General features: G+C 41.2%; 12 protein-coding genes across 15 annotated transcripts; 5 read left to right on the forward strand and 7 right to left on the reverse strand.

Annotated features, from left to right (window-relative positions):
* Positions 1–57,046: 57,046 nt before the first annotated feature.
* LOC146662519 (uncharacterized) lies at positions 57,047–61,860 on the reverse strand. The gene is made up of 4 exons (XM_085417837.1): positions 61,605–61,860; positions 57,938–60,034; positions 57,764–57,862; positions 57,047–57,075 (listed from the first exon to the last, which is right to left on the reverse strand). The coding sequence occupies exons 1-4, from the start codon at positions 61,858–61,860 to the stop codon at positions 57,047–57,049; spliced, it is 2,481 nt and encodes an 826-aa protein (XP_085273963.1).
* Positions 61,861–64,685: 2,825 nt separating this feature from the next.
* On the reverse strand, positions 64,686–67,854 carry buc (bucky ball). Its single transcript, XM_085417838.1, has 7 exons — positions 67,642–67,854; positions 67,384–67,536; positions 65,835–67,289; positions 65,693–65,749; positions 65,288–65,374; positions 65,130–65,199; positions 64,686–64,967 (listed from the first exon to the last, which is right to left on the reverse strand). The coding sequence occupies exons 1-6, from the start codon at positions 67,646–67,648 to the stop codon at positions 65,168–65,170; spliced, it is 1,791 nt and encodes a 596-aa protein (XP_085273964.1). The 5' UTR covers positions 67,649–67,854; the 3' UTR covers positions 64,686–64,967; positions 65,130–65,167.
* An 820-nt stretch (positions 67,855–68,674) lies between these two features.
* kbtbd2 (kelch repeat and BTB (POZ) domain containing 2) lies at positions 68,675–79,285 on the forward strand. Of its 2 annotated transcripts, none has more exons than XM_085419207.1 (4): positions 68,675–68,851; positions 71,416–71,972; positions 75,670–75,835; positions 76,047–79,285. In XM_085419207.1, exons 2-4 carry the CDS (start codon positions 71,800–71,802, stop codon positions 77,604–77,606), a joined length of 1,899 nt encoding a protein of 632 aa, XP_085275333.1. In that variant the 5' UTR covers positions 68,675–68,851; positions 71,416–71,799; the 3' UTR covers positions 77,607–79,285. The 2 variants fall into 2 exon arrangements, with proteins under 2 accessions (XP_085275333.1, XP_085275334.1); XM_085419208.1 differs by having other exon boundaries at positions 68,675–68,844.
* A 3,909-nt stretch (positions 79,286–83,194) lies between these two features.
* Positions 83,195–108,454, reverse strand: avl9 (AVL9 homolog (S. cerevisiase)). Its single transcript, XM_085419209.1, has 16 exons — positions 108,231–108,454; positions 104,017–104,137; positions 99,796–99,881; positions 98,837–98,908; positions 98,091–98,180; positions 97,931–97,997; positions 97,795–97,835; positions 97,671–97,709; positions 96,496–96,565; positions 95,683–96,158; positions 95,233–95,367; positions 94,922–95,141; positions 94,413–94,530; positions 94,268–94,321; positions 86,778–86,866; positions 83,195–85,700 (listed from the first exon to the last, which is right to left on the reverse strand). The coding sequence occupies exons 1-16, from the start codon at positions 108,312–108,314 to the stop codon at positions 85,573–85,575; spliced, it is 1,890 nt and encodes a 629-aa protein (XP_085275335.1). The 5' UTR covers positions 108,315–108,454; the 3' UTR covers positions 83,195–85,572.
* A 1,109-nt stretch (positions 108,455–109,563) lies between these two features.
* Positions 109,564–111,564, forward strand: lsm5 (LSM5 homolog, U6 small nuclear RNA and mRNA degradation associated). The gene is made up of 5 exons (XM_085419211.1): positions 109,564–109,701; positions 110,212–110,307; positions 111,042–111,069; positions 111,155–111,227; positions 111,323–111,564. The coding sequence occupies exons 1-5, from the start codon at positions 109,665–109,667 to the stop codon at positions 111,353–111,355; spliced, it is 267 nt and encodes an 88-aa protein (XP_085275337.1). The 5' UTR covers positions 109,564–109,664; the 3' UTR covers positions 111,356–111,564.
* Positions 111,551–116,428, reverse strand: psme2 (proteasome activator subunit 2). The gene is made up of 11 exons (XM_085419210.1): positions 116,207–116,428; positions 115,888–115,920; positions 115,709–115,771; positions 115,523–115,609; positions 114,129–114,177; positions 113,930–114,027; positions 113,757–113,825; positions 113,556–113,623; positions 113,404–113,458; positions 112,073–112,159; positions 111,551–111,886 (listed from the first exon to the last, which is right to left on the reverse strand). Exons 1-11 carry the CDS (start codon positions 116,252–116,254, stop codon positions 111,806–111,808), a joined length of 738 nt encoding a protein of 245 aa, XP_085275336.1. The 5' UTR covers positions 116,255–116,428; the 3' UTR covers positions 111,551–111,805.
* A 1,705-nt stretch (positions 116,429–118,133) lies between these two features.
* On the forward strand, positions 118,134–139,721 carry LOC146662525 (E3 ubiquitin-protein ligase RNF31-like). 2 transcript variants are annotated; one of them, XM_085419212.1, is made up of 24 exons: positions 118,134–118,305; positions 120,075–120,280; positions 121,080–121,226; positions 121,334–121,489; positions 121,577–121,633; positions 121,792–121,921; positions 122,579–122,740; positions 122,835–122,985; positions 123,286–123,437; positions 124,310–124,446; positions 125,555–125,782; positions 125,907–126,248; positions 126,752–126,937; positions 127,025–127,231; positions 127,327–127,500; positions 128,603–128,701; positions 129,734–129,823; positions 129,991–130,105; positions 130,282–130,394; positions 130,753–130,863; positions 132,801–132,849; positions 134,161–134,257; positions 136,813–136,978; positions 138,129–139,721. In XM_085419212.1, the coding sequence occupies exons 2-24, from the start codon at positions 120,077–120,079 to the stop codon at positions 138,174–138,176; spliced, it is 3,321 nt and encodes a 1,106-aa protein (XP_085275338.1). In that variant the 5' UTR covers positions 118,134–118,305; positions 120,075–120,076; the 3' UTR covers positions 138,177–139,721. The 2 variants fall into 2 exon arrangements, with proteins under 2 accessions (XP_085275338.1, XP_085275339.1); XM_085419213.1 differs by having other exon boundaries at positions 125,558–125,782.
* Positions 139,722–142,144: 2,423 nt separating this feature from the next.
* irf9 (interferon regulatory factor 9) lies at positions 142,145–156,406 on the forward strand. 2 transcript variants are annotated; one of them, XM_085419214.1, is made up of 10 exons: positions 142,145–142,237; positions 142,689–142,764; positions 143,495–143,617; positions 143,707–143,887; positions 149,814–149,944; positions 150,252–150,318; positions 151,498–151,557; positions 151,693–152,082; positions 153,317–153,432; positions 154,135–156,406. In XM_085419214.1, the coding sequence occupies exons 2-10, from the start codon at positions 142,708–142,710 to the stop codon at positions 154,276–154,278; spliced, it is 1,269 nt and encodes a 422-aa protein (XP_085275340.1). In that variant the 5' UTR covers positions 142,145–142,237; positions 142,689–142,707; the 3' UTR covers positions 154,279–156,406. The 2 variants fall into 2 exon arrangements, with proteins under 2 accessions (XP_085275340.1, XP_085275341.1); XM_085419215.1 differs by having other exon boundaries at positions 154,038–154,272.
* emc9 (ER membrane protein complex subunit 9) lies at positions 156,207–158,884 on the reverse strand. The gene is made up of 6 exons (XM_085419217.1): positions 158,705–158,884; positions 158,261–158,463; positions 157,957–158,033; positions 157,438–157,507; positions 157,178–157,272; positions 156,207–157,026 (listed from the first exon to the last, which is right to left on the reverse strand). The coding sequence occupies exons 2-6, from the start codon at positions 158,453–158,455 to the stop codon at positions 156,846–156,848; spliced, it is 618 nt and encodes a 205-aa protein (XP_085275343.1). The 5' UTR covers positions 158,456–158,463; positions 158,705–158,884; the 3' UTR covers positions 156,207–156,845.
* A 3,178-nt stretch (positions 158,885–162,062) lies between these two features.
* On the reverse strand, positions 162,063–166,167 carry LOC146662528 (uncharacterized). Its single transcript, XM_085417840.1, has 5 exons — positions 166,151–166,167; positions 165,164–165,210; positions 163,690–165,080; positions 162,464–163,605; positions 162,063–162,319 (listed from the first exon to the last, which is right to left on the reverse strand). Exons 1-5 carry the CDS (start codon positions 166,165–166,167, stop codon positions 162,283–162,285), a joined length of 2,634 nt encoding a protein of 877 aa, XP_085273966.1. The 3' UTR covers positions 162,063–162,282.
* Positions 166,168–170,733: 4,566 nt separating this feature from the next.
* LOC146662529 (uncharacterized) lies at positions 170,734–172,246 on the reverse strand. Its single transcript, XM_085417841.1, has 3 exons — positions 172,230–172,246; positions 172,099–172,145; positions 170,734–172,027 (listed from the first exon to the last, which is right to left on the reverse strand). The coding sequence occupies exons 1-3, from the start codon at positions 172,244–172,246 to the stop codon at positions 171,129–171,131; spliced, it is 963 nt and encodes a 320-aa protein (XP_085273967.1). The 3' UTR covers positions 170,734–171,128.
* A 1,143-nt stretch (positions 172,247–173,389) lies between these two features.
* Positions 173,390–184,785, forward strand: LOC146662530 (neutral cholesterol ester hydrolase 1-like). The gene is made up of 5 exons (XM_085419218.1): positions 173,390–173,608; positions 176,028–176,250; positions 178,507–178,576; positions 179,635–179,806; positions 180,586–184,785. The coding sequence occupies exons 1-5, from the start codon at positions 173,474–173,476 to the stop codon at positions 181,204–181,206; spliced, it is 1,221 nt and encodes a 406-aa protein (XP_085275344.1). The 5' UTR covers positions 173,390–173,473; the 3' UTR covers positions 181,207–184,785.
* Positions 184,786–208,260: the final 23,475 nt, after the last annotated feature.

Below are 208,260 nucleotides of genomic sequence, written 5' to 3' on the forward strand. Positions count from 1 at the left end.
CCGCCTGAATCAAATTGTCTGTGTGATCAGTATTTCTCTTTTACTTTCTTCCTGCTTCACTTTGAAAGTTTAGTTTCTTTCCATGTCCTGCTTTAGTTAAAAACACCAGTTCCAAAAAAGGAACAGTTTGCAAATATCATATTTTATTCACAAAATACAACATAGAGAACTTATTAAATGTTTAAACTAAGACATTAAAATATTAGCTTGTTTTGAATTTCATGGCGGTATCAGAACTCATGAATGTTGTAGCAGGGGAAGCAAAGGGTTGGAAATGTAAGTGATACTAAAATAAACAGCTGGAGGAATATTTTGCAACTAATTAGGTTAAATGGGAAGTGGTCAGTTACAGACGGAGTCTAAAAAGAGCATCTTTGAGAGGCAGAGTTTCTCAGAAGTAAAGATGGGCAGAGGTTTACAAAATCAGCAAAACTCCATCTACAAATTGTTGAATCAAGACTTTGAATATCATCCAGAGAGAATATGAAGAAATCTCTGTGTGTAAGGGACAAGGTGGAAAATCAATATTGGATGCTAACAAACACTGCCGTGTTCTCTGCGCCAAAGCCCATTTACGTCTAGCAGCTGTTCAAAATGACCTTCTGTTTTTCAGAAAACTGTACAATTGATATGTACAATTTTTTGAAAATGTATTTTCAGAAAAATTAATCAAATGTGTTTATGAGATTTGCAAATCATCGTATTTGTTTTTAATTACATTTTGTTTTAGTGTCTCCTTGCTTTGAGATTTAACTTCTCTGTCTGAATTTTTTCAACTCCTCACTGCAGGCATGCCATGTGCCTGCCTGCTTCAAGTCCTCCACCATAATCCCTGTCCCCAAGAAACCTAGGATCACTGGACTAAATGACTACAGACCCGTGGCTCTGACATCTGTGGTCATGAAGTCATTTGAGCGCCTAGTTCTCTCCCATCTCAAGACCCTCACGGCCCCCCTCCTGGACCCCCTGCAGTTTGCATACAGAGCCAACAGGTCTGTAGATGACGCCATCAACATGGCCCTACACTTCATCCTGCAGCATCTGGACTCCCCAGGAACCTACGCCAGGATCCTGTTTGTGGACTTCAGCTCTGCCTTCAACACCATCCTTCCAGACCATCTCCGAGGCAAGCTTTCCCAGATGAATGTGCCTGATCCCATCTGCCGGTGGATCACTGACTTCCTGACGGACAGGAAGCAGCATGTGAGGCTGGGAAAGAATGTCTCGGACTCCCGGACCATCAGCACCGGCTCCCCTCAGGGCTGTGTTCTTTCTCCTCTGCTCTTCTCCCTGTACACCAACTGCTGCACCTCCACCCACCAGTCTGTCAAGCTAATCAAGTTTGCAGATGACACCACCGTTATCGGACTCATCTCGGACGGGGATGAGTCTGCCTACAGGAGGGAGGTTGAACGTCTGGTGTCCTGGTGCAGCCACAACAACCTGGTGCTGAATGCCCAGAAGACAGTGGAGATTATTGTGGACTTCAGGAAGCACACAGCTCCACTCCCCCCCATCATCCTGACTGACACCCCCATCACCTCTGTGGACTCGTTCCGCTTCCTGGGTACCACCATCACCCAGGACCTGAAGTGGGAGCCCACCATCACTTCCGTCATTAAGAAAGCCCAGCAGAGGATGTACTTCCTGAGGCAGCTGAAGAAATTCAACCTGCCAACACGGACGATGATGCAATTCTACACTGCAATCATCGAGTCCATCCTCACCTCCTCCATCACCGTGTGGTACGCTGGAGCCACTATCAGGGACAAACAGAGACTGCAGCGTGTTGTGCGCTCTGCTGAGAAGGTGATTGGCTGCAGACTCCCATCTCTGCAGGACCTGTACACCTCCAGGACACTGGGGCGTGCAGCTCGGATCTCAGCTGACCCTTCTCACCCTGGACACAGTCTGTTTGACCTGCTCCCCTCAGGCAGGAGGCTCCGGTCCATTCGCACCAGAACCTCTCGCCATAAGAACAGTTTCTTCCCCTCTGCTGTCGGACACATGAACAATAACCGTATGACTGTTCCCACCACTAACACATGACCCTACGCTGTGTTCACTGCATCATTCCATGTTTGGCACTGATCACCACCTGCACTCATGTATATATCATGTATATATCTATCCACTTAGCACTTTTAATTCTTATTCTTATTTTTATATTTTTATGACAGTATGTTTGCACTGAAGCACCGCAGCAATTTCCTAATGTTGTAAACCTGCTCAACATTTGGCAATAAAACCCTTTCTGATTCTGATTCTGATTCTGATTCTGAATATCTTCATCACTTTTACTTTTCATTCAGCTACTGCTTCCAATCTAACAATATAGATGTATTAATACAGTCCTGCCTCCATCTTTAGTGCATTGTCTGTTATTTTACCAGCCTGTGCTCCTTGTTTGTTTGTTTTTTGCCACTTCTTCTTCTTCTTTGTGGTTTTAATCAAGGATTGCTCTTTGTGTTTCCTTTTTGGAGTAGGTAGACGGTTCAACTTTATCGCATTCTGTAGATTGGGTCCTCTACACTCTACACCACCACATCATGGGATGTGCCAGCCTGGAAGCCCCACAACTCAAGGACCCAAAGGATTGGCTGCCCTGTCATATTATAGGCAGGATATGTTCACTGCCTGTCCTTCTGATGCCATGTCTACTGGAGCAAGCAAGCTGGAGGCAAGAGCCTGTAAGAAAGTTGGTCTCTGCGGGAGCATAAGGATTCCCAGATCGTGCTGAGGGAGATCGTTTTCTTTTCTAATTGGGAAAGATGAAACATTCTGCAGAAAGCCATGAAGAAACATTCAGAATTGCTTTGTTTCCTGTTGTGACACCTCCACACAAGGCTGCAGTGAGTCAAGCGTGCCTAAAATGCGAGCATTGAATGGTTATGGTTATGCACAAGCAATAACTAATAGATCTGTAATAATCATAGCTTTGGGTGGGTGCTTTTAATATTGTGGCTGATCAGTGTGTTGCAGTTTAAAAGAATAACAAAAGTCTCTTTTAAATAATTGGAGGGAAGGCTGTGGAATTTGGCTTTGAGTTTACTTTCAAGTGATGTCAATTTCATCATTAGACGGTGAGCACAAGGCTCGTGGGGATATCCATATGCCTGCTAGGCTTCTGTGACTGTGCAGATTTGTCCAATAACATTACAGTGCACCAGCTACACATGTATTCTAGGCAGCAGACTTTGTTGTGGACATGGACTGTAAATGATACGATGGCCTGTTCTACTTGTTTGTAATCCACTGAGAGTATAAGCAGAGGCTCAAGTCAGACTTTTTACCCAGAATGTTTGAGTCTCAGTCCAGGTTTATACTTAAGTTTTAGTTTTGCCTTCCCACTTTTATTTTCTGTCACTGTTTGCTTAATTTTATGCAGTAAAACTATGATTATGATTATGGTTTGGATAAGCTCAAATTTCATTGCTTTCTTTCTCCAATGATGATTTTACTGTACCTGTAATTACACCCCCATCTGCACGTCATTTTCTATAAAATCCTTTGTTATCCCCATTTAATACTGATGAGAATGCAAATGACCTATAAATAGGCAAAGGAGTGCATTTTAGTAGCCATACAAATGGAAATGAAAACAACTGGCTTCTTAGCAGGAGCCTGATAGATTAAGCAGTAGGTGGGGGCCCACTGGTCACCAAACACCTCTATTGTTGCTAAACGACCCTGAGGCTAACCTAAACAGCCTAACTGTTGCTGTTGTTTACATATATATATTTGCTGTTTGTTGTATATATATAATTTTGCAGCAGGCGGTTCTGCTCACTAAAGTTGCCTTATTTGAACCAATTGTTACTCAGTCAAATAAAAGCAAAGATGCAGTAAAAACTTTTTTAAATCACAACACAAGGCACTCTAAGAGAGTAAAAGAGGTTTCTATTTAATATAATAGATTGCAGAAGATGAGAATATTGCCATATTCCCTCATAGGAAATTCAAAAACTACCATAATTGTTAAAGTCTGATCCTCTGAGAGTATTATGGGGGTAATATAACCACTTTCTGCCAGTGAAGGAGCTCTGATTTGCTTCAAAAGTGATTTCACCAGCATCAGATTGAACATTAGGATTAAATGTGATGAGTAATTAAAAGTAATGGCAAATGCAGCTCATAAGCGGACAGCTGAGGTAGATGCAGGGAAGTCTCTCAGTTAAATTATTAAAAGGGGGCCTTGGGATGCATTGAAAAAGATCTTAGATATACTGCATGTGTGAATGTGTGTGCTTAAGTTTCTTTGAAGCCACCTGTGATGCAGACCTAAGCCTCGGTCCCTCTAGAGTTCAATGACTGTATTGCTGCAGCCTTTAACACATTTTCTTTAATTATGGAGGATAAGGAGTTTGAATCTGTGATGCATCAAGACTCTGAAATGGCAACCTCCCCCTGGAGTCCACAAATGTCTGACAGAGCTTCGGGCTCCTGGGAAGTTTGGGAACTCTCATGCAAGATTGAGTTAATGAAAACAGATAGGACATCTGAAATGCTAATGCTGACTTTTTGGTGCCTAAATCTGGCTGCAGCCCATGGGACTCACTGGTTCAAATACATGAGTGAGCCTGTGATAGAGACGTGCACTTGTCACGGGAGAGCAAAGCTAAGCATTAGCTTACCCTCACTTAAATGCTGTCCATTCTGCTTTGCACTTACAAACAAAATGCTTGGCAGAAACCAAAAAATTGTCCTCAGGAGACCAACTTATAGAAGAGCGTTCACTTTACTCTGTCAGAGAGCAGTGAAGCTTTACGCTGCCCCAATTTCTTATCCTTTGTTCTACAAAAAATATACGAAGCTTGCTCTCCATTGACATGCACATTCGCTCTGTCCGCCCACATGCAGTTAATTAAAGGAACCACATGCACGGCTCAGCCAGCTTGTCAGACCTGCCAGTCATCAGCGCAGCGTGACAATGATCTGACCATCACTGGCTTAATTGGCATTCGGTAGACACGCTCCCCTCCTTACTGTAGGCTAAATAAACACACAGACAGGCAGGATGAAACCTTCAGTCTTCATCTCTCTTGATCGATAGCCCTGTAGCAGCTCACCGGACACGCGAGCAACCGCTGCGGGAGGATTCCTTAACCGGTAAACTTGGCTTAGAGAAAAACTGCACATGAATAGTGCAAATAAAGCTGGAGAGGCCAACTGAAAAGTTTTGGGAGTTCTTGTCTATTCAGAAAAAGAAATCAAATCACTGGATCAGGTTTAAAAGTTGAGAGCCTCAGCCAGCGCAGGAGACACATGGACAGAAACACATTCAACAAGCAAAGAGAAAAAGCTCTTAAGGTTCCTGGACACTGTCCGTGAGGTTAAACTACCCAGTTTGACTGATAAGATAAGACTGACGTGACTTGACTTGACTAACAGATGACACATCAGATCCCAGTCACAAAGACCTAGAGGCTGGTCTATGATCAACACAAAGTATTAATGGTCGATGGAGGTTGTTGGTGTCGCTAGGTCACAAAGAGGACAGTGCAGGACCAAGAGCCTCCTTTCATTGTTTTGGTCATTTGCACACATTTGCATGGAAGACATCAAGTTGTTAGCGAACACTCGCCAACTATTCTACTCTACTGTGCAAAGTGCAACATAAACAGGAAATAGAGCATTTGGCTTCACAGTAAAACTGCATTTTGAAAGATGTTGGTTGCAGTTGTGAGGTACAGTTTTTACTTTGAAAGAGAACCTTTTCCATTTCTGTTGTGCTCTTTTCTCAACTTTTGCAGAAACATCAGCATCTTTGGTGCCAACTACGTGTGATCTGGTTCTTACATAGCACTTTTCTCCTCTGAGCACTCAGTGCTTTATACAACTTGCTTCATTCGTAAAAGCGCTTTTTCTGTGTATGTGCTCTCTAACATTCACACTAAATGGATTAGAAAGCAAATTGGGGTAAGTATCTTGCCCAAGACTATGTGCATGCAGACTGGATCAGCAAGGGATCAAACCACCAACCTTCCAATTAGTAGATGGCCTGCTCTACCTCTGGAGCTACATCCACCTTGTGACTGCTAGCAACCACTCGCCAACTAGTCAGGAAATATACATTTTTTTTCCCTGTAACAGGAGGTTGCAGGGGGGTCAGCCCATGTGGCTGAGGCTTATAATATCCATCATACAAGGCTCAGTCTTTCAAGACTTGATTATTAGGAATCAACAGTGATCAAAAACAAGTTTGTAAATGTACAACGGAAACAATGTTGGAATAGTCTAAAGAGAAAACTAGAAAGCATTGCACCAGTCAAACAACGTCTTGCCCTTTACTATCCTAGGTGGGGAAAGAGCACTTTAAGAAGTTTTCATCACAAAATTCTGACAAACTACTCTTGACATCCTAGATTTAGTAATGATTGTTATTGCCCTTGATCATATCTGGTTATGGTCAACACATGGATCCGTTTTTCTTCCTTTTCTTAACTTGTCCTGGCTCTAATATTTCATTGCAGATAAATCATTTTCCCAGTTTAGCTGACATATAATTCCTTCTGGATCACATTCAGAAGCAGCTTTGATTTAAAATAAATGAGGAGAAGCATTTACAAACTACATCAGTGTCAGAAGGAGGAGGTGGGGGTGGATAGTGGGCGTACAAAGCACTCGACTCTCACACCACAAACTCTAGTATGTGGCTTAAAAAAACAAACAAAAAGAACATTTTGGTCAAGAAAAAGAGGTCATTTTCAAACACTGATTTTTCTTTAATAAAAGCAGCTAATTGCCTTTTTCTAACTCGGTTCTACCAGAACCAAAAAGTGCTAGTGCTTGGACATGCAGAGAAGGAAGAGTGCATATATTGGACTGAGTGGTAAATATGGAGCTGCCAGGCAAGAAAATAAGAGGAAGACCACAGAACATTCATGGATGTAGTGAAGTGAAGCAAGATGCAGGGTAGGGGGTTGGTGTGCTAAGTGAGGATGGTAGGAACAGGATGAGATGTAGACAAATGATGTACTGTGGACCCGTAAAAGCAAACAACCAAAAGTGTAGTGTAGTGGATATTGCAATACAAGCTTGGATGCTCGTGTCTTCCCTGAACATATTGAATGACCATATTTGGAAAACATTAACAACATTTCTTAATTATGTTTGCATAAAACGTAATTTAAACCATTTATATCACTCCCGTAAGGCATTTTTTAAAAAGTTTAGTCTCTTATTGTTTTTGTTCAAGTTATTTTTGGCAATATTTTGCAATAGTTTTTCATTTCTGCCACTTTTACTTCAGTTTCAGACAGTTTTACTGCTCTTTGTTCAGTATCTGCACCACCTTCTTTGTGCAGTTGTCCACCTCCCACTTGCCAGATTATCTTTGCACTTTGTCAAGTTGACCGTTCCAGCTTTAAGTTTCCATTTTTTTCTGTTTATTATTATTAGTTTATTTTCTCATGCATTCCTGCACTATGAAGCAATTCACCTCACCCAAATTATCATTTCCTTATCCAATCAGAAATATTATTATGTCCATGGACAGCAGCAGAGCAGCTGATTCACATAAGAAACATAAAAATATGATATCAGAAAAATACGGTTGAAGCCATAATATAGGCTGAAAGCAGCACGTGTGTGTGTGCAAGTGTACGTGAGAGTGCACTGAACAAATGTCATACTGTAATTATTATTTCTATAATCTAATATTTAGATGGACACAGGGCTGGTTTAGCTCTTACTCTTTCAGCAGAGGTGTTTAATGGCCTGAAAGCAAGAATTAATCTAGAAATAGAATTCAAACATAGACGTAATCTAGCAATAATAATACTTTTATTTGTAGAGCACTTTTTAAAACATACAGTCACAAAGTGCTTCACAGTCTGATTAAAAACTTCACATTAAGTTTACAGGTTCAACATTCATTCCTGCATACACACTTCTATACACACATGAGCCAAAATAATGGGGGAACAATCAAGAGAAAATTAACCTCTAAAACCGAGTTTTCAACTGTTTTAAAACAAACCACTGAATCAGCCGGCAGTCTATCAGGTAGATCGATTAGACTACGTCAGGCTTCCTCGATCCGTCAGGCTGGTTAGCCTACCTGACGGACTGACGCTTCCAAAGTTTAGCAGCCACAACCTAAAAGCCTGGGATCACCTTTGGTTTTAAAATAGGAGCAGTTAAGAGGCCCTCAGCATGTTTGCTAAAGGCAGGAGCCTGACCATGTGGGACTACATGCAACTTTGATATGAGACAAGAAAACAGATTCTGAATCTAAGAATCATATTTGTTACTGATGCTCATTAGAGAAAGACAAAGACTTCAGACCCTCTTATTGTCAACACACTGATGTCTGAGCATCTTCCAAGACTCGTGATGCTATTTTCCAGAGTATTAATAGGCCAGTAGGCGGTAGGTTTGTCCTTGCACATTTCTTATCTCAAAAACAACCTGCTCTGAACCAGATCTGTAGCATAACTTACACCAGTAAGTGAACCATCATTGTAACAGTGAAAACCCAGAGTTCATCCTAAAAGTTAACCCAAAATTCTGCTTTACAGCGCAATCCTCTGGTTTCCAGTCATTCTGTATCTTTTATCTGCTCTTAAGCCTGGAATAAATATTTGGATTTTACTCTCCCTGCCTCTGGTATGGCTCCTCCTCTCTCTGAAAGCATTACATCAGTGTTAAACATCGTCTGGATTCTGCCACTTCTTTGTGAACGCTTTTCTCTGCATCCTCTCTTTTTTGCAGCTGGATTTCTTTTTAAGCCAGACCTAAGCCAGATCTTAGAAAACTGTCTTGTCCTACAGTATTGACTTTAGAAAAGCAGAGACAATCAAAATGTGGGGCATTGTCTTAATATGTGGGCCAGGAGGACAAGGGCTAAAAATATTGTGCAGTCCTACATAAGGAGGGACATCTGGTTACCCTACACAGCTCTGTTTTAGGGACCTCGCCACTATAAGATAAGAACAGCTGCACCTTGCATAGCTCGAAATATCTGACATTTCCTTCTTGGATGTGCAGAAAAAATCAGATGGCTGGGATTCCTGCTGAACCCTTCCAATATTGATGGAAAGAGCAATAATATTGCAATTGTGTGTTATCGAAGCTGCTGCTAAATTGTCCAGAACTAGCAATCTGGTGTGGTAATTAAGGTTGGATAGAGCAGGGCAGGATCAATTCGGTATTTATCTTAAGAATTATTATCTATTGTGAACATTTCTCCAACCATCAGGCCTTCTCTGAATATCCTTTCCAGTGCTGAAGTGCTGCAGCCTCATCAAGAGCCTCTCCTGAGGACTCATAATGCTACACAAATTATCAGCATCATCTGTGTCAGCAGGATTGTAACTGTCTTATTTATTGGGCTTCAAAAGCTTGAATTCTCAGCTTCTTCCTGTTTCCTCCATTCAAATGTGCATTTTGTGTCTCCCAGTGTTTCTTAGCCATCATCCATGAATACCAAAAACTTAAGGACGGGTCAAATAATTCTTTACAGTCTTTAAAGTCTAAGTCTATACATTTTGCAGAGTGCCTGGGCAGACTGTCAGTGTTCATTGTTGATGGGGAAGCTGCTGCACCTGGTGTAAAGGTGTAGCATCAGTGTAGGAGGAGAAAGAAAGCAGAACTATTCTGCTCTTCTGCTCAGACTCTATTTGTTCATGGTAAACACACCTATTGTTAGTATTTGCTTAGGTGCTACAGTAGTCAGATTTTTGTGCATAAGTATTCCACATTATGCTATGTTGGTTGGTTTTATCGCTGTCTGACTCACATCAACATCATCAACGGTGTTAGATCTGCTTTTTTGCCTTTAAGTCTTAAAACCAATTATAGCTGATAAATGTCAGCGACCACCTCTGTATTGCTTCTGTCTCTCGTTTCTCGTTGTGGTTTTACCGGCTGCTTTTGTTCTGTTCCCTCTTTTGTTATTGTCTGCGTTGTGTTCATTGCTGCTGCTGTCTCTAATTTCTGTTTGTGTACCTCTCGTTCTCCGAGCTTTTCCTGCTTCTTTTAGACTGCCATTCAGATGGATTCGTTTATTTCCAACAAATAAATGAAAAGATAAAAGTGGAAAACCAAGATACATCAGCGAGGTTGGTATAAAAAAAAACTAAATTACAAACTAAACTTTATACAGGCCATAGTTATAGATACACACACATAACAATAATAATGGACAACGGTAATATCTTAATTACCAGAGTGAGAACTCAATAAAGAGAAAAGCCAAACAACTTATTTGTATTGTTATATAGTGTATATATTTCTGTTATAAGAGCTATGAAAGGTTTGCTTTTTCTTTTTTAACTTCCCTCAGCGTTCTTCACATACAGCCACTCTACAGCACCACAGTATTCACAGCATCAATAGTCAAAATAACTGTTTGACCTGGTTAAAGTAATTGAAACTTTGAGGCAAGACAAAGATGATTTTCTTCTGGTGAATGGCAACAGGAATACACGATCCTTTCATATTTTCTTCCATGCATTTTTCCTGCTTAGCAGGGTTGTCTACAGCCACTTTAGAATAATCAATTAACGTAAAAAGCTGTGGGAGGAAGCCAAAGTACCTGAAGAGAACAGTGTAATCTTCCTCCTTCTGAGACACAGACTGACTTTGTTTTTGTTTGTTCTCTTTTTTTCTTTTTTAAACTTTGAAATTTTAAATATTACTGAATATTCTCTGTTTTATTCTTAGTTTAACTATTGGTCTTATAACGTTAGATTCTTAGTTGTAGTTATTGTTGCCTCAGGTTTTCCCTCCTGTCTCTGTTAGATGCTTCCCTGTTTAGTTACTTCCTGTTTTATTTTGATAGTCTTTGTTTCTTTTGTCCTATATTTAGTCTTGCTTTCCTGCTCTTGTTACCCCTTATTAGTTTCAGCTGTTTCTCCTCATTGTGTCTGGATATATAAAGCCACGCTTTCCCTTTTTCCTGTCTCAGAGTGTCTGTTTATCATCCCCATGTTTTTTCCCCTCCTGTGCTTCAAGGTTATATTTTTAACTCTGTGGGTTGTTCTCGCCCACTCTTAACACACCGGAAGAACATGCAAACTCCACACAAACGGCACCCAGCCAACCGGTGGATTCAAAATCACAATGATGCCCCTTCCTTAAGTCTAGATGCTTGAAGAATAACCAGGAGAAGAGTGTTTTTAAATTGATGGCGAAGCTAAAACAAATACTTGATTATGCATGATTGACTTATTTATGTGCAGTGAATGGCAGGTACAGAAAAGCTGCAGCTGAGATGAGGAGATGTGATATCCTGAGGCAAAGTTAGAAATCTGTGATTTTTAACAACAGCTTCTGTATAAATGATAGAATATTTAACCAGGTGTTCCTGTGAAGTCTAGATGTTTCTTTTTGGTGTTAATTTATGAGGTTTCGATGGTTTCGTGGTATTGGACGTGGCAGTGCACTCTGTAGATTGAGAAAGCTTTTGGACGATTTTAAGTAGCAAAGACAGAAATATCTGCCTGTATATGTGCTAAAGATATTACAATACAGCACACGTAACATTTTCAAATGAACTTATTTTTATATTTGGATGTGGAGAGTTTGTTTATAGATTTATTTATTTGTGTGTGAGTGTGTTTACTTCCTGTGCTGTTGTTCTATATTTTCTCTCTTTTACCCCAGGAGGGGTCCAACATAAATAACTTAAACTTAGCAACTGGAGGGATGGAGACCACTTATGACAGAGTAACAGTCTTGAATGTTTATTACACAGAATTTATGCTCATCTTCGTCAAACAGCAGCATGAAGCCAAAAGTGATGCACAACGGCTGGCATGTAAAAGAACTTTTTTACTGTGTTTCCAAAACATTTCCAGACTAAAGAGCTTTAAACACCGGATGTGTAGAATGCGCAAATATATTATGCATTAAAAGTATTCACTGTTCACACCGATCGCATAATTTTGCAGGAAAAATTTGTGGCATTTTGATCTTTCAAACCTAGCTTGATTTGTTTTGCGTTTTTCCTCTTCTTTGCATGCAATCGGACCAATCAGACGATTGGATCTGGCAACAAGCATGCTCGCAGATCAAAACACACATCAGTACTGAATGTACAATGATATGGAAATAGTGAAATAATACTATTTTATTTCAGACACACAGCTGGACGCTGCTTCGGATCAATCAGTTTCTCTGCGTCCTCAGATGTGGTCCCAACTCTGCAGACAAGAGCTCAAGCTGCCCCTCTGACATCCTGAAATATGCATGAAAGCGATTGTGATACAGCTTCAGCTCCTGGATGAAACCGTGAAATTCTCCCTGCTGCTGGCGTCTCGTGAGAACTGGATGAACCCAGAATCTCAGTTACTGTTTAGAAACACGGTGACCAGCTCATCATTGTGTGTTATTGTTGGGTCTGCGCTTCCACAGGCCTGCTAGTTCAGACTTATTCCCGTTAACAAAGCAAGACAGAACAGCTCAACCGGTTTTCACGTGCTAGCAAGGGAAGGATCTCAGAGCAGCCCTTCTGCCCTTGGTGTCAGACCACTTTGAAGAAGCATCACCCCACAGCAGCCTTTTACTTCTGTGACACACAGTTTACAGCAACACCCATTGTAAAAAAAACTCCTATGGTGCATCATAAACCCTAAGGCATTGAGTGTACAGTGGGGCAAAAAAGTATTTAGTCAGCCACCGATTGTGCAAGTTCCCCCACTTAAAATGATGACAGAGGTCAGTAATTTGCACCAGAGGTACACTTCAACTGTGAGAGACAGAATGTGGAAAAAAATCCATGAATCCACATGGTAGGATTTGTAAAGAATTTATTCGTAAATTAGGGTGGAAAATAAGTATTTGGTCACCTCAAACAAGGAAAATCTCTGGCTCTCACAGACCTGTAACGTCTTCTGTAAGAAGCTTTTCTGTCCCCCACTCGTTACCTGTATGAATGGCACCTGTTTGAACTCATCATCTGTATAAAAGACACCTGTCCACAGCCTCAAACAGTCAGACTCCAAACTCCGCCATGGCCAAGACCAAAGAGCTTTCGAAGGACACCAGGAAAAGTATTGTAGACCTGCACCAGACTGGGAAGAGTGAATCTACAATAGGCAAGCAGCTTGGTGTGAAAAAAATCAACTGTGGGAGCAATCATCAGAAAATGGAAGACATACAAGACCACTGATAATCTCCCTCGATCTGGGGCTCCACGCAAGATCTCATCCCGTGGGGTCAAAATGATCATGAGAACGGTGAGCAAAGATCCCAGAACCACACGGGGGGACCTGGTGAATGACCTGCAGAGAGCTGGGACCAAAGTAACAAAGGTCACCATCAGTAACACACTACAACGGCAGGGAATCAAATCCCGCAGTGCCAGACTTGTTCCGCTGCTGAAGCCAGTGCATGTCCAGGCCCGTCTGAAGTTTGCCAGAGAGCACATGGATGATACAGCAGAGGATTGGGAGAATGTCATGTGGTCAGATGAAACCAAAGTAGAACTTTTTGGTATAAACTCAACTCGTCGTGTTTGGAGGAAGAAGAATACTGAGTTGCATCCCAAGAACACCATACCTACTGTGAAGCATGGGGGTGGAAACATCATGCTATGGGGCTGTTTTTCTGCCAAGGGGACAGGACGACTGATCCGTGTTAAGGACAGAATGAATGGGGCCATGTATCGTGAGATTTTGAGCCAAAACCTCCTTCCATCAGTGAGAACTTTGAAGATGAAACGAGGCTGGGTCTTCCAACATGACAATGATCCAAAACACACCGCCCGGGCAACAAAGGAGTGGCTCCGTAAGAAGCATTTGAAAGTCCTGGAGTGGCCTAGCCAGTCTCCAGACCTCAACCCCATAGAAAATCTGTGGCGGGAGTTGAAAGTCCGTGCTGCTCGGCGACAGCCCCAAAACATCACTGCTCTCAAGAAGATCTGCATGGAGGAATGGGCCAAAATACCAGCTACTGTGTGTGCAAACCTGGTAAAGACCTATAGTAAACGTTTGACCTCTGTTATTGCCAACAAAGGTTATGTTACAAAGTATTGAGTTGTATTTTTGTTATTGACCAAATACTTATTTTCCACCCTGATTTACAAATAAATTCTTTACAAATCCTACCATGTGGATTCATGGATTTTTTTTTTTCACATTCTGTCTCTCACAGTTGAAGTGTACCTCTGGTGCAAATTACTGACCTGTGTCATCATTTTAGGTGGGGGAACTTGCACAATCGGTGGCTGACTAAATACTTTTTTGCCCCACTGTATATGTATCCATGTGTGTGTGTGCATTTAACAATTTGACTCTAACAGTTATCAATTACAAATTTTGAAATTCAGTTTTTTAACAACAAAGTTTTTAAAAAAACAGCACATTTTTGGTGTTTGTGGATGATACACGACAAGCTTGCATTTGAATTTCGTCTAATTTTGTCGCAAAAGCACTCAGTGTGAAAAGGCCTTAACTGTCTTTGTTACCATAAAGATGTCAAACTGTCTTCGACTAATTGTGGTTTGGTAACAATGCAAAGAGATAAATACTTCTAACTTCGGAGTAAAAGCTCAACTAGGTTTTGAAGAAACTGCAGATCGATCACATTCTGCACTACTCCATCTGGACTGTGGTGAAAGACGGAGTGTGCATTGGTGAAGTCACCAGCATCACTAAAAGCACAGAGCAATGCTGTTAATTTGGAGCACAAAGTTGCACAGTGCATTCGCAGTTAATGCAATGACAACTGACAAACTGACTAAGCTTTGAGAAATGCAAACAGTTCAGCATTAAGATAACAAACAGTAGAAATACCAGCCACTCTGGTTGTTCTTGATTGGCTGTTTTTGTGCATGTTTGGCCTGCTGTTCCCGCGCTGTGACACACATCAGTGTAGCAGCTCAGAGATCCCCAGACTCCACAGAGGGAGATGCAGGAAAAGTTTGAAGAAGAAAACTTTAACTTCTTCTGTTTCCAGCCCCAGTGCATGACTGCCATCTCATATTAATCTCATTTAATTTACATTTCAAAACTTTGTGCATCATGTTTCTGTTTGGCTGTTTAATATATGGTACGTCACTTATTTTATCTACGTCAATCTGGCTCTCTGGTCAGGCTTTCTTCAATAAAATAAATTACTTTCAGTTCTTCCAGAGGACTTGTGCTTGTTGAACTGACTGTTGCAGCTCTTTATGTTTGTACGCCTGCAAAATGAATATGGAAGCGGGTCAGACCTCTCAGTGCTGTTGCACGATGGATAAGGCGTTTCCCACAGCAAGGTACAAGTGTGACAACACAGATATGTCAGCGTGCATCCAGCCAATTGAAAGGGTATCGATGGGCTTAAAAACAAAGCATCCACATTCCTGGAAAATTAGGTCAGCTGCTGCCATCTCTAAACGGGACGGCGGCTGAGATGAAAGACGGAAAGCTTCGGCGGAGATTTTCACCGCTCCTGTCGACTTTTACACCACAAAGAATCAAACACCTGCTGCCACTCCAGGCTATAAATGGAGTAATTTAGGGAAGCATGCAGGCTGATGGTGTGTTTGTGAGAAATTTGCGATATCACAGCAGAGCGCGTGGCTGCTGTGTACTTCCCAAACACAAACCCTTCAAGCTCCCGATGTTTCCTACAAGTAAATTAAGGTGAATCTCCTCCTGGCGGGATCAAACTCTTCAAAGGATGCAACATCCAAACAACAACAACCACCCCCTCCTCTTCTACACCCAGTCCTTCCTCTATTTTCCCTTATTAGCTACATCATGTCTCCTCTGCTTCCATGGGAGCTTCTAATTGCCTATTGTGCTCGCAGCTCGGCTGTCTCTGTGATGTGCTGTGACAAGCCGCATCCTCAGAAAAGTAACTCCTGGTCCTTGTCTCCCACACACATCCCCCCCACCCCCCTCCCCGGCATGTGTCTCTTGTAATGTAATGTACATGTCAAGTGGAAGTGTAATGTATGTCGAGTGGAAAGTGAGCATGCACGCGGCGTTCCCAGGACAACCAGTTTGTCAGCTGCTCTCTTTGCCCGTCCAAAGAAGTTTGTTCAGAGTCACAAGCTGCGAGGCCTTCAGATGGAAAGTCTGGGAACGAAGGACGAGGAGACAGAAGCAGCCTTTTTGAATGCCAATGTACAATCATTTCCACTCTGATAGTTTAGCAGCCTAGAGATGATTTCCACGGCAAACCGAGTATAATACTTCACAGATCCCATTCTTTAAAAGTAAAGTAACATTTCTATATTTGGGAAATTGGCTTTCTGCTGGAAAGAACATCTGGATTTAATGGCAGATAAAAGATAAAAGGTGGATGTTGTTTTCTTGGCGCATCAGATATCTTGGATCATCTGCACAACACAGCAAGTCGTATTATTAGTCAAATAACCCAGTTAACTCAATTAACTCAATTCCAAAAACGTAGAAGTGGTAGAAAACATGACTGAGATATTTAGTGCAGCACATTGCCACTTGCATTGGCATCCACTTGTAACTCTGATTTTAAGACTTTGTAAGAAAAAATCTTTGTTGACAGATTTTGTAGTATTGCTTCGGTACATCACTGTTGGATTTTAAATCAAACAATCAACATGTGACTGAAGTGCAGACTTTCAGCTTTAATCCCAAAAAAGTGTTTAGGAATTTCAGCCACTTCTGCACACAGTCTCTCATTTTCAGAGGCTCAAATGTAATTTGAAAAGCTGGCATAATTTTAAATATAACGATTGTTTTTAATGAAAAAACAATCGTTGAAAAATATCTCATTTGTTTAATTTAAAAGACTTTTCAGCCATTATCCTTTGGTGACGTGAAGCACTGTAGGATCAGTTTTGCAGCTTTTCTATGAATCATATTCATCATATCAGGGGGCAACTGTGGCTCAGGGGGTTGGGAAGCGTATCTGTAACCGGAAGGTCGCCGGTTCGATTCCCAGGCTCTCTGTCCTGGTCGTTGTGTCCTTGGGCAAGACGCTTTACCCTGCCGCCTACTGGTGTGGGCCAGAGGGGCCGATGGCGCGATATGGCAGCCTCGCTTCTGTCAGTCTGCCCCAGGGCAGCTGTGGCTACAACCGTAGCTTGCCTCCACCAGTGTGTGAATGTGAGAGTGAATGAATAGTGGTATTGTAAAGCGCTTTGGGTGACTTGAAAAGCGCTATATAAATGCAATCCATTATTATATCATGAGCTGTTTCTCATTTTCTCCATGCTTTTCTTTTCCCATTGTTCTGGTTCAAGTTCATCATAGTTTCATCTGTTCAAATATTGTTATTTATTTATGTGCCAGCTCTTCTCGCTGTGTTCTGATGAAGTCTAATCTGACCTTTCTGTTGTTGAGTGTGTTTCTATTAATGAAACTAATTAAGGCATCTCTTCATGTAGACTTTCACAGTGGGACACCTACATCCTTGAAGCTGTTCTTGACTTTTTTAGATGCTGTGGAGGAGGTTTTCTTAACCTTCTTCTTAAGAATTTACCAGATTTTTGATTTGCCGACTCCTGTTTTTTGCTTTATCTCTCAAAGTTTTTTGATTTTACCTCATTTATAAAATGACAGTAAAACCTCTTAAGTTTAAGCTGGAAGTATGTGTTTCAATCACACCTTGATCGTTTGATTTAAACTGCAAAAATGATGTATTTTCCCAGCAGGTTATTGACACAACTGTATCGTCTCATCAGTGCACATTAACATTAATGACCTTCAATGCATTTGACTGTAATGAGTCTGTGCTGTTATTTGCAGTAGGGTGCTCCACTTAAATTATCCTTTTCAATTAAGAACTTCAAGCCATTACCCTCCCAAAATGATCTCACAGATGAAAACATCTTAAATTATTATTAATGTTGTTGGGTTCTTTATATTTTATGCTTGTTTTATTCAGTGTGCAGTTTTGGTGCTCAATTTTTATTGTTGCTTACATATTTTGGAAGCTTTTGTTGTGGTAATAGTTTTAACTTAATATCTTAGTTTTACACCTGCTCAGGTGACAGACCAATAAAAATCCAGCCATTATTTTAAAACATATTTTCCGTTGTACATAATTTATTTTTCATGATTTCATTCCTCATTACACTTTTTCTCACCCTTTCCCCATTACGTGTTTGTTCATAAATATTAAATGATGATATATTGGACATGTAGCAAGGTGTAATGGGTCTAATGGGCTCATTTAAAAGTAGATGCAGCATATTACCACACTGTTTAATGTAGATTACGTACTATATTTGTGGCTTTGTTTATATTAAAAGTGGACTTCTGGGCTGAAAATTGGCTCCACTTTGACCCTGATCAGATACATGTGTAGGTTTTTGGCCCTCAAAGATAAAAAATAATTAGTCCTGAGGTGTACATTTTTGAAGATTGTACCCATGAGGGCAGAAATAGATATCCTGCACCTGTGTCCATACACTCAGAGACTCTCATATTTCAAGTTCTGCTGGTAACATCAAAGAGCATGAAAGTCAGCAGCATGACAGAGGCAAAGCAAAAGAAAAAAGAAAAGAAAAGAAAGAAAAGAAAAGAAAAGAAAAGAAAGAAAAGAGGGCTTGTATGACATCCACAAATCCAGCAGACTGAAATGAAGCTCATACTGTTAAATTAGTGTAATCAGTGAACTTCTCTCATCAGAGGGATCTGCTCCGTCCCCATCTGCTCCCTGCCAACCACTGCAGGGCTTCCTCGGCTGATAGCACCCCACGAGCTTGGCACCAGGTTCAGCCACCGTGATGAGGACATTTACATATTAAGCATTTGGCTGCTGCTGGTATCAAGAGTGATTTACAGTTAGCAGGGCCCGTGGGCCGAGGCTGACCTTGTGTGAATCACTGGTGCTCCTTGTTTTATGATCTAAGCTGTGGCAGAGTGTGCACATTCATGTTGTTATCAGCCGTAGTTTTCTCATAACATCATCAGACTATTTCACAAAGGAGCTAAACAGCCTTGAAAACGGAGCACTTACTGACATGTGTGGCTGAGCTCTGACTAATGCACACCCCCGTTAGATGGGTGAGTTAATAATAACTCTATAATAAAAGCTTAACCTGTGCAGCACACAGTTCCAAAGAGGCGTACAGATCCAGATGCAGTGAAGCCAAAAACACTGGAAAACCAGCTGTGGTTTGTTTTAAACCATAGATTCAGTCAAACTGATGAGCCGAGGAAGTCTGCTCTAAAGCAAATTAAAAATCGTCTCTAGATTTAAAAGAAGAGCATGGAACAGTCAGAATACACCGATCAGATGATAATAAAATTAATAAAACAGATTTTAGAACTTAATTCAGTTCAATTTATGAAGCACCAAATCACAAAAGCAGCTGTTTTAAGGCTCAAAGACTTTAAAATAATCATTCAGAACAGCAGTGACATGCAGCACCAGCTTAGATGTGGGCAGGCTTGTATTTTTTTTCTCCTTCCCTGTCTTCTCTCTCATGCTTTCTTCCATCTTGTTACTTCCTGCTCTCAGGTGAAGATGTGGGCCACTGCTTCCTCGCAGGTCAGCCTGCAGGTGGAATGGTCTTTTCCTGTGTTTTTTCCTCCCACACCTGTAGTTCATTGACTAATCAGCTCATGATATTTAAAAACCAGCTGGTGCTGCTACACTCCACCATCACGGTGGTAAATAGGCCTCCTTTTTTTTTTTTTAAACTTTCCAGCTCTCATATGTTTCATCCAGTAATTCTCTGCTCTCATTTGTTCTCCAGTTGTCTGCCCGAAGCCTGTGTTACGCTTCCAAGTTCACTGACCTGCATAACTTCAAGAAGTTTAATGAGCACAGCCAGTTTAACTTGGCTGAGCCAAACAGCCACTGCAACTACAAAACCAAGGACTTACCTGCAGCTCACCTGCCTGCTCTCTATTGAATCTCTTATTTCCTCACTGGAATTCCCCCCGTCTGTCTGCCTGCTGCCCCTCTGAATCACCTATTCAAGAAAACAGCAAGTAAGGCATCAGAATTATATTAAACTTTGCAAGATGATACCAGTTGCCCACTGTTAACATCTACTCTCCTGTTCAGCAGAAACTCCAGCTCTGCTCCAGCTGTGAATACTCCCTCTAGAGTCAAATACTGGCTCTCTGATTACTCATTCCACCTTTACAAATAAACCTTTTCAAACAGTTATTAGTTGTATGTATGAGTGTAGTCTTTGGGTCCATATTGCAGTTAAATGTATGACAACTGTGTTCTGAACTAGCTGGAGCCAGTGAGGACTGAGACACTGATGTGAAAAGTGAGTTAGTAAAAAAGGTGTGTGCTAACAGTTCAAGTTACTGGCTGAAAATGAAAGTTTGCACTGTTTCAAAAGCTGACTTTTAAACATTGCTTAAGATGAAAGAAACAACATTGAATGACCTTTGAGAAATTCGAAATTCAAAACCGAAGAATTAAATTTAAAATATAAAATATATATACAAGTATCCCAAATGTTGTTACACAAAAGCAGCTCAGTTAAATATAATGATAATAAAATAATACAATGCTGGTCAAAAATAAGATTCTTATCACATAGTTTGATGTTACTGATGAGAGTCTTCGTGTAGCCGCTGACCTGCCCAGAGAAGCTGCTGGGACTCAAAATGGTCTGTGTTGGTGAGAGCGTTTAACCAGCTGTCACGGGGAGTGGTGGTAGCATTATGCTCTGAGGCTGTTTTCCACTCAGTGGTGCCGGCTGGTTGAAACTTGAACACAGTCGGGTATTCCAACAGAACAATGATCCGAAACACATATCAGAACTGGTTTTGGAATGGGAACGCCATGACAACGCCTCAGACAAGTTCAAGGAGGTGGTCAGGGAGTGGGAGGTCTGGGCTTCTCTGCTTAGGCTGCTGGCTGGCTGGATGGATGGATGAAGCTTGTTGATGGCTACCAGAATTGTCTGATGGAAGTGTGACTAACCCTGTGTTTATACATTTAACCCTCTGTGTACAGTTAAATGTATAAATAGAGAAAATCCAAGATAAATTCAAACTCATGCACCCAATTCTTGTTTTTTAAAGTCATTTAATACACTGAACAAAAATATAAATGCAACACTTTTGTTTTTGCTCCCATTCCCCATGGGATGGACGTAGAGACCTAAAATTCATTCCAGATACACAATATAACCATCCCTCCCAAACAGTGGTCACAAATCAGTCCAAATGTGTGGTAGTGGGCACATCTGCTATATTGAGATAATTCATCCCACCTCACAGGTGTGCCACATCAGGATGCTGATCTGACATCATGAGTAGTGCACAGGTGTACCTCAGACTGCCCACAACAAAAGGCCACCCTGGAATGTGCAGTTTTTTGCGCTATTGGGGGTCTGGGGACCCAGAACCGGTCAGTATCTGGTGTGACCACCATTTGCCTCATGCAGTGCAACATATCGTCGCATGGAGTCTATCAGATTGTCAATTGTGGCCTGTGGAATGTTGGTCCACTCCACTTCAATGGCTGTGCGAGGTTGTTGGATATTCGTGGGAACTGGTACACGCTGTCGTATACGCCGGTCAAGCACATCCCGAACATGCTCAATGGGTGACATGTCCGGTGAGTATGCTGGCCATGCAAGAACTGGGACATTCTCAGCTGCCATCTGCCCTGAACAATGTGAACCATGATTCATCCGTGAAGCGCACACCTCTCCAACGTGCCAGACGCCATCGAATGTGAGCATTTGCCCACACAAGTCTGTTACGGCGACGAGCTGGAGTCAGGTCAAGACCCCGATGAGGACGACGGGCATGCAGTTGAGCGTCCCTGAGACGGTTTCTGACAGTTTGTGCAGAAATTGTTTGGTTGTGCAAACCAATTGTTCCAGCAGCTGTCTGGGTGGCTGGTCTCAGACGATCTTGGAGGTGAACCTGCTGGATGTGGAGGTCCTGGGCTGGTGTGGTTACACGAGGTCTGCGGTTGTGAGGCCGGTTGGATGTGCTGCCATATTCTCTGAAACGCCTGTGGAGACGGCTTATGGTTGAGAAATGAACATTCAATGCACGGGCGACAGATCTGGTTGACATTCCTGCTGTCAGCATGCCAATTGCACGCTCCCTCATTGCTTGTGGCATCTGTGGCATTTTGCTGTGAGACAAAACTGCACATTCCAGGGTGGCCTTTTGTTGTGGGCAGTCTGAGGTACACCTGTGCACTACTCATGATGTCAGATCAGCATCCTGATGTGGCACACCTGTGAGGTGGGATGGATTATCTCAATATAGCAGATGTGCCCACTACCACACATTTGGACTGATTTGTGACCACTGTCTGGGAGGGATGGTTATATTGTGTATCTGGAATGAATTTTAGGTCTCTACGTCCATCCCATGGGGAATGGGAGCAGTAACAAAGGTGTTGCGTTTATATTTTTGTTCAGTGTATGTATGCTGTGAAATCGTTCCAGCCTGCAAAAAGAACAATTCAAAGAAATCATTAAAAACCCCAAATCCCCATGACATCCATGTAAACTTCAAACGTCCCAACTATACTGTCCACTGCATCATTCACCTGAAGCTGAAGATGAGAAATGGTTGAGGATAAAGAGCATCGTCATACTAAATCGTAACTTTAAAAACGCAACACTTTGATCCTTTATGAGACACTGCCACAGATCATCTTCTGACTGCAAGTGTTACACTTTTTATGCATTTAGTGCTTCGAATTAAAATTTGTTTATTATAAAAATAGAATGAAAATAATAAAATAACCCTTTTTTTTTTTAACTACTGGCACAACACGTTTGAAGCCATAACGTATTATCTTTATTCACACAAACCTTCCAGCAAGCAAACCCTCAACTGCACAAAACAGGCTGAAAAGCGATAAGACATCTGCTGACTCACCCCTCGACTGACCACCTGACTGCTCCATTTTGCTTCACACTCCAGCTGGCTTTACTCCCTTGGCCTTACCTTCCCCTAAGCATTTCCTTCTAAAAAAGATAGACGGGGTATGTTGATGATAATTTACCAATATACCCCACCGCCACCACCTTCTGCTTCGGCTGCTATCATCCAATCAAATCCCCCCTTTCAATCTCAACTCGATGAGGAAGAGATAGGAGTTAAGGTGACCTCGTTCTGAAAGAGACTGGCAAGGCTGTATAATTGGATACTCTGACATGAGATTGAGTTTATCCCAGGTAAAAAAGGCCCCCACTGACCTGCTTTCCCAGAGTGTTTGCGCAGGGATGGATGTTTGTGAATGAGAGTAATCACTTTACAGAGGATGAGATGGGGCCGCTGCTCCTTGAGCCTCTGAAACAACAATCAGTTTATGCTTGCTGAGAGGAAAAAATGCACCAGAGGTCAACTTTAGTTTGCTGCAAAGCATTTGGCCATTGGTACACTCTAAAAAATATTCGTTGTGTTTGTCGGTAGAACTTAACAAAAAAGCATTTTTCTGCTAAAAAAAAAAAAAAAAAAAAGTAAGTTGTCTACATGTACACTTTCAGTGAGTTGACTAATCAATGTTAAAAGTCAGTGCAACACAAAAATTAAAAAAAACAGCTCCTTAACTTAAATGTTTTAATATAAATAAAATACTTTTGTCATCAATCAACAACAGAAAACATTAAGTTTGTGTAACATGTAAAAATGAGTTTCAACATCCTTCCACAGTGGTATTTAAATAGTTTAAAAGAAACTTCTCTCACACGTTTGGATTTGACACCTTATTACAAGTTTAAACTGCAGTCTGTAGATGTAAATTTTAAAATTCGATTTTGTTCAGTCTTTGTGATTCATCTTTTCAGTGTTGCATTGTAGTGTTTTAGAAAGGTTTTAGCTTGTTAACTCAAAAGCTTCAATAATTCTTTGCATTACAAAAGGTTGCAGTAAATTTCAAAATGCATTGGACTTGCAAAATTTGCAAATTTGAAACATCAAGAAGGAATGAGCTCTGAAAGCATTACAGGCTTAGACATAGCCATGGTGGACTGTTTATGCCTTGCCTGTACTGGGATTGTTACTGCTCATTTAAATGTTCATGGAACGTGTTGAACATGTGCTTCTCATAGGAACCGAAAACACGCTCCTCACTCATTGGATGACTTCAAGCCTGAGCTGATACAGAGGTGTGTCAGTCGTTTGAATGCAGGAGATGATCCTCTTGAGGAACATAATGAAAATCCATCGTGTGAAGATGTAGCAAATGCAGAGGATGAAGAAATTGGTGAATTGCCTAATTTAATTGAGAAACATTTAGCCCACCTACTACTAAAACTGGAAAGTATATATAATGTACCTCGCAGGTGTATTGATGAATTCGTTGTTACAGTTACAATTCATTTCTTCCTCTGCTTCAGGTCCTATTCATCAAAAGCACAATTGTGCTGTTGATGAAATTTAGGTTACATTTACTTTTACTCACCTTATCCTACTGCTAGCAAAGTGGGCATTTAAAGCAGGCCAGTGTGTAACAGTTTAAATTGAAGTTACAAAGATTAAATCTTTAATTCTTTTAAAAATATATTTAAAATCAATATTTGGCACAACGCAAGTCACATAAATGTAACAGTTTTGACTTTTCACCTAATAAACTGTAAGTTTAAGTTTTGTTTTGCTTTTTTTTTTTATTCTCCAGAGTTCGGTGGAAATGAAGAGAGAGGTCGCAATCCGTCGCCTGAAGGTGTATCTGAAAGAGAAGGAAGAGGATCTCTTCAGAGAACAGCTGGTAGGTGAATCTCGCATTCTTTTGTTTTATTTTTAAATGGCACATTAAATGGAAACATGTCAGCATTTTAACTACCTACCTGGTAAAAATTCAAAAGTGTTGAAATCATGTGGTATATAGTCCTGTTTCCCCGCTTGCTAATTTCCTAGTTTGTTTGTTTGGTTTTTTACATATTTGTCACACTTAAATGTTTCAAATTGATCAAATTATTTGTAAGCTGTTACGACCTGTCTAGGGCCAGGCAATAACATGAGTGAGGCACTCGCTTCAATCAGCTTGTGCTTCCAATCTCTTCGATTAAGGGGAATTACAGATGAAAGTAACCAGTCTTTGCCTCGTTATTCTTAAGCATTTAAAATGAACCCTTTAATTGTGTCCTTGTAGATTCCACGCTGGCGTTGCCTCTCAGATACATGCTCTCTGATGCAGTTTAAATCAGCAGAATAGCCTGTAGCATTTCTGCCTTTGAAGCCAAGCTGAGATGAATTTCAGGGGTTATTGCAGTAAAGGTCTGATCAAACACCGCCCAAGTAAATCTGAGGTGCAAATTAGCACTGGAAAAGCTGGGAAATGTAGCTTCTTCCACATTAAGATAAAAGGTGAATAAAAGAGATTTAACGCATTTTCAGTTTGTAGTTTGTTTTTTTTTCTTCAAGTTTGATGCTTTGGAGTGCAGTGTCAACCCTCACACAGAAGTTTACTGGAATCCACCAAAATTGATGAAACAACACATTTTGGTTTGTGTGGGAAGCAAGAAAAAAGTATAGCAAAGCAAAATATATTTCAGATTCTTCAAAGCAGACTCCTGCTTTGATAACAGCTTTGCAAACTCTTCATTTTTCTCAAACAGCTTCTTGAAGTCATCACCTGAAGGAGTTTATGCAAACGCTCAGGACTTGATAGGTTGATTTTCTCCCTCTCCGTGCTCCAGTTCTTCCCAAACCAACATGTTTGTGGTGCAGCAGAAGATCTTCCAAGATCTTCTTCCAAGATTGTGACAGTTTGACGGTGTGTTTTTGGTTCATTTACCAATAGCGTGGCATGTCGGAATTCTTTCCTGACATTTAAGATGTTAAAGGTTTGGCAGGTTATCCTGTTTGTTTGTTAGAATTAAGGAAAACAATGCAATTTTCATCTCATGGCATCTAACAGGTGCTGTTGGTGCTTATAGGAGTGGTTGGTGGCATCCAAAAAATAAATAAATAAATAAATATATGTGTGTGTATATATATAGATATAGATAAATGAATTCAGGCTGTTGCAAGATGTCCACCTTAAGAGCTAGCTTATTTACATCAAAATTAACTACTGGATCGATTTCCCAAGTTTTAATGTCATTGTAACCAAATATAATGACATTAAAATGCAGCTTCATATGAACTGGAAGATACTGAACCCCCTGATTTATATATATATATTATATACATACCTGAAGATTTCTAAAGGTGCTATGGACATGAAATTCTCACAGGATTTTGAGAATAATTCATCCAATCAACACATGCAAAAAAATCAAAGCATAGATGTCCATAAATTAAGTTCTGTGTAATAATGAGAACAGGGAAAAAGTATTGACCAGGCTTACTGACATGTACTTAGTACACGTCAGATTCAGGACACGCCCTGTATGGAGAAACGAGTCCATGCACTGCTCAGGTGTGATTTTGATCCATTCTTCCACACACAGTCTTTAAATCCTGAAGGTTCTGTGGGCCTCTCCTATGAACTCTGAGCTTTACTTCTTGCCAAGGATTTTAAATTGGATTCTGGTCAGGTGATCGGCTCGGCCAATATAGCGGCTTTATTTTTCTTTCTCTGAATCCAATTGCAAGTTTCCTTTGCTGTATTTTTGGGATCACTGTCTTGCTGAAACATTCGCCCTCGTTTCATCTTCATCGTCCTGGTAAATGGCAGAAGATTTGTATGAAGAATGTCTCTGTACATTTTTCCATTCATCCTTCCTTCAATTACATGAAGTGTGCCAGGACTGTATACTGAAAAACAGCCCCACACTATGATGTTCCTACCGCCAAACTTCATTGTCGTTATGGTACTTATGCAGTGCCTTTTGACTTCCAAACATGGTTTATATTGTCTAAATGTTCTTTAAACACACTTCAGCATGCTTTTGTCTTCAGCAATGGAGTCTTGTGTGGTGAGTGTGCATGCAGGCCATGCTGAGTGTGTTACTTATTGTTTTCTTTGAAACAACTGTACCTGCTGATTCCAGGTCTTGCTGGAGCTCTCCACAAGTGCTCCTTGGCTCTTGGACTCTTCTGATAATTCTTTTTACTCCTCTGTCTGGAATCTTACAGGGAACAACTGGTCATGGCCGTTTTATGGTGAAATTCATTCTTTAATTCATTTTTTGCTCGCTGGAACCTTGAGTAGTTTATAACTCTTCTGCAACCAATACCATCCGTATGTCTTGCAATAAAAAGGTTAGCCAGGTCTTGAAAGAGCTCATTGGTTTTACTCCTCATGGGATGTTTCCTGTGTGACACCTTGGTAATGAGACACCTTTATATAGGCCAGCTGGGACTGAACCAGCTGATATTAATTTGCACTAAGTGGCAGGATTGCCTTCTAATTACTGACAGATTTCAGCTGCTATCATGACTTTCCATGCCTTTTTGCCCCTCCCTTTCTGCACGTGCTCAATACTTTTTCCTCGTGTCGTTTGTCATTATTGCACATAACTGTCAATTTATGGATGTTTCACTAGTTTGGTCCACGTCCTCATCTTAGGATTTGACAGCGTTTTAGTAGGTAAAGGTGAATGCTTGGACATGAACTGAGCTGCGGTTTGGGGAAGGCCTCGAAGGGACTGGCGACGGCTCCCGGGCAGATCCCGATGTACTAAATAGGAGTGAAGAAGTTAAAGACTTGAGAACAAGGAGGGTGGGGCACGTAAACAAGAATGAACAGCTTGCAGAACTGGGGGGAGCCTATATAGATGACAACCGGAAGGAGCGTGTTTGGAGGCGTGGCCCCGCTCCTGAATACATAATCTCCAACTATGGTTTGATTTCTTTGTATGTATGAATTGACTGAGTTGATACAAACATGTGGTGATAATTTTATGTTAATAGCACCTTCAGAAACACATTTACTTAGAAAACTGGTCATGTGTTCGATACTTATTTTTGCCTGCTCTGTTTCAGTTTGTTTGATTATAGATTATTGTTGAAACAGTCTTCCTATTTAATCCGGCTGGCACAGTTGTTGCCAGAGGTGGGACCAAGTCATTGTTTTGCAAGTCTCAAGTAAGTCTCAAGTCTTTATCCTCAAGTCTCAAGTCAAGTCTCAAGTAATGTCAGGCAAGTCAGAGTCGAGTCTCAAGTCACTGGTGTAAAAGTCCGAGTAAAGTCACAAGTCTGAAATTTTGAATTTCAAGTCCTTTCGAGTCTTTAAAAAAAAACGAAAAAATAATGTTGCAGTTATGCTAAATGTAAATATTAGACCATGTAATTTTTAAATCTGTGTTTTTCTCAACACATGACAAAATAGTGAACTTAGAAAATATACACAAATTGTGAAATTGCACCTCTTTAAAATGCAGCTCAATTAAACCTAGCTCCAAGAATAATATTCACCGACAGTTCTGAGATAAGCTGCATGTTATTCTTGGATGCGGTTGTAGGACCGGCTTTAAAATCGCATGACAAAAATATCATACACATTAAAAAAAACTGCATCACCAACGTAGCCTGGAAAACATTTGCTAGTTAGATGTAGTCAGCTATTTCATCGTAGCATATTTATATGCATATTTATAATCATACGGTTCTTGGAGTGAGTGCATACACTCATGAAGTTTAGTAACTTCAGGTCACTGCAACAAGCCCAGGTACAGTTTACTGACGGATGGGTGCAGGACCTTGAAATGCACCGTGTAGAACGAAAGACCATCGTACCTATCATAAGTTTACCAGTCTCACAAATCGTCTTCATAAATACACATTCGTTAACCGTTTATTAATAGGACCTTTGAGCTCAAGGGTAATTAATTAGTAGTGGAAATAATTTCTGGTTCGCATCACAGAAATGTAGCAGTGACAATAATACTGTAATCTGTAATCGTACTGGGCAATTGGTGATACAAAAAAAACTGCTTTACCCTGTGAATAAAAGTATATGTTTTTGTCAGTGTACCATAATAACAGAAGCGAAACGCAATATTGTGTCAGGACATTTCACTATTTATGCACAATAAATAAAGGAGCATAGCGCGACAATTTCTGTTCAGCACCAGACTTGCTTGTAACCTATATCACCAGTTATGTTATGAAAGTGACGTATTAACTACTAAAAAACACTGACCTTTGTGTAAATGCTTGGAGCAGACTAACCTGTGAGCTGGAGGGTTCTGGGACGTTATATTTGGTCTTTGAATGACTGCAATCCAGGCCATCCGTCGCCTCTTTGTTACTTCGGGAACAATTTCTCTTCAACAACGTAATCCGATAACAACTGATCTCTTTACCCGTCGGCTTCCTGTGGCTGTCATGCGACCGGCTATTGCAGTTAATAATACAACAGCTTCTTGACATTTTTGTGTTTCTTTTTATCGCTGTGTGACTGATTTCAATTGAAAGCCTGCGTGCGCTAGTACCTCTTGCCACGAGTTCCCAGAATCCTTTGCGGTTTTACCCCTGAATGACGTCACATTTTCAATCTCTATATAATATGCATGTTAAATTTTATATTTGGGGTGAAATATCAAGTCTTTTCAAGTAAACCGGTTCAAGTCCAATTCAAGTCCCAGGTCATTGGTGTAAAAGTCCAAGTCAAGTCACAAGTCTTAGAACATTTTTTCAAGTCAAGTCTAAAGTCATAAAATTAATGACTCGAGTCTGACTCGAGTCCAAGTCATGTGACTCGAGTCCACACCTCTGGTTGTTGCTGCGTTGGGACTTCTTAGTTGCAGTGCAGCATGTGACAATTAAAAGATAGATATTAGCAGTGACTCATGGTCGAAGTAGCTATTCAATTTGCTCGAATCCTTGAATTGCCCGTTTCTTAATTATATCCCTCCTTCTTAGTTATGTCCACACTAAACTTTGTTCTACAAGATGCACGACTGCACAGCAAAGGTAAAAGAGGGGCTGGGTGCATTAAGAGATTTGAATGGGTAGTCCAGTGAGTAAATGTATGGTCTGGCAGATTACCAATCCAGCCCCATGAATGCGTTTGTGATTGGCTAAATGAACCTTGTTTTAAAAAGTGCTTTGAGTGCTCAGTTAGACTAGAACACTATATAAATTCCCTCCATTTATCACATATTGTCAAAAAAGTTCTTCGAACTGTGGGTGAGAGTTCAGCAATCCATGAGCGGTGTCAGGATTTCATTTAAGAGACAGCCAAAGTAAAAGCTTATCAAGAGCGTATTGACATCCACTTCTGAAGACTGAATTGAATTGAATTCAGTTTTTTTATATAGCACCAAGTCATAACAACAGTCACCTCCAGGCGCGTTTTATTGTAAAGACTCCACAATAATACAATTATTGGAACATAGCTCTCTGCTGCACTGTTGGGTTTAGGATGGATCATTGTGAACATTAAGTGTTTTGGTTCTTTGTAATGATAAGATAATGGAAAGGCTTCCAAACCTGACAGGAAGTATGTAAAAACAGATGTAAGGTAAAAGTTTGTGAGTGTGAGAATATGCCAACTTCCTGAGGGCTGTTTATGCCAGAGTAAACTCAGTTTGAGCCACCAACAAAGACAAGTAGAAACTGCTTGTTTGTTCATTCATCGGCCAGCACAAGCATTGGTTTCCAAGTATCTGTTGGCGTCCATAAGACTGGCAGAAACATTTTCGACTTCCTGCCTATTTGCACAAAAAACTACATTTCAGAAAAGAAAAAAGCAAACAGAAAAAGAACATCTTCCCCCAGAAAGACTCGAGTTATTGGAGGAGTTGATTGAAAAACAGGATGTTATTTGAGCATGTTCTCATCCCAGCATGTCACGTAATGTTATTTTATCATTGCCTGCATCTCACCATCTCAGCATTACACACTATGTGTCCTTTGGCATCTGTGACGCACCAGTTGTAGCAATAACAATACCCATGAGAGCCATCCGCCTTGGTTTTATGGAACTTGAAGGTGCATATTAATAGAAAGTATCAGCCAGATACTGATTGTACATTTGCTTGCTGTAGAATTAGGGACTAAAAACCTCATTAGTAATCATTAGTCATTTTCTTAGGGCCACATTTGCCTTTAACTAAAAAAAATTGACTCTGGGCTGAGTTTGGTTGTCTCAGCTTGCACACTGGTCCTCTTTATATGAGCCAGATGTCAGATGTGTTGTGGGATTTAGGCCACATCTGGCCAAAATCAATGGTCTCAACCCATCTCAAGCCCAGCTCCTGACCACATCTGGTCCTCTCAGCATTTCCCAGTACTGAAACTGAGCTGAAAGTAGCAAAGATTAAGGTGGAATATATCTGTTCTCTTGGTATTAGGTTATGTTTAGGCACTAAAAGTCATAATGATCATGATCAGATTTTAAAAAAAGAGTGTTAAAATGATGCCGGTATGCATCACATACAGCTAGAAAATGGCATCTTGGTCATACACCAGCAGCTTGGACATTATATTCTGGGACTAAGTACAGGCGACTTATTTTATCAGAGTTATTATCAGTGAGGAGGTGAAAGCTATACATACTTAATTCACTGACCAGGGCTGTCATATTTAACAGGATGACTTAAATGAGGGAGGACGTTACTGGAGCAATTCATTTTACTGAGGTGGGGTTTTGGGAAAAGTTGTTTCCCTTTTCCTTCTGTAGGTATGATTCCAAAGATGGTTTCCAGACAGGCAGAAATACTGATGTCATGATGCCTGTAATTATGGATCCAAAAGCACAACACAAACTAGAAAAACTGTTTATTTACAGGACAGGACCTGGGACTTCTAAACAGGTGAGAGAAGATCAGGTCAGATTTTTTTAGCAGATTGTGAGGATGGAAGGAGGCAGGCCAGAGGAGTTCAAAGGTGAGGGGGGAGTGGGCAAACAGGTGAGTAATGGGTAGGTATTTCTTCCCCCAGCAGGATTAGACCAGCTTGTGAGAGCAGGTGAGTCAAGTTTGCAGAAGTTATCCAAAACCCTTCACTGAGGAACAAAATTCATAGAGGAGTTTCCAGCTGTTTATGGCAATAGCAGTTTTATTTATACAGTACAACACATTTCATTAAAGGTAAACTTAATGTGCTTAACACAGAAGATAAGAGCACCAGGAAATTCACCAGGGAAAAAAGAAAAAGCAAAGTCACAACTGAGGAGGCAACAATCTAGCAGAATGTGGAGGCTTGAGATGGTCTTTAAATACTGCAGGCTTGATGAGCTAATAACAACCAGGTGGGACGGCTGGAGGTACGAAAAGCTGGAGAAAAATCTGCAGAACCAGCCCACTGCTACGCCTGAGAGGCGATAAAGAGTGAGAGGGAGAAAGGAAGGAAAACAAACTCGGGCCTGCCGGGACGGTGACTGCTGGACCACAACAGAGCCCTAACGATTCGCGGAAAAGCCTATCCTTTCATGTGGAGGACGATGATGAGTGTATCAGACATACGTGTTGGAAAATAGGTCTGTGGAAGATCTCTGGTCCCAACAAAACTCACACATTTACACCAGAAACAAGAGTTAAGGATGGAGCGAGAGGAAGAAAAGAAGAACAATGACAAGGGCATGTAATCTAAAAACCACCCCACCTGTCTCAGAGGAATAAATCCCACACAGATCAGGATTAAGACACAATGCTGACAGTATCTGCAGCATGCTGTCCTTTACATGTCATGCAGATTGAGCTTTGTAAGACAGGATGCCCCGATTGTGATAGTGGGACAATCTTCAGATAATAGAGTGCCTGAGGAGCTACATGGAGAGACTCGAGGGGATGACTGTCTCAGCTTGATGGAAAACACCAAGAGTCTGGCTGTGGATGTCTTCAAAGAAAAAAAAGCTGTAAATCCACTCGGTTTGTGTTTTTCACTGCATCTCACTCTGCAGACACTGTTAATCTCACGGTGTCGCTCTACTTTCTCACCCAAATTTCCTCTTTCCTGTCCTCCTGCCTGTCTGTCTCACTTTCAGATCTCTGTGTCTAATTAATTTTCGCATATATCTCAGGCTGTGGGTGATCAATGACCTCTCACTAATTTACTTGGCAGCACATACAGTACAAGTCGAGCGCTATCTGGCAGAGCTGCTGGTGGGTACAGTACATGTCAGCAGGCGGCCGTGTGCAAAGTATAAAGTGAACTGGCCTCTGAATATATCGGAGGCTGTATTAACATCTCAGCCTGGAAATGAAGCAGAAATTGAATTTTGAGGCCCACTGCTTCTTATTTCAGAAAACTGACCTTCGGTTCTAATGCTAAGTGGAGATGGATGAATATATTATACACTGTGTACAGAGAACCAGCCCACCAAACAGCTCATATCGTGCAGAGGTTTTTATATGTCAAGGGACCTCAATATAAGAGACAGAAAATTTTAAACCAGACCAATGAGACTGAAAACAAACAAAAAGGTGTAAAACTGATAAAAGGCACAAAAAAATACTACAGAGCAACAACAGATACAAGATAGAGGAGCTTCAGTTTTAATGTTAATTGATGGGAAGTGAAAATTTATTATTAGCTTTAAACTTATTATACTGTAATTTTTTATATAACTAGAAAGAGATGCTATATTAGAGCAATATTATTACAGAGACACAAGAAAAACAAATACGCAAAGTAACCACAAAGATGCAAAATGACTAAAAAAGGACACAAAAGGATTCAACACAATAAGAGAGACACTAGGAAAACAAGAAAAACTACCAAAACTATCACAATAACTTTACACAAACACAAAAAAGACTGCAATGATATGCAAAATCACATTTTGAAGACATGCAAAATAACAGTAAAAACACAAAAAATGACATGCATGCTGCACAGAGGAGGAGGAGGACGCATCTATTATAACAGCATGGCTTCGTAGAACTCGCCTGCCTGCAGCTCAGACCTTTCACCAGCTGTAAACATTTGGAGGACCATGAAACAAAATATACAACAAAGAAGACCCAGCGCTGTTGAGCAACTAGAATCCTATCTCAGCCAAGAATGGGTCAACATTCCTCTCCCAGAAGTCCAGCAACTGGTGTCTTCATCTCCCTGATGTTTGTAGACTGTTGTTAAAAGAAGAGAGGCTAAATACATTTTAAAAAATTAATTCAAATACAGTATTTTTAAAAATTAAAAAATAACTTTAAAAAAGTAGAGAGGAGGCCACATGGTCAACATGGCCTTATCCCAGCTTTTTGGAAATTGTAGTCATCAAATTCAAAACCAGACAATGTTTTTTTCTTAAAATTGTGCAGTTTCTACGTCCTTTTTTATGAATAAAATACGGGTTTAGGGGTTTGAAATTCATTGCAATTGTAGAATAACAATAAAAAACAGCTATTAAAAAATGAAATCGCTAAACAGAGATGCAAAACAATCTCAGAGACTCAAAAACATACAGAATAACTAACAAGACATAAAAAAAATGATAGAAAGGCAAAAACACAGTATAAGAACTGCAAAATGACACACAGTCACTACAAATGATCATTACAAGCAGATGCAAAACAATGTGCACAAACAGAAGCAGAATGACCACAAAGACGTGCAAAGCGAGGTCCAAAATATTCATAAAGATTCTAAATAGTTACAAGGAGACAAATAACTACTCAACAGAGCTGCAAGGAGACTGAAAATCCCTACCAGGAGATGCTAAATGTTAGAGGCGTACTTGTGCAGTGTACTAAATGAACTGGCCTCTGAATATCTGGGAGGCTGTATTAACACCCCTGTCGCAGCCTTGAAATGAATCAGAAATTGAGTTTTGAGGACGACTGCTTCTTATTTCACAAAACTGACCTTCAGCTTTAATACCGGCAGAAATGGGTGAATACATTATGCACCGTGTATAGAAACAGCCCAGCAAACCGCATCCACCACTGCAGAGTTTTTCCCTCCCGCTGTGTCCAGGGGTCTAATGACCTCGTTATGGAACGATCACCAGGGAGGAAATTTCATGCATTTTGAGATGAACCAAACCATGACGGTAAATGTGTGCACTTTCACACCTGGACGGCGCCTCTGCCCATCGGCTGCATCTCCTCCCCACCTCTGATTCAAATTCAACTCCACTAATCCATGATAGACACGCAGCAGGGTCTCCAGAAATCAGTGACCGGGTCAGCTGTTTCCTATCCACGAGGGATTATATCAGCCTGCCTCAGGAAAGCAGGAGAAGAAAGGGGGGGAAAAACTCCATATCTTGTGTTAACAGGCTCCAACAAGCAGGCAGGGGATCAAATCTTTGCTCGCTCTCGAGCTTCATTCATCACACTTGCAAGATAAGCTAATTTTACAGGGAAAGTGTTAAATTTAGTGACGATACCATTCATTTTAGCTTCACATCAGAACATCAGCTGAGAGAAGCATCTGTGAGATAAATGAGTCAGGGTTTGAGCATCACAGATTTAATTAGGTTGTGAAAAGTGAGTGTGCGTTATTGCGGAAGCACCAGCACAGTGTGAATCGTTCAAAAACGGCAAAGGAGAGTACAGTAGAAGTTTCTTTTCTCTTAGCAGACAGCATGGTGGAGGCTTTCGCGCCATCTGTGCTTCAGTCTCATCATCTTTGGTGAAAATGTAGCGGCGCTTATCACAGGAGACGCACAAAGAGAGCTCAGCTGAAAGAGGACATTATGGTGTCTGACAGTATAAAGGCTGCAGATCTTAGTGTGTGAGGCTCCCACTGTTTTGTGAGTCTGAGCTGAAGTGTTGGAGAAAAGCGAGTGACAGGTTTGGTTCACGCAGCAGCTTATCTTTACAGTTACTGCCATATGTTTGTTTAGGGATGACGATATTAAATTACAGGACATTTATTAAAGGGGATCTATTCAGTTCATTTCCAAATTCTTATTTTTATATTTTTATATTTGGACTCTACTAGATACACTTAACAGCTTGTGATATTGCATCTTATTGAAATAGCAAAGTCTGCTGATAATTCTCAGTTCCTAATCGGCTCTGTCTTCCTGTGTTGTCACGATTTACCGGATATAAGAAGCAGGAACTGAGCAGGAAGAAACTACCAGTTACTCTGATGGTCAGGAAGGGTCTGTAGAAAGGGAGAGACAGGCAGTGGGGAGTTGGGAAAGAGAGTTAACTCCACCCGAGTTCTTCTGTCGAGAAGGTCATGGTGGCAATGGAGTATGTCAGAGGACATGCTGCGTTCCAGAGTTGGCTGAAATGAACAGTGGAGAGTCAGCACGCAGGTGCATTCCCTGAGAGAGCAGGACTTGTGGAGGAGCTCGAGGCTGTGGTGGTTTGAAGGGTTGTCCAAGAGGCAAGGCAGGAAAGTCTTTTAGGTGAGTTACAATTTTCCAGGAACAGAGTTATAGCAAGGAGCCTGTGACACTGTGAGCACAAGAGAAAAGGAAAGAGACTATTTGCCAACATAGTGAAAGTAACAATCTGGTGGAGATTTGCAGCCACAGCTGGTCCCAACATCCTACAGATGAACAATGGTTTGAAGTGCGAGAGTGTGATTGGAATGAGATGCAAAGCTGCCTCTAATTTTAAGCGGAAGGAGAGAATGGCGGAAAAAAATCCACCAAGCATGAATCAGAACCTGACACCAAACCAACACAAACAGAAAAATAACTGTAGAGATGCTGGAAACACTGATGTGTTTGTTGTGTGTTTGATGTCTTGCCTCTGCTCGCTCCTTTCCACTACAACACTGAGTGAACATCCCCCTAGTCAGGCCTCTGAGCCCCTCTGCCTCACAACCTGATGTAATGTTTTTGGGAGCGCTTCAGTTTCAAGCATTACCCTGATTCCTTGACAAAAATGGGATTTTCCATACAGTTTTTGCAATGAAACTTAGTCGTGTCACTACCATTCTGCAAGTAGTTGGCAAGCAACTGTTGCGGGCTGCATAAACATGACATATGTGTACATTTCATGGGAGGTGGACATCATGTTATGACATACCGTAGGGTTACAAAGGGGTTTGCAGTTACACATATAGGTATCAATCCCCTGTGACACCTCTTAACAATCGGGCTTCAAAATTCACCAGTGAGACATTTACATGTTTTATTTTGTAGGACAAAATGTGAAAATGTCTTTGGGTGATGTTTAGACATTTCTCTGAATTCATTAAAAGATAACTGAAAAAGCTATCATTCCTCCACCTTTCTATGGAGGGAAACTTCATGGCTTTTACATTGTTGATCAATGGTGCTTGCTTAATGGGGAACCAATCAGTGTTAAGCTCTGCCTAACAGTTTCTCAGAAATCTTTTTTTTCCTCTCTGTAAATGGCACTAAAAGCAAAGTCCTTCAGGTCCTTCATTTCCTGCCTGCCGCTTCCTGCAGGGAAAAACAAGCTCATGTAGGAGCGATGGGGGGCTTTTTACAAGTCTGTGTGCAGTGGCCTGTTGTCTAATATCCGCCACTAAAATGTTCGACCATGCCAAACATGGAAAAAATTTCAACCAGGCACATTGTCTTCACTGGTGCCATTATCCCTGCCTCTGAGGTTAAGAAATGTTGCAAATATTACATCTTGCTCTTTGGAGGGTTGTTTTCTTGTCATTTTACCTTAAATCAGGTGTTTGTTTGTTTTTCAACAGAAGAGCACCCAAAGTGCACCAGAATATACACATCAAAGAAAACAAGAGATAAAATAGGCTCCAGAAAATTCTGTTTTTCCTGACTCAAATCGTGCTGTGTCAGCTGCTAAACTTTCAGATGAAATGCTACAAGAGGCAGATGCAGCTTCACAGGTGTGTGTGTGTGTGTGTGTGTGTGTGTGTGTGTGTGTGTGTGTGTGTGTGTGTGTGTGTGTGTGTGTGTGTGTGTGTGTGTGTGTGTGTGTGTGTGTGTGTTGTTTCTCCGCAGTGCCCCACCTCACTTCCCCACCACATTACATAATCAGGATTATCTCATTCCTCCATCCTGCACGCTATTGTTTGCTATTCCTAACCTATTCTGTAATCCTTTTCTGCAAATGAACGCTCAGCTTCTGATAGCCACATCTGCTGCGTGTTACTGCAAATTAAGGAGGAAAACAACATTCCTCCGAGCTCTTCGAGGGCCCCAGTTACACGTGTTTGCAATCTCCGTCGTCATGAATTTGCTCGTCATTGGCAGTCCCGCTGTGTTTGTTTGGGTAAAATGCCCTGTGCCCAGGCCTGAAAAGCCCCAGATGCCAAGCTGATTACCTCCGGGTGGGGTAGCAGTGCTGCCAAGTGCTCAACTCAGGAAAACAAGTCCATGCTCAGGTATTTATAGTCTTTGAAGCTGAGCTCAAGTGTTCAATAAGTCATACTGTGATCTTAAAGTGGACCTGTTATGCACATTTCCAGCTCCACATTTCAACTACACTACAGTAGCTTTGCATGAGTCACAGCTTATAATAATCCTTATTTATCTTATGTTGGACTTTAGCGCGGCCCTTCTGTTCATCCTCTGTCTAAAAAGAAGCTGTTTAAGCTCCTCTCCCTGCAAGTCAGTTGTACTAAGAGTGGTTGGGCATGAACAGTCTGCATGTAGGGTATGGACATCCAAGAAATGATTAAGGAGCATGAAAGAAAATTTCTCCTAAGATTTTCATATCATATCTGGAGGATGCCCAGACTACCCTCATCGCAGCATCCCCCAGTTCATCTGGTGGGACGCCAAGACATTCCCAGGCCTTCCCACGGCAGCCCTGACTACCCTGTTCAGCAGGTGACTGTGTGCTTAGATGACAATATTTGGGACATCGCCACTCTCTGACATCATAAAGATTGAGTAGTAGAAAAAAAACTGAAACTGAGTGTTTAGAGCAGCATGAACCCTGATTTTTGCGTCACGAGGATTACTTGCACATACACTGACCTCATTATTTGAAAGCAGTGCATATATGTGACAGAAAATAGGCACAACAGGTCCACTTTAAGTCATGTATATCTTTAATCCAGGGCTGCTGAATGCCTGTCCAGCAGCTGATCATGTCTCTTTATTCACGAGCAGATAATTTATGTCTACTTAATATTCATTTCATGCCTTGAACTGAGTATAATCAGCACTACAGTATTTACTGCTGATAATTACTTCACAAGATGAATGTCCTTTTCTGTGTGTGTGTGTGTGTGTGTGTGTGTGTGTGTGTGTGTGTGTGTGTGTGTGTGTGTGTGTGTGTGTGTGTGTGTGTGTGTGTGTGTGTGTGTGTGTGTCCATTTCATCATCATTATTATCCTATAAATATGATTTCTTATCTCCAGCAATTGATGGTAATAGTTTTTCTTAATTACGAGGAAAAAATCATTTAATAAATAATCCTCTTTAGATTTTTACTCTAAAATCGTGTGATCTGATCATCATAAAGATCCCAGTTGTGTCTCCAGTAACATTTTTATGAATAAGTCCTTGTTTTGTTTATTTTGCCTCATAGTTCCAGCATCCGTATCTCAGTAAAGTCATTCCCCCAGCAGTATGTATCTCATCAAGCAGGCCACGAAGAGCTTGAAAACAGCAAAAAGTTTTTCTGCAAAACAAACCATAAAGCACTGTAGTAAAGTTTTAATTTGGAACAATGACAGATATGTGAATGGGTCATTAAAAGCAGATCCTAGTTGAGTTTTCAGAAATACATTATCAGAGTAAAAAGCATGATGAAGACGAATAATTAGGCTGGTTGCAAATAAGCCAAACTATGAAAGTGTGACACTTGGCAACACTGGTGCAATGGTTTCTGTTATTTCACTGATCTAGCAGCTCTGGCAACTCACAAAAAAAAGAATCCAGCAATGTGTCGTTTGCAAGATAGAAAACATGGAAGGAAACAGTGGAAGAGTTTAAATAAGAGTAAAAAGTACTTTTAAAAGTAACTTTGTTAATGATTTACGAGGAGGAATACTGATGGTGGAAACAAGAGTAGCCCCTGCACAGCGTGCATGAATTGAGACTCTGCATCCAGCTAACCCTCAATGACTAAGTGTATTTAAAATTGAGAGGTGGGCAACGACGTCAGGGGTGAGGTATACACCCTGATGGTGATTTGGACTCCGTGATTGTGCCCACCCCCAAGATCCTATATGTATGTGTAATGAGAGTGTGAATAATGTGAATGTCTAAGTTGTGGGATAAAATTGAGGCAGAGGCAGCCAGAAGGGGACGGGGGGGGTAGCCTCCTCTGCACCCTGGTGACATACCCCCACTCCAAGGCCCTGCATGTGTGGGTGGTTGTGGAGGAGCGGGAAGAGGGAGGCAGCTGGAGATGGGGAGGGAAGGAAGGGAGGGGCAGCGCTTACCTGCTGCTCCTTGGCAGGTAGCTCCATGCCCTCCTGGGTTTTAATTGCACCTTAGAACACATATGCATCAACACTACAATGAGCGGGTGGAGGGAGGTTTGGAGTCTTCTCCCACCCCCATTCTCTGCGGCCTGCTGGAGCGGGAGGGCTAGTAGGAGGAGTTGGCCGTCCGACTGCGGTCTGGGGTGTGGGGCCTCCCTGCTGCTGCGGAGTCGGGGTGGTCTGCCTCTCCCCACCGCAGGGAAAAGGGTAACACCACCTGGGTCTGGGTGCAATTCCCCCCTCCAGGGGCAAGGGTACCTAGACCCGGTTTGTAGAGTACGCTTGGGGAGTGTGATTGTGTGTACAGTGTCTCTTTATGTCTGTCTCCACGTTGGTTGAGTGTGGAGTAAGTGCATATGAGAGCATGAGGGTGGGAATGGATGTTTGTGTCTGTGTGTGCCTGTATGTCTGTGTCTATATGTCAGGTTGGGTATCAGACGCCACCTCTCTGGGGACACCTCAGGCCCTCCAAGGTTTGGAGGCCTATCTCCACCCACCACCACTTCCCCTGCCGGTGGCGGACTCCCTCAGGTGTCGGTGTGTTGGTGGTTCTTTGTGTCTGGGGGTGGGCGTCCGGGTGCACACCGGCTCACTCCTTGGCGGCCGCTTGTCGGGGCCTGGGGCCTGGGGCTCGCTCGGGCCCCTTTGGAGGTGGGGTGCCCCCGGCCTCTCGGCCTAGGGCTCGGTCACTCAGGCGCAGCTGGGGGCCGGCGGAGCTCACGGGCGCGTCACTGCAACTCCCCCTGACTTCTGCTCCGCGGCTGCTGGGCGAGCCCTCATCTGGGACTCTCCTCAGCTCTTACTGGGACAGTGGCGCGGCTGCCCCTCTGTTGGTCTTCCATGGTCTCTTGTGTTCTGGGGGCCTCTGGATGTCTGGAGTTTTGATCTCCTCCATACCCGCTTCACACCCTGGAGGACGGGGCTGTGGCCCCCCCACACTCCCTAGCAGATCATTACATGGAGAAACCTTTGGAATGCAAGCATGCTGATCCACACAGGTATGCACACATGGGTATTCACAGACGCGGACTAAAGCTTTCTTGGCTGCTGCCTCAAAGCACACTGTGCGCTGTCTATCTTGCGTGCTGCACAATATCGTTTATTACTTAGTAAATACTGATATCTATGACTAGCTAGTTTATTGTGATGGTGCTTTGTTTTCTCTATTATTATGTTGCTCTTTGTTGTTTGCTGTCTCCTCTGTTTGTTTTTGTTTGTTTTTTTTTTTTTGTTTTTTTTCTCCATACAGGTGACCCAGGAGTTCTTTTTTTTTTCTCTCTCTCTTCCCCCCCCTTCTCACCGTCTCTTCTCCCCTTTGGTTTTCTTTCTTTCTCTCCCCCTCTCTCTCTCATTCATTCCCCCTGTCCTATTTATTAAAAAAAAAAAAAAAATGACAAAGGATGAACTGAAGCTCTGCCATCACGTAATGTCGCATACTGCTGTTTCTGATGTCATTTAGAAGAAAAAAAAAAAAAAAAAAAAAAAAGAGACTCTGCATCCAGGTGATGTCCAGATAGGTTTGTGGTATTTTCTTGAGAACGTCATCATAATGCCTAAGAACTTTCTTGTTTAGATCTAATATCTCTTTTTGAAGATATGACACCTAACATTCATTTTTGGCCTATTTAGCAACATTAAAGCAATTCCTGTATCTGGATCTACTCCAACACTTCAAATCACTTCAAAGTTGGGCCAAGTCACACCTGTTCTCCTGCAAATCTGTCTGCAGTGTTTTAATTAATTTTAACAAACATAATCATCTCTTAAACTGGAGTAATTAAACGTTCTGGACTGCCATGAAGCAACTGTGTCAGTTAAAGAACGATCTGAAAATGGAGGCATCTGCTGCCCAGTACAACAAATCCCAGTATGATTTTCTTCATTAAAGTCTGAAGGTGTGAAACTGGATGTCAAATTATTTCCTCCAGCTAAATTCAGACAAAATTGAAAAGCTTGTCACTGGTTTTCAGCTCGTAGCTCATCTTAGAAATGTTTCAAAAATAAGATCCATTTAATATTTAGAGAAACAGAGACTATTTTACATGATTTTATTTTTTCATGTGAACTGAAAAAATGTCTGTCTGGAAAAGAAATCTTTATTGGTATGACAAGCTCGGTTAAGAAAATTTCACTTGTTAACATTTATCCAGTGTGTATCCTACTGGGTTGGAGAACCATTATTGTCACGCTGACCTAGTAGGTGTGGCTGTTATTCCTCTTTTCCTCCTCCTGCCCTCGACCTGTTCGGTGCTGCTGCTTACCCATGGCCGCTGATTAGACCTTGGGTGCAATCAACAACTAAGCACGGCCTGGTGTGCTCCGCCCTGCCAGGTGAGCCACATTAGAGCAATCAAGGGTGGGCGTGCTGAGTAAACCTTTAAATGCATGCAGCAGTCATTTGACCCGGGTGCAACATACTGAGAGGACGGCAAACAAAGCACTTTTCCACTGTGAGGAAGACTTTGAACAAGACAGGCTATCGGTAAGCTCTTGAGTTCACATTTTGCTTTTGCAGATGTATCTGGGACTATGGAAGCTCAGTTGTGCAAATGTTTTACGCTTAGGGAAATAGTTGCTGCATTTAAGTTTAATTATATTGACAAAAATGAATGTTTAAGTTTGAATAAATTGTTTGTGCAGTTAGTGTTCCCACATATTTATGTTAATTAATATTAAAAATAGTTACCCCAAATCCTTGGGTGGATCGTAAAACTAGTGAATAAATGTTTGGTTTTGATTTAAAGAAAATAATTCTTTGTAAAGAAAATCCTTAGTTAAAGTCTATTAAAATGTTTGTGAACTCTAAAATGTATACTTTAAAATACAATTGTTTATAAAGTGTTAAATGCAAAGAAGACACATTGTGTATATTTATTTAAGAACCACAGTTAAATTAACACAGTTAACCACATGGTAAATGGCTTTACTGAAGTGTATTTTGTTATTTCATCTGTCTTCTGTGTAATTTATCTGAATGGTTAATGAAATGTTCTTTATTTTTGTGTTGAAAGGTTTTTTTTACCTGCTGCTACCTACCAGCTATCAAACTAGTTGGTCTAAATAAAGTTGAGTGAAATTCAAAGTCTGGTCTTTTTCAAGTGTGGACACCTCACAGTCAGAGGAACACTTGACAATTATACACCCTAGTAAGTTAACATTTTGACTCCCAGATTATAGTTTAGCCAAAAGAGTTATTAGTTTTGTTTGTAACCCGTTTGACGCGCACCTCAAATTTGCCTCAAACCTCCTATTTTAATTTACTCACTGAGGATCACCCTAACACTCATTTTTAAGTTAATTTCTCAAAGGTTTTGAGATAAGACCCTGAAATTTTTACAGTCTTTTAAGTTATCGGGGCTTCTACACTTCTAACCAGAGTAAAGATGGGACCACAGCAGTCCTGCTTTAGTGGTTTAACTCTGGCTCCCAGTATGTTTTAGAATTGATTTTATTGACTACTTTTCATCTCCTTGCTGTCAGCTTACCACCCTGGCAGAGAATGATGACTCAGGCTGATCCTTAAGTAGTGGTGAGAGATGATGAGATAAGAAATAGATGCATTGGTAGAAGAAGGGAAACCAGGTGGCTCAAGAACCTGCCGACCATCAAAGAGGGAGAGGGGGCGGAACCTTGACCCTCCCTAAACCATGACAATAAATACATTAATGTTCAGTAAATTTTCACCTCTAACCACATACTTGTTTTCAAATAAATGATAAATGGACTGATTCTTATATAGCACTTTTCTACTATCCCAGAGTGCTCAAAGCGCTCTATACAGCTATACAGCATGCCACATTCACTGTCTTCTTTGCACTTACTAACTACCACTTACACTCCGATGGATGCATTGGAGAGCAACTTGGGGTTAATATCCTGCCCGAGGATATTTGGCATGCAGACTAGGGGGAGTCAGGGATCGAACCACCCACCTGCCGATCAGTAGATGACTTGCTCTACCTCCTGAGCTACAGCCACCAAATGAAAGCTTTGCACTTGAAGGCCTCAAGTATATACTGTGTATGTAGAAACTAGATATCCATCCCTTATTTATTCCAGCATCTTTGCACTCATAAATATGCAAGACGTGTTGTTTTGTGTCATGTTGTCAGTATTTTCTGTTGTCTACTCTGTTACGTGCACTGAGAGCGAAGAAATAGCTTAAGTCAAGATCCTTGTATGTGTACACATTTTTTTCTACAGATTCTCACATTTTGCAGCATATTTACGTCATAATTCTGATTCTAGTGCCAGAAAAAAGGGAACTCTTTAACCTACCGTTGTCACAAGGGCTCGAAGACCAGTACCAGAACTGAAACCAAGCGCAGTAACCCAGAGCAGAGGCAGCAAGAAAGTTTTACCAATGTTTATTGAAATATCACAAGGTAATACTTGGCGGTGGCTAAACAACTAGGCACAGAATGCACAGTGGCCTGGTGTGTGTGGCGTGATAACGTGGGCGTGGGAAAAATAGGGGAAACAGGACTAGGAGGAGCAACTGGACCGTGACTGGGATGTTAATGGTCCCACTGGGGAAACGGGATTAGAACAGAAGTCAAAGGTGAGCTTTGGAGAAGATGAGTATGGCTGTATTTCCATCTTACTTGCAGGAGGCGTGAAGGAAGCATCGAGGGGGAGGCGGCGTGAGTCCGGGTGAGTTAGGTGGTGTGAGATGGCTGACCTGAGTTCTGTTGGTTCCTAGGGAGTGTGATGGCAGGAGGGCAGACAGGTGAGGAACAGAGAGATTCCCAAAGAGAAGGTACGTTATCCAGGGGTATTAAGAGGTTCCAGAAGCCAATGGAGCAGCTGACGAACAGGCGGAGATGAAACGCCAGCGTAGGGCTTAAATCTCCCCAGCCTGATTGCTTCAGTTAGCTCCAGGTGAGTGAGGCTGTCGCAGACGTGGCAGCCCTGTCCAGGAGCGGACACCAAGGACACTCGGGAACCTGGCGGAAATTTCCAGCCAATCACCCAGATCATGACAACCATTGACGTCTCATCAGGTTTGCTGTAGCTTCAAACTCAGGACTGTGGATTTGCTTGAATTCGGTGTATTTTTGTGAGTTTAATATGTATTTAAATATGGATATAACTTCCAGGTCCAATTAAAGCAGCTGGGATTTCTCCCCTGAATTCACAGAAAACTGCAGCTGTATAGAGGTCAGAGCCACAGCTCTATGGAAAATTGTTTAAACCACTGAAAAATGTATTTGTTCACTTATTTTTTTTCCACTTATTTTTAACACTCTCCTGTTTCACCAATGCGATAGTAGTGCGATTGCTATGAGATCGGATACAAACAGCCAGCTACCACTGGGTAGTGTCATAGTGGCTACTTTCATCTTTTAAAGACAGTCTTTATTTTAAGGTTCAAAAACTCTTGCTCTACTACAGGAGGAATAAAACACACATTCATTAGACCTCAGGGGTGCACACAATAAATATGGATGAATGAAATGCTCCCCGTGCACCTTGCAGCAAGACTGTTTCATCAGCTACTTTTCCAAAGAGGCCGAGAATGAGCTTTCAGTCTTCTGAGCCTTTAATCTGACATGAGCGAGGAGTGCAAAGGAGCCGCAATGGCCACATTAATGGGAAATATGATCTTTTAAGTCCAGTCTGGACCCAGAAGGTGATGTAATCACACTTCCAGCAGTTTGCATTATCGCGTAACAAGCTTTAGAAACGGCAGAGGTAATCAGCTGCACTTTGACCCTCTCGCTTTGTCGTGACACCATCAATATCGCCCTGCTCCATTAAACGCTCCTCTCACTTCCTGTAAAACCTGGATCGTTGTGGGGGTTCACTGCCACTGGCTGCTCCACGAGGTGCACTTTGTAAACACGGGTCGTTCGTCAGTTGAAAGACATTAAGTGTAAAAGCCTGGGGTATTAAGACCGCCGAGCATTGGCTGATCTATCTGCCGTCATGTCGGTGGAGAAATGCTGAGCCTGCAGCGACGGGGCGCCTGGGCTCGCTCTCAGGACCTGTGCGGTTAACAAGTGGACATGCTGAACTTTGCAGCTTCTGCTTCCCTTTGGGCTCAGCCGATATTGTAAACCACACTCCTTATCGCAGAAGCCAATATCCGGCAAGGCCACACTTCATTGTCGTTTATGCTGCAGAGAAGTGGCAGGAGGGATTTTTCACTGCTGTTCTGATGCTCTCTGCTGCTCTGAGGGTCACAGCTCCTTAAGCTACGAGCAGCAATATCCCAAAGAGCAGGGGGTGCTAAAAACAGGAACTCTTGACATTTCCGAGAGCAGCCGAGCATCACCTGCTTTTCAATCTGACCTTCTCAACAAACACTGCATCGTCTAAAACAAGGAGTGGTTTTCTAATCCTCATTTCCCTGCAGTTTCACACTGTGAAGACACGAACTCCTCCAGAGAAAAAGGAATCTGATGCAATGATTGCAGTGTACAGTACGAGATTAACATAAAGGCTTTCTGTTGATGAAAGTGTGCCATTCATACGAGCCATGAAACTCACAGCTGCAAATGATGGTTAGCAAGCAGCTGAATTAAGGTCTGTATAGTTTGAACCAGGGGAGGACCATTCACCGGCATCTTCATGTGCCCCCACACCTGTTTGTTTACATGTGTGGTCCTGCAGAGTTTGCTGGAGCACAGACAAGGAGCTAAATTAAATGCCCACAACAGTACTGGAAATACATCAATTGGCAGCGTTTGTGTCGCTGAGGAGACGACGTTTCACCTGCCCAGCACTGAATGAACCAAACAAAAGGAGTTGTGATTGGACTCCAAATTTAATTAGGAAAATGAGCATTTCAATAAATAAAACGCATATTTGTTCCCTTTGCTTTACAATATGTTACCTTGGGGGGTCTAAAATTGCATTTTTGCACCAGCAAAGTGATTCCCAATGAGCTATTATCCAAAAACCTGGCATTTCTCGACATGCAGACATTCAGAGGGAGCTCGGAGGAGGTTTTTTCAAGTTAGCCCAACTGGGAGGAGGCTCCAGGAAGAGCTACATCTCATCTGGTACGGAAATGCCTTAATGAGTCTTGCTAAGGAAAGAAACATCTGGAATTTCTTAACCAACTGCCCCTGTCACCTGATTCTGGATAAGAAGAAGATGGGCGGATGGAAGTTTCTGCTCCAGTTTAGGTGAAATTCTAGTATTTTGCAGCTTGTTAACCACGATAAATATAATCTAAGATACCAAAATAACGTGGTTTTCTACTGATGTGGAAGAACTTGACTGGCTCACACAGAGCCAAATAAAGCTGATCTAATAGAATGTGGAAAGCCTGATCAAGAAGATTATAGAGCGTGAACGACCAGAACAATCTTTTAGGGTGGTAAGGTTATTTTCTGTAATATTTTATAGTATTAGAAAGAATTAAATAGTGAGATCAGCTTATGTGTAAGTCATTCCTGGGACGTGGGTATTTCTTTTATTGGGTCTGCATGATGTCACAGAAAGGGGATATCCCTTATAATGTCACGTCTGCCACATAGATTTGGCCGTGTGTATGGAAGCGCCACCCACCTGCTGGCCAAACCTTCTGTTTGTAAGGGGCAGCCAATCAGAAAAAAGAGATCAAAGCTGACTTAAAGGGGGGCGAGTTAATATGGGTTGTTTCAGACAGAGGGTGAACTGGTCTGTATGGTCCTGTATGAGATAAATAACTATTATTTTGAACTGTGACACATGCAAAGCTATTCTATTGCAGTCCAAGACTATAAAGTTTGTGCAAAGTAGTCACAGTAGAAAAGGTGGTGGCAGCAGTGCTGCTCTCAAGTGAAATTCATTCTGCTGAAAGTAAATAAACTGCCCCCCAAACTGGCTGCACAGACTTTGAGTGCAGGGCAGCAGAAATCAACTCCCCACCCATAAAAAAAAAGTTAATCAGGCATCACTTTTCGAGCTCCTGTGTGAATGCAGGCAGTGTTGTGTAAAAGCAATAACAGTCAAGGTCATGTTTCACTGTGGCTGCTGGCTGATCTACATTTCCTCCAGCTGCAGCTCACTGTTGCCAATAACACTATGCAGCGTGACCTTGACTGTGTTATTGCTTAATTGAGTGCATACACCTGAGTGTGGGATGCCCCGGAGGAAATCGCCCCCAACGCTGCCTATGGTAGTACCACCAAGAAACACGCGACCTGCAGAAAGTGACCACGAGAGAAATGCATTTATTTGCCGTCTTCCATTCCTCATCACAATACTGCAGAGTGGATGTGCTGTCTGCTAAAGTTTCACATTAGGGAGAGAACTACAGCATGTACAGAGCTGCTTTTGTTGCTATGTCAGGTGACCAATGCACTAAGCTGCCAAAAAAGTCGGTGTGGTCTGCTGAGTGACTGATGCTGCCCTCCTATACTCGGCCCAGAGTGGTCAGCCGTAGCCAGGCCCCTAAATGGGCGTCTGGATGACAGAAGGGATCCTTCAAATGGGCATCCATCATGTCCTTCAGGAGCTGCAGAGACCAGACGGCAGGACACCGGTCGAGTGTTTCTCTTCAACCGAGGAAGGAGTGATGACCTGATGATGTACAAGTTTTAAAGACAGAGATCTTCACAAGTGTATTGCCAGCATAGGTGAGACTTTCACAGAGACCTGCTTCAATTAAGCCTTGGCATGCAATATAAGGCAGGCAATGAGCATGTTGGAAGCAGATATCTATTTGTAAAGGGTTCTTGAAGGAGACCTATTATGCTTTATAGCTTACAGGTTACAAAATTAGCATGATCCAGATCTTTATTTATCTTGTACTCGCCTTTGACGGAGCCCATTGAGCCATTTTAGTCTTTTTAAGTCTCCACTCACTAAAAGTCACAGACACGATATCACGATGTTACACAATGAGAGAGCTGTGAAAAAGCAACATAAAATACAAGTCATCCTAAAAAATGTGAAAAAAAAATGAAAGCAATGATTTGGTCCTGATGTTTCTAAAAGGGAAAAAAAGGAAAACATGGAAATTCTGGGTTTGTCCAGTTCTAATGAGAAGGCAGCAGCAGGGAGCACTTCATGGTTTGATCCAGGAGTTGAAACTGCATCACGACACCTTTTATACATATTTGTGGATGTCAGTGGGGCAGTTTGAGCTCCTGTTGGCAGAGTTGAAACCACATCTGGGGAGGCAGAGAATTAATTTTAGAGAGCGGACTGAACAGAGAAGCGTTTAGTTATGTAGAGGTAATTTGTATATTATTCACCTGTGCACATTTTGATCTAAGGCTACGTTCACACTGCAGGTCTTAATGCTCAATTCCGATTTTTTGATCAAATCCGATTTTTTTGTCTCCTCGTTCACACTACAAATAAAATGCGACAGCAAACGCGCTCTAGTGTGAACGCTCAAAGCGGCCCGCATGCGCAAAAGAAGATGTCACACACAACGCGCTCTGTTTAGACCAAGAACAAACAGTATTGTTTGACTGATGGCCGTTAATATAAAGACTTCGGACTTTACGTTTCCCAATTTTTGCTTTAAGTTATTTTGTTATTTACATAATAATGTAAATAACCTAATAATGATCCTTATTGCTGTTTAAGAGAGGAGCGGTGCTTCAAAGGATAGCTGTAGATTTCTGTCAGAATCTGCAGATTATACAGTACAAATAAAATGTTTACGTTGTCTTCCCAACAGTTTCACTGACATCTACACTGGATGGCTAGGAAGCGTTCGCGATGTCTTCTCCGGCGCTGATAATTGGCTTCAGTCTTGTGTCGGTAACGTAAAAGACGGATTTAATGCAACTTGACCGTTCAAACAGCAGTCGCTTTCTAAAACATCGGATATGTATCGGATTCAGTACCACATACGAAAGTGACCCAGATCGGATTTGAAAATATCGGATTTGCGCCGTTCACACTGTCATAGCATGATCGGATATGGGTCGCATAGGGTCAAAAAAATCGGATTTGATGCGCTTTCGCCTGCAGTGTGAACGTAGCCTAAGACTGTGCCAAATGCACTGATCTGATTGGTCAGAAATGTTTATTCGGATCTGAAAAATTGAGCTTTGTTATAAAACACAAATGTCACAAATCATCTTGTGAAATTCTGCGGTTGGTGTGACATTAAAAAAAAATTTAAAACGCAAAATACACATGCTTTTGTGTAAAGCTCTTCAATATAAACATGACCACTGTGATGTCACCAAGCCGCTAGTAACGTAGCGTTACGAAGCCTCGTGATGGCCGCTTTCACCAATGGGCTCTTTGAAACTGGGTGTGAGATCTGACGTCACGTTCTTCAGCTAACATCTTGTGACTGACACCTCGTTAGCCAAGTGAAGTGAGAAGTATGGTTGTTTTCCTGAAGACTTTAATACCATCTTTTTTTACGATCAGAGGAGTCGCCCCCTGCTGGACATAAGAAAGAATGCAGGTTAATGGCTCTCACTTTAAGCTACATTCATCTTTTATTCGTGGTCATCCAGGTCTCTCGTGTTCAGTGTTGGTCAAGTTACTTGAAAAAAGTAATCAGTAACTAATTACTGATTACTTCCCAAAAAAAGTAATCCCGTTACTTTACTGATTACTTATTTTCAAAAGTAATTATTTACTTAGTTACTTAGTTACTTTTTAAAAACACGATTTACAACCTGAAGAGGTGATAAAGCGATAGATCTTTCAGCCCAATTCTACTTTTTCTGCATAATCCATCATACAAAATGTAATCAAATGGAAAAGTCTCTTTTTTTAACTTGTTTTATCAGTTTTAATCTTTTAACTTTATGCATCAAGCAAAAATGTAATTATATGCAACATTCTCTGACTTGAATAAATTAGTTTAACATTTAAACCTACTTTCTGCACATTCCAGCACATAAAATAAAATATTTTTTGTGTTTACACTCACTCTTTCAAATAGAAGCAAGTAAAACACAGCAGAAAATAAATAAAGTCAAAGACTCAGCAGTCGTTTTGCTCTATTTTCACCTGTAAAGCAGGACTGGGGTAGGCGGAGGTTTACCCTGGTGCAGGTGTGCTGCGGTCAGTTGAAGAATCTGCGCACTCGGTGCTTGTTTAGGGGGTTTTTTTCGCTGTAAAACGAAGTTTTCTTCCCACGCACGACGGACGCTAATGTTTTTGTCACTTTTTATGGAATCAGACTCAAAGTAAGGTCAGTACTTCCACGCTTTAAACGCTGCACGCTCATACTCTCTCCTACAATCGATATGTGATCCATTGTTGATCTGCACACAGCTGTTGTCACTAACGGCGCACTCGCTTACGTCACTGTCGTGAGACATTCTCGCAAAAAATTTACGGTTTTAGTAACGCAGTAACGCAGCGTTCCTACGGGAAAGTAACGGTAATCTAATAACCGTTTTTGCAATAGTAATCCCTTACTTTACTCGTTACTTGAAAAAAGTAATCAGATTACAGTAACGCGTTGCTTGTAACGCGTTACTGCCCATCTCTGCTCGTGTTACTGTCAAGAATAGTGCGATTAAACCGATATTATTGTAAAAAGGAAAAGAAGATTTAAATCACCTCTTTTTGATTCTCTTTTATTTGTCAGTTCAAAGTTCGTCTTTAATATTAATAACACTTCAGCTGTTTGATTCAATATTAATAATATTTAAGCTTTTTCATCTTTTAGCCTTAGAAATAAAGAATTGTTTTCAGGTGATAAATCCTGTCTGCTGCATTAAAAAAAACTGCCAGCACTGACAGTCTTCAGGCTGTGCTTCTATTTACCGATGTATAAATCGCTCACTGTAATTCACTGCAGGTCTAATTTTATATTTCTCTGTAAACGGAGCAGGGAGCACTTGAGGAAACTCTCCTCAAAGTAATCTCGTGCTCTGATACCACTTAGTCATCTCAGAGCCGTCGGCTGATGATGAACATTTCAAAACACTTGAACCGTGTGACACGTTCTCCGCCGTTCTCGGGGAAAAACCACCTCGACAGCTTGACAGAATCGCTCCAAACCGTTAAGGAGGCTGGATGGATGCTCTTAACCTCCTACAGCTTTTATAGGAATCTAAAGCGGCTACGCACACAGAGGCACTGACATTAAAGCAGGCTGCTTGAACACAGTCGGAGACAGTGTGGAGGGATGTATGCACACATGATAAAAGAACATGGTTCAATCACAGTTTAGATACAAGAATACTTATATTTTACCTTTTTTTTTGCAGCCTAAAACATTTGCATTGTGCCATACATGCATATACAAGAGCCAAAAACATAATACACCATCATATTCAATCCCCAATAGTCAAAAACCTTTAAATACTCTCTCATTCTTGGCTCTCGACTGATGATTTGGTGTTTAGCACATTAATGGAAGCAGTGTAGGGGTATTTTAGATAATATTTTGATATTTCAGTCAGTCAAAAATTATTATTCCTGGTCACACCCCTAATGCTGCTGTATGGCAATTACATAGAAAGCCTATGCAATTGTGAAAATCCATGAGCTGGGATTCTCCTGATACTGCCGACAGTCAAAAATCAAGGGCTAAGCTTAGTGATGCCGTTTGAGGGCAGCTGGAAGTGTATGATTCAACTTCACTCTTAGACAGAGACAGGGAAGGAAAAAGTAGTGGGCTAAGAGAACAGGGAGCCAAATTTCACTGTGGGTTTTACTGCAACTTCATTCAGGGCATCAGATGGATTTCCATTGTTGTTACCTGTTACTGGAGGGAAGAAAATTTAATGGTAACCAATGTGAGTACCACCGGGGAAAGCTTAACTTCACACTTCCTGCAAAAGTCCCTAAACACAGAGAAAATCCTCTGCCTTTTTCATGTCTTGTAAACCTAATTTAGACACTTCAAGGAACATGTATCCATCCAGTCAGGCCACAAGGGCAGCAGACTAAGGATCCTTCATGCCAGCCACATTTTCCGCTTCCTCCTGAGGGATTCCAAGGTGATCCCAGGGTGGATGAGATATACAAAATCTCTCAGCGAGTTCTGGGGTCTCCAACCAGTTAGAAGTGCTTGGAAAATCTCCAAAGTGAGGTGCCCAGGAAAAATCCTAAGCAGATGGCCAAACCTCCACAACTAGATCCTTTCGACATGCAGTTGAATTCAATTCAATTCAATTCAGTTTATACAGCACCAAATCACAAATACAATTGCCTCAAGGTGCAGACAGACGAGTGACTTCACTCCGAAACCCCTCAAGAAGGAGGGGTCTAAAGGAGCATTCAGACAATTAATTCTCAGTTCTATGCAGTAATGCAGAGACATGGTTAGACTAGCTTATTGTAAATGTTGCGAATTTTCCTGAATATGACTGGAAACTGACATTTTAAAGGAGAGTTGGGAGATGTGCCTGTTTCTCACTGCTGAAATAGTCCTTTAACTGAGCTTTCTTGCCTGGATATTAGACTTTAAAACTCTAACAGAAACCTAAGTTATCCCCAAGCTTTAACATGAGTTAGGAGCAGCTGTGGTTCAGAAGGTAGCACGCTCATCTACTGATCTGAAAGTCAGGGGTTCAGTCCCTGAATCTTTTGCCCTACTGAAACCCAAATTGGATGGATGCATCAGCAGATAAGGTGTAAAGGGTTCAATAAAGGTTTCTGAGACACCAAGTTTTGCATTAGTACAAAGCTGGCCTAAAGCTAAAGGCATGAAAACTGGAAGCCAGTAAGAGACATCTGAGAGAGAAGAACAGGAGTATAATTGTTATAATTTTTATAATTTTTGTGATAGGAGTCATGACAGTCTTTTAATAAACTGTTGAACTAATCCTTTAAGGGAGTCTATTCTTATTTTGCATTTCACATTTTACAAGCCTTCCTATCTGCCACCATCACACGCAGCAGCTTGTTTCTGATCATCACCTTACTTTTCCTCAATGATAAGAAAGTAATAAGCGACCTTGTAAAGCAAGATGTTAATTATAATAATACTTTGTTCACATGTACTTAGAAGATCAGAGTTGCAAACTGCAACACAGAGAAGTAAGAGAGAGTAAAACATGCAGAAATCCTTAAATTATGACTAGAAGCAATAAAAACGTGAACCAGTGTTAAAATAAGAAAAACTCAAAGCTGGATGGTTCAGGTAGGTTTTATGTGCCTTTGGTTTCTGTTGCTAAGTGAACACAATGGACCTAAATAGTTTTATGACCTACCCCACGACTCTGACAAAGGGTTTCTTTTAAAAATCAAACACCACCAGCTTTATTTTCAGGTTCTTAAGCTCATAAATGACTGTTTTGCTGCAAGTAGAGAAAGTGAAGAACTGCAAAATGCTCTCACATCAGAGGTTTTCTTCATCGTTCTGGGCATTTCAGTGCACTTTGTGTACTGGAATACATCAGCTCACACCCGGCCTGTGAAGGGAAATCATCCCTGCATGACGTTTTACCCGCAGAGACCCCAAACATTTACGTGCCTCCCCCGGCTTGATATCAGACACCCTGCCACCACCACCTCATCATGGAAGTACCTCTGGGAGACAGTTACGTCTAAGCCTTTTACATTTACCCATAAGGCAGGTGTCATGAAGATGGAACAATGGTACAAAGCAGGAGTCTCCAAGATATGAGCTCTGAGACCAGCCGGGCCGAGCTGTCCGTCCCCGCCCTGAAACTGACGAATCTGGGGGGAAATCACGAGTTGCGTTCCACTTACTGCATCTTTCCTCATCCCATCTGGCCTCCCTCACCACACTGTTAGCTTCAAAGAGCCCCTGCTCCCCGTTAGACAGAAATCACTTAAGAGGGTTGTTTTAAATTGCAAAAGCTTTCAACCGTCTCTGAAACAATGCACAAAAGCGGGCCTTTCTCTGCCTTTGAAGACGGCATTGTGTGGGCTTTCTGTGCGCATCTCTCCGCGGAGGACGAGCAGAAGAAAGGAAAGCAGTCACTGGCCTGTTGCAGGACCCTGAAAGTCACAAACACACGTGGACTCCCACAATTCCTTTATATAAAGTGGCTCACAAAAACATGCGCTCTGCTTTTCAGTGCTTACCTCCCCTCCAGCAAGGAAAGCTATTATTATGGCACATTACATGTCAGTAAGACTGGTTTCAAAGGCCCACTGAACACTGCATAAATGCTAATGTTCTGTTTCCAACATGATTCATTACTTATTCAGTCCGTTTGAGTACTATTCCTCTTGGGGAGTGACATTGTGTATTAATGGTCAAGAGTGGGCTTCACAGACATATTTTTGTCTCTTGACAGCAAATTCAGCAAAGCATGCAAGTGCTTTTCCCAGAAACAAACCTTTCTGCACCGCGTTTTCATGATTTCCCTGAAATAATCATCCACAGGATCAACAGTCAAGCTGGCTGCTCTTTGAGTTAAATGCATCTCCAGACTTTTGAAGACCTTTTCACAGTTATCTGCTACTTTCCTTCTCTCTAGTTCAGTTCTTCCTGTCATATTTCCTGCTAATGTGGCTACTGTGGCTCTGTGGTTAATGCTGGCTTTGCGCCACTCCACTGGGAATTCTGGGAAACGAGCAGTTGCATAAAACAGACCAAGATGGTCCTAACAAGGGTTAAAAGTCAAAGTGAGAATGAAAATAAACAGAAATTAGCCACCGCAGGCCTGAACAATGAAGCAGGATTTGGGGCTCATCAAGAAGCGTGGCGATGTACTCACTGAAGTATATCGCCATGGTAACTTGTGCTGAAGACTTATCCAGCTCCAGAGTCGGTTATGTTTGAGATTAGAGAGGAACAGATGTGTAACCACTATATGTAATATAATATATAGTACTTTTTATTTTTACTCTGTGAATAAAAGTTTTCATTTTCTTTTTGCATCTGAAGGTGTAGCTGCTCTGCATTTTTGTTGTATACTGTATAAAGACAATTAAAGGCTTCTTATTGTAATGATCATAAAACCGTTTGTACTTGCAGACCTCATATCAATATATGTATTCTGTTTTTAGAGTTTTCCTTTACCTGCTCTCAGGTAACCAGGTCTGCAGCTGAAAGAATAACCCTGTCTTACAGACTTCTAAATATTCATTAATTGGAATAATAATGACATCTGACATTTTTTCATGTTTAAATGACAGATGTGAGCTATTGCAAGTCCATTGGACACAGCTGGTATTATCAACAGCTTTTTTCCAGTCTTACTGAGCAAACACATTCAAACACCACTGATCTGCCTGCTGCTACTTTCAGCCTGCACTGGTTGTTTAGCATCTTCATAGTTTAGTTTCAACTTTGCTGCCTACCTACCAGTGTTTGTAACTACCGAGATGTGGCCAGCACCCAATTCTTTCATGTGAGCATGTTTATAGCTAGTCTAACAAACCCTGTGGGTTTAATTACCTTTATGTGTCCACTTGGCCTGATTCAAGTAAGTGAAGGCAGCTAGTACAGGCCATTCTACTCACTTCATTAAGAGTACTCCATATTCATCCTATAGCCCAAGCCAGTTACAGCAGCCACATAATAGCCAAAAACGTTATAAGTTCACCTTTTTGGTGCTAATAGCTCATTAGTACAAAGAACAAATGAGAGCCAGCTTCTTGCAGTTCAGCTCAAGGCCCTTCATTGACCAAGTCTATCAAAACAGGTCAGACCTTCATAAAAATTTGCTGTGCTGATCAGAGTCTAAGGTTTCTGTTTTGTAGGATTTTGAAATTCAGTTATTGAAAGCTAACAGTCTGGGCTGTAAATGCTGACTGCATACCTCTCAGCAAAAGTTGCAGGTTTTATTCCCCAATGACTGCTGAGACAACCAGTACTGATCTGAACATGATACATCAAGTCTCCACTTGATAGATGAAAAATTCAAATTACCTTAAATCTTTTAAGATGTTGAATAATTTAAATCTGATGAGCAGTTCTACTTCCCAAGAAATTTTAATCTGCTCTTTAGAAAAGTGGCATTTCTGATCGAGTGTAAGGGATTGTGTCGTTAGCATAGAAATGGGTCCATCTAGTGGACACATTCATAACTGCAGCTTGAAAACCACAAAAGCGCAGGACAAAAACTTAATTCTGTGTTTATTCAGCAGTAATAAATAGTGAATAATGTGATCACATACAGACAATTAAAGTGGGAAACATTTAAATTAAGTGTACATCAATTTCTAAAAAGTGCTTTTTCACTTTGTGAGATTTGTGCTAGTTGTGCAGATCAGCATCGTGTGTCTCTGGTAAGAGTTCCTGCAAAAAAAAAAAAGACAAAAAGTTTACACTTCATTTGTTCATATCTGACCATTTTTTCTAAATAAGTAATAAATGATACACTGTTTATATTTAAAGTTCTTATTTTGAGCACTTAAGACTCAATGTTTTTTTTAAACCAACCCAAATATTCAGAATTAAGGGCTAATCAACTGTCAGACATCCCATCAAAATAAATTACCGTTACATCATCCTTGTCGTTCGTCTGAGCTGCAAACCTCCAAGAGGACATATGGACGAGAGACCCTTCATCTCCTGTTTTCCTGCCTATAACCTTGAAATAATCTGTGCACCATGCTGAAAGATGCCTCAATTCCTACAAAGCATCAGGTGGACAAAGGCTACAAGAGCAGCTATAGTAAAGCATGCACTTCTGTGGAGTGTTTTACCTTCAGGTTAACAGGCTTCAAACACAGCCGGACTCTAAACTCTTCTTTTAAGTGTAAAAGTTACTTCAGTTATTTAAGATGATAGTTCTGCTCTTTACAGTTTGTTTTTAAAAAAAAAAAAACATTTTAAAAAAACGACCGACATCTTGTCACACTGCAGCCTGTTCCCTGTTTTGAATTTAGTTTAAAAATCAACCCTGAATATAAAGGTGTGTCAAACACTTCTTACATCTGAGACCATAAAATAAATCTGAAGCATGGTAAAACATGAGGCAAACCTTGTGATTGTGGTTGTGATTTCTTGTGTCTGTTCAAGTGTTGTGATCTGGTTTCATTCTTGGAGCCATCTGTGTCACTCTTAGGCATCCATGATTTCTCTGTTGGCAGAACAATGTTATTAGAAATGTGGACCAGCATGTAAGGAGAGAATTCTAGATAAACTGTGTGCTCACCAGTTTGCCACCTGTGCATCAGGTATCTCTGGTCCACATCCCTCCAGTTGTCCTGAAGAGGCACAGCACAGTTCTCATCCATTTCCCGGATGGCATTCCCGGTGGTGCAGTGGTGTAGCCTCTCCCAAGCAACAGGCTGATGCTGCAGCTCATTGCACACACAGTTCTTCTCCCTCAGCTTTGGATACATCGCTCCAGGACTCTTCTCCAGGTTCTGCTTACATGCTAGTGGCCTTTTAAGGTCTGCGAGCTTCCTGAGATTGTCACCCGGCCTCCACCTTTGACCTTTGCGACACGAGCTGTTTTCAGAGGATTCGCCCTCAGTGTCATGGCCCCGATGAGGACTGCAAAGATCAGGATTAGAATCTTTCCTCATCAGCCGCCTCTTGGTGTGAGATTTACATGCGTCACATGTCGGTAAGGGGGCGTCGTTCCACTGCTGGAAGGGAACCGCTTTTCTTTTTAAGTTGTGCCCGTCAAGTCCAGGGCTGGCAGGCATACAGGTTCTACGTTTTGTCAGACATCTGGAGCAGAGTCTTTCCCTCTTTGGCACACGAGTACTGAAAATGTTCTCATTGAAGCTTCTGCTGAGGCAGCATTCATGGTCGGAAAGGCTTCTTCGATCTGTTTTGCCTTTGGGTTTGTATTTCTCCTTTGGCTTGCGAATATTTAGTTCTTTGTATTCGAGGTCTAGTTTTCGCCTTCGAGCAGAAACATCTAAACCCTGAGGTCGGGTCTGCTTCTTGGGAGCTTGCGGCAACTTGTTGCTGTAGTAGACATTCTCAAAATCAGCTAGCCAGTTAGTTGAGGGGAGATAGGCAGGTAATGATTCGAAGGATGTGTCCTGAGAATCCTGGATACTGGTTTCTGTTCTGCTTTGGCTTCGATCTGCCCCAAGAGGAGAGCTCTCCAAATGCTGCACATTGGATACAGCCGCCATCTCCGTGCACATTAGATTTGGTTTAGAAGGTTCTTCCGAAACAGGTGATTCCATCATAGGGCAGATATCAGCTTCAACCACCATCTCATCCTGCACAGTGGAGACTACTCCCAGGTCATCCTCTTCCAACGGCGGCATGTCAGTCATAGCTGTGCCATCTTCCGGAGGAGCCTCCTCTTCCAGCATCATGTCTGCAGAAGTCACCTCATTAGTAGTCAGTGTTTCCTCAAGAGACTCTGCGGGACCATTTTGGATCAACGACTCTGAGGAAGGAACCAAGGTGTCGTCCCTGGACCAAACTGAAGACTCCATCTTCCTCAACTCATCCAGGTAGCTTGTATCAAACGACAGGTGAACGACTTCGAGTTGGGGATTCTTGGTCATACTCTGCTCTCTCTCACTCATCACCCCAGCTTCCCCACATGCTGCCTCTTGAGACTCCAAACTGCAAACGACAGGGACCATCTGGTTCCCAGATTCTTCTAGAGCAGGGATATGCTCACCTGTGCTGGGTGCTCCAACTAACAGGATATCAGGACAAACCTGGAGTGCCTGCTCCGACTGGTCTGGAGGGAGGCAGAGTCCCTCGTCCTGCAGGACGTGACCCTGGAGAATGGAGCTACACTGGACCATGTCCTGGGAAAAACTACGGGATACTTCTGCGGTCTCGTGAGAGTGCAGAAGCTGTAGTCCCACAGGTGTGGTGCAGCATTCAATCCTCACCTCTTCAGTTTGAATCACAAAGCTGCCATTTGATGGCGTCCTAATGGTGGACGAGGGCACCATGTCATTACTCTCTGGAGAACTCTCCACAGTCAAGGCTGACGAGAGCACCCGACTGTTGGAGACATTGGTGGTGGTGCTGCTGCTACAAATTGGGAAGACACTGGATGACTCCATGTCTCTGGAATTTGGGGTGCTGGTGTTCTGTGTCACTGAGAGTGGCTCAGTTTGCACCTCGGAGCTGGTCATTTCTCTGGTTGGGGAGTTGTGTTGGTAGCGCAACCTGCGGGCGTGATAGGCCATGGTCTGGTAATACTGGGGGTTTAGCATGCGCCTGTAGTCCATGAGATGAAGGTGGGTATGTGGGACGACAAAGCCAGGTGGCTCCATGTATGGATTAGGCTGATAGTGTGGCATCATTGGCATCCCAAAACCTGTAACAAGACAAGAGGATTAAGTGAATACCTCAGATTTTAATTTGTTAAAGGCTGCCACTACAATGGTTTACTACTGCTCGTGGGGAGCCAGTTAGTGCATAGCTACAACATTGAAACCACAGCTGCTGCAGATGTTAATAAAAATACAATACAAACATTAGAACTACAGCCATGTAGGGCTATTCATAATGCATACCCTCCTAGTTTGGCACTTAAATTTTAATGACAAGGCTTTGACTGTAGTAGTAAATACTGGGCTGATGAACAAATGAGATGGTCTAGTGTCAGCTTGTGTGGGACTGCACAGTATTTACCCTCATCTCCCCTTTCTACATAAAAATGACCAATATACAGGTGAAGACACACAAAGGAGAGTGCCAAAGACATACGATGATTAAATCTCACAGATGGCAAAACATTGTTGCTTTTTTTAAAGATATGATTCAAAAGAGACAAGTCTGATGCAGCCTTCCTGAAACCAAAGATTACCACCAGAAAAAAAAAAAAAACTACAGCTCAAAGAGCTACATTTAACCATCAGTGGGAAAGAAGGTCATTGCTGATTAAGACTGTTTCATCAATCAGACTCCTTTAGTGCATATCTACTGAGCAGTTTGACACTGAACACTTTCAGGTACAGCTGTTTAGCTGCTTGTTACTGCAAATACCTAATGAGCCAATAGCAAGCTTCTGTTTAAACACCACAGTCTACCTGAATATTGTTGCTGACCATGTAGAAAAAAAGAACACCTGCACACATCTTCTAATTGCTGTGTCCAAAAGGATAACACCACATCACAAAGCTCAAGTCAACTCAAATGAGCTTCTTGAACATGGCTCCGTGTACTTAAATGGCCTCCACATTCCCCAGATCCACATCCAATAGAGAACCTTTGGGATGTGATTGATCAGCAGATTCTTACCCTGGATGTGCAGCTGTATGATGCCATCATGTTAATGGGCTGAAATCTCTGAGGAGTGTTAAATGTGGAGCATTAGCGATTTAGGCAGCACTGAATTGGGATTTCTTTTTTTTCTTCTTTTTTTTTTTTAAAGTGACCAAGTACTAGCAAGGTGTACTTAATGAAATGAGTGGATTAGCGGGCAGGGGTTCTCTCATAGTTGACACAAAGGCTCATGTTGGCACTTCAGGGAAAGACAAAAGTTGCAGGATTTAGCATTTGAAGATATTGAAAAGCACATTGTGAGATAAAGTCTAGACAGCTTGCCAGATACAAATTTCTGAAATATAATTACACACCTTTTGTGAAATAAGTGTTATTTAATGAGGATTTTAAGCAGACAGCTACAGGATTAAGTAAGAAAAAGAATTAGATACAGGGGATTAGATTTCACTCCTCTCAATTATTCCCTAACATTTAATTCCTAATTAATTTCACCATATTCAGAAACAAGCAGAAAACCCATTTATTAAACAGGTTCTGAGAACTGACAGCATTTAGAGGTTTCACAGGCTTGAATAATGTTCAACATCTACACAAGGAACTTGAGTCCCAAAACTCTCATTAGTCACATTAAAAAGCACTAACAGTTGAGTTAAGCTTACCTAAACCTGGGTAACCATAGTATGGATTGTAGGACACAGGCATGGGCATCGGTACAGGCCACTGCAGACTCTGCATGGGCATGTATGGCTGCGAGGGCTGTATGTAGAAGAAAGGTTTGTGTTGCTGCTCCTCAGCACGTGGAGCCCCTGGAGCCGGTTGTTGGGGCCCCTGGGACGGCTGAGCTGCACTCAGTGGGTTTGGACCACGGGGGCCTAAACTGTGTGAATATTGCAAGGTAGACGTTGCTGCCTCCATATCTGAACAAAGAGAAGAATCAAAATAATTATTGATACCTTGTTACCGCAATACCCTTTGACAGACTAAAAGTGACTTGTACCTACTTGCATAAGGGTTATCCACTAAGCAGCTAACACACCTCCTCTGCGGGTTAAATAGGAAATCAAGGGTGTGCGATTAAGGCCAGGCTGGCATTTTAGTGCCAGGTGACAATTGTCCAGTTAAAGTTAAGCAATTTGCATTAAAAGCCAATGAGAAATGTTTGTTTCCAAAGATCCCCTCCCACTCTGCATCAGCTCACCTGTGAAAAAGGCAGATAATAGATCAGAGACGTGGAGAAAGTAAGACTGATGACTTCCACTGACCCAAAACAGGTGACAGGGGAGGTGAGAAGCTGAGTGGCTCTAATGGAACAGAGCTGCTGCTCATTGACGTGATCTACCTGATGAGAGTAGCATTGATAAAAGACGCAAAGCAGCTCATCTTGTCATTTTTAGCGTCTTCGTTAAGTTCCCCCTTACTTGGAGCTGAGCAGCAGTAAAATGCAAAGCATGCATCCACAAGCCCTGTGTGATATTCACGTTTGACCCCTGAAGAGCCAATTATGAGTTTAGATGGGAGCTCATTAAGTAGCCTTGAGCAGTGTTTAAAGATGGCATTATCCATGAAGAATAAACTAACAGACCGTTTTGTTGACTTTGCAGTGATTTTAAATCAGCACTGCTACTGGAAGAGGCGTTCTATGAAGGCATTAAAGAAAAAACGCACCCTTTTTCTCACGTACTTCTTTTTCTCACCCTGTTTCGCATGTGGAGACTGAAAAGCTAACTGATAATTCACAGAAACTTTCTTTTATTGTATTGAAAGGTTGTAAATGCAGACACCAACACTAGTGTTTTTACACAGTCTTCAAAGGACCAGCAAACCTGGGACAAATTCTAAATGCAATGGATCGCTAAATAGTTGTAGGTTTTCCTTGAAACTTTGAACATCTTGTATTACACAAGATGAATAAAAGCCCCAGCAGAGTCTGCTGATTTTTATTTAGATGTACAGTATTATTTCCAGTTCACACTCGTGGCCTGGAGAACCCAATACAGCCAGGACCATCACCAAAAAGCAGGGAGGCATTCTCGAGGTCACCAGGCTCCATGCACTCCAGCTCTCAGCTCACAGCTGGATTCAAATAATTGTTTTGGTTCTTTTAGGAAAGCTTCTGAGTGAAATATGTCTGTGCAGCCATAATGAGAATAAGTGAGTTCTTTAACAGCTAACGAGACGACCTCTTTTAATAGAGGATACACTAAAAGAAAGGAAAATGCGATAGCATCCAACAGTTCAAAGCAACAAACCATCAACATAAGGTTGTGCAGATTCTTTATCATACATCTGTTTTCTTAACTACTTCCTTCAGCTGCTCACTTTAGGGGTCACCACACCAGCTCATCTGTGTCCATCTCACCCCATCCTAAACATCCTGCTCTACCACACCAACCCTCTCTTTTGGAGAGAAAGGAGCCGACTCTGGGTACACCCTTTACAAGCCGCTAGTGCAAATCAGGAAACTGAACTAGATACTTTGAACTTTATGCTGGCCTAATCAAATCTGCTTTTGAACGTCCTGTGCTCTGTACTTCTGTTACACACCAGTTTTAAATAAATAAAACTGGGTTCGAACCGGCAACCTTCCGATTACAAGACGAACTGCCAACTCTTGAGCCACGTATTAGTTCTGTCCTTCGCTCTAATGGTTGAATTAATTTGACTTAAGTCACAGAAAGCCTCAATAAAGGCAGAAGTTACACCTTTGTCTCAGAATAATGAGGTGGTATTTTTATTTTTCATATGACTTGCATGTCTTGAAAGAACACATGAAGCAATGCGTCTACCATGAACTTTTTTAATCACATCTTCAGGTAATTATTTCCAAACCAACATCAACAACATCAACCAGAGTGCCAGGTAGATTTTGGGGGGCAAACTCAAGGACAGAGAGCAAAGGGAAACCATCACTTTCTTGTGTCCTTGACTCCTCTTCCCACCATAGGTGCAAGCAGAAGAGGTGAAAAAGGGATACAAGGAAAAGGAGTCAAAGCAACAGGTGCTTGGTATATAGTCTCATTTTAAAGTGATATAAATGAAATGACATTTCACACAGCTGTATTTTATGATCTCAGATGTAAAAGTGCTAATGTTGTAATTCAATTAATAAAATAATGCAACAAGGCAAGATGTACACGGAGAAACGAGGAAGAAAGGATTAAATAACAAACATGAGCAGATGAGCTGCTTAAACGGTCCTCCATCCACTAATGCTTGTATAGTCCAGCTGTGTACTGTCTCCTTTATCCAGTGAAGGTAAAAACACTTCCACAACTATAGATCCTCCTGATGGTTCTAAGGAATACAGAAATTAACTTCAGGCTCACAGGCAGGACAGGAAACAAGGAGGTACACACTAGTGAATGAGAGAAGCCCAGAGCACAATCAATGATGCTCAGCTAGAAAACATTGGACTACCCCACCGCCTCCCCCCGGTCAGGAGAGCATCCTTTGAGAGGTTAATCAAAACTGTTCTTCAGTGATTTCAAGGGTCTGCAAATACAATTTGGCATTCGATAATACCAGGTTGATATTAATAGTCTTCAGGACAATACCGAGAAAATCCAACAATCCCTTTTGAGAAACCTCAGAAACAGACTGAGGGGAGCAGAACATCAGCCTCGAACGGATCGGCTGATTGTAAAGTGAAAAGAGAATATTTTCCATGCCAACATAATACAGCCAGCTTTGTTTAAACTTTGTGTTTTGCATGGAGGAAACATTACTCCTGGGTAATTCGTTCCTACCTGTATTCAAAATGTTAAAAACAAAAGAGTCACCACAAAGATTAAATAATGACATTTTATTGGACTGGCCCCAAACAATGGCACACCCCCGGGTGTTACTACCTCTGTGAAATCTGTTAATCATGAATAGTGCAAGACAGTGTCACTGAGGTTTACTTCTTTTTTTTTTTTACTTTTTTCACCAAACATAAATAGGCCTCCTGTGCGGTGCATTTCACCTAGTGCTCCTAATATCTCCAAACACATCCTTGAACATTTATACCCTTTGGGGGGGACCTGAGGGGGAGAAAAAGAAAAACAAAATTAACACACTTTAATAAATTATATAATCAGTTGTCAGTCACTATAAATATATTAGACCCCCCACAGCAGCACAGAGCACTGCAACTGAGTGAAAAGTACCCCATCACATCAAGCATTTTCCTGAATTTCACCTACAGATCCACAAACTTTGTTCAAAAGTCGGTCAAGGGACATTAACATCTCGGTTCCCCTCTCACTGTAGAGCCTGAATAAACAACAGGGTAGATTCTGTTAAATATTCACACAGGAAATCTAAAACAGAAGAACTACCTACTAAAGAAAAACGCATTAACCTCTGTTCCAGTGTGGTGGCAGCTCGTCGTCGTCACGGGCCTCATCTCTGGGCCTGTGGTACATCACTTTCCACTGAGCACTTGTTTCTTTTCAACCCGTGCAAGCAGGAGACACAACAGTGAGTGAAAGTTTAGTAAAACAACATGCACACAGTAGAAATGTATGAAAACTGAAACTATGCCACAGTAAAAACACACCTTATTTAGTTAATTAGACTAAAGAGTTTATGGTTTATTTTGCATTTGCATTTTTTTTTAAATTGTATTATTTTAAAATATGACAAACACTGCTCACATCATAAGAAACAAACTATGAAAACCTAAACCACTCAGCTGATGCTGGTGAGCAGAATTTAAAACCAAGCAACAATAAAACTTGAAAGGACAACATTTCGAGTTGCACACCTTGTCTCCTCCTGGGAATCACATCGCCTTCAGTCAGATCTTCTCTGCAGAGCCTCTCTGTGAGAGACGGTTCAGAGTCACTACAATGAACAGAAAGGATCTGAAAATATCACAGAAGGAGGCGTCCTTGGCTCAGACTTACCTTGACATGTCCTACACTGCAGCTCGCCACTGTCCATCTCGCCTGCCTCACCTTCACCTGCCTCTTGCTTGCAACCATCTCTCTCTTCGTCCTGGTCCACTGCATCCATGGGCTCTTTGTACAGGCCTCTCTTATACGAAGACTTGGCTGGATGCCTTTGTGGTAAAGGGTGAGTCTTCCTCGGTGAAGAATGCTTCCTCACAACCACCCTGATGGGCTGCTCGCACCCTCGTCCATATCTGCCCTCATCCTCCGAATCTCCAGCATCGTCCATGTACATCTTTGAGCTGTGAACTTTGCTCCTGCCCGTCCCTTTAGCGAGGCTCTTCCCACAACACGCGCACACATACCTCTTCGTACCTGGCCGCCACACTTCCTCTACATCCTCAGCAGCACGGGGAGATCCACCAATCACCTCGGTGAGCCGCCTTCCTGCGTACATGTGGTGCTGGGGAAAGAGGTCCACGTCGTCCAGATCCGTGGAGAACATTTCATCTCTGGAGGAGAGTTCATCCAGAGATGGACTAAGGACGCTCATGCGTTCGTGTTTTGGCTGCATGGACAGGTAGTTGTAGTAGTAAGGAGCAGTCGGGGAGCAGAGGTGGCCAGGTCCGGCAGATCCAGGTGTTAAAACATCATCGAACGGCAGCTTGAGGATCTGGTAGCTCCGATCAGCTTTGGCTTCATCCAAAGACACTGCTGGATGTTCCACCGTTGAGACGTGGTCTCTGTGTTTAGACTCCTGTACTGATGGCTGAATGGAGGAAATGGCGAGTGAGGCTGGAGTGGAATTACGCGGCTCCTCGGCATCACATCTGGGAACACATTGATCAGTCACTGAGACATCTGACTGGATATCCATGACTTCTTCTTTCCCAAGATGGAGGAAACCATCTACTGCCGACCGCTTGCCCTCAGGACACTCCTCATGGACAGAGGAGCTATCGAGGGGCAATTCCTCTTCCAGTCTTCCTGCCCAACATCCCTGAGCGCTCAGGGTGCCTAAGATCATTTGGCTGGACTCATCGGCTGCAGTGGATCCGCCGAAGGTCACAGTAGTGGACTCTGAATGCAACATGCGAGCCTGCTCTTCATTCTTCTTTTCTTCTTCTGGAGAAAACATTCCTGAGGACTGGGACGCAATTCCGGAGTCGAGTTCTCGTTCGGCGCCCTGCAGTTCATTGGCTCGAATTTTATCCAGGCACTCTATGAGCTTGGTTATAGCGTCGCTGGGGTCAGTTTGGGCCTCCGAGCAGGCCGTTTCCCGACGGCCATGAGGCTGTGGATGGTAGTGATGCTGCTGCTGGCGAGGTACGTCGCCCCAGACAGGAGCGTGGAAGCGAGGCTCAAACATTCGCCTGTAATCCATCGGGTAAATAGGAGCATGTGGTAAAACAAAGCCAGGGTATTGCATGTACTGGTAAGGGTGCATGCAGGGGCGGCCAAAGTTAAAAGCTGGGAGGATGGTGAGAAGATAAAGGGAATGAATGGCAATGAAGCTGCATGCACCATCTGCAGGTTTAATGCAACAGTGGATGAGTGTACATACCTCCAGGCAGACCAAAGTGACTGTATGGGTTGTTGAGCTGCCACTGTGGATAGAGGTAGCAGGGCTGAGATGGTGGCTGGACATAGAAAAAAGGTCTGGGATGGTGATTTCTCTGTTGTCCACTCCCAAATGATTGTGGCTGTTTGCTTGCATCTACAAAAATGTGTTTTAAGATCATTAACAAGCAATAAGTAAATAATCCATTATTAAATTAAAGGTTTAATCAGCATGAGATGAGATACTTAAGGCTGCCTTTACCGTCCATTTTCTTTCTCCTTCTTGCTCAGCCTGTCAGAAATAAAACCTCCAGAGGGATTAAAACAGCCACATAAACATCCCCAAGCTTCTGGAAATTAAACTCGTTCGTTTGTTTGCTTTTTTTCTCCTTCTATAGTTAAAGTTCCTCTAAACAAACAACGGTAAAGAGGCTTCCCACTCAGGTCCACATGACGCGACCATAAACCAAAGCTGAAACATCTCCGTTAATCAGTCATATAGGAAACAGCTGCAACTCCTGCAGGGCTGCCTGATTCAAGTGCAAACGGAGAAATCAGCATCGCGACCTGTAAATAAATGAATAGTTAGGATTTATTCCAGGGGGTTACAACCTAAAACGGACACACAAAATACAGAGTCGGCATCAGTAAATAAGTCAATTAAATTATGTTACGCCGGACAGTTATGTCTGAACATGCCAAATTCAGACCAACACCCGACATCGACATGACAGTTATTTTATTTTATTGTATTTTATTTTATTAGCCGAAGGGAGACATAATTAAACAAAAATCGAACAAAGTCAGTTAAGGAAAATATCGATTTTAAAAAGGGCTCAGAATAGTACAAAGAGATCATGGCTAATGAATACTAAAACTCACGAATAAATATGGTTAATATGATATCCTTTAAAAACGTCTTTTTGTTTTTGATTCTGTGTATTTATTTGCTTATTTGATTGTTTCTTTGTAGAGCCAAATCTTTGATTAAAAGCTTAATTCTAATGTCACATATAATTATTTGCCTATATATTTAGATCCGTAAGATTAATGAAAATTATATTATCTATTATTGTAAATATCAATAAAATACTAGGGTTTTATTGTTAAGTGTTAATAAATAAATGTTTTTAATAAATAAGAATGCAGGGGACTTTGCTCTTGTCGGTGGTTCTAAAATAAATGTCCATAATTGTTTTTCTCAGGTGCAGTGTCTGTCTCAGTCCTGCAGGGGTCGCTGTTTGTCTCTTCATCAGAGGACGCAGCTCGCTTGATTCCGGCGCAGGCGCAGTATCCTCTGTTGGCCTCTTGTCTTGGAGGCGCTTATGATGCGTTAAAAGGTTGTCCGCTGCTCGGACCTTCCACACAGCTACTCAGCGTCTCAGCTCGGCACGGGGAGATCACTGCACGCCTTCTGTTGATGGGAAGAAATCCCGTGACGGTTTAGAGTGTGGATCCTGCTAAGGTTTACAGTAAGCTAAATTTTTGTTGTTTTTTAGGCGTTCTGCGCGAGAAGTGGCTCAGCTTATTTAGCTCTTTTAGCAGCTAGCCTAGCAGTTTGTGTGCGTGTTAGCAACATGACCACTCTCGTTAGCTACTGCTATAACGCCCTTTTTTCATAGCAGCTTCTTTGCTGAGTTGATGATATTATATCCGTGATTTTCTAACTATAACTGCCGGCTCATCCTTCTCGCTAGCTAACTGGTAAGGTACACCGGAACTACGAAGCTAATGGGGAAGCTATAGTTGCTAACTTGCCGCGGGTGACTACTTGAGCCAGTGATATAACGTTACATAGAGGCTAGATGTCTAGCTATCGTAATCAACAGATGGGGGACCACCTCTGTGGAGGTACACGTAAGAAACATAGCCCCGTGTTGTTTGCCAACTTCAACATCTGGCTAACGGCTCCATGTTTTAGACAGCACCGGGGTTTGTTTTGGACGTGGTGGAACGTGCTAACGAAGCTAGCAGTCCAGTTTCAGTGTGGTCCGAAAAATGTTTGGCCGGACTGAAAAAATATCTCAGTATTTATCTGCAGGATAACCTGTTAGCAGGCTGTGAGGCTGACTGCGTCCTCGGTGGCTGGCTGGCTGCGTAAAAAGCACGTTTTCCAAGGTGTTGCGTGCAGATTGGGCCCGCATTAAGTGGAAGAAACCCTGTAGACGCATAAATGTGGATGGAGTTGTATCAATCTTGACAGTTGACAGCTGTTAATATAGATAGATAGATGATCTTAGATTCTGCATCAGCAGAGTGTTTTTCCGCGGTGTGTGGAACGTGCTAGTAAATTGCACCGATGCATAACCCCGAATCCGTTAGCCTGCAGACTGATGTAACATATGTTAGGTAAAGATTATTAGCGGGGGGGTTTTTCTTTTCTTAATAACATCACCTTTGCGGCTTATACTCCAAGGTAGATTTTCATAGACCTGGGTGAGGTTGAGGTTCAAGACAGGTGACTAATTGGAGCTGGAAAACCCCTGCTTCAGTGTGGCTTAGTAAGGCTTTTTTAAATTTTTTCTGGCAAAATGTGGTGACCCATCTTCCTTGCTTCTTGGCACTGCTACTGGTGATGTAACTGCATATAGAACTTTTTTTCTTTTTTAAAAAACATTGTTATTTCCTGAGGATTTTCACTCATTTTTTGTTTAATTGACAGCTGTGAACAAAGGTGAAATGAGATCAGATCAGGCAAAATGGTTTGGTGATTGAGAGTGCTTTAAAATCCAGAAACTCTTTAAGGTATTAGGTAGAGTTAGGATCTGGTGACTGGTGAAGACTTTAACGCACTCACCTAACTATTCGGTGACCCCTGAGGTCTGTACCGTAAACCAGTTGATCTTATCCAGATAACATCAGAGTTAAACTTGGGTTTCCTGTGAAGGTGGTTTACTTTAGGATTGTGTTATGACAGGGCGTTTGGTGTAAAAACTGTGCTACATAAAAGTTAGGAGCCTGTGGTAACCCCTTGCACCAATGGAGAAGCCATGCTGTACACCAGCAAACAACAAAACATGTCTTTTGTGACTGCTACACCTGGAGTTACAAAGGGACTATTAAAAATGGACACATTGTAGCCTTTCAATAACTATTTTACAAAAAACTGTGAATCCATGTAATTCAAATGCTGTCTTGTTTCTTAGAAGGGTTTTGGGTAGTTTCTAGCCAGGCTGTTTTCTGGCTTTTTCCTACTCTTACCAGTTCCAGCGCGATACAGGTGCTTGGCTTTGGGCATTTGTCGATGTTGAGTAGCAATTCCATACCAGTGTTAAATTAAATTGAGTGACTGGGAATCTTTTTGTAAGCTAATATCAGACTCGGTTCAATTGCACTCTCTCTAGTTTTGTAATATAACATTTCTATCCAGCCCAATCTTTTGAGTCAGACCAATATTCAATACAAATATTAGATCCATGCATCTCTTGTTGTTTCATCGTCTAAGTCACTAAGCAGTGATTGCATATTTTTGTGAATTTTGGGGTGTAATTATTTACCATCTTCACCATCATCATGTCATGTCACCAAATCACTTCATACAACAGAATTTAGTGTGGGAAACAGTGCCTTTGCACAAAAAATAAAAAACCATTACAGATTTTGAAACGTATATGTTTCTCGGGTAGCGAATCGGGTGGGGATATTTTCCAGTGTTAACCTTTCCCACCCAGCAGGAAATGGTGTGCTTCAACTGATAATACTCTTTAGTGTGAGATCACACAGACTGCGCAGGTTAAAGACAAACTAATGTCAGCGTTATTTGCGCTCTCACTGAAGAGCTCCTCAGAATTCAAGGCTGCAGTGCATGTGGGAAAACGGCTGTACTCGCTGACCAGCTGCCAGTGCAGTTTCTGGACGAGAGGGTGAAGTGAGTGCTAAGACTCTGACAGGAAATGCAATTTTTCAGGGTGTTCAATGCTCAGACAACCTAAAGAAAATCAGAGGAATGTAAAGAGTTTGTAGATTTCTTATTTTTCCTCTACTGCCGGTTTCTCTGCATGTGAGACTCACGCTTCCTTTTTTCTTTTTTTTACAGACAAGCACTGATGTAGCAGCTCGCTCTCTCTCTACCTCCACTCCCCAGTGCCTCACTGCATGACCTCAGACAACAAATAGGAAGCCCACAAGGGGGAAACAGCCCGTTCCTCAACCCGGACCCCTTCCTCTGGATGCCTCGTGGTGATGCTCAGCTTTTGGCACATCTCTAGCAGAAGGAGCAACAGATATTTTTCGACATAGGTGTTGTACGCCTCCACTTGGGCTTGGGGAGTCATTAAAGAGTTGGCCCCTGCCCACTCCCCCTTCCCCATTTATCCTCTTGAATCTTTAAGATTGTAACTTTTTCTCCTGGTTGGCTGGAGTCCGGTTCTGCCGGCTGCGTTACTTTTCAAAACTGGGGCGGGATTCATGGGATGCGACCATGTCGGATCTCAGTGAGCGAAGGCCGGTCAACACGGACTACGCTGTCTCCCTGCTGGAGCAGCTCAAGTTCTTCTATGAACAGAAGTTACTGACTGACGTTGTGCTGCTGGTGGAGGACACGGAGTTCCCGTGTCACAAGATGGTCCTGGCCACGTGTAGCTCCTATTTCAGGTGAGTGCGCCTCATGGGGATGGAATAACTCGCGTTGTGCGCGTCTGCTTTTAACAGCCTCGGGCTGCTTGTGACTCTAAATGCGAAGAGATGTATGCATGCTGTCTTTATGTAGCCTGGTGAGGTCTGTGGGTGCTCACCTCCCTCAGTTTTAATGAATAATGCATCTTGTAGTAGAGCAAGTGTTACCTGCTCTATACAAAACAAGTGGATGGGGTTACTTGAGTGCTGGAATGTCCTCTACACCAGTTGAGGGTTTGACATAAATAACCAGGAAAAATGTTTGTCAAGCAAGCACAAGCTGAAGGAAGTCAAATTCCTTGTTTGTGTGAACGAACTTGGCCAAAAAAAAGATGATTCTGATTAACGAAAGTGTGGTAATTAAAATGAAGAGGCTCATCGTGGTGGTATTAAAAATATGAAGGAAGCCATGTTTTTGAGACACCGTCTTATTAAAATGCATGCTGTCATCAGGACTAGACAGCATGCATTTTAAAAATAGGTGAGTATTAACTGTAAAATGCATTTTAGTGTCCACCTGTTCGACAGAAGTAGTCTGTTTTATCAACAAAAACGTTTTTTCTTTTTTGGGCAGCAGTTTCTGATTAAAGCCTTCACCAGGAAGACAGGTGTAAAAGATGGTCTGCTTGAGCCCAAACTAAGGGACTGAACTGCTCTGGTCTGCACTATGTACCACGGCCGAGCTAAAAGGGAAGGAGCCAACATGTAGCCCGGGACAGACACAGATGGAGGCAGAGAGTTGATGCTGATGTAAAGATGATGTAGCTGTCAGCAGAGATGGAGACAATCTAGACAATTTCTAGAGTTGACAGTAGTAGTGCTCATGACTGTATTTAAAGTCAAACATTGGAAGGTTAAAGTTTGCAAGACCCCATAAATCAAACCACCTGCTCAGCTAACTCAAACATTAGGAGATGCATGTCTTCAATTTCTCACACGGTGACAAACCTGCAGAAGTAAGAACGGATTAAAATAAAGCTGCAAGCAGTGATGATTGTCGCGGCGTATCCAGCAAGTATGTGGATGTCTTTAGCCATGGATTCTACTTGGATGTTGGACAAACAAAACTTGCTAGGTGGTTTTGGATACCCCCTCATTATGTGTTTAACCTGCAGTGGAAGTGTTATGTGCATGTTTATCACGTTGTCCAGATTTCCTATTGCTACTAGGAATCGCAGTAACTGAGAATTATTACTGGCACATACATGGCTGTTATCACACGTAGTGCCTGTAGTGATCAAAATTGTTTGATTTGATAAATCATTTCCTGCTTTTTCTTCTTCTCGTCATTTTTCAAATCAACTGGAAGAGAATGAATTTAAAGAGAAACTCCACCGTGAACCAGGGTTTGAGTGGTGAATTTTTAGAGGAGTGTTGGCCATTTACAGAAGTTGCATCAATAACTCTACATGGATTCGGTGCAGAAATAGAAATTGAGCTTTTGCCTGATTGTTGATGTTAAGCTAAGTTCAGTGATAAGGTAGGTAGATGCTGGTTTTGAACCTGCTTTGTGGTACGGGCACTGAAATATTTATGCATGGGGGGAAAAAAATGAAGCAAACATATCAATCAAAGCCCCCCGAGACCTCATTTGTCCACACCACATTGCATGATAAAGAGTGTGCAGTGTAGTGAATAAGATTCTGTGCATGATGGGAGCTCCTGCAGCATTTGAACACACCATCTACCTCCTTCCTGTCTCATTGCATGCACTCCAAGAAAAACCTCCCATCAATTCAGACCTCTCACAACCGTTTCCCATGCAGTCGTTATCTGGTGTGAACATGGGAAATGTTTCCCCTTCGGGGTGTAGAGGTGTCGCAGCACTTTCTCTTTAAAGTGGAGCCTATTCCTCCTCCTCTCCACGCATGCCTCTCTTCAAGGAATGGAGGGCGTCTGTGCAGAGCGCTTGTGTTTATAGGGGGAAAGTCTGGTCACGTAGGTCCTGGTGAAAGATGGAGAGCAAAAAGTGGGGAAACAAGGGAGGTGGAGGTGTGCAGGGGTATGCCTGCAGGATTGCGTAATACAGGCTGGGAGGTTTGGTCGCTGTTGTGATCAGCACACAGACACACAGCCCCCAAAAGCCAGTGTTCAGGTGGGCAGAGCAGTTCTTTCTTTTTCATACAGTGATTGCTTTGAAAAATAAAAATTAGAGCAGCATGTTGTAGTCAGCTGTTTATCACCCTTGAACAACATTCAACAGTGCTCACCACAATGTCAAAAAGCTGATATATTCAAGCACAAAGGGCTTCAAATCCTCCAACCAGTGACTGCGAATTATCTTCCGGATGTTTTTTAGAGCAGGGGATTCTCTGGATTTTAAGTGGGCATAAGGAAATGAAGTGTTAGTGCTTTCGGCCTCCCCAAAATAGTAGTTGTGCAGTAATACACGGTGCCTCTGAACACTCTGTATCTAGCACAGAATCCAAATAAATGTAAATTACCATCTCAAGCCACTAACTGTTTCTCAGATTTGTAAATCTGAATGAACTGATGCAGTAAAGAGGCTCTGATTCGCGCCAGCTGCTGATGAATGACAACATGGCAGCGTGGGCATCCCACCGAGGCTGCTGATGCAATGTGGGGGTTGGAGACTACCAGCCAGGTGCTGGGTGTTGCTTGTCGCCTTTTGTCATCTGGTATTAGTGAAACAAGCTTATTAGTGTTCAACAAGACAGCAGTAACATCTGTTCCAGGTAAATCGGTGATGCTGCAGTGTTTACCACAGATTATGAACTCCAATACAAAGAGTTGGAGCTGTTTTGTCAAAGGTACTTGGTGAAAATAACTTAAGCTGGTCTGCTCTTCAGCCTTGGTGACTTCATGTAAAAATACATGAAGTAGGTTGGAGTGATGCTCCAGAGCAGAGGCAGCCCAAGGTGATGAAGTTGGAGGAAACTCAGCTGACCTGAAATTCTATCATTGGTGTTCTTGTAGGTCACGGTATCTTTAATGTGACTTTTGGATAAGTTGGTCTTCATATAATTTTATAATATAAAGATGCATGACATAACACAACCAGTTGTTAGTTACTGTTACCCAGCATGCATGTGCCGTTACTGGTGTAAGAAATGGTTTGTTTCACCGATTTTTGTGTCTCAGGATGTTTGCCCCGTTAAACAGGATCAGTTTTGGATTAATAATTGTTTTCATATTAATGACTCACGATTAGAACCTGACAGATGGATAAAGAATTGTCAGTCCTGTGTTTCAGTCAGACATAATTTGAACAGAAATGTTAAAAGGAGGTGACAAACTTACTTTAAAGTGAAGCCTTTGTGTGGGAAATGCTGAACTTAGTTTGGAAATTTTATACAGATATTAAGAAGTCAGTAAACGGGTGTCATATTAGTATGTTAGATAACTGGCAGCTATAATGCCAGAGTTACCTGTAGAAAGAGAGGAAAGTACAAACTGGATAAAGCAGGCTCCTCTCCATCAGAGCTCATTGTATCTGTTATCTTGCTCTGAGTTATGATTAAGATGGTGTGGAAAATGTTTTCTGTTCATATTATTTATTTATTTTTTAAATTGGGTGATGCATATGATTAAAATTTCATATCTTCATGAACACCAGTGAACCTCAGTTGACATGAGATCTCGCTGTTTCACTTCCTCTTACATCGGCTGCTGCGTTGACTGTCGTCTCACTGTTGTTCTGGTCTTTCACTCACAGGGCAATGTTCATGAGCGGCCTCAGCGAGAGCACGCAAACCCACGTCCACTTGAGGAACGTGGACGCGGCCACCCTGCAGATCATCATCACGTACGCCTATACGGGCAACCTGGCCATCAGCGACAGCACAGTAGAGCCACTCTACGAGACCGCCTGCTTCCTGCAGGTCAGTGCAGTGAAGGACAAAGAAAAGGAACAACCTGTGCTATTTCTCTGTGCCAAAGAGCTCTGTTGTTGATCTGAATTTGTATCAATCCGCCACTGAAAGTAGTGCTCTGGTAGTGGCCTCGATAAATTCTATCCTTATTTTGTATCTTTAAAGATAAGAATATGAAGAAGACTAAAACTAAAGACACATCCTTTATTCTCCTATTTAGGTTGAGGATGTCTTGCTGCAGTGCAGAGACTACCTGGTGAAGAAGATCAACGCTGAGAATTGCGTCCGCATGCTGAGCATCGGTGACCTCTACAGCTGTAGTGAGCTGAAGCAGAGCGCCAAGCGCATGGTGGAGCACAAGTTCCCCAAAGTGTACCGACAGGAGACCTTCCTCCAGCTGTCCCACGAGCTGCTCATAGACATCCTGAGCAGTGACAACCTCAACGTCGAAAAAGAGGAGACTGTGCGCGAGGCTGCTATGCTGTGGTTGGAGTATAATATGGAGGCACGATCACAGCACCTGTCCTCGGTTCTGAGTCAGATTCGCATAGATGCACTGTCTGAGGTGACCCAGCGCGCCTGGTTCCAGGGTCTGCCGCCTAACGACAAGTCTGTGGTGGTTCAGGGCCTCTACAAATCCATGCCCAAGTTCTTCAAGCCACGGTTAGGCATGACTAAGGAGGAGATGCTGATCTTCATGGAGGCCATGTCAGAAACTCACAGTGACGGTTATGTATTTTCTTCGAACGTGCCTACTACAGTAGTGTGTTACAGCCCACAGGCGGAGAAGGTGTACAAGCTGTGCAATCCCCCGGGAGACCTGCAGAAGGTGGGCACGCTTGTGACTCCTGATAATGACGTGTTCATCGCTGGTGGGCAGATCCCTCTCAAAAACTCAATCTCCAACCATGGCAAGAGTGGCAAGTTACAGGCGGTGTTCCGCTCAGTCGATAGTTTCTTCTGGTTTGATGCCCAGCAAAACTCCTGGGTGCCCAAAACCCCCATGCTGTGTGCTCGAATCAAACCCACGCTGGTCTACTGCGACGGCTTCATCTATGCAATCGGAGGGGATAATGTCGGAGGAGAGCTGAATAAACGCACAGTGGAGCGCTACGACTGCGAGAAGGACGAGTGGACCATGATGAGCCCCCTACCCTTCGCCTGGAACTGGAGCACCTCGGTGGTGGCGCATAACTGCATATACGTCATGACCCACGATTTGATGTACTGCTACCTGCCACGAGCCGACACCTGGATGGAGATGGCCATGCGCAAGACGAGCCGCTGTTTTGCATCTGCAGCCGCCTTCGGCGACCTCATCTTCTACATCGGCGGGCTCCACGTTGTCAGCAACTCCGGCATCCGTCTGCCAACGAGCACCATTGACGGCTCCTCAGTTACTGTGGAGATTTATGATGTCAAGAAGAATGAGTGGCGTCTGGCGGCGAATATCCCTGCCAAGCGCTACTCCGACCCGTGCGTGCGGGCCGTGGTGCTGCTCAACTCGCTCTGCATTTTCATGCGTGAAACCCACATGAACGAGCGTGCCAAGTATGCCATCTATCAGTATGACGTGGAGCTCGACCGTTGGTTCCTGCGGCAGCCCGTGTCGGAACGTGTGCTCTGGGATCTAGGCAAGGACTTCCGCTGTGCGGTGGGGAAGCTGTATCCCTCCTGTTTGGAGGAATCCCCCTGGAAACCCCCAACATACCTCTTCTCCCCCGATGGCGCAGAGGAGTTCGAGGTGGACGGTGAGCTGGTGGCCCTCCCTAACGTATAGCTCATAAGCACCCCTCCCCTATCTCTCCGTCTAAAGCAGGAGACTATATTACCAAGGAATAAACAATAAGGGGAGGGGGCTCATTGGAACTCTAGAAAACAAAAGGGTTTGACTTTCTGTATTGTAGAGGGAGCTCTGGACTTCAGAGGCTGTTGCTGATGAGCAGCTCAAAACAAGTTTGGAGCAACAACAAAAAACGCCCCCTCAAAATTACTAGTAATCTTAAAAAAATGTTTTCCCCGTGTTCATTGGTTTCTTATTTTTCTTTTTTTGCCAGTGAAATGTGTTTAGATTTTCCTACATTTGTCATACTGTTCCAACTAGAGCCCGACCGATATCAGCTGGTGCCCAATTGGCACGTGTCTTGTCCGATATTTTTCTACGAACGTAACACAAAAAACAAAGTTTGAGGTCATTCAGGCGTCCAAGCAACTCAGACTCCAGTGTTTCCTGCAGATTTCGTTTCTGTTTGTGGTGGTCACATTCTGAAATGAGTAAAATAAATATTACTGTTTTATAAGGTGCTCCTCTGCAGTTTTCAATTGCTGTGGTCTCTGTGATAAATAACAGTGCAATATATTCAGCTGCCTCTCCGGTGAGTCTCTCATCACTCGGTTTGGACAGCTGCTGACCAGTGCCAGCAGCTGTCCAAATCTACCACAGGGGGAAAGGCTGGAGAGGCAAGGACCACCACAACAGTGAGCCAGCCAGTAGGGAAACATGAGGTGGGAAGGGAGTGGGCTTTGAAAATAAGAGCGTTTAAATTTATGGAAGTTTTTTGCCCATGTCTGCATGAGAAACACTGGACTCATGGTTTACATTCACTCAGCACTGTCAGCAGCACATGTAGCAGAGTAGGAATCACAGCTTTGAAACGTGGTCAGGCAATCGGCGATCTGCCTCCAAAAGTAATTTTAACCATGATAAATAATGAGAACAATCTGAAATGCTCCAGGTTTGTATTTCCACCGATCAGCCACAACGTTAAAGCTGATCTTTTATTTATTTTTCGTTCCAATGATGGTTATTTCAAGCCACTGTACACACTGATATTCACTGGGAACTATTCAGTATTATATCACTGTTCATAACAGTTGTAACACAGTTTGTTTTGTTTCAGTTTCACTTGGCAAAGTTTGCTCTGCACCTCAGTTCCGTTTACTCTTTGGAGGTTTCTGGTCGTTTCAAGGCACGATGCACTCTTATATTCACTGGGAATTACTCAACAGTTGTGGCACAGTTTGTTAGTTTCACCTGGCGGAGTTTGTGTCAAATCTCATTTTCGTTTACGTTGACAGCCGTTAAGTCACCGCTGGCTTTTCGTGCTTCGTTGTGTGCAGCAGCCTCTAGGTCCATTACTGCCACTCACTGGTAGGAGACACGCATCACATCACTTTAGCTTTGGTGTTATAACTTATCCTAAAATCATGATCATAGTTCTCTTTGCAGTACAATGCAGTGGTGTCAAAGCTGTTTGATCTTCAGGCAGGTGGTTCTAATATTTTGTGTGTGTGTGTGTGTGTGTGTATACACCAATATACAGAATTTGTAATTTAAAAAAAAAAAGAAAAAAAAAAGCATCCACACCAAAAGATCCAGCGTCGTTCAGGCTCTAGTTCCTACAATATGATAATCTAAACGTCAGCAGATGATGATGAGGATAATGATGCACTTGTAAATCTACTCAAATGTCAATGGCAACTGTACCAAAATTACCCCCCAAAGCCCCTTATTAGATTGTTGCTTCCCCCTCTCTCCGCTCCTGTTCTTTCCCCCCCTCTTCTCTCATTACTGATGAAGGAATACTCTGCAGAAAATCTGGCTTTACAGCATGAGAACCTCAGTTTGATCCACTTTAACATTTTTCTTTTGCTCTGTGCAAAAGAAGCTGATTTCAGACGTTAAGTTAACATAGTTAAAGTCAGTCAAAAGTGAGTGTAGAGTGCAAAAGTGTAGAAAAGCAGCAGTTCTCCCCATTTGATTCTTAAAACAGAAAATGTTTGACTCTTAATTTTAAAAAAGAGTTGTATTAGATTTTAACTGCGTCATTCTCTGCTTTCAGCTTTTATAAGATTTGCTGCTTTTCTTTAACTTTTTTTGCAGAGGTAATGAAATAGTTTCTAATCTAAGAGTTTAAGCTTACATCTTCAAATTTCAGTAACACTGGTTTACTTTTTTTTTATTTTTTTATTTTTTTTTCCTCTCTCTTGCAGTCACAAAGCAGGTGAAGTTTAATTTCCAGCAGAGTTTTCCTTTTTCAAAAAACAGGATCACTTATTTCCTCAAAAGGCCTGCAGACGAGGGAAGCAGAGGCTGCGGTTTTTGGGAAAGGCCAGAGAGGCTGTTTTTAAAAGCGAGAGAGAGGGTGACTGCAGGTTCAGCCACCCGTCGCCTCTCCTCCCTCACCTCTCTGTCCTCTGCCCTCACGCCGCCGCTGCCTGTTCCTCGAGTTGGTTTGCACACCGGTCTTCCACACAGCCAGCAGTCAACGCCTCACTCGATCTGCCGTGACATGATCGTGACACTTTGTTTTTCTCCAACACACAACTCCATTCACAGTACAAACAGGTTTCTGGCTCATCATCTTTTTAAGTTTTTGTTTCTTATTTCCAAGCTGCTGAAATATATATAAAATGTATAATAGAATATCTATTTTTCATATGTTTAAAAGAAAACTGTTCTAGTGTGGGGAAATAACCAGGTCTATTTTGTATTAGGTTTTTTTTTTTTCTTTTAAATTAATATCAGACTTTACTGTAGTGTGATTGTGGGGTTTTTTTTTTTTTTTTTTTTTTCTTTTCCCCTATTGAATTACATTTTCCGAAGTGAATATCGAGGAATCTTGCTGCTGATTGGTTGTGAGAGGAGCGGGCTAGCCTTGGGATTTTTTGCTAAGGAAACTGTCCCGCCAACCACTAGCAGAAGTGGAGAGGGGCGGGGTTAGAGGAGGGAAGGGGTCTTCCTCCTTTTTTTTTTTTCTTTTTTTTCTTTTTTTTTTTAAAAACATGAGCACAGGTGCTTCATGACGAACCTTACTAGCATGTTTGGCTGCATCATATTCCTTTGGCACTGTATTTTGAATGAACGTTAATTTATTAAAAAACATACCAAAAACGTTCCTGAAAGTAGACTCCCTGTTTGTTTGTTTTTGTTATACAATTTTTGAAAAATAGGTGCTAGATGAAGAAATGCAAAAATAATGCACGTTTTTGAAATTATTTGCTGTGGGGTTTCGGCACCTTGAAACAATGAGCTATTCAATGTAAAATAATGCAAAATGCTGTCAAGCAAGTTTATCTTTCATGCCTGGCATTGCTGAAATACTTTTTCAAGAAGTCAAAGTGTCTTGCTTACACCCCTACATACTGTTTATTCTGGTTCATGTGACAGACGTTAGTGAAGTTGCAGTTGCTGCTAAATACAGAAACTGAGCGAGCAAATACAGAATTGCTGCCTAGGAAATAGCAGGGCATTTTACATCCAAAGGTACAGCTCTATGTGGAGAATAAAAATTTACTTTTTTTATTTATTGTTTTTTCTTAGCGATAGAAAAAGACGTGTAGGGGTGGACAGGAGAAAAACAAGCCAGTGCTGTTTGGAGCTGTACATGTGGAACTTCCTTTAAAACAAATGCTAAACAGCTGAGTGGAGGTCAAACTGTGTAAACTTTACAGTAATGGATGGTGGTTTGATGGATGTAATCAAATTCTCCACACAACTGTGTAGCATTTGTTTTGAAGGATGTTCCACACCTACAGCTCCAAAAGGTAGAATTGATCAAATTCTTTTATCCTGTATAGGTGTGAAGGCGTAAATATGCATGCAACGCGTTTGTATACTATATTGGTGAAGCCATCAATACCATTAAATGGAAACACCAGGCTGCAAACATGAAATCGAGAAACAAAATAGTTTCTGTCAAATTGCTCAGATTTACTTTCCCGTTAACGTTAGTCACAGTAGAAAAATGGGATGGAGACCAAAAGCAAAATGTTGCAACTTCAGTTGTTGCTTCAAAGACTGGGACCAGATCTGCAACTAGTCAGTTGCTGCCTCCGAAGCAGTTTTGGTGCTTTGAAGTGGTGATAAAATAGCAACGAGACTGAGTCAGTCTGCTATCAGTCTGCAACTGAATGCAGTCTCTTTGAGATTATACAGTGATTGTGATAAATTAATTGCAAATCTTTCCATCTATTTCACATTAACAACTTACATAGAGTAAAGCCAAAACCTAAGATCTGAAAGAAGTTCTTCCACAAATAGTGACACAGTTGCTGCACAACAGCGATTTACCTGCAAAATCACACAGCTCATCAGCAACCTTGCTTTTATATAGGAGTACAACTAGCTGAGTCAAGTCCCCTGTTCCACAGAGATGTTGCAGACAGTAATTAGAGTCTGTTTCATGTGAAACTGCCCAACTTTGCAGCAGAATAAACATGATTCTAGATATAGGATATGGGAAACCTTTTCAGCTTCATTACAACTGTAAATCTAATCCATGTGGATGCTGGGGTCGGGTGTGGCCAATTTGAAAAGTGAAGCTGGTCAAGTGATGTCTGCTAGGCTTCACCTCAGCGAACTTGAGTGAATAAGCTGGAATTCTTCTCGTTTGTCCTTTTGATGCCTTAACGCTCCAAAAATGGTCAAAACAGTAATGTTGAGGCTTACATTCAGGAGTTTAGGACTTAGTGCTGTTGGGTAAGTTTGGACAAATTTGTCATTTACTTTACTTTTTGAAATTATCTGAACCCAATATGTCGCATTAGAAAAATTCTAATAGACAAGCACCACTGAGGATGGTGAGAAATGAGTCTGGAGAAAGGTTTTGAAAGTGGAAACATGCTGTCATTTGTGAAATAGTTGGGTAATAACTGAACTTAAAACACAAACATCGATGTTTATGTACCAGAAACGGAACTAAGGGTTTTCTCTTTAGATTTCTGCTAATCATTAGGCATCATTTAAAAACATAAATGAGTTCCCCTGAAGGAGGGATTCGGTGGGTGTGAATTTCTGATTCTCTGGGTGAAGCCACATGCAAGGTCGTCGGATTCATGAGTTCCCGTTATGCCAGCGTGCAGTTGTCGGACAACACTGTGCTGTGTTTTTGTCGAGCCATGTGGTGCTGCCACCACAACAACAGCCCCCCCTCTCTCACTCACACACCAGCGCTTTTTTTTTGTGTAGGTGGGGTGGGGGGTGGTGGACTAACCTACATTTGTTCCCAGACAAAAACCCAGAGGGATAAAGGAAAATAAATGCTCCCGTGTATGCTAAAAATAAGTCTGGTGGGTTTTTGTTTTGATTGTTTAATACAGCAATATAGTTAACCCGATGTCCTTCTCCAATACATTAAAAGCATCTGTCAAGAAAATAATCTGAATCTGAATTCATAATACATTCATATATATATATACTTAAATACAAAATGAAAATATATCATTAGAGGATTTTAAAAAGCAGCTTTTCTTTACAGTTAGCAATTTAACATACTTAATTCTAAATCAAAACACCAGAAAATGAGTCAATGTCCAAAGAAGCGTGAAGAAGAAAACAAAAACTGTAAAACTGGACTGGACAGAGCATGCTCACTGGACCACTTTTAATCCAACAGTTGTTGAGTATTTGTAGCATGGAGGGAAAAGATCCTTCAAGCACCTCAAAATTACAGTTATACAAGGTAAAGATCCATAAAAAGAAGATATAACAGCTGCTTTGTGCAAATACACAGTGGTCCACAGACTGGGACTTTTTCCAGTGTTGTTACAACAAAACATGGATAGTCGTGGGACAACAAGTTACACAAGAAATAAATAAGTTGTCTGCTTTACCATCTTCAAATATACTTTTTAAAAGATATTTATGCATGTATACTGACAGTAAAGTACAAAAAGGCTTAGGTAAGGGATTACAATACCCTGTCAAACACAGCTGGGTTTCATCACAATCAGACATTAGGTTCACAAGGATTTCTGTAATAACATTGTGGTGTTATCATAACAGCGTGTTCGCGATTTGAAATTTGGAATTGTAATATTTATGTAGGAGTGAATCAAATCTAGAGCTATGACTAATCAAGTAATGTCAACTGAAAAGAATTATTCAATTTGATACCGTTTTTAATTACATATTTCCACAAAACAGACAAAATGTAAATCAAATAAAAACATTTACATGTAAAAATAATTGATACTAAACAATACAGTGGACTCAGTAACTTAAGCTACAAGTTAGTTTAAAAAAATGCTTCCCATTTTCTCCTTTTTGACTCCTTCCCGTTATTGTCTAAAATAAAATTATTTTATTTCTCCTCACCAAAATATCCTGGAACAGCCAAATTAAGCCAGTTTAAGTAACATTGGTGGGTTTTTTACGCCAGCTTTTTCTTTAGCTGTTACCTAGCTAAAGCTAACATTTGCCATTAAAAAAAAAAAAAGTCTGTTTTTCTGGTAACAGCAGCAAAAAAAATTCAAACAAAGTTAACTGGTTAACTTTGTTTGAATGGTCACATCAAACCAACATTTCTCTTTGTAACATTAGTGTCTTATGGTCATGTTAATAGTGTTCACGTATTAGTTCCTACATTTGCAAAGATTTTAAAGATTTAAAGGTCCATAAACTTTAAGTCATAAACACAATGTTGTTATCACAACGACTTAGAAGTCTGAAGTTCCATCTGAAAGGAAAGAAATCTGAAATTTAATTTTACATTTACAATTACATTTTTTAACTTGTAAGCTAGTTGAAAAGTAAAGTAACATTAGCCAATTTTCTTGTGTGTTTTAGTTTTGGGGGGGGGGGGGGGGGACTTTTGCTTAAAAAAATGTTAGACTCATCTTATTAAATTCTTCTCTTTTTAAAAACAATATTCAAAAAAAATGTCAATCATTATAACTGCATGTTTTCTAGGAAAGCTTGTTTCTGACTTTTTTACTATCCATAAATTAAAATTTCAGGTTAGCTTCTAGAGAGGAGTCAACATTTGAAGTTGGGTATCTAATAATTTTAACTTAAAAGTAAATCAAAATTTTTAAATAATACAGAAATTTTAACTTACTTTTCATTGGCTATGTTTGTTTGGTGTTTGTTTGTTTGTTTGTTATTTGTTTAAAAAAAAAAAAATCAAGCAATCAATAATGTTCCTTATAATATTCTTTTTCTCAAGCTAGCTAAAAAGTAGCATTAGCTTGCTAAATTTGATGATGTTAGCGACTATTATAAAGAAGTTTTTGTTTTGATTTTTTCATTTAAAATCAGTCCTGTTAAATAAAAAACGATAATTCTGATTCATTACCACTTGATTTGCTGTTGTAAGTGATACGTTATATTTCACGCTGTTACTGCATTAACCACAATGTTACCACAGGGGACTGGTAAACGGGATCCAGACTGCATTTAAAATGTGTACCATTAAAACTTTCAAGGGACCACAGATCATGCTTTTCCATTCAATGCTGTGACTTATGTTTTCTATATATATTTTACTTAATGTCATTTCTCAGCAAAATAGTCACCTTTTTAGACAAACTGTATAAATATGCAGCACAGAGTGAACACTGCAAACTCCAGAACAGCATCTCTAGTGTCTCACAGGAAAGCATCCAGCAATACAAACGGCAGCAGTGAGAAAGAGGCGGTCAGACATAATAATGCAACCTGCTGAATTTTCTGGCTTTGATCAAAAGCAGTGGCAGTCTCTGCCTCACAGTGGTTATGGACTGTACAGGTAACACAAAGGCAGTGTCTGCCTCCTTGTTTGGGATGCGCCCCGCAAATATGATGCTGGAAAAAAGTGCCAGAAACACCAACTTATGGCTGTATATTTCAGATGGCTCTCATTTGATTTTGAATAGAGATTTACTATCCTTCATGAAACTAGCGCTCACTCTGTCGGCCCCCAAGCTTCACAATCAGAGGATGACACAGAAACAGAGTCAATGAGGATTTCCGGGGGTGTCAGTTGTCACGGTTTGACTGCAGTGGCAGGTTCAGGACAGGCTGGGGTGGATGCTGGTGCCGGCTGAGCCAATGTGGAGAACCAGGTGGACATGGCCGTCTTGGCGCTGGTCAATGCTCCTCCCACTGACTGACCTGAGAGTGGAAAATAGAGAATTTCACTTTACTTTTTTGTTTTTCCTACAGTGACACCAGAACGATTTCTTACAGTAGACATTTGATTACTTAATAAGGGCAAAGTCATGGTTACAGCTAGGTCTGTAAGTGTTTCTACAGTCTTTTATAAAACTTCATTCAGTTTGGTATTTAAACACTTAAAAGCATGCTGTGTTTGACAGAGATCAGGTAACTAAGTCTCTGAAGAATACTCAATTTCTTTACCCTTTAGAAACTCTTGGGTTGCTTTTGCGGTTTGCTTTGGTTCATTATCACTTTGTACTTTACTGCTTGGTGTTTACCTTACAATATAAATTCCCTTGAGAGCTACTCTTGTGGTAATTTGGCAATACATAAATAAAAGCAAGCTGAAATTGAAGTGAAGGTTCCATTTCCTGGTTCCATGCCATAAGTCAGGGGTGGGGGAACTCCAGGCCTCAAGGGCAGCAGGTTTTAGATGTGTGTTTGATCCAACACAGCTGATTTAAATGGCTAAACTACCTCCTTAACATGTCGTGAAGTTCTCCAGAGGCCTGTTGATGAACTAATCATTTGATTCAGGTGTGTTGACCCAGGGTGATATCTAAAGGACACTGGCCCTTGAAAGCCTGGAGCTCCCCATTCCTGCCATAAGTCTTTCAAGTCTTATGTGGCGTTCCTGTTTTTGAGTGTAACTGGTGTTTTTTGCCCCTTGTTGTCAACTTTCTGTATTTATATTTGCCTTTGACAATGATATGCATACCTCCTCAAAAATGCTTCATTTGGTTGTATTTTGTAAAAGGTTTTTCTGAACCATGGAATTCTGTGATCATCCACTTCAGTGGTTTTCCAGGCCTTTTGGTGATGCTGAGCCAGCCCGTCTGCTTTTTAGGAATGTGCCACATTGTTGGATCTCTCTAATAGATTTATTTTTCAGCCTAATGATGGCCTACTTCACTTGTACTGTCATCTCTTTGGGGCTCAAACTGAAAGCTGAATTAAAGCTCAAAGTTTGCACTTTAATGACATGTTGACTGGTAACAGTTTGATCTGGGTTTAACTGAGCAGCTGCCTTACCGACTGCCTTCCCAGTCTGGACTACACTGCGACTGGTTGTCATCATGGCGTTTCCGATCTTCTTCCCTCGCTCGCTGTTCTGCACCGAGCTGCAAAGAGAAAACAAAAGGTTCAAACGCCCAGAACAAGCAGTCTCTTTTCATCTCCCTGTCTACAATCTGACACTAAAGGAATTCTTCCTCCTTTCCAGGAAAGAAACCACATAAACGTGCTGTTGCTCAATGTTGCACAAACCTGTTATAGAGGATTATGTAACAGCAAAGAGGCTGAGCATCAGTCACAGGTGGTGAATGTGATGATCGGAGCTGACCCAACAGCGGAAACAAGACGACTAAGTTTCACAACAAATGTAGGGCTAAATGCGGCCGCGCCTAGCTTTATCTGAACAGCAGCTTGGCGCGAATCCAGCACACAACCTTTCACGCGGATCCCCGCTGACCTGACATTCAGCAGGAATCTCACTCCTGCATCATCTGGGCAAACAGCGGCGTAGTTAAAAAAGACGATGGGGATATATGTCAGCAGCTGCAGAGAGCAGACGTCTGTCACTCAAGCCTCTAATCAGCCGTTTCATCTGAACATAAACTCACTGTCAAGTTTACTACACGTGAAAATCAAACCAGAGGCCCGCAACGCCGAGGTTTGGGATGCACTTACAGGTGATGTGATTACGTCACTGGATTTCAACACACTCACATATGTTCTGTGAGCCAACAAGTCTCAATTTGTCTTATTTATGTTTATGTTATGTTAAATAAAATGCTTGAGGAAAACAAGAAAATCTTTAAGACAGAATTTAATGAATATGAAGGCAGGCTCTCGCTTTTATTCTCCATATTTATGGCCATATTTAACCTAAAAGACTGCGATTCAGACTACAAGTCTGCAGGGACTTATTGAAAAAGGTTTTTATAAAACTTTTCATCCTCATATAACTGATTTTTTCCCCCCTAAATGTGTGACTTCTTTCCCGTCACAAAATCGTGACTTTCTTCCTCAATAACTTGTTACTTTTTTATGCTTCACTTGACTTCTTTCTCTTCTAAAGTTTGACAATTTAAAAAAACTAAAAAAAAAAAACCTCAATTTATGTCTTAATAATGATAAATTTGCAGTCTGGGAATTTTTCTTGTCCATCTTTGGTTTATTTATTAACTCATTTTTAAAAAAGTTCAAATATGTGAGTTTCTTTTCCTCATAAATTTGTGACATTTCTGTAATATAACCCATCCTCTCCTGGGAGCTTCCTCCCTTTTTGGCCCTATTATGTCAAGTGTAATACACATCAAAAGGCAGAGAAAATAAACTAAATCAATGCAATAACTGTGAATATTAAAGCAAACATTCAAGATTTCCACTAAGAAAAACTGCTGCCAAGATTCAGAGTGGCTCTGAGAGGCCTGCAGGATGTAAAGTCTACATATGAAACCTAAAACCAAACAGAAAATGAGACGTGTGCGTAGTGCCATCATTCCTTCAAACCACACAGAGCCGCAGAAGCAGAGCAGAGCGTCAACTTTGCGGCATCTTGGAGTCAGACGGCAGCGCCCTGCAGCGCTGTCGCCTGCAAGTGGATCTGCCAAACAAGCTGCGGTTGCTAAGCCCATGTTGCTAGGATCAATAATCCAGCTTTGTGGCTGCTCATTTCCTCAGCAGGAACCTCTCCTCGCTGTACTTCTTTTTGGCTAAAGTAGAGGATCTGCTGACGGACAATCCCAGCAGGGCAGTTGGGTCACGCAAGTTAAAGCAACCGAATATAAGTGAGAGTAGAAGTTTCCTAAATGAACAAAATAAAATAAAATCTGTTTGTTTTATATTTTCAGCACCCCATTTGTTACCATCACCGACTCAACAGTGCCACCAGTAGTCAAATTAAAAAAATTTAAATAAAAAAAATCTGCAAAGCTTGCAAAATTAGCAGCTGTCTTTAATGTTTGGATGATTGTTGTTGTTTAATCATCTTTTGTATATGACTGTATTGCAGCACATTGTTCCCAGGGTTTCTTGGAGACCATATTTAGTATAAATCTAGAAAAATAAAATATATCAGTAAGAGTAAAATATATGAGTAAGGGACAAAAGCACCATTAATTTATTTATTTTGGTCTTGCAAACGTCCCTGTTAACAAAGCTTATCCTGATGCAAGTGTCTAACGTCCATTAGCACTGCTAACAATTCCTGTCATGTTGGATTTGAGACTATTTTAAACATTCTGACACTAAACAAAGCTTTTTTTAAACTTAATCCATATAATCTCCTTTATATGAATGTGGGTTAATTTACCATCACAGTCGTCTGTTGACATGTGCTGTTATGACAATTTCTTATGGTCAAAATGTGTCCGAACAATAATTTCACAACTTTTACATTCGTTTCATGTAGAGAAATTGTGGAAATATGCGGTTCCTTTGTTTTGATATTATCGGCTTTCATATTAACAAGAAAGTATTCCTGTAGAAAATATGATGTAAAATTTAAAAAACTTTTTAAAGCCTTAACCATGAAATAATTGCCAAAAGAAACATTTTTTGAGAACTGAGTGTTTATTGAACCTTCCGATTGGTCTTTAAAATAAATGAAATATTAATTTGCATATATGAGTGTTCATTTGTATCATATTTGCTACAGTGGGCATTTTTTGTAAGTTAATAATTACAAAATATATTGTGGAATTTATTTTGGTTTTTCAGTGGGGAAAAAGAAAAGCCAGAACACGATTTGCTTTAAAGGGCTCGTTTTGAATTTGTCACTTTTTCCTTATAAAATTCGTTACTTCTTTCTCACAAATTTTAAAACAAAAGAAGAAACCTGTGATTTCTTTCCTCGTAAGTCTGTGGCTTTCACCTTGAGAATTTCTGGCATTTTCTTTTTCTTTCCCCCCCCCCCCCCTTCCAGGAAAATGTTGCAATTTTTCAGTTAAAAAAAAACAAAAACAAAACAAAACACTTTCTTTTTTAATTTGAGAATTTGTTACTTTTTCCTTGCAAATTCGTCTTTTTTTGTTAATTTGTTCCTTGTTTGGTACATGAACAACTGAATTCCTGATAAGTCACAAGTGATCCCATCTGGATATTCTTAGCCTGGTCGCTTGAGGGTTAAGGATGGCTCTTGACACTGGTTTAGTGGTTTATGTTTATTCATTACACATGATTAAGGAAACCTACTTAAGATCTTAAAGCTCACATATGATCAGAAATACATCAAAATTAGAGTATTAGTTTAATACTAATGAATACTAATGAACGAGATCCAGAATCACGGTTTTAAATGTTTTGCTCAAGATGAACTGCAGCACTGGAAAAAATCTTAACTTTGAATGTGTTCAGGGGAAATCTGGGTGAAATAATGGAAACTTTGTGGCTCACATGTAAACCTGCCACCCAGTTTCACACTGGTTTCCAGAAAGCCCAGAGCGTCTGTGTGCACTCTCCATCGAGCTGAGTGACCCAAAAAAACAGCTCCTTATATAGCAGAGCGCGGTACGCCAACAGTAAAGAATCAGTGTGTGTGTGCGTGTCTCTGCAGCCGTGCAGCTCATCACATGACTCTGTTTTCTGAGAGCATCTCTGCCACCGGCTGCTTTTTGTCCACTGCTGATGACAAGGGGACATGAAAAGAGTTGGCCTTTAGTAGCCCCCTCCTGGCGCTTCAATAATACACATGCAACACAGCACATTCACAAGGAAGTCAAGCGTGGCACTGAGTCTTTCTCTTTCTTTAATCCAGTGATGAGCTGAGTGGAGTGCACAGACTCAGCCTTCTTTTAAACTTTCCCAAGCAGTGGGATACATCAGGCTCGTCACCGTCTGCCCCACTAACACCAGTCCCCCCCTCTTCCCCAGCCGTGATGTCTCAAGTTGCAGTAAAACAGCTCTGTGTTTACCGATGCAGGGAAACACAGGGGGAGAGCTTTCTGCTGATTCTCCAGCTGATGAGAAGCACCAAGGCAGCTCTTTGGGGTCAGGAGAATGTCCCGAGACTGACGGACACCAAATAAATAAATAAAAGGTCACCGATGACACATGTTAATAAAGAAAACACAACAAGCTTTCTTGGTATGATAGAACATTTTAATATGCTGTTTTATTGGCTGGTGTGACTCATAGCTGTCTTGGCCGATACAACGCAGCAGGTTGCAAAACACTTGTGACTTCTAATCTACTGATTCATGTTTCTCAATACAAATTGTCCTCCTGTTTTTTTTGTTGTTGTTTTTTTATCTTTTATGCCTGCACATGAATTTCCACTCCTTATTTTTCTGACTGAGCACAATTTTTCAGCTGCACAGTCTCATATGTACTGATATATCTACACAAAATGAATATTTTCTACAATTAAAAGGAGAAACAGGAAGTTGGGGGGATTGGGTGGTGAAGTGTTCACACGGTTCACACCAAAGACCAGAGTTTGCGTCATTTATGTCAGAGGTTTTTGCATTTCTACTTGAAGTTTCCAAGTTAAAATACTAAAACTTATTAAACATCGTCATAATGCTATGTTTTCTGTGGAAAAAAGAAGATTTTGAAGACTTGGTTATGTTTAGGAAAAAGTACAGCACATACTACTCATTTTAAAGCTCTGTTTTCTTGGTTGCCATGGTGATACTAAAGCATCTGGACAACATGTGTCCTGCAGACACTAAATATACTTCCTATTGGAAGTTTTTATTTCACAATAAATAAATAAATAACTGAATAAATAAAATGACACAATATGTTCTCACAAACACAAATAATCATCCTGTTTTTTTGTGACTATTTTAATTTTTTGCTTTGGCTTCTTTATACTTAATATTTTATATTGCATGTGTAAAAATACTCGTTCAGTGTTTCTATTGTATTTGTTTTTATTTATTTATTTTCTACTAAAAGACAACTCTCGCGCGTTCTTGATTCAATAACTGTAATACATCGGTGACCTTTCTCATCCTATTTAGTGCCACTTGATATTTGATTCTGATGTCTTTACGGAAATAAACAGTTGCAAAGATTTTGTTCATAGTAAACGGAGATGTTCACAAATCTAAATATAGCAGCCGTACTGGAAGCGCTCCAGAGGTTAACGGGAACGTGATCCTAATCGGGACACCTGCCAAATTTAAATCAAGTCATTTCTATGTGCCGATTACCAGAAAATCTTCCTGCGCAGTCTGCAGAGTCACTGCTCCGATTCTCAAAAAGTATTTTAAAAATTATTCAATAATTTATGATTTTTTTAAACTGCAAAATATGTTTTATTATATTTAATGAATTTTAATTTGAAATTTTGCTAATTTTACATTATTTTCAATTTATACGTTTTATAATTTTTCAAAGTAAATGTGCTAAAAGTGCGCAGGGGTGTCTGTTGATCTAGTAGAAGTCTCCTGATTGGACGCTGTGCAGTTACACTAATCTAACCCTGTGCTGTTTGTCTGTGTGTTTGTTTACTGAAGCATTACGACAAATTTCTCAGGGGCCATGTCACCGAACACCAGAGGGTAAAGCGAGAACTTTGGGTATGACAGCCAAGCAGATCCTACCATGAAGCTAAGTTAGGGACCTAGACACTCTCCACTGTGTGTGTGTGTTTGTGGTGGGAAGGCATTTATCTGAAGCGTAACACTAGACGCGGCACTCCAGCTGTGGACGGAGTCGCCTTTCATCCACACTTCCTGGAATGAAACTGGAGCTGAGGCTGAAGAAGTCTCTGGCTCCGTTTTTGAGAATGAAACTCACTCATAATTAATGACTCCGGCTGATATGAGACCCTCGCTGCCACTGCAACCCCCGACCCGAGACGACTCTGACCGCTGAGCTGCTATATCCATCCAAGCGACGCGCTGCCTGCTGCTCCTTGTCATATACTGTATTCATAAAGTATTCACAGCTGGGGTGTTTGGGTGCACTGAGCCTGACAGCCATTGGAAATTTAATCATCAGTGGGTCTAAAAACAGACGCTAAAATTTTAAGAACACATTCTTCAGAGCTGGGACTCTCAATCTCCCATATTTTGACTTATTTTTACTTCATTTGGCATTTTAAGCAAACACTGTTTTACCATTTCCAGCTCCATATTTTCATCCTTGGACTTTTTTTAGAGTAACAATTGCATGATTCAAAGTTCAAAATAAACTTTATTTATATTTTACTGGGCCTTGGTGCAGACTCTCATATTATTGCCCGTCTGAAAAAAAAACTGATAACCCCTCATTGTGACATTACAGAGCCAACAGTAGAAAACACTGAAACTGCGTTTAGAGGAATCTGAAGCCTGAACCTTTGGCTCATAGGGTTTACCTACACAAACGCTGGCATCATTATTTGTAACTTTGGCCCTTTTTTAAAAATAAACTGTCAAGATCTTTACGGTACAAATATATCAACTTTTGCATGTGTTAAAAATTAGACAGCTCCTTCAAAGTAAAAGCTAGAGGATTCAGCAAAAGTGGGAAGGATACCTAAAGTGTTACTTTAAGAAAAAAAAAAAAACGTCTGGCAGGGGGAACAAACAAGGAGAACTTATCTTAAAAATGCTCAGAATGTGCCTGGGGGGGTGATCTTGTATCACATCGTTGAGAAGACAAGTGGAAGAAGACCTGAAGCAGGCACAGAAGAGAACCACTCCTAGGCAGACCCTGATACACCCGCCCAGTATCTCAGCACGTATGCATAATGTAACGGTCAACAGTATTGAATGCAGAGTTTAGTACTAACAAAACATGTCTGAAGGTTCTCAGTCATTAAGGTCATCGTAGTCTTAGTAGCTTGGAAAGAAAAGCGTCTGGACTTGTTCAAGTTTCTTTTCACCTCTCATCCAAGAAGCTTCTTCAGTTCAGAGAGGAACTGGTGGAGAGTCCCAGATTTGTAAGCCCTATTGGGAGTGTCCCTCAGAGGGTCATCAGAATCAGAATATTTTATTGATCCTTAGGGGAAATTATTTTGGTTACAGTGGGTTCAGTGGTGCTTTTTGGTACTCAGTCTCTCACTGAACGTGCTCCTGTGACTGACCAGCATGTCATGGAGTGGGTGGGAGGTCTATTACACCTTAAGGGAGTCCAGCTATGGACCCCCTATTGATCTTGTGCCTAATAACACAAGCCAAGGTGTGAAAATGGGAGTGCGTCACAATCAGCCAAGGTTTCGTGGGACCACTTGACAACTAAGGTCAAGGCGGGGCAAGGTCTCACGATGAGTACTCCCTGCATCCTGCAGGTGTCACTTTACAAACTCTGTGTTTGGTTTAATAAAGAGGGAAAGTTCTGCAGATAGTCTTTAAGCAAGGCTTTAAAGACAGGAGCCCCATACTCTCTTGCTCCCTCTGCTGCTGCAGCTTTGACTTCTTCTAACCACCACTAGAGGGCAGCAACATACACGCTCTGAGCTGCAGAAAACAAGCGATGGGGTGAAGCTTCACCCTGCATCTTATCTGCTATTAAAACTAGATACAAATCCCTGATTTTTAGAAGAAAAAGAAAATAATAATAAGATAACATGAAATTGCACTCACTGTGAGAGTCGTAGCTTTACGTCGGCTACGCTGTACTGACCCTGGAACGGATGTCTACAACGGAGAAGATGGGATCATGAAAAACAAATAAGAAACATTCAAAAGCTGCAGGTAACAGAAGTCAGTCGCTCTCCTGTCCACCTACCCTGGGGTGACGGCGGTCATGCCGGGGTGCTTGTTGCTGTACCACACCCGGTAGTTGTGGGTGATCTTCCACGCTGTGACGAAAGGTGCCCCGTAATCTGCCAGCAGCCGCTCGCTATCTGAAAGGAAGAGATGGGAAACAAAGACATCAGTTACATGCAATATGGCAGCGCCAATCCTGACTAGTAAGGCATCTAAACAGGATGAGAGCTTTATGAGGTTTTTTTTAAGTTGTACTAGTTGGAAATAAAGTTAAAACCAACTATCAGATGTGGAAACAGCTAGAAATGCAGGATAGATTTATTTATCCCGCTCGTCTTGTCTGTTTTTCACACATTATTCTGTCTGTTGTGATTTAGTTGAAGACATTAAACCTAATATAAACGCCCCGTCCATTTCTAAATGCGTACAAGCTCCCACATGTGTTTTATGGAAGCATGTGATTGCTTGTAAGAGCCTTTCTATGTGTTTATTTTACACATTTATTGTGAACAGTTTTGATTGTCTTACCTTGCTGTAATGCAGAAGACAGTAAGGAGTGAAGGTAGAGGGTGAACTGGGCTCTGATCCACTCGTCTCCACCCTCCCAGCCCGTCCCGTCCAGGAAGACATCGTCGCGGTTCTCCGTCACGTGTTTGACCAAGTAGTCGGCGAAGCGCAGGTCTGCAGTGGTCAGACTCAACATCTTTCTGAGCTCGGGGTCTTGGATCTGGATACGAGCTTCTTCCACCTGAAGCAGTGAAGTATTAAAAAAAAAAAAAAAAATTAAATACTTACATTTTAAAAAGTTAACACAACAGTTTCACACACACGGGACTTACTTCGACGATGGCGTCACTGAGGTGCCTCTGCTGACGGAAGAGGATGTTGGTTGCTCCGGCGACAAAGCCTCGCACCGTCACGTCTGACAGGAGGTGATGCTGCTGCAGCGCCATGTAGGGCAGGCACAGGTAACCCTGGAAACAAGAAAAGACAAAGGCCGCTGTGTTTATGACAGCCGTACACCTGCTTATCTCCACCCAGCTGTCTGAGCTGAGATTTTAATGGTTAATTATTAAACAATATTGATAAATTATAAAGTTGTGTCAAGAAGACATTTCTAATCAAAAAGGTGAAACAGGAACAGGTGCAATCAGGGTCACGCAGAAAACTTCAGAAAAGACTCACAAGAAGACAGCAATCGGCAAAAGTCCTCTCAGATTTAGGTCTGAGGGTTGCACCAATTCAAAGGAAACAGAATTTTTAACAGAAGTATTAATCGCTGCTGTTACCTTAGTGAAGATGGCGAGTGGCAGGCCGTACTGATCCTCCTCCAGACCTGACACCAGGCCCTGGGTGACCCCTCCCTGACCGGTGACTGCCTGCGGCTGCACTGTGATCGGCGTTCCGGGTTTGGAATCAAATGTTTCCGGGAGCTCTGGCTCAGTCTCAGAAGGTGCCTCTTGCGGTCCACCTTCGTCCAGCACGCTGGGGTCCAGAGTCTCCCACTCGCTCTCGGAGGACTCAGGAGAGATGCGTGAGGGCGGCTTGAGGTGGTGATTGTCGCCCTCTGAGCTATTCCCAGAGGATTCTGTGGCAGGCTGGGCCGTCTCCACCCCGAGGTCAAGGGCGGAGCTATCGATGTCGGTGACAGACACAGAGACGAACTCTTCGGCACCCGAGACACTCTCCACTAAACTCTGGTCCTCTGACACGCTGCTCTTAGGTCTGTAGTGGGACGAGTCCACCAGGCCGTGTTCGATCATGCCTGCACGAATGTCACAGCAAACACGTTCTATCAGTCTACTACTACAATTGCACCACAGGCTGCAAAGCCTTTCACACTGGAAGAGCACAAAGATATTTGCAGGACAGGTTTGCATAACATGAATGTGTCATATGCCTAACAGTTAGCCAAAAACGAAAATAATCACTAGAATGAGCATAAAGTCAAAACTGGAACAAAATAATCAATAAAATGAAACAAGAATCCAAAACACAAAAACAACACAAACAGTTTTATTAGAGAACTCCTGTGCCGGGTGTCACAAAGCCCTGATTCAAAAGATCAGTGCCAGATCTGTCTTCCTCTTGGAGTTACTGACCTGGAAACAGCGATAACACTGTCATCAGAGCTCCTACTAGTCTGTTGACAGGAGACACATAGAACAGGACCTGCAAACATGAGCAAGAAGAAAGAAAGAAAAGAGGAACAAAATGGATGAGCAGACAGAATAAGAAGTGAGACATGAAGGCAAAACAGCAGAAAAACGTTTTTAAAAACACAACTAACACACACACACACACACACACACACACGAGTAAATCGCATTCACAGATCAACAATTTAACAGGACTTAAATGGCAGTAATGGAATCAGCCTTAAAAATGTATTAAGTCAAATAATGGAGGGTGGACTTCACAGCAACTAAGATCATTAAATATTTAAAAATGGACGAGACACACAGAATTTAACAGGATCTATAAGTGTATAAAAGACTAATACAATTAATAAAGGAGCCAAAGGGTCATCCCATGCCAATTCACAGTGGCTAAAAGCTTCCAGTAGACATTTCTTAATAGAAACTGTGCAAAACTTCAGGTCCCTGCTGTCAAGGCAAACTGGAAAACTACCTGAGCTCGATCCTTTAAACGTTTTAGGATAAATATCCGGTGTGATGGGTCTATGAATATGGATGCCTAAAAAGATTTGTATGTCTGATCTTGGACATCAGGTTTGGAGACTTTTAGAAAGAAAAATGTTGCAAGTTTAAAGTAACTTGGGCAGATTTGCCTGCAAGGAAGAGGGAAGGCGTGGGTAAGACTAAGTTTAAAATATACAAATTTTTTTGGAAACATTTTTCAGTGTATAAAAAGGCACAGGAACTTTTTTCAAAAGTCTAAAAATAGAAATAACTACAAATCAGAGACATCAGAGATGCAGCAAGCTTTATCCAATGTGAATCTGTCTCTGTGGTTATCTGCCAATACTGAGCACCACTCAACTTAAAAAGCATACTGATCAATATCTGAATCCCAAGTATACATTAACATTATATGGTTATATTTAGAGCAAATATGGTGGAAATGTTTGTCTAGAAAAACTGGGTCAGGACTCTCTTATACCTGAAAGGGACTGAAAGGAGTCATCGGGAAGATGAGCTAAAAGAGCCACATCATAGAGGCCTCGTCTTTTCTTAGAGCCAGGACTGACAGAACCTCAAAATTACCAGATTATATGAAGAAAAGGGGAAGGATGCATCAAAGTTTGAATTCTCACCTTCTTTTCCAGCAAAATGAGCTTAAAGAGGATGAGAGCCTGCAAAGATTTAAAAATAAAAAATGTAAATAAACAGGATATTTTGGGTGGATTTTAGTGCTTAAAGTAATCAGATTTTCCCCACCTTGTGTCTGAAGTGCAGGATTAGATCTCTCGGCGACATCCCTGATGGGAGAAAAACAAAATGTTTATGAAAAGGATAAATAAAAGCTGAGATTTGTTGTTAAACCCTCCTGTTATCCGACAGATCTGGCACGTACCTAGATAAACCTGTGATCCGTCCAGAGCTGAGCCCCTCAGAGAGCTGTTCATGTGGTCGTACAGTTCCTGCAGCGAAAACAGGAGGTGAGCAAGCAGCTGACCGGAAGGTACAAATACTACTACCTCACTCAAACAGGTTTAGTCTGACTGTTTTCTCACCTTCAAGATTGAGATCTGTGAGAAGTCTTTCTCCTCGAAGTAGGCGTGTGTGATGAGCTGAAGTTTGGCTTGGAGCAGACCGTAGAGAGGCTGCGAGGAAATTCAAACACACCGTACGTGAGTGAGTCATTTACAGTGTGACCCATAAAAATCCTGTCAGGCTAATTTCTGCTTTATATTTATTTAGCATGGGTGGCGACATCCTTTGTCTTGATGCTTTTCCTCCTGCCTCTGTTTTTCTCCCCCACTCTACAGTTGGCACTGCTAAAACAGGGCCTGTGGTCCCCTCCCTAAAATTGTATTGTCATAGCAACATAACCATGTGTGGAAATCCCAACAGGGACAAGGGAATGCTGATATGATTTTTCTGGGAAAAACAGTGTTTTGCCCCCTCAATGAATCCCTGTAAATGATGTTCAATTATTTATTCCTATGTATGGGGGGAAAAAAGGAATACCCTGGTTTGCCTCTGAATATTACCTCATAAGAAACTGAAGTTTCTTATAAAGCCAAAAGATTTAAGGGTAAAACATAAAACATTATGAATTAATTCTCAATGGTGACACATATAGATCAGCAGACAGTGAGGAGGCCACAGTGCCGGGAAATAAAAACATCCTCTCTACACGATTTCCTTCCACTTCTCCATGTGAGCTCACTGCAACATTTTACGGCCCACTGACTTAATTTAATTTTTAGACTGAAATTAAAGCTTATTAAATTAAGTCATCCAGTGACTGACTCACCACTCGACTGAGGACACAGACGCTCTTCTGAACAGTCTCCCTGGTGACATCAGCCTGCCGGACCTTTAGGGCCTGAAAGACGAGCAAGAAAAAACAATCGTGAAATAAACTTCCCTCTGTAAGCTCTGCTTTAAATTGATGCTGCAGTTACAGCGCAAAAGGTTTGGGTCAGTTTCACTAGACTCAATGCAAACAACAGACACAGCTTTGGGTCTGAAAAGTGAAGCAAATGCAGAAACCTAATAATGCACATTTACATCCTATAATGACAATAATAGCCAACAGGCGGCTAGGGTTAAGGTACCATGGCTACCATTTTTAGGAAGTACGGCTTAGAGCAGAAAGGGAAATTGAGAAGAGAGTGTGACATGATCTGGGATGGTCCACAGCTCTACCATGTGAGATGCAAGGGTCCCAAATGTTTGAAGTTATTAAATGTGAAACTACAGACCTCACTTACAGTGGTGATCATCACACTTCACGTCACCCTTTTCCTGCAAACGTAGCAGCTCTGTCTCTAGTTTTAGCCACTTGATCACAATGGCATCTTTTTCTCCTGGAACTAAAACACCTCTTTCTTTCAGGAACTACTCTTGCTTTTGGGACGAGGCAATTCTATTCTATTCAATTGTATTTGTATTGTGCCAAATCACAACAACAGTGGCCTCAAGGTGCTTTATACTGTAAGGTAAAACCCTTCAATAATACAAAGAAAACAGAAATAATCAACCTCGGTGGCTATTAAAGAAATGAGGAAGTTTAAGGCACATTTCAAACCTTTTAGCAGTAGCTGCAAATGACATCCTACCAGGCTCTTACAAAATCAGTAAAATTAAAAAATATATTTACATAAACTGCCTGGTTCCCCACCCATGTCATGGGCGTAGCTTTCTGTCATAGAGCTGCTGCACATAGGTGCCTGCTCATTAAAGTGTGCGTATTGTCGTTCATAAACTGACCTTTGCTTCTATTTGACGATAACAGGACACTCCATAGACACACTTTGTGTCTCCACTGAGAGGCGGCAGGTGAAAATACACCGTGTCTGCAAACCAACAAAAAGACACAATCACATTATTATACTACGTGCTAAAGGGCAGAAAGAAAAGAATAAACAGCATGAGAAAAATCACTTGTGTGCAGTTAGATGAGACTGATATGCATTTTCTGTGGTAAAACAGCAGATTCAGCAAAGACCATCAATACAATAAAAACCAGTAAGTTTAGATAAAGAGTGTTTGTGGAACTGCAGTGACTGACGGCAGGTTTTCAGACCAGTTGCCAAACTGGATAAACTTGAAGGCAGAAGCAAACATTTACAAGTTGCTTGATGATAGCTGGAAAAAAGAAAAGAAAAAAAAAGCCGTTCTTCATGTTCAGATTAACTACAGCTCACAAGTCACGAGTAAGAGTTTGTGCAGTTTACACTCTGTTTAAAAATGTTTGCTTTAAGTTTTACTTTTAGTTCATCAGAAGCAACGTTTAAGAAATTCAGAACCGGCTTTACAAGACAGACACCTGCACATATCCCATCAGCCAATCACATGGAAGCATGAGGACACAGTTGAGACAACCAGCAGAAGTTCAAACTGAACATCGGAAAGAGGAAGAAAGAAAGGCGATTCGAGTGGCAATGAATGTGGTATTGTATGAAAAAGAGCATCTCTGATGATGTACACACAAAAAAACAGCAGCAGAAGCCCACAGTGGGTGTGACTCCTGTCAGCTAACAACAGGAAACTGAAGCTACGAAAGCTCACAAAAACTCGACCCTAAGAGACTGGAAAAACATGGCTGCATCTGATGAGTCTCAATTTCTGCTCCAAGATTCAGAGAGTCGTATCAGAGGGTACAACAGTCATTTTAATATTTCAATAATCAGTTAACGCCAGAAAAAAAAGCATATTAGACAGAAATGCTTATTCATTGTGCTGCGTTTTGTGTTGTTTTCTTCAAACACAATTTTTGTTGCAGTATTTTGCAGAGTACATTGTACATTGGATGGATTTCCTGCCATCTAATTGGACACCACAGAATGAAACAGATTAAGTGTTCCAGCTGATAGAGAGGCACGGCTCTAACACTGAATATTACATCTATTTTACATTGAGAGTTCTTTGATAATTGTTTTATTAAACAACAATCAATAAACATTTTAGGGCTACTGAGAGAGCTGAGTATCAACAGTTTTGGAATCAGCAATTTTTTAATGGCCAGAAACAATAAATGAAGGATGACTGCATTTGAGAGTCATGTTGAACTATTTCGGTGCATTCAGGGACACTCTGGACATTTGAACAAATAAAATCTTTGCTGCACTAGACGTCCAAATTCCCATCATCCTTTTAAGCATTTTAAAACTTGTTTACGGAGGCATCTCAAGCGTTTTGCTTCCCAAAAAACACATTTTAAAAAATGCTTTTCAAAATTAGCAGAAGAGAACTTCAAAAACACATAAATTCACCCAACAAAAACCCCCCAAGATAAATCATTATGATTATGGTTTATGTACAGTGAAGAATAAGGAATTCAAAAGGAGAAATTCTCATTACTGAGAGGTTTGGACTGGGAGTCCAAAAATCATGTGCTTTACAACCTGATTCCTCTTCTACACTCACTGGGAGATATTTACCAATATAGAAACAACGTCAGTCATCAATCAAAAGCACAAAGATTAGAAACTGCAGCGACACGACAGCTGTCCTCTGTCATTAAGAAGATGGGGGGGAAAGGAAGAGACTCGAATAAAACTTCAGGGCTCAACCGTTCATTCAGTCTGAGGAGGGGGGCTGAGGAGGATTTCACAACGTGACTAGTATTTCCTCTGAACAAGACGACAGTGGGGTCACAAAGGTTAGACTGTGGACGTCACAGATTAAAGAAGAGGCAACGGCGGGGGCATCTGGGCAGAGGCCACACTCTCCGTACGTCAAACCCAACCAAGCAGCCCTGATATGCCAGGATCCAGCTCTCATGTCTCTGCTCAACACAGCACACAGATTCTGCTCCACTAGATCACCATCTTTCTTTTTTACTGACTGGATCACCTGTGCGAGGATGCGATAGCTTAAGAAAACTGCTTTGAAATAGTTTAATGAGACTGGTGATTTTCCAGTGCCAAACATGTGCAGGAGACTCCCTGTTTGCTTTTAGTGTTTCACAGAAGCAGCCGCTGTTGTTTCTTAATCAGTTCGCAACACGCTGGAGGCAACAAAGGAACCGATCCACAGAGATTTCTCTACAGTGAAAACTGTGCGAGTGGAGCTCAGGCTGATATGTATTCAAGGGAGACTTTTTAGACTCGGGGGGCTCACAGGAAGTCAGCATAATTGATCAGACATAGCACCAGTGTAAACTCTCAAGGCTCATGCAGCAATGAGCCCTCCTGCATTATTTACTCATTTTGCAGCTCCATGTACATTATTACTGGATAATACTTATTGATTCATTAAAGCTGCAGCTGGAGATGATTGTAATTACTTTAGATACTGCTGGCCAGTTTAGGAAAGCCAAATTTAATCATACATTCATCCATTATTTATTACACGCCTTTGGACTGCAGGAGGACGTCAGAGTATCTGGAGAAAACATTCAGGGTTCCAGCCTCCTGGCTGTGATGCATCAGTGCTGACTACTGACCACTACACCACTGTGCCAAATTACAGTATTTGCTTCCAAAAATGTAGTAGAAAAAAGTAGAAGATGAAAGTATAATAAGAAAGAAAAACATCAAAAGTATATTAAAGCTGTACTTCAGTAAAGCAGAAAGCAACACCCGCATGTTTGATGAAGTACAAATGCCTTTCTGATACAACTCACCCATTTATTTGGGCTTGGGCCTGGCACCAACTTTTGAGCCCTGAGGTTGTGTTTATGTCTCCTCCCAGTCGCAAACTGGGGATTTTTCACATGTGAGTCACGTGTGTAATACGCTGCATGACAAATCTGAGTAAATACACCCAGTTATGTTGCAGCAATGGTCCTAGCCCAGTGACATTTGCTGGGGATAGGCCGGTGGCACTCTGCAGATATCTGCATACTACTTAAAATTTTATTTTATTAAATATATTTCAAAGAGGATGCACCTCCCCAGGCCCTGCTCTTCTGGACACAGCCCTCGACTTGGGAAAAAATAACAATTCTATTTTTATCCAGACCATATTTCAATAAACCTAACAAAGCAGTTTCTAATGATATTTAATATTAAAGTAAAGCAAGTGACCCCAGAATCCAAATCTGGGTTTTTCAGCCCTTAAAAAGTGATGAAAACTGAAGTCCAGAAACATGACTCACTAAATTAAATGGTGTATTATTGCAAGCTGTTCCTTAATATCCTGGATACTTTTACTAATCAGTCTCTTGGTGTAACAGCAGTCTCTGTTACATGAAGCCCTCGTTTTTTCACTGCTGAATCACCGAGCTGACCAACAAACAGCTGACAGCTCTGAGCAGGAAGTGAGAACTGTCCTCTCCATGCTGATGAGTGTAGTTTTTGAAGTTGAAACTACAGATATGAACCTTGGCTCGGTTCCTGCTATTTGCCTTCACAGGTCAGCGTGAAGCACGGGCCCGTCACATGACCGCAGCCACAACAGGCGAGTCACTCACTATCGCTCACACCCACCTCTCTGTTTACAGAAGTGACACCAGCCTTTTAAAATCACCGGAGGACAATCATGATTTTATCACCTGTGTGAGAAGCACCTGCTGACTCATTCCCACACTTTGAAAACTCAATAAAAAAACTTCAATAACAGTGATTTAAACCCTGTTTTATCGGCATAATAACCAGCCAGGTATCTGAGGCCTCCAATTATCTTGTCAGTAATTTGATGCCTTTTGATGAATATTACGGCCTGCTTCGTGGTACAGCCCGTCCAACAAACAGAGGACTGACACAAAGAGATAAACAACTATTCGTGTTCACATTCACATAACCAGTGACTGTAACACACGTCTTTGGGCTGTGCTAGGAAGCTCGAGTACCTGGAGACAAGTGGAGAACATGAAAACTCTACACGGGCCCATAAGCAAAACTTCAAGCTTCAAAAGCACATTTGAAGTCTCAGCAGAAAAATGCTCCATTTGTAAACAATCTGTCAGCACTCTGCAAATGAAGTAACACTGGGATCTTTGTAAGACTTCATAAGACTTAATTACAAAGTGAGTTTGTGCCGTACCCTCCTGGTAGTTGTGAGCTCCGTCAGGAAGAGCCAGGAACGGGAGGTACTTCCACTCTTCTGGGAGCAGGTTGCTGTCATGACCCTCGTCTGGCATCAGCGGCGGGTAAGAAAATTCGACCTGAGGAAAGAACGGAGAAAGAATAACACCTCATTTAGGCTGTTTTAGCTCACACGGGTCATCTGCGAACAGACTGAATACAAATGAGGACGTTTGTCAGTTTGAAGTCATGGAAAATTTCCATCACTTGCACTGAATGACCTCACATGTGTTTTCCTAATCATTTTACCCTCACCTCAAATGAAAACTTAATGAGGTGCAGGAGGTGCAGTTTGCCACGTCTTCTTACTGTGATGTTTTGTGCCGGACGTTTAGCTTCACTGAGGTATTTTAGTGGATGTAATCATAATAAATTTATACAGGGATGCTTCTCTAACGGCTCTAATTGTGTTTATCATAGTTATACTGTTTCCTGTATCTGGGACACATATTCTAAAATCTAATATCACTAATTATGAGCCGTTTGTGTATTAAGTACCCGCTTTAAGGCCTCTAAAGTAATAAATCTTCCTACGCGACATCTGTTTGGAAGGGTAAAGGTAGACAATGTGGTAAAAAACATCACTTTACTACAGCAGTTGGAGTTAAAAAGAAAGACGTGGCTTGCAAAGTGCTTCACAAAATGAAAGTAATTTATAGAAACCAGATTTTATTGTCATAGTGTAACATCTGTAGTTTGTATGTGGGCTTAAAATGAAAATCTAAAGTTACAAATGCATCTGCCTATTAGAAAGTTATGGTATGCAGTGGAAGACACAGCAGCAGCAATTTACATCATGTTGATCATTAATTTTCCTGTTTAGTTGGACGGTGCATGCTATTACCGTCTTTCCGTTAATAAAAGACACTTCAGTGTCCCTTCTGCCATAGGAGTTATTAGTAATGTGAGAATTCAGCCAGCTCCTATAATGGCTCGATCATTTCACTCAGACAGGAAACCGTCCGAAGCAAAACTCAACCACAACTGTAGTGTCAAAGGCCGCCTAGAACATCATCCCAAAGAAACTGATGGTGCAGAGGAATAGCCTAGAAACAGGCCTGCAAAGCAAATACCATGCACATCCTGGAAGCAGAGGATTTATGAGCAATCACTCTCCTCAAGCCAACTTGGTGTCACTGGAGTGGCAAAAAGAGATCCAACTAAATCAGAGAAGGCTTTGGATTAAGAGTAGACTCATGGGGGCAGTCAATAACAAAACAACAACAACAACATCTCAATGTGAAGAACACTGAAGACCCAATAAATGTAAAAAAAAGTTCGAAACAGATGTTTCCCACACCTTTTCAAATATTTTTGTCCAAACTTTTTGTCCAATTATTCCAAAACCTGGCCAAATGTGTTATTCAGGATAATTGAGTTTATCCCAACAACACTTTCCAGGTGATTTACTGGTCGGCCAACATTCACACCCTCACCAGCAGCCACAAGCTGTGGGTAGAGACCGAAAGAGTGTAGAGCTGTTCCTCCACATCAGGAGGATATATGACATTCAGGCATTTGACCCAGATGCCTCCAAGGTGAGCTGTTTCAGGTATGTGAGGAGACCTCGGGGGAGGAGCTCAAAACCAGCTCCTAGCATCACTTCGCACTGCCGCACACAGAAACAGCAGTACTATCAGGTAATCAAACTTAATTCTAATGACAAGAGAAAGAGAACGGCATGTCTGCAGCTCGTTTAATCAGCTTTGCTCCTTTCTCTACTGCCATTGATCCTTTCTCTACTGAGTCGGGTCCTAATTGAGGTTCCCATATGTGAAAGCACTTGAAATAATTACTAACGCTCAGCAACAGTGACTTAAGTGTACCTTAGAAAGTTTCATATACACATCACATTTCCTTACTCATGAAGTAATGAGAGAGAAGTAAAGTAATTTAACTACAAAGAATGAGTTAATTCAAATGCAATTGAAAAACAAAAACAGCGGACCCGCACAAGTGGAAGAGACAACTGCTTAAAGATTAAAGTTAGATTACAGTTTTCACACAGCTGAATAAACGACACACAGAAAACTGATTGAACAGAAGTGTGAGATGGTCGAGAATTTACTCCAATGTCCTGTTATATCTTAGATAGCAAGGAGCAGACGGCTGAGTTTATTATTAAACTTCACTGAGACAATCTGCAAATTTCATTAACAGTTTAATAAACTATCATCTTGTCTTTATTTTTAGTTAGCACAGACCTTAAACACTTCAAGCTGTAAGCTAATGATAGTTATATAAGAGCAGACGCTGGTGCAATAAGATGCATGTTTTACCTCCAATGGATGATGATCTGATTAGTCGACTAATCGCAAAAATAATCAGTGACTAGTCGACTATCAAAATAATAGTTTGTGTCTATGGATGAAATGTCTAATTTGGACCGAGCTCCACATTTTGTGGCATTTTCATGCAAATCTGTCCATGAATTACTATGTAATCCTCCAAACAAACAAACTAAGCCAACTGCAAAACATGTTAGGGTGCAGATTTTTAATGTATGTGCCAATGTTTCTTAATGTACTGTTAAAAATAAACTTTGCAGATGCAAGGAATTAAAAAACTTTCAATGCCTTTATCAGGCTCATTTGTGCATTTTTATTTGTGTTTACATGCTTAAAAGTAAGTGGGAAAACATAAGTAAACATATTTCTGTGTGATGGATGTTCCTGCTGCATCACTGATTAAGGTTTCCAATAAAAAATACATGTAAAAGGCCTCGAAATCCTGCCAGGCAAGCAGATGGACAGCAGGTGAATAAGAGGAGGAGGGAGGTTGTGAAAGAGAGGCAGAGAAACGGATTAAAGAGCCAGGAACCCAATCTTGTGCCGCCCAGCAGGAGATCGCTGACCCTTATCCGATAACCTCCACCACCTCCATCCCCGAGTGCAGGCCCATTAAAGGCAACAAAGACTGCACACTGGGTGCTTTATCGGGGCTCTGGTCTCATCTTTACATCAGGAGAACTGCTGTTTTATCTTTGTGCTTGAGCAGCAGCTGTTTGCAAAACCGCAGAAAGAAAAACAGATGGAGAGCGGAGACAACAACACCACCACTGAGGAGGAGGAGGAAGTTCAGTGTGTAACTGCACATTTAATGAAATTTGAATCAGCAGCAGAAGAAGAAGAACAAAACAACAATGTGAGAGAAAATTAGAATGAGTAAAGCAGGGTGTTAAGCTCACTTTACATTAACGGCCACACAGAGTTTGGTCTTAGGTGATGATTTGTCAGACAAATTATTTTCACAATTAAACAACTGCTACAAATGTGAAATCTTGTAAACCTCCCCGTTGGAGGGCCAAAGTTTCATATGTAGTAAAAATCCTTAAAAAGATAAAAAAAATAAAATAAAAAGGTAAACACTGAGTGCTACTGCCCCTCAGCAAGCTTCTAGAAGTTAGCCAATCAAGAAACAGCAGACTTAAACGGAAGGGGCTCTTTAAAGAGAGACTTTGTTTCAGGCAGAGGATAAACTAACCAGTCCTGTAAAGGGCCAGTGCAAGATCGAGCAGGAGTTTTTAAAACTTTTTAGCATGCAAATCTGCTCAAGTGCTGTCCTAGAATAATGAGTCAGTAATGCCTTCTGTCTGTCTTGTCAGCTGGGCACAAAACATATTTTTCACTTTTAAACAACAACTCCTATAATAGTGACAGTTTCAAGTGTCTTCTTTTGACCAAAAGACCCTAAATATTAAGTAAACAATGACATGAGACCAAGAAAATGTTTCTAAACAGCTCAAAGAAAACCTGAACTGATTGATTAATCGGCTTGTTGCTCCATTTTTGTGCATACCCAGATACAAGCAGGGTCCAGGAGCAGTGATGATGAGTATGCTGCAGCCTGTGATGAAAACACTGAACTGTTGGCAGCAGGGCTGGTGTTATATAACCATGTGAGCCCACAGCAAACAGCTGATCTTAACCCCTCTTACCTGACAGGGAAGCCAGGCAGTGAGAAGTCTGTAGTTTTTACTGTTTTTATGTTTAGAAATGTCCGCATTACTGCAGGACTGTGCATGCGCTGTTTAAAAAAACAAGAGCATAATAGACACGTAAGCTGACACTCGTACTGTACAGAAGTTTAGTGAAAATGCACCTTTATGTCAACTCGATGTGAGGACTCGGTTAGCAGTTAGCCGATGTTAGCTGGAAGCAGGGGTTCACGTACCTGGCAGCCTTTTTTGTGGTGAAATCCAACCACCACGATGTGCAGCACCGGCCCCTTCCCTTCGTCTCTGCCCTGAGGCTCCATCCCCGCTCCTGTACCCGCAGTCTAGCGTTGTTTTAGCTCCGGAATTGGATGTAAACACAGCTAACCGAGGCCGACTTTTCTGTCTATATCCCCCTGAATATGTGACAGACAGACAGCAGCACAGCAGAGATGATTTTCTCTTCCGCTTAGTCCCCACTGGCCAAATGGGCAAGAGCATTCCCCGCAGCGCACTTCCGTTTTCGCTTAGCGAAATTTAAGTTTACAGTTAATTGCTCCCCGAGGACAGTCTTCAGTTAAGTAGAGTCAATGGAGCACATTTACTTGGACAAAACGTTCTTAAGTGTGCAGACAAACGCCAAGGTTTTATTACAGTTTTTAAAATTTCTGCATTGATATTAAATTCAACTTAAAATAAAATGTCAGTTGAATTTAATTTACCTTAATAAATTCAGGTTTAATGAGATAAATGTCAATCTAGACTTTAAAGCTAGCTTAACCAAAAATACATTAATTTTACTAAAATCGAGACTTGTAAAGTATAATTATTTAGCTAAGTTGTGCTTACTAGCTTTTAACTGATTAACTGTTTTGTTGCCTATCTTATTAAATTACTTTTTAGCTAAGGTTTCCAATTGTATAATGTTATTAATATAACGTAATAAAAACATTAAAATGACAGATTAAAGTTTTAATTCGCTGTTGACCAATATAACATAATATAATTAGATAACAGTTAACAATTATATTGAGTGTATTTTTTTTTTCTTAAGCAGGACAGAATGAGTTTAAAGGCTTTAAATGCAATCAGGCTGAAGTTCTTGTGGAAAAAGTAATGAGTTGACTAACATTTCCTTCATATTTTCCTTCATTTCGATCTGGAATTTCATTGATATTATCAGACAGCTTGCCCTAGAATAAAGTCCGGATAATCTGCATCTAAAAAATAGATAGTTAGCTTAGCTCTTGTGTTTCCCGCTCAATAGACAACGTGCATGTCACCTTAAATTCCACCTGTCAAGGAGAGATGAAGCATAAATATCCGCGGTCAGATTTTACAGGGGTGAATTATCTTGATCTCTGTTCTGTTCTCTTTTTTAAACACAAAAATGATGTCATGTGTTCCTCGACACAACTTGCGCCATCGTGTGGAGACATACAGAATAATTTAATATCACCCTCAGGTGTGTGTGTGTGTGTGTTTTGTTTGAATTTTTAAAAAGTGTATTATATTTGGTTGCAACCATGAATGTTTGAATTTCTTAAAAAGGAGACTCTTTTGTTTCCCCAGAGACGAAATTCTTCTGGATTGATTGATCTTGTCTGGCTGGCCCACTACTGTTCGTCTGTCGATTACTTCTGGCTTTGTGGAGGGAAGTCTCTTGATTGAACATGTCGGCTACAAACCCGTCGCAGCTGCTCCCGCTCGGTTTGTAAAATCTCTATGATGCTGTTTTTTGTTCCTGACGTCTGTGGGTTTAAATTGGGCTGTTCCGAGTCTGCGTGCGACGGCCGCAGTTTGAGCCGCGGCTCACTGAAAATCATTTTGTAGGCAGATGTTTGCTAGTTAGCATTAGCATCACGCCGGTAGGGAGCTAACGTTGCGGCTTTACTCTCTACAAGCACAAACAAAATGCTTCTTATTTGGTTTAGTTTATTAAAGTGGCAGAGAGGGCAGGTTTCTAGCTGAAAATTTACAGATTACTGGATTATCGTCTATTGCCCTATTGGCATGTTCAAAATAAATTTAAAAATTACATTGTCGTCTTTTTTATTCTATTTAGTTATTAAAAATTTATAGTATTTCAAAGGGTTAACTGTTGAGTCCTTAACAAAGATAGACACCAGTTAATAAAGTAGGTAGGTAAGTGAAGTGTAAAAAGTAGAAACACTCACCTGAATTACAGGATGTGTAATTTCTCTGTGTTTCCTTTTGCAGAGCTTGTGGACAAATGTATCGGCTCCCGAATTCACATCGTCATGAAAACTGACAAAGAAATTGTCGGCACCTTGCTGGGCTTCGATGACTTCGTCAGTATCTTTTAATTAAAACGTGTCCAGATGAGCGAGTTAGTGCACGCCTCAACACCAACAATGTACAAAGTCTTACTGTATTGTGCTGCACACACCATCGACTGTTTGAAGTCATCCATGCTCACAGGTGGAGCCCATGCGATGAGAAGCAGTACGAGAACTATTGTGTTACTTTTTGTTTCTGTTTTATTTAGAAATGTGAGAGAGGACAGTTGCAGAATACCATTGGCACAAAAAGTGTGTAGATCTGTACAAACAAGGGACAAATAGACTGATCAAAAAATTTAAGGAAACAGTCAGTGATCACACTACAACAGTTCAACTTCAGGCATGTCAGGCGTGTCAATCTATCCAGATAGGAGTAATAAACCATGGTAATAGATGGTGGCCACAGACCATTTCCCTCTGCTGTCAGATCTTATTCTGGTGCAGTGGGGCCTGGGTTCCTCCTGCTGTTGGGCTTCTTTCATTTTTACTCTTAAAAGTCTGATGGGGTATTATCATCACCTGAGTGGGCACCTCGGAAACCCAAGTTTGTGAATCCGATAACTTAAGAGGGAAGTCAGCTAGGATTTTTCAAATTGATAACATTGGTGCATCTTCTAAAAGGGCGCTGGTGCTGCTCTCGTGCACGTCTCCACATCCTCCTGCTCGTTTGTGTAAAGCTTTTAGCTGCACTTTGATGTCTCTTTACTGTTTATTGTTGCACAGTTTGTCTTTAACTGTGTGTGTCAGACATGGTCCTGGAGGATGTGACAGAATTGTAAGTACTCCTGTTGCATTTTTACTCTAACTACACCTTTTCTCGGGTTCACCGCTGACTATATTTATAAACAAATGTGTTGCAGTGAAATAACACCAGAGGGGAGGAGGATAACCAAGCTCGACCAGATCCTCCTCAATGGCAATAACATCACCATGGTAAACAAACAAACACCTGATTGTGTCCCATAATCTCCCCCGGTGTTTTAAACCTTCACAGGATGATTTATGGCTGCATATTTTCTCTTCTGCAGCTCATCCCCGGTGGAGAAGGACCAGAAGTATAAATGCCCGGAGGCCGGTTAACCTTCCTGTGTTGCTGTTCTTGACTTTATTATGTAATTATTATTGTTGATGTCTTGTTTTTTCATTGGGTTTTTCCTCCTGAATGAGAAAGATATTTTTGTAATAAGATTCCTCACTGATGAGAGGTGCACATGTCGAAAAGTTTTTCTTTGTTAAAAATAAATCTGAGGATGTCACACAGTCTGAAAAACACTTTTCTTTATTCATTCTTTACCACACAACTTAAAATTTAGTGCAAATCTTGGTATAAAACCAAAGTGTTACCATGAAACAGCAGAACTAAAAAAACCATCCAGTTGTTTATGTGTTTATTTTAAATGTTTATCAAACAAAGAGCCGGATACTTGATTGATATTGAGTTTAGCAGGTGATCAATGCAGCTGAAGGTTGTTTAAATTCATCCCAGTGGCTTTTCCCGTTCCCCGGGAGCCTCAGTACATCGAGGGCTTCTCCTCTCCTTTTGGGTTGGTCACCTTCTCCAGGTTTTTGCTGATGATGTCATAAAGCTCGGCCTGAGGGAAACGAGCAGAGATGCAGATTAATAATTGACTTACAGCAGCTAAAAATACATTGTTAGTGATTAAACTGTTTGAAAATCAGTTTTTTAATCTTAGAAAAACTCAAATATTTTATTTAAGATCCATTTTTTTTCCATGGTTTAAAGTATTTGGGGAGAAATATAAATGTAGGCTTCTTACGTAGAAGCCGCGGATGTCGAGGACGATCACTCTGATATCCGAGTAGATGGCCTGGTCCTTCTCGTGTACGAGTGAGCGGTAGTCCATCTGAGGGCAGAACAAAAAGAGTTAAAGGCATTTTTCATATTTCCTTTTTGTGTCATAAACTTCGAGGCTTGTTGGGATGTTCAGTGACGAAAAAGACTAAAACCAGCTAGTGTTCATCCATCTCTGAGATCTTTGTGTCTTCTCTCAGGCTTTAAGCTCATATTCAGTGTATTTACCTTTGCAGCTCTCATCCACACATGTATTCAGTCTTCCTTCTACTGACTTTAATCCATTTTGAATAGAGTTATCTGACTAATGTGACTTGCTGTGTGTAACAGACAAGAAGTCTGTGATCGGGTTTTGGTGCGTGAAATTCTGGCATCTAATTAGTTTGTTATGTCACAGTAATTAGCAGGCATGTCTGGACAAAAGGGTGGCCAAAAACTAACAGTGGTGGCCAAAATGCTAAAAGTGAGACTTCAAAGTGCCGCTATCATCCACCTTTTATACTGTTCAAATCTGATACTGGCATTAAATCCAGCTGTTCTTTCCACTTGAAAGAAAATTTCCCAAAACTCATCCAGCATCACTTCCTCTGCTCCATGTGGTGGTCAGGATGCACAATATTAGAAAACTATGGGAACCACTGCTCCAGCTATTATATGAGAAAGATTTTTAAGGGCGTTTTTTTATACCTATAGTTTGTTATAACTTTGGTCCGAATCATTTGATGAGTTTGCAAACTTGTAGCTTTTTTCCTGTGATTTGGCTTCTTTTCACCCAGAAAAGAATCCAAGTGAACTCCAAACAAACCAAAGTGCATGATTACAAAAACGTGAGCACATTCAGTCCCCGTATTGGCCAGATGTGCCTGGGGTGGGAGCGACAAAAGTACAAACAGGAACAAGGTGCTGTGTTCTGGAGGATTAGGTCCATTTCATAGCTAGTTGCTAACCTGTACAGACCTTTGTCTACCTTGTCCACATCCCAGAATGCAAACCACATGTAGGTACAGGGAGATGTTTAGCTTATCTAGCAACGTACACCTGGCAGTTTAGATTAAGGTCAGAGTGCATTCACAACATAAATGAACCGTACGGGAGGAACACTACCTCCTCCAAAGGGTCTTTATTACTGTGCTCACATGTGCACAAAAGAAACGCAACGGGGTGCAAATTAAACCAGAGTTCAATTTGAATGAACTAAACACAGCAGGTGTGAAAGCACCCTAAGTGTGTTTGAACTCTGTGGCGCGATGTTTGCAGTCTGCGTTCAAATGCAGAAAGGCAGAGATCATCACTCACCACATGAGTTTCCTTAGAAGCTTTGGCCACAGCATCCCCCCTCTCTGTGAAATACCTGAGGATTTAAACAGTAGTGATGAAAGGCTCCACTCTCAGTAAAATGACACAAAGGCAGCTGCCGCGCTTTAAAGAAGGATTTACGTCCAACCTACTTGTTGATGTTGGTCTGAAAACCGTCGACTTTGGTTCTCACTGCAGCGATTCTCTCCAAGATTTTCTCCTGTGGTTTAAAAAAACCCCAAAAAACCTTAAAGGTCAACGTATTTCTTTATCACATTAATCCAAAAGTTAAAATCAGTGGCTTTATATTCAATTAAAATGAAAGAGCAGCCAATTAAACAGACGACGTATACCTGGATGGCAACTCCGAAGTCATTTCCATCCTCTATCTTTGGGATGAGGTGCTGAATCCAGCAGGTGACCTGCAGTTTGAACCCAGAGCATTAATCCTCATTTTAAAATCATTCTCATATTGTTCCTGTCTTAGAGCATCAATCAGCCCTCAGAGCGGCAGTGATTCACTCACAGTGATGATGGTCTCTCTAAAAGCGACTATCTCTGGTTTCACTCTCTCTAGCACCATTGTGATCTTCTCGTTCCCCTTGATGAAGCCACACTTCGGCGCTGAAGAGCAGAGAGAACAGATGAAGCTTTTGTTCCCCGTCCCCACAGACATCACATGCTACCTTTCAGTTTTCACATGTGTGACTACAAAAATGCCTTACGCTTCTTCTTCTTCTTCTCGTCGTCTTCATTCTTGTCGGTCTCCATCTCCTGAGAGAGACATTTTTTTACAGAGTGAGAAAAGATTGGCTTTACCGGGCGTCTTAAATCAATTAAAAATGTGAAAAATCAGATGTCACAGTAGCAGTTTGTGCACAGCCTTCCTCCTTCTTTTATAATCCTATCTGTGACCCCACAGCAACATGGCAGGGTGGGGTCATTTTTTGATAATCATAGCACATGTTTTGATGTCTCCATAGGTGCTATACCCCTTTTTCCTTCTGCAAGTGAGGAAGCTGAATATTTGCACTCACATTAATCCAGTTAAAATTCATTCAGAGCCAATAAAGACACATTCAAAGGTCAAAGCTGTCACAGTGAGATGTGAGTGTGTCGGTCGACTGTGTCAATTAATGCACTAGTGAAGAGCACGTCAGAAAAGTAACTTTCAGTATATTAAAAAATATAACTGAGATTTCTGGAAGGGCAAAGCTTCTGGTCTCTAATGTCAATAGTTTTCTCAGAAAATTTGAGCTTAATTTTTGTGAAACTGTTCCCTTGATTTCAAAAGCTTTAAGGAATATTATGTGCCTTGTATATGACAAGCTGCAACCAAATATCAGTCCTCTACCTGCAAAGCGGGGTCTTTACAGGCCTCCAAATCTGCTGTCAGAGATCTAAGCTTCTGTCACTATGTTATCCCGAGCTTCACCCTGAGAGTCTCAGGGTGTTTTATTTTAATTCAATAAACAGATGAAATGAACCAAAAGTTACCGACCTTCACTTATCCCAACTTCTGACCATAACTGACCTTTTCTTATTCCTTCTGTATGATATTATAAAGATAAGTTGTTATAATAATGTAATTAGTAGCGTCGTCCTGAATCTTATCTGGATGTCCGGCTCATTATAATTCACGAGCCTCAATTAAAGTTGTCCAAACCAACCCAGATTTATTTTAACATGCGTTGGTACAGCCCAAGTTAAATAATATGTCTTATTACATGTGCATTTCAAATCACAGTGATTGTGTAAAGCTCCAGAAATATTAACTTCCACGCCTGTGTAGTAAAGTGAGGATATTAGAAAACTCCATGGCACTTTTCATAGCTGGGCTGATAGCAGTCTACTAATCAAAAGGTCGGTGGTTCGATCCCCGCCTCCTCAAGTCTACGTGTTGAAGCGTCCTTGCGTGAGAGGCAGGGAACAAGTTCTTATGTCAGTGTATGGGTCAATTAATGTTGCCGAATGACCCAGTTTTTCAAAGTAAAAGCCTTCTCACCGTTTTAGTGGACTGAAGCACATTCATATGGAATGAGTGATCTCAAACACATTCATGTTGGCCATGTTTAGTGAAAGATGAAGCTAAAAGCGTGACAGGCTGCGGCGCTCTCACCTCGTCCTCGGGGGAAGGAGGGTCTGGTATGGGGATGTCCAGAGGAGCCCTAAGGGAAGCTGTTTCTGTGATGCTGAAGCCCTCATCCTGACAAAATAATCAAATAAAAGACAAACACAAGGACAAGAGTGAAGAGCAGTTTTCCCAGATCAAAGGTCACAGAGGCTGTCAGTTAAAATGCTTCACCTTGAGCAGAGAGTCCAGCTTTATGATCTTCAGAGGGATGAAGTCAGAGAAGAGAGTTTCTGCCTGGAAACACACACACACACACACACACAAAGAGGGGCCTCAAGTCATTATTAAGTCACAAAAGTTGGTTTATTTCAATATTTTACTAATTTAACGCAATCAATGTGTCAACTGACCTCCCGATACAGAGCCTGGCGGAAGTTGTCCACCTGTGGAGAAAAGGTGAGCAGACTAAATAAACCAAATAAAACACGGTTCAAGTGCTGACTCACGTTTGTGAAAAGCTTTACTTTCGTTTTCCTGCCCGCTGCGGGGGACTTTCCGCTGCTTTTCAACTATAACCGACTGCTTTCAAACACACCGGGGCTCAACACTCACACCAAGTCCGCTTTAAAGTCACTGCAGGCCGCCGGGAAGCCGTTTAGCTCCTTTACCTTGCAACCTGCCCTCCTCAGAGAGCGCTTACTCCCAAAAAGCAAAAGCTCACCGACTTACCTTCCCCGCAGTCGTGCTGCTTATTTTCAGAGTCGCTGCCTTTGACATGACTAAAGAAACTTTTTTCAGGAATATATTATCATAAATATATCCGCTGGAGCGGTTTAAATGAAGTCCGACGGCTGCAGCACAGGACAATATGTCTGTCTTGTGGATTTTTTTATTTCCTCATTCACTTTGCTTTCGATTTGATATCGGATGCGCCTCCTACTGACTCCCTCCTCCTCTCCTGGCACAGGCTCAGCTTTCAAACTTGAATATCCTGTACATGGCAACCCAGTACACGGTACAGACACCGAGAGGCGTTTACAGGATTATTTAAGATGAAGGCGGTTGTCTGCAGAGCAGAATAGTGATTTTAGAATAAATACATTTTCAAAACAATTTCTAAAGAGTTTAAGAATTTAAATATATACCGTCAATTTAAAAATGGCCTCTTTTAATCTCCTGTACAGTGTAAGTCTGTAGAATGAACAATAAATTGGATCAGGTTCACTGATACAGCCTCACGTCAGTTACAGTATAAAGCTGATTTCTTTCACACCCCTAAAGGACCTTTGACAAAAGAAACTGAAAAAGAAAATGAAACTGAGCCAATGAAAAAAAGTCATGTGGTTTAAACAAAATGTGATTACTTATTATGATCTTCATTGCCTCATCCTGAACGCGTCTTTTGTCTTGTATTTGTATGAAGGAGCTTAATCTGCTCAAGGAGTCAACAAGTCATCAGAGTAAGAGCAAAATTAATGAATGACGTTGGATGTAATATATATACTTCTAGAAGATTGTGCTAAAATGAACGTGACTTTGCACAGTAGCTTCTTTTTCGATTGGTCAAGAAACTTGAGAAACATTAAATATATAAAACAAAGGTTTTTATGAGCTGACACATTTCTTTTAAGTCAAATAAAATAAAACTATACTTTAGAAAAAAGAAAAATAAATGGGAAATTACTTACTCACTTAAAATGAACCTAAATAAAAATGTGGCTGTACCTAATAAAGTGGCACTCACTGGTAGTACCAAGTTAGACCTTCTTTTGCCTTCAGATCTGTGGCATATCTGCTTCAAGGTTCGATGTGCTGTGCGTTCAGAGATGATCGTCTGCATGCCTTGATTTTAATGAGAAGTTATTTGATTTACTGTTGCCTTGTTAGCAACTTTAAGCAGTCTGGCCATTCTTCACTGACCTCTGGCATCAACATTTTCACCCAGAGAACTGCCTTTGACGGGATGTTTTCTGTTTTCCAGACCATTCTCTGTAAACCTTAGAGAGGATTTTGTAGGGGAATCCCAGTTGATCAGCAGTTTCTTAAACCAGCTTATCTGGCAACATCAACCATGACATAGTCACTGAAATCACCTTTTACACTATTCTCATGCTCAGTTCGAGTTACTGCCTTATGATTGGCTCATTTGATATTAGTATTAACAAGCAGCTGAGCTGGTGTCACTAATTAAGTGGCCAGCGAGAGTGGAGGGGATGTTTTTTTTGTTAGGTTTTCTTAATTTAGTAGTTTTAAATAATTTAGTAGTTTTAAACAACGAAAATTAATGCAATAACTAATGAAAAATACAAATTTGCATCACTGATGATTATTTTTCAAAGATAGTACAGATAATAAAATACCAGACTCAGGCACATTTTTTTGTCCAAAAAGCTGGTAAAAGGTGTCACAACAAACAAAAATTTAAATATAATATGAAATATTTACAAAATTAATTAAATAATTATTTAATAATTTGGTCGCTGGTCATAATTAATTAAATACTTAAAATTTTTTAGGCATGATACAACTGGGAGCTTAATAAATAAATACATACATACATAGTAAAGTTCATCATTTTCATGACTACTGTTACTGAAATACCGCTTTTATTTTGAAAAGATCACAATCAGACCGGAAGTATGGAGGAGTTCCGCGTTTAAAGCATAAAGCTAGCTTCAGACAGACTGAAGGAGCTCACTGTAGAAGAGGGTCTAACCGCTGGCTTGAAATCTAAAACATGCTGACTTTACTGGCGGAAATGTAAAGACTTTATTCGGAGAAGAGGCGACAGAAATAACCGTTAAAAGAAGGCCAGAACAGCTGAGGCGGTAAGTTAACTGATCAGATATGAAGCTAAGTTATGGAGCTGTGTTAAAGTTTCTGTTTTTAGAGTTTCGTTTTCAGCTGCTGTGAATTGTTATTGTTGGGACTTCAAGACGGTCAAAGTGACAAAAAAATCCACCGTCGGGTCCAGTTAATTTGATGTTTTACTGTACAGAAAGTAGCAGGGAGCGGATTTAAAGTGGCGACTGTGATGTGATACTGAACTGTTTACCTCTGAAACTATGATTAGCCTGGACTTTCCCATCAGATCACATGGTTTATTAAAAGTGAAATTATCAATTATAAAGGTCACCGATGACTGTTTGATTTACCTGAATGTTGATCCTTCCTGTTGTTATCCTTCCTCTGCCACTCGTGTCCTTTTTCAGTGTGGATTGGCCATTTTTGGATTGATTTTTAAAATAATAAACAAGGTTGCAAGTTTTGCACCTAGCTATTTTTAATTTTTTTAATTTAAGGATAAGTATTTGTTAAAGTATATTAAGTATTTAATCTGTGAACACGTGGAAAAGTTGTGATCAGGCGTTAATACTATGTAGTTGAAGAACGTCTAAAAATCAGGTGGTAACTCAGGTAATCACTGTTATGAAACCATTGTGTTTGACTTCTGTGTATTGGGTCATTTCATCAAATTCCTTTTATTTGACCAGCTCACATAAAAAAATAAAATAAAAAAGAAACTATGGAGTGATGCCCTTCATAATAGGAGTTATGGGAAAGGTCAGAAAGTTCAGGTCCCTGCTGTTATTAGACTTCTCAAAAGTCATTTTTCAAGTGAAGACGAGGGCTCAACTTTTTAGGTGTTTTTATAGCATCATTTTTTGAGAGTCAATTTAAAATTTGTTATGTAGAAAACTACTTGACCTCGTTCCTACAGATGTTTTAGAGTAAATACCTGTTTTTGTGGCTCTCAGGTATGGAGTCTTGTTTTGCCACCATAATAAAGATTAATACTTACTATCTCAAAATTTCAATATCTAACCCAAATTTTTGACTTACAAGTGTTTTTTTTTTGTTTTTGTTTTTTTTCACTGGCAGAAACAACTTTCCACTCTTATTCCTGATTTAGTTTTCTGTGGGGAACCTTTGTAGAGCTTTTGTATAATTTCAGTAATCTGCTGACATTTTTGGGTCCTTATATTGATGCTGTGGTAATGATTTATATATTATCTTTATTTATCCTGATTGTTATTGGTAAATACAAATCATCTATAAAAACTGCATGACTGAACTTTGACATAGTAGACACACCAATAAGCTGGACATCTTTAACCCTGCAGGAAAGCAGGGTAAGATAGACAGAAAACAGCCCGAGGCCTCAAACGGTCCCTGCATAACAACGTGGAATGAGGCGTGGCTGGAACCAGCAGGGGACCTGCTCTCCACCTGCAGACAGCCACACCTGCAAAGCTTTATTACAGTAGTTTACAGATCATATTTAATAATAAACTGAGTGTCTTGGTCATCTTAACAAAACGCTATCGGAATTTTGAGGTTTAATGTATTTTGAAATTTGGAGGTTACACTGTGAGTTTAGCTTTTTGATCTCCTCTGGCAGTCTTTGCTGAGTCTCGCCGCACATTAATGTGACTTTTATGTTTTCCTCTAATCAGTTATTTCTTTTACAAAAACCGTCTCACAGACCGAAAATAACAGCGAATTTGCAGTGATTTTCCAAACCAAATAAATCAGCTGATCCTCGATTTTGAAGCCCTGGAACGATCTCTAAAAAGTTCTCTTCTCTTTCTAACAGCAATGAGCAGCAGTCCTGCGTCCGTCCAGATGGACGAGGCCAGGAGAACAGCCCAGTCTCTTCTTTCGTCCTCGGGTTCAGCTCAGGAAGTGAAGGCCGACGTTCAGACGATGGCCACTATCGAGCTGCCTCTGTCGGAGAAGTACCGCCACGTCTCAGCTGAGGTTATGCTGAAGGAGAACTCGGCAGGTCGTAACAAACAGGAGGTAATCTTTTCTCTTAAACGATCGCTTTAGTGCAGTTTGATGTAACATTTCTGTGTCTGTTTGATCCCCAAAGGTCTACTCAGTTTTTTTTTTTATTAAGGAAAAAAGATTTTGTGACACTTATCTTTGATTTTTTTGGATGAAAACAAAGATGAAGATATCCACAGGGGAGTGAAAAATTATCTTCAGCACTGTGGCTTCTGTTAGTAAATTTGTTCCAATCTTAAACTGCTACAGTAGCTTTGCATCATTCATTATTCAAAATAATCCTTATGCATTTTACACTGGGACTTGACAGTTCATCCTCTGTCTGAAACGAGCTGTTAGCCCCTCCCCATTTATGTCAGCTTGTTTCTGTTTGGTTACCCCTCTGTAAAAGATTTTGAGAAGGCCGAATAGGGATTTCCCTCTCTATTATGTCACACAGAACCAGGAGCTTAAAATAAAGTCAGTGTTTGGAGCATTTTTCTTTTCTGTAATCAAGTTTGAGTATCGATATCATGGGATATAGCATAGCTTCAGCAGCAAAACTGCATCACTTCAATGTCTATGACATAGAGAAACAGAAACAAGTATTAGTATCCTGGATGCTTGTATTGTATTGCATAGTAATTCACAGGAGATATGAATAGGATAGGATATGAAAGCTCTTTTTTTAACCTTCATTTGATACCAGCCTCATCTGCTAGCTGTGATTCATTGTAACATTGTTGTTAACTAAATCATCACAAATAATTCATTTGGATGGAATAATGGAGGCAAACTGATTAACATCAATACTAATTTTTCTTCTCACCAGGTCCTGGAGTCTTTGAATCGATTCATCAAAGCCTTGAGCATCCTGGAGAAGTATGGCTGTAACCTGACCTCTCCCACCAGACCCAGATACTGGAGGAGTGTCAAGCACAACAATCCTGTTTTCAGGACTACAGTGGATGCCATCAAAGTGAGGAAAAAACTCCATTGTGTCCAAAGATTGTGCAGAAACTTTGACTGAGAACCTTTAAGTTTTGTTTAAAAGATTAGGATTGAAATGTGGGTTTTGGTCCACAGGGAGGCCGCAGAGTCCTCTATCTCTACGGTTACACTAACCAGCAGGTCGACGGCCTCAGCTTTCCCGACGAAGTCGAGGATCCGGATACTGAAAAAGTCGCAGCGGTGACGCTGGAGGTCATGACGCTACGCACGGAAGTGGATATGATAGTAAAGGTTTGTATCGACTCCTAAGCAGATCTGATCATCGGTAACATGTGCGTGCAGTTTTGATGTTCCATTTTCTTATGTTTGTTTGTTCAGGGCACTCATCCTCACCTAGAACACTTCAAAGAAATCATCCCATTCGTCATCCCAAAGGTGTGTACACGTTTCAAAAGGCTGTCGGCCGAAAAGTTCATTTAAGTTCATTAAAGATAAAAACAGGCTGAATTAAGATAATCTGTTTTTTAATATTTGTCCTTTTCAGACTTCATTCGTTTTGTTTGTCATGCTGATATTTATTTATTTTTGTTAAGGCTCAGATTGTGACTGACTCTGTGGCTAAGCTTCCCGTAGAGGAAAAGAAGCAGCAGCAGCAGCAGGGGGACAAACCTCTGATCCTGCCTCTTCCTCCTAAACCTGCTCTGGTGCCAAAACCTTCAACAGGTCAGCTACTGCCACACCTGATGGCCTGGGAGTTTTTATTTTATTTATTTTTTCATTCCAGCAGTTTTTCTTCTTAACTCTTAACCAAATTAGTTTCTTCTTCATTTGATGCCACAAAGTTAAGAAGCTTTTTTTAGAAACTTTGCTGTGCTCCGAAGCAATTTATAAACTTTGTATAGCATTTTTGAAGACGCACAGTTATGGTAAAATAAAAGTACACCCTCTTTCAGGTCTAAAGTTTCCATATCACATATTACACTGCGTCATTACGTTAAGAACAAAAACAAGTATGGCTTATTTAGAAGGGTTGCCAGGAGAACGCCTCTTCTCTTTAAGAAGAACATGGCAAAGTTGAACACGTCTAAACAAACCACAGGACTCCTGGAACAATGTCCTTTGGACAGAGTGGGCCAAACTCAGCATATCAGCACAAACACCTCATGACACCTACCGGGCACAGTGGTGGAGAGGAGATGATTTTGGGATCTTGCAGACACTGAGTAAACCATGAACTCTTCAGTATACCAATGTATTTAAGAGTCAAATGTAAGGAATATCTTGTGGTGTTGTTTATCTGAGGATGTATTTAAATTTTGTGAAAAATGGCAACGACCTGATATGTTTTAAAAATGTGGTCTGTTTCGTGTTTGTCTCCAGGCTCTGCTGCAGTGAGCGGGTGCAGTTTGTGCGGCGGAGACGCGTCTCTGTTTTGCTCGTCATGTGACAATCCACATTTCTGCGACGCATGCGATGACCTCTTCCACCGACACCCCAACAGAGCCAGTCACAAGAGGGACAAATTACAGCAAACCAAACAAAGTAGGCCGAGTTACATCTGCAAAACAAAAGTCAAACCTCGGCTCTGCTTGTTTTTTGCTGCTTACTGTTTTAACTCTTCGTCTTTTTCTTGCAGACACCTGCACCATCTGTGGAATTTCTGCTGTCCATGCTCGTTGCGCCACATGCCTCCAGAGGTTGTGTCTGAAGTGCGACAAGCTGTACCACTCCCACCCTGATCGTAAAGGGCACAACAGGACCATTACTACACCTGCTAAAACATCCAGGTGAGAAGAGAAACCCACATTCAGCTCTTTATTTGGCAGCAGATCAAAGCCAGGAAGGACACAGGCTGGATTTGTTCACCATTTCCTTTGTTACAATAAAGGATCAACTTTGTTTGATCAAAACTCCAAAGGTTTTTGCTGAGAATCAAACACCAGGGTCTCTAGAGATCCCTGAAATGTCTTAACAATGTATTTTATCACATCTGGGGATCTGCAGCTGTGGAGGAAATGAAGATTAGCTGAAGACGTGTTCTTGTTAGGAGCTGAAAAAAAATGTTGTCCTTCTCCGCTGCTTTTCAGCCCGTCTCTGTCCCCGTGGGAGTGCTCTCACTGCACTACAGTGAACGAGATGCGAGCCGTTCTCTGCACGACCTGCGAACGGCCTCGACTCGCCACAGCTGTGTCCACTGTTCTGGAAAGCACCATGTCACTTCCTGCATCGCCGAATGCAGGTAAGAGCAAAGGTTTACACACGCAGCAGGTTACAGGGTGTCTGTGAATTAACACATTTGCTTATAAAAGGCCCTATAGAGTTTAAAGTTCACTTGCTTATCCACCCTCTTTGTTATTTTAGAAAAAGGGGAAGATCCAAGTGTAAGAAAAAATGGTTGGAAATTGTTATTTATTATTATTGTTCTCTGTGGTTGAAACCAATTCCTAGAAGTTCCCACTAAGGACAGGAATCCCTGTTTTGAGGATGAATGAAACTTAAGATATAGCTTAAGATAAACATAGTATTTTTTGACTTATTTGCCCACACACTCAGGCAATATTTTTTAAAGGTATTTATAGTAAATTTCTGTATTTTAAAAGAGCTGAAACCTTTCAAAATTAACTAAAGCTTTCAAGAGAATAACATCAAACACTATGCGTTTGTGGTTAAAGAATTCATGCACTGCACTGCATGTAATACCAGGTTGTATCACTAGGGGGGTGCCAAGGGTCAAGGTCACCTTTCCTTTAAACTAGGGAGGTCATCAAGGTCACATCAGAGGAAATCTCTTAAATATGAGTGGGCAGCTGAAAAGAGATACACGCTGGTAACTGGTGCCCCCTGGTGGTGAAAGGAATAGTTCAAGCCTCAGGAAGTTTTGTCTTAAATTTTATTTAAGGTGCCATTAAGGTTGACTTAAAGGCTTAAGTTTAATTTTCAGACGCCCTGTGCCCTCGAGTTAAAGTAGAAATGCTTTTAATTTATTAAAAGCACCGAACTTTAACTTATTATGGAGGAAACATTTGTTTTTACATAAATATTCTGCATAATATGTTAAAGTTTGAAAACTATTTGATTTGAACTGAACTGTGTTGGTGCTCGTTCTCTCAGAGTGGCAGTGTAAGAGCTGCACTGTGATGAATCAGGGCAGCAGCATCCTCTGCGAGGTGTGTGAGCGCCCCCGTCTGGCCACTCGCCCTCCGGTCTCCTCTGACATGTCCATCCTCAGATCTCTGTCTGACGCAAAGGTTTGTCTCCTGCTGCTGATAACGCTACTAACCTGTTTCTTATTTTCTCAGTCTTTACTGTGCTGAGCGTTGGCACAGACTGAGACTACAGATTCCTGCTGAATGAAAACCTTTTCTGTTAGTCTTAGCTCTGCGGGGAACACATTTATCTACAGTCACTTGTTGTTGGGTTTTCAGTGAAGTAGAGAATTCATAAGAAGACCGATTAATGAAAAACATTAATTTGCTGTTAAATTATTCTGCTGATTAGATGTTTCTGAGATGTTTTTGGCTAACTCATGTTGTTGTTTCATCGTATGTACAATATATTTAGGTTTGACCTTGTTTGTAAGACATTCTACATCAGCGATCCCCAACCCCGGCCCACAGACCGGTACCAGTTACATGAGTTGTTTGGGCCCGGGTGTGAAATTTGTGTTTCAGGGTTTTTATCGTTAACTCAGTTTCCCTGGGTCTTTTCCCGTGTTGTAGTTGTGCGTCTTGTTTTGAAAGAAATATTTACATATTACCATAGCGACCAGAGAGGAGGATGTAGTTGGCGCATTTTAGGAGGACGCTGCTAATAAAGTTACACAATTACACAGTGAATTCTCATTTATTATTATATTTACAAAATACCACAGTTTTTGTCTTGGGCGTAAATATTGTCTGACATTAAACCGGTCTGTGGCGCAGAAAACGTTGGGGACCGCTGTTTTACATGGTAGCCTCTGTCTTACACCTGCTGTTCTTTAAGCTTAACAGCTGTACCTATCTCTAGATATAGTCAGTTTTTCTTGTATTAGTCAATAGACCAGGATCCATATTGTCATCATCATCATGGTCAGGATCATTATGATGTCCTGAATCACCACCTACCAATCAGATATCTAGACCTTGTCCACAGATAGTAGGAGGACTTAATCCTTTTTTTATAGCATTAAAGTCAAGTTTAAGCTACACATGAAAATATTACCATAATGTCAGACATAACTTAAAGCACGAATGCCATTCTCACTTGGATTACACTCAGGTTAGTTTAAGTGAGGATGGAGGTGTCCCAGCAAAGCCTTTGAAGTCATCAGTTTTTGTTAGTGTTTGCTTTACATGCTTTTCTTTCTTCTTCTAGCAGTGGACCTGCCAATTCTGCACCTTCGCTAACACCAAGGCCTCCACAGTGTGTGAGATGTGCAACATGTCCCCTAAAGATTCTGGTGGACTTTCTCTGCCCCAGTCTCTCCAGCAGACGCCGTGCGGACCTAAGGACCGGCCACAGCCGAAGCCCCGAGTCAACCTGGAGCTGAAGAGGCAGAAGACGATGAAAGAAGACGGGCTCGCTCTTGTCCGTCACATCAGAGTATGGCAAACGTTTCACACAGACTCACCTCAAAACATTTAAATGACATTTTTCAAAATAAATTACAATATTATAGAATTGAAACGCTGGAAAAGAGAAGATGCATTACGTTTCTCATTCACAGGAAGCAGAAAAGCGAGGCATTAGCCCAGAGGAGGTGTACGCCGCTCTGGGCGCGTGCGGTGGCAGCAACGTTAACCCCTGTGACTGGCTGACCTCAGAGCTGCCTCACCTGCTGGATGAAATCTGCGCCATGGCCGCCTCAGTCCAACTGAACTACAAAATGGGGCGTGTCGGGACGCAGCCCGTGCTGGAGAGAGACGGAGGCGAGTCCGAGAAGAGCGGTCCGACCTCCATAGGTGACAGCATGAAGCTGTCCAGAGCTGAGGCCAAGCTGGCGTGGCTGAAAACAGGAGGAGAAACCGACAAAGCCGTGAGAGAGCTGCTGAGAGACCGCAAAGAAAAGGTGGGACAATTAAAAGCACATTAAAGTTTTAAATACATATTTATTGTTAAAAGAAAGTATGAACTTTTCTTCCTTCTATCTCAAAAAGGACTCTTTTTATTTTTAACCTTCATACTGCAAATATTTTGTGAATTACGACAGAAAATTGTTTCTTTTGATTTAAGAAAATCATTTGACACACCTCAAAATCCAAAAACGTCTGTTTGCTTTTCTCCACAACATGTGGTTGGTTATAACTTAAACTTCACAGGGATTAAAATGAAAATGTAAAAAATCCAAGTTGTTGCTGGGAACTTCCCAGTTTTCACTACACTGCTGGGACCTCTCACCTGTTGTTTGGTGAGATTCAAACCTCTTTACTGGTGAAAGAGCAAATGCCTGTTTTTAATATTGTTTATCAGCAGTGTAAAGACTCTTGATGTGAGTCTTTTATGTTCACTGCAGCCATTTAAAGTGATTCCTTTGTTTCATTGTTTTGTTTTTGTTGTTCCTGCTGGGTGAAGATGAAGGAGCTTCACTCTCTGGGCTTCCAAGATGTGGCCCAATGCGAGGAGGCCCTGCGGCAGAGTGGAGGTGAGATGCAGGGGGCTTTGTCTCTGCTTCAGCGCCCCCTGCTGGAAGCTTTCCACCAGCGAATCTGGACAGCCCAGCCCGAGCCGCCGATTGATCCCGCACACCCAGACAAACAGGTTTGACTAGAAAGAGATTTTTGTTTTGACGTGTATCTTTTTCATTTTAACATAAACCTCTGTGCTGACCTGGCTTGCTCCCTTCAGAGGACGTGCAGGCGGCTGCTGGCATTGTATGACCTGCCCAGCTGGGGGCGCTGCGAGCTCGTCCTGTCGCTGCTCCAAGAGCCGGGTGTCAGCTACTCCCTGGAGGATGTGGTGCAAGCCGTGAAGGAGTCACATGACAGAGATTTTATCAGGCGTCTCCTCAACAACGAGTGCCCCATCTGTCTGAGCATCTTCCCCCGCAGCAAGGTGGGTCATCGGGGAGAGCGATCTGTTTCCGCAGCAACCAGTTATGTTTAATGCACAGCTCTTAAAGTCTCTTTCTTTTCCCCTTGGTACTCCAGATGCAGTCTCTAACGTCCTGTCAGTGCTCGGTGTGCCTCGAATGCTTCAAGGCCCACTTTACCATCGCCGTGAGAGACAAACACATCCGAGACATGGTGTGTCCCAGCTGCTGCGAACCCGACATCAACGACCCAGAGAAGCTGGACAGCTACTTCTCCACGCTGGATATACAGGTGAACTCAGAGGAAATGTGCCGGAAACGTTAACGTGAAAAGTCCTAAATAGGATTTTTAACAAGAGACACCAGATGCATCTTTAAACAGGTCATTTATTTTTGTTACAAATACATGACACAGAGCATATTTAAAGTAATAAAAGGCATTTCTGAGCAACACTTTAGCTCAGTGGATGAGCAAGAGACCACGTGCCACATGGCACTAGTGCAGCAGTCCGGATTCAAATTCCCTCCCCACGCCTGTGAAAAGCTGTTTTCACACGTTCACTGAGCCCTGAACTCTTCTAGATATTTCCTGTTGGAGGCGCATGTGCATCATATCACATAATAAACACTTTGACCTGCACTCTCTCTGCTACAAAGTCTGTGCCGTGTCCTTTTGTGTTGATGTGAGAGAAGCACAGGGGATAATGGCCGCTTGAATTAGTAGTAAAGTGGGTGTCCTGCCTCTCTCAGCTCCAGCTGCCTTTGCCTAAACCTCAGAGTATTTCCACAGACGACAACATGCCTGATGTGAATTGTCTCCTGCTACATGTGAGAAATAACTACAGACAAAGTCTCAATCATATTTCCCAAAGCCTAAACAGATGTGCAATATAAACAGCTGTATAAACAGATTAAGCGTACTATAATTATTTACTCACGAACTGCAGCTTGAACATCTTTTCCTGACTGTATGCAAGGCTGTGGGGAACACTTCAGGGGCTTTTAGTGTCGTCTGCAGATACAAGGGCCAAGATTTCAGTTTGCATCTGATTCTCCATGTGATCATAAGTACTTATGAAGAAATTATGAAACTGGGGTTATTTGTGGGTTGATGGGAGAATGGAGCTTTGTTTCAGCTATTAAGACAGAATTTGATCTGTAAACAGATTTTTAGCTCTTTAAGATATTCTTAGAAGATGCTGTGGATTGTAATCATGCATGATAATTGCATTTATCTCAACATAGTCATTTTTAAACAGGGTGAAGTGCTCAGAGGGGGAAGATGTTTTGTTTAAAGTGCACAAAATGACATTAAACTAGTATCAAAACCTGCAGCTGTTTTTCGTCTTATAATAACGACGCAGCGACGCCTCGTGTCGTGTTTTGTTTTCCAGCTGAGGGACTGCCTGGAGCCTGAGGTGTACGACTTGTTCCACAAAAAGCTGACCGAGCACGCTCTCATGAAAGACCCCAAGTTCATGTGGTGCTGTCATGTGAGTTCACCGTAACGCAGTCTGCTTGTTCGCCCCTGTCGTTTAATCTTCTTAACAATCAGATTTCCACCCTGTAATTTGCATTCCATAGTTTTCATACAACACATAATTTGGGTTATTTTAAGCTCCGTCTTTGAAGCCTGGATTTTATTGACAGTGTAACCAGACAAGGACAGACAATCCTTGAACGCACCTCAGAGTCAAAATAATCTAGTTTTATCCTGTAGTTGTAGCAGTTGTTTGAAATTTATATATGGAGTTAGATTAAGTAAAGAAACAAACTAATTTTCTTGAAAACATTAAAAGAATAAGGAATTAGGAACTTTGGATGTTAGTGCTGTAGATTACAGTTGTTTTTTTTGTTGTTGTTTTAGAAAATAATCATTGGCCTGTTAACTTACATGAAGTGTGGAGGAAAAGTTGAACATCCACAAACGCTTTGTGTTATTTCAGCCTTTGTAGGTACTTTAGTTTAGTTTTATGATACAAGTTAAAAAAAAAAACGCAGCCAGTCCTGGTACAGCTGTATTCTCTGTTTTCTGGATGAGCACATTATTGAAATGGATAAAACACCACATATGATTTCATTTAGAAAGTCAAAGAGCCTCCTGAGTCCACTCAAATCAGCGGCCTAGTAATGGACTGACATCAGGTGTATTGGGGGGGAAAAAAAATCGAAATCTTATCCTGTTAAGAGTAAATCAATAAAAAAAAAAATCACATCAGCTCAGATTTCTGCAAATTGTGGGAGAGAAAATCACAGAGCCACTGCCAGACCGGGCACGCTGGATGATTTTTTATTTACTTATTTTTTTTCAGGCAGGTTTGTTACACTGTCTCTTTGACGCCTGTCACATGTGCTCAGTGTGAACCTGCTGTCATCAGTGAGAAGAACGGGCTGCTAATGGCCGTTTTCCCTTCATTTTCTGCAGCCGTGTATTTACTGATTATTTAAAACCAAGCAGAGATCTTTTAGCCTTTTCTAATAGGGATTTTTAGCTTTATTGCATTTCTCTTTCCTGTCTTTCTCAGTGCACGTCTGGGTTTATCAACGAGGGAGACCAACTGAAGGTCACATGCCTGTCTTGCCACAAGAGTTTTTGTGCTCAGTGCAAGAAACCTGTGAGTATAATCTGAAATATTTTCCGTTGTGCATGGGAGCTGTCTATCTTATCTTACATTTGATTAAAAATAAGGAAGAGGTCTCAGAAGTTTCCACATGCAACCTTGAAACTTTGCCACTTCAGTACAGGAAGCACTCAAATCATTAACCCCTTCTCTGGTCACAGTGGGAACCTCAGCACCAGGATGTGTCCTGCGAGCAGTTCCAACTGTGGAAGAGGGAGAATGACCCGGAATACCAGAGACAGGGACTGGCTGGCTATCTGAGAGACAACGGAATTAGTAAGGCTTGCCAGAGACTCGACCTAAAACCACAACCACAAGTTTCATTTCCATGTTTGGCTCCTCTGTTTGTACATCAGTCAGCTTCCCTCACCACACACAGACACACAGTTTGAATGTGTGCTTTCATCTGTGCCAATTGTTCCTGTTTTCGCTCTTATCTCATCTTCCTGCAGCATGTCCTCACTGCAGGTTCCAGTACGCTCTGACGAAGGGCGGCTGCATGCACTTCAGCTGCTCGCAGTGCAGGTACCAGTTCTGCAGTGGCTGCAACAACCCCTACCACAAGGTGAGGGTGAATTATAGGATGAATGTTTGTATGGTAGACAGCCCCCTTTTTCTTTGTCATATCAGTGGCATGTAGGCTTGAGCTCCAATTCTCCATAATATCACAGCTCTAGAAAGAGGGCTGAGCCTGTTGGGAGGATGTGCTTTGTATGAGACAAGCTGCAGGTTGCAGTCTCATTTGTTTCAGGACACATCCTCTGGTTCATTCTTCATCTTCTAATGTCTGGAAAATTCATACAATTTGGTTTAAGACTGATATATTTAGACAAATATTACACATCTTAAAGTGTTGCAATTTTTAGTTAAAAGTGTAACATTTTCTTTAACCTGACTAAAACCTGCTGCTCCTTTTTTTGCAGACTAAATGTAAGCCTGACTGCTCTCTCAATTGCTTGCACGCTCATCACCCTCGAGACTGCCTCTTCTATCTTAGAGACTGGGAGCCTCCCAGACTACAGGCGTTTCTACAGGTGAGACGCTCACGTATGTATGTTTCTTTGCATTGTTTGCATTATTTGCATTGCTGATTGTTGTACAGGAAGCTGCAGCCGACCTACGTGGATTACATATCAGCTGACAGCTGTGCCGCTGAATCCACCTGGCTCCACTCTCTAAAATATCCTGCTCCACCTGTCCTCTCACAGCTGAGCTAAAAACCACAAACCACACATGTATTTTCTTCTGCTGTTCACCCAGTAAATTGTTTTTATTTTAAACTGTTGCTTTCCATGAGAGATGGTTCAGTTCCTGTGTTACCTGAAGCAGATGGCAGTCGGCCATGAGCTGAAGCAGACAGCGGGCGAGAAATGTTTGTTCATACTGACAGGAATCACAGAGCGCTTTACAGGAAATAATCTGAGACAATGCAGAGTTTAAAGAATTGAAATGCATTGCAGAAACTTATAGTAAGGGAAACAGAATCAAAATGCAGAGTATGAACTGCAGAAAAGCAGAAACTGCCACAAAACATGTGACTTAGCTGACCTTTAGGAGGCCTCTGGGTCAGCTGACCTCAGGTGAATATTTTAAAAGAGCTCAATTTCACTTTCTTAAAGCTGCACTGGAACAGGAAGCCGGCGAGTGGTGGATCTGGTGTGAGACCCAGTAGTGAGCCTAGCAGCAGCATATTAAATGACCTGCAGGTGATCCAGAGCAGATTAACCAGAAAAAACGTTGATATTCGAAATGGAATATAAAAGCCACTGAGGTGTTCGTTGGCAGGGGTGACACGACGCCACTGTTATGAATGAAACTTGTCACAGTCTAATAACTCCAGCCGTACTCATCCTGTCTGTTTAACATATTATTGCACTGCCATCACTTGTATTTCTTGTTCCACAGTCTCTTTATCAACGTCATTCATCACAACAGCGCAGCGGTCACAATCTGTTTGCTTCTTCCGACCAATAACACCGGGCGCTAATTACATGTGTCTACCTTAAATACAGTCCCATAAACACACCATACTATAAAGTGACCCTTAGTAGCACACATAAGGCAACAACACAAAAAATGTCTCCCACAACAATATTTAAACATTTCTCGTTTTTTTTTTTTACCCTGACTCCAGCTCATATCTCACTACCAGTGGGATTTAAGTAAAGTCGAGCAGCGTCTTTCATACAGATGCTGAAAGTAAAGCTGTTAATAGATGATAAATGTTATCAAAGAAATCATGAGGAGAAGAAGTGAATAAACAAAAGGACCGGTGAGGAAATGCTTCGTCTTGGGCTCTCGCGATGATCAGGAGAAAGAGGTTTTGGAATAGTTAAGTTTGTGTTATTGTGACTTTGTCCCACAGAACCACAGATAGTTTTCTGGCTTCAAAGAGGTCCATTTTCTTTTTAGTGTGCTCTCCCCGCAAACCAGCTTACACCTTTACAGCTTAATTATTATTAATTGTTTGAGCAGCTCTGTGTACTCTGTCAATGTAAACCACATTATCCAATTTTCTAAATGTATTTCTAATATAATGCACTTTGACAAAATAATGTAATATCAGCTGTGTTGGAATGAAGATATTTAAGGTCATCTGGAGGATAAACTGACTGGCAGTGAAAAAAAGGGAAAATGATTTGATTGTAAAGGATAAAACAAAATGTCCTTGTGTTCATACAGTCCACTGTGCCAGATATAGTAAATAGAGCCTATGTCCTGTTGTAAATAGAACTTTGTTTGTGCTTGGTGTGTCCCCTCCCCTTTGAGTCACCAGGGATTTGGCCTTTTGACAAATAACAACACAAGTTTTATTTTGTGATTTATCCTCACTAATAACTCGTCTCTTTGCGGCTCTATTATATTTATAAGTAAGAGGTGGATGGTATGTGAGGGTTTGTTTAAACCTGATGAGCTCGTCCCCGATCTAAATGTAAAGAGCGTGTTTATTGATCTGTTTTTCTGCCCTTAGAGGAGCGGTGTGGAGTTCAACACGGATCCCTCTAATGGAGCTCAGACCGGTAAAACAGTTTTTTGTGTTAATGGGAATCCTGGCATGACTGAACAATTTCTGAAAATTAAGTGGTCGGATTTGCTTTTCAGGATGTTTAGAGAAGCGAAGTCGGATGCTGAGCATTTCATTTCTCATTTGTGCAAAACAAAAACAAACTTTGGCAATAAAAGCATTAAAAGAAAAATAAATGCATTCACCTTTATTCATGCATATCCAGTTCACAACAATAGTTGTGAGGGAGTGTTTTATATTTTACCATAGACTTTACGATATTAGAGAGTCAATCAGAACAATCGGAAGATCCTCTTTGAGCAGCATTTAGTGACAGCGGGGAGGAAGAATATTCTTTAAACAGGAAGACACAGTGCAGGGCAGCCATCTGCTGCAACCATAGAGAAACAACGGAGAAAAGAAACTGAGTGACATGCTGCAATAGCATCAGGCTGTTTATAGGCTCAGGGTGCGAGGGACTTCCCACAATGCACTAAGGGACGGTTCAGGGTCACCTGATTCAGCCCTTATTATAAGCTTTATCATAAAGAAAAGAGTCTAGTCTTAAAAGTAGAGAGGGTGTCTGTTTCTTAGATCTTTGAAAATCGATAGCAGTGTATTTGTTTATGATAATATCTGAAAATTGAGCTCTGTAAATAAATACTGCGCTACATGGATAAAAGTACTGGGCCTGCTATACACCAAACAGGAGCTGTTATGAAGCTGCTGGTGCACAGCGTTTGTGCTGCTGTTAATGGCGGGGGAGGTTTGCAGCTCGGCAGCTATGCCTCAGCACATGGTCAGGCCCGACACCAGGCCGAGTCGCTGAGGTGCCTAAATGCTTCCTCTTCAATCGGATTGTGTAATATTTCAGAGGGAAGACATTTCACAAACAGACTTGCTGCTGTGGTGGCATCCTGTTGCATTACCACACTCAAGCTCCTCAGAGCGAGCCATTCCTTCCTAAGCGTTTGTAAAGGCAGACTACATGGTGAAGTGTTCGATTTTACACACCTGCGGCTCAATACTTTGGTCCATATGGTGTTTCATCACCCTCATAGTAATGATGATAATGTTGCTCATATTCAGTAAATAAGGAGTTTAGACATAAGAAATATTTAAATGGATACAAGATTACAGCTGATGTTTAGGAATGATGTAATATGACAGTGATGTTGTTAAGGGGCTGTTAGTTCTAGTGTCCATGCGTAGGAATGCAGGTGGTATTTAATAAATGAGCTCTAGCATGAATTCACTGACTGTTTGTTGTTGTTGTTGTTTTGTGGTTTTTATATACATTTTAATTGACTTTGTGTTTTTGGTGCAGATGAATGTGGTGTGATGGAGCAGAAGGATGAAGGCGGTCAGCAGGTGGATTCACCGTGTGGCATCAAAACACAGCCGGGACAAGCTGGACTCTGCGAGTGAGTGAATCTGTGTTGCCACGTCCGCTTCCTTTTACAGTTTTTCATGCATCTTAATTGCTTCGATGGAAGTTTCAAATTAGAACGCCACTCACAGCGCTCTTAGGCTAATTCCTGTTTCAACATATTCGATTTTCTCAATATGTTTGTACGCGCTGCTGTTGTTTCTACACATGAAGATGTTTTGTCATTGTTGTGGTTGCGGTTCTCATGTGATTTCCACAGCTCATCAAAACCTGTATACTGTCCTGCATTGACCTGTTGTGTTCAAAGAGTCAAAGCCTGTCAGTGGTGACGGTGAAGCTTCCCATCAAATAGAAGCATGTGCTCTCAGTCTTGTGTCACATGTGCATGTTATAGAATAGAATAGAATAGAATAGAATTCAACTTTATTGTCATTGCACATGCACAGGTACAGGGCAACGAAATGCAGTTTGCATCCATCCAGAAGTGCTTTAGTGATATAGATATATTACAATATATATTAGCAATAATATAGATATGTGAGTATATTACAGAAATGGGTCTATTATGGTATGTTATAATGTACACGGTATGAAGTATGTTGTGAATATTCTATAACTATAAGTATGTACAGGCTGTAGTGAGTACAAGCTATGTACAGGATATGAACAGGATATAAATATGAAAAACTATACAGAATATGAAATAAATAACTTTACAGAATCTGGGATATACAGCTATACAGAAATGGGAACTATGCAAGTTGTAAACAGTTGTAGGATTAAAAATTATCGAATGTACAGAATGATTATTTACACAGAGCTATACAGTAGTGCAGTTAAGATAAGTGAGGGTGTAGATAGTTTCTACAGAGGCTATATAACACTTAGGCTTATAGCACTGCTGATTACACATAATTGTATACTGTACATATATGGAGTATGGTTTTATTCTACTAGGCAGTTGCTGGTGTGTATTTTTTCTTTGTCCGTACCCTGAAGCTTGTAGCATCACAGGTGATTTGTGACACAGGGGGAAGTGATCGAGATACTTAAATGGGAGTTTTGATGACTGAGGGCCAGCATAAACATAAAGGTTCAATCAGCACTAAAGATTTATATATATTTTTTGTCATGTGTAGAGATAAGCATCACATTGAATCGGGTGTATTTTTTCTAACTCCAGCACAAAGGCAGCGGCTCTTATTTCCCTTCATGCCCAGTTTGCTGTTTGTAAGGATGAATGTTTATGCTGTGATTTGCACTTCTGTGCTGGTTTATAGTTTTTCATTTAGCACTGCAGTATGTTAGCATGAATGGAACCGAGGCTGAATAAGATGTCGTTTCTTTGTTTGTAGCCAGCAGGGACACACATTGAGAGTTTAATAAAACTTGAAGACTCCCTCATCGTGTAACCTCTGACACTCTTCAAGTCCCAGTTTGTCCAAATTGGGGGTTTTTTCTGGTTGCTGGTTTTTTTTCCACTCCTGTCGAATCTTCTTTTTAAACCAGCAATTTGCACGTGGGAGAAACGCTAGTAATGTTTGCTTTTGCTCCCACTGTGATCTGTCTGACCTCATGATAGAAATATGTGACTCTTCAGTGGCTCCATTATGTTCAGCTGTGCCTCTGTCTGGTGGTGTGTTGTGACATCTTAAAGAATTTCCGCTCAAAACAGCTGCCTGCTGCAGCAGAAACATCCCTCCAAGAGTGATGACATAGAGCTAAACAATGAAGTCCCTAAAAAGCTTCCAATTCAACTTCTAGTTCAAGTTGAGGTTCAACCGTAAAAGAAGTTTTAATGTTGTTTTATGGAAACAGTCTGCGACATTTGAGACGGCGATAAATCATACACAGGTGCAGAAACGTCTTAACTTCTGTCAGAGAGATTATCAGGGTTCACATTCAAGAAATCCAGCAGATCCGGAAAGACAGGATGATGCTGGAATTTCTTTTCTTGCATTATTCAGTCACTTCAGCCTCTTCAGATGAACCACTACGTACGCAGGTCCTCCCCAACACTGAAACATTTTACAAATTCCAATACATACCAAAGTTTAAAGAGAAACAAAATGAGATTTAAAGCCTGGAGCGACTGATTTACTGTAATCTCATTAGAAGACGGTAAACTGAGACGAGTTCAGGAACAAAGACGCCGTAAAAGAATTCATCACCACACCAGGTATCTGCTCAGAGCTGCCAGGAACTGGCTAACATCAGCTTTTTCCTTTTAAAACCCAAAGTATGATTCAGAGAGTAAATCAGGTCAGGCAAGAAGACACACCAGTTTGAACTGTTTAGGCTCACTGTCACGGCAACATTTGTGGCAGCAGTTTCCAAAGAAAAGGGCCACTCTGCACTGCCTGCTCAAGCAGACTCAGCTGAACGGCAGCTTGTGAGTAAAGTGGTGGTCAGATAGTTTCCTCACATGTTGGTCGAGACCCAACACAGAGTCAATACTGGGATTGTTCAGGTTGTAGCTGAGTGAAGTCGTTTCCAACACACCGCCTAAAAATCAAAATCAAATATTGCAGGTGAATCTGTGCCTCCTTTGATGAAGATAACTTCTAAGATTCATGTGTGTTCCCACAGTAAGCACTACAGGGAGTACCTGGTGAGCCTGATAAACGCTCACTCTCTGGACCCGGCTCTGATCTACGACCTCAACGAGGTGATTCGGGCCTGTGAGAGGTACCAGGTGGACGTACAGCGAGGAGAGGGCGAGGAGGACAACGCTTACCAAGCTCGACTGCTCAAGGTGGGACGCCGATGAATGTATTCATGCACACAGACAAAGAGAGTTCAGTAGGACTGGGCACTTTGGATAATTCAGGGGAAAATAAAGAAACGATGACCAAACCAAAAAATGTCCTATAATTACTCTGAGAATGTCAATAAAAGCAATAACAACTAAAAGAAAAGAGAAAAAGGGGATTTAAAAAAATAATTAAAATAAAAATTTCTACCCTAACCTACGGTCATTATCTCTGGGTAGTGACTGAAAGAATGAGGGCTCTCCATAGAGACAGAATGAGGAGCTCGGTTTGAGCATGCCCTACCAGGAGGACGCCCCAGGGCCAGACCCAGGACCAGCTGCACAGATCATCTCTGTTGGCTAGCTTGGGAACGACTCGGTGTCCGCCAAGTCTGGTTGGATGGAAAGTAAAGATAGTATAAATACAGTATGAGAAAATATAATTAAATATAAAGTATATATGTAATGCAATGCTAGATAAACATAGCTGATTTGAAAATAGCTTATAAGAGAACCAGAAAAAATCCATCAAACTTAACTTATAATTCATATAAAAAAAATACATCAAATAAATAAATGAATGAATATGAGTGAATGAGGCTAAAATCAAGTTTATTTATAAAATGTTCACAGTAAAATAAAATTACAGATGACCAAGAAAAATTAAAATCAGCTACAATAATAAAACATCCAGCATTACTTTATGTATTTAAAACATTGATTAACCAATTAAAATTACTACAATCATCTTTAAGTACACTAACAATGTGAAAAACATTAGGAGCCACTAAAAATATAAAAAATAAATCTTGGAAAAAGTATATTTAAAAAACCAAAACATGATAAAATAGAATTCAAAGGTACAATACGCTTTACCAAGTAAAAACAAAACACCGGAATAAAAATATGACTCATAAAAATTCAAAACAAACTCCAACATGGACACAAAGTTACTAAAAATATGTGATCATGGGGAGTCACACGGCATCTGTCCTTAAAAAGAAAGCAGAAATGAATTTAAGGAAACTGCCTGTCAAAGCAAGTCATATGTTTCTTCTGCTGTTCGAAGGCCACTCTCCACAGAAACCTTTACAAATAATTACTCTTTCTTAATTGGTTGAGATCATGTAGCTGATTTCTGTTCTCCCCACAGAAACTGATGGAGGTTCCTCTTGGAGAAAAAGTTCCTCGAAACAAATGAAGACTTCCAGACTTTTTTCCACCCAGATCCACATCAGAGGAGTGTACTATGAAGCACGCTCAACAAAGCTGGGCTTTCTCCGCTTTAGCTGGCTTGACAAAACCTAAAATCCCAGTCAGAGATAACTGCTGCTTCTCAACTTTCTCTGTTAATGGAAGCTTTCTGGTCTGGGCTCACATTAAAGGTGGTGTTTGACGCATTATTTCACAAGATGATTGAATGCCATTTACGTCAATCAGAGGTCACTGAGAGAGATGAATGATATATTTTAAAAGAAAATGAAGCCAAAGATGAGTGCCACAGAAAGCTTTTAGCCTTGCCTAGAAAACCTCAATTTTAACGTGACAGTAGCAGATGAGAGCTTCTTCTCGAATGATCAAACCAGACAGTTTGTAGCATGTGACCGATCGCGGACTGAAAACTGGCAGCACAGCAGCTGATCATATGAAGGAAACTAAAGCTGTAATCTTAGAGAAATATGAACAGGTTAAACACAGAAAACAGACTCAGTAATGCTCCATCATCGGGATACAATAAATATAAATGAAATATAAATATTCCATTAATTCAACAGGCTTTGTCGTTTAATTCAGACTGAATACAGAATAATAAAACTGCTGTAAAACTCCAGGAAACGGAGAAAAAAAGCTACAAATAAAGTTTCTCCTAAAAATCTGCATTTAATGATTGATGCTTATTATTTATACTGTCACTAAAAACACTGAGCTCCACGGGGAATGGATGCACTGTTTCAGGTGATTTCATATGTGCTTTGGTGTAGCTGCAGCATAAATTACCATGGCGATGTAGCCCTGTAAGAAGAACAGCAAGGTTTAAAGCTGACGTTAACTCCATAAGCAGAGTCCTGCTTTCCATAGAACAGGACCAGGTTGCCTTAAGCATTAGTTACCATGGTGATCTAGCAGGTTAAACTGAGCCTGTGGTCACTGAGGTAGAGCAGGTGTGTGTGTGTGTGTGTGTGTTAGAATAAAAGCGCTGTATGAATGTGTGTGCTTGAAGTGAATGAGGCTTGTAGTAAAAAGCACTTTGAGGGTTCATGTTCATTTAAGAGATCCACCTTCATCACAGTGAAAACTCTGACTTAAAGCTCGCCATGCCCAACTAACCAGTTTATCTCTTTGTAGTACACCTCTCTATATTCAGACTGTTTTTAATTAGCATGTTTATTTTATTTTAAATGTATTGGAAATTTGTTGTTTTATTTTGAAGGAGATAAACCTTTGGAATGGGTTTTTAAAAAAATCATTCATTTGTGATTTTCTTTTGCTCTCACGTCTGGTGCCTTTTAGGTAGCAGTGATGCACAAATTTTAAGATTTGAAAGGAAATAATTTGTGGTGTGGAGCTGGCTCTTGATGTAATAAACTCTCAGTTTGATTTATCCAGTTAAAAAAATGGAAACGTCTGTTTCAGAATAAATGTACGTTTATTAACCAAAATGGTTTTTTGGGGTTTTTTTTGTTTTTTCAATCTTTAACATTTTGTCTGAGAGTTTCTAGTTTTTTCTGCTTTATAACCAATGGGTGGAGATGAGGTTGAAAATCATCTCAATAAATAGAATGATTATTTTAACAAAAGTGGAGTTACTGATGTCCTTTGTTTTGACAGATTTTGTGGTGTTTTCATTAATACAGTTAATTTAGCCAAATGTGACTTTTAAAGTGTTGTTTTTAATGATAATTTAAATGTTACATTTGTGAACAATAAGATTACAGGTTAGTGTAAAGAAATGATACAAACTTGTGTAAGGAGAGGAGATTTCCTCTTTTTCCTGAATGCATCAGCACCGCTACTTAGAAACCCTGTAGGCGAAAGCAAAACTGTTATCAAATAAAACATTTAATTAATTCTGTATCAAAGAAAAAAGTCCAAGCTAAAACTTTAAGTTCACACAAAAAAGAACTTTTTAAATTTAAAATGTAAAGTACATCTTATGTTAGTTATTATTCTGTGATTGTATTTCAGTGAGATTCATTTGTTTTACTTTAAGGATAAGGAAAACCATTCAGAGGGTTTAAAGAACATTTACTTGAATTTAAACACACTACAGTGAATTGATGGTTTGGAGATTTAGTATTTTCTTATTAAAAGGACCTGAAGGTAAGGAAAAAAGGCACAAGAATAAAGAATAAATTAATCATTCAGTCAAAAAAACATCATTGAACATTTATAGAATCTCTGCTGTTAGTATATATATATATATATATATATTGATCCGCTGTAACATTATGATCACCTGCTTAATATTGTGTTGGTCCCCATGTTGCTACCAACTGTTCAGTCCATGGATCGGACTTGTTTGTCCAGCACGTCCCACACGTACCTGATTGGATCGAGATCTGGGAAATTTGGAAGTCGAGTCAACACCTCAAACTTGTTGCTGTGCTTCTCGAACCATTCCTGAACCATTTTTTGCTTTGTAGCAGTTACAATGCTGAAAGAGACCACAGCAGAGGTGGGATCAAGTCATTGTTTTGCAAGTCTCAAGTAAGTCTCAAGTCTTTATCCTCAAGTCTCAAGTCAAGTCTCAAGTAATGTCAGGCAAGTCAGAGTCGAGTCTCAAGTCACTGGTGTAAAAGTCCAAGTCAAGTCGTAAAATTAATGACTCAAGTCTGACTCGAGTCCAAGTCATGTGACTCGAGTCCACACCTCTGGACCACAGCCATCGGGGAATACTGTTTCCATGATGATTGTGGATGAACATGACCCTAAACACTGCTTAGGTAGGTGGAAAGTGTCAAAATAACATTCACTTTGTTGGCAGGACTCAAATTCCCAGCAGAACATTTCCTGAGGCATCGCACTGCCTCTGCCAAAAAATGACTCGTTGGCCTGCAATCTGCCAAAAACATGTCAAACATATGCCTTATGAATACTATCACATCATTTTGACCCAGAAAGAATATTCCTATTACAAGGTAGAAACTTACGCTTATGGTGACAAGTTAAAACAAGATCTAAGGACCTTTAACTACACTCTTGTATAACTGTTTGACTGTCTGGACAAGTTACACAAACATCAATCTAAATATACACTCACTGGACATTTTATTAAGTACAACTTGCCAGTAATTTGCTAATACTTGCTTTTTCATGGTTTAGATTCAACAACTTGCTGGAAACATGCTTCAGAGACTTTAGCCCTTATTGACAAGATAGCATCACAGCAGCTGCAGCTTTCTAGGCTGCTGTGATGTGAATCTCCTGTTCCACCACATACCAGAGTTGCTCTAATGGACTGAGGTCTGGTGCATGTGGAGGTCACTGGGTAGAGTGAACTCATTGTCATGTTCAAGAAACCAGCTTGAGATGATCTGACATTTGTGACATGGTGTGTTACGTCTGTCATAAACATAACATTTTCATCCAGATAACTGCTGCCCACTGGATATTTTCCCTTCTTTGGATCATTTTCTGTAAGCACTAGAGATGGTTATGTGATAAAATCCCATCACATGAGCAGTTTCTGAAATACTCACGCTAACTATCATGCCACATTCAAAGTCACTTAAATCACCTTTCTTTATTGATCTGATGCTTGGTTTGAACTTCAGCAGGTTGTCTTGGCTGTGTCCACATGCCCAAATGCACCGAGCTGCTGCCACGTGATTGGCTGATTGGATATTTGCGTGTTCCTGGCTGGTTAGTTCATTTCCAGCTCATATATCTGCTTTATTTGTCATGCAGCAATGAGGAACCAGGCCTTACCTGGCCATGAATCTGCTTCTTACTTATCGTCCAATTATTTTAGAGCCTTTGAATGTCATTCCTAAACAGGTAATGGAATATTTATTACAATCCCCTTGAATGAAAGGTGAAAGTCTGCACTTCAGTCATTCAGTCACATCTCCACTGTGCACATACTCAGGGACCTGACTGTCTCTGTGTGTGCTCACTTTCGCCCCCTGGTGTCAGGCTAGCAGAGCCTTTCTCTAAAACCACGTGACTTCGGGGAAAAGGAGCGCCTTCATAGACTGAGCCGCAGAACTAAAGAGGAGAAGACAGTCAGTCCGCAGGCACCGCGGAGGAAACACGACCGAGGTAAACGAAACTTAAATCAACTTCCTTAATTTAACACCTTAGCGTCTATATTTGATTTTTTTATAAATATAACATGCGGCGGTGGGAGGATGTTTGCAGCTGCTTTGTTGTTTCCAGACCAGACTCCATTTAAAAAAGACCTAAATTTAGAAAGTTTTTGTCTGTCTTTCTTTTCTTTTCTTTTTTAATGTGTGTCGACTCTGTTTAAAGACCCGGCTTGAACACGAGGCTTGAACTTGGCTTTTTACGCGAAAGCAAATCGACGTTTATTCATATTTTTACACATTTCTTATGTCTAATATTGGATGTTTTTGATGTGCCCAGAGTGAAGCTGTGCTATTGTTAAAAAATGTGAGGCGGGGTGGGTGTAAGAGGGCATGTCGGGGCAGTTGATCGTAGTTGTTTGTGTTGATGTTTTGCCGCTGACCCTGAAACTTTGCGGTGTTTTCAGCATTTTTAAAGAAGCAGCGATGGCAGCTGGGAGAATGCGCTCCACTCGCAGACTGCGCTCCTGGATCGTCGAGCAGGTGTGTGTGGCTGTGTATGTGTGTGTGTGCATGAGTGTGAGAGGGAGGCAGGGAGAGGGTAAGGACAAATGAAAGAGTGGGGTGGGGGGGAAGGGAAACGGGAAGAGAAAAAGGGTGATTGAGAGGTCACTAACAAACATATATTCATAACTATGGGGCTGAAAATGACACCAGCAAAAGTTTAACTTTTCTCTTGTTAGAAAATCAGCTGCAATTGCATAATCTGCTTAAGCAAATTGTAGGTCAGCTGTGGAAAAATGCACTTTTCTGTTTCTACTATCATATAAATGTGTTATAGGTGCTTATTGCTACTTTTTATTTTTACAAAACAGTTTAAACCCTTGAAAATGAACTAAAGTCATAAACTGAATATCAGGAAATAGCTGATTTTGACTTTAGGCCACAAAATTCTGTGTATAGTGTAGAAGTGATATCAGCTGAAGTTGAGCTCAGCTGCACTTTCATCAAGTTTATATTTTTTTAGATTAGTTGGTTAAGAAATAAACAGATATTGCTCCAATTATGTGAATGTGTTCTGCTTTTTCTTGCTTTCTGACATATATAAGTGAAATCAGTGCAAGTGCAAACTTCACTGTTTTTTCTACAAAGACATGCAGAAGAGGTGGCTGGTTAGCAGCCCTGATTTATGTCTGCAGTTATTCAGCTTTAGGTGAAATTCAGGAAAACTATAAGCTTCTCTAACGTCGCTGTGTTTTTTGGTTTGTTTCAGGTCAGCAGTGGGAAATATCCGGGGCTGGTGTGGGATGACGAGGCCAAAACCATGTTCCGCATCCCCTGGAAGCACGCGGGGAAACAGGACTTCCGCAAAGACGAAGACGCCGCGATCTTCAAGGTAGCTCTTGAAATTCTCAAGATTTGCTTTAAATGCCACAAATCTTGTGTGCTTTAAATCTCTGAGATCGCCATCGCTGTCCTCCCCAGGCGTGGGCAGAGTTCAAGGGGAAGCTGACAGACGGGGGCCAGGACAACCCGGCCGCTTGGAAGACCCGTCTGCGCTGCGCCCTCAACAAGAGTCCTGAGTTTAAGGAGGTGATGGACCGAGCCCAGCTGGACATCTCAGAACCGTACAAGGTGTACCGCCTGGTCCCCATCAGCGAGCAAGGTGAGGCTTGACGTACCTACTCAGCATGCTCTGGCTAGGTCGTAGTACGACTTAGTTATACCTCAGCAGCAAAGCATTTGACTTACCTCAGACCTGATAACCTCGATGACAAAATCAGTCTCGTGGTCACACGAAGGTGGTTAAGTCAACCCAAAACTTCCCAGTGGGTCACATGAGGGCACAGGAGGCAGGACAGACATGTGACAGCAATTACAAAAACATACATGTGAAGACCAGGCGAGGCCCGAATGTGCAGTGTAAAGATGCTGAATTCAATAATGTAACCATGATATCTTCTGCCAGGGTAGAAATGGGACGTTTTTCTGTAAGAGCTCTGATAGTTGGTGTTCCCACTTCACTGGCTCAGATGTCTTCCATCTCAAGACATCTGTATTTCATTCAAAATAACTGCTGTTTAAGATTTATTAGCTCACAGTCTAACACGAGCAGCCCGGTTTCACTCCTGATGGCAGAACAATGCAGGCACACCAGCGCACAAGGACCCTTTGTGGCGGGAATTCAAAGCAGCACCATAAATTATACCCCTGCCTTGTTTTACGAAACCAAGGACAAAGTACAATATTTAAAAACTCTCAGTAGGTTTAAGACAATACAGCCCGAAAGCAATGAAGCAGGCTGGGAGTGTGCGTGAGAGAAAGAGTGTAGTGTTAAAAAGTCTTGTATATGTGCTTTAAAAGGTCAGTAAGACTGGAAAAGCTGGCAAAAATGTTGAATGTCAAAGTTCTTGGTATCCCTGCTCGATGATGAAGAATAGATCTAAACTACTCCTAAATCAATGTGAAGGTTTGGTGAAGGTATTTCTGTAGAGCATGTAAGATAGTTTTATAGTTTTTTCAGAATTGTTGAAAATTTTATACAAGATCAGCTAGCATGCAGCTTAGGCTCCTTGATTTAGTATAAACCTTGTGTATTTGATATAATCTCTGAGCCATCAGAGTCTTAAGAGTCTTAAGACTACAGACTCTCTACCTACACACAGGAAGTGGTGACCCTTTTTCGGAGAATTGTTAGGTCACTAAGTGGTGGGCGCCGGTATGCGTTGTTCTCTTATCTGGAGCAGGTGTGGTTTGCAGCATATGTTAGCATGGCACTGTGGCCCGGTAATGTTGGAGTCCCACAAATAAGAAGGTTGCAGTGAGATTGCAGATATGCAGATATGCAATCTCACTGCTTTGAAGTATCTGCAACCACTTGAGTCAGTGGGTGATGAAGTCAGTCTGCAATCAGTTTACAACTGAATGGGGTCAAGTTGGCATTTACACACAATATCTGTGTTATTGTGTGAAATTATTTCCTCTCTTGCAAAGAGTCATGTAACAAATAATTTGCCCTCATTGGTCCAGACTGACTCGGTCTGATTGCAGCACGTCTGTCTGTGTTTATACATTAAGACGGTGATCGCATGGAAAACCAGCTGTTCCACAGTGATTGCAGTCAGTTGGACTGTTTGTTTGGAGACAGGTTGCCTCCCACCAGGTGATCTGTGTAATCGCCTTGTTATCACAGTTATTAAAATCCCAGAGGTTAAGGTTATTGGAACCTCTGGTGAGCAGATGCCAGATGCAAAAAAATTCAGTGCAATCGCCTGGCAACCACCGATTTTTCCCAGCCACGATGTTCCTGTCCTATTTTCATTTAATGTAACTGAGCCAAAAAGACGTGACCCACCCTTATAAGAATGCACATCCAGGGTTAAACACAAAGTTAGCACGATGAGCCTCAACTCCTGCTACATAGTACCAGCCTGTGATGATCGTGGCAGGTAAACTGATATTTCAGTTGTAATGTAGGGCAGACCTGCACTCACTCACACAGTGACATGGTCAGCTTCCATCTGCCAGGTTGGATTTTTATCTCAAGATAATGAGCAACAGTCTTTGCGTCACTTTAACAGCCAAAAAATAAACTGACTTAATCCTGACCTCTCTGAGTCAGACTGGTGAACTCATTTAAAGCAGGTAGTTTGGGAATACTTGTAGCTCCTCGGGGTTCGTATTTAGTCATGATGGGGGTTAACCTACAAACCCATTCTGTTTGCAATACACTTTCACAACAGTCTGTTGCATTTAACCCAACAGTGGATGTTTGCCTGGCTGCCACTTAAAACTGTTCCAGTTATTGATTCAGAAGCAAAAACAGTTCACGTGCTTTGCCACGCCTGTGCATGCTCATTAAAGTGTAGGGTGAGATGAGCAACTGCAGGCCGGCGATGTCTCAAAATGCAGCAGCTCTTTTTCTGAGAAACAGAAACCTCAGGAAGCACATGACGACTGCGTCTGTCTCTTCAGGCTGCAGGCGCACAGATCCAGCGCGTTGATTGGTTGGTTACATCTCAGAGATCGTGTGAAGATTAAGGAAAGATGAACTAAAACTAGTTTCCTCTCACTTTTAGTAAATGCAGTTAGTCAGTTTCTTCTGCTCTTAATGTGGAGGAGCTTTGTAGCTTTTATTCTGAAAGCTACAGTTACTAACAGCTCTGCCATCAATTCTGCTTTTACAAAGACTTATTCTTTTCAGCTTTTCTTTATCATCATAACACCTCATAAATACTGGATTAAACTATTACTATTATACATGAACCGGTCAGAATATTAGGAACACCCAGAAGCCCACCATCACTAACTACAAACTCCATAATTAACGTGAACGAACTGAAAAATTGGATCTAAAAGTTTCCCACGGCTGATGGTAACGTGTTTACAGTTTTGCCCGACTGTTAGCAGGGCTGGCATCGCCGCTGCTGAAAGCTGATGCCGGGTTTATAGCTTAATAGCTCCTCTGTTTGAGAGAGTTGAATATTTAATCTGTCAGCAGGACGTCACAGACCATCAGAAATACTCTGCTAAGTTTATCAGCGGCAGCCAGCGAACTTAACGTTAAATGTGCTGCAAAAACAGCCTTTCGTTTTCAGCTGGTTTTAGTTGTTCGTCCCTGCAAGACTTTTTTAAACTAGCAGAAAAAAATTAATATAATATAATTTTAAATGTCAGAATGAGTGACACCGAAGCAAACCTAAGCAAGAACTGAAGGAAGGGTAATCAAATGTATGTATATAGGTTTTCTTTGTTGTTGTGGTCGACATTGTTCTCCATTTTTAAAGGTTTGATTCACTAAAATAATTAGAATAACCTTTATTTACATCAGAGAAATGATTGTACACATATGACATATAAACGTGGTTTTAATCGGAGTGTTTATCTGCTGTGGGTGCTGGCCACAGTAGATGAACAGTAGATGAGAAAATGGAGGTTTAGCTGCGTTAGGTGTTGCAGAGTAAATGTTGCACAATGTACCTGCAGAAACGGGTGAACTTTCTTCTCTATTAGCGCACGGTTAGTCTGATCACCACTTCCACCTTTTCTGCAGCGTTAAGCCCTCTCGCTGTTTATTTCTCTCACACCTTTTTTTTTAAGTGGCTTTTGGACCCGCTGACTCTTGACCTATTTTCTGCTGCTTTGCCTGTTTAATGTCATAAAAGTGCCAAACAAATATGTTAAATGTAGGCCGAAGGGTATTTAAAGCTCTGCCGTGCCCTCTGCTCTCGTTGTGTTGCAGATGTTTGTCTGTTTCCAGGGAGAAATACCTGGATTCTAGTCTGGATTTATGACCATCTTTTCTTCTGATAATCTCCTGCACTTTGGTCTTTGCGTGAACTTTATCTGTTTTTAAGTTACTTTTTTTCAACTTTTCTTTACTTTAGATTTTATTTTAATCACTGGAAAGTCTTAAAAAGTAAACAAGACATGCAACACAATCAGTCACATGTTAAAACAGAGAAACAGACATTATTAAACACATTTTAATAAAAGCCTATAAATCAGAGACATGACAGAGATGGATGGAGAAGGAAAATACTTAGAAAGAAGTTCCTCTTTTAATCATTGCGTGTAGTTCTGCTGTGTCTTATCGTTTCTTTAAAAAAATGATAAATATATTTTAAAACATCTGCTTTTGATTTTAAGCCAAAAAAAATTATCAGTAACTTTCTTTCCAGATGTCTGACTTCTTTTATACAATTCATACTTGACCTTAAAGTTATTAGTTATATATTTTAACTGTTTAAACATGTCCTCTGCTGCTTAACCAGGTTCAGATTAGTTATTTTTACTTTCTTTAACCTTCATTTAATCAGCAAGTTAAAGCACTTTGAATTTACATCTGTTTTGTAAGATTGCTCCGGGTCAGGATAAGGTGCGTTAACTTCGCGTATTTCATTTTGATAGCAGGAGAAACTAGAGCATCGCTGTCAGAAACATGCAAATTCCACACAGTATCCGGCCACCGCGCTGCTAAATACTGATTCAGTTACTGCTATCAGGGCTGCTGCTCACAGATGTTTTCGATAAATGGTCAGTTTGTCAGTCGATAAACTGGTTGGTCCCTGAGATTTACAAAAAGAGACATGAGCAGCTGGGGCTCAGCAGGCACAGTGGGTATCTCTGTTATTTGGGAGGTCTGCAATTTGATGCCTGGGTCCTCCAGGCTGCATGTCAAAGTCATCTGGGGTGATACACTCACACTTGATTCCTGAATTAGGCTTCAATGGGCAATCTACGCGTAACCTGATGCACACTTTGATAGGAATGTAACCACGTGTCGGGTCGATGCAGCGAAGGATTAAGAGGCGTCTGAGGCATCAAAAAAAGCACTTGTGTGAAACGATGTAGTAGAAAGTTCTTCAGGCAGAACGGCACCAATCAATATACTGCACAGTCCTCAGGAAATATGTGAGATTTCCAAAATAAAAGCCCCCAGTTATTTATAGAGATTTATCATCATGCTTTAGGGCTGAGGTGTCAAACTCCAGCCCTCGAGAGCTACTGTCCTGCAGCTTTTAGATGCATCCTTACTGCAACACAGCTGAATCAATTGGTTGGATTACCTCTTCAGCCAACAAGTTTGGCAAAGGCCTGATAACAAGCCAGTCGTTTGATTCTGGTGTGTCGGAACAAGGATGTGTCTGAAAGCTGCAGGACAGTAGCTCTCGAGGGCTGGAGTTGGAGACCCCTGCTGTAGGGTGCCAACCACATGTGGCAGCGCTCTCATATAAAGTGTCAATCACAGCCTTGCAGGATTTAGGCTAAATAACATTTTATGTTAAATGTGCATCCTGGCATTTAAGGAGGTGTACATTTTTTCTTCATTTTCATCTACAGAGCTACTAAAATAAGGCTTCTCCCTGTATTGGCTCTTCCTGCAGCCTGTTGTAGCCACAGTTATGTACATTATGCTCATGCATGCAATGACCGGAGCCAGTGATTCATAACTTAAGAGTAATCATTTGATCATTACACTTTTTCGCTTATAAAATCTCTAAATATTCACTTCACGGCACTAGGACCAGTGGAAAAACAAAGCCCGACATTTGGGAAGCTCAAACCATCGAACGCTTCCCCATCAATTAAGGTGGCACTCTGGTGAGATAGCATGGGGAAGTACTGACAAAAACACATTTAACTGATTTAAATGTCAGTAAATCCATCTGTTCTGTATCTTTTCTTCATTTTCTCAGCATGAGACTTTGTAAAACTAATTTCGTGGTGCGCTTAAAGGGCTGCAGAAGACCAGTGCGACTCACTTTGCATTATTGTCGTATTTTAAAGCTGCTATAAAAATAAACTGTCTGTGCATCACCATTCAGAGGTCAAAGTACAAACATGACGGAGCCTGACGGAGTTTATCTTTGGCTATTATTTTGGTAATTACATGGAAAATAGAATAAACATCTGCAGAGCTGTTTGTGTGCTAGTTCTAGTGAGGACATTTAATCAAAGACTTTTTATTTTGCCAAATGAGTCAAATTCTCGTGGAAGCAATGGGGCCGAAGAGCACTAAAACGACTCAAAAGTAAAAACAGCCGGTTGTTTTCAGCTGCTTCACGAGTGTTTCCTCTGTGTGCGTTTAGGTGTGGTGGTGCCTGAAAAGAAGAGCAGAGAAAAAGCCTCCAGGAGGTCGAAAAGGAGGAGAAGCGATTCAGACAGCGACGCCGCCAGTGATGACAAACAGATAAAGAGGGAAGAAGCCACGTCTCAGCTGGTGGGTTTATAGGATGTGGGGCGTATGCCGAGTCATTTTAGCCTCAATGTTTGCTCCGAGATAGGAGAGCATCTGATAGCATCTCGAAGCCCTGCAGTATCAAACGCTGTTTGCCATTTCTGTGTAGTTTGAATTATAGATGTTGGTGTAATGACTCCTTCCTGCCTGCTGGAGCTCAGCTAATCTGAGCATCTGAGAGGCAAATTAACAGTGACTTAAAAGCTGCGCAGCATAAACAACATAATTGAAGTGAACCGAACTGAAGTTCATAAATACTGATTACATTTTTTTTTTGTCTGATTCTCAGTATGTCGAGGAAAGCCCGGTCCAGACGGAGGAGCCCACTCAGTGCCCCACCTTCATTCAGACGGACTGTGAGTTTAACTGTCTTTGTAATCTGATTACTTCTGATTACTTCTAATTACTTCTTCGTAATCGGGATTTTTTCATATGTATAGAGTTAGCGATGCGAGGAGTATCCTATGATTTCCCCTCACATTTGTTCTCTTTTCCATCTAAAAAGATCTAAAAGATCCATTTGAATCGTGATCTCTGGCTTCCTCAAATGTAAACAATGAGTTAATTCTCCATTTCACACAGTTGAAGGCTTCGCCTGTAGCCCACACAAATAGTATCTCAGAAACTTGTTTACACCACTGGAAAAAAGGTATTTTTTTGTCATTCGTAAATCAAAATTTTAGGTTATTGAGTCCACTCAATAACCTAAAATTTAGATTTTCGAATTTCAAGTTCTTTCCTCAGTTTCAAGTAATTTCATCAGTAGTTTGAGAGACATAACAACGTGAAACTTTGACTTACGAACGACAGAAATTGGTTTAAAGTTTTTTTTTCACTGGTGGAAATAAGTTTCCATATTTCACACGTTAAGAAAACTTTGCTTTGAGTTTGACGGAGGATCTAAAAGTTAAGCCAAAGGGACAAATTTCCTTTCTGTCTGAGTCCGTGTTTTCCTGTGATCCTGTGAGGCTGCAGTCACAGTCTTTGCTTTGTAAAAATCATATTTGCACTTCGAGGACGAGCAGGTCTGTCGCTGCCTCTGAAATCAGGTCATGTCCGAGGAGAAATCTAATCGCTGACCTTGGGTCGGGCGATTTTATTTATACGCCACATGTAGCACGTATACAGGTGTCAGTGTGCTTAAAACTAAAAACATAAAATCCTGTGTAGGTCTGCTGTTCCTTAACCCTCTCAGGCTCAGATGAACTCTTTTGTTGCTAATGCACAACCAAGTCCTGCAGTGGTACTTCTGAGTAAAAAAAACTCATAAAATATGTACGTGGGGTAATCAGGTTGTTAGTTTGTAACTGTTGCAAATCGGCAACGCCTGCCTCGAGAGGGTTAAGGCAGTAAAAACTAAACAAACTTTACAAAGAAGTAACATACAAGCCTACACACGCACATTGTGAAGCAAATGGATTACTGCAGTGTAACCTTGTGTTCTTATTTCATCATGTGTTTACATTTCAACTAACAAATCAAACTCACAGGCGACCAAAAGAAGCCGCTGATGTAACTGTTTTATGTCCCTTCAGCGGTCGATGAGATCAGGTTGGACGTGCGGATTGAGGAGAGTGTGACCGCTCCCGTAGGAGGTAATAAAGCATTTACAGCTGAGCAGGCTGTGATATGCTGGGTTCAGAGTCATGAACCCAGTCACGACCTGCTGTGAAAGCACTGAGTGTTGTTGGCTCGAGAAGATAACGACTCCTCTGTCTCCATCTCTACAGCCCAGGACTCCTTCAGTGTGGCAGTTTACTATTTAGGACAGCAGGTGCTCAAACGTCAGATTCAGGGCACCGATGTGCGGATAATGTACCTGCCCTCCTCGCCTATTCCCCCCACGCCACTCGTCCTGAAAGCCAGGTTCCCACGCATCCCGCTACCCGAGCCGCCCTCCACGTTGCCGGCCGGTCCGGAGCTGCAGGCCCTCTTCACCCTGCTCCCCTTCATGGAGAAAGGGGTGGTGCTGACCTCCACTCCGCAGGGAGTTTACGGCAAGAGGTTCTGCCAGGGGCGGGTCTTCTGGACGGGGCCGCACACGACCATGCCGGACCTGCACAAGATGGAGAGGAACACAGAGCCGGTGCTCCTTTTCAATAAAGAAATCTTCAAGCAACGTAAGTCAGAAATGAGCGTGTTGATATTTGTTAACAGCCCTGCCAGATGCTGCAGAACAAATTATCACACAGATGTTATCACAGCAAGAGCTTGAATGTCTGCGCAGTGAAGCTAATATGTACTCTGCAGGAAAAAAGGACTCACCAGGACTTTAATCAAAATCTGTCTTTAGAATTAGTGTTTATTAACTGAAGTATCACAGACTCATTGCCATCACTGTTTTATGAACTAAGTGTGTTTTTGCCACCAAAACATGGTTTGGCGCCAGTCTGCAGCTGTGATTGGATAATTGACGGGACATCCAGGATCATTTTGCTCTAATGCACTGCTGACATGGTTAGCTCACGATCGATAATAACACTGCTATCAAATTGCCTTATTTCGTGTTATTGGATAAAACCGTTGCCTGGTGCTTGTCTGGGCAGCAGTCTAACCAGAGATGCCCGCGTCCAGCTCTCCTTTGAGGAAATGCAGAAGCCTTTCAAACACAGCAGATGCACATAATCTCTGCAGCATGTCATCCTCCCAATTGGACACATGCCATACCCAGCAGCAGCTTTAGTCTGACTCCAGGAGAACACCGTTTACGTGTCTCCAACACACTTTGTTCTTAAACTAAGGATGTTCAGGATCTTTTATTTTGAAAAGCTGCTAATTCAGTTCTGTGTTTGACTTGTCGCGTTCCTTACCTGCTCTGTGCAGCTTGACCTGACTACAGGAAAAAAATAAAAACATTTAAAAATAGTGCAGTTTTCAGCAACGTGAAGTGGAGAGCTGCTCCTGAACGGTGTTACAGGCTGGTACGTCACTGGGAATACGCGTCTCCCAAATAACTCAGATGAAGCCAGCTCGTAGCGATAGGTGCGGGTAGGAATGCAGGTCGAGCAGTAAATAAGCTGCTTTCCCTTCATTCTCAGCTCTTTCTTTACCGTAGCAGGCAATCAATCCTCCCACACTTGGAAACACAATACGCATGTTCATTATACATCTGGCAGCGCTGTTTAAGACTGAAAAATCAATGTTAAGTGCATGTTATTTTTTAATTTTAGAGAGTTTTCATGATAATAAGGTCCAATCTTCAAAAAACTTTAGTCTTTGGTTGAAATTGTCCAACTGGAATTTTGATTTTAAATGTCATGAGCAAAGATTCAGTGTAGGGCTGTTTTTTGCCCTGAGCTGATAACTTACATGAAGCGCTAATAAACGCCCGCCCCTTCCCTCCTCAATCATCAGAGTTGGACTACTTCCGTACAAATGGCGGCGAGCCTCCCCAGTGTGGCTTCACCCTGTGTTTTGGAGAAGAGCTGAGTGACTCAGAGGACCCTTTCCAAAAGCTGATCATTGTTCAGGTAAACCACACACACTCAGCAGTATGTTTTTTCTGTGGTGGGGATTTTCCAGGGAATTTCAGGTAAACCACACACTGGATTATTGAAAACTGTAACTAGAGAAAAGTTTCCTTTCTTTGTCCTTTAATTGTCGCCAGTATTCATTTTTCTACATGAGATTCTTTTAAATCACCCTTCAGGTGCTGGGATTGTTACTCACATGTGATTTTAGTGACACCTAACTTATTTATTCTTCTGTAACAACTTGTGCTTAACTGGTGCCCTCTTCCCTGCTCTCCTTTTTGTGATTCGTTAAAGTGGACTTGCACACTCCTCATCCAAAAGCTCAGGGTTCACACTGCTCTGAATGCCCCATTTTTGGCTCTTTGTGATGTCAGACAGGGGCTAGCCCTCATAACTGGTTATATCAGGCATAGAAACCCCCCCCCCCACATGCTGTTCAAACCTTCTGCTTGTGAGGGGAAGCCAATCAGCTGAAATGGAAGCGTTAAAAACAGTTTTAAAATTAATTTTTAGGGACCTTTAAATGTGGAGAAATCCGCAGCTCCAATACAGGAGATCTGAGTAACTAACAAAAACTACCTTCACTACTCTCTCCTCTACAGATTACTTTACGATGGGAACAACGGCAGGTCCAGAACGCTCAGTCCGTCTGATTTCAGTAAATGGTAAAAACTGCCTTTACTGCTCTTTCCTCTGCAGATCACTCTACCGTGGGAAGAACAGCAGGTACAGAACGCTCAGTCCATCTTTGAATCCATCACCATCCTCCAGTCTCTGGCCAGCCAGTCCCCGCTGGGAGAAATAACCCTGAACCTCGTCACGGTGCCTTCGCCAACCAACTAGAGCATCGGCTGCGGGACTTTCTAAGCACTTTGATGGGTGGCATTTGAAAAATAAGACACATTTCCCCCTTATTATAAATCCGACAGCTAGAAGGATTTTTTTCTTTTATTATTCTAATTAAGACAGATTATAATAAGATAACAAAACAGGAACCTGCAGTTATTTTCTGTGGTAATTGTTTGTTTGTTTTCATATTGCCCAAACACGTTGCACAGAAACGGATGCATAGCATTTAAGAGAAATAGGAAATCAAATGGTGAACTAATATAAAGGGGACCTATTCTGCTTTTCCTTATTTTTTGCCACAGTGGTCAAAACCCATATGAAAAAAGTTTGACAAACTCAGTTTCAAACAAGAGTAGATTTACCCAATACTGTCATATTACACACATAGTTTTGACCGTTAGCACAGAAACAGCCCTCACTGCAAACAGGAACCTGCAGCTCCTGTTTCCAGTGAGGGCTGTTTAAGAGGGGCAGCCAATCAGAAAAAAAGCTGGCTTGAAGAGGGAGGAGCATTTGGATAAGAGGGTGGAGTGACTAAAACCATAGCACAGACTTGTGCCTCACAACAAGCTGTATTCTTTATCAGACAATAGCATCAACAATGCTAAAAATGCTAAGAGAACAAAAGATCGCGTTTACAGGAGAAACTTTCCATTCAGACTAAAATACTTTTTGTCTCAGGCTGTTTTTATGCTTTCAGGTGGCGTAAAGCTGAGAATTTTAACACGGGGATTGACTCCCTTTTGTAACCAGCAGCCTCAAGTGGCCATTAAAGGAACTGCACCTTTTGACGCTGCTGCAAGACGTCCTGTAAAACAAATAGGACTTATTTTGAACTGTGAATCATGCAAAGCTCCCGGAGTAAAAACAGAGTTGGAAATAAGCATTAATAGGTCCCCTTTAATATCAGTTTTGGGGTGCACCTTCTTTTTCATTTTAGATATTAGTTAGTGTACTGGTAACACTACATGTAAGCCAACACTTGGAAGCTTTTTATATTCATCATGCATCTCAGAATGTGATGTAAGCAGCATGCCGATCAGAGCTGAGCAATCATCTTCCTGTAAATTCCTCTCATTAACTATTGGGTCATTTTAGATATTATAAGTCTATTGTTTTGGTTAGGGATTGGGGGTGGAGCCATTTAGTACTGTAGACGCTGCTTAAGTTGTGTTGATGAAAATTGTTTATACCACAGGACTAGATAGAAGTTTCACTGTACAATCAAAGGGGAAAAAAGCATCATAATAGCCTGCAGTAGTTCAGTAGACTATTTTGTAAAGCACCTTTATCTTTACTATATTGCCGTCAAGTCTTTTCAGATCCAGTGCAGATGTGTCCTTTATACCATTAGGGTTTTGTAGTTAAAAACATTTTTTACAAATGTGTCTTAAATGGTCATCTTTTAATAGACAAAAACTGAAACTGGAGATGAGAAAGGAGGAGCGTGTCACCCTGGAGCAGGTCAGTCAGGAATATCACATTCAGCGCATTTATTTTTTAACCATTTACAGTGAGAAACTTTCCCGATTTACAGGACTGTGCGCTGTTAGACAGCTGCACCGTTGTATTCATTTTAAATGCCTGTTAACAGTTAAACTTTCAGCTTTTCTTTGGCGGTTTGTGAAGGACGAACAAAACACACATTTCAATACAAAAGTTCTGCAGTGAACACAGGGAGGAGAAGCTCTGAATATTTGGCTTATTGAGAGTGTAAGGCAGCCTCAGTTTGACACGTTGTAAGGCAGGTTTCCCAAACTTGCAACACATTGTTCCTCTTTCCTGAAGTTAAAATGATTTAGAAGAAATTTCCTCTAGACTCATGTTATTTTTGCTGAACAGCAAATAACAAGAACAGCTGCAAAAACACGCTTTAATTGAGGATTTAAGGTAACAACACAGAATAAAGACACTAAACAGTATAAACTTTGACAGGGAGTTTATTTGAATGGTCAACTGTTATATTTGTAATGTCACAACTCTATTTAACCAGTTCTTGTGCCCACACGAGGCATTGAAGTCATAACAAACACATCTGCACGGTGTTAAAGGGTGGATGTACCCCCCTCCCCGCCCCCATTTTATTTTTAATATATTACTTTAAGTCTTCCCAAAGTCAAAACCACAAACTTGAGAGTTCCTTTTAAATCAAACCTAATGAAAAACAAATATTTTGAGCTTCATCTAGCTTGGTATTTACTGCAGGATTTTAGTATTGTAAGGCATTTTTGTCCTTTTGTCCATCCTGTTTCATGTATAGTTTGCTGGAATCATACTAATGCATAAACTAAGGGAAAGAGGGGGAACATATCTATATGTTGTAGTAGTGTTAGAGGAGGACTTCAAGGTGGAAGTGTCCTTTAAATGAGCAGGGTATTGGGATGGACCACAAGGCACACTCTGGGGTGGGCGGGAAACTAGTGAGATGTAAATATTGTTATTTATGCATATATGTTCTTGTTCACTCGGAAAAAAATAAACGTCTCCTTAAACTCGTTGTCGAGTGTGCGTTGTTCTGTAAAAATCACATTTGTGCAGAAAAAGTGATGCTACTCTTCAGTCTAGATGTTTCCGTTGGCCGGCGAGGCGAGCTCCTCTATCTTGGTGTTAAGTTTCTGATTGGTCCAGTCTTTTGTGATGTCGTCCAGGTGGCTGTCAAAATCCACCAATAGCGTGTGATCACCTGACTCCATCATCTGGCTCGCTATGGCCCGAGTCTCCTCCCACTGTCTCAGCATTATCCTGAACAGGACAGAGGAAAAAAGGAACAGGTGAGTGTAGTTTTCAGACAGAATTCAGGCGCAAAAATAAAAAACAGACGTGCTGCTCAGCTTTCACAGCGTGTCCCACATAAACGTGCAGTTTGCTGGGATATGGTCATTCATGCTCTTACGTGTGTTTGTCTTTGAGTATCCATCTTGAGTCTTTGCGCTCGTACAACACGATGGGAGGAACCCGATAGTCTGGAGACATCTTACTGCCATCGAGCTGTAAGAAAAAAAAAAAATCATCCTGAACTACTTTATTAAACAGACAGCACAGCTAAGCTTAACTTATTTCTGAAAGCCTGCTTACCAGCAATAGAAATATGTCCAGGTTAAACCAGCAGGTAAGAGACAGCCGATAAAACAATTTTACTTCTGTTTTTCTTACCATTAATAAAACTGGATTGTCAAACTGCTCTGCAATCTTATCGGCGACCTTCAGCGCACACGGTGTCGGGCTGCCGAGCAGAAAACATAAAAACTAGTTAAACAGAAACTCCTGAGACCACACGCCTCCGCCAAAGCCGCAAAGTTACAGAAGGATGGCATATTTTTCTTGAGAATATCATTTTGATATGTATGAAGATCCAGTTTATTCATTCCAAAGCTAACTTTACTGCTTGAAAACTGACAAAAGGTAACCCTTTAATCTCTTTTCTGAACAGAGAGGTTTCTGTATGATTTCAGATTTTTTTAAATTTTAACTAAAATGTCTTTTTACATCTTGTTTTAGTTTTTATTTAATAACCTTTTCATGCTGGTTTTCCCATCTAGACAGATGTGCTGAGCTGTAAAGTGTTACTGCATGAGGTACGAAAGGCTAAATGTGCAGCTTTGCCGCATCTCAAAACAAAAAACAGGGTTCAAATGAAAACCTCTTTAGTGACACGAAGCTCTGGAAACCCACTTGTTATCAGACACGCAGGCGTTGGCTTGGTAATATCCCACTATCCTCTGCTGAGTCTGTGAACACCAAACATCCACCTGGAAGGAGGAGAGCACCCACCGCCACTTTTAAACTTCATTTAATGCTGATGCAAGTTATAAATTCTTAATAACTTGGTAGCTTGGTCCAGAATATCTGACTGCAGGGTTTTATGCCTTCACAATAAACAATCACGAGGAGTCTTTAAGGTCTTCTCCGGGATCAGAGCTCCAGACTGTGGTGCTATTAAACAAAATTGTGAGGGCAGAAAAACACCTGTGAGCACCTGTGTAAGGGCCAGCTGGGTGATAGGAGCCAGGGGCAGGTGGGAGTGGAGCAGCGGGACACAGTCAGTCACGCAAACAGCGCCACCTGTCGGGCTGGACGACAACAGCAGGCCATTGATGCTACAGCGCGGAAAGAGGCAGGCGTGCAGGTACATCTTCACGTAAGCGCGACAGGACAGCTCCACCTCACCCATGGTGTCCGCTGCGGGGAGATAAGAGCACAGAAGCACTGAAAACTTGCCTCAGAGGACCGAGGCTAGCGGGAGAAGCACTGATGAGACACATAACAAAGGGCTGCCGTTAATAATGTCGCTGAATTTATCGAAAATCAGAAGGAAAAACGTCCGCAAGTGGCTTGTTGCTCAATGAGCTGCCAACCGGCCACACTGTGAATGAGCATTAGCATCCAAGCTAACCAAGCAGAGAATTTAATTCCGCCTTACCTGAATGGGAATATCAGTAAACACCAAAATCTACAGCTTCAAACTGGAAATATCAAATTAAGCTTTGCACGCAACTGTTGACACGAGCTTTTAAAAAAAACAGACCCAATTCACTTGACAGATACATGAAGAGCGTCTGAACGGCAGCTTTTGGTCCCGCCTACACGTCTTAAATGTAATTACCTGATTGGCTAAGAGATAAAGGCTTTGTAATGCGGTTCGAGATAAAAGATGCCAATCATTTCGTCAGGAGTTCAACGTAAACACGACTATGTGTACGCTTTACGGTAGTGCGCCCTCTACTGAAGAGGATGACCGAGGGGATAAAAAAAAAATAGGGGTGTGTGTGTGTAAAGAAAAGTAAAGCTATATCAAGTATAAAATATACATGACTTAATTTGTGTGACTGACTTCTTTTGCACTGACAGAACTGCACCTCTATTTAGTCTAATAAAACTACTTTGTTATTGTAGTTTCATTGCTACAATGACAAAGATTCTGGTTCTGAGAAAACAACAAAACATAAAACAAACCCACTCTGAAAACTCAAATTTGAATTAAATATTTTAAATAAATGTTACATTCATAACCCAGCCTTTCCCTGTCAACGATGGCTTCTTGACAGTTGCTCTTCCACTGAGACTATTTGTGATAAGGTTTTATTGAACAGTGGATCAAGTCAAAGGCCAGATGCTGGCTAGTAGCTCTTTAGGAATCACCTTCACTTGTCAAACTGTTTTGAACAAAAATATGAACAAGTTGTGTTTTGCAAATTATGCTGGTAAAGTATCTAAAGATGAATGTAAAATGGGTTCTTTGCCAAACTACCAGTGTCCAAAAAAGAAAAAAAGAAAAAAAGAAAACATTGCTCAGCATGTGTGTATATTTGTATATTTTCAAGTAACTTTCAAGTGGCTTCAGATTTTCTTATGATTGTATGGCTAGATAAAATGCAAGACAGAACTAGAGAAGTTCTTAGATACAAATTTCAGCATATCTCCCAGAAGTGCAGAGTGTACAAATGTTTGAGTGAGAATCCATTTTCTTCAGTCTCTTATCCAACTAATAGAGTAAGTAAGTAAAACTTTATTTATATAGCACCTTTCAAGATAAAAATCACAAAGTGCTTCACAGAAGCTAAAACCTAAAAATAAAAATCAACCAAAAGCAAGTTTAAAAAGATGAGTTTTTAGCAGTTTTTTTATTTTTTTTTTTTTTAAAGCGACCACTGAGTCCACAGATCTCAGGCTCAAAGGGAGAGAGTTCCACAATCTGGGGGCCACAGTTCCAAAAGCTTTGTCGCCTTTTGTTTTCAGCCTCGTGTGTTGGACAGCAAGCAAGCCCTGGTCACATGACCTCAGGGACCTGCTGGGAATGTATGGATGTAAAAGTTCACTTATATATGTTGGTGCTTGTCCATGCAGAGCCCTGAAAGTCAAGGTCAAAACCTTAAACTGGATTCTGAATTCAACGGGGAGCCAGTGCAGCTGAATCAGCAGGGGTGTGACATGGGAAAACTTGGAGGACTTGGTCAGAAGCTTTGCAGCGGCGTTCTGAACAACTTGTAGACGCTCCAAAGAGGCTTTACATAAACAAGTAAACAAAGAATTACAATAATCCAGACGAGATGAAACAAATGCATGAATGACAATTTCTAATTCGGAGCGCGATACAATGGGACTCAGCTTAGCAATGTTTCTCAAATGATAAAAACAGGAGCGAACCAAAGATTTTACATGGGCATCCAAAGTCAGAGCTGAGTCAATACTAACACCAAGGCTCCTGATAGACTGTTTTGCAAATGTAGCAAGTGGACCCAAGTTTTCCATAACACTAGGTACAAAATTTTTAGGAGCACAAACAAGAACTTCAGTCTTCTCCTCATTTAGTTGAAGAAAGTTTCCAGCCATCCAACATCTAATGGAGTCTATGCACTTGTGCAAAATCTGTAGCTTGGAAACATCATGGGGCTTAAAGGAGATATATAACTGAATATCATCTGCATAGCAGTGATACGAAATGTCCTTAAAAGTGCTCAATAAGTGTTGAAGAGGAAGTAAATACAGTAAGAACAATAAAGGCCCCAAAACTGAACCTTGTGGCACAACATAGGCAAGAAAAGTAGAAGAGGAACTGTACTTCGAGGTAGCCACAGAAAAGGATCGTTCATGCAAATAGGATTCAAACCAGTCCAAAGCAGCCCCTGATATACCCACCAAACCTCTCAGCCTATCTAGCAGAATATGATGGTCCACAGTATCAAAGGCGGAGGTCAGGTCCAACGTCAACAGAACGGAGCATTCTCTTGCATCACATCTCATCAAAATGTCGTTGGAGACTCTAAGAAATGTAGTTTCAGTAGAGTGAGCTCTACGAAAGCCAGATTGGAATTTATCCAGAATGCTGTATTCATCTAGAACAGCTATAAGCTGCTTAGCCACAACCTTTTCTAAAATCTTAGAAATGAACGGTAATTTTGAAATCGGTCTGTAGCTACTGAGAAGAGAAGCATCAAGCTTAGGTTTTTTAACAGTGGGTGAATAACAGCATTCTTACAATAAACAGGGACCTGACCTGTTTATTGTAAGAAACCCTAACTTTATCAGTAAAGAGGTATCGGTACAAGATGTAACTTATGTTTGTCCTTTCTAAAGTACTTAACTCAATAGGAATTCAAGTTATGTTTAAACAGCCTGTGTGTCAATACATTTAGGTAGAAACCTCACAGCAAGTTCACTGCAGTGCAGCTAGCATGTGTGTTATTTCTAAAAACAGATTAAGTGGCAGGAAGGCAGAAAGTACTTTTTATATTAATTTAATGTGACAAGTTCAGATGACAGTGGTTCAAATGCAAAAAACTAAGCATCTTCGGTGTTGCAGTGAGAATACAGGGATTAAAAATAATCTGCAAATTTTAATCACACACCCATCTTTGTCCAGTGCTCTTTCAGATTTGGTTAGTATTTAGGCTGTACCTGGAAAGCAGACACCAGCAGCTTTGCAGCTTGAGCAAAAATTGGGAGATTGCAGTAGCTTCTTGGGCGCGTGCTGCCTCCCTATAGTTACATTTTAAATGTTTGGCTGCTTTATGGGGAAATTGGGCACCTGGTCCCACTTACCCCACCAAGCTTATACTAAACAGGTGCACTAATTTAAGACCTTTATACATTTAAATAAGTTCTACGAACCATTAACCACAATCATAAAATAGAGAAAATCTTAAAGAGACTGGATGTGGGTACCATGAATCCCCATGTGTCACAACAGTTATGATGCAACATTCATTTCTCAAAGAATGCAGAGACTTGTTTGGTATCAGCTTTTCACCATTTACCAAAGAATTTCTACAAGTCTGGGAAAAGCACTGGTGTGTTGGTTGATGTGGATTATTTTTTGCACAGGCTTAACAAAAAAACAAACAAAAAACCAAAAACAAAACGCATGAGCTAAATCAGACCTCAAGACTCCTGTTTAAAACATTCAAAGGTGCTCAGAAACTTGGCATCAAACGGATCAGCACATACAAAACATTTAGTAGTCAAGAGTATAAAGCACAAACTAAATGTTCATTTGAAAGGTCAGTCCAGTAGTCCAGCAGGTTCCACACTGCAGTTCCTAAAATAAAAGGCATAGATTTAATGTAGTGTTTGAAACTTGCCCTGCTCCCCTCAACAAGGATGATGTGCCTGAAAGAAACCCACAATAAATTCATTGATTTTGCGCATTTTGTTTTCTGATGTGCCAGTGTGGGTGGCTTACCGACATGAAGCTATGAAATGTTGGTATCTGATCTGCAGGGGGTGCTGAAGCTTCTTGGCCTGGTACAGTGGCACCTTGGGACTGTAGCTTGGCAATCGGGATTGGTAGTGTGACATGAAAGGCTGGTAGCGTGGCTGCTTGGCCTGGAGCTGGTAGAGTGGCCGTTTGGGCCATTGGGCTTCCAGAAGCTGCTTGAATTGGTAATATGTCTGCTGAGGCATGGGCTGAGGCTGAGGGTACAGGGGCAGAACGGCAGCCTGCTGGGGCACCTGCAGATGGAGGTACAGGGGTGGGAAGACTGCCTGCTGGTGCACCTGTGAATGGGGGTGCAGGGATGGAAAGACAGCTTGCTGGGGAACCTGTGGATGGGGGTGCTGGGACAGAAAGGCAGTCTGCTGGGAAACCTGTGGATGGGGGTGCTGGGACAGAAAGGCAGTCTTCTGGGGAACCTGTGGATGGGGGTGATGGGGCAGAAAGGCAGGGCCCTGTGGTGGCTGAAGATGCAGGGGTGGGAAAGCCTTCTGCTGCGTTGCCAGAGGCAGAGAGTGTGAATGCAAACCAGTCTGCTGGAGAACCTGTGGATGGTGGTGCTGGTGCAGAAAGGCAGTCTTCTGGGGAACCTGTGGATGGGGGTGCTGGGGCAGAAAGGCAGGGCCCTGTGGTGGCTGAAGATGCAGGGGTGGGAAAGCCTTCTGCTGCGTTGCCAGAAGCAGAGAGTGTGAATGCAAACCAGTCTGCTGGGGAACCTGATGTGGATGATGTGGACGTAAACCAGTCTGCTGCTTCAACTTAGGGAGACTTGGTGGATGGTGTGGATGCAAATGAGACTGCTGGGTCACCTGAGAGAGACTGGGTGGATGCAAACCAGTGTGCATTGTCACCTGAGATAGACTGGGTGGATGCAAACCAGTGTGCATTGTCACCTGAGATAGACTGGGTGGATGCAAACCAGTGTGCATTGTCACCTGAGATGGAGTGGGTAGATGGTGTGGATGTAAACCAGTCTGCTGGCTCTGCTGAGGCACACTGGGTGGATGCAAAACAGCCTGCTGGCTCACCTGAGGCACACTGGGTGGATGCAAAACAGCCTGCTGGCTCACCTGAGGCACACTGGGTGGATGCAAAACTGTCTGCTTGCTCTCCTTAGGCACACTGGGTGGATGCAAAACTGTCTGCTTGCTCTCCTTAGGCACACTGGGTGGATGCAAAACTGTCTGCTGGCTCACCTGAGGCACACTGGGTGGATGCAAAACTGTCTGCTTGCTCTCCTTAGGCAAACTGGGTGGATGCAAAACTGTCTGCTGGCTCACCTGAGGCACACTGGGTGGATGCAAAACAGCCTGCTGGCTCACCTGAGGCACACTGGGTGGATGCAAAACTGTCTGCTGGCTCTCCTGAGGCACACTGGGTGGATGCAAAACTGTCTGCTTGCTCTCCTTAGGCACACTGGGTGGATGCAAAACTGTCTGCTGGCTCACCTGAGGCACACTGGGTGGATGCAAAACAGCCTGCTGGCTCACCTGAGGCACACTGGGTGGATGCAAAACTGTCTGCTTGCTCTCCTTAGGCACACTGGGTGGATGCAAAACTGTCTGCTGGCTCACCTGAGGCACACTGGGTGGATGCAAAACTGTCTGCTGGCTCACCTGAGGCACACTGGGTGGATGCAAAACGGTCTGCTGGCTCTCCTGAGGCACACTGGGTGGATGCAAAACTGTCTGCTTGCTCTCCTGAGGCACACTGGGTGGATGCAAAACTGTCTGCTGGCTCACCTGAGGCACACTGGGTGGATGCAAAACTGTCTGCTGGCTCACCTGAGGCACACTGGGTGGATGCAAAACTGTCTGCTGGCTCACCTGAGGCACACTGGGTGGATGCAAAACTGTCTGCTGGCTCTCCTGAGGCACACTGGGTGGATGCAAAACGGTCTGCTTGCTCTCCTGAGGCACACTGGGTGGATGCAAAACGGTCTGCTTGCTCTCCTGAGGCACACTGGGTGGATGCAAAACGGTCTGCTTGCTCTCCTTAGGCACACTGGGTGGATGCAAAACAGTCTGCTTGCTTTCCCGAGGCACACTGGGTGGATGCAAAACTGTCTGCTTGCTCTCCTTAGGCACACTGGGTGGATGCACCTGAGGCTGATGCAGTGCTGGCTTACCAACATGCTCTGACAACTCTGGCTTTTGGGGCTGCTTTACCTGGCAGCTCAGGGTTGGGCAAGGCCGGCAGGCAGACTGCTCCTTGTGCGGGCAGGGCCGGCAGCTAGGCCCCTGGGGTGGACAGGGTCGGCATGAAGGCTGCTTATTGGGTAGGCAGGAAGTTTTTAGTTGTTGTTGGGGCACCTGTGACTGCTTGGGTTTGCGCTGACGTGGTTGAGATGCCCGTAGATTTGGTAGGGGCTGAACATCAGGCTTTGGTTCTTTGGACACAGAGCCATTCTGTTTTAGGGTTTCAGATTCAGGGTGATACTGGTTAGTGGAGGACATAGTTGTGTTGTGGCTTTTTGCATTCAAGGGTGAGGTATGATTTCCAAATGTCTCACTACCATGCAAAGTGTCATTCCCAGAGTTAAGACTACTTAAATCCAATCGATCATCTGCAACAGGCACCTTCTGATCTGCATGATTTTCAAAAGGGACAGTGTTATAGGCTTTTAAGCAAAAATTTAAGTCTACAAAATGCAATGGTGTGTTTGCTTACCATTTGCTTGAGGTCCTCCCACAACTAACAAAAACAGCATCCACCATCTAGACAAAATACCAAAATGACTCTAAGCTTTAATAACACAACTTAAGAGATGGTTTGATACAGATATTAGTAAAAACTAGTGATGGGTCCAGCAACACTCACGCACCGACGCATGTATCAAGCTCCACTAGCGATGCCTTGCCGTGCGTCGCTTTAAGAAAAAGTCACGTGATCGATACAGCTGCTGTATCGCTCATTGCCAACGCGCCAAACTGTGTTTAAAAGGTACCGCATCCGCATCTGCCAACGGAATGAGTCCCCACCAAAAAAACAAAACAAAACACAAAATTACTCTCGCAAAGATTAAAAAAATAATAATAATAATACACATCTCTCCATAACACAATGGAGCCCGAAAGAAAAAGAAATGTTTCTGCTGTGTGGAATCATTTTGATCTTTTAACTGCAAATAAGGTAATAGTTTGTCTGTCTTTGTTTCAGTGTAATCTATCAGAATAGAGAAAGAAAAAAAACAGCCATGTGACTTGAAGTGTAAATTATTCATTTCATTTTATGCAGGTTAAATGTCGCATCTGTTCTGCGGAGGATAAACCTATTTTTCTGAATAGAAATTTATAATAAACTGAGTCAAATGGGTAATATTACATTCACAATACTTTCATTTTAATTTTCACTTAATGTCATTCATAATATATTTTAAAGATGTCTACAATATTTGCAATATAGAAGATATAAAATGATTCCATGGAAAGTACAATACCTTACAGTGTATACAGTGCATATAAGTATGACTAGGTCATTGAATCAGTGTCTGTTGTGAGTCTCAAGTAAGTTGCCTGCAATGATATTTAAGGTCCAGCAGGTGTCAGTATGGAGCAAAACAGTCGACACAGTGTCGATACAGTTTGGGGAATGTGCTGAAACGCTTCACGAGGCCTCATCTACCCATCACTAGTAAAAACAGTTTTAAAAGCTTACCTTAATAAAAAACTCATGGTCTCAGCTGCAGGAAGCAGCAAACTCTGCCACTTCTCTCAGCTGCTACCAAATCAAGAAGCTGAAAAACACAGCAAGGCCAGTGCAGCCCTTTTAAAAAATTTTCCTCTCTGTCATGGGTGGTTAATTGGACTCAGGTGTGATTGTTTGTATGCAGGTGTAGCTAATTAGGAAACACTGTGGCCAACAGTAATGTTTTAATCTTCTTCATTATTCAACATTTGCACATAAATAAGTGACATATTATTCAGTACTTTTAAAAGTTTTCGGCAAAATTATCCACGCCCACTGCTGCACTATGAAGTCTGGGATATTTTGGGCCACGAAGTCTACGCTGTCACATCCTTAAAATTCAGGGAAATCAAGGACGCATTTGTGGCTGCATTTCGAGCAGCCTTTGAATTGGGACAGCCTCGCTGTCGCTGTGACGTAATCGGCCTTAAAATGCGGCCTTTAAGGCTGCAGACCCTGAATTGGGATACAGCCATATTCTACTGTTTTACATGGTGCTGTATGCAATACATTTTTTGTTTTTTTTGTAAAGCATAATAGGTCAGGCTGGGCCAGTTCCTATGTATTTAACAGTTCTATCACTGATACTTTATTCTGTTTATTTATAGTCAATTACTAGTTTTTGGTCACTATTATTCTGGTATTTATTGTTATAAACTGTGTTTTAACTAGTTCTTGTTGTTTGGGGGCCCTTAAAAATGAATTATTTCTTGACCTATCTGAATCAGCTGTCTTAGGAACAGTTCTGTTTACGTTATATGTGCTTGCTTTAGGCAGTATTATTAGGATGCATAGTATACATTTTCACTGCTCTGCAGATGACACCCAATTTTATCTAGAAGCCAGATAACGCAAACCATTTAGATAAGCTGTAGGTATGTCTTAAAGACAAAGACGTCAATCACGTCTAACTTTCTGCTTCTTAATTCAGATAAAACTGAGGTTATTGTATTCTGTCCTGAAAATCTTAGAAATATGGTATCTAACCAGATTCTTACTCTGGATGGCATTACCTTGGCCTCCAGTAACACTGTGAGGAACCTTGGAGTGAAGTTTGACCAGGACATGTCCTTCAATGCACATATTAAACAATTATGACTGCTTTCTTCCATTTGCACAACATCTCTAAAGTTAAAACTGTCCCATCTCAGAGTGACACTGAAAAACTAGTTCGTGCATTTATTACTTCTGGGGTGGACTACTGAAATTTATTATTATCAGGATGTAAGAAAAAACAAAAATCTCCCTTAAAAGCCTTCAGTTTATCCAAAACCCACAGCAAGAGCACTGATACGGTCTAGAAAGATCAAATTTCTCTTCCTTGCCTCGCTGTTAATCGAATTTAAAATCCTGCTCCTCTCATACAAGGGCTTGAATAATCAGCCCCCCCCATCTTATCTTAAAGACCTTATAGTACTGCATCACCCCAATAGAGCACGTGTGTGATTCCCACTATCAGTGAGCTTCTATCCTCAGGCCAAGTCCTACGACCTTATGTCCCATTCCAGAACTTTCACTGTCATATTTGATTTGTTATATCAAACGCTGCTACACAGTTTGTTTATATTACCCTGCTCGCTGTTGTACATTACACTGGTCACTCTACTTGCATTGCTCTGTCAATAAATTGCCATGCTAATAAGGCAGAAAGCACTTTAACATTCCATTTGCACAATGTACATTTCCAGAGTTTAACCTTACTTATTGTTTAAGTCTCGATCAAAGGAGCAGTTCAGAACATTTCATTGTGTGTTGTACTTGTATGACAATGTGACAAAGACTCTTGTGGTTCCTGGAGTATTCAAAAGTAGGACAGGAGGCAGAGTCTTCAGCTGTCAGGCGCATCTTCTGTGGAACCACCTTCAAATTTGGATTTAGGAGACAGACACCATCTCTACTTTCAAAAATAGGCTTAAAACGTCTATTAAAGCATATAGTTGGGGCTGGATCAGGTGAACCAAAAACCTCCCTCTGTTACACTGTAATAGTTTCTGGGGGATTCCCATGATGCACCAAGTATTTTTAGTCACCTTTCACACTGCGTTTATAAACCACTCCGTATTTAATCCTTAGTAATTATCTTTGGGGAGAGCTCTTCCACAGCATCTCTTATCTGCAGTGTAAAATTTCAATCTGCTTTGTATACAAGTTTCTACAAATTGTAACTCTTAACAGAAGGAAAGCATTGTGTTGGCATCATACACACATCTTGTCAAACTTTATTACCAAATCATTCAGTAAATGCTTAGAGAGTCAAGATGAAAGTTATTTTAATTGGGAAGGTCCGTACAACGATTCAGAAGGCTCAACATTGCTGTGCCTAAGAGAAAACATTCATGAATAAAGGCCATTGAAAACCAGTTATCTCATTAATCGTTTTCCATGACCATTGGTCCCTTTGTGTGGCTATTACATTAGCACCACGTTCTGTGCCTGAAAGAAATAAATCCCACTTAAAATTCACTCCTGTTACTCAGCCAGTAAGAAGAGCTCACCCAGATGAAGGTTGAGCAGAAATTGGACTGTTTAAAAAGTTTAACTTTCTAGAAGTAACTCACCTGGTGGGGATACTGGAGTTGCTTGCCTGGATAGACCAATAACTTTCCCCCTGTAGATGGGCAAGACAATCATGTAGTGTGGACGCTTGGACTGGTAGTAAGGCTGGTAGTGTGGCCATTTTGCATGGTACTGAGGCATCTGGAGTGAGTATAGTGGCCACTTGGCCTGATAGTGAGGTCTCTGAAGCTGGTAAAGTGGACGGTCAGGCCACTGGGGCAGGAAACCAGGCAGCCTGAGTGGAGAACCAGGCCGGTGGGACACCCGAGGCTCCTTGGATTGGCAGAAGTGCTTGGGCGGGCAGGAAGGCTTCCACTTTGGCTGGGTTGCCCAAGATAGGGAGTCAACCTGCTGTCTGGGAAGCTGTGGTGCACTGGTGAACTGCTGGGCCTTCTGGGGAAAGCACAAAGCCTTTGAGCTGTGCCAGCATACACGCTGAATGGGTGCCTGAGGTTTATGCTGCTGCCGGGGGACCCGTGACTGCAAACCAGACTTCACTACCTGTGACATTTGATGATGTGCATAAAACTAGTTATCAGGCAGAGACTTGCACGGTTAGATTCACTGTTGTGCCAGGATCACTTGCCTTTGCATTCAGGGTTAAAGTATGAGCAGCATTTGACTCGCTGCGCCATGAAGCATTCACTCTGGGGTAACGACTACCTGAATCTGGTTGGTATCCAGCAAAAAGCAGTTTGTTAACCTTTAAGAATATTTAATCTATGCAATTAAACAGTGATGCAATTTAACTTGCTTACCGTTTGCTTGATGACTTCCAACAGTGAGAAGTAACAACAACAACAGCCAACTAAAGAAAACAAGTGTCTGTAAGCTCTAACTGAAAACTTTTAGCTTCATAGAAACCTATTTAGTACTTGCCTTAATGAAAACCTCATTGCTTCAGCAGCAAGAACCCACAAACCCAGCAGCTACTGCTGTCAGCTGCTACCAAACCAGGAGACCAGCAAAAGAACCTGAGCTCTCGAAAATCTTTAAAAGGTTTTCCCTTTATCTTGTTGATTAGGTGACCACAGGTGTTTCTACTTCAGAGCAGATTAAGCTCACTATGACACCAGGAAAGGACCTTGAGGTATTTTGCAACTCTTTGCAAATCATTTTCAGCAGCTTCCATTGTGCAGATGCTGTTCAGATGACTTAAATGTGAAAAACCTGCAGCTGAATTTGTTGGAGCTGCTGATTGGTTTAGATGTTTGTTCTTAAAGAAGCCTAAATATTTTCACTGGATTTCCAAATAGTATGATTTTAAATTATGAAGGTTAATTCTGCTAAAATAATACATGTGCAGCTGACAGAAGTATTCCGCCATTGGCTTTATGTCTATATCAACATGATTTCTATCAATAAAATCATTGCAAAGTTTGGAAATTCCTTTGCTACAAACATTAAAAAGTAGGTTTGGCTTAACAAACATAAACAACACATTAAATAAGTGTACTAGTCTAAAAATCTCCTTTATTTCATTTATTGCAAAAGTTTAAGAATATCATATAGCTTAGAAAAGACAGCCTGCTCACTTTACAGGTTACCACAGCTGATCGTGGGGCGACCGTGGCTCAGGGGGTTGGGAAGCGCATCTGTAACCGGAAGGTTACAGATACGGAGTAGTGCTCCCTCTAGTGGAGGGGATTGTAAAAGCTGCATTATTAGAGTTACAATAAAGTTTACTGAAGCAGAAAGCACCAACGTCTAAGAAAAAAAACCCTGTGAACTTTGCACACTCCTAGAAAACACATTGAAACACAAAGGTTTGCCAGGTGAACAGTATCTACTTTGATCCAATGTTTTAAAGAAAACAAGTTAGAAGCAGTTCTTAGCCTTCTGAGTGTAATGGAGTAGATGTGCTGTGGAATGGATATGGATACGTTCAATGGAAATGTTGCAAAAACCCTTTTGGGGCACACATTATGCTGGCAGCCTTTGTCAAAGATGGTGTAACAATATAGGGGATAATATAGGGATTTAGTTTAGCTTAACGCTAAACTAGATATTGAGCTTTTCAACAAATAAATAGACACGTATAGCAAAAATAATTATAGCAGTAGCTGTATTTTACTTTGAAAGGTCAGAACAGTGTTTCAATGTTGCAGTGCCTAAAACAGAAATCGTGAGTTCAGGAAAGTAACATCTGAACTCTTGGATGATCTGAGAGGTTTCATTAGATAACCTTCCCCATTGTTTCTCTTAGTGTTGCTGCCTCATGCTTATTAGCTGCTGCGCCGGAAAGAAATTCATGTTAAACACAAAAGTCCCCCGATGTTGCCCTGCCTACTTTTATAACGTCCTAGCGGAGACAGTTTGATTACAAAATTTGAGGGGAGAAAAAAAAAGAAAAAGATTTGGATCATAATTTTAATGAGTCTGCTTGAAAAACTTATTTCCAACGTGCATATCTGATCTGCTGGGGGTGTCGAAGATGCTTGATTCGAAAGAGCGGAGTCTTGGGTCGGTGTCCTAGCAGCCTTTCCCGGTAACGGGATATCATGGGCCGGTAATGTGAGTACTTGGCCTGGTAGCGAGGGATCAGGAGCTGGTAGGGTGGCCGTTGTGGCCACTGGGCCATTTGCGGCTGCTGGAGCCGGATACTTGGCCGGGGTACCTGCTGCCACTTTAGGGCCGAACCAGGCTGCTGGGGTGCCTGAGCCACCTGTGCCCATTTGAGTTCAGCTCTAGGCTGCTGGTGCACCTCTGCAAATTGTAGCTGTTGGAGAGGGGATTGATGCATTTGGATTAAATCCAGCCGCTGGTGTGATGAACCAGGCTCCTCTGGCACCCACAGCTGCTGAGATGGAGAGTAGAACTCTGGGGATACCTGGGACACCTTAGGCACCCCCAGCCGGTTGAGTGGAGAACGGGGCTGCTGTGGTACCTCCAGCTGCCAAAGTGGAGGACTACGCGGCATTGGCACCTGCAAGAGCACCTGTGATGGGCATGTAGTCTCACTGGGTGGGGAGGTAGGTGGCGGCACCTGGGGCTCCTGTGACTGCCTGGATGAGAAGGTACGCTGCTGTTGGAGCACCTGTACCTGAAAACCAGACTCCACTTCTTTTAGTGGAGGTTCAGTATTACTTAATGAATACTGGAGATCTGGCAAAGACCCATTTTGTGCCAGTGTTTCGGCTTCAGGCTGATAATCCACTGTTACTGTTGTGCTGTAGTTACTCTCATTCAAGGTTGAATTATAGTTATCAAGTATCCCACTGGTCCCCAATGTCTCATTTTTAAAGTAAATGCTTAAATCCAGTTGATCATCCGTATGGGCTAATTCTTGATCTGTGAGAGAACATTGGAATATGTTAGACAAAAATGTTGGTGCATAAAATTATCAAATTTTATTTGCTTACCATTTTCTTGATGACTTTTGACAGCTAGCAAGAACAACAGCAACCATCTAGACAAAAGAGACTATAAGCTTTAATAGTGACATTAAAAATATGTTTGATTTAACTTTTAAAAAAACTTCTTTAAGGCTTGCCTTAATATAAACATCATAGCTTCAGCTACAGGAAGCAGCAAAGACAGACACTTCTGTCAGCTGCTACCAAACTATGGACCTAGAAACTAATGAACAGACAGTAAGGCAGCGAAACTCTTTGCAGAACTTTATTTTCTTACCTTCTGGCTTAATTGGCCAGCTGTGTGACTACTTGAAGCCAGGTGAAGCTAATTAAGAAACCAGCGAAGCACAATGAGGCACTGCAGGCAGATTTAAGCAACACTCTGCCAACCTTCAGTTCAGCTTTCTTCAAATGTTTTATCAGGGTTGTTTGAAATGAAGCAGACCTGCGTAGTGTTCAGATTTCTTAATATTTATATTTAATATATTTTTATATCTAAAATCTGTTTGTTTTTAAAATCAGTATTTTAATAAATTAAAATTTAATTTTAATGCATATTTATTTTTAATTTTTATTTGATATTTTAAATATTTTATTTACCATTGTGAACAAATAAAAACACATCATCAACAACATTTAAATTTCAGTATTTAGATTCATCACTTAATTATTAAAACAAACTTTTAATGTTTACAGTAATATTTTTATATTTGCATTATTTTTAATACAAACATGTTAAATTTAAAATATGCATTTAATATTTACATTTAACTATAAAAAAATTATATTTGTAAAATGCATAGAATACTTTCAAATTGTGATTTAAAATGTATACTTTATATTTAAGAATTCAAATTGTTTATTTATATTAAGTGTATATCACTTTTATTTACACGTCACAATTTTTGTTATTTCTTTTTTAAATTTCCTACATATTTTAAATAAATATTTATAATGTCATATTTGGATTTACCATTTTAATTTATATTCATACTTAATAAATTGACATTTCTATTTAACGTTTAGATTAAAATGTTTGCAAATATAGCTATAAATCTGATCAAAACTTCAAAAAATTTGTCAAAATGTCGCAGTTTTATTTCAGCATTTTATTTCGGTTTACCATCGGAGCTCAAACGGACTACATTTCCCAAATGCAACAATGTTACGAAATTCTTAAGCTACTTCCTTAGGAAACATTTCAAAATAAGATGTATGTTTCCAGCGTAACGTCCTATCTTTGTGAAAAGATCCCTGCTCTCTGCATAGAGCTTTAATTTTGAAGCCGGGGTCATTCCTCCCATTCTCGTCGATCTCTGGCGGAGGCAGCGACCGCTCAGGACCGTGTGGGAGGGTTAATCTCGTTTCAACCGTGGACGCGATGAGGCTCCGTTTGGCCGGAGCCGTGCTGCTGTCAGCGGCCGCCTACTACGTCTACCTGCCGCTACCGAGCGGAGTTAGCGAGCCGTGGAAACTGATGTTGCTGGACGCGCTTTTCCGGAGCTTCATGAAGGCGGTGAGAGCTGACTGATGACTGACAGGAGGGCAGAAAAGGGCAGGTTGATGTGAGGAAAGACAGGGCTGTTAGGATCACAACACCTGAAGCACGAAACCGTGCAGGTGAACGGGTGATATGAGAATCAGGGTTTATTTTATAGCAGATCCGAGGTCGTGCAGAGAGAAGGAAGTTACTGGTTAAAATGAAAGCCTGGTATGGCGAATGAGCCAAAATAAAAATGTCTGTAAAAGCCAAATCTAAACAAGAATAAAAATATGGTTTTAGTCTCAGCCAGTATCTATTCTCACCTTCTAAAATCTCGCCTTTGACGAATGTCTACTATAATCTAATGATTAAAAAGATCTAACTCTACACTGAAATTGATAACGTCAAGACAAAATCACAACAACCACAAGAAACAAAACAAATACAGAAATAGGACGAGAAATAAAAGGTAACTAGAAAATATACAACTAACTAAGTCTGTTCATAGGTTCAACAGGTTAATTGAGAGGATAAACCCAGAAGTTTTAGGAAGTCTTGGGGTTATTTTAAAGCTTGCTTTCATCACCAAGATGGCCTTTCTGTCTTCTTGTTTATGCATTCATTCATTGTTCTTTCATTACTGGCTCCTACAGAATCCTTGTATATGACACTTAAAATAGATTTGCTCTCTCTGTCCTGATTGCAGTTTTAAATCTGAACGGGATCCAGAGAGAAAAACTCTTAATGCAAATTTTGCAATTTATGTTCCCAGAAAATCCCACCAGGTGGCTGGACTTGACTGCAGCCATTATTAAAACAAAACATTGATTTTTGTGCTGCATTTTTTTCAAACTATCCTCGTTTTGCCTTTCAGCGCATCCCTTTCACTCATATTTAAATACACTCCTTATGTATTTGTTTAGGCATTACTAATTTTGTTTACTATTTGTTTACTATATTGGCCAGAATGATTATAATGAGCATTAGTGCAATAATGCACAGCAACAACTTCGGGTTTTTTTTTTGTTTTTTTTTGTTCTTTACACAGAACAAGGAGTTTGTTGGTTTAATTTTTGATTAATCGGTGTGCAAATTTTGAAAATTCATATTTGTTGTTGTTGTTGTTGTTATTATTATTATTATTATTATTATTATTATTATTATTATTATTATTATTATTTAATTATAAGTTGTTTGTAAGGGGAAGTTTTTGGAATTTGAGATTCCAACTAACCACAGCATTTTTTCAGGGCTGGTGACTCACTGACACGGAGCAATAACACCTCCTCAGGCTGGTTGTCGTCACCATTTCAACACATTGGCAAAGACTAAATCTGAAGACTTTCACCTCACCTTATCTGGGAAACTTTGTCCTACACTTGAGTAAACCAGAACTTTCACAGGAGAATCAGAACTACTGCATGAAGCTTCTTTCACAAAGGGTTGTTGATAAATCTGCATATTCGATTTGGCAGATTTTAACCTGATCCTGACAGTTTTTCCAGGGAAATTAATTATAAACTATATTATATATATTAGAGTTTTTCCTCCATACAGAAAATATTGGCACTGACCAAACAGGTTTTGGCTTTCCATCAATGGAAAAGTACAAATCAGCCACAGTCCTTCAATCTGTATTCAGGGAATAACATAAAAAGGACCTTTAACTAGGCAGGCCACATGCCACAGAGCTGTAGCTCACCTGCAATGCTTCACATTTAATTAAACACCACACAGTTTACACGCCCACAGCTTGAGTGACGAGTTTCCATGCGTGTTCCCCACATTGAACAGGTTTTCACGCCCTGCTGGTTTCTTACCTTCAGGTCCCGTCACTTTGAGCACAAAGAGACAAATGGTTCTCTTTGTGTTTTGGAGACTGCAACCCCAAACCTGTGGCGTTCCAGTTCAAACTAAATCAGTTCCCTTAGAAAACTGTGAATATTATTACAAAAATGCGTTATTAAATCTCTTTGCAACCGCACAAAAAGTCCAGATTAAAATTTTCTGGATGTGTAATTTGAGGACAATCGCTGTGCTGGATGGTGGGAATGATTATCGGGTTACACTGTAAACTGATTTCAGGGAATAGGCGAATGGTGCCACACAAGCTTAACTAATGATCTGCTCTGCTTCAGAGCAGAGCTCTAGCTAAACCTAAAAAATCTTTTAAGACTGGTGAAAGTGTCAGATGAGGTCGTGTAGGCAAACCCTGTGCTAACTCTCTGCATGCTCAGTCCAAGTGTGACGATCTAAAGCCAAAATCGTGGTTCTGTAACCAGCTTTGAGCATCAGTATTATGGGATTTATCATAGTTTCAACTGCAAACCTGCAATATTTCAATGTTTGTGATGGAGACCAACAGAATCCACAGAAGAGAACTGCAAAAAGTACTTGAAAAAATTTCCTTGAGCACAAAATATAAAAGTTATTTCTTTTTTAAAATTTCCAGAGTGATGTAGCTCATGCGATGGGCGTGTGCCACCGCGTCCACGTGTTGAACCGGGTGGTGTCCTGGGTGGAGGTGATTGAGGCTCGCTCCAGCCCCGCCGTGAACGTCACGGACTCCGCGCTGGGAGGCGTGCCCACCCGGGTGTTTCATCCCATCGGAGGGGAGAAGCTGAAAAGAGGAGTTATTTATTTCCACGGTGGCGGCTGGGCCCTCGGCAGCGGACGTGAGTGCGGTGCATAAGAGGCTTTAGACAACCGTAAAGCTGCTGACGGTTAAACAAATCCAATCAACTTAAGTCTGTTTTTAAGCCTATTTTTCTGCTGTTTTCAGTGTTTAGATCTCACTGTGACAACGTGAGCTTGTTAAACACAGTCTTACAGTGGGGCAAAAAAGTATTTAGTCAGCCACCGATTGTGCAAGTTCCCCCACTTAAAATGATGACAGAGGTCAGTAATTTGCACCAGAGGTACACTTCAACTGTGAGAGACAGAATGTGGAAAAAAAATCCATGAATCCACATGGTAGGATTTGTAAAGAATTTATTCGTAAATTAGGGTGGAAAATAAGTATTTGGTCACCTCAAACAAGGAAAATCTCTCACAGACCTGTAACGTCTTCTGTAAGAAGCTTTTCTGTCCCCCACTCGTTACCTGTATGAATGGCACCTGTTTGAACTCATCATCTGTATAAAAGACACCTGTCCACAGCCTCAAACAGTCAGACTCCAAACTCCGCCATGGCCAAGACCAAAGAGCTTTCGAAGGACACCAGGAAAAGTATTGTAGACCTGCACCAGACTGGGAAGAGTGAATCTACAATAGGCAAGCAGCTTGGTGTGAAAAAAATCAACTGTGGGAGCAATCATCAGAAAATGGAAGACATACAAGACCACTGATAATCTCCCTCGATCTGGGGCTCCACGCAAGATCTCATCCCGTGGGGTCAAAATGATCATGAGAACGGTGAGCAAAGATCCCAGAACCACACGGGGGGACCTGGTGAATGACCTGCAGAGAGCTGGGACCAAAGTAACAAAGGTCACCATCAGTAACACACTACAACGGCAGGGAATCAAATCCCGCAGTGCCAGACGTGTTCCGCTGCTGAAGCCAGTGCATGTCCAGGCCCGTCTGAAGTTTGCCAGAGAGCACATGGATGATACAGCAGAGGATTGGGAGAATGTCATGTGGTCAGATGAAACCAAAGTAGAACTTTTTGGTATAAACTCAACTCGTCGTGTTTGGAGGAAGAAGAATACTGAGTTGCATCCCAAGAACACCATACCTACTGTGAAGCATGGGGGTGGAAACATCATGCTATGGGGCTGTTTTTCTGCCAAGGGGACAGGACGACTGATCCGTGTTAAGGACAGAATGAATGGGGCCATGTATCGTGAGATTTTGAGCCAAAACCTCCTTCCATCAGTGAGAACTTTGAAGATGAAACGAGGCTGGGTCTTCCAACATGACAATGATCCAGAACACACCGCCCGGGCAACAAAGGAGTGGCTCCGTAAGAAGCATTTGAAAGTCCTGGAGTGGCCTAGCCAGTATCCAGACCTCAACCCCATAGAAAATCTGTGGCGGGAGTTGAAAGTCCGTGTTGCTCGGCGACAGCCCCAAAACATCACTGCTCTCGAGAAGATCTGCATGGAGGAATGGGCCAAAATACCAGCTACTGTGTGTGCAAACCTGGTAAAGACCTATAGTAATCGTTTGACCTCTGTTATTGCCAACAAAGGTTATGTTACAAAGTATTGAGTTGTATTTTTGTTATTGACCAAATACTTATTTTCCACCCTGATTTACGAATAAATTCTTTACAAATCCTACCATGTGGATTCATGGATTTTTTTTTCACATTCTGTCTCTCACAGTTGAAGTGTACCTCTGGTGCAAATTACTGACCTCTGTCATCATTTTAGGTGGGGGAACTTGCACAATCGGTGGCTGACTAAATACTTTTTTGCCCCACTGTATATGAAGGGTGAACTTTTTTCTCACATTAGGAGCAAACACTGCTTTTCTTTTTGGGCTAAAGTTCATTTTTGTATGAAGATGCTATCATCTTCATACCCGTGTCATCATCACTGAGCCTCATTTATTCGGTGTGTGGTGCTTTCATTGCCTAAAGACTTGCTGTATTTAGCTTGTGAGCATATTGTAGCTTCTACCTCCAGTATTTTACAGAAATAACTTAACTTTTTATTCGTTATGAGTCAAAACAAACGACTGAATCAATAAAGTCATAAAGTCACAGGTCAAATGATCTGAAAGTCATATTCCCAAAGACTTTACTACTACAGGAAGTTATATGAGCAGCCATATGAGTCATCCTCTGCTGCCCAGGAATGCTGAGACTTCTAAATCTCGTGGTATCGAGTATAATGTATTATCAACTAAACCTAAAATGAATTTGCAATATATTACTGTAGCCTTACTGTAACTTCAGCATCGGTCACTGTTTATGTGCTTCACAGGAATGCGCTCCTATGACCATCTTTGCCGGAAGATGGCAGAGGACCTGGATGCCGTCATTATGTCAGTTGAGTAAGTTTTGGGCGTCGATCACGTGAATCTAGAAGGAACAAACCTCACATTGAAGCTGCAGGTGGTGGATTTTTATGTAAAAGGTTTGAAGACAACAAGTTATGCTTTTCTCTTGTTGTTTAGCCAATCGTAGCAATGACAGCTGATTGTTTCATTTTGATCTGAAAGTCAATTATTTCAGACAGCATGTTTCAAACTCTTCCCAAAGGAGGAAAACTGGGTGAAAGTTTTCAAGAGTTTTTTTTTTTTTTTCCATGTTTAGCATCAAGGCCCGTTTGTGACCTTGGAAACAGTCTGCAGCACAGACTCGGGTCTGTTCATTTATCATGGATGTGGTTTAGCTGAAGGCCATGTGATGTGGCTGAATGTGCTCAAAACATCAGTGAAACTTGTGATGAGATTATGGTCAAAGATTGTGCCATTCTAGGCTGATGTCAGTATTTGAAAGACCCATTTACTCACAGATATTTAAGGGGTGTGTGTAAATTTACTTTTCTGTTATTTTAGTTTACCCTTTTGGTAAAAATCCGCCTGAAGTTTCTGTCCTGTCTTGACATGAGAAAGATTACACAGGAAAAGATTACTCTTTCAAATCAGTTTGCCCCCACTGGTGACTCTCTCCTCTTAATGGAGAGTTTCTGGACTTGGATTCTTCCTTTTGTTTTTCTTCTTTATCCAAATCCATCTTCATATGCTCTCCTCTTCAGCACTGCCAGAAAGGCTGCTTACTGCAGAGCCCCTGGTCTAGCCCAGCTCTGCCTTTAAACCCATCTACATCCCTGCCACAGCCTTTAACCAGGCCCAGCTCAGCCTGTTTGACTCTGCAGTAAGCACCTACTGAAATCACTGTTCACCCCAGCAGCTAGCTCAGGAGTATCATCACAGATGAAGGATTTAAAACTTTAATATTCTGTGAAATACAAAGAAAGTCAACATTTAATATAACAGATGTTCATTTTTACCTCCAGTTTTAGCTTTTTCTGTCTATTTTTTAATTATCGTCATTATAACACCTGAGTATAATATTGCTGTCATGTTAAATTGTCCGTTTGCTGTAGCTACCGTCTTGCTCCAGAGGCCGTGTTCCCAGATCAGTACCATGATGCAATAGCGGCGTCGCGGGCCTTCCTGTCCACTGAGGTTTTAGAGCACTACAGCATCGATCCCGAGAGGGTGTGTGTGTCGGGAGACAGCGCTGGAGGAAACCTGGCTGCCGCTGTGGCGCAAAAGGTAGAAAAACAAATGCATACATAGAAGGAGAAGCAGTTTTGGGGTAGTTTGCTACTGTTTCTACTTTCTGTTTACGCAGAATACACACGTTTCTGTTTGTTTATCTCTTGAAATGATTACCTGGTGTAAGCGACCCTGTATGTAAAGGGCAGCAATGGGCACATCTTAGTGTTCTTCTATTTTTGGCTGCTCCCTTGAGTGGGTGCCACAGTGGGTCGTCCGCCTCTATCACATCCAGTTCTGTCCCACCAACCCTCTGCATGTCCTCCTTCACTCCTTGACATCATTATAGCCTGGTTTAACCAGCCTATCACAGCTGAGACAGTGGAAACTGTCAGAAGACACCAGCTGTGTTCAGAAACTAACCTCATCAGCTTGAGTTATTACACAGGTGACACAAGGCAGCATGTGGACAGTGTGAATCAGGTTTGTCCTAAAGTGCCCTTCCCCTGCTAAAAGAAGAGCATTTACAGTGTGCAGGGTCGGGAAGAGCGCAAGCGAGTAAGCTGCGACTGTGACTGTAGAACAACTTCATTTTAAACATGCGTTATCACATTATCTTAGAATCCATAGAAATCAATGTTAATGTTTCCTATTTCTGAAAGGAGAAAAAACATTGGCCTGTATTGATATTGGTGTCAGTCAAAAAAAAGAAAATTGGTCGGGCTTTAAATATCAGGCAAAAAGCTGCCACCGAATATTTTATGTAAGGACTGAAATCTGGTGTTTCTGAGTGTTTTTCCTCTGAACTAAAATCTAAAGCTTGCGTGTGTCCACAGCTCAGCTCAGATGACACCCTGAAGGTGAAGTTCAAGGTCCAGGCGCTGATCTACCCCGTGCTGCAGGCGCTCGACTTCCACACCCCATCCTACCAGCAGAACCAGGCCGTGCCCATCCTCTACAGGCCCGTCATGGCTCGCTTCTGGCTGCAGTACCTGGGCGGCAACACCTCCCTGGAGCCTCTCCTGCTCGCCAACAACCACAGCTCTCTGGACGAGTCGAGCATCAGCGCCGAGACTCGCTCGAAGCTGAACTGGACCGCTTTGCTGCCGACTGAGCGCAGGAAGCACTTCCGGCCGGTGCTTAAAGAAACCGGGTCACCTGGCGTGGTGGGCGAGGTGCCGGGGCTCACGGACGTGAGGGCGTCGCCGCTGCTGGCGGAGCAGGGCGTTCTGGGTAGGACGCCTAAGGCGTACGTGATGACTTGTGAGTTTGACGTGCTCAGGGATGACGGCTTAATGTACGCCAGACGTTTGCAGGACGCTGGCGTCACGGTGACCAGTGACCACTATGAGGACGGCTTTCACGGCTGCATGGTGTTTGCGTATCTGCCGATGATGTCGAGCGTGGGACGGAGGAGCATGAACAACTACATCCGCTGGCTGGACCAAAATCTGTAGGAAAAAAATCGTAGTTTCCACTTTGTGGTATGAAAGATGAACTGGGGCAGAAATCTGGGATGACTCGGAAAAAAACATGATCATAGCTGTTAAAACATCCCAGCTTGAGCCAAGAAGGTCAAAGGTTGGATCCACTGTGTCGATGCGGAGGCGTCTGTTTAGCACATTAAAGTTTAAAACCACTGGACCTATAAATCTACAATCAAACACGCCACCGCACATCCTCGGTGTGTCCTGACACCAAAACGTCTTCAAGCAACTGTGACCAAAGAAAGTTTTTATATAGAAACATCTATATAATTAATGGCAAACTTATAAAGACAGGTTTTATACTTATTACCTTTATTTATTAGTTTTAAAATGGAAACGAGTAGAAAACTACAAATATAAACATATAAGAAACTTCTTTATACAATAATACTCGCCGAAAACCCCTAAAGCTTAAAACATTGTGCCATAGCAGCATACAACTGTGATTCGCTGGCAGGTGATTCATTAAAACAAACGGCTAACGCTGCAGCAGTTTTGGCCCACAGTATAATTACTGCTGTCAGTTAGTGGGTCAGTGCAACAACAGGAAAACTAAGAGCGGCTCTTGTTTTACTCAGCAGTAAAGCAAATTATCATAATTCGGCATCATCACTGCCAGATGCACAGCTACACGGCGGTATTTTTGCTCCACAGCTCCGCCCATAAAAGTCAAAAGTCAAACCTGGTTTAAATTGGGCCGATCTAACCCTTCAAGGTTGCCTCCTCAGGCAGCGATCAGTTAGATTGCTCCCCAGGAGTCCAATTCTGACCATTTGGACTTTTCTGCAATGCTCTCTGGATCTACTCCACTGTGTGAAAATGGGGACCTTAGAACTTGAATGGTGGTGAGTAGAGTGGCTGATGATTAAAAACCACCAAACCATGTGGCTACTAAAAAAAACGCTTTTAAATGCTTTGAGTCAGCACAGTTGTAACCCTCAGGAGATTATCGTAGAGTTTGCATGATTACAGTCTGCCACGGGGGAGAGATTCATGGTGTATAACCCCGTGAGTGTCGTAAAAAATGACAAGCTTGCTCCTGTGTGTGGTTTCAACTTCCACTAAAACCGTTTAATTTCTGAGTCGTAACTTAAAACCTTGTCGTACGCCACTTTGTAGCTGATGGTCAGTGATTAGGGGATATTTCAGGCTTAATTTATCCCTTTAATGTCAGCTGCAGTCAGCTGTATCATTAGTAGCCACTTTAGTCACTCAAACTAAAGATACATTTAAATCTGGACCTGCTAATGTGCAAACTTGTGAATTTCACTGACATTTTCTCATGTCTGGTCACTGCATCCCTGCTAGTTCTCATCTTAATATCTGATCTCAGTGATGCTAAGAAGTACAAATCAGTTAAATGTGAATCAAAGGTTTGATATTTATCATAGTCAGGTATGCTTTTTGATTTTTATTAGCAAAGTTCCTCTGAAAACGATTTTTTCTGTTTATCAGGAAATATAAAATATACATATTAACACTCAGACTTGAGAAAACACTGGATACTAAATATTGAATTATTATTATTTTGTTTTGTTTTTTTAAACACAGCCGAGGTGGTGAAAAAACGTTTTATTTAGTTTAAGAAGAAGTGCAAGAAGAAACGACACAGCCACAGCTTAACCGTGCTGAAGGATAATCTGTGGCTTATTTCCAACATTTCCTGCCATCAGTTGCATTTTCTCTGGGTCGTTTTAACCCTCAGAGGCCTAAATATTCCAGCTGCCCTGCTCCCAATCTAAAGCCTGTAATTTACAGGATAAACAAACAGACTTCTATGACAAGAAATGAAACAGTTCTTCTTTAACGTTAGACCGTTTAGTGCGTTTTTTTTACTTGATTGCTGTGAGTTAGGCTTTTTTAAAAGCAGAAAATCACACATTCTGATGGCTGATAACTTAAACCTCGCAAGTTTGATAACAAAGTGACGTCATTTGCTGCAAATTGGGGGTTTTTTGCAGCAGGAAGTTTGACTTTTGGGTGACATTCAGGACTGAAATGACTGAAAACATTCGATTTCATTTTCAGCATAATTATGAAGAGAAACGACAACAGGCCCAGCTGGCCTGTAGTACGGCTCAAAATTCCTCAGATATGATGTTTTATGATGTAACGAGACACTGAAGACACACACACACACAAAGCCAGACAGTCGGGCTTAGTGTGTGTGTGTTGTAAAAGTATGTCAGAGTTCACAGCTGTGTATACTCACTGGGTTGTGCAATAATGTATGTCTCAAACTGTCTCTCAATCTCTGTAACTTCACTCTCAGATGACCACTGGACCACGGGGCCAATGCAATGATGAACGCTGTGAATTATTACTTTTTAAACAAGAGTAAAATTGCTCTATCGCCACGAGAGAATCGGTCCCAAGCGGAATATCACGTTTCCCGCTCGCCCGGTGCTGCTGGCTCAAAACAAATATAATGAACTGACGGCGGTGAATGACTCGCTGTTGGCGTTCAGCCCGACTGGAGCAGGAACGCCGAGCTGAGGGTGGTCATTACACCCCTCGAATTATTCCACAAAAATGTAATTTTCTTTCTCTCCTTTAAAGGAAATGATTCCAGACGTCTTATTTCTAACATGTGGCTTTTATTCACGTACAAACTCATCTATAAATTAGACACGCGGGCTTGCGGTAAAGTAAGTCTGAGTGCTGTCATTTTAATTCTGTATGTGAAATTATGCGTTTAATGGGTTCACATTGTATAAATAAGGTTTTAATGCGAGTCGGGTTATGCAACAGGTTGTTTCAGGCGAGCCGATATGGAAAACCGGGCCCAGATGTGCTCCTGCAGTGCTGGTAAATCTCGTAAAGGAGCTGTTTTATTGGCTGCTGTCACAACTGTGCAGGGAGGATGAAGAGGTTTCCTTTTATGTTATCTATGTTTTTATTTCCACTCTGTGCTGTATGTTTGTTGTAATCTGGGTTTTAATTTTCTGTCCGTGCACGTGTCAGTGCGGGAGACCCGTGACACTCCTGGATAAGTTTTTAAGCTGTGATTAAAAGGACAAAGGAACTGCAGGCGGTGCTCAGCAGCACCGGGTAGAAGAGCAACATAATGGTTTGTTATCTACATCTGCTGTTATTCAAAAAAGCCAAGATCCAAACCCATAAATCATTTATAATTTTACTGATGTTGATATGACTGCAGCTGAAATGAGGTTCAGGTTTTGGTAACACTGTGCTTTAATTAACCGTCCTGCTGAGCATGTAAAAGCAGCATAGAAATGATATCAGACACAGTGAAGTACTACTGTCAGAGTGCTTTTTAAACTGTTTTTTCTGGCATATCCCTCTTCAAGTCACAACCCATATGTTTTTGACCATTAAAGGTACTGTACTGGGCAAAAGTCTCAAGCCATTTCTTTGTAAAAAGTGGAAAAATGTGCAGTGATTTATTGAAAAATGTGACGTTACAGTATATCAGGCAAAAACCGAGTTTATACAATTCGATATCTTGGTGTGACCACCTTTATTCTTCAACACAGCCTGAACTTTCTGAGCAGCCTGACCGCCTCCGCACACGCTGACGATGATTTCAATCAAAATGTAAAATTTGGATTCCTTCCATTTGACCTGTTGCCCTGATTTTCAGTCCAGTTCTTGTGTAATTTGACTTACCACAGCCTTTTCTCCTGTTTCCCCTCCTTAAGAATGGCTTCTTGACAGCCACCCTTCCACTGAGACCATTTCTGATGAAGCTTGTGTGATTGAAGGGCCAGATGCCGATCTCAGGTCCTGTGTCAGGTCTCTGCAGGAGTGGTTTTTCCTTCTCCTTAAGGACACGACTTCCACACACTGTTCATCTGCTGTAGATAATTTATTAAGCCTGCAAGTGCTTCTTTTGTTCTGTCACTAAGTTTTCAGCTAATAGCTCTTTGGGATCTCTGCATCACCATGTTAATGTAAAATTGCATTTCTTTTGCCTGCCAAACTGTTTTATCTGTGACATTTTTGTAGACTCAGCTGAAAAATTTGGAAATTTGTGACCCTAAAGATACAGTTCAAAATTGATTCTTTGCCAAGTTATCTGCTGTGTGCAGACACCACTGATTCATCCCTTGAGTTGGGTATCTTTGTTTTGCTTAAGTGATAAGGAGCGGAACAAACAAGTACAGGCACTGGACTGAAGGTGTGGGGAAAAAGCAGTCAGTGTCCAGAGAAAAAATTTGAAAGACTACCAGAAAGTGTGGAGAACTACAACCCAAGACCACTTTAAAAATTTCAAGAATGTCTGACACCTTGGAAGGAAATATAAAGAAACAAGGGGTAGCTTGACACATTTGCACAGCACTTCAGTCATAGAATTCTTTTGTTTTAAATCTCCTGCAACATTCACCTAAACTATTATCAGAATGTGAAACGATAACTGCTGTGACTTTGTCAAAAAATCTATCGATCTGGAGAAATGTCAAGTCACGCTGAACTTGGGCTCCAGTTTACTTTTGTGTAATACCAGTTTTTACCACAAGATGGAGCAGTGAGGCAGTGTAACCTTTTTTTAACCAAGTAATTAAAAACATGTTCTTATTTACCATGGCAGGAAAAGAAGAAACATCAAGACCTTTACACTTCAGAAAACATGTCACGCACCTGCTGGTTAAATACTGCCACCTGGTGGTCACAGTTACAGTTAAAAGTTCTGTAGACGGTGTTGGCAAAAACACAAACGCAACACTTCAATTCCTCGGTGCTGGTGCCGCTCCTACCTTTCGCCGCTCCTGCTTTTCATTACCATCGACTGGTTGAGGTGTCAAACAACATGTGACCGTCCACGATGCGTCCAACGGAGGATGTTTGCACAAATAGAAGATCTTAACGGCACAGATGATCTGGCAGTAATTTCAATAACAATATACTCGTCTCCAAGAAGATTGACAGACTCTTCGACTACGCTAAGAAAACAGAAGAATGAAGTGATGTTAATTTTCTTTTTCAAACTGCTTTATTTTCATTACTACACTTACAACTGAGTCAGACAAAATAAGACAAGACAAGCAGAAAAATGGAAAACTAAAACAATTTGAGACCATCATCATTATCCTATTCTAATTCTCATCATCATCATTTCAACAGCAAGTCATCATCACATTGTCTTTATTATTATACACACAGGTAATTATATAACGAAGTCATAATATATGTGGTTATAGTATATAATATATATAATCGTAAACTACAGTTTAGAGGGATAATAGTAATAAGGAAAAAAGAACAAATAGTCCAGTCAAAGGTCAGATTTCCTCAGTTTTAAAGTCACTATTACTTTGCTGTTACTCATCTCACAGTTGCACAGCTCTGAGTCACCTCTAGACCTGATCGGAGGGGCCAGCACAGCGCCCACATACACCAAAAACAAAAACAGAGCCCACACCGCTTCATGGAGGGAGCCTGTTACTGAGTAGTCACCAGTGTTGGGAATGACACTGAGGAAGGCTTTGGACCTGCAGCTTTAACTATGGGGTACAGATACACAGACACAACACAAACGCATGCAGTAAGAGAGGGGGGTGGGCAACGAACTGCTCCCAAGGTGTGAAATGATGATGAATTATGATTAAAAAAACAACTACCCAACTGTTTTTTAATAAACAACAACAAAAAATATATTTTTAAATGTGTGCTCCCGACACAGGGAAACCCAATTCTGCAGGGGAGACCTACCTCGGCACTTGTGCAGGTGAAACCAAAGGGAAGATATGCTTCACCATATTTTCTACTCTTTGGCTTAGAATGAAGTTGCTTGTAATGGCTGTAATGGCTCTGCGCCCCCCTTAGGGGGCGGGCCCCACACTTTGGGAAGGTCTGTGCTAATGCTCATCTGCCTCACAGTTCAATGCGTTGTCTGTTTAGAGATGCTCTTTTGCGTAACTTCATGTAACAAAGGGTTACTTGAGTTGCTGTTGTGTTCCCGTCAGCTCAAAGCTGTCTGGGTATTCTCCTCCAACCTCTGGCATCAACAGAGAACTGCCCCTCATTGCATATGTTATCCTCATTAAATAAGCTCTGTTATGTGATTCTAAAGACAAGGTTCAAGTTGCATTGATGGGGTAGACTTCAGACAGTGTGGAAATGACCTCATAGCCCTTCCCAGTTTGATGGGCAGCTTTTCTAAGATCATTGCTGATGTATTTTCTCTGTGTCATACCTGAATGGTCCTCACCAGCAAAACTGCCCAAACTGCTGCTTTTATAGATGTTTTCACATTTGCTGGTGATCAGATAATCAGGTGGAATTAATTAGCAGGACCCAGCTTCTACTTACCTTACTACTTTTTATGCAAACAGTGAGGGTGTACTTCATTTTTCACATCTGTATGTGTGTTGCTTTTACCCTTAAATGTCCATCATGAGCCAACAGTAAGTCTGATATTCACATTTAATTATTGTTATTAGGAGCGTAGATTACACTCATTAGTGATATTAAAAATGAAATAGGGGTTTATTTATTATGATTGGAATATTTGAAATAACAAAACAAATATTCCGGAGTGATTTAATTAGACTTTACATAATTATTTATTCAGTTAATTCGCTATGGATCACACATTCATAAATTATAGTCACTAAATTAGCATTTATTATAATTGCCTATAATGTACTTATTTTATTCTTCATCCCACTGCTGTCATTTCTAAGTAAGTAAGCGTGTATGTCTATTACACGTATTCTAAGTCTTTCAAATATACAGCACGCACGTGCTAGCACTTATTTTTTAGCAGCATTTAATGAACTGGTATTGAATTTCACAATAAAAGTCTACCACAGGAGATGGCGCCAAATCCTCCAATGCACGCAAACCTTCAGCCAGTAAATCCACCGTTACGCATATGGGTTGATGTTATTTATCACTACCATATTTCTATAAACGATGTAAAACCAAATTGTTCTGTAGTGAATGTGATAGATTTGCACTTCAATATTTTTTAATTCCTCGACTTAGTTTTTAAGACCGATTTTAATCAGTGTCTCTTATTTGACATTTTGGAGAGTAAAAACATGTGCAGAGCGAGAAACTTGTGCCAGACTTTCTCCATCTGTCATCCGGGTGAAAAACTGGCTTCAGTCTGAGCCGATCTCACACTGGATATCAAAGAAATAGGTTGGCTTCCCATCCCAAGGTTTCCTTGTTCGTTTGTTTTTTCTTCTTCAAGTCAAAGCTTTCAAGGAACCAGAAATTCATCAGGTGCTTGTGTGACAGTAAACAACATGCCTGCCTGGTCATGTGATCAAGAAATGGCAAAAATATGCTTCTCCCTGACAAACAGGTCTTTCTGTCGTTGCATGCTATGAACAACCAAACCTGCATCATCAAGCCTGCAATGAGCACAGCTGAGGAGGTATTCAGGAGATCCCTGCTGATGAAAAGCATGAAGGAATCAGAGGGGAAAAGATTGTATAACATTACACTGCAAGGCAGCAATGTCTCTAACACGGGTGGGTCTTTTTTCTTTGAAGATTTATCATATTTCACTGCCAAAATGTGAATTATGACTCTTTCCTGTTGTCTTTTCTAAACACATGTTTTAATTTCAGTTAGCTGCTATTCAATTCAATTCAGTTTTATTTATCTAGCGCCAAATCAGAACAACTATCATCCCAAAGGTGCTTTACATTGTAAAGTACAGACCCTCCTGCTGCACAGGATCTTGTGTAAAACAATGAACACGTGTATGTTCACAACTACGGAGAGCTAGAAAGGAGAAAAGTTTAAAAAGCTGCTCTTTCTTAAGTTTAGATGTGGTCGGTTTCCTTCAAGTGACCCAGTGGTGTAATTTATGATACCAGCTATATTTTTATATGTATCATTGTGATATTCCCACACAGTCTCACAGCAGGTAGTTACGACCTTTAATTTATAGATTTGAATTTTACAGTTTTGCCTGTCACTGAATATGATTTTTGTTCTGCCAACTGACATTAGACATTAACATAAAAGAAATAATTTCATTGCTCACACCAGGGACCCGAGATTGAGCCACACATCATTTTTTATTATTTTTAATAAATAATCCATTGAATCCATTACTTGGTTTGGATATCAAAAGTGCCTCGGTTAGGCTTAAAAAAGATCTTTGCTTGTGTTAAAATGCAATGCTTGCCGCTTCTTCTAAACTTCGGTTTTCTTGGTGGCACGTCCCCGCTTTGTCTGGACCACATATGTGCTGCAGACATGAAATATACTTCCTTTTGAAAATACATGAGATTCAAAATCTTGCTGATTGTCACACAACAGTTCATGACAGTTCGTGCTCATGAATACAAATGGATAAATTACGTTTCATTTCACATTTTGCCATCTGACTAGGATGGGTATTTTATTTCAATAATAAATACATTTCCCATCATTAATTTACCTCTACTGCGTTTCAGGGTTCACAGGAATTGGCACATTGGTGCGAGAATAATAACTTGATGAGAACCTCAACTCTAACCACATGCCTTGGAAAAATGTAAATATATTTGATACATGTCAGGGTAGTTATTTCTTTTTGTCTCCGAGTTGCCAAAAAATGTAAAAACAGTAATACATGTTCTGATAGTGTAGAGTTAATGTCATCATATGATGACTTAGCTCTCACAAGGTTAAGATTATATGCTTTGATTTGATTGCAATCTTTCACTTCTAATAACTACATTTTAATAGGAAACATACTGAACATGGAGACACGAGGACTCAAACTAAACCTGAAGACGAAGAAGAGGGAAAAGTGGAGAAGGAGGAATGAACTTAAACTTCCACGACACAAACCAAAAACTATTGATGCGACACTGAAACTCATCAATGACCAACATGAATCAAATATTCAAAGATGTCACAGGAAATACAGCTGTTAAAATAAAAGATCTAAGAAAACAGTAATTGTAACAGGCACCCAACTCAAACTTGATTTGGTTCACTCACACTAGAATAAAAACAGGACTGAAGCCTCTTTAAGACTAAGAAAAATTGGTTTTTGCAACCTGCTTGTTTGTTTTTTTCACCTTTAGTGATTCACTGGAAATAGTAGCAGTGACCAACTACGTGTTCAGAGGTTTAGCACATAACAGCCTCAACCTCTGGGTGAGCACTTTCAACTTAAAGGTGACTGCACAGCAGGGGTGGAGCTAGAGAAATCTTTTTAGGGTGGCACTGGAATCAAACAGGGTGGCAAAATCAAAGCCATTTCTTTACATTTGTACAGGTTTTACATTCTGTCATATGTATTATATATGGTTAAAATACATCAAATGCAGTAAGTATACACCTTTCATATAAACATAGTCTGTAACTTTCTTATTGGCTTTAGCCCAAATAACTAGTTACATTTTTGATTTTATGTACTGTATAGCCTATATAATAAACCAGCATGTAGCCCAAAAATATAAAACCCAGAAGGCTACAGAACATGAGGTGGATCAGTTAGAAATACAACTCTAATTTTGTTTCACACTCTTTTTATTAGTAATAATCAAACTGTGCTTAAATTTACAAAACATTTAAAAAATCTGGAGAATTTTTGTTCATGATTTATTGGTTTAATAACTCTCACCGTCTTTCCATTTCCAAAGTTTAGGAATCAAACACCTTTGTTGAAATTCGAAATGCCCATGGTGTTGATTCAAAATGTGCTCTGGTGAAATCATAGGCTTTGGTTGCTACTGGCAACAAGAAATAAAGCTGTTTCGATGCTATTGGCTGAACGATTTTTAGGGTGGCACACGCCACCCGATGCCACCACAGTAGATCCGCCCCTGTTGCACAGATCATCTAGTGAGGGCGACCTGTCCCCAAACAGTCAGTCTGACTTGGACTGACTGCAGTCACTTAGCTTCCAGAAGATTTGCAAGCTATTATTCATTATTGTAGGCAGACAACTCACAATTGTTCACAGTATTTTGGCCATGTTTGTATATAAAAGCAATGTCATGGAGAAACTATGTCACTTATACACAGTTTAAACTGCTGTCCTGCAGCATCACTCGCTGTGCCTCAGGCTGGACTCTGAATGTGGTCATTAATGTGAATTCCTGTGTATGTAGACAGCAACAGCATTGCAGTATTTGCTGATGTATCACTGTTAATTGCTGTAGTACCCCAAACTGACTTCATATACTATAAGCAAAACAAAAAAGGCCAACAAAATGACGCTTTCCCATATTATATTTTTCTGAGTGTGTTTTTTCCAGCATTTTTTTTTTTATCACACATTGAATTTCACCATTTGCCATTTATGTAAACTTGTGTAAAAACAGGCATTTCATTACAGTGTTACACAGCCTGTTTTCAAAGGCAATGAGACGGCAAGTTCAGTTGTAGTAATTTTGCTTGTGCTGTGGTCCCCAACCACTATTTCCTGTAGTGTAGCATGAAATAGCATGGTTACTTGAGTGCTCAGATGATCTTGCCTATCCTCTTTGCATTGAGTCAGTCTCAGCATACCTGTGATTACTAAAAATCTTCCTCGTCAAAAACACAGGCGTGCAAGAGAAGAGTAACTTACGCCTACATCTGTGCTGACTCAGAAGAGTAAATGTTAAATGGGAAAATATGAGAATAATATTTGCAATTAGCAGCACCTGGTTTTTCTTATGTTTTCCTTCACATAAAATAAAGACACATGCTGTGTTGATGCAGAAGTAAAAATAGAGTAAAAAAAAAAAAATCATCAGAATGCACAAACTGAAGAGTCTGATCCTGAATATTTCCCAGGGGATTACTTCTTAATGCACACTCCCCCACATGTTCAAAGGAAACCTATTCTCTTGGCCACGGGGCATGCTCAGTGTTTGATTGCACACTTGATTAGCGTGTAATTGCCCATAAGGACTTCATTACCACACACTCTTTTTCTGAGCGAGTGGGTGGTGGGTCAGTGACACAGCTGCAGCCTGACGCTAAACAAGCCACACGAGTGAGTGCAAGTACTGCATGAATATTCTCTCAGCTATTGTTTTTCCACAACCACTTAATCCCATTTAGAGCCACAGCAGAGCCAAGAGCTTATCCCAGCATGCATTCTGTCTGCAGATCAGAGGCTGGATCCTTCAAAGTCTGCAATTCAACAGGGAATAAATCACAGGCTCACGAGAACTGCCACATGTCAAAGACTCTGGGAAATGTAGAAAAAATCTATAGACTAATCCCCAAATGTAACCCTGTGAAGTCTAAGTAATCATCGATGATGACAAGTACATTAACCTTTAACCTTTAGCTGTGCACTATCAGATATGTGAATTCTTTGGCTTTTGTAAACTGGCCTCCTAACTTTATGTGGTGTTGTGATCTATTTATATTGCCACAACCCTTGCTATTTAAAAATTACATATCTATATTATGTTTATAATACCCAAGTGGTAATCCCAAAATAACTGTGCAGTTGTTCTTCTTGTATAATTATGCACAAGCGACACAGTAAACTAAGATAAGATGAGATTCAGAGTAAAATTATTATATTTCTACAGATATTCTGATAGTTTTGTTATTGTCACGTACTGGGTTATAAAAATTAGGGAGTGAAAAATCAATATATCTGCCTTAATTTTAAGAAACACACCATTCATCTATTTTCTCATCTAGCTTATGGTTGCAGCTGTTGCAGAATGCTGACTCGACAGACATAAGGCTGCAGATTCCATGGGCTCAACAAATTTAACAACAGGACTTTAGTCTGATGATTCATGATTTCTGCTGCAACATTCAGTTGGTCGGAAACTGGAGCAAACAGCATGAAAACACAGATCCATCCTGCACTGACGATTCAGTGTAGTGCCAGCTGAGCATCGTTTAAACACCACAGCCTTTGTCCGTCCCTTTATGACCACAGTGTATCCATCGTCTGAGGATCATGTCACTATCTCAGTGCAGGAGGACTGCATCATCGATGCAATGTGGCAATGTGGACCAAGTCTCCAAGTTTCCAGCATCTTGTTGAAGCTATTCTATGAAGAATTAAGGCAGCTCTAGAAAGAAAAGGGGTCCAGTACCTGCAAGGTGTACCTGATGAAGTGGTAAGTGTAAATTTTCAGTTAATAATTTGAATACAGGGCAAATGTAATTCTATTTAATGTCTTTTTACGCTAAAGTTACTCAGAACATACAAAATGGACATTGCGTTACATTAAACCAGACTTGAAACTATCGTTTAATAACATAAACTCATCAAATGAGTGTTTACAGAGGTCACAGATAAAGGCAGCAGTGTCTCCCCAAGATTTTTAAATGTTTTCTTTTAGAGCCGCCCTCGCTGTTCATTAGAAAGAATCCAATCCTGATTGATTTTTCACTTTAACCTTAAGACTTTAAAAATTAAGAATATTGTGATCATTTACAGGAAGAAGGTGTAGAATCATATAAGTTTACACTTCTTAATTCCTTTCAAACATACATTTTGAATTATTTGTACAATTAATATGTTGTGATGTTATTTCTTTGAATGTCCATATGTGTCAATTACTTAATTCTTGTAAATGTTCAAAATAAACTTGTTTATCTTAAGCAGGGTTATATCTTTAGGAACGTCCTGTGTTATTACCACATTTTCCAAAGAAGCTCCAAGTCGAAATCATAAACATTACTCCGTACAGGTGTCCTGACTGACGTAAGAGACGCTCCAGACAAAACATAATAATGTAGCCGTGTGTAGTCAGCTGTATCTACTGTAGTTAGCTTTTACTTAAAAGTGACAGGATAGGTTGAACTGGGGTTTTAATGGGGGGTTCCCAGCAGCTCAAATTGTGCTCCAGGGACGCAGTTTGGCTTAAGTCATCCCTGCCTCTGGGTCTCATTTGCAAACATTTCCATTCGCCCCACATGGAGATTTAAAAACATGCAGCTCTCACCATTCACACCACTTTGAAAACCTCCCACTGCATTTATGAGTGGGACATATGAGAGAAGATAAGAATACAGATGAGACATTCTATAGCATGGAAGTATAGTTAGCGCCTGTGCGGTTTGCCTATGTGTGACCCTGCAGAGGCCCGACTTGCTCCCTGCCCCCTCGTGCTGCTCGTTAATCACCGGGTGCCTGGATGATCATTTCTTGGGAAAACAGAGCTGCCAGGAGTGAAAACAAACTGGTGAGAATGTGAAATGAAAGCCGGAGCAGTTGGGAATTCATGAGGGAGAATGTTATCGCTGCGACTAAAGGTCATATTGTTCACTTCTTCCTGACCGGCAAAGAGAGAAAAGGGAGTGTAAGGCAATTTGAAAAGAGGTGGAGGGAGGGTGAAACTGCAGAAACAGAGGGAGAGAAAGGCAGAGGGAGGACAGAGAAAGATTGGTAGGGAGGAACAGAAAACCACAATGTGGGCCTCAGACTGCACAAGGACACGTTCGACATGCAAACACGCATACAAATCTAGCCAAAAGTATGCGGACACCATAAAATCTCAACCTTGAGCCTGAGCTGGAGAAAAGGTTTGCGGAATTATTTCTGCACTGATTACTCATGAATACATAAATCTTAGTTACAGACAAAAACAATTTGACCAAACTAATCACACACACACACAAATAAATGCAGTTTTCATGCCTGAAAACAAGCTGAGTAATAACTTACAGTTAAGACTGGAAAAACTAAGTGGACCTCTGTGCTCATGACTTTTCCAAAAACTACACAGAGTCAAGTATTTAATTACAAGGGGTGAGATTCAAAACTTGGGTTGCATAGGTGCCCATCCCTGCAAATAAAGACGTACGAAGGCTATCTGAAGAAAGATTGGCTGGTTTAATGTCATGACATTTATAAGAAGCATAAAACATCACCAAACCCTGGAAAGGCCATAAAAGCTTATCAAATGTCTTGGGAGTCCATTAATCCACAACAGGGCAAACTATTTTCAAATGGAGGAAATTTAGTACCAACCATTCCTGAAAGAGGTAAAGAACAAACAAAAGGGGGAACAACAAAACACCTGCAGACCCAAACATGTCTACAATGTGCTGTAATCTGTTTCCATCTGTCCGTTATAAAAACACGAGCAAACAGAGACAGCAGACCTCCAGTTAGCCTGAACATTTCCTCTGCACCATGCATGCATCGAGGCCCAGGGTATGATCAAGACAATGTCTCCCATTTTAATCTGAAATATCCAGTTTTAAACGTTCTCAAAACTGGTAAAGAAACAAATTCTGGATCCAGCTCTGGATGTCATAAATGGAATGATTTCTAAGTTGACCCACATAAAATGCGAATCCCCCTTAACTTTTTCGATAATCCTACTTACAAACAGATGAGCTCCCTTGGTGATTGTAAATACAGTTTAATGGATAAGAACAGTTTATATGGAAGCACATGGCTTTTCCACAGTACTTCTAGAGCAGGGGTGTCGAACTCCAGGCCTCGAGGGCCGGTGTCCTGCAGGTTTTAGATGTCACCCTGGGTCAACACACCTGAATCAAGTGATCAGTTCATTACTAGGCCTCTGGAGAACTTCAGGACATGTTGAGGAGGTAATTTAGCCATTTAAATCAGCTGTGTTGGATCAAGGAAACATCTAAAACCTGCAGGACACCGGCCCTTGAGGCCTGGAGTTCGACACCTGTGTTCTAGAGCAATGTTGTGTGTACACACGAGACAAAACAAATCTGCCTTTCTGGTAAAACACACAATGCTACATTTAGTGGAAAGAATAATACTGCAAACCAGCATCAAATCCTGGATGGCTTAGCACTGTCAGCACTGTGGTTTGACACTGACAGGATCCTTTTCTGTGGAGTTGGAATTTTCTCTGATGTTTGTGTGGGTTTTCTTTTGTAACTATTGTTTCCCTCTTCAAAAACATGCAAATAATTCTGTTTATCAAGGCCAAGGAAAAATCTTGCAAAAGAGATTTAAAATCTGAAGAGTTTTACTCCTTAATTAAAGACGTGTTTAAAAGAAATACCTCATTTCTGCTGTAAAGCATGGTGGCGGTATCATGACTGGCTGCTACGCTATCCCAGTGACAGAAGGGTTTGCAACCACTGAAGTAACAATCAATTCAAAGTTCCTTTAAAGAAATGTTGCAGGGTGGCTCTGCATGACCTGAAACTTGAAACCCGACAGGTTTAGCTAATCAAACAAACAATAATGCAAAGCAAAAAGAACGCTAACACAGGAGGAGACGAATATTCACGTTTTGTAAAAGTCACCCTGAAATCCTGACATTAAGCACAGTGAGATGCAGTGGCATGAACATAACACAGCTGTGCAGTCAAGACATGCTGGAAATCCTGAACTGTCTGGTAAGGAGTTCATCCGAGAAGTGGTAATCATGTGCTTTCCATGCGGGACTAGTGATGTGAACGGATAAGAATTTAGCAATTCCGATTCCATTACTGATATCACTTATTAATTCAATTCCTTATTGATCCTCTTAAAATAAAATAAATCACTTTTATTGTCACATCACATGTGCTGGTACACTGGTGCAGCACATGCGAGTGAAATTCTTGTGTGCAAGCTTCACAAGCAACAGAGCAAAATGCAACTAACTTCTGGATTGTCATTGGGTTCTCATTGGCTCCGTTTTGAGAGTCACCACAGCTAAGGAGCAATTAAGAAATTCCATTCATGCAAATTAGTTGCATGCTGTGGATTAAATGTTCGTGCATGTTTGTTGAGGTATTTCCCCTCTTTGTTGTGATCAGTGTCAGAGTCGTTATGGGATTGATAGGCAGAATAATAATTTCAAGGAGTTGGACTACTGGGAACCAGGTTATTCCCTCTATCCGACTATAATCACAGTACTTGCTATCCACACTCTGTGCCAAAAGTATGCAGACATTATGGAAGGACAACATACTGACATCTACAACTGATAAAGCCAAAACACACATACACTGAGAGAGACAAGGATGTCTTTACAGTAACCTTAACCATAACCTGCTCCTGCTTAGCCCTGTGTCTAAATGCACAATTTGCTTTACTGTTAAAATATTTAAAATCTAATAATTAGCATTTATGGAACCTGCTTTTTGCACCTGCCATGAAATCATATTACTATAATGTGTCTTATGACACGCATGAAACCATGCTCTGTAACCTGTGTAGTAACCGCATGTCACACCAGAGCATCTAGTAAGGATGGTGACTGCCCCATTTGGTATTGTTGATTCGTCCTACTTCTTCTTCTTTATTTCTCTGGAGGAGAATAACATAGAAAGAGAGATCAACTCCACCATCAACTAGCGTTTCCCCAATTAAAACGGACCAGTACTTTTTTCTATACCTAAGCACCTTGTCTAACATTTGCAGATGCGCGTGCTGAATGGTGTGGCTCAGTACGTCCCGAGCCACAGCCGCCCTGTGCTTGCATTACTGTATAACAGTGTTGGCCACTCAACTAGGCTACAAATAACAACCTTTAGGTCTCCACAATGAGTTTCATCACACGCACGTTTAACTCAACTCTAACCTGCATCTAATTCTAACCTTAATCTTAGAACTTAGAGTCTTAATTCTCAGTGACTCTGCGATTGTACCATAATGTGCCCACTTTTCCAAAATGTCCTAAATCTGATTGTGAAGAAGTCAGACTGATCCTCACACTGATAGTTGTACAAGTGCACACAAACACACTCAAACCTCGAGAAAAACGGCACAGGTTTAAAAACTACTTACAGGCGCAGGCATGTTTCCATCAGGACACTGACTGAAATTCATTCAGAGACTCGCTTTAACTATAACTATGACTTCCCTAAACCTTACCTTGAACTGAGACTGCAAACTAAAATGTAAACATTTACATTGCACTATAAATGTCCCCACAGCATCAGTAAGTACACACATTGTTGTTAATTGTGTGTGTGTGTGTGTGTGTGTGTGTGTGTGTGTGTGTGTGTGTGTGTGTGTGTGTGTGTGTGTGTGTGTGTGTGTGTGGGTAAGGAGTGGGGTCTCTCTCTCTTTCTCTGGGGAGTAGTGGACTCCTCGATTGCCCGTTCTGAACTCCTGATTCCTGAAATGAAACGAAGCACGGAGCCAGCAGCAGTGACGTTAGAGCCTTTACACACATGGCGAAGTGGAGCCTACACACACACACATGCGCACACGCGTACAAACACGTACATACAAGTAAGGGAGTAGGAGTTAGGGCCTGTTACATGCAGAACAGTCCACACAGCAACATAAAAATATCTGACAAATACAAGTGGAGACAGAAACTTTGGAAAGTCCCCAAAAGTTTCCTGTTTGCTCATTGGTCAGATCTCAGCTTTCCGGTGTGCCTATTGGCAGCCTCGATTGTCCCACCTCTCTTTTTCCGAGGGGTGCATGTGCATGTGGCAGATATCAGTGATATTGTTCAGCTATGGGTCCATGGATAAAACGAATACAGTGTGTGAGTGTTTGTGGTAGGAGGGTGTTTTCTTTGGCAAGAACTCAATACAAGAAAGAGAGAAAAGGGGAGAGAGGGAGTGATTGTTTTCCTTTTCTAATAACGTGTATGTTTATAATAACAGGCTTTAGGCTTTAATAGGCTTCCAAAAGCTTTAGAATTAGGTTCACACTCGCTTGCTTTAATTACACTAATTTCCCACAGACATAAACTTGTCAATGCAAATCAAAACTTTAATTTTAAATCCTCAAATTAATGGTTGTTGTGTGAACAGCTCTTTGCTCCCCTAATGTGATTATCTGAATGGATTTCTACTCTTGAAAATATATCGATCTGAACTGACTGCCTGGGGTAAGCACAGCTGATCTGAATCACGGGAAGAATTCTGAATTGAGAAAATACTGCCAGCACGTCATTAAACATTACAGTTACAAACAGCAGAGAGCACCAGCATCTGGCATGGAAACTTAGTCAGTTCAAAACAATCAAAGTCCATCCTGATGCACGCTGTGAGCTGCCCGCACAACACCGTTTTCTTGTTCTGTGCCTCCAAGATTGGATGGTTTTATCTTTACACTGTGTTCCAGACAAGCTCTTGCTTTGTGCTTATAGTCTTGTTTATTTCATGCAGACAGTCACACCTGGACATTTAAACAAGGCCATTTTGAAACAATGAGGTCAGTGCATGTGAAGGAAATGCGAGGGAGAAGTTGGTATTCTTTGACTGGTTTGCAGATGATTCCTGGAGGTGAAATTGGCTGCAAAAAGGGCGCTGCACCAAAACCTCCTTTTGACTGATTTGTTCCCTCTTGCACTGCAGCGGTCACCTGTAGTTTGCAGTGAAGATGCTAACTTGTCTGCAAAAACTTGCTGACCAATATCTGTGCTGGAGTAAAATTAAAGTACAAAGTGCAAAACAAAGTGGAAAGGGAGAATGTTCACCTTCAAAGTAAAGGTTGTGCAAGGTGCAGCTTTTATTTTGAAGGCAAACTTCTCTGTTTCCAGTGGGTTACTTACTTGCCTGTAGGCCTGTTTGACTGGGGCTTTATAATCAGTTTCACAGTGACTGCCATCACCCTCCAATAACCGCTTACTAATCGGTCAGGGAATACTCATTTTCCCATTTGGACCAGTGGCTGTCAGATGATTGCCAACCAGTCTTTAGGCCATTGTGACTGGGGCCTTATCGTTTTGACACTACAGTGTCATGTGTTCATACTGGCATGGCAAGTTAACATCATGTGATTAGCAATTACATGACTACAAAACTTTAATACAGCCTTTTCAGGCTCTGAAGATCTTCTATTTATGAGGGGTATTCAATCAGAATCAATCAGAATCTGAATCGTCATCAATCAGGAGAAAGTTGGCTCAAAGTCAGAGGAGATAAAAACAATCATCTCTGACACACAATGAACTGAGGGGCCACAACAACCAAGGTCATTATAGTAAACTAAAAACTAAAACTATGTGTGCTTACAGGACTAAGTGAACTAGAAAAAGGAAACAAAACATCTTTGCTTTTAATCTTTGCCAGTTTGGTTGGATTTCTCAGCACAACCAGCCTGAGGAGATCTGGGATGTCTGCAGGACTGTTGCTCAACCAGCTTCACAGACTGCTGTGGTTATATTGAAATCTCACTTGCCGTTTAACATAGTTCCAATACGGAGCTGAGAATGACACTGATGTGCTGCACATAGAGTTTATAGCTGTTGCTCATGTCCAACCCTTGTCCCTTGTGGGGTTTTTACATTCACTATCCACAAATAAAATTTACAACATTCAATCACACAAGACCATAATACAATATGAATGGAAAACTACAAGAAATACACTGTATAATATATAATAAAACAGGCTCTCCAGTAGAGTCCAAGTATAAAAAATACATTCAGAGCTGTAAATGAGCAAAACAGATCAAACTCCAATATTATCAAAAACATAATTTTGTTCTGGCCTATTTAAACCTCAAAACCCAATTTCAGAACTCACTAGTTACTAGACAGTAACCAGTTTAAACTGGACTGGTCTTCTTTTAAGAGCTTCAGGGCAGTATCAGAAGTACTTACTCTAACATGGAGAAAATTAGACTAATACAGAGAAGCCTCATGAGCTGTGTGAGGCCCATTGTCATTATTTAGCTGGTTATGCATCAGACTAATGCGGTTTAGTTTTCTCATCTCTCACTGCTTCTGGATCTAACTGTTGAAGGCGCGGGGGCAGGAGCAACCAATCAGAAGAAAGTTAAGAGTAGGGGAGCTAAAACATGTTGTTTGAGAAGATGAACCGAAGGGCTGCACTGAGGCCCAGCAACAGATAGATAAGGATCATTTTAAACTGTGAATCATGCAAAGCTACTCTAGTCTACTCAAGTCCATGGATAGAAATAAGGAGCAGTAAATGAGCTGAATAGAGCCACTTTAGAAACCACTTCATGCTGGCAGTAATACAGAAAACATTATTTTCTTTTCTTTTTTACAAGGTGTCTCACTCTTGGTTGGCATTTTCTGTTCTTCCTTTGGTTTTGGTGTGCCAAATATCCAGTTGTACGCAAAGCCCCTTTTGTTTAGCCCTTACATTCAGATTTATTACATGTAAATTGTAAACCTTGTACAGCCAAGTGATTAAAGTGAAAGGTTTGCAGTTCTGGCTGCTGGTTTTATTGGTAAGTCCAGGATGTCCAACAAAGTAATTTCTAAAATCTCAGACAATAAAGCAACAGAATAACTATATAGCAGTAGTTTATAATAAGCTTCAATGGGCCATTTTTTTTTACAGGAGGACAGTCTCTTCCTGTAATAGTAATAACAATAAGAATATATTTTTAAACTAAATCAGAACTTTGGACTGAGGGACAATGGGAGAAAGAAACAGAGGCAAAGAGACAAAGAGAGTGAGGAAAACGAGGCCAGAAGGGAGTGAAAGACGAAGTTTGGAAGGCGACTGAGGCAGGAGGGAGTAACTTTGTGGGGGAGTCGGTCAGCTCTCCCCTTCGTATCCCTATCAAAACTTGGCTGCCATTCAGAACTACACTCAGACCGTGAGCTTGGGTCTGTATTAATCATAAAGTGGGGATTAAATCCTCTATATCACGCTATGGGCCCTTGAAGGTTGTTCTTTAAAGGTAAAGATTTATTTTAGGGTTGAGACGTATTTTTTTGCTTAAGGTTCGCAATAAGGTCAGGGTCAGACATGCCGTCCCTCTGATGAAATCTTTAGAGGCTGAATATGAGTCAATCTAACCTCCTCTTTAATGACTAAGTTGTGTCTCTGTGTCAACATGCATGTCTTTGTCTCGCCTACAGCCTTGATGCACCTTTTCTCTGCACTCTCTATCACGCCACATGGCTTACAGACGCCGTTACCCCCAGCAGACCCTGCAGACTTAGCCACGGAGCTGAGTGAAACCTAACCGGGGAGCACGTCTCCCAAGGGGGCGGTGGAGCGTGAAGTCAGATTGAGGCCAGATGTTGCAGATGCAGAAACGAGGCAGCAGGACCAGGATCCATTTATAGGCTCAGCCCGCCTTATTGCACAACAATGTATTGACAATTACATCACCAGAGCTGCTCTCTGACTGCGACATTAGAGCGAGAACAACCCCAGTGATTCCACTGTATAAGCTTTCTAACGCAGGTATTTTCATTCTCTATCTTTATAAATACTTTAGCAAATCCTCTCCTTGAGCTCGAAAATGCCAGGACGGTCAGTCTAAAAATACGTTGACATTTTTTCAGTCACAAGGGACAAGCAACAAAAAATTGTGAACATTTATAGCTCCAGAAAATGTTGAAATGTCCAAATACTGGAAATACTTGGAGATGTAAGTTTTGGGGGATTTTTATTCCCTAAAGTTTAAAGTCTATTGAATGGTGAAGATATTTTTGGTCTACTTTAGAAGTTGTAACTCTGATGGTTTCAAATATTTAGTGTAAAAGTGTTTTTTGCTTGTTTGTTTGTTTTTTAAGTTAGTTGCAGAGATGATGAAATGTTTCCATAAAAAACTGAGTGCAAAACATTAAAAACCGTAGTCAATATATCACCTTTAAAGCTGGCAGAAAGGGAAGAGTTGATTTTTTTTAATAGAAGCAGATAAAGTGGAAACAGTGCTTTGTACACATCTAATCATAATGTACTTAAAGCATTTGACCAACTCATTCTTCCACATATCCACAAGGAGTCTGTAACCTTCCTCAAACTGAAGCTTGGGGCGAGGATAAATGTTATATTTACATAATGTTTTCCAAATGGTTCCCATTGTTTGAGGTTTAACTGGCATTGTTTCAATTTTGAGTCCTTGTTTCAACTTGTTCAACTTCTTCCTCTGCAGTGATTTAAGAGCCAAAGTCATTATCCCAAAGAACCAACGGCTAATATTTGATGAAAAGAAACCACATTAGTGTTTTAGTTTGTCATATTTTCAGAAAATATTTTTACCACTTGTGTCACATTTGAGAGAAACATGACTACTGATGTTGGGCAAAGGCCTGTATGGGTCAAATGTGTGAGATGCATTTCTGCTGCAGCTGTCATGCTCGGGGGTCTAACTAGGGGGTTTCTGAAAATGTCAAAATTTTAAAAAATGGAATAAGGCTTCATAGGTGATAAAATCTTTTATTATACTGTTTTACTATTCTGATTATTTTTAATTTGACATATTAGAATTGACAGCGATGTGACATCTATGCACAGATGTGGGGTAAAACCCTCGCGATGCCTGGAGTGATGTGAAGGTTATGAGCTGCTGGGTTACTGTTATGCTGTCGCGTGATGACACAAATCATCACACTACAGTATAACAGTCATTCTTTAAAAACAAAGTTTTGTGATTTTAGAAAAAACATTATTACATTAAAACTGTTGTCAATTCAAGAACGCCAAGACGTTTACTGATATTAGATTCTCACTTACCTCTGGCAAAGGGTCAGACACTGTTTCATGTTATGCTGCGATATCAAAGTATGATTTCCTTACACAACCAGAAAATTAAACAACCGACAACTCATGAACATGAATCAAACTAATTCAAAAATATCATATGCATTATAATAATAAAGTTTATTTGTATGCTTGTGTACACTTTTAAAAACCAGTGTCACAAAGCGCTTCATAGAAATAATTAATAAAAGAACAAACTCAGAGGAAATTATAAAGAAAATTCTGAATCAATTAAACTAGGCTGAGTAGACGTGAAGTGTAACGTCACAATCAGAGTCAAGTTCAATGTGATTGCAAAACCTTATTGAAAAACTTAGAAGTGACATAAAATGTAATCACTAAAACAATAAGATGGAGGTAAAGTTCAGTTTTATAAGTAATAACCTCAAAGATAAGCTGATGAGTTATAAGTTTATTTTGTTGTGTGTGGAAGTTATTTTGACCCAGAAGAAATTGAATAGAAGGTGGAATCAACATTGAAAATAAAACCTCTCATATGCCATAACGTCTTTTGATCCTGCGTGGTGATATTCCCCTTAACAGTGGACCCAAAATGTTGTTGAAGTTTGTCAACAACATTTTGTCCCAATGCTTCTTTCTTTTGTACCATTTTTCTTGCTTTCTATAGAAACTAGTATATCTGCTGTGATTCTGGTGCTTGAAGCTGGTGATAGGAAAAAGATCCCCTGACAAAAAACAGATTTTGGCTTAGATTGTGACACTTGGAGTTGATGTACAACCGATTTGGTTTCAGTTTTTAACAGACCTCAGTGTTTTTTGCAGTCTTGAAAAATTCATGTGGATATCTCCTGTAGTTAGGAAGTTATGAAGGGGGAAATTTATTCCAGATTTGGTTCGATACATACGTGTGAACGGCCTTATATACGCAACACATTATAATGTACTGGGTTATACAAGTTTTAATGTCTTTTATTCATAGCCAACACATGCTATAAGTGTGGTGTATTGCCCACAGATGAGAAACACATTAAAAATCAACCTTCACATTGATTTTCCAAGACTCTGAAACTCCGTTGAAGGGTTTGGAACGCCATTCCTCCAAAAGATATTCCCTCACTTGGTGTTTTGATGTTGGTGTTGATCCAAGATCTCCCATAGGTGTTAAATTTGGTTGAGATCTATTAACTGTGAAAGCCGTAGCAGATGATTCACATCATTTTTCATAATAATCAAATCATCCACTGACCCCGTGTGCCCTATAAAAACGAACACTGTCATGCTGGAAGAGACCACTCCCAGCGGGATCGAAATGTGTCGTCATAGGATAAAAATGATCATCCCGATCGAGTTTGTAATTGCAGAAAAACCTTTCCTCTGAGGGGACAACTAGACCGAGTGAGCAAAATGACCATTACAAAAACACCAGATCCCCTCTCTGCATTTTCAAGGGTGAACATTAAACCTTTTCCTTTAATTCGTCTCTGCATCGCAGCATTTACAATTTAAACTCAAGCCAGGAAGAGAAAAATGAACTCTATCACTGAGACGCCCAAAACTTGGCTTTTAGCCACCATTGTTTAAAGGTTAAATGTCAGTGCAGCTATTTTTTTTCTGTAAAGTTGGGCAGCAACTGTCTTTCTTTCATACCGACTTCATCATTTAACCTCAAATTCCTTCCATCCGACTTTATCCTTCAACGCAGAGGCATGTTCAACGCATGAACATCAAAACCCTGTACACTTCCAAGAAAGTGCAATCATTCAAAGTGTTCTCATCAATTATTTGCTCCCAAGGTGGCCTTTTGTTGTGGGCAGTCTGAGGTACACCTGTGCACTACTCATGATGTCAGATCAGCATCCTGATGTGGCACACCTGTGAGGTGGGATGGATTATCTCAATATAGCAGATGTGCCCACTACCACACATTTGGACTGATTTGTGACCACTGTTTGGGAGGGATGGTTATATTGTGTATCTGGAATGAATTTTAGGTCTCTACGTCCATCCCATGGGGAATGGGAGCAGTAACAAAGGTGTTGCGTTTATATTTTTGTTGAGTGTATCTTCAGGTGGTCAGAGTCTTTGAAGTAAACTCTAAGTTATGATTTTCTCCTGAGCATACCCTTTTTTAACTCAAATCAGAATGCTGTTGTTCATTGATGCAAAACATATCTGTTGCTCAGGCTGCAAGCAGCAATCATGGGCCCTTGCACCTTGTTGCATGTCGGGGCACGCTGCAGTCGATGGGCTTTATTTCAGGCATGTATTCAGGTCTGGACTCTTACAGGATGTTACAAAAGAGCTATACAAATCTCTTAGAAAACACCTAGTTAAAATTGCGCTTCACGTTACTGCATATCATGTGTAAAACACAAGAATTAATTTTGTCCTGTCCACCAAAGGCTGTCTTTCTTGTTGCCAGAATACTCACGCTGCCAGAACTTTCATCAAACATGAGAATATTGGGACAGACTGAGTGATACTTCCAATTTCAAGGAAAATTCCCCCACAGACCAAACACGGCGTTCAAAAAGTCGAAAGGTTTGCAATTTAGATTATGGTGAGACTGAACATATTTGATGTTGACGCGGTTGATTCTCCGGGATTTCTCCAGGAATCTGTTGGAACACAAAGTCTATAAACAGCTGGGAGGTTGCTACAGTTGCACAACAAAATCAGAATAGCAGTTTTTGCAGAATTTTGCATGTTGAGCTCATGCAGGGCAGAATTCTTTTAAAACACAAGATGTTTTTGAAGTTTTTGAGAAAGTCTCTTCTTCTTCTTTCACATTGGCTCTGGTTTCAGTCTTACATTACTGGCAGTACGCAATATGTCACCTAAAAATGCTTATGTTCCTCTGTTTCAGTCAACCAAGGAGTTCTTCAAGGATCTATTGGGATCTCTTCCTTTCATCACGTTCAGTTTCCACTGCTATGCTAATGACATACAGTTGCCAGTACTCCCATTTGTTCCTTACCAGCTGCTTGGGAGAAATCAGAAACAGGATCTCAAACAGTTTTCTAAAACTGATCAACAGTAAAACTGAACTCCTGGTTTATGGCTCTCAAATCTCTGCTTTGAAAAGCTGCCCATCTGTACATTGATGGATGATATATTTCACCATCTCCAGAGGTCTGCAACCTGGGTGTCATATCCTGGATTCCACCCAATTATTCTCATCCCATATTAAATCCATCTGTAACTCTGCCTTCTACCAACTAAAGAACATCTCCAGACTCCAGCCAAAGCGCTCAGACTCTGCAGCTGAAACCTTTGTTCCTGCTTGTTTGGTCTCCCTATCAAACCCTGCATATAAAACATGTTTCTCATATAAAGTCCTTCTCCTCACCTATAAATCCCTACATGCGTGTGCTCCACAGTATTTATCTGACCTTCTCCTCCCTTACTCCCCATTTTAAATTCTGTATTTCACAGATAAAGGCTTACTCTCCATCTCTCACACCAGACTGCAGTCCTTTGTGGACAGAGCCTTTACTGCTGCTGCTTCCATTCTCTGAACACAGCCTAGTCTGTGAGATCTGCAATGACCCATTGTGGATCTTGGAGACTAGGCTGTGTTCAGAGTGTGGACATTTCTCTGGACATTTTTAAAAACAATTAAAATGGCACGTATTTACTGAGGCCTTTGAGTATGTGCTATGTACATATGAGTTATTAGGCTTTTAGGGTGGTTGATGTTTCATGGTAGAAACATATAAAATCACAAATTACATGCCCTTCAATAAAAACTCAAAGGTTTGAAACAAAAGCGTCACAAACATCCTATAAGAATAAACTGACCAAATATGGTAATGTGATAAATTTTCTGTGAGGAGTTTGCTAAAAGTAAAAAGCCTGCAAATAGTAAAAATGGCACCATAATCACACAGTAAATTTAAAATGACTGACATCATGTTAGGTTTATGTTGTGGTCCCTGAACCTCCTTGGCTTCTGCTCCAGCTTCTATCTACGTGTGTTTTTGCTCTGCTCCTGGCTTTGTGGATTTTGACCCTCTGTTCCCTGTGCACAGGTTCCTGGATTTCCTCCACCATTGTGGTGGGTGTGACCTTGAGCGTGAGAGTGAGAAAACTGCACATAGTGGATATTTAGACCCCTTTCCATTGGACCCCCCTCCCTGGAGCACCATTCCCTGTTTGCACATTTGCAATAGCGTCTTCACTGTAAATAAATGCACTGACTGAGCTCTCCTGAGTGTGCACCTGACTCTACCAGTCCATTAGTCTTGACAGTTCAAGGTGATGATACAAGAGTTTTTCATATGTGTGGCTACAGAATTTCATACATGCAACTTATCAGGAATAATAAACACAGTAGAATGGACAGTGCCGGCATTAAAACCTGCACCGTGGAGCCTTTGGTCAATAAAAAATCAAAAGCTTCCCAACCTGCTTTAAACTTTTCCTACATGATGACCTGATCAACCTTCTGCACCGGGTTTTTCTTTGTTTGTTTTTACGTATAAAGCCTGTAAATGTCAGTAATTACACAGTCAATTCAGTTTTCTGTTGGATTTTGGGTATGTCTGCAAGAAGTTGTTTTGTTCATCTTGGGATATTATATGCAGCCAAAGAATTTCATGCACGCTGATCCCTTCAGATGGAACTCCTAAGCATGCGCTTTGAAGTTAAAACTTCGGTATTGTTTTCATGAAACTCTGAAATTTGCTACAGCACCCTGGATACTGTAGCAAAAGTTTAAACTTTTAGAATATTAAAGATAAGAATGACAAAATATTATCTAAATCTGACAATTTTCCAAGAAGGAGTTCATTGAAGGACAAAGCTTAAAGTGCC

The sequence above is a fragment of the Rhamphochromis longiceps genome, linkage group LG9, assembly GCF_057381845.1.
Source record: "Rhamphochromis longiceps isolate RC_006_pf linkage group LG9, R_longiceps_female_GT1.1, whole genome shotgun sequence".
NCBI lineage: Eukaryota > Metazoa > Chordata > Actinopteri > Cichliformes > Cichlidae > Rhamphochromis > Rhamphochromis longiceps.

Coding starts and splice junctions, on each gene's coding strand:
- LOC146662528 (XM_085417840.1), bottom strand. Junction 165,081..165,163: donor GGGAGGACCTCAAGCAAATG/GTAAGCAAACAC, acceptor AAAATCATGCAG/ATCAGAAGGTGCCTGTTGCA. Junction 162,320..162,463: donor CATTTCATAGCTTCATGTCG/GTAAGCCACCCA, acceptor CTTTTATTTTAG/GAACTGCAGTGTGGAACCTG.
- LOC146662529 (XM_085417841.1), bottom strand. Junction 172,028..172,098: donor CAAAAGTCATCAAGAAAATG/GTAAGCAAATAA, acceptor GTTCTCTCACAG/ATCAAGAATTAGCCCATACG.
- buc (XM_085417838.1), bottom strand. Junction 65,750..65,834: donor GCAGTGTAGGACATGTCAAG/GTAAGTCTGAGC, acceptor CGTCTCTCACAG/AGAGGCTCTGCAGAGAAGAT. Junction 65,375..65,692: donor GATTCCCAGGAGGAGACAAG/GTGTGCAACTCG, acceptor CGGGTTGAAAAG/AAACAAGTGCTCAGTGGAAA.
- emc9 (XM_085419217.1), bottom strand. CDS start 158,455: ATGGGTGAGGTGGAGCTGTCCTGTCGCGCTTACGTGAAGATGTACCTG. Junction 157,508..157,956: donor GCCTGCGTGTCTGATAACAA/GTGGGTTTCCAG, acceptor TCTGCTCGGCAG/CCCGACACCGTGTGCGCTGA. Junction 157,027..157,177: donor ATACTCAAAGACAAACACAC/GTAAGAGCATGA, acceptor TGTCCTGTTCAG/GATAATGCTGAGACAGTGGG.
- avl9 (XM_085419209.1), bottom strand. CDS start 108,314: ATGGAGCCTCAGGGCAGAGACGAAGGGAAGGGGCCGGTGCTGCACATC. Junction 94,531..94,921: donor GTCTTCTGCATTACAGCAAG/GTAAGACAATCA, acceptor TCTTCCTTTCAG/ATAGCGAGCGGCTGCTGGCA. Junction 94,322..94,412: donor ATGACCGCCGTCACCCCAGG/GTAGGTGGACAG, acceptor TCTCCGTTGTAG/ACATCCGTTCCAGGGTCAGT.
- irf9 (XM_085419214.1), top strand. CDS start 142,708: ATGGCAGCTGGGAGAATGCGCTCCACTCGCAGACTGCGCTCCTGGATC. Junction 151,558..151,692: donor TGTGACCGCTCCCGTAGGAG/GTAATAAAGCAT, acceptor CCATCTCTACAG/CCCAGGACTCCTTCAGTGTG. Junction 152,083..153,316: donor TAAAGAAATCTTCAAGCAAC/GTAAGTCAGAAA, acceptor CTCAATCATCAG/AGTTGGACTACTTCCGTACA.
- kbtbd2 (XM_085419207.1), top strand. CDS start 71,800: ATGTCGGATCTCAGTGAGCGAAGGCCGGTCAACACGGACTACGCTGTC. Junction 71,973..75,669: donor ACGTGTAGCTCCTATTTCAG/GTGAGTGCGCCT, acceptor TTTCACTCACAG/GGCAATGTTCATGAGCGGCC. Junction 75,836..76,046: donor AGACCGCCTGCTTCCTGCAG/GTCAGTGCAGTG, acceptor TCTCCTATTTAG/GTTGAGGATGTCTTGCTGCA.
- lsm5 (XM_085419211.1), top strand. CDS start 109,665: ATGTCGGCTACAAACCCGTCGCAGCTGCTCCCGCTCG. Junction 111,070..111,154: donor CTGGAGGATGTGACAGAATT/GTAAGTACTCCT, acceptor AATGTGTTGCAG/TGAAATAACACCAGAGGGGA. Junction 111,228..111,322: donor ATGGCAATAACATCACCATG/GTAAACAAACAA, acceptor TCTCTTCTGCAG/CTCATCCCCGGTGGAGAAGG.
- psme2 (XM_085419210.1), bottom strand. CDS start 116,254: ATGTCAAAGGCAGCGACTCTGAAAATAAGCAGCACGACTGCGGGGAAG. Junction 112,160..113,403: donor CTTCTAAGGAAACTCATGTG/GTGAGTGATGAT, acceptor TTCTGCCCTCAG/ATGGACTACCGCTCACTCGT. Junction 111,887..112,072: donor TCGACATCCGCGGCTTCTAC/GTAAGAAGCCTA, acceptor CGTTTCCCTCAG/GCCGAGCTTTATGACATCAT.
- LOC146662525 (XM_085419212.1), top strand. CDS start 120,077: ATGAGCAGCAGTCCTGCGTCCGTCCAGATGGACGAGGCCAGGAGAACA. Junction 121,490..121,576: donor AAGTGGATATGATAGTAAAG/GTTTGTATCGAC, acceptor TTGTTTGTTCAG/GGCACTCATCCTCACCTAGA. Junction 121,634..121,791: donor TCCCATTCGTCATCCCAAAG/GTGTGTACACGT, acceptor ATTTTTGTTAAG/GCTCAGATTGTGACTGACTC.
- LOC146662530 (XM_085419218.1), top strand. CDS start 173,474: ATGAGGCTCCGTTTGGCCGGAGCCGTGCTGCTGTCAGCGGCCGCCTAC. Junction 176,251..178,506: donor CTGGGCCCTCGGCAGCGGAC/GTGAGTGCGGTG, acceptor TGTGCTTCACAG/GAATGCGCTCCTATGACCAT. Junction 178,577..179,634: donor GCCGTCATTATGTCAGTTGA/GTAAGTTTTGGG, acceptor CGTTTGCTGTAG/CTACCGTCTTGCTCCAGAGG.
- LOC146662519 (XM_085417837.1), bottom strand. CDS start 61,860: ATGGAGGCAGCAACGTCTACCTTGCAATATTCACACAGTTTAGGCCCC. Junction 60,035..61,604: donor CTATGGTTACCCAGGTTTAG/GTAAGCTTAACT, acceptor GTCTTGTTACAG/GTTTTGGGATGCCAATGATG. Junction 57,076..57,763: donor ATCACAACCACAATCACAAG/GTTTGCCTCATG, acceptor TTTTTTTTGCAG/GAACTCTTACCAGAGACACA.